Here is a 281506-nt window from a genome sequence, read left to right as displayed (position 1 = left end):
GGTGTATGTTTACTGTTAATCAATAAGCATGTACGAAAAGGCAGCAAACGATTTATGTACGACCACGTACGCGTGTCGTGTGATTTTATAAATGGCAGTTATTTCTTGTGTATTTATTTGTCACAAAGAAACTAAAGTAGACAGTTCAAGTAGCATATTTGTTGATTTTCAAATCTGATTTGATGTCTACACCAACTTGAGTTTTTGTAAGAAGGCTACTTTTAAATGACATTTATAACCCGAAAGACGAGATCGTGTGTCTGTTTGGTTTATTATGTAATAAACCACAATTATGTAACAGGTCAGGAACACTACCCTAAATTATAGGGATTTTCTGGTAACTTAACGGAAAACCCTTGCCGTTTTTGGCACAACCTTTTTGATCTTTTGGTCCTCGATGCTGTTCAACTTTGTACTCGTTTCGGCTTTCAAACTTTTGTATCTGTGCGTCACACATAGGTCTTGTGTGGACAAAATACACTTCTGGCGTATTAAAATTTTGAACTTGTTGCCTTTTGTTGGCTGTTGTTCGTGTGATTCTTTGTCAATTGTGTTCTCCAATTTATTTATATTGTAGTCCTGTGTTGTCATTTTGATGTTATATTTCACATGGCCATAAAAGTGCGAGGTTTGGCATGCCACAAAACCAGGTTCAACCCACCATTTTTTCCTTTAAAAATGCCCTGTACCAAGTCAGGAATATGGTCATTGTTATATTATAGTTCGTTTCTGTGTGTATTACATTATAACGTTGTGTCGTTTGTTTTCTCTTATTTTTGAGTGTAAATTCACATTGCGATAAGACGTGTCACGGTACTTGTCTATCCCAAATTCATGTATTTGGTTTTGATGTTATATATATATGTTATATTTGTTATTCTCGTGGGATTTTGTCTATATGTGTTACATTTTAGTGTTATGTCGTTGTTCTCCTCTTATATTTAATGCGTTTCCCTCGGTTTTAGTTTGTTATCCCGATTTTGTTTTTTGTCCATGGATTTATGAGTTTTGAACAGCGGTATACTACTGTTGCCTTTATTTATATGGATAGGCATAAATTAGCATACTGATGACCTCGCACAAATAATTGTTTATTTACGTGTGACGCAATTTATTTTTACCTGGGCTTTTGACCAATCCACTAAATGAGTTACAATGCGTGATGGGCTACTACGTGTTTACAATCAACCGATAACATGTGCTATTTACTGAAATACAACACATTTTTTCGTGCATTGCGGGATAAACAATTTCGCTTAGTTTTTCATTTTTTGTATCTATATTTATAGTTCGTGATATAAAGTATTCGTTCCATGCTCAGATTAACGAAGAGTTGTTTTAATGCGAAGAAACAAGTGTTTGAATTACCGCATCTATAGCTATTACTATGGTTGATCATGACAGGGAGATTTCAGGTATTCGCGTCCACCGGACAGCACTGAAACAACAGTGAAAACACAATTACCCATACGACAAACTTACTAGTGTAAATCTAGCTGTAGATAAAAACCGTTGGTAATATTCATTAGGGCAGCAAATTTCGCATAGATAGAATAAGAAATGTGGGATTGGTTGGGTCACAAAATTGATTTTATGATATTGTACCTTCTTTTATGATCAAAAAGTAATTTAAATCGAGGAAAATAATATATTTATTCATTTGTCTTTATGAAACAACAACGTATAATCACCAATCAAATTGAAGGCATTGCGGTTGCCTGTCATCACTAACATTCACTTCATTTGAGTGAACTTAAGTGGATAGTTGTCTCATTGGCAACCATACCCATCTCCTTATTTCTGTATACAAACATCTTTCAGAAAGTTCGGGTTTCCATTATCAAACATTTACTGATGTTTGTAGAATACTAAGTAATATTTTCATTTTGAGAATTTGACAGGTATACAGACTGAGGGTACAGAACATGCACAAAGCCTATACCATCCGTCATATTTCATCAAAAATGCACAAGACCTTTTTAAATTCTAGCTTGTCTGACAGTGTTGACAAAATCTATAAGTATTGATTTTTGACATATTTCAGTATTTGGGATTTTCAAACTGTGCCCTTTGTTCTGAAGGTAATAAAGCAAGCAACTGTAGTTTCATTTTGTTTTTGTCTTTGCAAGGTTCGTTTTTGTTTTAAAGGAGATATTTGGGTTTTTTTTATAATTCTAACGGAATCGGTCATTTGCCAACCTTTATAAAACCAGTAATGATGTTATCCATGTTTATGGGCGACAAGGACGTGAACTTTGATATGTTTTGTGAAAAGTGCACTGTTAAGTCTAAACCAATTATATTTCTTTTATTCATTGGATAATTTTTCTTCTTCTTTTGTTTATATATAAGGCCGTTGTGTTTTTTTCTAATTCTTTTACACTAGTATTTTTGGTCCGTTTATAGGTTACTTTTAAGGATTGAACCTAGGATTGCTTACTTTACTAAATTGTGTCTGGGATTGAAATTAGGATGTCCCATTAGCCACTCATACCTCAACTTCTTATTTCTATATATACAAAGCACGTTTTAGAAAACCTTTATAGGTAATATGACACCAACTGTAATCCAGATCGCTAGAGGATTTAAATATTTGGAGTAATTGCACATACGTCAATAGGACAGCAGCCAAACGATAAAAATACCTCTGTTGCAGACCGATGGATGAAACTATACAAAATATGTTAAGTTATTTACAGTCCCCGCTTTTATAACACTTATTCCTAACATACTGAATATTATGATATTCTTAAATACAGATAGAAGTGTTTCAGTTCCAGTTCTTCGTGTTTTCGAGGAAGAAATGTTTTAAAATGACGGTATACAAGTTTAAAAGAGCTCAACAAATTTTCATACTGGATAGTGGTCACTTTATCTGAAAGTTCCCTGCTTCACACCGTGAAAATATTGCACAGGTACAATGCATAACAATGAAAACAAGTTGCTTTCTTTTAAAAAAGAAAAAGAAAAGCAATACATGAACCTAAGACCGCTGAATGCCGGTCACCAAAAGATTGTTGCTGAATTTGTGTTTGCTTTTGAATTGAAATAATTGACTGTGAATAGAAGAAGCCAGTTGAAAGTATATATTTATAGCTTCTATTTGAATAGTTATTTTAAAACTTGACTATTTTATTTATTACTTGGGAATGTACATAATTTTTCCGATTATAGCCCTTTGGCAAATCCTATGTTCTACTAACTGGATGACTTATGCAAATTGCACAAACCTATCGCAATATTAATTTATGCACTCAGTTTGCTTTATAATCTGGAATTATGGATGCATTTATTTTATCTATCATATCTTTATAGTTTGTTTCCTACATGAATGCCTTTATATTCTTAGCTCGTATTTGAAGCTGTCTTGGCATGCAATTGATTGTGACCTCTTATGAAGAGACTTATTTTGGATTCATAAAAAATCTCAAATTTTAAGGATTTCCTGATTTTACTTAAATCAATTCAAACATTCTACAGGGAAACTTAGTTTTGCCGAATAATTTCTTAACTCAGAAGTTTATGAATACCTGTACACACTTTCAAAAAAAAACAATGTATATGAAAAGGTATGTAGATATAAAAAAAAAACGCCAGACACGAGTTAAGTCTACAAAAATAAACATCAGTGACGCTCGAATGAAAAAAGTTAAAAGGCCAAATACATTCCAAAGTTAAGAAATCTATTCCTTGGGTAGACAATCCTTAGCTTTTCGAAAGGTCAAAGTTTATAATAGGACAGTGACTCAAAAAAGAAACAAAAGAGAAACACTCAAAGTCAGAATACCGTTAGTAATGATGACCGTGCTTGAAAGTCACATGACGTAAAGTTCTTTCTGTCGTGTCCTGAATTTAGATAACAAAAACGAAAATAAGCTTTCACGAGTGAATTTAATAGTATTACATGCAAGTAGTATTTTAGCGAAATAGTAAATAGAAAGCATCTCACTGATACTCAGGAAAAGAATACGCATTTGCGTCATCACATATCTTAGTCTAATATTGAATTCGAATGTCAAACGGCCTACATTAAATTATTTGATTCAGGATTCATTGACATTTTATTCGGAATTTTTGAGAACGCAAACCGATAGTGTGCTTTTGAAATGTGATATATAATGTGAATGAATCAAGACGTGTAGGATAGTTGGACACACAATGAATACAATTTTCAAAACCGTACCATGATAGTACAAATATGTAGATGCTATAAGGTTAAACTATTAAAACAAACAAACAAAAATTGAATTAAAATTTTATAATAAATTAACGTTCCTGTTAGTATTTTTTTTCAAATTCTTTTGAATATTATATATAATATCAATAAACACGAACGTCAAGTATTTACGGATGGACATTTTATTTATCGAATGAATCTATTTTTAAATTCTAACATTCCACTATGTGAATATATTACTATAAAAATATAAGCAAAGACTTCGAAATCCATACTAACAGTATAAAATAATCAACATTATGGTTGAAATTAAATTTAGTTGTGATTATTGTAAATTATTTTAACGGTTGTTGTGAGCTGCAAGGATTTAAAATCATGCTTTATGAATTCAAAACACACAAGTATTTTTATTCACGACCGTTTAAAATCTAAATATTTAATAAATTGATCTTACTTTGCGTTTTATGGATATATTACAATACACAAAAATAAATAATAATTACTCATAAAACTTAAATACCAAAATGGTATTAAATATTTAACGTAGAAGTATAATGATTATTGTTTGTACACATTTTTTTTGTAGGATGCAAGAATTTATTTAGATTTAATTTTTATGTTTCCTTTACAAATGAATATTTAAAAATACCAAAGCAGAGTATCTTGTCATATAAAATACTTATTTCTTAATTGCAGATCTGAAAATATTCTGATTTCAATCATTAATTTTATTAGTTTCTTCAGAAACATAAATACAGTATATATTTTGTATATACTTCTTTGATTCCGATTGTATTAAACACTTTTGATAAGAATATTATCTTTCTGTTTTCCGATCTAAATATTAATATTTTAACCAGAATGTTCTCTCCCGTAAGTCTATGATGAAATACACAGTAATTCCGTGGTTAAATCTTCAAACATAATTAGTTTACATGTTATCGAGACAACAGACAATACCACGTTATAATTGACCCAGATACACACAGTGTACAGTTGTCGTTTTAAAACAAATATAATTGCATCGTCAAGAGCCATCAATTAAGGGACCATATCAAAGACGAAGATAACAACCTGTTAAGACCTGTATAAATGACCGAAAACTTTAGAGACGTTCCGAGATTTTTGACTTCCGGCCGAGAGATATCGAGTGGCCCATAGACACATCCAAAACTCGCCAACATTTAAGCATGAACCCCTCAGGGGGTTCATGCAAAAAAAACTGTTCAACTACTTTAACAAGGCGAAAAAGAAAGTCGATTCGTGAAGCCAATAAACAATACTTTTTTAATCTGAGCATGCAAATTGAAGATTATGTTATACATTTTACAATAAACATATTCATAGAGCAAAAATATTTATTATGAGAGACCCAGACACTATATTAGTTGACAGATTTCCCACTAATTTCACGTGTTTTTAAGTGATAGTAAACTCGTAGTAGCCCACAATGCATTATAGTTCATTGAGTCGATTGGTCATTTTTTTTCAAGGCCATATTGGCCTTGTGTTTGGGAAATTACTATGCAAATATATTCTGACGTCAGGAAATCTAGAGTTCTCGACCTGTGTAATAAACCACAGGTACTCTGGTGGCAGTTGATATAATTATTTTTATCTTTCTTGTTCATTCGTAAAATAAAAGATATCACTGGAATCGATATTTTATTCATTTTGAGAAGAAGAAAAAATGCAATTAACTATGACCCCCTTTATAACTATTCATGCCCGTAGATTGAAAAGTCCTCAATACGGACATGGATATTAAATTGCTGATATCTTGAAAACAAATAATTATTGATACAGAAGTTAATATTTTAATACAAATGTACAGGCATTCCACAAAAAACAAATACCATTTTCGTGTTCTCACTTAACCCCATTCAAAAGAGGATCAACTTGATAAAAATAAGTGGTTTAATTTGGTAATAAAACGGGGAAATTTCAATTTTTACATTTTCTAAGGGAGGTTTAAAAATAGGATTTTTTTCCTAAAAGGTCTATTGCCCTTTTTATATAAATGTTAAAAAAACTTTTAAAATTTTAAATCAGTAATATGACATTTAAAATTTATTTATTAGTGAACATATTTGAAGTTCGTTAAATGTCTCCTGTCAGATGATACATTTTCCGGTACCCTAAAAATCACGCTGACAATAAATTATCACACAATTATGTCATTTAATTTTATTGTTTCTATAAAAAACAAATATTTTTTCTCAAAATTAAATCATTTCGAAAATGCCGAAGTTTAAACTAACACATCATGACAATATGAAAATTTATACTCTGTACCAACAAGGATGGCCCGTGCATGACATATTACGAAAGGTGTCCGCTGATGGTATAGATATTTCTTGGGGAGCTGTTAAAATGTGATTATTAAGTACCAAAATGGTCGTGCTGGATATGAACATTGGTCAAGAAAGAAAATTCCGACATTCAAAAGTATTACAGATGCAGATATTGATTTTGTTAAATCTACACTTGATGAAAATCCAACTCAAATATGCAGTGACATTATGCGTCGTTTATCAGACAAGGGCACAGTTACAAGTAAATCTACCCATACTACCGTTCGAAAAATGATAGATTCAGCCGGATACACTGCATCAACACCTCGTTATGGACAGGTGATTCGTGAAGCAAATAAATTAAAGAGAGTTGAGTTTTGTAAGCAGCTCTTCAACAATTTTCGGTACTTATACATCTTCGGATTTCAAATGTTTGGCTTTGAGCGTTCCTGATGAAGGTGTATCCAGAAAAGCGCTTCGGACGCAATAAATTATAAAACGTGTTGTTTTCCATTTTTTATTATAGCAGTCAATGAACAATTTGACGATATCATATTCACAGATGAGACAACCGTTCAACTTCACGATAATTTAGTTGTTATATTCAGAAGAAAGGATTGCGTTGCTCCTGTACTGCCGAAGTCAAAGCATCCACTTAAAGTCCACGTTTGGGGAGGCATTAGCCGACGTGGTACCACTCAAATTTTGATCTTTGAAGGTATTCTAAAATCTGATTTCTTTGTGAATACTATACTACGACTTGGACTTTTGCCATTTATTAGACAAACTTATCCAGATCAGCACAGATTTCAACAAGACAATGACCCAAAACATCGTTGTAATCTTAGTAAGAGGTTTATGCAGGAAAACCAAATTAACTGGTGGGATATTTGGCCTCTGAAAGCCCAGACTTTAATCCAATTGAAATGGTTTGGAGTATGATGAAGCAGCGGTGTAATAAGAAAAAAACTTTCAACTAAGAATGATCTAAACAGTGGAATTCAGGATTCTTGGAAGAATGACTGAACTGTTGAACGATGCAACACTTTTATTGACCACAATTTCAAGTTGTTACCAGTGGCCGTGTTTATTGGTGGACGTGCAACAGGGTATTTACCAAAAAAAGATTTTCCCAGAGAGATCAAGGTCGAGGTTATTAAGTTATTTTAATGACCAGTTTGATTTAGAAGAGGTGAAAGAGAGACTTGCAGCAGTGAAATACTGATTTAACAGAAAACCAGAGGACTACCAAATTATTCAAAAAGAGTCTAAAATGTTGTAGTTTGTATGATGAGTGTCTTCAGATACATATTACTGTAATTAATTCTTGAAGTCATTCTTTTCTATTCCATAACTTTAATTTATTTGTCATTTCTTTATATTTGAACACCTCAAAATATTTTTTTGGCTCATGTTTCAATATTCCTAATTTCCCAATCTAAACTTATATTTTAGTTAACCAATATGCTCTATTCTTTTTTGTTTTGTTTGCTAGAACGATTTTCTCTATACTTTATTTTGTTTGCCTATTCATGCTATTATTCTACATTCTAAATATGAAATAATTAAATGTAGCACCCTTCCTCTGTTAAACAATATTAGGCAAAAAACAAATAAACAAAATAGAAATAAAAAGAAATAAAATTAATAAAATTAAACTAAAAAAGCATATATCATGTTAAAAAGGTCAGTTTCTTTATTGAAATAATTGAAACATTTATTTTCTTCTTCCCCTTAGGATAATATTATTTAGTACCTGTAAAAGAAGCAAAAAAAAGGTAAATACAATACAACATAGTTTTGAAATCATTGATTTTTTTCTTTATTTTAAGATTTCTGCAGCAAAAAGTTAAATGAAAATAACACTTTAATAAAAAAAAAAAAATCATAATGCTTGATATTTTAAGGTACTTTTCATGAATTTCAAAACAAATAACAGGTTTGTCTTCCTAACTGTGCATAAATAATTCTATTTTACAGTATCATTTGAATTAACAATATATCAGATAAGCTATTCTAACAATTTTAACTAGTTAGAAGGAAAATCTGATCATTTGTGAAAACAATATAAAGTTAATGATTTCATTTGTGTTTTGCTTTTAGGTAAAGGAAAATGTAGTATGAGTGCCAATGAGACAACTCTCCATCCAAATAACAATTATAAAAGTAAACTATTATTGGTCAAGGTACGGCCTTCAACACGGAGCCTTGGCTCAAACCGTACAACAAGCTATAAAGGGCCCCAAAATTACAAGTGTAAAACCATTCAAACGGGAATTGTTTTTTTTTTTTTTTTTTTTTTTTTTTTGGAGGCGAAGCGCATTTAATTGATAGACAACAATCTGACTTCCCATATGAAGTTAAGCGATTACAGTCTCTCTGCCAGGATCATTGTATTAACCCGAAGGAGATATAAGACATACAGCATGTTAAACCTGGTATCAATAATGAGTTTATCTATATCATATATGTCTAATGAGTTTCAACAAAGTCTAACCTAAATCTTTCCATTGTATATTCTGAACTAAATCTACCACATTTCACTTTAAAGACTTTGTTTCATGTTTTGAGCGTATTTTATGAAGGTTATTCGGAAATTAGTGCGCACAAACATTATATCATATATTATCTTATACTTTAGGTGAACTAATTTAAATCCCTTGCAGAATGAAAATATTGAAGATTCTGTGTGCGATATTCATAATGCTAATGGCAGTTTTAACAGGAACAGTCAGTGGACGGCCGTCATTTCAAGGGCTTGAACTTAACAGACTACGGCTGTCAATTTAAGGGCTTGAATTTAACAGAGTTAAAAGAGATGCTAAAGGCCATTATTTGAATAGAACCGTAGAATTACTGGTAATGACAAATTTAAAGAATTTATTATTCATCACATAAATTTTAATAATAATAATAATAATAATAAAAATAATAAAACATGTTTTGATAATTTATTTCTAACATACGTTTGCAAAGTTTCCGTAAACTTTGACAAACTATGCACTCTCTTGAAATGCGCCTACAGTTTGTAGTTCATCGTTTGTTAGTAAAAACGCTACATTTGTTTCTAACTTCAACCTGAATAAACGATGTATTTGTTTTTACGTTTTGATAATAATTATGTTTTTGTCCCAGGCGGATAACCCTGGCCTCAAAACTTTTTGGAACTTTTGATCCTCGGCGATCTTCAACTTTGTAGTTGTTATGGCTTTCAAACTTTTAACATCTGAGCATAGTTAAGTGTGGACGTAGCGCGCGTCTGGCGTATAATTTAGTTTTTTAACCTGTTACCTTTTGATGGCTATTATTCGTTTGTTTCTCAGTCCTATATTTTTCTCTCCCATTTATCTGTTTATTTATCATAACCCTTCGTGTAATGTTGTCATTTTAATGTTATAATTAACACTGCCATTAAAGCGGGATGTTTGGCATGCCACAAAACCAGGTTTTACCCACCATTTTTTCATAAAATGCCCTGTACCAAGTCAGGAAAATGGCCATTGTTACATTATAGTTCGTTTCCACGTGTGTTACATTTTAATGCTATGTCTCTGCTGTGTCGTAGTTGTCTTATAATTGATACGTTTCCCTCAGTTTTAGATTGTAACCCGGAATTGTTTTTTTTCTATCGATTTATGAATTTTGAACAGCGGTATACTATTGTTGACTTTATTTGTAAAACAAGTCTGTTTACCAACAACATGTGCATGCATTATTGAAAGTTCAAACAGGGTCAGTAAACACTGATTAAACGATGTACACATGATGTATTTGTTTCTACTATTTTAGCGTTTAGAAAACAACAACAAACGCGACACAACGTTTACAAAATTTTGGTTAGAAAGAAATGCACTCATAATCAGTTATAAAAGACCCAGACTTTGAAATTGTGACACAATTAAATTTAAACAAGAAAACTAAGTGGCTTAATTATAATAGACTTAAAACAATTAACGAAAAAAAATATGACAGACATGCACAACCACTTGGAACAGTCGCGTAAAGAGTGTGGCCCGTGTTTAAGCTCTGAATATCCCCTGACCCGGGTCAGTGGCATATTAGCACAACATGGGAACGACTATAAAAATAATTTTATAGGCGTAAATCCATAGATGTTACAAAGCACAAAAAAACAAAGAATCCACAAAAAAAATACTTGGGATTCATTTATTTACGTGGGTACCGATTTTCCTGAATTGAGATGAACTTGCATTTTCGTTGATTTCGTTGTTTTACCAATGTCGGCATACAAACTTATAGAAAATGTGTTTTCCGTGGAAAATTTGAATGAAGCTACGAAATCGACGAAAATTGGCACCCTACGAATAATAATGAATCTACAGTAAACACAAAGCACCGATATAAATATATACTCGCTTGTTAAAAAATAATTACAACTAATAAATAAAGTCATGTTCTTCCAGGCACAATTCAAGCAGTGCACATCCATCGGATGTTTTGTAAAATCAAGAATCCATAAACAATATGAGAAAAGCATGCCCTTGTATATATAATATGAATATTTATTAAGAAATTACCCCTCTACAACGGAGGCACTTGCAGGCAGGGTACCTACAAATGCATCTAAAACATAATGTTCAATGAAATAAAATACATAAATGTATAAGATAAAAATTGATACCCTTTAAAACAAGTAACCTTTCATGAAAGACATAACAGCATTATATATTAAGATAAAATCTCAACATTTAGAGATCACATTAATCACATTGTACAAGCAAATCAAAGAAAGCTTAAGAAGTGCCAGTTTTGATTTGGATAAATAAACTCAACATAGATACCAGGATAAAATTTTGTACTTACACCAGACGTACGTTTTGTCTACTAAAAGACACATCAGTGACGCTCGAATCCAAAAAAAAAGGTATATGAAGTACAAAGAGCATTGAGAACCAACATTCCTAAAAGTTTTGCAAAATACAGCTAAGGTAATCTATTCCTGAGGTATATAGCGGATAGTTTTCCGTTTTCTGCTTAATGTCGAGGAGAACCGAGGTCACGAGAGAGACAATAATTTCCAGAAAGGCAGGACTGCTGGGCAACAAAACCCACCCACGTTCCATGTGGAGGACAGTATCAGGACCAGTTCGGTTTGCTACCGTAGAAAATCCAAAAAAGAGGCTATCTCCCTGGTAGACAAGAGAGGTGTCATAATTAAAACTCCATCCCTTGCATCTTTTTTTTATTATATTTTATGTTTTATGTGTCAAAACGTTGTTACTTATTTACTAATCATTGGAATATTATCTCTTTTATAACTGATGTTCATCATTAACAAATCTATTAAACGATACAATCCCTTCTTTTCTAAAAAAAAAAAAACAAAAAAAAAACACAAAACAATGCATAACGCAAAAGTCCAAAAAATGTTCTCCATTAACAATACGAAACAAAACAAGCTTTTTCTTTCAGAGGTCGGCATACAATGTTTATGGGTTGAAAGCCTTTTCGAGTACACAGTTTACAACAATTTCCTCACTTGGGGTTCGTGTGGATAGTAAAAAAGGTTTTATAATCGACTATTAATGGATTGTTGAGACTTGTAGAAAATTATTAATATTAAAAGAATAAGATTTTTTTTTTATTATAGTGTGTTTTTTTATTACAGTCGGGTCCAAAAAAAGGGGGGTTCATGTCCCAAATTCGTGTGTAGAAAATCTGAGAATCCTTTTTAAGTGGACATAAGTCTGAGATAGAGTGGTTTCGAGCTGCATATAAAAAAAAAAAGATGTGATATGATTGCTAATGAGTCAACTCTTCATAAAAGACCAAATGACACATTAATTAACAACTATAGGTCACCGTACCAATATATATGCCCATCTTGCAGAGTTTATCGTTTTCATATTCCAATGGTCAACATTCATTTGGTGTGATTGTCTCTTTTTGAAATATTAGTAGTAGGTAAACCATATTTGGTGAATAGAATACAACTTTTTGTAATTGAAAAGTGCACCTGAATGTCTGGTAAGCTCATCTGACACTGACCTCATTTTCATGGATCATTGGTCAACTTTAAGGTATTTTCTGGATACATCTGTTTCTCATGCTACGTACATGCTGACTATGCAGTATCGGCTTTGCTCATTGTTGAAAGCTGTACAGTGATTTATATTTGTTTTGATGAAGTAAATAGAAATTGTGGTGGATATTTTTTTCCATAAGATTTCATTAATTAAAATGATTTTCTTTTCAAATGTTTTTTTTTTGGGGGGGGGGGGGGAGGGGATGAAATTATCCGGGGGAGGATTTTATTTTTTTGTGGTGCCTGGGGTTACAACAGAATTGTGTATTGCTCAAAAACAACAAAAAAGGGTGTACTAACTTTTTTAGGGGGGATAAAGAGTCATTTAACAACAACATTGTGTGTTGCACAAAAGCACACAACAAAAAAAGAGTGTCCACATTTTTGTAAGGGGGGGGGGGGGGGGGTAGAGAGTCAATTTGCAACAGCTTAGTGTATTGCACAAAAGCAAAAAATTGAATATAAATTCAAATCATATAACCAATTCTAAGTTCTTTGTCTACAGTTATTTGTGTCCATTATTTAATACTATCCAAATTCAGACCTTATCAAGTGCGAATATTGTGTCAGTTTTTGCCTCAACTGTTCATGGTTGCACCTCTGTGGTCGTATCTAGCTGCGGACTCAGACTAGCAGGTCACTTTATGCAAACTATACATCTCTGACCTATCAAATCACAAAGATAGCAATACTTTTTGTCACTGTATGTTCTACAACCACAAGAAAACTAAAACCGCATAAGAAGTCATATGAGATCTCGAAATCTATTCAGTTGGTATAAAGCTTTGATATCTCTCCTGCAGATAATGAAATTGAGAAATTCTGGTATCTAATATTATCATATATTGAGATGTGTTGTGATTGACAATGTGACAACTATTCTAAAGATGTCTATGATTACAGATCACCATGCGGTCTTCAACAGTGAACAGAACCCACTCCGTACAGCAAGTTAAAATCAGGAACCGGTGTGACACTATATGATGAAACAATTCAAAAGAAGAAACGTCTTATGTATGCTTAAACATAAGCATATACTAAATAAGGCAATCAACAACATACTGGATAATAGGTCGAAAGCTTAGGTCAGGCACATAAATAAACTCATTATAGATACTAGAATCGAAATTTTGTATTTGCGACAGAGGTGCGTTTCGTCTTTAAAAAAGACGTTGGAATCGAAGACAGAATGTTCATGATCGCTCAACCTTTCACTTAAACTGACAAAAATCTCTCTACCGAATAGGAATGATCAAAATCCACATAATCAGTTTTATGAACTTCACCTTTTTAAATTTAACTTGAAGCGCGATATTTTTGTTACATTTTTTAACGATCATATGTCCAGTAAAAAGTAAGGACAAAAAGGTATCATTTGAAGATAAAATCAAAACTAATACAGAGTTCAACTTTAATTCAAAACATATATAGTTCAGCTTCAACGTCCAGTGTGTGGTGTCACGAATCCACTAATCTCTTCCCACCTGAAAAATTACAATTTACATTATTGTTTTATTATTATTATCATTACTTTTATTTTTCATATTTTTTTCTATTATTTTTATTATCATCGCTATTTTGTGCATTTTCCCTTTTATCTTGTTTTGTAATAATTTTTCATATTATGCTACTCGCTTGAGATGGAAAATTATCGCTAGAAACTAAGGAGGCACGTGGATTTGCTAATGAAATTGACGTGAAATAGACAACGTCGACATATGTAGAACAGCGGTAAAATGATTATCATTGGTAATCTCAACCGTCCCGGCTCAAGCGAGAAAATCAATCTCGTTGAGATGATCAAAGATAATCTATAATAATAATAAAATTATTATTATTATTATCATTATTGTTGTTGTTGTTTTTGTTGTTGTTGTTGTTGTTGTTGTTGTAATTTAAAAACTCAATAAAATAATCTTTTTGATTGTTATTACCAGTTATCTCACCTTTCTATTCAAAGTGTTGTCAATGGCATCTCTTTTTACTCTGTTAAATTCAAATCTTCCGCGTGGAGGAACTCCACTAGCTGTTACTGCTAAAACTGATATTAGCATCATGCATATCGCACACAGAATCTTGATAATTTTCATATTGCAGAGGTTGACCTAAATGATAAATAATAATTCTTCTTATTATTATTATAATTGTTGTTGTTGTTATTGTTTTTATTATTATTATTATTATTATTATTATTATTATTATTATTATTATTATTATTATTATTATTATTATTATTATTATTATTATTATTATTATTATTATTATTATTATTATTATTATTATTATTATTATTATTATTATTATTATTATAAAACTCGATATGTATTATCAATTCTTTTGTTTTGTCATTACCAGTTATCCTACGGCAATTTAAAAAGTGTTGTCATTAGCATATTTTTTTATCCTGTTTTTTTTCATACCGTCCCCAAAGTGGTAATCCACTTGCTATTTCTACTAAAATTGCCATTAGCATCACCAATATGGCGCACAGTATCTTGAATATTAAAAAAAAGTCCAATGTTGACTTCATTCTGATAGGGATTTATATGTTCACTTTAAGTATATGACAATATATGATAAAATTGTTGTGTGCGCGATTTTCCGAATAATCTTCATCATATACGGTCAAATAATGAAATAAACGATTGGAAAGCAAAATGTGCAGTGTTGAAAATAACATTTCAACATATTTAATCCCCTCTTATAACTCCCTTTTATCAAAAGCTATCGTTCTTTCTATCACATTTTGCTAGTATAGCTTACATGTTGTATAGTTATTTCAAATGTTACTGTAAAATATGATAATTAATGCACAATATTAAACGTAAAGATTGTTAGTTATTGTGAAAATCCTGAAAAGTACATATCAATGTATTATATTTACCTTATTTTTTGGTGTTTAATCGAACAGGGAACGACGGGTGTTTGGGACATATGGCGTTCAGTTGTTTATATATCATTGACACATCTATTCAAAACCGGTTGTCCAGACTACACAAAATAAAACATCAGACACAAAAACTATTGTGTTGTTTGCTGACTAGGAAAATTTTAGTATTCTTTTACGTTTTTTCTGTTGAATTTGTGTCAAATGCACACCAGACTAGTTTAAAAGTTCATGGGCAATATTATAAAGAGTAATTGAGCCGTGCACTTAATTTTAACGTGAATAGACTCTAATTGTGACCTAATAAAGTTTTAGTGCTGTTTTGTGCACAAAGAATTAATAACCGACTGGTTTTTGTGAAAGAAAAAATACCTTATATCTCGTTTTGTCTTTTGAAAAGTTGTTAGTAGATCCACATTCATATTATTAATTACTAAATTTAGAAACAACTTTTTGAAATACAAATAAAATGCATTTGTAATGTTTTCCCCCTTCTTTCGAGTAATGTCCTTATTGTGATATAGCAATGGATTCCGTACATATAATGCTTTGATATCAGTCTCTTTTTTAGTTTAAACAATATTTATTCAGATAATTCATCATAATACGATATTATACAAAGGAAAAAAATATTCAGGATTCAGAAACAAGCAATTTGCTTTTACAAATCTGTCTCCTTTACAAAAATAATACACTTATTGAACAATACATAAATATAAATACTGGCATGCTCTGTAATAAATATATGAATATGAAAAAGGTGAAAGAAGAAAAAAAAGAAGAAAAAATTTAATGAAAAAAAAAAAATAAATAAAAAAAATAAATAAATAAACATGAATTATTGTAATGTATACAGTGTGAAATGCTTTGGTTCCTATTGAGTGATGAAGCATTAACATCAAGGGTTAAAACGTTTACTTTTAATAATATATTTCTGCACCAAACTAAATAAAAGACTATTTTGCTCATCTGAGAGTACCGTTGATCCAAAAAGCAAAATTTTTGTGTTAACTTGGACAGGAAGAACTGAAACAGAATCTAATAGTTCTTGTCTTAAATTAGTATATATAGGACAAGATAACAGGAAGTGAGAATTTGTTTCTACATCACCACAACGACAATTTGGAGAGTCTACTAAGTTACGAAGGAAAAGGTGAGAATTCAATGAGCTTGAATCCATTCTTAAGCGAGCATGAAGAATTTGACCAAAACGATGTCCTATATAATAAAACGCTGGGGTCTTACTATTTTGGATACTAATTTGTTTTTTGAATAATGATAGAGATTCACATTTTCTTATGTTTAAGTTAAGAGTGTTCCATAGTTTTGTTGTAGGGATGAAATATTCAGAATATAAACGGGTCCGTGTGTTGACTTGTGAAATATTATTTCTCTGTCTTGTATTATGATCATGCCTACTGCCTACTGAATCAGGCAGTAAGTCTCTTAAATACTCTGGAGTTTTATTATTCAAAATTTTGTGATAATGAGTTAGTCTTTCAGATAATTTTTCCCATCGAGTTTCAACATGATATAAATTGTTTATACCGGTAAGTTTAGTACCCCCCGTGACGATACGCGCTGCGTCAAGCTGAATAATTTCAAGTTTAGCAATCAAATTCTGATTTTGAGAGTCCCAAACGACATCGGCATATTCAAGAATTGGGCGAACAAATGATATGTAAATTTTTTCAAGTGAAAATCTATCAAGAACATTTTTTCTCATTATATTTATTATTTTGTAAGATTTAGAAACTATATATTCAATATGGTCGTTCCAGGATCCGTTGTTAGAAAAAAAAACACCTAGATGTTTGTGTTTACTTACTGTTTGTAACTCTTGGGTGTTCATATTTAATGCAGGATGAAAGGGTCGATTTATTTTTTTTGAAATTATCATACTTTCAGTTTTTTGGGCATTAAAATTCACAAGCCATTTTTTTTACCAATTATAAATCTTATCTAGATCGTCATTTAAAATTTTAGCTGTTTCTGTTGGATTGTCAACCATAATATATAACGAAGTGTCATCTGCGAATAGCTTAATTTGAGCTTGAATGTCTTCTACAATATCGTTTATAAATATCAAAAAAAGGAGAGTCTCTTTTTTCTTCTACAGTAAATGTAATTGTTCTACTTTATACCCCTCCCTGTGGGTGTGTTAATATTTTCTTATGTCTTCCAGTTGTAAATGCTCTTCAACTTTGTACTTGTTTGGCTTCCTATTTTCTCTATTTTGATCTGAGCGTCACTAATGAGTCTTCTGTAGGTGAAACGCGCGTCTAGCGTTTTAAATTATAATCCTGGTACCTTTGATAACTATTGATATCCATCTCTAAATTATTAAAAAAGGAAATTTTGATTAAAAACATTGCTTTGAAAGATGATAAAAATGTTATCTAAATGTGGAATGTATAGATATTGAAAAATATCAGCCCACTCGACAGAATATGAAGCTAAATGGCTCGTTCGCTACGCTCACTCGACATTTAACTTCATATTCTGGCTCGTGGGCTGATATTTTTCTATATCTATATATCCACATCCAGATAACATGTACTTATCTGTGGTATGTTCAAAATTTTACTGTACCTAGAATTATATTTTGAGTCATTTAGATTGATCCAGTCATTCAAACACACTGACGCTCTCCCGTTATAAGAAGTTTGTAAATCTCAAGGATCGTTATTCATGTTAATCTGGTTCTTTTCACATGTAGAGATATTTGCCATATCTAGAAGTGTTTCTTATGATTAAGCATATACAAAACAGAGCGTACTTTTCCAACATCTTAGAGTTGGTGTCCGTGTAGAGGACAAAAAGGTACTTCAAATAAAAGTATTGAATACTTTCAGTTTATTTAGTTTGGTTAACATATAACCATATATCGTTATAATACAACGTGAAAAATAAGATTCAATAGAATTCGGTCGCATATTGACTCTATGTGCACAAAAGTGCACACAGATTAAATTCTGTTAAAATTAGAATCTAAAAACAATAAAGTTAAGTGCATATAGGTAAGCTCAATTACTATTTGTTTAGTCTGTTGATCATAACCTTTAAACTCTTTAAAAACATACTTAAAGAATTAGAAGATTTGCCTTGTCAATAAACAACACAATTGTGTGTGATATTGATGTTTTATCTTGTGTAGACATACTGTTATTTCCCTGTTCGGTTAAGCACCAAAAAGAGCAAGGTAAATACAATACAATAAAAGTTTTGAAATAACTGATTTTTTTCTACGTTTTTAGACTTCTGTGACAAAGAGTTCAAATGAAAAAAACACTTAATAATTTTTTAGGTGCTTTTCAGTAATTTCAAATCAACAACTTTTTTTCCTTAATAATTCTGCATAAATATTCATATTTTACAGTAACATTTGAAATAATCATATTTTACAGTAACATTTGAAATAATCCTATTTTACAGTATTATTTGAAATAATCCTATTTTACAGTAATATTTGAAATAATCCTATTTTACAGTAACATTTGAAATAATCATATTTTACAGTAACATTTGAAAGAATCATATTTTACAGTAACATTTGAAATAATCATATTTTACAGTAACATTTGAAATAATCATATTTTACAGTAACATTTGAAATATTTGAAATAATCATATTTTACAGTAACATTTGAAATATTTGAAATAATCATATTTTACAGCAACATTTGAAATACTTGAAATAAACATATTTTACAGTAACATTTGAAATAATCATATTTTACAGTAGTATTTGAAGTAATTGAAATAATCATATTTTACAGTAACATTTGAAATAATCATATTCTACAGTAACATCTGAAATATTTGAAATAATCATATTTTACAGTAACATTTGAAATATTTGAAATAATCATATTTTACAGTAACATTTGAAATATTTGAAAATCATATTTTACAGTAACATTTGAAATAATCATATTTTACAGTAACATTTGAAATAATCATATTTTACAGTAACATTTGAAATATTTGAAATAATCATATTTTACAGTAACATTTGAAATATTTGAAATAATCATATTTTACAGTAACATTTGAAATATTTGAAATAATCATATTTTACAGTAACATTTGAAATAATCATATTTTACAGTAACATTTGAAGTATTTGAAATAATCATATTTTACAGTAACATTTGAAATATTTGAAATAATCATAATTTACAGTTACATTTGAAATAACCATATAAAAGATAAGCTGTTCTATCAAAGACAATAACAATCAAAACAAAGTAGTTAAAACAAGAATGTGTCCTCAGTACACGAATGCCCCACTCGCACTATCATTTTCCATGTTCAGTGGACCGTGAAATTGGGGTAAAAACTCTAATTTGGCATTAAAATTAGAAAGATCATATCATAGGGGACATGTGTACTAAGTTTAGAGTCGATTGGACTTAAACTTCATCAAAAACTACCTTGACCAAAAACTTTAACCTGAAGCGGGACAGACGGACGGACGAACGAACGGACAGACGGACGAACGAACGGACAGACGGACGGACGCACAGACCAGAAAACATAATGCCCCTCTACTATCGTAGGTGGGGCATAAAAAATAATTAATAAAAGTAAAATCTGATCATTTGTGTGAGGTTTTTTGATTGTTTTTGTTTGATGTGTTTTATTTTTGTCGGGGATGGGAGGGGGATAAACTGATTAAATTAATAGACATCACTATGACTTCCTTTATAAAGTTAAACTATTGCAGTCTCACTGGCGGGATAATTTAATTAAACCGAGGGAGATATAAGATATACAACATGTTTATCTTGGTATCAATAATGAGTTTATCTATATCATGTATGTCTAATGAGTTCAGCAATATCAAAGCTAAATTTTCCATTGTATATTTTAAACTTAATCTACCACATTTTACTTTGAAAACTTTGTTTCATGTTTTGAGCGTATATGATGAAGTTTTTCCGGAATTAGTGCGCACAAACATTATGTTATATATTATCTTATACTTTAGGTGAACAAATAATTTTAGTCCCATGCAGAATGAAAATAGTGAAGATTCTGTGTGCGATATTCATGATGCTAATGGCAGTTTTAACAGGAACAGTCATTGGACAGCCACGACTTACAGATTACTGCCACCACTTGGAGGGCTTGAATTCAACAGAGTTAAAAGAGATGACAATGGCCATTATTTGGATAGAACCGTCGAATTATTGGTAATTACAAATTTAAAGAATTTATTATTTATTTAACATAAATTTTGTAATAATAATAATGACTAGATTTGCCATTACGTCTCTTTCCCTGTTAATATTATTATTATTTCATCTTTTGTCTTAAGCATTCCTGTAAAACTGAAAGACAAATATTAACCTTCCCCCATTGCCACTAAGTGTCAGCCATTTTGAAAAAAAATTATAAGTGAATGGTAGTTCGTCTATCTGTAAATTTTCAGAACATTTGAAGATTTTTGAAATTTTACACAATTTTGCTGTCTCCATGGCTATTTTTTAATTAAGAATTTCTAAAATGACCACCATTGCGGGTAGTCGTATTCAAATAATTTAACAATTCTTCAGTTCCCAATGGTAACGGCAGCCATTACATTAAGTGCCATAGAAGGATTGCAAATCTACATATGGTGATTGCCATGATTGTGCTTACGTTTGGTTAATATTTGTCTTTCAGTTTTACAGGAATGCTTTAGACAAAAGATGAAATAATAATAATATTAATAGGGAAAGAGACGATAGAAAAATAATATGTTACCCGGCATTGCTCATCGGGTGACATATATAGTGATTAATAGTGAAATAATATTTAAAAACCGTTTTTTCAGAGAACAAGGTCTTTTTCGTCAATTTTATAATCACTGGGTAGATACCTCTGCTGGTGGATTATCAGTCCCCGATGGTATCATCAGCTCAGTAGTCAGTGCTTCGGTACTAACACGATAAAACAAACTTTACTAAAATTGTCCGTTGAAAAATTTTGATATTATTATGAAACTCAGGTTTTAACTCCCTCAGGCAAAGTTGACTTTAGATGTATTTGGCTATATATTATAGGTAATTTTGACATATAGCTCTTCAACAGTTTCGGTACTTATCCATCTTCGGATTTCAAATGTTTGGATTTGAGCGTTCCTGATGAAGGTCAATCCAGAAAAGCGCTTCGGACGCAAGAAATTATTAAACGTGTTGTTTTCATTTTTTTTATAATATGAGTATTGATAAGAAGCTCTTTTCGGTTAACTCAAAGCTACTTTTGGCATCCAAGCATAGGTTTCTTCATACTGATTCAATAAATAAATGTTTCTATATATTTTTGCCTGAAATAAGGGAGATAATTGTAAACTTCAGGTTTAAATAAATGTCACTTCCGGTCCCACATTATAGCTTTCTTTACACTGATTCCAAAAAAAAATGGTTTCTTAATACTTTTACCAGTAATATGGGAGATATTAGGTACTTCTTGTTTTCCGAAATGCACTTCCGGTCTCAAATGATAGGTTTATGTGTATATTTACATAAAAATATCTAGTTTGTACGTACTTGAAGTTTTCATTGAAATAAGTACAAAAATAGCTGTTTCCGGTTTACTCTATGTCACTTCCGGTTGGTATTTTTCAAGGTCACATGTCAACAAACAGTTTGTAAGAGACCCTATGGTTTTATCATGTACTATCAACATGGAGTAATAATTAATTAACCTTAAATTGAATCATTTCAGATCCATTAACTCTTACAAGATGTCATTGGATTGTTTCAGACCAAATGTATCATATTTTATTCACAAATAGGAAAACATTTTGCACTTGTTATTTTATATATATCTTTAAAAGTGACAGATGAGATCAATAAACAAGGAAAAGTCAAAATTTTAATTCTGACCTTGATCATTGACCTTGACCTGGTTTTCTATTCTTTGGACCAAGGACCTGAAATCAACAGACCCAAGGTCTCTGTTACTTATGGTTTACCAGTTACAAATGTATATCACTTATATCAAATGCATTAGGGGGAATAACTTTCATATGGAGTCTACGTATCGCTTCCGTCAAAATTGGACAAAAATCCATGGGATATAGCGAACAATTTGGTAAGGTTCACTTATGGCACAAAATGGCCTAAAATATAAACTTTATAAAAAAACACCAAAAAGGTCACAATGGTCTATTTCAAAAGCCTTAATGCTATATAAATCAGTTCTTTGCATTAAAATACATAATATTCGCCTAAGTCAGCCTATTTTGAACATTTTGTCAAAATAAGATGATTTTGTGCAATTTTCAGACCTAAAAGCTTCAAGAACACTTCGGCCACCACCTACTATGAAAATGTTTTGTAACTAAAAGATTCCAATTTTGATATAGATTTCATCGCTATAAAAACTTTTTGGATCGTGAATGGCGGCCAAGGTTAATTATACCAAAAACAATCAAATGGAAATTATTTACCAAAATCTACCTTAGAATACAAATAATGTTTATTTAAGGGGTCATAGCTTCATATATTTTTACGGAAGATACCAACAAAATATATGATTTGTCTTAATAATATTATCACAAATATTTCTATGTGAAATTTGTAATATTTTGGCCCGATTTTTAAAAAAAAATCAAAACTTTCGGGCCAATTTTAACCCTTCGTGAACCTTCTCCTTTGTCGCTTTCTTTCATGTTACGGAGGAGATCTCACCACAAAGTGTTTGGGGAGATAACTTTAACAATTAAAAGTCTTCGACTAAACAGGGCCAGTCTCAAAAGCGAATAGACAGAATAGTGGAAAGACTTATAATAAGTAATAAATTCTAATGTAGAAATAAAGATTTTTTTTATATTTCCAGGTGAAAAGACATTAGATGGTCTGCGACCCCACAAATTTGATATTTCATCCTCGGAGCTGAACTAAATATGTTTTGATTTATAGTTGTTCTCTGTATTAGTGTTTATTTCATCTTTAAATGTCTTAAATTATACCATTTTTGTCTTTACATATACTAATGATGAAGACATAATCTTTCAGTCAGTTAAATTGAGGTCTTGAGCTGGCATGTCAGTTACTGCTAGTAGTCCTTTGTTAATTTATGTATCATTGTCATTTTGTTTAGTTTCTTTTGTTATCTATTCTGACACCGGATTCGGACTTCTTTATGAACTGAATTTTACTGTGCATATTGTTGTGTGTTTGTTTTTTCTACATTGGCTAGAGGTGAGATCTAAAAACAACATGTTCAACCCGCCGCATTTTTGCGCCTGTCCCAAGTCAGGAGCCTCTTGCATTTGTTAGTCTTGTTTGATTTTCAATTTTAGTTTCTTGTGTATATTTCGGAGTTTAGTAAGACGTCCATTATCACTGACCTAGTATACATTTTTGTTTAGAGGCCAGCTGAAGCACGCCTCCGGGTGTTGGAGTTTCTCATTGCATTGAAGACCCATTGGTGGCCTTCGGCTGCTGTCTGCTCTTTGGTCGGGTTGTTGTCTTTTTGACACATTCCCCATTTCCATTCTCAATTTTATTCATAATCTACTGGCCATATTATCCTTGAAAAATATGATTGTAATAAAATTGAGAAGGAAAATGGTGAAAGTGAATCAGAGACAACAATCCAACCTAAGAGAAGAAAACAGCACAAGGTCATCAATGGTACTTCAACATAGCGAGAGAATCCCGAACGCGGAGGCTGGCTTCGGTTTGCCCCTAAACAAATATATGTGTACTAGTTCCGTGAAAAATATACGTTACCCTAAACTCTGAAACATATAAATGAACTAAAATTAAAAAAAACAAAAAACATACAAGACTTAAGAAGGGTCAAATGTTCCTGACTTGACCCCCACTCTCTTTTCCCCCTGACTTGGTACAGGCGAAACAATGCGACGTGGTTAAACTTTTTTTAAGAGAGTCGTGGTGTAGTAGTAAGTGCATCGGACTTCTAACACAAAGGTTCATGGTTCGATCCTCATTCCAATATTTCAGGCTCCCTTGACAACATTTGCGAATATGGTCTTGAGAAACGATGATAGTCCGTCTGAAGGGACGATAAATGGCTGTTAGGCCGTTTGTTTTCTCGTTTGAATGGAATGACATTTGTCATTTTGGGACCTTTTATATCTGACTATGCGGTATGGGCTTTGCTCATTGTTTACTGCCGTACGGTGACCTATAGTTGTTTATTTCTGTGTCAGTTTGGCCTCTTGTAAAGAGTTGTCTCAATAGCAATCATACCAAATCTTTTTTTTTTTTTATATTTGTGAGATCTCAACCCTTTACCTCTAGTCAATGTAGAATAAGCAAAAACATGACAATACGTTAATCTATTTGGAAACCCGGGACAGTTGCTTAACAGCACAAAAGGGGAACAACTGTAACAATAGTTTTCATTAGCTTAACTCCATAGATGGTACGAAAACATAAAAAAAAAACAAAAAAAAACATAATAACAAAAACTGGTGATTCATTTATTTTCGTGGCTACCAATTTTCGTGGATTGATTAAAAAAATGCTTTTTTGTTGATAGTTGATTTCGTTGTTTTACCAATGCCTGCATACAACATAATAGAAAATGTGTAATTTGTTAAACATTTGAATAAATGGTTTATCTGTTCCCACGAAATCAACGAAAATTGGCACCCTACGAATAATATGGGGTTATTGCATGAATATTGAGGAATATTGTCCAGAGTCATAAACGACACCTGATTTTACGTATGGACAGTGATCAGTTCTTATCAGTTATTTTACCTGTAGATGTATCTCGATAAGATATTTATAGAAATGTATTCATGGTGTATATTTGATTTGTATTAATTTATTTTCAGGTTGAATGACAGATTTTACAATCCCTTTTTTTTTTTTTTTTTTTTTTTTGATTACTTTTTAAATTTCGTCATTAATTATGAAAAGCCTTCGATTACGCTATTCAAAGACGAATTACTCTCTTGTAAAACAACGTGTCGTGTGATTTAATGGGAATATTTAAGTAAATATTTCTTTTTCGATTTTAAACTTTTCCCGATTAACTTTTTTTTCTTTTGAATGAAGATTACGATGTTCTAAATTATAGCTGTCTGACCGATTTTTTTCATTGGTATTTGTTGTTTTGTTTATCAATTATTATAGAGCGATGTTTGGTGTATGTTTACTGTTAATCAATAAGCATGTACGAAAAGGCAGCAAACGATTTATGTACGACCACGTACGCGTGTCGTGTGATTTTATAATGGGAAGTTATTTCTTGTGTATTTATTTGTCACAAAGAAACTAAAGTAGACAGTTCAAGTAGCATATTTGTTGATTTTCAAATCTGATTTTATGTCTACACCAAGTTTTTGTAAGAAGGCTACTTTTAAATGACATTTATAACCCGAAAGACGAGATCGTGTGTCTGTTTGGTTTATTATGTAATAGACCACAATTATGTAATAAACCACAGGTACTCTGGTGGCAGTTGATATAATTATTTTTATCTTTCTTGTTCATTCGTAAAATAAACGGTATCACTGGAATCGATATTTTATTCATTTTTAGAAGAAGAAAAAATGCAATTAACTATGACCCCCTTTATAACTATTCATGCCCGTAGATTGAAAAGTCCTCAATACGGACATGGATATTAAATTGCTGATATCTTGAAAACAGATAATTATTGATACAGAAGTTAATATTTTAATACAAATGTACAGGCATTCCACAAAAAACAAATACCATTTTCGTGTTTTCACTTAACCCCATTCAAAAGAGGATCAACTTGATAAAAATAAGTGGTTTAATTTGGTAATAAAACGGGGAAATTTCAATTTTTACATTTTCTCAGGGAGGTTTAAAAATAGGATTTTTTTTCCTGAAAAGTCTATTGCACTTTTTATATAAATGTTAAAAAAAACTTTTAAAATTTTAAATCAGTAATATGACATTTAAAATTTATTTATTAGTGAACATATTTGAATTTCGTTAAATGTCTCCTGTCAGATGATACATTTCCGGTACCCTAAAAATCACGCTGACAATAAATTATCACACAATTATGTCATTCAATTTTATTGTTTCTATAAAAAACAAATATTTTTTCTCAAAATTAAATCATTTCGAAAATGCCGAAGTTTAAACTAACACATCATGACAATATGAAAATTTATACTCTGTACCAACAAGGATGTCCCGTGCATGCCATACTACGAAAGTTGTCCGCTGATGGTATATATATTTCTTGGGGAGCTGTTAAAATGTGATTATTAAGTACCAAAATGGTCGTGCTGGATATGAACATTTGTCAAGAAAGAAAATTCCGACATTCAAAAGTATTACAGATGCAGATTTTGATTTTGTTAAATCTACACTTGATGAAAATCCAACTCAAATATGCAGTGACATTATGCGTCGTTTATCAGACAAGGGCACAATTACAAGTAAATATACCCATGCTGCCGTTCGAAAAATGATAGATTCAGCCGGATACACTGCATCAGCACCTCGTTATGGACAGGTGATTCGTGAAGCAAATAAATTAAAGAGAGTTGAGTTTTGTAAGCAGCTCTTCAACAATTTTCGGTACTTATACATCTTCGGATTTCAAATGTTTGGCTTTGAGCGTTCCTGATGAAGGTATATCCAGAAAAGCGCTTCGGACGCAATAAATTATAAAACGTGTTGTTTTCCATTTTTTATTATAGCAGTCAATGAACAATTTGACGATATCATATTCACAGATGAGACAACCGTTCAACTTCACGATAATTTAGTTGTTATATTCAGAAGAAAGGATTGCGTTGCTCCTGTACTGCCGAAGTCAAAGCATCCACTTAAAGTCCACGTTTGGGGAGGCATTAGCCGACGTGGTACCACTCAAATTTTGATCTTTGAAGGTATTCTAAAATCTGATTTCTTTGTGAATACTATACTACGACTTGGACTTTTGCCATTTATTAGACAAACTTATCCAGATCAGCACAGATTTCAACAAGACAATGACCCAAAACATCGTTGTTATCTTAGTAAGAGGTTTATGCAGGAAAACCAAATTAACTGGTGGGATATTTGGCCTCTGAAAGCCCAGACTTTAATCCAATTGAAATGGTTTGGAGTATGATGAAGCAGCGGTGTAATAAGAAAAAAAACTTTCAACTAAGAATGATCTAAACAGTGGAATTCAGGATTCTTGGAAGAATGACTGAACTGTTGAACGATGCAACACTTTTATTGACCACAATTTCAAGTTGTTACCAGTGGCCGTGTTTATTGGTGGACGTGCAACAGGGTATTTACCAAAAAAAGATTTTCCCAGAGAGATCAAGGTCGAGGTTATTAAGTTATTTTAATGATCAGTTTGATTTAGAAGAGGTGAAAGAGAGACTTGCAGCAGTGAAATACTGATTTAACAGAAAACCAGAGGACTACCAAATTATTCAAAAAGAGTCTAAAATGTTGTAGTTTGTATGATGAGTGTCTTCAGATACATATTACTGTAATTAATTCTTGAAGTCATTCTTTTCTATTCCATAACTTTAATTTATTTGTCATTTCTTTATATTTGAACACCTCAAAATATTTTTTTGGCTCATGTTTCAATATTCCTAATTTCCCAATCTAAACTTATATTTTAGTTCACCAATATGCTCTATTCTTTTTTTTTTTTTTTGCTAGAACGATTTTCTCTATACTTTATTTTGTTTGCCTATTCATGCTATTATTCTACATTCTAAATATGAAATAATTAAATGTAGCACCCTTCCTCTTTTAAACAATATTAGGCAAAAAACAAATAAACAAAATAGAAATAAAAAGAAATAAAATTAATAAAATTAAACTAAAAAAGCATATATCATGTTAAAAAGGTCAGTTTCTTTATTGAAATAATTGAAACATTTATTTTCTTCTTCCCCTTAGGATAATATTATTTAGTACCTGTAAAAGAAGCAAAAAAAAGGTAAATACAATACAACATAGTTTTGAAATCATTGATTTTTTTCTTTATTTTAAGATTTCTGCAGCAAAAAGTTAAATGAAAATAACACTTTAATAAAAAAAAATCATAATGCTTGATATTTTAAGGTACTTTTCATGAATTTCAAAACAAATAACAGTTTTGTCTTCCTAATTGTGCATAAATAATTATATTTTACAGTATCATTTGAATTAACAATATATCAGATAAGCTATTCTAACAATTTTAACTAGTTAGAAGGAAAATCTGATCATTTGTGAAAACAATATAAAGTTAATGATTTCATTTGTGTTTTGCTTTTAGGTAAAGGAAAATGTAGTATGAGTGCCAATGAGACAACTCTCCATCCAAATAACAATTATAAAAGTAAACTATTATTGGTCAAGGTACGGCCTTCAACACGGAGCCTTGGCTCAAACCGTACAACAAGCTATAAAGGGCCCCACAATTACAAGTGTAAAACCATTCAAACGGGAATTGGTTTTTTTTTTTTGGAGGCGAAGCGCATTTAATTGATAGACAACAATTTGACTTCCCATATGAATGATAATGAATCTACAGTAAACACAAAGCACCGATATAAATATATACTCGCTTGGCCTCACAACTTTTTGGAACTTTTGGTCCTCGGCTATCTTCATCTTTGTAGTTGTTATGGCTTTCAAACTTTTTATATCTGACCATAGTTTTGTGTGGACGTAGCACGCGTCTGGCGTATAATTTTGTTTTGTAACCTGTTACCTTTTGATGGCTATTATTCGTTTGTTTCTCAGTCCTATATTTTTCTCTCCTATTTATCTGTTTATTTATCATAACCCTTCGTGTAATGTTGTCATTTTAATGTTATAATTAACACTGCCATTAAAACGGGAGGTTTGACATGCCACAAAACCAGGTTCAACCCACCATTTTTCATAAAATGCCCTGTACCAAGTCAGGAAAATGGCCATTGTTATATTAAAGTTCGTTTCTGCGTGTGTTACATTTTAATGCTATGTCTCTGCTGTGTCGTAGTTCTCTTATATTTGATACGTTTCCCTCAGTTTTAGTTTGTAACCCGGAATTGTTTTTTTCTCTATCGATTGATGAATTTTGAACAGCGGTATACTACTGTTGCCTTTATTTGTAAAACAAGTCTGTTTACCAACAACATGTGCATGCATTATTGAAAGTTCAAACAGGGTCAGTAAACACTGATTGAACGATGTACACATGATGTATTTGTTACACTATTTTAGCTTTTAGAAGAAAAGAAAAAAACGCGACACAACGTTTACAAAATTTTGGTTAGAAAGAAATGCACTCATAATCAGTTATAAAAGACCCAGACTTTGAAATTGTGACACAATTAAATTTAAACAAGAAAACTAAGTGGCTTAATTATAATAGACTTAAAACAATTAACGAAAACAAATATAACAGACATGCACAACCACTTGGAACAGTCGCGTGAAGAATGTGGCCCGTGTTTAAGAACTGAATATCCCCTGACCCGAGTCAGTGGCATATTAGCACAACATGGGAACGACTGTAAAAATAATTTTATAGGCGCAAATCCATGGATGGTACAAAGCACGAAAAACCAAAGAATCCACAAAAACAATACTTGGGATTCATTTATTTACGTGGGTACCGATTTTCCTGGATTGAGATGAACTTGCATTTTCGTTGATTTCGTTGTTTTACCAATGTCGGCATACAAACTTATAGAAAATGTGTTATCCGTGGAAAATTTGAATTAGTTGTTTATCTTAAGCTACGAAATCGACGAAAATTGGCACCCTACGAATGATAATGAATCTACAGTAAACACAAAGCACCGATATAAATATATACTCGCTTGTTCAAAAATAATTACAACTAATAAATAAAGTCATGTTCTTCCAGGCACAATTCAAGCAATGCACATCCATCGGATATTTTGTAAAATCAAGAATCCATAAACAATATGAGAAAATCATGCCCTTGTATATATAATATGAATATTTATTAAGAAATTATCCCTCTACAACGGAGGCACTTGCAGGCAAGGTACCTACAAATGCATCTAAAACATAATGTTCAATGAAATAAAATACATAAATGTATAAGATAAAAATTGATTCCCTTTAAAACAAGTAACCTTTCATGACAGACATAACAGTATCTATACTATTAAACGAGAAGACCTCATTTTGTGTGTCGCTTTTCTTCCTTCCACAATAGATTAATCATCATGCCTCTGTGTTCTTTAGGTAACATGCATAGTCGCATTTGTCATCCATTCTTATGATTATTTAGGTTGAGTTATTTTGGGAGAAAAACGACAAAATAGGTGTCCGGATATTGTTTCCGTTATCAGACTGACTTTTAGTCATATACAAGACTTCCGGTTTTAAACATGCACAAGAACCAATCGTATGATAGATTACAAAAATGAAAAATAAATAAGCCAATCAGAGCGTTCTCCATATCATGGTTTTTAGATCGCAAGAACCGTAACTATAATACCTCCTTAGAAACAATTATCCACCTTCAAACTTCGATTAAACTACTATAATATACCGAGACTCTCGGTATTCTTTCTACTTTTTTCTGAAATATTTACTATCTAAGGGGTCATACCAGTTGCAGATTTTATTGAAATAAGTTAAACATGTGGAAACAAGAATGTGTCCATAGTAGAGGGTTTGGATGGGGTTAAATTATTAAAGAATAATGCCCTTAAAAAATGAAGACAAGAGAATAACGGGCAAAAAAAATGAAGATTAGAGAATAACGGGCCAAAAAAATGAAGATTAGAGAAAAAAGGGTTAATTTTTTGAAGATTAGAGAAAAAAAGGGGTTAATTTTTTAAAGATTAGAGAAAAAAAGTGTGAAAATTAAATGTTTACAGAATAATATACCGGGATTTCGGGATTAGGGCCCCTCAGACCACCCCTCAAATGAGCCTTACTCATTTATACGAGATTCAAATCCTACCATTGGCATGTTAATAGGCTCTCAATAGGAAAAGCACTGATGGATTGTCCTAGAAGCACATTTTATTAGAATAATAATGGTGTATAAGCAGTTTCATTTATTTAATGTTTGAAGCGGTGCAAATTTTTAATTTAATTTGACTTAACCAAAAAATGCATTGTAGCAGTGGGGAAGAAATATTGTGGTAGAAGGCCAGAAACACGAAAAATAGTTGAATTTAACAGAAAGGAAACACACAACGGACTTTGGAAAAAATGGAGAGGGCTTTTGATATCTTATATGAAATTCTCCATAATATCTTTTAGAAAAATTCATCCTACAACAGTTTACAACCTAAATATGCCCGCGATTTCGCGGGTGTGTTCTAGTTATAGTGTTCTAGTTATATATTAAGATACAATCTCAACATTTAGAGTTCACATCAATTACATTGCACAAGCAAATCAAAGAAAGCTTAAGAAGTGCCAGTTTTGATTTGGATAAATAAACTCATCATAGATACCAGAATTAAATTTTGTACATACACCAGACGTACGTTTCGTCTGCTAAAAGACACATCAGTGACGCTCGAATCCAAAAAAAAGGTCAAATGAAGTACAAAGTTGAAGAGCATTGAGAACCAACATTCCTAAAAGTTTTGCAAAATACAGCTAATTAATCTATTCCTGAGGTATATAGCGGATGGTTTTTCGTTTTCTGCTTAATGTCGAGGAGAACCGAGGTCACGAGAGAGACAATAATTTCCAGAAAGACAGGACTGCTCGGCAACAAGACCCACCCACGTTCCATGTGGAGGACAGAATCAGGACCAGTTCGGTTTGCTACCGTAGAAAATCCAAAAAAGAGGCTATCTCCCTGGTAGACAAGAGAGGTGTCATAATTAAAACTCCATCCCTTGCATCTTTTTTTATTATATTTTATGTTTTATGTGTCAAAACGTTGTTACTTATTTACTAATCATTGGAACATTATCTCTTTTATAACTGATCTTCATCATTAACAAATCTATTAAACGATACAATCCCTTCTTTTCTAAATAAAAAAAACCAAAACACAAAACAATGCATAACGCAAAAGTCAAAAAAATGTTCTCCATTAACAACACGAAATAAACAAGCTTTTTCTTATAGAGGTCGACATACAATGTTTATGGGTTGAAAACCTTTTCGAGTACACAGTTTACAACAATTTCCTCACTTGGGGTTCGTTTTGATAGTAAAAAAGGTTTTATAATCGACTAGTAATGGTTTGTTGCGACTTGTAGAAAATTATTAATATTAAAAGAATAAGACTTTTCTTTTTATTATAGTGTGTTTTTTTTTAATACAGTCGGGTCCAAAAAAGGGGGGTTCATGTCCCAAATGCCTGTGTATAAAATCTGAGAATCCTTTTTGAGTAGACATAAGTCTCAGACAGAGTGGTTGTGAGCTGCATATGAAAAAAAAAGATGTGATATGATTACTATTGAGTCAACTCTTCACAAAAGACCAAATGACACAGAAATTAACAACTATAGGTCACCGTACCAATATATATGCCCATCTTGCAGAGTTTATCGTTTTCATATTTCAATGGTCAACATTCATTTGGTGTGATTGTCTCTTTCTGAAATATTTGTAGTAGGTAAACCATATTTGGTGAATAGAATTCAACATTTTGTAATTGAATAGTGCACCTGAATGTCTGGTAAGCTCATCTGACATTGATCTCATTTTCATGAATCATTGGTCAACTTTAAGGTATTTTCTGAATACATCTGTTTCTCATACTACGTACATGCTGACTATGCAGTATCGGCTTTGCTCATTGTTGAAAGCTGTACTGTGATTTATATTTGTTTTGAAGAAGAAATTTGAAAAAAAGTCAGAACAAGAGTTTTGCATTAAAAAATTGGTACGATGAGCAACTCGGTAAAATAAAATAGAAATTGTGGTGGACATTTTATTTTCAAGGTTTCATTAATTAAAACGATTTTTTTTTTCAAATGTTATTTTTTGGGGGGGAGGGGGAAAGGGGAGAAAATATCCAGGAGAGGATTTTATTTGTTTGTGGTGCCGGGGTTACAACAGAATTGTGTATTGCTCAAAAGCAACAAAAAAGGGTGTACTAACTTTTTTTAGGGGGGGGGGCTAAAGAGTCATATAGCAACAGCATTGTATGTTGCACAAAAGCACACAACAACAAAAAGAGTGTCCACATTTTTTTAAGGAGGGGAGGGGGGGTTAGAGAGTCAATTTGCAACAGCTTAGTGTATTGCACAAAAGCAAAAATTGAATATAAATTCAAATCATATAACCAATTCTAAGTTCTTTGTCTACAGTTATTTGTGTCTATTATTTAATACTATCCAAATTCAGACCTTATCAAGCGCGAATATTGTGTCAGTTTTTGCCTCAACTGTTCATGGTTGCACCTCTGTGGTCGTATCTAGCTGCGGACTCAGACCAGCAGGTCACTTTATGCAAACTATACATCTCTGACCTATCAAATCACAAAGATAGCAATAACTTTTTGTCACTGTGTGTTCTACAACCACAAGAAAAACCAAAAACGCATAAGAAGTCATATGAGATCTCGAAATCTATTCAGTTGGTATAAAGCTTTGATATCTCTCCTGCAGATAATGAAATTGAGAAGTTCTGGTATCTAATATTATCATATATTGAGATGTGTTATGATTGACAATTTGACAACTAATCTAAAGATGTCTATGATTACAGATCACCATGCGGTCTTCAACAGTGTACAGAACCCACTCCGTACAGCAAGTTAAAATAAGGAACCGGTGTGACACTATATGATGAAACAATTCAAAAGAAGAAATGTCTTATGTATGCTTAAACATAAGCATATACTAAATAAGGCAAAGAGCAATCAACAACATACTGGATAATAGGTTGATAGCTTAGGTCAGGCACATAAATAAACTCATTATAGATACTAGGATCGAAATTTTGTACTTGCGACAGACGTGCGTTTCGTCTTTAAAAACAGAATGTTCATGATATCTCAACCTTTCACTTAAACTGACAAAAATCTCCCTACCGAATGGGAATGATCAAAATCCACATAATTAGTTTTATCACCTTTTTAAATTTACCTTGAAGCGCGATATTTTTGTAACATTTTTTAACGATCCAGTAAAAAGTAAGGACAAAAAGGTATCATTTGAAGATAAAATCAAAACTAATACAGAGTTCAACTTTAATTCAAAACATATTTAGTTCAGCTTCAATGATGAAAGATCCAGTGTGTGGTGTCATGAATCCACTAATCTCTTCCCACCTGAAAAATTACAATTATATTTATTTTTACATTATTTTTTTATTGTTATTATCATAACTTTTATTTTCATTATTTTTTTTTATTATTATTATTATTATCGCTATTTTGTGCATTTTTCCTTTGATCTTGTTTTGTAATAATTTTTCATATTATGATACTCGGTTGAGATGGAAAATTATCGCTAGAAACTAAGGCGGCACGTGGAGTTGCTAATGAAATTGACGTGAAATAGACAACGTCGACATATGTAAAAATGATTATCATTGGTCATCTCAACCGTCCCGGATCAAGCGAGAAAATCAATCTCGTTGAGATGATCAAAGATAATCTATAATAATAATAAAATTATTATTATTATTATCATTATTATTGTTGTTGTTGTTTATGTTGTTGTTGTAATTTAAAAACTCAATAAAATAATCTTTTTGATTGTTAATACCAGTTAACTCACCATTCTATCCAAAGTGTTGTCAATGGCATCTCTTTTTACTCTGTTATTATTATTATTATTATTATTAAACTTTATGTTCTGAATAAGCAATTCTTAAGATTTGTAATTACCAGTAATCCCAAGGTTCTATCCAAATGGTGGCCATTAGTATCTCTTTCAACTCTGTTAAAACGAAGCCCTCCGTTTGGTGGTCTTATTCTGTCAAATTCAAGTCTTCCGCGTGGAGGCATTCCACTAACTGTTACTGCTAAAACTGATATTAGCATCATGCATATCGCACACAGAATCTTGAATATTTTCATATTGCAGAGGTTTACCTAAATGATAAATAATAATTATTCTTCTTATTATTATAATTGTTGTTGTTGTTATTGTTTTTATTATTATTATTATTATTATTATTATTATTATTATTATTATTATTATTATTATTATTATTATTATTATTATTATTATTATTATTATTATTATTATTATTATTATTATTATTATTATTATTATTATTATTATTATTATTATAGCATCACCAATATGGCGCACAGTATCTTGAATATTTTCATTCTGATAGGGATTTATATGTTCACTTTAAGTATATGACAATATATGATAAAATTGTTGTGTGCGCGATTTTCCGAATAATCTTCATCATATACGGTCAAATAATGAAATAAACGATTGGAAAGCAAAATGTGCAGTGTTGAGAATAACATTTTAATATATTTAATCCCCTCTTATAACTCCCTTTTATCAAAAGCTATCGTTCTTTCTATTAAATTTTGCTAGTATAGCTTACATGTTGTATAGTTATTTCAAATGTTACTGTAAATATGATAATTAATGCACAATATTAAACGTAAAGATTGTTAGTTATTGTGAAAATCCTGAAAAGTACATAACAATGTAACGCATAAAATGTCGTATTGTATTATATTTACCTTATTTTTAGGTGTTTAATCGAACAGGGAATGACGGGTGTTTGGGACATATGGCGTTCAGTTGTTTATATATCATTGACACATCTATTCAAAACCGGTTGTCCAGACTACGCAAAATAAAACATCAGACACAAAAACTATTGTGTTGTTTGCTGACTAGGAAAATTTTAGTATTCTTTTACGTTTTTTCTGTTGAATTTGTGTCAAATGCACACCAGACTAGTTTAAAAGTTCATGAGCAATATTATAAAGAGTAATTGAGCCGTGCACTTAATTTTTAACGTGAATAGACTCTAATTGTGACCGAATAAAGTTTTAGTGCTGTTTTGTGCACAAAGAATTAATAACCGACTGATTTTTGTGAAAGAAAAAATACCTTATATCTCGTTTTGTCTTTTGAAAAGTTGTTATTAGATCCACATTCATATTATTAATTACTAAATTTAGAAACAACTTTTGGAAATACAAATATAATTCATTTGTAATGTTTTCCCCCTTCCTTCGAGTAATATCCTTATTGTGATATAGCAATGGATTCCGTACATATAATGCTTTGATATCAGTCTCTTTTTTCTTCTACAGTAAATGTAATTGTTCTACTTTATACCCCTCCCTGTGGGTGTGTTAATATTTTCTTATGTCTTCCAGTTGTAAATGCTCTTCAGAATCAACTTTGTACTTGTTTGGCTTCCTATTTTCTCTATTTTGATCTGAGCGTCACTAATGAGTCTTATGTAGGTGCAACGCGCGTCTAGCGTTTTAAATTATAATCCTGGTACCTTTGATAACTATTGATATCCATCTCTACGTTGATGTATTAATATTCTCTTTCCTCTTTCGTAGATTTTATGCTTTGGTATCCATCTCTTACTACGTGGATGTATTAATATTCTCTTTCCTCTTTCGTAGATTTTATGCTATGGTATCCATCTCTCTCTACGTGGATGTATTAATATTCTCTTTCCTCTTTCGTAGATTTTATGCTATGGTATCCATCTCTCTCTCTACGTTGATGTATTAATATTCTCTTTCCTCTTCCGTAGATTTTATGCTATGGTATCCATCTCTCTCTACGTGGATGTATTAATATTCTCTTTCCTCTTTCGTAGATTTTATGCTATGGTATCCATCTCTCTCTCTACGTTGGTGTATTAATATTCTCTTTCCTCTTTCGTAGATTTTATGCTTTGGTATCCATCTCCCACTACGTGCATGTATTAATATTCTCTTTCCTCTTCCGTAGATTTTATGCTATGGTATCCATCTCTTACTACGTGCATGTATTAATATTCTCTTTCCTCTTCCGTAGATTTTATGCTATGGTATCCATCTCTCTCTACGTGGATGTATTAATATTCTCTTTTCTTTTCCGTATATGTAATGCTTTTATATTAGGAATGGCAACGAGTACTCGAGTACTCGGGTACTCGCTCGGAAGGCCAAGTACTCGAGTACAGTTTTAGTACTAGGATACTCGTTTGCGTGTTATACATCTTGAGATATTTCTCTTCAAATTTCCACTCACTTTAGTTCCGTTGAAATATCCCCCTCGTAATACTAAACGGTGAATCCTACATAACTGATTAGAGCCATTTGTAACGGTGTTTGTACTCGGATCAACACTTTCATGGATTAATTATTAACTCATCACAAGCCGTAAAAACTTACCTTTGTTTGTTAATCAAGACTTCTATGTAAACGTGATTGGTATGAGATGTACATAAATTAATTTGAATACTCTGTAAATGAAACTTTAATCTATAATTGTTTAATTTACAATTTAAAGAAAGGCGAAAGTACGAGAGCGACATTCAAACCCAAAGGTCGAAAAATAAAACTGTAAACGTCTTGGCAAAAAAACAGAAATTCAGACAAACGACAAAAAAACACAGAAAAAGTAAGACTGAGCATTACGAAAAGGCACAAGTTATTTGAAGTCCAATATTGCTGGTGACAAATTAATGAACAAGTCGTATTATAAAAAGTATCAACTCCTCAGGAACAGATGATACATAAATTGTCTACTTTGTCGGAATTCATATGCAAAAAAGTGTTTTTCTTTTATTGGAATTTGGTTCATGAAGACGTACACAAACAATAATTGCTATTATGATAGGTTATTTGTAGAAATGGCGGTCGGTAATTCATTGTTTAATTGACACAAAACAAAACAAAAAATAGAGGACCATGCTGTGTTTGTAGTACGTTTGCCTTTCGTTAATATGTTTATGAAAGTTAGTTACAAAAACACGCATCCCACCTAAAACTTAATCTTTTCAATAGACGTTTTAGATTCATCCGAGTATTAAATTTTAGATCTTTTGACATCCCTATTTTATATCCATCTCTCTATACGTGGATTTATTAATATTCTCTTTTCTTCTCCGTATATGTAATGCTTTGATATCCATCTCTCTCCATGAATGTATTAATATTTTTTTACTCGATCCGTAGATGCAATGCTATAATATCAAAAACCAAAGCACGAGCTTTTCCTGCAGCAGGGAAACAAATTATATACATTACTACGAGGCAAGACAACACGTTTAGTGAGCTGAACAAAGATTCAAGCGGGGACCAACACGCCACTTTGGGTCTCCGCTAGAATAACTATGCGCAAAGAAACCAGACTGGACAGTGTGAGCAGGAAGCAAACAAACGCAAATTTTAACTATCAGCAGACTTATCAACGGCAGTTCGAACAATTCGTGGACTGAAGCCATCTCTTAAAAAGAGAAAAACTGTTTTCTTTCCGGTAGTTGCTGCTATGTATTTGAATGATCTGTTATCGTACGTAGTAGTTCTTTTCATCCTTCTCTACCGCTATATCAGCTTCCTCAACATATCCGTAAAACTCGTATCCAGTTAGCACGTGCAAGTGAGGAGACATTATCAAGTGAACAGGACTTATCAACAAATTCTCCCAACATATTGCCTTGTATTGTAATGGTGACAAGTCACCAAATATATTCTTTTAATAAAACAAATTACACTTGCAGTACTTATTTTACAATAGACCATTTCTTTTTTCCTAAAATTACTTTACATTCTGAAACGATATGTTGATAAAACGGTGTCGACGGCAGTCTTGATAAGTTCTGGCGGGACTGAAGTATTTGACCTGATTTGAACTATTGATCTGACCTGTATTGAGATCAATCTATCGATACAAATGTCAACAATGCGGGGGTGGCAGTTTAGATTATCAAAAAAACGTATAGTGAATATCAAATTCACAGTAAAATTAATAATGAAAATTGATTAATTAAATGCACATGTTATATACACTCTAGATTGAACGTTTCATTTTAAATTAAAAAAATGGCCAAAAAAAATCTACAGCAATACAACAACCCCTTTCTGACAAGTCTAAGGTCTTATTTTCGTCTGTTAAAACAAAACAAAACAAACATACAAAATGGCTACTAACAAAAATGATGCTTTTGAAGACCAATCAAACAGACATTTTTTACATCAATTCGGGGGAAATTCAGCACATGAAAGTCAAAGTCAAACTGATGATGATGCAATATGGGAATCAGAAGAAGACAGAAATGAACGCTTAAGTGAAATGAATAGCCCATGTTGTAATTATTGGGACTTTTCAAAACCTAGATCAATTGAGCGGTATAAAAATCTCCCAGTAAACATCCAATCCAATCAAATTACACAAAAACAACAAGATGACAATGTACACTCAGAAAAAGAAATTGAAGATATCGCAGCAAAAAATGTAAACAAAAAACAAGCAACCACTACATCAACGTTAACTGACCATCAAAGATTCAGAGATGTAACAGACGCTGAATAAGAATCATTCATAAAAGAACAAGAAAGCAAAAATACCTGCAGAAAAACCAAATCTGATCTCAACATCTTTCAATCATATTTGAAAACTAAACATAATGATACCAGAAAAATTGATGAAATCCCTCCACATGAATAGGACCGCTTTTTAGGTTTCTTTTTTATCAGTGCCACAAAAGAAAGACAAACCAATGGCACTATGGAGTACGAACCAACACCGTTGAAATCCATCCAACAAAGTATCAGTCGGTATCTAAAAGACAGCAACTACCAATGCAACATCATGACGGATGATGAATTTTATAAAAGCAGACAAACATTCAGTGCAAAATTTAAAAATTTGAAGTCTCTTAGATTGGGAAATAAACCAAATGCTGCTGACCCTATAACAGACGATGACATTAATAAGTTCTACTCTAAAAATGTAATGGGTGCAACAAGTCCGCGCTCTCTAATAAATACAATACATATAAATAACAACTACCAATTTGGTCTACGGGGAGTTACAGAACATTACAATTTATGTTGGGGGGATATAACATTAAAGGTGGACACAAATGGAGATGAATATCTCCAGTATTGTCGCGAACGAAAAACAAAAACAAGGCAGGTTGACAATCTTTCCAATTTACGGAAGACAGGACCCATTGCAACGGAGAATAAAAATGATCACTCTAGATGTCCAGTATTCGCATACAAACTTTATCGACAGAAAAGACCAGAAACAATGAAAAAAGATGATTCCCCATTTTATATACAAGCCACAACATTCCTAGACGATACTTATGGCTCAAAATTACTTTGGTACAAAGCTCAAAGGTTCGGTACAAAATCAATTTAAAAAATAATAAAAAGTATGGCAACTGAAGCACTGCCTAATAATGACAAGAGGCTCACAGGTCACAGTGCAAGGAAAGGGTCTATACAAAAACAAAAAGATGTAGGAGTTCAGGACACTGAAATTGTTCAAAGGACAGGACATAAAAATGTGAACAGTCTCTTACCTTATCTTATCTCATACAAATGCAACCTTTCATGGTGGAAATTTTAACTTTACTTTTAACAATGGAACATCATCCGATCAACAACCCTCTAATAAGAACAACTTGAACAAAGTGAACAAACGAAAACGTACTTTTATTATTGACAGTGATAGTGATAGTGATAACTAAAACCGAAATCATTCATGAACAATTTGGATTTTATTATATTCTATATTTTATTTATGCATCAGTATAAAAACTGATAATTTAAAATACTTTGTTCAAATCTGAAATTAAAGTGATATCAATACATTAATTCAATGTTCACCTTACTTGGTTTTCTATGATTATCAATTAGCATGTATAAGTTGTCCGGTTTTCTATTGATACATGTATAAAATATCAGTTCAAGTTACAATGTGAAAACTGGTGTATTAAATCATATTTATATTGGCTATATATGTACATTGATCATTCACATGAGATAGACTCAAGTAGGCAAAATATTAATTGATGAATACATGTATAGATTCTATTTATAGTATTTAACTGCTTCAGTGTAACTAAGTTAGGATTTGAACCTAAGACCTTCTCATAGAGATGCTCTGAGCCCTGAGCTACCTAGTTGAATACACTGAAAGCATATATACATATTTCAAGAATCATAAACATGATATATCTTATCAATTATTCTCCAAGTTACCAAAAGAATGATACAAAAAAAAAGTCATGACATGTATATTAATGTACATGGACCAACAGTATGCAGCGAAGCAATATTGAAAAAAACATTCCATAATTTCAGGTGATCTGGTTGTTTTTGTTCCTCAGTGAAGAAAATACCCCCGGAAAATATGTTTTTATCAATGATGACATTAGGCAAAGCACGTATAGGAAATAGTACTACTCAATAACTTGAACCTAATACCGTCCCACTGCAATTTGGTGGGGAAGTCGGTATAAAAATAACACCTACCTTCCATGTCTTCTCGCGTACAAATGGCGGGTACAAGGTGCGAGATGTCGAGGTATTACATACAAAAAGGTCAATTTACCAATATCCGTCTTTCTCAAATTAACTTCTCCTTAGCGAATTACGACTACTAAATATTTAAGTACGTGTACTCTCAGACTTAATACAAACAACATTTTGATGCGATATTTCTGGATTTCTTTTGTGAAGCGCATGCTTAAAAGTTGTTCGGCAGTCCGCGAGTAAATATTTTCTTCTTCTGGTGATATGAAATACTTTTGTTTTCAATCTTTCATTTAGCCTTGTTTCTTTTCTTTTTTGTATCATCTTCAAATATTATACACCCATATATGAATTATCATGTACAAAAAACATTTTTCTTCATGTAGTTAATTGGAATATTTTACCCTGCTTATTTTGGCCGCAAGATGTTCCGCGGTTTAATATTCGATGACGTATGTTGCCTAGTAACAACAGAGACACTCCGGTAATAACAATTCCCGCAAAATTATTAAAAAAGGAAATTTTGATTAAAAACATTGCTTTGAAAGATGATAAAAATGTTATCTAAATGTGGAATGTATAGATATTGAAAAATATCAGCCCACTCGACAGAATATGAAGCTAAATGGCTCGTTCGCTACGCTCACTCGACATTTAGCTTCATATTCTGGCTCGTGGGCTGATATTTTTCTATATCTATATATCCACATCCAGATAACATGTACTTATCTGTGGTATGTTCAAAATTTTACTGTACCTAGAATTATATTTTGATTCATTTAGATTGATCCAGTCATTCAAACACACTGACGCTCTCCCGTTATAAGAAGTTTGTAAATCTCAAGGGTCGTTATTCATGTTAATCTGGTTCTTTTCACATGTAGAGATATTTGCCATATCTAGAAGTGTTTCTTATGATTAAGCATATACAAAACAGAGCGTACTTTTCCAACATCTTAGAGTTGGTGTCCGTGTAGAGGACAAAAGGGTACTTCAAATAAAAGTATTGAATACTTTCAGTTTATTTAGTTTGGTTAACATATAACCATATATCGTTATAATACAACGTGAAAAATAAGATTCAATAGAATTCGGTCGCATATTGACTCTATGTGCACAAAAGTGCACACAGATTAAATTCTGTTAAAATTAGAATCTAAAAACAATAAAGTTAAGTGCATATAGGTAAGCTCAATTACTATTTGTTTAGTCTGTTGATCATAACCTTTAAACTCTTTAAAAACATACTTAAAGAATTAGAAGATTTGCCTTGTCAATAAACAACACAATTGTGTGTGATATTGATGTTTTATCTTGTGTAGACATACTGTTATTTCCCTGTTCGGTTAAGCACCAAAAAGAGCAAGGTAAATACAATACAATAAAAGTTTTGAAATAACTGATTTTTTTCTACGTTTTTAGACTTCTGTGACAAAGAGTTCAAATGAAAAAAACACTTAATAATTTTTTAGGTGCTTTTCAGTAATTTCAAATCAACAACATTTTTTCCTTAATAATTCTGCATAAATATTCATATTTTACAGTAACATTTGAAATAATCATATTTTACAGTAACATTTGAAATAATCCTATTTTACAGTATTATTTGAAATAATCCTATTTTACAGTAATATTTGAAATAATCATATTTTACAGTAACATTTGAAATAATCATATTTACAGTAACATTTGAAAGAATCATATTTTACAGTAACATTTGAAATAATCATATTTTACAGTAACATTTGAAATATTTGAAATAATCATATTTTACAGTAACATTTGAAATATTTGAAATAATCATATTTTACAGCAACATTTGAAATACTTGAAATAAACATATTTTACAGTAACATTTGAAATAATCATATTTTACAGTAGTATTTGAAGTAATTGAAATAATCATATTTTACAGTAACATTTAAAATAATCATATTTTACAGTAACATCTGAAATATTTGAAATAATCATATTTTACAGTAACATTTGAAATATTTGAAATAATCATATTTTACAGTAACATTTGAAATATTTGAAAATCATATTTTACAGTAACATTTGAAATAATCATATTTTACAGTAACATTTGAAATAATCATATTTTACAGTAACATTTGAAATATTTGAAATAATCATATTTTACAGTAACATTTGAAATATTTGAAATAATCATATTTTACAGTAACATTTGAAATATTTGAAATAATCATATTTTACAGTAACATTTGAAATAATCATATTTTACAGTAACATTTGAAGTATTTGAAATAATCATATTTTACAGTAACATTTGAAATATTTGAAATAATCATAATTTACAGTTACATTTGAAATAACCATATAAAAGATAAGCTGTTCTATCAAAGACAATAACAATCAAAACAGAGTAGTTAAAAAAAATAATTAATAAAAGTAAAATCTGATCATTTGTGTGAGGTTTTTTGATTGTTTTTGTTTGATGTGTTTTATTTTTGTCGGGGATGGGAGGGGGATAAACTGATTAAATTAATAGACATCACTATGACTTCCTTTATAAAGTTAAACTATTGCAGTCTCACTGGCGGGATAATTTAATTAAACCGAGGGAGATATAAGATATACAACATGTTTATCCTGGTATCAATAATGAGTTTATCTATATCATGTATGTCTAATGAGTTCAGCAATATCAAAGCTAAATTTTCCATTGTATATTTTAAACTTAATCTACCACATTTTACTTTGAAAACTTTGTTTCATGTTTTCAGCGTATATGATGAAGTTTTTCCGGAATTAGTGCGCACAAACATTATGTTATATATTATCTTATACTTTAGGTGAACAAATAATTTTAGTCCCATGCAGAATGAAAATATTGAAGATTCTGTGTGCGATATTCATGATGCTAATGGCAGTTTTAACAGGAACAGTCATTGGACAGCCACGACTTACAGATTACTGCCACCACTTGGAGGGCTTGAATTCAACAGAGTTAAAAGAGATGACAATGGCCATTATTTGGATAGAACCGTCGAATTATTGGTAATTACAAATTTAAAGAATTTATTATTTATTTAACATAAATTTTGTAATAATAATAATGACTAGATTTGCCATTACGTCTCTTTCCCTGTTAATATTATTATTATTTCATCTTTTGTCTTAAGCATTCCTGTAAAACTGAAAGACAAATATTAACCTTCCCCCATTGCCACTAAGTGTCAGCCATTTGAAAAAAAATTATAAGTGAATGGTAGTTCGTCTATCTGTAAATTTTCAGAACATTTGAAGATTTTTGAAATTTTACACAATTTTGCTGTCTCCATGGCTATTTTTTAATTAAGAATTTCTAAAATGACCACCATTGCGGGTAGTCGTATTCAAATAATTTAACAATTCTTCAGTTCCCAATGGTAACGGCAGCCATTACATTAAGTGCCATAGAAGGATTGCAAATCTACATATGGTGATTGCCATGATTGTGCTTACGTTTGGTTAATATTTGTCTTTCAGTTTTACAGGAATGCTTTAGACAAAAGATGAAATAATAATAATATAAATAGGGAAAGAGACGATAGAAAAATAATATGTTACCCGGCATTGCTCATCGGGTGACATATATAGTGATTAATAGTGAAATAATATTTAAAAACCGTTTTTTCAGAGAACAAGGTCTTTTTCGTCAATTTTATAATCACTGGGTAGATACCTCTGCTGGTGGATTATCAGTCCCCGATGGTATCATCAGCTCAGTAGTCAGTGCTTCGGTACTAACACGATTAAACAAACTTTACTAAAATTTTCCGTATATAAATTTTGAAATTATTATGAAACTCAGGTTTTAACTCCCTCAGGTAAAGTTAGCCTTAGATGTATTTGGCTATATATTTTAGGTAATTTTGTCATATAGCTCTTCAACGGTTTCGGTACTTATCCATCTTTGGATTTCAAATGTTTGGCTTTGAGCGTTCCTGATGAACGTAAATCCAGAATAGCGCTTCGGACAAAAGAAATTACTAAACGTGTTGTTTTCAATTATTTACATCACTGGGTAGATATCTCTGATGGTGGACTATCAGTCCCCGAGGGTATCATCAGCTTAGTAGTCAGTGCTTTGGTGGTAACATAATTAAACAAACTTTACTAAAATTGTCCGTTGAAAAATTTTGATATTATTAAGAAACTAAGGTCTCAACTCCTTCAGGCAAAGTTGACTTTAGATGTATTTGGCTATATATTATAGGTAATTTTGACATATAGCTCTTCAACAGTTTCGGTACTTATCCATCTTCGGATTTCTAATGTTTGGATTTGAGCGTTCCTGATGAAGGTCAATCCAGAAAAGCGCTTCGGACGCAAGAAATTATTAAACGTGTTGTTTTCATTTTTTTTATAATATGCGTATTGATGAGAAGCTCTTTTCGGTTAACTCAAAGCTACTTTTGGCATCCAAGCATAGGTTTCTTCATACTGATACAATAAATAAATGTTTCTATATATTTTTGCCTGAAATAAGGGAGATAATTGTAAACTTCAGGTTTAAATAAATGTCACTTCCGGTCCCACATTATAGCTTTCTTTACACTGATTCCAAAAAAAAATGGTTTCTTAATACTTTTACCAGTAATATGGGAGATATTAGGTACTTTTTGTTTTCCGAAATGCACATCCGGTCTCAAATGATAGGTTTATGTGTATATTTACATAAAAATATCTAGTTTCTACGTACTTGAAGTTTTCATTGAAATAAGTACAAAAATAGCTGTTTCCGGTTTACTCTATGTCACTTCCGGTTGGTATTTTTCAAGGTCACATGTCAACAAACAGTTTGAAAGAGACCCTATGGTTTTATCATGTACTATCAACATGGAGTAATAACTAATTAACCTTAAATTGAATCATTTCAGATCCATTAACTCTTACAAGATGTCATTGGATTGTTTCAGACCAAATGTATCATATTTTATTCACAAATAGGAAAACATTTTGCACTTGTTATTTTATATATATCTTTAAAAGTGACAGATGAGATCAATAAACAAGGAAAAGTCAAAATTTTAATTCTGACCTTGATCATTGACCTTGACCTGGTTTTCTATTCTTTGGACCAAGGACCTGAAATCAACAGACCCAAGGTCTCTGTTACTTATGGTTTACCAGTTACAAATGTATATCACTTATATCAAATGCATTAGGGGGAATAACTTTCATATGGAGTCTACGTATCGCTTCCGTCAAAATTGGACAAAAATCCATGGGATATAGCGAACAATTTGGTAAGGTTCACTTATGGCACAAAATGGCCTAAAATATAAACTTTATAAAAAAACACCAAAAAGGTCACAATGGTCTATTTCAAAAGCCTTAATGCTATATAAATCAGTTCTTTGCATTAAAATACATAATATTCACTTAAGTCAGCCTATTTTGAACATTTTGTCAAAATAAGATGATTTTGTGCAATTTTCAGACCTAAAAGCTTCAAGAACACTTCGGCCACCACCTACTATGAAAATGTTTTGTAACTAAAAGATTCCAATTTTGATATAGATTTCATCGCTATAAAAACTTTTTGGATCGTGGATGGCGGCCAAGGTTAATTATACCAAAAACAATCAAATGGAAATTATTTACCAAAATCTACCTTAGAATACAAATAATGTTTATTTAAGGGGTCATAGCTTCATATATTTTTACGGAAGATACCAACAAAATATATGTTTTGTCTTAATAATATTATCACAAATATTTCTATGTGAAATTTGTAATATTTTGGCCCGATTTTAAAAAAAACTTCAAAACTTTCGGGCCAATTTTAACCCTTCGTGAACCTTCTCCTTTGTCGCTTTCTTTCATGTTACGGAGGAGATCTCACCACAAAGTGTTTGGGGAGATAGCTTTAACAATTAAAAGTCTTCGACTAAACAGGGTCAGTCTCAAAAGCGAATAGACAGAATAGTGGAAAGACTAATAATAAGTAATAAATTCTAATGTAGAAATAAAGATTTTTTTTATATTTCCAGGTGAAAAGACATTAGATGGTCTGCGACCCCACAAATTGGATATTTCATCATCGGAGCTGAACTAAATATGTTTTGATTTATAGTTGTTCTCTGTATTAGTGTTTATTTCATCTTTAAATGTCTTAAATTATACCATTTTTGTCTTTACATATACTAATGATGAAGACATAATCTTTCAGTCAGTTAAATTGAGGTCTTGAGCTGGCATGTCAGTAACTGCTAGTAGTCCTTTGTTAATTTATGTATCATTGTCATTTTGTTTAGTTTCTTTTGTTATCTATTCTGACACCGGATTCGGACTTCTTTATGAACTGAATTTTACTGTGCATATTGTTGTGTGTTTGTTTTTTCTACATTGGCTAGAGGTGAGATCTAAAAACAACATGTTCAACCCCGCCGCATTTTTGCGCCTGTCCCAAGTCAGGAGCCTCTTGCATTTGTTAGTCTTGTTTGATTTTCAATTTTAGTTTCTTGTGTATATTTCGGAGTTTAGTAAGACGTCCATTATCACTGACCTAGTATACATTTTTGTTTAGGGGCCAGCTGAAGCACGCCTCCGGGTGTTGGAGTTTCTCATTGCATTGAAGACCCATTGGTGGCCTTCGGCTGCTGTCTGCTCTTTGGTCGGGTTGTTGTCTTTTTGACACATTCCCCATTTCCATTCTCAATTTTATTCATAATCTACTGGCCATATTATCCTTGAAAAATATGATTGTAATAAAATTGAGAAGGAAAATGGTGAAAGTGAATCAGAGACAACAATCCAACCTAAGAGAAGAAAACAGCACAAGGTCATCAATGGTACTTCAACATAGCGAGACAATCCCGAACGCGGAGGCTGGCTTCGGTTTGCCCCTAAACAAATATATGTGTACTAGTTCCGTGAAAAATATACGTTACCCTAAACTCTGAAACATATAAATGAACTAAAATTAAAAAAAAACAAAAAACATACAAGACTTAAGAAGGGTCAAATGTTCCTGACTTGACCCCCACTCTCTTTTCCCCCTAACTTGGTACAGGCGAAACAATGCGACGTGGTTAAACTTTTTTTAAGAGAGTCGTGGTGTAGTAGTAAGTGCATCGGACTTCTAACACAAAGGTTCATGGTTCGATCCTCATTCCAATATTTCAGGCTCCCTTGACAACATTTGCGAATATGGTCTTGAGAAACGATGATAGTCCGTCCGAAGGGACGATAAATGGCTGTAAAGCTGTTAGTTTTCTCGATTGAATGGTATAACATTTGTCATTTCGGGGCCTTTTATATCTGACTATGCGGTATGGGCTTTGCTCATTGATTACTGCCGTACGGGGGACCTATAGTTGTTTATTTCTGTGTCGTTTTGGCCTCTTGTAAAGAGTTGTCTCATTGGCAATCACACCAAATCTTTTCTTTTTTTTATATTTGTGAGATCTCAACCCTTTACCTCTAGTCAATGTAGAATAAGCAAAAACATGACAATACGTTAATCTATTTGGAAACCCGGGACAGTTGCTTAACAGCACAAAAGGGGAACAACTGTAACAATAGTTTTCATTAGCTTAACTCCATAGATGGTACGAAAACATAAAAAAAAACAAAAAAAAAACAACATAATAACGAAAACTGGTGATTCATTTATTTTCGTGGCTACTGTTGTGCCGGCCAGAAATTGGTTCCTTATTATGTCCTTTTTATGATCCATAAATAAGTTAAAATGGTCTCAAATGTTATATTGTTATTATTTATTGTTGTTAAGATATTTCGTTATTCACACCCCTGTTAAATCCCATCTGGTTTCATTGTAAGTATCCGTTTGTTTACATCTGGTGTTAAGTACATTTCTGGAATGTCACCGGAAATTGATTGTTTACATGTCGTTTATGCATGTTGAAGGGACTCCAAAATTAGTAGTTTACGCTTGTAATATTATGACTTGATGTTGTAGAAATCATAGAATTGTGTACTTCTATATTGTTTAATTACTTATTCATGTGAATATTTACTCTCATATTGTAGTTTTTAGTCTACTTTCACTTTTAACTTGCGGTTCAGAATGTCCATTTTTGTCGGGACACGAACCACTTCCATTGGGAATTTCACTTACTTTATATTATGTCACGACTTTTATCCTGCATTACTAACTTTGTAATACATTTATTTATCCATCTAGTTAGGTGTGAATCCTTTGTGAAGTCTGAATTATCTGTAATATTGTGCATAAGTGCCCGGAGGATACTTGGAACCACCATCTTTGCGCAAATGAGCACGTTTGCCCGGAGATCGCAAACCGAATTATTTGATTGGTTAATATTATTCTATATATAAAGCGACGTCAGCGTACTCGTGACGTCATTCTTCTCAGTTCACTTTCTTGAGACACGTTCATTTTAGTCGCTTAAAGTTTAACTTTTAAAGTATTTCTTATAATGTCGCAGCAGAATATTTCTTCAGATGTAGCGATGGTACGTTTGCGTAATAGTTTAATATAATTATGCCTTTTTAGGTATCTTTATTTGAGTGTTTCTATTAAAAGAAACCATTCTTTTACTTTGTTGGCACCGGGAGTCAAACTGTAAATTGCACCGGGTGCATTAGTATTTATTTAATAGTTCCGTTTATTGGTCCGTTAGAGAAAAGTTATGAATATAAATTACATTTTATATTTAGATGATTTTACCAATCAACTGATTCGTTTACTGCATTTAAACCGTTTATAGCGGTACCCAAATTTAGCGGTGCTTCCAAGTTTGGATTTGGCGCACCACATCTATTTTCGGTGTCTCTGCACCGTATACGGCAAAAATTATATACATTGCTAAGGCAATGCACCTGGATAAGAGATGACCCTTTATTACTAAATTGTAAACCTTGGTGCAACAGCACCTCGTTTTTATACTGTCACTTGAACCTCGGTGCACAGGAACTTTGGGTGTAACTGAACCTTGGTGCAACCGCACCGCATTTATATACCTTAATAAATTGAACCTTGGTGCAACCGCACCTCATTTATATACTGTAACCTAAACCTTAGGTGCAATTGAACCTCAGGTGTTTATGCACCTCACCGGAAATACCGCAAGTTAACTATGAGATTGATAAATCTCATACCTTTTTAAGTTTTATGTATCCTCTTGGGACTTCTTCTGTTTATATAATGTCATACTATTTTATAGTATAAATATTTATTATTATTAACCTGCATAAATTCATGTTGTGCCTTACTACCAGAATAAACAGGGTGTGAACTTTTATCAGTTTTATGTCTCTGTAAAGCCTTAACAGTTAGAGTTATAACAACAGATCGAACCCCTTTTAGAAGTATATATTTATATATATACACCTTGATATGTCGTCGTCCTATAAGTGGTCAATGCGCTGACGGGAGATACACGCCTGTGGTGGCGACGCAACATATTTGGCATCCTCGGTGGGATTTATAACTAACTGAGTTATCTCCCATTTAATGTATTTAAATTTTTAACCCACTGTTTTGATTGTGGTGATTAAATTTTTACCAACTGGTTACTATTGAAATTGATAGATTTTTGTGAATTATATTTACAATGGATGATTCAGAAATTATTTTTAATAACAGAATCTCAGACTCTTTGATTGAATTTGATCAAGATATGAGCTGTCCATCTAATTTAATGGACATGCATGTTGTTGAAGAAGTTACTTGCACTCCTTCTGCAAGTGCTTCTACACCAAACTATAGTAATGTAGAGAGACTAATGCAAAACAAATTTGATGACTTTCTTCATCAAATAGACCAAATGTTTAAGAATACCAAAGAAGAAATGCAGCATATGACCAACAAGGCTATGGATAAAGTTGACCGAGATATTGCAGCTTTACGTGCTCAGGTCACCCCGCCTCATGTTCCCAGTTTGGGGTCAGGTGATCAAACTCATGTTACCAGGAATTCGTTGGTTGATTTTGACCAACGAATAACTAAGTTAGTGACACATCTCCATTAATCCTGATAGGGAGTGTACACGGATTCCACTGTACCCTCGCAGCAATCGAGGGGTGCTCCGTTCACGGAGGGATCTTCGTACATACATACATACATACAATGGCAGTACATTTAACCCACACATGCAAGGTGAAGGTACATCTCAATATTTAGAGCAGGCAACTAGCTCTAACAATATGTTTTCCACCCAAAATGTTTTATTTAAGAAATAATTGATGCCAGCTATACTTTATTGTAGTTTTAACATGGGTAGGCATTATATTCGTGATTATTTTTGCCAGAGCGATAGCGAGGGCTAAAATAACACGAATATAATGCCTACCCATGTTAAAACTAAAATAAAGTATAGCTGGCATCAATTATTTCGATTCTGATTAGGACAATTACGGTAATTATGTTCGCTGTGTATAAGTGTACGATCTTCGTGTAGGCTCTTCCATCAACCTCGCTGTCGATTTTTATCCAACTAGTTCAAACCAGTTTAATTTCGCAAAGTTGTAGGTTTCTAAAATTCAAAATTGAAACAGAAATTAACAAATTAATTTATCAGCCTAACTAAAACAATATTTGAGTCACAACATAACAGAAAATTTATATTACAACAGTCTTTTCCTTTGAGGTCAATTTCTGACACGCACATTTTCAAGTCAGTTGTCAATGGCGGTGGACGCACAAGGAGAATCGGGTAGGTCTTTATTTTACTAAATTAATCGTAAATATTTCGCCGGTTAATAGTGTAGCATTGGTAAATATGTTTATATTTGATAGAGGATTCCTTGATAAAGTTGTGCTGACATTTGAGACTTGGAAGGAGGGGTCCTTTGACAGAGATCCATTTATACTTGCGGTGGCTACACCTTGTAAAGTTGATCAAAGGGCACGCCTTTGTGCATCTGACGATTTCAAATGCTGTATTACATGGTGATTAAAATTAATACTGGGTGACAATCTTGTTGCATTTGTAAAATGGATTGGAAACCTTGGTGGTATATTGGTAATTACGCCTATTTTTTTTATAGGAGAAATGGGGTTCGATTCCCTGCTAGGGTCAATCCGTTTTATCAGAAATATATGAAACAATTTTGTCATTTCGGTACAACAGTAATAATAACCTATACTTGATTTTATATTTTATCATCGGAACATATGTTTCAATGAAATTATTCTATACAATGACATGCCTTTTTAAAAGGAGAGATGAAACGTGTTTTTCAGAGGGAGGGGTTTTGAAGTTAGAACAGCCAACATGAACGATGCGGTATCTAGGTCAAATATGTCAATTACGAATCGTAACACATTGTTGTCATTGTAAAAGTATAAGTAACAAAATGTGTATCATTTTAGTGTTTGAAAGTGGTTTAATTTAAGGAAATACATTAAATGCATATCAATTTGACGAAATTCATTTTTCTGCCGTAGTCAATATACGCATGTGCAAACTAATTTTATTGGATAATAAAGTATGGTTTCTTTACAAAGCTTAAGAAGCACGTCATATTAGAATTAACAATAATAACAATGACAATTTAGCAACTGCTAACAGATGGTCTGGTCCATCCATACTGGCTCCTGGAGTATCTAGTTTGGCAGCTGGTAGATCAAATTCCGGGGTACGTACTCCACATCAGAACCAAACGTCCAAATCAAATATCAATGGGTCCATTAAAATGAAACCGCAATATTATGACGGTACGGAAGATCTGGACGATTATCTGTCTCAATTTGAGATATTAACAGAGTTGAACGCATGGAATTATGTCACTAAATCCCTGTATTTAGCTGGTAGCCTCAAAGGTGATGCCAGAACCTTGTTGTCTGAACTTTCCCCAATGGAAAGGAAAGATTATCAAAGCTTGGTTCAGATCCTCAATTTAAGGTTTGGATCAATGAACCGAGCTGAGATTTTCAAAGCCAATTTACAGACACGTGTCAAACGTAAGGAAGAGTCTATATCTGAACTGGCGCAATCCATTAAAAAGCTCACTCGTCAAGCATATCCAAATGCGCCACCAGCGCTTATCTTTACTTTGGCAAAGGATCACTTTATAGATGCTTTGCCGGAGTCAGATATGAGGCTCAGAATAAGAGAGGCTCAGAGCAAAGACATTGCTGAAGCTGAAATTTTGGCACTACAGCTTGAGGCCTATAGAGTTGCAGATAAACAGAAGACCAATCGGTATCGTAGTCACCCAATAAATGCAGTAGCTACAAATGAGTCAGCTTGTCTTAATGATCCTGAGTCCTTTACAAAGACTTTCATGGATGGTTTCCGCCAGGAAATGAAGTCTTTGACTAATGACATCAAACAAGTTGTCAAATCAGCTCAGAGTTCTCAACCTGGAAAAACAAATGACAATTACGGTATAGCAATAATAAACAATGGTCAAATAATTACCAAAATAAGGGTAATTATCAGAATAGGAATAATAATAATGGCTCTGGAAATAATAATAGGAACAATAGTTATAATGGTCAAAATAATAACAATGGCAGGAACCAACATGGTCGCAATGACCAAAATGGCAATACAGCTCATAATTATGGGCAGGGATACTCGGGAAACCGGGACTTGTCGAACACGGGGGCCGGTGTGAGACAAATGAGTCAGGGCCCAGGATAGTTGCACTTAATGTGTCTAAGTTCGGAGATGAGGGTTTATTTGTTTCAACAAAAATACAGGACTTTCCTGTAAATATGTTGGTTGACACCGGTGCAAGTGTCACAGTAATTAATAGAAAGATTTTTGAGAAGCTCCCCCTCTCATCTCAGAACTTAGTTACTCCAGTTACTTTAAATTTAGTTACTGCTACTGGAGAAACTTCCGCATTTATTGGAAAATTTAATGTGGAAATAAAAATTGGTAGCCATATCATAAATCATGAAGTTTTGATTGCTGATATACATAATGATGGAATTTTAGGGGTAGATTTTCTTACCCCTAATAACTGTGATGTCTTGTTAAATGAAAGTTGTTTGTCTATAAATGGTGACCGGATACCGTGTTACCAATTTACTGAAGATATGCAACCTACTATATGTAGGATTGCTGTAGCTCATAATGTTGTTGTACCTCCTGAAGCTGAAGTTATTGTCCCTATTCAAGATTGTTGATTCTCTTGTGAATATTGAAACTGGCATGGTTAGTGCAGTTTCAAAAATTTGTTAACAAGACAGGTCTCTTAGTCTACCTGGAAATGGAGTTAATTCCCTTAGACCAATCCAAAATTAGTTCAGTATGATAAATAAAAGATGTATCCTAGCAGCAATGCCCCAACATGGTTTAAAATTAATGCTCAAAGAATAAAACTAAAGTAGAAATACAAGATTTCTTTTTAATGAAAGAAATAATGATTGTGGAAGCCTCTAATGTAGAGAATGCTCTCTTAGACGGTACAATCATATTTGTTCTGGCATATGATTTTTTATGTTTCATGTATGATGCATTGCTGCACAACATTAAATTTTGGCAACTTATAATCAGCTTGTTATAGTAGCTTTGGAGTTCACGATTTTGGATCATTCAACATACGAAATATCCGGATAAAGTAAAGATGTACAATGGCAGCAATGCCCCAACATGGCTTAAAATTAATGCTCAAAGAACTAAACTAAAGTAGAAATACAATATTTCTTTTTAACTAAAGAAATAATGATTGTGGAAACCTCTAATGTAGAGAATGCTCTCTTAGACGGTACAATCATGGTTGTTCTAGCATTTGATGATTTTATGTTCTATGTATGATGCATTGTTGCACAGGATTAAATTCTGGCAACTATATATCAAGTTTATTATATTAACTTTGGTTTTAACATAATTTTGAATGTAGATCATTCAACATATGATTGCTATAAACATAGAAACCAATGATTGGTAATTGCTTGTTATTACTGACAGCAATTTGAGTTTATAGAAGCATCCACTGTAGAGAATGTGCTCGTGGAATGCATAAACTTAAAACTATTCATATATTGGTCTACATGTAGGCAACTTATGTATGTTATTTAACGAAACCATAAGTTCAATATTAATGTATTCACTTATTTTTCATTCTTCATGAGTGACCACATCAATTTCATCAGGATTATGTACAACAGGTGTACATGGCTTATAATTTCAAATTGCGGTACAAGAGAGTACCACTCTATGTGATCAACTTGTGATCTCACTAAAACCCTACTGGCTTAGACTAAGAAGACCCGGAATGAGAAGACAAGAGAAGACTTGGAAGAAAGGAACTTTATGGACTGATAATGTGTTGTTGTTTTTCTATTCATGTATAAAAGTTAACTATAATTAGGAAATATTGTAAACATTTAATATATTACAATGTGTTTTTTTAATATAATTAAATGGTAATGTTGTTAATAGAGTAAAATGGTATATTTTTTTCAATTTTTATTGTATATAGTGGTCAGAGGACCATTAATAATGTATATTTTTCATGTATAATTTACTACGCAGTCCTGTGGCATCCTTGGCCCTCTACTGTAAATCCTGAAGTTAAAGGTTAGGAAGTTAAAAGTTAGTTAATGGTACTTGTATGTATATATTGTAAATAATAATTATTGCACATGAGGATGGACTATGTGTGTGCGACTGAGCATACAGCATGAACGGTTACATTTTTCATTTTTGTGTATAAGTGAATACCTTTCTCAGGTGTTCAAGTTTGAGAAAGCATTATAAATGGATATAGGCAAATGTATATATGTATAAAATAGAATTTAATATATATATTCTACTTGTTAGTCATAACAAGTACGTACAGAGATCTGATAATTTGTGATTGTAGCTATTCTTTAACTTATTGTATGGTTGAAAAATAATGTACATATTTATAAATTAATAGTAAGCGCTGAGGCTTGATATAGATGTCAATATAGTTTTATCTTACCTTACCATCTAATTGGAGACCAATCCATACTAAGGAGGGGGCAGTGTTGTGCCGGCCAGAAATTGGTTCCTTATTATGTCCTTTTTATGATCCATAAATAAGTTAAAATGGTCTCAAATGTTATATTGTTATTATTTATTGTTGTTAAGATATTTCGTTATTCACACCCCTGTTAAATCCCATCTGGTTTCATTGTAAGTATCCGTTTGTTTACATCTGGTGTTAAGTACATTTCTGGAATGTCACCGGAAATTGATTGTTTACATGTCGTTTATGCATGTTGAAGGGACTCCAAAATTAGTAGTTTACGCTTGTAATATTATGACTTGATGTTGTAGAAATCATAGAATTGTGTACTTCTATATTGTTTAATTACTTATTCATGTGAATATTTACTCTCATATTGTAGTTTTTAGTCTACTTTCACTTTTAACTTGCGGTTCAGAATGTCCATTTTTGTCGGGACACGAACCACTTCCATTGGGAATTTCACTTACTTTATATTATGTCACGACTTTTATCCTGCATTACTAACTTTGTAATACATTTATTTATCCATCTAGTTAGGTGTGAATCCTTTGTGAAGTCTGAATTATCTGTAATATTGTGCATAAGTGCCCGGAGGATACTTGGAACCACCATCTTTGCGCAAATGAGCACGTTTGCCCGGAGATCGCAAACCGAATTATTTGATTGGTTAATATTATTCTATATATAAAGCGACGTCAGCGTACTCGTGACGTCATTCTTCTCAGTTCACTTTCTTGAGACACGTTCATTTTAGTCGCTTAAAGTTTAACTTTTAAAGTATTTCTTATAATGTCGCAGCAGAATATTTCTTCAGATGTAGCGATGGTACGTTTGCGTAATAGTTTAATATAATTATGCCTTTTTAGGTATCTTTATTTGAGTGTTTCTATTAAAAGAAACCATTCTTTTACTTTGTTGGCACCGGGAGTCAAACTGTAAATTGCACCGGGTGCATTAGTATTTATTTAATAGTTCCGTTTATTGGTCCGTTAGAGAAAAGTTATGAATATAAATTACATTTTATATTTAGATGATTTTACCAATCAACTGATTCGTTTACTGCATTTAAACCGTTTATAGCGGTACCCAAATTTAGCGGTGCTTCCAAGTTTGGATTTGGCGCACCACATCTATTTTCGGTGTCTCTGCACCGTATACGGCAAAAATTATATACATTGCTAAGGCAATGCACCTGGATAAGAGATGACCCTTTATTACTAAATTGTAAACCTTGGTGCAACAGCACCTCGTTTTTATACTGTCACTTGAACCTCGGGTGCACAGGAACTTTGGGTGTAACTGAACCTTGGTGCAACCGCACCGCATTTATATACCTTAATAAATTGAACCTTGGTGCAACCGCACCTCATTTATATACTGTAACCTAAACCTTAGGTGCAATTGAACCTCAGGTGTTTATGCACCTCACCGGAAATACCGCAAGTTAACTATGAGATTGATAAATCTCATACCTTTTTAAGTTTTATGTATCCTCTTGGGACTTCTTCTGTTTATATAATGTCATACTATTTTATAGTATAAATATTTATTATTATTAACCTGCATAAATTCATGTTGTGCCTTACTACCAGAATAAACAGGGTGTGAACTTTTATCAGTTTTATGTCTCTGTAAAGCCTTAACAGTTAGAGTTATAACAACAGATCGAACCCCTTTTAGAAGTATATATTTATATATATACACCTTGATATGTCGTCGTCCTATAAGTGGTCAATGCGCTGACGGGAGATACACGCCTGTGGTGGCGACGCAACACTACCAATTTTCGTGGATTGATTAAAAAAATGCTTTTTTGTTGATAGTTGATTTCGTTGTTTTACCAATGCCTGCATACAACATAATAGAAAATGTGTAATTTGTTAAACATTTGAATAAATGGTTTATCTGTTCCCACGAAATCAACGAAAATTGGCACCCTACGAATAATATGGGGTTATTGCATGAATATTGAGGAATATTGTCCAGAGTAGAATTTTATATTGCACGAGCTTGCGAGTGCAATATATGTTCTACGAGGGACAATATTCTACAATATTCATGCAATAACCCTTTTATTGTATAGCAAAATAATATTTGAAAGTAAAAATTGGTTTAAACTAAGATTTTGTCGTTGATGACGTCAGGAATTTTGAAGAGTTATTGCACTAGTGCAATATTAAAATTTATTGCACGCTAACTTTTGGTTACTTTCTGTGTGAAATATTATATTGCTATACAATAATAACGAATCTACAGTAATCATAAATCGCCGATATTTGAGAATACTCGCTTGTTCAAAGCCAATACCAACTAATAAATAAAGCAATACTCTCCCAGGCTAAAATATCAAGCAGTTCAAATCCACCGGATTTATTGTGATTAAAAGACTCCATAAGCAATCTGAGAAAAGTATGACCTTGTATATATAATACAAATATTTATAAAGAGATTATCTTTCTACAACGGTGACCCTTGCAAATAGGGTACTACACATGCGTCCAAGAACATTTACATTGAATACTGTACAATGAGATAAAGTACATAGATGACAATATCATAGTTAAAAATGTATACCCTTTAAAACAATTCACTTTTCAAAAAAGACATAACAGCATTATGTATTAAGATAAAATCTCAACACTTAAGAGATCACATCAATTTAATTGCACACGCAATTCCCAGTAAGTTGAATTAAGAAGTGCAAGTTTTGCTTTGGATCAAATATAGTGAATCAATGATTATTCTGTTTTCTGCTTAACGTCCAGTGGCAAATATTTCATGCATATATTAAAGCCATTGTGTCAGAAAATCTAAGTGTAAACATATATCCCACGTGAATAAATTGGGACAGGCGCAAAATGGCGGAGGGATTAACCATGTTTTGGAGATCTCAACCCTCCCCCTATATCTCTTAGCCAATGTAGAAAAAGAAACAAACAACAATACGCATAGTAAAACTAAGTTTTAGAGAAATCCGAGTCCGTTGTCAGAATAGGTAACAAAAGAAAATAAACAAAATGACAATAATAAATAACAAAAGACTGACATGCCAGCTCCAAACCTCAATTAAATTGATTGAAAGATTAGGTCTTCGTCATATGAATATCAAGCACTATCCCTCCCGTTAGGGGGGTTAGTATTATACCATCATAACAAATATATGAGAAGAACATAACCAGTGGCATGCCAACAACTGGTTTTAGAATACTAGTAATGTGTTTAATTCCGAGGCAAAGACCCTATAATATTAAAGCCAAAATATGCAATCTTTAATGACCTGACAACAGTATAGTAACTATATCCCTTTTTTATAAGTCTGTTTAAAGTTTTGTAATGCTTATAGAGAGTATTTATGTTATATCAAAGTAGTGAACGATTATGGTTCCTTAAACTTTCTAGGTTTGCTTGTTTTCTTCTTTATTATTTTGAGGGTATATAAATGCGTTTGAGTAAGTGCATTATGTTCACTTTAAAATCTTACCATTTCCAGAATAATTTTATTCATGCAAATAAATGAAGACATTTAATGTTATAGGGTTATTGCATGAAAATTAGGGAATATTGTCTCGAGTGCAATATATGTTCTACGAGGGACAATATGTCCCAATATTCATACAATACCCTTTTATTGTATCATGTGTATAGCAATATAACATTTGGAAGTTAAAACCGAATTAAACTAATATAAGATTTTGTCGTTGATCACGTCATAAATTTTGAAGATTTATTGCACTAGTACAATATTAGAATTTATCGGTCGTCCAACTGTCTATATCAATCGGCTCAGCTCTTAATAAAACTCCATATCACGGCTTTGTGACGTCAAATACGTTGACCTGGCCTTAATAACTTTGACCTGGACATATCAGCGACGTCATAATGTTTGAACCGACGTTGATAAGTTTGACCCGAACTTATCAAGTCAACTTCCGGTTGCTGGTGAAACTAAGACAATACTTCCAAAAGACACAAATACAGCCCGATAAATCGATTATCAGGTTATCGGCATATTAATATTGTAAAATATCAGCTGCTCGACATAATATGAAGGCTTTTTGATCTCGTTCGCTGCGCTTACTCGACAAAAAGCTTCATATTATGTCTCGCAGCTGATATTTTACGATATCAAAATGCAGACAACCTGATAATCGGTACTTATTGCACGCTAACTTTTGGTTACTTTGTGTGGGAAATGTTATATATTGCAATACAATGTCTTGACGCAGCTCTAATTCAAAACCAATTAAATAACATATGGTGTGTCTGAAGAAAAAATCCATTGTAAATTGAAAATTGTACTACGGGATGAAAAGCGTAAAAGAAATGAAGCATTTTTAATTGAAAGTTTTGGCAAAGTTTTCTCGGTTAATTAAAAAGTCGTCCCTGACATAGATTAATACCTTTGATAAGTAAATAACAATCTTAAAATATCATTTTGTTGCGAGTCAAATTATTTCTAGATCATTCAAGGCGAAGAAGAAATATTGCGCAGTACAACTATTGAACTGTTGATTTTTTTAAAATTTGTTTGTTTGCAAGAATGTTTATTATCAAAGTTTTTATATTCTCTCTTGTTGTTCATGGGACATTTATGAAATCTATTCAAAATGTTACATCAGAGGAAGTCAAATTGGAGATTTTAGAGCAAACTGTTGAGGCACTACAAGTTCAGATGAGGAATCTGACACGTTCTATTCAGGATATTTCAAAAGGTATTATATTTATCATATTTATTTATTTCAGTTTTAGGTTGTTGCTTTTATTGTAGAATCAGATACACGAGTTTAACATGTCTAAAGCTGGAAATCTCCATTCTCGATTTATTAAAAATACGTTATTCGAAGAAAACCAGACAATTGAAAGAGTTCACAAAAATATAAGTAGTTAAAACGACAAAAAGGATATAATAATATTGTACATGGTCATGTTTTTCTATGACTGTTTATGATGTTTTTACACTAAATCCATTGGATGTTGGTTGAGGTTTGGTTGATATTTTAGTCTTGGTTACTAGTACATGATCTCATCATAAGTTATTATTGGCTTTCAAACATAGCTTTCAGTAAGTCACGCATTCATATTCATTTGTGAAATTAAAAAAAGAAATGTTCAATTTATGGTTCTATGTAGTTTGTTTGACTATAAATGTTTACCTATTCATTTTTATCTCTTTTTTTTTATTTATACGACTGCATTTTTCTTCGTAGATTCAAAATCTTTTAATTCCAAAAGTATTGTTCAACTATAATGTTTTCAATTGTTCTCTTGTCTTTTGTAGATCAGATAAAAATTAAGGATTACCACGTTGTGTTTTATGCCAGGCTGTCAGAAACAATTACCCTAAACAAATACTCAATTGTAAAATTCAACGATGTTGTTATCAACGTAGGAAATCACTACAACTCAGGGGATGGAATATTTGTAGCACCAGTCGCCGGAGTTTATCAGTTCTCATGGATGACACTGACAAACAGTGGACATTATGTGTATTCTGAACTTAGAGTAGACAATGTCGTTATTGATACACTTACTATTGATCTTGGGTCAGCTGGTACGATTCCAGCAACTCGAGAGACGGTCTGTAAAGTAGATAAGGGAAACCATGTTTGGATACAAACAACAAGGGATGGTGGTAGTAATTACTTCGTGAAGAGCAGTGCCGCACATAGCTCCTTTATGGGGCTATTGTTGTTCGAAACATAAGTTTACAAACAGAGAAACAACCAATTCTTCCATTCTCAAATGTTTCTGCCAATCTTAAACTTAAATTGACAAAAGCTTAGATGTTGGAATGATTAAATTGCTTAACGTTGTTTATGTACATACTAGAACTGAAAATTGCATTATTGCTATAACAATACAGATAAAGATACTAAACCCCTAACGGGAGGGATTGTACCTGATATTCATATGATGAAGACATAATCTTTCAATCAGTTTAATTGAGGTCTGGAGCTGGCATGTCAGTTAACTGCTAGTAGTCTGTTGTTATTTATGTATTATTGTCATTTTATTTATTTTCTTTTGTTACATCTTTTGACATCAGACTCGGACTTCTCTTGAACTGAATTTTAATGTGCGTATTGTTATTGTTTTACTTTTCTACATTGGCTAGAGGTATAGGGGGAGGGTTGAGATCTCATAAACATGTTTAACCCCGCCGCAATTTTGCGCCTGTCCCAAGTCAGGAGCCTCTGGCCTTTGTTAGTCTTGTATGATTTTAAATTTTAGTTTCTTGTGTATAATTCGGAGTTTAGTATGACGTCCATTATCACTGTACTATTATGCATATTTTAGGGGCCAGCTGAAGGACACCTACGGGTGCGGGAATTCTCGCTACATTGAAGACCCATTGGTTGCCTTCGGCTGTTGTTTGCTCTATGGTCGGGTGGTTGTCGCTTTGACATATTCACCATTTCCTTTCTCAATTTTAACTTCAGTTTATGTATAATTTATTCAATATTATGAATACTTACTTGGAATGTATGTTTTCTGAATCCGTTTTAGTGAAATGGTAAACCTCTTTCATATAGTTTATTAAGAAATAAACATATGAGATAAGATTTCCAATAACGCAACACACCATCACAAACTAAAGGATATATAGAATGTGACGTGTTTGTGAACAATTACCTCCCTCCACCCAACAAACGACAAACAAACTTTTAAAGAAAACTTCTCAAATAAATAACATTCAATTTCCCCCGTTTGTCTACTTTTTATTGGCTTCGATAATAGAATGTTACGGCGTTTTCAGTTTTATATATGCATGTTTATTTTTTGTAATTATAGAATACAAATGTTTTGTATAAACAAGAGTGCACACGCTGAAATGTCTCGCCTTCTTTACCAATCATTGATATTATGTTGATAGTCTTAAATATAAAGCTTTATTACAACTGTCACATAAACTCAACATAAACCAAGAAAACGAAAAATTGATTAATTAACCATGAAAATGAGGTCAAGGTCAGATGAGCCATACCAGGCAGACATGTGCATCTAACAATTCTTCATACAACAAATATAGTTGACCATGTTGACCTATCGCTTATAAATTAAGAAAAATAGACCAAAACACAAACACATATCACTTAGCAATGAACCGTGATTATAAGGTCAAGGTCAAATAAAACCTGCGCGACTGACATATAGATCATAAATTTTTCCATACACCAAATATAGTTGACCTAATGCATATAGTATTAGAAAAATAGACCAAAACTCAAAACCTTAACTTTGACCACTGAACCATCAAAATGAGGTCAAGGTCAGATGACACCTGTCCGCTAGACATGTAAACCTTACAACCAATCCATACACCAAATATAGCAGACTTGTTGCATATAGTATTAGAAAAATAGACCAAAACTCAAAAACTTAACTTTGACCACTGAACCATGAAAATGAGGTCAAGGTCAAATGACACCTGTCATCTAGACATGTACACCTTACAATCATTCCATACACCAAATATAGTAGACCTATTGCATATAGTATAAGAAAAACAGACAAAAACACAAAAACTTAACTATAACCACTGCACCATGAAAATGCAGTCAAGGTCAGATGACACCTGCCAGTTGGACATGTACACCTTACAGTCCTCCCATACACCGAATATACTAGACCTATTGCTTATAGTATCTGAGATATGGACTTGACCACTAAAACTTAATATTGTTCACTGATCCATGAAATGTGGTCGAGGTCAAGTGAAAACTGTCTGACGGGCATGAGGACTTGCAAAGGTATGCACATACCAAATATAGTTATCATATTACTAATAATAAGAGAGAATTTAACATTACAAAAAATCTTAACTTTTTTCAAGTAGTTACTGAACAATGAAAATGAGGTCAAGGAAATTGGACATGTGACTGACGGAAAGTTTGTAACATGAGGCATCTTTATACAAAGTATGAAGCATCCAGGTCTTCTACCTTCTAAAATATAAAGCCGCCGCCGGTTCACCATCCCTTTGTCGAGCTTTCTGCAACAAAAGTTGCAGCTCTACAAAAATCCTTAGTTTTTCGAAAAATTCACAGTTTTGTAAACAGGAAATTTATAAATATGACCACATTATTGATATTCATGTCAACACCTAAACGAGGGACGAAAAATACCAAAGGGGCAGTCACACTCATAAATCGAAAATAAACTGACAACGCCATGGCTGAAATTGAAAAAGACAAACAGACAAACAAAAGCACACATGGCACAACATAGAAAACTAAAGAATAAACAACACGAACCCCACCAAAAACTAGGGGTGATCTCAGGTTTTCCGGAAGTGTAAGCAGCATCCTGCTCCACATGTGGCACCCGTTGTGTTTCTTGTCTGATAAAAAATCCGGTAAATAGTTTAATTTGGTAGGTCACATTCATGAAAGGGAAGGGGATTGCAGTTATGACATAAGGAACATATCCCATATCATTTGTGAAACGGTTATTTCATAACGGTCAACCAACTCGTAATGGCGTCCGTAAAACTTACGAAGGAATGCTTTCAACTTCATCATTTGGAACTCTTGGTTTAATAGCTTCCTTGTGAGCAGCAATCCTCTTTCAAGAAAATCATGATAGGAAATGCAAGCACGGGAATATCGTATCAATTGGGAGATGTATACCCCGTATGCAAGTGCTGCTGGAATGTTGCTACTTAGAAATGAAAAGTTTACAATTGGAAAGCTTAAATCATCTCTTTTGTCGTACAGTTTTGTTTTCAACCGACCCTCATTGTCAATTTCTAGATGTAGGTCAAGATATGAGGCCGCCTTAACTGTATCTGTAGTATCCTTTATCTCTAGTTCGATGGGATAGATGTGTTCCACATAGTCACCAAATTGATTTATTTAGTGAAAGAACATCATCTATATAGCGGAAAGTAGAGTTAAAGGATATCGCTAACTTCTTATCTTTCTTCCTAAGAAGTTCCTGCATGAAGTCAGCCTCATAAAGAAACAAGTCGGCAAGTAGAGGGGCACAATGTGTTCCCATTGGAATGCAGACAGTCCTAAGTGTTGCCTACTGGGCTGGTGATATCCTAGGGTAAAAAAACGTCCACCAGCAGTGTTATCGACCCAGTGGTGTAAATAGTTATCAAAAGTATCAGGATTATAATTTAGTACACAAGACGCACGCTGCGTCTACATAAGACTCATGAGTGATGCTCATATCAAAATATTTATAAAGCCAAACAAAGTTGAAGAGCATTGAGAATCAAAATTCCAAAGAGCTGTGACAATACGGCTAAGGTAATCTACGCCTGGGATAAGAAAATCCTTAGTTTTTCGAAAAATTCATAGTTCAACACCTAAGTGTTGACTACTGGGCTGGTAATACCCTCGGGGGAAAAACGTCCACCAGCAGTGGCATCGACCTAGTGATGTAAATAGTTATAAAAGGTACCAGGATTATAATTTAGTATAATAGTATAATTTCGTCTACATAAGACTCATCAGTGACGCTCATATCAAAATATTTATAAAGCCAAACAAGTACAAAGTTGAAGATCATTGAGGATCCAAAATTCCAAAATGTTACCTATTCCTTGGAACAGTATATCTAATATATATATGTTCCTGCCTATTCTAACATCGGACTTCTTTTGAACAATCTATTCTAACATCGGACTCAGGACTACTTTTGAACAGAGTTGTGTATTGATGCAGGGTTGTTTATTCCATATTGGCTAAAGGTATAGAGAAGGGTTGATATCTCAAAATATGTTTAACCCCACCACATTCTGTATGTATATGCCTGTCACAAGTCAGCATCCTGTAATTCAGTGATTGACGTTTGTTGCTATTGATGAATTCGCATGAACAGTGAAAGTGTATGCCAAAGAAATTTAAATTCCATTGTGTGTTGTGTACAAGTTTCTTTGGATGATGGGTCATGATACAAAATAGAGTGTTAGAGTACAGAATGGGCAAATGCAGGAACCTTTCAATTCATAAAGGGAAATTGTTTGCAAAAAGTAAAATCACAAAAATACTGAACTCAGAGGAAAATTAAATCAGAAAGTCTCTTATCACATGGCAAAATCAATTGAAAAAAAAAACACATCAAAAACGAATGGACAATAACTGTCATATTCCTGACTTGGTACAGGCATTTTCAAATGTAGGTGAAAGTTGAAAGAGGTGAAAATTTCACCACCTAAACTTGAACTTGTTCCATATATAAGTATCATTACATTTGGTTGGGGCAAAATAAAGTCAAGGAATTGAAACAAATGTCTAGACGTTAGTACGGAAAGACAAGGGTTAATATTGATGCCTGCAAAACAGGGTTATTACAATCATTGCAAGGGATACAGATTATTACATGACAACTTAACTGAACATGCTCACATGGCTTTGCCCTTAATAAATTTGTATTTACATTGTCATAGATTAAATTTACTTGCTCAGTGTATGTTCACTGTTTTTTTAAATATGTCTTTTGATTGAGTTCAGCCATTTCAATTGATATTTTATAGTGTGTCTTTCTATGAGCACTAGTGTATCCCACTATTGCTTCAGATAAGGGTAAAGGTTGGTACCTATTTAAACGTTAAAATCTGCTGCATTTGTTTGCAACTGTCCTAAGTCTGGATACTGTTGTTCAGTGGTTGTAAAATGTTTTTGTGATTCATAAGAATTTCTCCTCCTTTTTTATTTAGTTAGAATCTAACAGACCTTTAGTTTTTCTGTTTGGATTTCATTTTTGTGTTCAGTGTGATCCAAGGCTCCAGTTTACATTTTACTAATTGTGACTTAAATGGAGAGTTGTTTCATGAGCCCCGTCTTTATATATCTAATAAATATATACTCTTGATGCCTGCACCACTCGACAGTGGCATTTTAATACACGTATATAAATAAAGAGGAGACTTAATAAATAAAAAAATTCAAAAATAGTTTTATTTTGTCTTTTTTAAAATCATCATATGAATATTTAAATGCTTTTTATTAGTTTCTTTGAAAGTTCATGAAGTATTGTGCAAATACTTAGTCTAAACTGATTTAATGGCTTGGGTTTGCTTGCAAGTTAAACTTGTTCACTATTTCTAGTTACTCTGCAAAGTGTTTTTGTACATAAGAATATAAGAGATTAAGATCATTTTTAGTATAACTGAACGCTGTTTCACTAAAGCTTCTTTTGTATTCCCTGGAGTGTTGTTCAAATGTACTTTCACCAAGAGTAACCTTATGGCCTTGTATTACTAAGCCAAAAAGTGTTTTCTGTCCATCTAAACTTAGCAGCATATTCCGTTGAAGTTGCTGCATTTTTCTCTGTCCACTGTCATTTATGCTTGTTACTATGGCAACCAGCACTAATTTATTACCTCTCCATACAAAAATATCAGACTCTGCTTTAAGTGAAGTTGCTTCCAAATTAAACTCAACACTCTCTTGTTTTTTTAACACTGTCAAATATTGGTCTTTTGAATTCATCCCTGCATGTGAAAGCACTTGATTACAAATACCATCACTACACCCTGGTGATCGTTTTGATGGTCCTTTCTTCACATACCCCCACCTATCTAGATGAGTATCAAGTCCAGCTGCTGAGTAAGAAAAAGTCACATGGTCTACTCCCATGAACAATAATCTAACAAACGCTTCACCAAAAAGCTTCCCTCTCAAATTATGAAATCCCTGTGCTCTAGCTTCCCAATAAAGGTAAACAATCGGAGAGGGACTGACTGGTGAATCTTCTTGTCTGTTTGCTGTCTGTAAAAAGTCAAATCACAAAAAATACTGAACTCCAAGGAAAATTCAAAATGGAAAGTCCCTTATCAAATGCCAAAATCATACAGGTTCAATGTTTAACAATTTGTCTGCTTGCTTCATATAAAATCTAACAGTACATGTTCAATGTTTAATAATGACCGTTTTTGGTGATTAAAAACGTACTGTCATTTTTGCATCTTTTTAGGGGAAAGAAATGTATTTTAAAACTTTTCCTCAGAAACACAATTTATGCAATTACTCTTAAATTGAAGACCTTCGAGTAAATTTTTAGATGTACAAAAATGTACGTTGGTGATTCGAACAGACTAATCTTAGTAAGTTAATTAATTGGTAAATCAAATCATAAGGATACGGTTGGGATTCAAATCTTTCAAATTTTCATCAACTTGAATGAAAGTATCAATATGGATAAATAGATTGCTCTGTACCAAACTTCAGTAGAAGCTTGTTTATGGTTAAAAGTACATGAAGCATTTAGAAGGAAATTTTGTAACATTTTATTTCTGTTGTGACATCACAAAATTTTACTTGTAATATGCTGAGTAACATTATGTGTTGAGTTAACTGTCCTTTGAGAAAATCCCAATTACAGCCTCAGATTTTGGTAGGTTAAGTAACACTAAAACTTGTTTTCTGGGACAGGATAACGTCTTGCTGTTTAAGGTGGTACCTAACACTACAGAGAGATAACTCTGTACAGTCAGCTTAACGTTTTAATTACGTTGTGTTGTAAAATGCAAATTAAGCTTTTCAATGATCAAAATTAATGTTGTCAAATTGCTATATATCCAGTGTAATATTTCTGACAAAACGGTTCGTTTAATTTTTTTTGAATTTTTATATTTTTGTTAAAATGTCAAAGTAAATACTTTGACAAAATTTTATGAAAATGAGACGAGCCAAATTAATTTTAGAGAAAGTGTTGGGTACCACCTTAATATGTGTTTTTTTTTCTTTATTTCACTAAGGTGTTGTTTGTCTCTTATTTTTTATTTCTTCTGCTTGTTCCTCTTTTCCCCCATTGTTTAGTGGGGTGGGTTGGTGGTTTTGAGACCACTCCTTGTAATATATTTTTTTCATGTGATGTAGTCTTGTGAGACTATATGTACTTGTTTTTTAAATTGTGAGACTTTGACTTGAAATGGCTATCACATAAACAAACTTACAGATAGAAGATCTGGTGACGAAGTTCCTGGACAACCCTCTAGGTCTGCTGCCTTAACAGCCATTGACAAATGATGAATTTCTGACTGAACCTGTTCATCCTTAATCAAATCCAAGTCACAATTCTGAAAGAAGATATTAATACACATGCATTGAACTGCTAATTTCAAACTGGAGACACATATTTGATTTAGTACTAAATTTTTTTTATTTTTCTCTTCATATGTACAAAAATGCCCTTAAAAATTTGGTGAAGGTCACACTGAAGAGAAATACAAGGGAAGCAACTCAATAAATGAGGAATCTGTATACTGTAATCTTAATATATAAAATAAGGAGATATAGTAGGGTGCCCAGTATTGAAAAAGACGTCTAGTTAATGAGTTTAAGTTAACGGATAACACACAGCTATACTTGTATGCAAACTATTGGAAAATCATTATATTTTGCAATCATGAATGTCGTCGTAAGCTACCGTGGTCACGTTTTTCAAAATTTTGTGTTTTCTTAGGGTACCCAAAGATACCTCATTATACAGGCCATCTTCAACACGATAAATAAAATTATTGCTTTCTGTGTTATTTGTTCAATTGATACTAATCATTTAGCTTATAAATTAAATTTATCGTACAACGAAAGCTGAAAAGATTAATATAATTAAAATATAAGCTTTTCATGATTTCAGTCGGACTATTTATTTAGCTGAATTTTACCACATTTTGAACAAAATAAAATTTATTGTGTGTTACTTTCACAGGATTTATACTCTGATTACATCAACAAGACATGGTTCATATGTGTGCCAAATATACAACAAATAAGTAGTAGGTAATACTTGCTTCGACCATAGTTTTCTATTTGCATTTGTTCTTTTTTTCATGTTTTTGCTATGGTGTTGTCAGCTTGTCTTCATTTTATAAGTTTTTAATGTATCTTTGGTTTCTCACGCCTTTTTTGTTTTTATTGTTTGCATCGGTGCTGTACATAAGCGTCTCCCTTATTTTATTTTTTAAATACATGTAAACATTATAGCCAATTGTTGCTCATTTAGTCATCTGTATATGTAGCCATGATGGGGTGTTTTACATGTTTCTAATAGAGGTTTGTTTTCATAACTTTAACCCCCCCCCCTTTTCTCTGTTTGCAGTAATTTTTACTTCTGTAAAGCAAAGCTATACACAGAGCTATATAGTCAACCAAGTTCGACGTTAATGTTGTACAAATTTCGAAAGAAATCATTTATATATACTCTTTCGCACCCAAAAACAGAAATTTGATATTTACCTAGAAATTGATGTACACCTGACTATCAAAAGACGTGAAAAACACATTTTAATTTTCGACAAATTATTGAAGTTAAGATCTAAAAAACATCTTTAGAACTTACTTGTAATGAATTGAATACAATCAAAGTGATGGAAATCACTCATGGAAAGAATAGAAGAGTAGTTTGAATTATTTCATATTTAGGTATTGTGGGGGGAAATGAACATTTATAAAGCACTATTGCTGAAAATTGCATTTACAGCAGGTCTTTAGAAGGAAACTTGTTTTTCCTTGATGAAGATAAAATGAGCTCAAATTAAATAATATGGGTCTCTTAATTTGCACAATTTTATTTAAACTGCAGTTTATATCTTATCGAAATTATGTTGTCGGTTCTGAGCATGTTTCAAAAAAACAAAAAAATGCAAAAATTCTTCTAGTAAATGTTACCAACTATCCTTGTAAGACATAAATCTGGACCAACAGCTTAAAACTTTTTAAAAAGTGTCAACAAACAAAATTGAAAAATGTTGTTATGGGGCATTTTGTAAGTTGAAACAGAGGTTATAGGGCATTGAAGATTAAAAGTTTTAGAGTGCCTTTTGATCAATTTTTAAAGTATTTTTCAACACAGGGCATTGAAAATGTGCTTTTTCAATGTAACCAATTAAAAAACTTATCTTATGAAATGTGGATTCTTTCTTGATTGCAAACATATGTATTCACTTCTAATAAAAATTCAAATGACTAAAATAGACATAATGATTGATGGGAAATAAACTAATAAACAATGGTTTGTTATAATTAAAAAAGTTTAAAAAATTTTAAACTGTTTCAAGCCAATTCCTGATAAAAAAAAAAGTGTACTAATTTAATTGTTGATTAATTACAGATGATTATTGGAAATTTATCAAGTAAATTATAGGCCTTACTTGAATACCTTTTATTTATTCATATTTATATTCATATTTCATTTTTTTAAGATCTTGTTAATCCATTAATCATTTATCTTTCAGATATAATTTACAGAATCACTTTATGTAATGTAGATCAAAAGTAATTGGCAATAAATAAATCTATCATCCTTATACATATCAAACATCTAATATACAAATTTGTGTATTCAATTATGAGGTCAGATACTTGTGTATTAAGAATTATATCGAGTGGTCTGTATAATTATGTAAGACTGAGGTTGATAGGTAATGTGGTCAATTTGATTGGCAGTTTAGGAGGTGGGGCATTGTAATTAAAGGTTCACCTTGTCTCTGATTGTTTAGTGATAATGACAGTTGTCAATCATACTAGTTGAATCAATACCCAGTTACCTAATCAAAATGTTTTTTAAAAGCCTGCACATCAACACACCTTAATGACATACATTCTTGAATGAACTGCTCCAATAATATACCCAGTTTTTTCAGTTTATAGGTGTATTATGTGCACATATATCAGAACCATAGGGAACTATATTTCAATGTGAATACATTTAGTAACAGTAGCTAACCTGTCCTGTTGTTAGGGAGGCTGGTGCCTAAGTAAAGATTTAGAACAAGTTCTAATCTTTCCAAAAATTTCAAATTAAGAAATTAAATTAGGTCAAGGTCATTGTTATTTAACAGCTGTCTGAAAATTTCAAATTTGCACCCTATATGCAAAAAAGTCAATGTAAAGTCATTTTTGGCAATAAGAATATAAAATAAGTTCTAATGGAAGACAGAAAAGATGTTTTTCTATAAATTAGTTGTTTTTTATTTTGCTCCAAACGCATATATATATGTAGGAGAAACAAGCTATCTAAATGTGAATGTGCATTTTTCTGGAATTTTTGCTTTTACCTATGACGGCGATTTAAAAAAACGTGACCACGGCAGACAACGACGACAACGGTATTTCAATAAGGCTTGTTCTCCTCTTTTCAATGATATAAATAATAGCCGTATGTTATTCCGTTAAGGCAAATCAATAAAATTTGTTGATTGGGCACCTTACTAATGTGGTTTGATTGCCAATGAGTAAATCATCCACCAGAGCTCAAATGATGCAGATATAAGCAAGTAAATTTTAGGTTCCCTTTGAAAAGTCAATATTATACAGTAATGGACTCACCAAGTTGTGTCTGTATCTGTCGGGCGCCCTGCTCGAACTCCATGTGCAATAAGAATAACTATTCCCGCCACTTGCGGGTCTGACTAAAAACCAAAGTTCGGAACTTCCTAATAAACGGAACTTAACAAACTCCCCTTCTTTCTTTTGAAGGAACTAACTGTTCAATAATGTTGTCAACAAAAAGTAGATGTTCAATTCCTTTGAACTCATTAATATAATCCACATGGTCTATGTACACTATTTACAAATCTGGCTTTAGAAAGTTACTCATCCAAACACCTGTTCCCTAAGACACCATCTTGAAGTGCCCTGAGCAGGTTATGGCATGAAGCTCCTTTTTTAGTCAAGCAATCAGCCAGTTGATGTTTTGTTTCAATCCATTTGACCGATACTATTTGGTGCATTTGAATTAATTCTCGAATGCTGCTAATTTCAAGTCTAAGCCTTTTTTCGGATACTTGTTTTGTGGATTTTATGGCATCCCACAATGAATGACAGTCCGTTAGGCAAGTTATTGGCAATTGAGTTGGATCAGCTTTACCATACATAAGCTCTGTATACAGTGAAGCTATAAAAATACCACTGTCAATAGCATCAGCCATAGCCAGGGTTTCTGCTGCTAGAGTGCTTCTTGCCACTCTTCTTATTCTTTTTGATTGCCAAGTTATAGGCGAGAAAATTCCATTTTCACCAACAAGCACAATGAAATGTCCTCCTTGTGTGCCTCCATCAGATAAATTACCAAGGGAAGAATCACTAAATACTACAAGTCTAATTGCATTATCATTTCCAAGTTTTCTGAATTTCAAAGTGACAGTTTCAGATTTAAGGTTCTTGATTATTTTGTTTGCTTCATTTAACGTTTGTACGTTTGCCTTTTTAAGAGATGAAGCAAGGTTTGATGCATCAAATATCACATCTGGTCGACTTTGTCTTGCAATCCAAAGTATTTGTCCAATTTTAGATTGTAAAAGTTCTCTTTCTTCTTTGGTAAGAAGTTCTTCTTTGACTCCCATACGACTTTTTTCAATAGGAATAAACTTGAGACTATTTTGATAAGTGTTTTGTCTTAAATGCAAGTCATTTTCATGTTTTGATAGTTCTATTCCAACATATGGGAATGACCCATTTTCCTCTAATTCTTCTTTTCCAACACAAAATGTTGATCTTATGCTATTTATAACTTTCTCTTCAAATTCTTTTGATCCTCCCCATAAAAAGTCATCAACATGACAAGTAAGTACACCTTCTACGCTGCCTTTATTGTTTTTCCAGAAAAATACAGCTGGGTCAACCTTGGATACACTGACTTTACATTGTTCAAGAACTTCTTTTACTCTATTATACCAACTAAGAGAGGCATCTGACAGACCATAGACACATTTGCGAAGTTTCCAGATAATATCTTTGCACTGAGCTTCCATTGGTGGTTTGACATAAATCTTTCTTTCTATTTCAGCTCCTTGTAAAAAAGCAGTTTTAATATCCATTGTTCGTGTTTTCCAACTTCTTTGTGCTAGAATAGCTAGAACTAATCTTAGGGAATCTGTTCCACAAGTGGGTGAATCTTTTGGTATATCATCTCTGTTAAATTCTTCAAATCCTCTCGCAACTAATCTTGCCTTATGTATTGTACCTTCTGAGGTGTCCTTCAAACTACATATCCATCTCGTAGAAATACACTTTTGACCGGTATCTGTGCATTCTTCATAAACACTGTTGTTTTTCCATGAATTTAGTTCTTTTAGTTTAGCTTCCCTGAATGATACATCTTCAAAAATCATAACACTATCGTCATCAGAACTAGGAAGTTCTACTTCTGTAGCAACATTTTCTAATTCCTTTAACTTACTCATGTCAACTGAAATTTCTGCTCCTTTAAGTGTAATAGGTTCCAAGTATTGCAGGTTAAACCAGTTTTTATTACTTCCTGTTGCCTTTCCAGCGCGTCCAGTAACCTTTGCAACACACTGTTCACCACTTTCAGCATTTTTATATTTCACTGTTTGTCCTGTTTTCATATCTGCAAGTTTGGGTCGTTCTGTTCCTGCTATTGCATGTTCTACTTGTTCTTCGTTATTTACATTTTCGTCTTGTCCTTCGTTATTTACATTTTCGTCTTGTCCTTCGTTATTTACATTTTCATCTTGTCCTTCATTATTACCATTTTCAATCGCTTCAACATTACTATCACTATCATTTTCATTATCAGTGTCACTGTCACAATAATTTACAAATTTGTTTTCATGAACTGGCATTGACTTAGATATAATCCTCTTAGCTTCTTTTTCTTGTTCAAAATTACTAGTATTTTTGTTTTCTTCTGTTTCAGGTATTGTTGATACCTTCGTTAATCTGCACTGATGCACTCTTACAAGCATACCACCATGTCTTACAAAAACAACAGCTCCATCCTGTCCAATCACAACGCCAGGCCCTTTCCACTCTTTGTTATCTGGTCTTTTATAGTAAACTTTATCACCTGTCTGGTAAGAAATACCACTTGGACGAGTTTGTTTTCTCAATGCTCTGCGAATTCTTTCAGAACATTCACTTCTGGTGAAAGCTGTTCTAGCTGAGTGCAAGGTCTCAATATGTTTTCCAACCACTTCACTCATAGTGGTACCCTCTAGGGCAGGCAGCTTATCTGTTAAAACACTAGGTAGGTTTGGATTGCGTCCATAAACTAACTGGTATGGACTATACCCATGTTCATTATCTAAAGCATTCTTTGCCATGAGAGCCCAACTTAAAGCAATGTCCCAATCACAATTATTATCTGCTTTCAATCTTAGTAATGTGTCCGTAAGAGTTTGATTATGCCTTTCTAGAAGCCCATTACTCCAAGGACTATAAGCTGCAGTAGTTTTCACTTCAATGTTAAAGTTCTCTGCCATATCTCGTACTTCGTCATTATTGAATTCACCGCCATTATCACTGTAAAGACGCATTGGTGAACCATGTATTGAAATCCAAGATTCCAAAAATTTCTTTACAAATTCTGATCCTTTTTTTGTTTTCATAATACACCCTGCACTAAAGCGTGTGAATTCGTCAATTATATGAAGATACCATACACTGTGTTCTAGTTCATGCAGATCAACTGCTACTGTTTCGTTAAACTCTGTTGCCAATGGCAGTCCAACCACCGGTTTAGAACTTGGTCTTTTGTTGGTCATACAAATGTCACAATTTTCACAAACTGATCGCAAAAGCTCTAAAGTATCAGCATTATTCATTCCAGCCTTATTTATAAGTTTAGATAAACGGTTAAATGTTGCATGTCCAAATTGTTTGTGTATTTTAACCAATGTCTTACGTTTCTCCGCTGTACTCATGTCATCTGTGATATTAAGTACGTTCTCCTCTACGTTAACAGGTGAATTTTGTATTTCAGGTTTTGTTTTCACAATATTTACACAATAATGTCCACTAGATGTGAACTCCAATTCCACTGGTTTGTTAAACATGATTGCCCTATCATTCTTTAAGTCCAGTACAGTACCAGCCTTCTTCAATGATGCCTTACTGAGTAACAAAGGGATATCAGCTTTTACAATTTCAGTTTCAATTTTGCAATTGGTACTTCCTATCTGAGCAGGTATAGTGGCACGCATAAAAGAGTTGACTACTTTTCCATCACCAAACTTAAATGCTCTACTACTTGTCACTGTAGTAATGTCCCCAGTTCTCTCTAAAAGCTGTTTAAACCAATTTTCCCCACACACAGTACGAGTACATGCAGTGTCTATGATTGCTGAACATGCTGATTCAAGTACAAATATTTCACTGACGGGTGGCTGCTCTTTTGTGAAAAGCGTTATGTTACAATTCTCTACAATTTCACTTTCAGACTCGACAAAATTAACAGAATTTACTTTGTCAGGACAGTCCTTAGCCCAATGAAAAACACTCTGGCAGATAGCACATTTTGTTCTTTTTCCAAACCTGTTTAAAGGATTAGTGCCCTTTTCTTTTGATTTACTCCCTTTATTTTGTTGTGTATAATATACTGGTTCTTGTTTAATTGTTATACTTGGAACAATACCAGTATTTTCTGAAGGTCCAGACATTCGTTCACCAAATATACGTTGCAATGCTGACTTCATAGAGGTATATTTTACATCACTAGATGCTGTTAAGGCTAGTTGTTTGTCTCTGGAAGACAGGCCAGCATTATCTAATAGTTTGAAAGCAAGGACAGCTTCTGGGAGTGTCATGTCATATTTTTTAGATTTGCTATATCTTTTGTCGAATTCTATAATGTAGTCTGACATTGACAAATTTTCATTTTTTACAAACGTATCAAAATTTTTGTAAGCTTCGTATGCTTTGTCCTTATCATCTCGTAAGAACGCCTTGTCCAATTGTGTTATCAGTTTGGCCATGCCGTCTTCCTTAGCCAGATCGGCAGCCGGGACATCCATAGCCACTTCCCGTGCATTTCCCGTAAGTGTAAGTGAAACAGCAAGTGCTTGTTTGTCAACTTTCAAATCAGTAACTAATTGCCAGACGGAAATTTCATTCTTCCATGTTTCGTAAGTCATTGACCTCGGGTCAAACGTAGGTGGATTCTTAAAACTTGTTGCCATTATGATCGCTATGCTCTGCTACCATGAAAAGTCAATATTATACAGTAATGGACTCACCAAGTTGTGTCTGTATCTGTCGGGCGCCCTGCTCGAACTCCATGTGCAATAAGAATAACTATTCCCGCCACTTGCGGGTCTGACTAAAAACCAAAGTTCGGAACTTCCTAATAAACGGAACTTAACACCCTTCTCACCCAAAATCTTAAGTGTAAAATTCATCTTACGATAAAAATATTTAGTTGAATTGTTAAGGAATATTAAAGCATTACGATAAATTTTACACTTGAAGATTTTTTATAAAAAGGGCTACAGACATGACAGATATACATGTATTATGAGCTATAGCATTTTATCCTCTGGCCTTTGTTAGTCTTGTATTATTTTAACTTTTAGTTTCTTGTGTACAATTTGGAGTTTAGTTTGGTGTTCATTATCACTGAACCAGTATATATTTGTTTAGGGGCCAGCTGAAGGACGCCTCCGGGTGCGAGAATTTCTCGTTGCATTGAAGACCTGTTGGTGACCTTCTGCTGTTGTCTGCTCTATGGTTGGGTTGTTGTCTCTTTGGCACATTCCCCATTTCCATTCTCAATTTTATCCAGTCTCCTTCAAACAATCAATGTTAGAATTATAAATACCTGTTCATACCATTCTCTACCTTTCAAATCCATTGGACTGAAATATATCCAGTTATCAAACATGTCACCTGAGTAATATAACTTTCCCTGGTCTTGTAATGTTCTAAAAATACATTCTTCTGGTTCCCTTTTCATAAAACCTGAAATCAAAATAAAACATGATAAGATATGTAACTAATTTTTGTGTGAGGGATTCATTTTTTGCAACTTACAGTAGTTGGAAAATTGTGAATATAAATCGTAGCCAATATAAAAAATATGGGTCCTCCATAAAGAAACAAGATGGAGCAGACTAAAAATTAACTGAAATAAATTATGCAAAGTCAATTAGAAAGGGATAAATGCAAAGAGAAAGAAATGTTTTGTCCTTTACAAAGTTATGCACATCATTGGGTCTTTAAAAAAATAAATATTCTTTAGTATTTCTATCTCACAGCAGTTAACCTAATTCTTTATTACCTTAAACTTTCCAGTGTCAATAGAAATTTTTATATTAGTAAACATGGTAAACAAGTAAACAGACAGAGAATGTTTATGTAATATTGTCTCTGATTTTAAATGCAGTAAAAATGTATTTTCCTAAATTGGTTAACTGTTTGATGCTCTTTAAACTTAAAAGTTCAACAAATTTAAACACACTTGGTCTAGACCAGTAATATTTCTTTAATATGAATTTTACTCCAAGTTCCTTATATTTTTGACACACTAATATGAAATGGAAATTGTCTTCAATACATTGATGGCAAATTTAACTCCATATATCCTTTCATTTATATAATGGTATTATTGTCTTCTGAAACATGTGAAACAGATATGCAAAAATTCCTCAAAATAAAATTGACAAGATAAAAACATAAGTCTGGCTAACTTGTCATAATACATGTATATGTCGAAGACAAATCTGTCCTTTCTAATATATAATGTGTTCCTCTAATTAACTTTTACCTTCTATATAAACTTGCCAGTAAATCAAAAATATAATTGTGCAATATACAAACTTAGCATGCAAGCTAACCAATGCAGTAGTAAATTAGCTGTAACTTTTACCTTCTGTATAATCTTGCCAGTAAATCAACAATATAATTATTGTACAATATACAAACTTAGCATGCAAGCTAACCAAAGTCTTGCTCTACATGCAGTAGTAAATTAGCTGTAACATTTACCTTCTGTATAATCTTGCCAGTAAATCAACAATATAATTATTGTACAATATACAAACTTAGCATGCAAGCTAACCAAAGTCTTGCTCTCCATGCAGTAGTAAATTAGCTGTAACTTTTACCTTCTGTATAATCTTGCCAGTAAATCAACAATATAATTGTACAATATACAAACTTAGCATGCAAGCTAACCAAAGTCTTGCTCTACATGCAGTAGTAAATTAGCTGTAACTTTTACCTTCTGTATAATCTTGCCAGTAAATCAACAATATAATTGTACAATATACAAACTTAGCATGCAAGCTAATCAAAGTCTTGCTCTACATGCAGTAGTAAATTAGCTGTAACTTTTACCTTCTGTATAATCTTGCCAGTAAATCAACAATATAATTGTACAATATACAAACTTAGCATGCAAGCTAACCAAAGTCTTGCTCTACATGCAGTAGTAAATTAGCTGTAACTTTTACCTTCTGTATAATCTTGCCAGTAAATCAACAATATAATTGTACAATATACAAACTTAGCATGCAAGCTAACCAAAGTCTTGCTCTACATGCAGTAGTAAATTAGCTGTAACTTTTACCTTCTGTATAATCTTGCCAGTAAATCAACATGGTTCTTTTTGTTGGGAGATTTAATATTCTACAGCTGTTAAAACTTCTGTAAGCTTTCTCCCATCCTGTGATCTGAAAACAAAAGAAACAAGAGGCTCTCAAGAGCCTGAATCGCTCACCTTAATTCTTTTGGTTAAATCTCTCATCAATGATTATTTTGGCTCTTCAATTTATTTAAATGTTTTTTGGATCGTTCTATTTTCTTCAAAAGCCAAAAAAAATAATCATTTTCTCCTATGTTCTATTTTAGCCATAGGAGCTATGTTTCTTGACATACAAGGAAATAAAATATAAAATTTTTACTAGATACTCTGAAACTCATTTAGCCTAAGTTTGGCTGAAATTGATACAGCAGTTTCAAAGGAGAAGATTTTTTAAAGTAAGTCAACATGATGAACAAATTGTGAAAAAAGTCTTTAAAGGGCAATAACTCCTTAAGTGGTCAATTGACAATTTTGGTCAATTTGACTTAATTGAAGATCTTTCTTTGCTGAACATTATAGACATTAATACGTCAGATTTGCTCTAAATGCTTTGGTTTTTGAGTTATAAGCCAAAAACTGCATTTGACCCCTATGTTCTATTTTTAGCAATGGCGACCATGTTTGTTGATAGATCACAACTTCGGATACAATTTACAAACTAGATACCCTAAGGAACATTCAGTTAAAGTTTGGAAGTATTTGGCCCAGTAGTTTCAGAGGAGAAGATTTTTCTAAAAGATTACTAAGATTTACGAAAAATGGTTAAAAATTGACTATAAAGGGCAATAACTCCTAAAGGGATCAACTGACCATTTCTGTCATGTTTGACTTATTTGTAAATCTTACTTTGCTGAACATTATTGCTGTTTACAGTTTATCTCTATCTATAATAATATTCAAGATAATAACCAAAAACAGCAAAATTTCTTTAAAATTACCAATTCAGGGGCAGTAACCCAACAACAGGTTGTCTGATTCATCTGAAAATTTCAGGGCAGATAGATCTTGACCTGATAAACAATATTACCCAACGTCAGATTTGCTCTAAATGCTTTGGTTTTTGAGTTATAAGCCAAAAACTGCATTTGACCCCTATGTTCTATTTTTAGCAATGGCGACCATGTTTGTTGATAGATCAAAACTTCGGATACAATTTATAAATTAGATACCCTAAGGAACATTCAGTTAAAGTTTGAAAGTATTTGGCCCAGTAGTTTCAGAGGAGAAGATTCTTGAAATAGTTTACGAAGACAGACGACGACAGACGACAGACGACGGACGACGACGGACGCCAAGTGATGGCATAAGCTCACTTGTCCCTTCGGGACAGGTGAGCTAAAAAGGTTTGTTACATAATGGTCATTTAAGATGCTTTACAAAACTGAATTATTGTACTTCATTGCATTTTCCTCAAATCAGATATCAATTTCGACTTTATTCTAGTTAATAATCATGGTAACATTTAAAAGATAAAGATATGTAGTTTTGCTCATTGTTGATGACATTACAGCCACCTATATATAGTTGCTTCTATTTTCAGTGAATGACCCCTTGTCAACAGAGGGCCGGGCAGCATTCATATATATCCAGCTATGTTGATAAGTCGTTCACCTAAGACTATTTTTTTCTCATTTTTTTCTGTAGACTTAGCTTTGATTTTTTATTACAGTGATTACCATGTACATGTATCCAATTGTCAAGCTTGGTTACTCATCATTGTTTCTCGGTCACTCAATGTACGATGCTGTCCCATACTGAACTTGCTGAACTTGTTTGTTTACATTCAAATTCCAATGGCATCAAAATCATGTGATGTATTAAATCGTTTTACCCAATCAAATTGCTCTATTGTCAATTAGGTGGTTTTTCAGTCTTAGGCAATTATATTAAAATTGAGAATGGAAATGGGGAATGTGCCAAAGAGACAACAACCCTACCATTGAAAAAAACAACAGCAGAAGGTCACCAACAGGTCTTCAATGTAGCGAGAAATTCCCGCACCCGGAGGCGTCCTTCAGCTGGCCCCTAAACAAATACATGTATATACTAGTTCAGTGATAATATTATCTGTTTGTGGGATAATGCTTTAAAATCATGAAAATTGTTTGCAATAATTTGAGGTTTTATTCAACAGGAAACCTATTTTTTTGTAATCCCTTTTGACAACAATGGAATTTTGTATGAATATTTACCTACAGTATTGTACAGTCATGATGTTCAGAATATTGATTTTTTTTAAGGCCAAATAAAAAAGTATGTGTGGTTCCAGTTACATCTGAAAAAAAAGTTAGGGTAGGTAGGTAGGGATATTTTTTTATTTTATGTTTTTTTTTTACATTGAGTCTATGGGAGCAACATTCTGACTTTAACAGTGCTTAGTGAAAAATGACAATAAAATCTTTAGGGTAGGCTATTTGTAAGCCAAAAAAGTAGGGCAGAGTTCGCGAAAAGTGTCAGTCCTCAGGATTTTACCACCAAAATTTTGCATAGGACTGACACAATTTTAGGATTTTTCAATAGAATTTATAGTAAGGACCAGTAGATTTTCCTCAAGGACCACCAGGGAAAATAAGATTTTGTGAACTCTGGTAGGGACGGTAGGGTTACTGGAACCACACATATATTTTTATTTGGCCTAATGAATCAATATTTTTTTCTAAGAAAAATAAATGTAAATTGTTTTTTATTAATCTACTCTACATTCCTGCAAAAAATTAGATTTGTATGGCATGGACATTGTTTTTTCATATAGTTTTCCTTTCATTTTGGATGGGCTTTTTTCGCAGGATAATCATGAAAGACATAAGGAGCTTGTCATTTTAAAATTCATAAAAATACGATTTGCTTGACCTGTATTGCCTGCCACAAGAATTGATGATGCTGAATGGAATGTACAAAATGTACACAAAGTTAAATGGAGGCCGGAAGTGGGATTTTATGAAGTTATAGAATGTTTTTAGACATTCAGAAGTCGGGATTGAAATGGCTATTATATATAGAAAATTGGCATGTTTGAGCAATACTTGAGAATAACAATACACCTTATCACTAATCCCGGCTGAACTTTTGACACATACAACAATCACTTTTCCATTGTGGCATCAGATATTTTGTTTTATGACGTCAAAATTTTACAGGAACCTGTGTGATATCCAGTAATGGCGGACAAATAGCGATAAGGTGTATGAAAACTTAATACCTTTAGACATGTTTTTTTTATTCAAAAGAGTAGAAAAAACTTATTCTGTACTAATTTTCCACGCTGAAAGTAGCGTAGTGATGTCAATACATACATTTTTTTAGTTTCCCTGTGTGTTAAGTTCAAACACAAATACTGAATGAACTAACAAGATGACCAATTTTAGACTACGGTAGGATATTCACAGAAATTATCGAAATTGTAAATTCAATATAAAGTAAGTAAGTAAAACTTTATTTTGATTGGACAGATTGATAAACATAATACAACATAACTTGCCATAAGCATAAACATTCACAGAATAAAAGTGTACAAAATTCTGGTGATTTGTGAAAAACCAAGACTATAGTATTATTAACTGGCTGTTTCTGTATTGGCTCTGGTATAGAGTCAAGGTTTGCTGTATTGGCCTTGAGACCCGTAGGACTAGAACAGATCGAAAATCTGATAACAGGTCCAACACAGAAACAGCCGGTTCATAACACTTTTATGTGTTTATAAGAAAATTAAAAACCGTAATCAATACAGGGCCAATACGGCTTTTTTCACACTTTTTCCTGTATTGGCACAGTTTTTTCCGTATTGGCACTATTCGAAGAGAAATATTCAATCTTGTTATTGACAGTAATCATGCTGATTTATCCGTATAATTTGGGCCTTATTTGCTCGTATCATTTAATAAAGGAAGATTTTAAATGCTATTCAGAATCAAATGCATATATTGCTTACTGTCTCCGGTGATTGAAATTCTTCATCTGAATCTGTATTCATATATTTTCTTTTTTTCATGGAGCCTGACATTTTTATTATTTACTTATGAGGGATGAAACTGGAAGGGGAGGGCAACGTTCTGAACTCTTTCCTGTTTCTCATTATACAATCCTCCATTATATTGGGAGCACCTTCGTGACCACATAGCATCCTCATCCAATCTTTAAAATACATAGATTAATTGACCGAGCATGTGAGGCAGGCTGCCAGGCTACATGATCACAGTTCAATAATCGTTAGACGTACAACTACATATAGTCCTATAAGTGGTCATAATTAAGTCTGGTTCATTTATATTAGAAGGGTGATTGTAATACCACAAAAAATGATAGAGAAAATACAGGACTGCATTTGCCCTAAGATTTGTATATGAAGACTAGTACTTATCATGCTTATGAACAACTGTTAATTAAATCAAAAGTACTTAGTTTAAAAATCAGAAGAATTAGAATGATAGCAATATAGAGGTGTATAAAATTATTAATAAACATGTCTGTTATATCTACATGAACTTATTGAAATTAAACAAGAATGTGTAAAAAGTACACGGATGCCCCATTCGCACTATCCTTTTCCATGTTCAGTGGACCGTGAAATGGGGTCAACATTCTAATTTGGTATTTAAATTAGAAAGATCATATCATAGGGAACATGTGTACTTAGTTTCAAGTTGATTGGACTTCAACTTCATCAAAAACTACCGGCTTGACCAAAAACTTTAACCCGAACTTCGCACTATCGTTTTCTATGTTCAGTGGACCGTGAAATTGGGATCAAAACTTTAATTTGGCATTAAAATTAGAAAGATCATATCATGGAGAACATGTGTACTAAGTTTAAAGTTGATTGGACTTCAACTTTATTGAAAACTACCTTGACCAAAATGTGACTTTAACCTGAATCCTGGCGAACGGACGCACAGACGGACGGACAGACAGACGAACGACCGTACAGACAAGAAAACATAATGCCCCTCAACTATCGTAGGTGGGGCATAAAAATGTAATTACTCTTTTAGAAATAACAACATAACAGATGTTCCCAGGGTAAGGACAACTAACCGGCATGGGCTACACTCATTCAGATATGCAGGAGCCAAACTCTAGAACGAACTACCGAACAATTATAATATGGCATTATTGTACAGTACAAAAATCATGGTAATGTTAAAAGTACATAGATTTGTAGTTATGCTTAGAGTTATAATGATCAAACGTCATAAAACGAATGATGACGTTGCAAGATTGTTGTTGCTTAGGCTATATAGATAGTCTGCAAACATTTGTTGTACGACGGTGTTCATTTTGCAGCAGTCATGAGTTTTCAAATCGCATATTGTGGAAGCGAATGTTTCGAAATCGATGAGCAGAAAGAACACGGTGAAAATAAGGACAACAATATTCAGACTAGATTACAAAGCAATACAGAGGACGCAAAAAATAGTGAAGGCGCAAGCTTTGCAACTGAGGTAACATCAAAATGGCTAAGCTTTTCATTCAAGCTTCATGATTTCGTGAATACTAACTACAATCGTTATATTGAAGATTTTACCGATGATGAAGTTGAGAACAAAATTAAGCGTAGAAGAAATGGCGGTTTTGTTGTAAAACAAGTTACAAATGAACATAAATCTTTCATATCATCGATCGATTTTGGTAACACACAAACGGACTCAAAGCAGACGGACACGGACACTGTCGCCTTGAATGAAGGACTAGCAGAAATCAAGGATGCATTTGTCAAACCTCCTGTGAAAATGTCTGGATTCCTGTCGTCTGTAGGGCAGCCGTGGACAGCAGACGACAATATTGCCAATGACGAAAATGTCACCACAGTGGAGCAGGTTCAACCAGAAGGGTGCTTTTGTTGGCCACTTGTTCATCTGGTAAGTATGTATGAAAAATTGCATCACAATCCATTTTATTTTTACTGTTAATGATATTTTAACAAGGTAAAACAGAAACATATTGACTATTGTGAACAGTTTCAAAGGAAATAGTTTGAAATATATAACAGAGGAAAAAACGGATAACAAAAAATAAATTATTAATAACAGATACAGAAGATTCCACTTTTTAAGCCTCTTACTTGTTTGTGATAATGACTATTTAGCTATTATGTCAGCTTTCCGTATATATATATTGTTGTGAATGGTCATATTATAAGAAATCTTGCTGGTAAATATAATTACTATTACCGCAACACATACCTGTATGAGGACTTCGGATTCTGCTATCGTCCACTCAAACGTTGAAGCAAAATTTACTTATAGTATTTAAAAACCCTTTTTCATTGCTCAGTTTTTCTTTCCTCGCTAAATGAATATTGTAAATATCATAAAATTGCAGAATTGTGTTTGTTTGAGAGCAAACCATATAGATATCGGAAGATGGGGTATGAGTGCCAATGAGACAACTCTCCATCAAAATAATAATTTATAAAAGTAAACCATAATAGGCCAACGGGTACGGCTTTCAACACGGAGCTGTTAAGTTTACATCTCTCAAAAACGCCTCATATTTGCAAAGCTGACTTTTTATTGAAGTCTTGTTGTATTATAGATTTACAGAATACGATACCGATTGTTTGACAAGAAAAAGGACAAAGAACTTAAAAAAAGACAAAAATCCAAGGATTAGTAATATAGACAAATATAACGGTATGTTTTCCAAAAATAAATTATGTATACTACTTGCCACTGGATATTTACCATACAGAATAAGCCAATAAACCAATTAATTTTATTTTTATTTATATTTGCCACTGGACATTTACCATACAGAATGAGCCAATAAACAAATTAATTTTATTTTTATTTATATTTAAACCAGTGGCGGATCCAGAACAAAAATTGGGGGTGGTCCCAAATAAATATTGAATGGTATGATTATTTTTGACATTATGGAAGATCATGAATTTGGACAACACCATGCAATGCACATATTCCTAGGTAAAGGAATTTAAAGACATGTAAAACTGATTTTTATTTAAGACGCTTATATATATAGACAATATATTGCAATTTAAAATAGCAAAACATACATGTACATGCAACTGTCATCTGAATGAGGCAAGCTGTAAAAAAAGTTTAGCTAAAATGTTCCGAATCGGTAAAAATAGTTCTACGTAAAATTGTTCAAAATTTACTAATTTAACAAAGAGTCGTTTATCAGGTCATTCAACATCATGCGTCGCGGGTGTTTCCTTGCAAAGTTATCTATAATTTGTTTTATGTTTAGTTCCAAACTGTAGTGCACATGCATCAACGCAAGTCCGTTTAAACGCGATTGTCCCATAATTGTTCTCATGTAGGTTTTTAAAAGTGATAACTCACTGTTGGATCGCTCACATTCGCAACTCGTCACCCCCATGGTAGCTATGATTTTTAAGATAACAGAAATATTTGGAAAGTCTGTTTTGTAACATACTTTCAGAGCACCGGATACAGTTTCTGGTTTTGAAAGCATTGACTCGCAAGTCTTTTGCCACAAACGCAGTTCGGACGGCATTGCAGATGGACTCGGCAAATCAGTATGGTAAAAGTCTACAAAATGTTTAATTTCATCAAATGTTGCGCTTTGTACAAATGCCGGTACCAACTTCAGTGCTTGAATTGCTGTTGATTTTGGGGGAAAGGGGTGGGGCTCACAGAGATAGATAAATAAATTTAATTCATTCATAATGGTTGTTTTTTTCAAAATGTACATAAATGAAATTTAAAACCGAGACTCCGTTAGTTGGACAATGCTATTATATATGGAAATTTCACTTAAAAATACAAAAATAATTTGTATTTACCTTTCAAAATAAGAAGTCAACTTCTTCATATTGACGAGCTGTTTTGACAATTTAATTAGATGTATACAGGTGAAACGCATTGATCCGTATATATTCTATCATTGTGACACCTCTAGGTATCCAGGTAATCCATAACCAATTAGTGCGATGAAAGGATTAATCTTAAGTATTAATTTGCTAATTAGCTAGTTATTGAAAAAATAGACACTTAAAAATTTTGAGGTTCGTCATGGGGGTGGTCCGGTGCGCCGTGGGACCACCCCCTGGATCCGCCACTGTAAACCAAATACATTTTTATACCTCTACTTGGCAAAAAAAATAAATTATACTGGTAATATGTAATGGTAGTAGAATAAACGATACTTCTTCAGAGATACTTCTTAGTATAATTATTTTGAAAATATTAGCCTTTTTAATTCATTGCAATTATTTCTTTTTTTTCAGATATTAAAAGAAGAAGACAGAAGAATCGACTTGCCTGAAATTTTTATGAATAAACGAGATAAAAAAAAGTTCACCTTAATTAAAAATCATGGCTCCAGACGTGCACGACATGGACTATTTGACATAAACGCTGTTTCGGTGTAATTCAGTTTGTCTAACAAGCATCCGTTAAATTATCCTTGCTTTTTCCAAATGATTTTTTAATAGGTTGTACCACTGTCTCAGATAAGGGGAAGGTTGGGATCCCGCTAACACGTTTAACCCAGCCACATTCTGTATGTATGTGTCTATCCCAAGTCAGGAAGCTGTAATAATTCAGTGGTTGTCGTTTGTTGATGTGCTACATATTTGTTTTTTCGTTCAATTTTTGTACATAAATGAGGCCGTTACTTTTCTCCTTTGAATTGTTTTACATTTTTTTTTTATTTCGGAGCCTTTTATAGCTGACTATGCGGTATGGGCTTTGTTCATTGTTGAAGGCAGTACAGTAACCTATAGTTTTTAGATAATGTAAATTCTGTAAATCTTCATTCAGTTTTTACAGAATAAAAAATGTGTTATCTCCCATTGTATGTAAACCAACTTTTATAGAATACGGATTACAGAAATCATTGAGGAACAGATATACTAGTATTGACGGTACTAGATATACTGTTTTAGGTATAAACTTGTGGTACTTACATATTTTTTCTTCAAATTATTTATACAATTTATATCAAACGCCATTTATATATATGTAAGACAATGATATTATGATAACAACGAGGTCAAAATAAAGTTTGTTCGACATTGTTTAGGTTGAAACAACCGAATTCTGACGGAGTCATGTGTCACGAAATATGAATCAAATATATCGGAAATAGGAGAAGAATTGAGTATACAATTTGTACCATGCATGTCTGTCATATTTGTAATTCGTAAATTGTGTTGTTTTTCATTTACACTGAGAACCAGGAACTGTGGAATATGTCAACGAAACAACCCCGACTACAGAGCAGACAACAGCCGAAGGCCACCAATGGGTCTTTAACGCAGCCAGAAAACCCCGCACCTGGAGGCAGGCCCCAGCTGACCCTTAAATACAATTTATACCGTTTGTTTTCTCGTTCCCATTGTTACACATTTTTCTGCTTGTCCTCTTATGATTGCTGATTATACGTGATGGGTTTTCCTCTCTGATAAAGGCCGTACAGTGTCCTTTAATTGCTTACTTTCATTAAATCTAAACTCTGGTGGATAGTTTTCTCATTTGCAATCATGTACCACAACTCTTTATTTACATATACATATACTGGCCTCCGATCGTGTCCATCCTTAGTTCTAAGTGTGTTTGTTTCTCTTGGCCACAATTCCATCTGTTCTTGTCCATAGCTGCCTCCGTACGTACCTTCTTACTTTATAAGTATTTATTTAATATCTATGAATTCTCGTTTCTTTTACGAGATTTGGCATTTAAGACATGTCTGAAAAGTGACTGCTAGCTTGAGCTTGATTTATAAGAGCTATACATCAACATATTGAAGTTTATTAAACTATTATATTGTAATAACAACTATTTACTTTAAAAGGGTAATTTGTTACTTCATTTTGTGACTTTATTTTGCATAAAATTAGGTTGAACGCTAACCAATAACCGATATAGAAAATAATGCAACCATCTCTTTTACCTTCTGAAATATCATTGACTGGTTATTCTCTCTTGTACCTGAGAATTACATATTTGTGAGCTTGTAAAATCATGCGAAAAACATTATTGAAATTGTTTTGAAATCATTTTCAGTCAGATCTTTGGCCAATGTTATAACTTTGCCGTTTTGGGGTTTTTGCCCCAAATAGACTCAATTTGAGTGTTGTATAAATATGTGCACTTTAAACGAGAACAGAAAATAGCCAATTAAACATGTAAAAACTAATCTTGGTGTTCTTATAAACCATCTTTGAAGGCTAAATAAGTACTCAGCTGTCTGAAAATGAATTTTATTACACAATAACTTTCATATTTGAAAAATGCACAGTGGCCAAAATGCGAAACTAAACTCCGAACTGTGTATTGCTACCTTAGAGTTATAATGACCAAACGTCATAAAACGAATGATGACGTTGCAAGATTGTTGTTGCTTAGGTTATATAAATAGTCTGCAAACATTTGTTGTACGACGGTGTTCATTTTGCAGCAGTCATGAGTTTTCAAATCGCATATTGCGTAAGTGAATGTTTCGAAATCGATGAGCAGAAAGAACACGGTGAAAATAATGACAGCAGTATCCAGACTAGATTACAAAACAATACAGAGGACGCCAAAAATGGTGAAGGCGCCAAAAGCTTTGTAACTGAGGTACCATCAAAATGGCTAAGCTTTTCATTCAAGCTTCATGATTTCGTGAATACTAACTACAATCGTTATATAGAAGATTTTACGAATGATGAAGTTGAGAACAAAAATAAGCGTAGAAGAAATGGCGGTTTTGTTATAAAACAAGTTCCAAATGAACATAAATCTTTCATATCACCGATCGATTTTGGTAACACACAAACGGACTCAAAGCAGACGGACACGGACACTGTCGCCTTGAATGAAGGACTAGCAGAAACAAAGGATGCATTTGTCAAACCTCCTGTGAAAATGTCTGGATTCCTGTCGTCTGTAGGGAAGCCGTGGACAGCAGACGACAATATTGCCAATGACGAAAATGTTACCACAGTGGAGCAGGTTCAACCAGAAGGGTGCTTTTGTTGGCCTCTTGTTCATCTGGTAAGTATGTAGGAAAATGGCTTCACAATCCAATTTTTTTTTACTGTTAATGTTATTTTAACAAAGTAAAACAGAAACATATTGACTGTTGTGAACAGTTTCAAAGGAAATAGTTTCAAATATATAACAGAGGAAAAACAGATTACAAAAAATTAATCATTAATAACAGATACAGAAGATTCCACTTTTTAAGCCTGTTATTTTTTTGTGATTATGACTATTTAGCTATTATGTCAGCTTTCCGTATATTTTGTTGTAAATGGTCATATAAGAAATCTTGCCTGTAAATATATAATTACTATTACCGCAACACATACCTGTATGAGGACTTCGGATTCTGGTATCGTCCATTCAAACGCTGAAGCAAGTTTTACTTATAGTATCTTAAAACCCCTTTTTCATTGCTCAATTTTTCTTTCCTCGCCAAATGAATATTGTAAATATCATTAAATTGAAGAACTGTTTTTGTTTGAGAGCAAACCATATAGATATCGGAAGATGGGGTATGAGTGCCAATGAGACAACTCTCTATCCAAATAATAATTTATATAAGTAAACCACTATAGGCCAAGGTACGGCCTTCAACACGGACCTGTTATCTTGAAGTTTACATCTCTCAAAAACCCCTCATATTTGCAAAGCTGATATAAATCTTTTTTTTTTGCGACTTTAAATTGAAGTATTGTGGTATTGTAGATTTACAGAATACGATACCGATTGTTTGACAAGAAAAAGGACAAGGAACTTAAAAAAAAGACAAAAATCTAAGGATTAGGAATATAGAAAAATACTAAGGTATGTTTCCCAAAATTAATTATGTATAATACTTGCCACTGGACATTTACCATACAAAATCATCAAATAAACCTATTGATTTTATTTTTAATTATATACTTTAACCAAATACATTTATAGACCTCTTAACAAGTTGTTGGCCAAAAAAAATTATATGTGTAATATGTAATTGTAGATTAAACGATACTTCTTAAGTATAATTATTTTGAAAATAATAGCCTTTTTAATTCATTGCAATTATTTCTTTTTTTTCAGATATTAAAGGAATAAGACAGAAGAATCGAGTTGCCTGAAATTTTTATTAATAAAAGAGACCGAAAAAAAAATCGAAGTTCACCTTATTTAGAAATCATGGCTTCAGACGTGCACGACATGAAATATTTGACATAAGCGCTGTTTTTGGTGAAATTCAGTTTGTCTACCAAGCATCCTTTTTATCCTTGCTTTTTCCAAATGATTTTCTAAAAGGTGGTGTGTATGGGATGGTTGGGATCCCGCTAACACGTTTAACCAGCCACATTCTGTATGTATGTGCCTGTCCCAAGTCAGGAGGTTGTCGTTTGTTGATGTGTTACATATTTGTTTTTCGTTCATTTTTTGTACAATAACAAAGCCGTTATGCCGGCCTTTTGAATTGTTTTACATTTTTTTCGGGGCCTTTTATAGCTGATTATGCGGTATGGGCCTTGCTTATTGTTGAAGGCCTTACGGCGACTTATAGTTTTTAAATGTAAATAAAAAATCTTCATTCAGTATTTACAGAAAAAAAATTAGTTATCTCCCATTGTATGTGAACCAATTTTATGTATGTTAGAGTACTTGTTCTTAAATAAAAAGGTGAAATTCAATAAATCCTTGCACGAGACAGGGTCTTGACGGGGTTCAGTTTACATAACAAAGAATAGTAACTTTTATCAGCGCAAATTATACCCACGAGAGACACAAAGGCATATCAAATGCATTAACAATATACAATTAATGACTAGAGAAATTGAGAGAAAAAAAGGATAAATATGAATATAAAAGACTTGTGATCTAAAATACCACGGCCGACGCTCGGCTAACCGAGAGATTGGTCGGTTAATCTATATTGAGTATGCGGCTATATCGGCGGTTGGTCTGTTAATCGGGTTGGCTAAAGTCTGTTAATCAGGTGTTATCGAGAAAATCATTGAAAATTCAGCATGTTTCAATGTATAACTTTGTAAATATACTTTCATCATAAAAAGTATTCATGTATAACAAAACAATTCAATGTACTGAATTTAGTGGTGTAATTATTATTTTTCTAGCTTCGATGTACGATCTATAAAATGAAAAGGCGGGTTACTCATCATTAAATTTATACACATTTTCTGACACACTTAAAATGTACACAAAATGACACATTGGTTAAATTTACTTGCATTCAATATTTTTAACATCGAAAAAAGAAAAGCATTATGTTTGTTAACCATATTGATATCATTGTGTGAAAAATCTACACGAAAATCTGTATTTTGGTGACATAAATCAATCTTTATTTAAAACCTGGTCTGTTAATGGGTCGGATGTATAAAACCCGGTCTGCTAATTGGTCTGTTAAGAGTTATGAATGGCAATAAAAGTATAATGTTATTGCTATATGGGGTGTTATCTGATCAAATGAGTAGGCTCAAGACGAGCGGCTAAAATATTCGAAAACAACACATGAGCAATGAAACATAACATATACGGAAACAACACATGAAATTGAAAATTGATAAAAATGGTTTCAAAAAAGTGTAATATTAAAGTAATATTAATTTCATCCAAGAATGATCGCATATATCATGTTGATTCTGTTTAATTGTCATGAATGACACAAATTTGTCATCTACATTGGTAACCAGTATATAAATCAGAGATAGTAACTAAACACCAGTAAGTAAAATATATTGGGATGACAAAATATGAAAAATAAAGAAAGAATAATGAGTAAGATAAATAAGATGTAGAAAAAAATGACATAACAATTTAAAGAATACAGAAATAAACAATACCTCCCAATCCGGACCCTCATGGTATACACAAGAATCTGGATGGAAACGCGGAATAAAGAATAATATATAAGGACAGAAAAGAGTGATACATTGCTAAAACCGAGAGAAAAATAATACTTGTTTAAGAATACAAACATGATTGAAAAACCGATGGCTGTTGAAACAGTAACGGATTGCGATGTACTTATATTGGTGACACATTCTAGAAGTTTACATGCGGACAACTATGGTGGCAGGTTAATGCCATTTTGCGTTTTAGCGATTTTGCGTTTTCGCCTTACATATTCTATATAACGAAAACGCGAAAACGCGAAACCGATTTCTCGTTTTCGACTTCGCGTTTTCGCCCTATAGAATATGAAAGGGGAAATCGCGAAAACGCGTAATGGACTTCACCGGCCAACATAGACAACTGTATTTCTCCTCTGCACTTATGTAGAAAGGAACTAAACCGAATAAAATGAATTGAAACTTAAAATAACCAAATGTAGCTGCATTAGCTCCTTTCCGTTTACTTCTTTAGACTGATTTGTAAACAACATATGATTAAGTAATAGAAGAAAAGAACCAATGAGATGATGCTGACGAATTAGGGTTTAACGTCCAGTGACAAATATCATGCTCATATGTGAACGAGAACACGTTATATGTACCCTGTGTTGTATTAGAAAGACACTTTCAGTCGGAATTGAGAACGTGCTACTTCGAACAGACACAAAAATTAAGGTTAATTGAAAACGTCAATAAAAAATTCATGCATATTCCAGAGGCCAATCCATATCACGCTATATTGAAGTGACACACTCTTAAATAAAATGCAAAGAAAGTCAAAATAAAAATGCTCTTTCTAGGATACTGGGCACCGTATTGTCATTTTTGTTTACTCAGGAACATCTCATTCTTAAATTTTTCAAGGGGAAAATATAAAGTAGCAAAATTATTGTCGTGGCTAAATAACTCTTAACTGACACAATTTCAATTGCTATGCGTATAAGCATAAATACTACATACTTGCGCGACGCATTTTAGTTTTACTGAAAACTGCGCAGACTAAGAAATGTTTTTACAAGTGCAAAATGTTCTATAATCATGATAATAGATACACTTTTCTTTTTTTGATTTGGTTCTTATAACATGCCTAAAATCTGTATATTTAATAGAGTTTGACATTAGATTAAGCGTTTTACTCTTAACAGACGTATAACCAACCCGATTAACAGACCAATCGCCCATATAGCCGCATACTCAATATAGATTAACCGACCAATCTCTCGGTTAGCCGAGTGTCGGCCGTGAATACAGATTACAGAAATCACTGAGGAATATACATATATATACTATTATTGACGTTGCTAGATACACGGTTACAGGAAGAAATGAACCATGAACGAAATCATGAAATAACAAATAACTTGATCAAATTCTTTTTATGGAAATTTTACAAAATGATTAAATCCAATTTTACTTTCAGTCCCTTTATGCCTAGCTCCACCACTGTATTACAGAGTTACCCACGTCTTCTATATCTATATACATATGCCCCATGTGCCCGTGAGCCTATAACAGCGAAAACTTCAATGGACATTTTTGTTAGAGAAATAATGGAAACTGGCTTGATTTCGAGTTGTACTGTCTAGTCAACAATAAATAACTTAATCATACTTACCTACATAATTTTTTTTCATAATCAATACAATTTGTGTCAAACGCCATTTATATATAAGACAATGACATGATGATAACGAGGTCAAAATGAAGGTTGCTCGGCATTGTTTTAGGTTGAAACAACCGAATTCTGAAGGAATCATGTGCCACGAAATATATCGAAAATAGGAGAAGAATTGAGGATATATATACAATTTGTTCCTTGCATGTCTGACAATTTGTTTTTCGTAAATTGTTTTGCTTTGCATTTTTAACAACTGAGAATAGAACTGGGGAATATGTCGAGAGACAACATCCCGACTAAAGAGCAGACAACAGCCGTAAGCCATCAATGGGTTTTCATCGCAGCCAGAAAATCCCGCACCCGGAGGCAGGCCTCAGCTGACCCTAAATAAGAGTGTAGATCGTTAGTTTTCTCGTTTCATGCATTGTTATAAACTTCTGGTCTTTTGTATACATGTAGCTGATTATACGGTAGGGGGTTTCCTCTTTGTCTTAGGCCGTAAGGTGTCCTTTAATTGCTTACTTTCGATAAATCTAAACTGTGGTGGATAGTTGTCTCATTTGAAATCATATACCACAACTCCTTATTTACATATACATATCCTGATGATGGGGGCCATTAACATGTTAACAACACCTCAATTTTGGCAAAAACAGTTAACAAAAATGCAAAAATGCTGATAACAGTACACAAAGTGGGTTGAAAACAGTTAACATATTTAATTGATCTCAGATAACAACACCTTGAAAAGGGCCAAAACATGTTAACACAAAAAGGTATTGCCCCCCTCCCCCCCTTATCCTGTATTCCAATCGTGTCAATCCTTAGTTTTATGTATTTTGGTTTCTTTTGGCCAAAGTGCCATCTGTTTTTCTTCGTGGTCTATGGTTTATGGGTGCCTCCCTTCGTACCTAATCTAATTTTAATACCTCAGCACTACATACATTGTATTGATAAATTCGTTTCTCTTACGATATTTGACATTTAAGAATGTCTGAAAAGTGGTTGCTAGCTTGAGCATGATGTATAAGAGCTATACATAGACATATTCGGCTCATATTATAAAACCTTTCTGAAACGAAGAACTGTGTCACTTAATAGGAACTAGATAAACTAAGGTTATCTTTGTCTTATAATAAATACACTTGTCATAATGATACGGAAAAAGAAACACGGTTTGTATAGATATTATCAATTGATGTAGTATCTTATCGTAGGCCAGCGGAAAGTTGAAAAACAATGACATACTATAAGGCTTGAAACTAGGCAATAGTTACAATCACAAGTTCAATAGATTTGAAATAAGTTATCATTTGTAGTAAATTCATTTTTTTGCGCATTTTTGTAATAACAAATACAAATGCCATATATCCAATAAAATTATGCCAGTAATTATTTGGTTCAAACTTGCGTGTTTAGAACTTTCCGTTTTTGCGGCATGAAGTGGTTGTTCGGGCTGCACATGGCGATCCCTTAAAACTTTATTTCGTCGATGGCATATACTTAGATACGATTGCATTATATATCACAATATATAGTATTCACCAAAAAGATTATCAATTTCACTGGCACCGGAGTACGTTAGATCATTGAATATTGTTTTATTTCAGTTGTTTTAATAGCAAGTAAACTCATTATAGATACCAGGATTAAAATTGTATACGCCCCGATGCACGTTTTGTCTACAAAGACTCGTTAGTAACGTCAGAAGGCCAAATGAAGTTCGAAGTTGAAGAGCATTGAGGACCTAAAACAGTTGTTATGTATACAGTGATGGAAACCTATGGCACTTCATATTATTAATGTGTACTTATATTTTGGCAGTGCACAAGGTCATACTTTTCTCAGACTGCTAATGACGTCTTTTGAATGTGTACTAATATTGATACATTTGTCTGGAATAATGATTTATTTATCAGTTGTACTTAACTTTGAACTAGCTTTCAGCCTAGCTTTTCTTAAATTGGTTCTTTGCGTCTGATGTCTTTATGTTTTGTTTTTGTGTTTCGTGCTACTCTGAGGCGTCAAAAGCTTATCAACTGATATTTACAGTATTCTTTTTATATATTTTGCAGTTACACCAATGTCCACGGTTAGGGAAAGGTCGAGCTCTCAAAAACATGTTTAATCCCGTTACATTCTTTATGCTCATGTTTAAACTGTTAGCAGCCGGCAATTAAGTGGTTGCTGATACAACTTTTCGTTTTTTGCTTTGTAACCAATCTTTTAAAGCAGACTATATTGTATGGCTTTTGTTCATTGTTGGAGGCTGTATATGTTTGACGACATTAAAAGAGGGACGAAAGATACCAAAGGGACAGTCAAACTCATAAATCTAAAACAAACTGACAACGCCATGGCTAAAAATGAAAAAGACAAACAGAAAAACAATAGTACACATGACACAACATAGAAAACTCAAGAATAAACAACACGAACCCCACCAAAAACTAGGGGTGATCTCAGGTGCTCAGCGAGGGTAAGCAGATCCTGCTCCACATGTGGCACCCGTCGTGTTGCTTATGTGATTACAAATCCGGTAAATAGTCTAATTTGGTAGGTCACATTCATCAAAGGGAAGGGGCTTGTAGTTACGACGTAAGGAACATATCCGATATCATTTGTGAAACGGTTATTCCATAACGGTCAACCAACTCGTGATGGCGTCAGTAAAATTTACGAAGGGATGATTTCAACTTCACCATTTGGAACTCTTGGTTTAATAGCTTCCTTGTGAGCAGTAACCCTCTATCAAGAAAATCATGATAGGAAAAGCAAGCACGGGAATATCGTATCAATTGGGAGATATATACCCCGTATGCAGGTGCTGCTGGAATGTTGCTACTTAGAAATGGAAAGTTCACAATTGGAAAGCTGAAACCATCTCTTTTGTCGTAAAGTTTTGTTTTCAACCGACCCTCATTGTCAATTAAGATGCTTACATCCAAGTCTCGTTGATAGCTTTCTCATTGGCATTCATATGACACCATATTAATGCTATATGAATTATTTTGCTGTAAAAATTTTGTTACATGTTCAGTATGTGGTAAAAGGTGTGATGACGAATACGATGATTTCAACATTCCGCATCGTTATGATAAAAATCAAATAACTGAAATACTGAACATCGGATGACCGCAAGTTCTTGTGGATGGTCAAGAACACATATGTCACAGAAAAAGATCACATCTCTATACCTGAAACTGAGGTTAATGTACAGAGATATATTTTTTCTGAGACAAGTTCGTGTATGGATGATGAATAATGACAGGAAATTCAACCGTCCCGTAATAACTATTATCGCTATTTTGTGCATTTTTTCTTTGATCTTTTTTGTGATAATTTTCATATCATGCTTCTCGCTTGAGATGGAAAAATTATCGCTAGAAACTAAGGAGACCACGTGGCGTTGCTAACGAAATTGACATTGAAATTGACAACGTCGTCATAGGTAAAATAGCGATAAACAGATTATCATTGGTCATCTCAACTCGATTGCTTTTCTCACTTTCGCTGTTCCAGCTCAAGCGAGAAAATCAATCTCGTTGAGATGATCAACGATAATCTATAATTATATTGTAGTGATACTAATCAGCATACCTGGGACTATTATACTAATATAATAAAAGTCAGACGGACGAATGAATGGACGCACAGACCAGAAAACATAATGCCCTTCTACTATCGTAGGTCAGGCATAAAAACGTACACATGGCGATATTTAACAGGGTTCTTCTAGTTTCTCCCAATTTGTCAATTACTTGCCTCTTGACGTATTTTAAGTTTGTTATGTAAGTGGGTTGCATTATACATTTTTATAAAGAATATCTGGAACTGATAGCAGGGGGCTCTTGGTTACATTGTTTTACTTGAGTGATGTTATTTTATGTTTTGTTGATGATGCGGTTTGTTTTATTGTACGTATTTTCAAATATTTGTCACTGCACAAACACATCAGAACACGCGTACACAACACTTTGAAATTCTAACACTAAAACTTTTAATATGAAAATAAAATTTCATTAATTTACAATTGAGATCAATTAAGTAATAGATAAAACAACACATATCATGTACACACATATATATGTATAACAATAAATATAATTACTGTGTAGTGTTATATATTTAGATATATATTATATGTATATGTGTAATTCAGTTTATATGTTTTACGGAACTGTACAAGTGATGTCCGGAAACGCCTTTTTTGTTTTACTCTCTCTTATTTAAAATGTCGTTAACGTAAGATGTGTTTTTGTTCATGAGCTAGTCGCAACCCCAACACTAATATTAATAAGACGAGGCGATATCGTTACATGGTGGAGTGACCCTAAAAAGATTATTAGGAGACTTTTAACAATTTTATGAGAATATTTGCTGTTTTTAAAAGACATTTTAATTATTTTTGAAAATGTGACTCCCGTTGATAATACATGTAGACCCCATACACAAGGACGATACACGTGGTTTGTTCGGCAATGTGATCAGGCAAGTAAAATTGAAAGATTCCTAGCCAGCACTGAATATTATCAATGGAAATATATCTAATATTACTAATATAGCTGGTGAACAAGCCCAATTCGATATGTGGCTTCATGAAAATCAGTTTGGACCCAAGGCAAAGACTAAATTGAATTCTCGACCTCCGCTGCAAAGTTAGACATTGAATTTTCTTTTTTCATTGGATTTTTTTTATGATTTGGCAAAATATTATCTTCATTTAATAATACTAGCATTAACGATTTACACTCGTAAGATTTATCTCATGAGTACGTGTGCCTGACAGCTGAAACGACCTGCAATTTCTTTAAAATATTTTATGGAACCTGTTCAAACGAAACTCGACGACATTGAATTGCAAGACCATATATCTATGGATGAGGATTATCCCGATAGTATACCTGTTAGAACTAACCCAAACAGCATTTATGACAATTTATTGGATGATATTTCCGTCTCCGAAAAGACGAGCAACTCGGACAATATTTTATTTGTTCAAAATAACAAAGCTCTGTCTCGCCAGAAGTGCACCAATAAATTTAATACCGGCCAGGTCAAAATATCAAAAATTTATTAACTTTTGTGAAGTAAAGAGAACCAAAGTAAATTGTCGACCTCCGCGACATATTTAAACATTTTCTTTTCTTTATTCAGTGGATTGTATTTATTTCCGCATTTAATCAGGAGAATATTGTAAAAACAACATAACCTTCATTTATTTGGCTTCTACGATGTGTATCAACTCGTTAGATTTATCTCATGAGTGCGTGCGCATACAACTTTATCAGCTGTTAATATACATATATTCACAAGTAGACTATTTGTCTGTGAGAGTTTTCTCATGACTACATGCGCAATATAACTGTATATATTCACAAGTTACTATTTGTCTGTGAGATTTATCTCATGACAATTTAATAAAGTAGCTATGTACAACGTAACATTTATCGAAATTTGGAACATCGACTCATGATATTCATAATTCGTCAAGGATCTGTGTGATATTTTTAGTGCCGTCTGTATTTTATTCTACCGCAAACTTACTTGTGAGATTTATCTCATAGTAAGATATCCGTTTACTGGATATCCGTAAATGAAGACCAAGAGGCAAAAGAGAAAGATTAATATGAACATTTATTGCATGTTCCCTATTATATTTTGTATTATTATGCATTGATGTGTTTATTATATATGATTCCGGCATCACTTACATTTTTGCTACTTAAAATATGATTATTGAAATATCGTATTTTGTATTGATTATTGATAACATGAATAATATTGTTTGATTGATTAACATGTTTTTGTTTTATATCGAAGCTTTTATTAGACTTTAAGGGCAGTTAGCCTGAATTACTTTTGAAAGGCAAATTCATTGACTTTAGAACATGTAGTTAAAAGAAGGGTTTTTTGTGTGTTTTTTTTTTTTCATTTCGAATATAGGATTTTGCGTATCGTATAAAACTTTTGTTTGTAATTTCGAAAGTTGCAAGGATTAGTTGAAGACTTAATCGTATTGTCAAAACTTTATAAAGAAAACTACACTTTATTTTAAGAAATGAACATTGTTTTTCTGTAGTGCAGATTGTTAGTGAAATAAGTTTAATACCCCCAAAACATGGAAATTGGAATAGTAAGGCATAGATAACCAAATGAGATTGTATGAATACCTGTCAGTGACTTTTATATGTTAATCACGAATAACCTGAGTAGTATTGCTGTGAATAGTATGGTTCACGAGAAATTCAGAGTGCATGAGAGTAGTATGAGCTGGTCTTATATTGTATTTTTGTGTGAGACTCTTTGAAAGTGTGCATATTTTATCACGTTTAGCATTTATCTACAAAATAAGAGTAAGGTCTCTGGTGATTTCATAGTAATTTATATCATATGATATTAACTGTCACGTTTATGACGAACAAGATATTTTCTATACATGTAGTACTCTGCAATTTGTTACAAGATGCTTATTCCACAAAGTTATCCATACCAGTTACTTGTTTGTTTTTATATATTGAAAGTTTGAATATTATGGAAGTTAGAAAGCTATATTGGTATTATTGATCATGTATTTTATTTGATTATGGTATGAATTCCACATATGCAAAAAATTCATTGGGAATTTTCTTTCTGCCGGGGGATGTTATATATTTAGATATATATTATATGTATATGTGTAATTCAGTTTATATGTTTTACGGAACTGTACAAGTGATGTCCGGAAACGCCTTTTTTGTTTTACTCTCTCTTATTTAAAATGTCGTTAACGTAAGATGTGTTTTTGTTCATGAGCTAGTCGCAACCCCAACACTAATATTAATAAGACGAGGCGATATCGTTACAGTAGATTACTTCCTCCACGTGATAAACATTATTGATTCTAATCGGTGGAGAATAAAATAAATCTATCATCTCAATATCTTGTCACGTGATAAACGTTACTTCAATATCTTGTCACGTGATAGACGTTATTGATTTAATCTCTGGATAATAAATTGATTGATTGTTGGTTGCTTAACGTCCAGTGGCTCTAGATAATAAAATAAATCTATCATCTCAATATCTTGTCACGTGATAAACGTTATTGATTTTATTCTGTGGAGACTAAATTAAATATATCATCTCAATATCTTGTCAGGTGATAAACGTTATTGATTTTAATCTGTGGAGAATAAATTTAATCTATCATCTCAATATCTTGTCACGTGATAAACGTTATTGGTTTTAATCTGTGGAGAATAAATTAAATCTATCATCTCAATATCTTGTCACGTGATAAACGTTATTGGTTTTAATCTGTGGAGAATAAATTAAATCTATCATCTCAATATCTTGTCACGTGATAAACGTTATTGATTTTAATCTGTGGAGAATAAATTAAATCTATCATCTCAATATCTTGTCACGTGATAAACGTTATTGATTTTAATCTGTGGAGAATAAATTAAATCTATCATCTCAATATCTTGTCACGTGATAAACGTTATTGATTTCAGTAATCTGTGGAGAATAAATTATATCTATCATCTCAATATCTTGTCACGTGATAAACGTTATTGATTTTAATCTGTGGAGAATAAAATAAATCTATCATGTCAATATCTTGTCAAAAGTTTCAAATTGGCAGGTATTTTGTAATTCATAATAAACTCTATTGTTGTTAAATTGTTTAGATCATCGAGTCATTGTGAAGTTTATTGGCAAGTTCATCAGATCATCTTTAGACTATTGTCTATGTCTTGTAAACAGTCATGTCGTAGTGACTGTACGATCATTATCGCAAGGTTGATGGCGTCTCAGGTTCCCAATTCGCCGTACACTGAAGGTGTATTATCTACCACGCATGAGTGGGATGTCAATAATACATGCAATTCATGGTACTCTGTAGACAGTCTTTTTATTTCATCTCGTAATTCGTGATTAAGCACTTCTAATTCTGTTGTCGCCTAAAATAAACAACAAAGAAAAAGGGTTTAAAAAAATGGTCGCCTTAAACCAAACTACAACAAGATAATAACTGAAAATACACTTTGGATAATTCGTGCATCCGATTCGCTTTTCTATATTTACCTACACAAATTTGAAAGCGAAAAATGTATGAATACTTTCATACTTGAAAATACTAGTGGTGGCGGATCAGAAGAAAGGGACGAGGCCGTCACGGTGACGATTGTGCGTAGCCCACAACATTCAATACCGTCTAAAGACTGGATGATAACATCAAATGCCCTGTGTAACTCAAAATGGAGACAACACTTGAAATTGTTGGTGCGTTCCGTTCGCATTAAACCAGATTATAAAGTGAAATTTTTTATACATAAAAAAAACTTCACTTGTATCTAATCATAGAAACATGTAATTAAATCTATAAACGGATAGATTTAACTTTCGGTAATTTAATATAATTTCTTCAAAATTTACGACTTGTGCTAAAACGGTTGTGTCTAGAAGAAGGAATAAAGAGCTTTTAAATAATAATGTTTTCAATTGAGTTCAAAGTTCCAGAACTGTATTGTAATAACTATAATTGTATACAAATATAACATAAAACGAGACACAAAACTCCCTTTTCATTTATGATTAAATTCGAACTATATATCTAATTGATATTTAAATTCAGATGTAATGCGATTACCTAATGAATAAACTAATGACCGTTTTATACCAGTCAGCAACCAGGGTCTTGACATGTCTCAAGTACCAACGACCGTTGTATATAAGCCGCAGCTAGGGCGCGAAACTTGTATTTATGTTAATGGGCAAAATCTTATTAGCAGTTGTAATTGTCTATTTACTTTCATTGACCTCTGAGTCGGTAATAAAACAGAAAGTGATTTTAGTGGAAAAAGAACTGAAGTACTTTTATCAGCGGTACATGCATGCTCAGTGGCGGATCCTGTTTTTATTACCCCATAATGGTAAAACTACAATAGACAAAAAAATTGTTGTGAACTTTCAAGTCTGTCCAATTAGACATTTTATGTTGTCATTTTAATGTTATATTTAACATTGCCATAAAACGTGATGTTTAGCTAGCTACAAAACCAGGTTCTGCCCACCATTTGTTTCTTAAAATGTCCTGTACCAAGTCAGGAAAATTACCATTGTTATATTATAGTTCGTTTCTGTGTGTGTTACATTTAAGTGTTGTGTTTCTGTTGTGTCGTAGATCTCCTCTTGTAATTGATGTGTTTCCCTCAGTTTTAGTTTATAACCCGGATTTGGTTATTTTCTGAATCGATTTATGAATTTCGGACAGCGGTATACTACTGTTGCCTGTTTATCTAGAGAATAAAATTGGGTGTGAAATTACCTGTTCAAGTCTGTCAGTATCACTTCGTTTTCTTTCCCGGAACTTTTTCGCAGCTCTTCTGTTTTGTTCTCTCCGTTTTTCTAATTTCTTTTCTTCGTCTGGTTGAAGCTGAAAAAGAAATTAGGAACTTGGTTACAAGTCTGAAATAATTTTACACGACATTAAGATGTTAATAGAACGTGTGCTAAAAATAATATAGCAGCCAATCTGCTCACTTAGAAAAGGGGTACACAGTATTAACACAAATAACTTGTTAGTTTAAATGTTATACTAATTATTTATTGTCAAATTAGTAAAATGATACTTGTAATATTAAATGTAACATTAAACGTTCCAGTCAAATTTTATTCTATTTACAAGCCAAATGTACACAGTATTTACAAAAAATAATTTATTGAATCTTACAAAGTATTGCAACCCATCTAATTTGTAATATCTATGTTAACAGTAAAAATCATATTATAGTTCTATATCAAAGCCATGCATACATATATATATATATATAGTGGACCCTTTTGTTTTAAAAACTGCAATTCCGATAAAGTACAAAAGTCTGATAAACGAAAGCTTTTAAAAATAGTTGATTGATTGATTGATGGCGACTTAAATGTTCTACATATGTAAAGTAAATCAAAATGTTAGCTTCTATCAAGCAAATTAAATACTGTATGATATATGGAAAAAATATGAGACCAAAAAATGAAAATTTCTTTCAAAAGTTTCGATAGTACTTTAGAGGGATAGCAAATAAATCGAACATGAAAATTATAACTAAGAAGTAAATATAATTTAAAAACATCTGTTAAATATATACTATAGTAATAGTTCAGATGCAATCACTTTTGATAAATTTTGAAATATACAAACTTTTCCGGGAACGAAAAATGTATATAGTATATACTCAAGCCAGATAATTTCCTTTGCTCAGTTTTATGAAGTTTTGAGATATATTTGTGGGTATATGAATTATCAGTTTAATATGTGAAAATTTTAATATAACAAAATTTAATGCTTTTTTAATGCAAGACTTTATAAGCTTCCTAAAACGGTTGAAAACTCCCCCCCCCCCCCCCCCTAGCTTAATGTGTAAACGAAGTCATCTCAAAGACAACTCTTACTGTCCTGTCAGATATGCACTCAGTGAAATCTCTCTTTGTTTTTATTTTTAGCCTTCAAAGATCGATAATGACTCATGTGTTTGTAAATCAAAATATATAATTTAAATACATAATTTAAAATCAAGTTACTTTATAACAATGCATGTCTACTTCGGTTCAAAGTTTTTGACAGTTAATCGGGTCACACAAAGGTACGAAAATAATTATTTTTATTGATCATTGTCCAATGGGTTTACTACTAGTTATTTACTATATTTATCACGCGATTTTTCAGATAGATTACTAATTGTTCAGATAGGAAATAAAAGATTTGTAAGAGTTGTAAACCAACGTAGAGATAATAATTATTTAAACTTCAAATTTTGAAACATGATAACAATACAACACTCTGGCTGTCATCCGTGTAAAATCTATTAATACAAGCTCCACCTCCATTCAATTCAACCATAAATGTAAATATTATCTTTGCACTTTTTTACAATCTGTAGGGTTGTTGGCACCCAAGTGGTCTGATTTTGGCGCAGTAAACGATAAGATCTAGACACCTAGCTGTATATATATATAGCTTACATGAAATAGAACTAGTACCTATAGATAAATAATTTCTAAAAGTTCTTAACGACAAAGGTAAACTCTGACGATAGTCTTTTTTAAAATATGCAAATAAAACCAAATGATATTTTATAAATATTTACTGCGCATCTTGTGCATCAGATTTATTTATACATGAATTAATTGCTAACAAAGGAATTGATATTGAGGACATTTCCTCTCCTAATCGTTCCCAATGAAGGTAAACCAGAAAAGCACTTTGAACGCACCAAATTTATAAACTTTTATTTAGATATTCTTTTAATTTCAATATCAATTAAATAGAACCAGAAATGCTTTGGTCACTAGCCTAAAGAATGACCATTCATGTTCTTCATTAATAAAATAGAATCAAATCAAGAAATATATATTCTAACATTCTTAACTAAAATTAACACACAATTTCTTACCACAAGTTTGTTTTTCATGCAAAATACAGTATTGTTCTTAAAAACGAATCCAACTAAACATCTATTAAAACTATATCTATTGGTAATAACTATTTTCTATTAAATATAAATTAATTAATATTGATTTTGATTGTCCTGGATGTTATCAGTCATTGGTGATTGGCCTAGATTAAAGACAGGATCAGGACATTAAGCTTCAGAAGTAACCCCCCCCCCCCCCCCATTTCGCTTTGAAATAAATCAAACGTCTATAAAGCACCTTGATCACAATCCACAGGAATGCAGACATTTTGCACAGGATCCAAGCTTTGAATATTCATCGTTATATATATATAAAGTCGTATGCCAATAACTTTTTTGCCAGACATTCGTGAGGTTTCGTTAACATCTTTTATACATGTAACTATCTTAGTTTCCTTTTAGTGAACTGATTTCAAGATTGTTATAAATATATTTTGTAAGAAGAATGGCCAATTTCTCTCGCTTTTGTTTCACTCGGAGGATCGAAATAAATCGAAAAAAATGAAAATTAGTTGCATTCGAGCTTTTGATTTATACGAGATATACAACGTATATATTTTTACATTTTATATTCTATATATACATGGCTGTTATAGACTGCTATGATAAACAATCATACAAGTTTTTGTCAAATTTTGTATTGACAATGAATCAGTTTGTATACGAAAAGTAATATTACTTCTGTTAAAATGTTGGTGTTGGTTGAAATGGTCTCATTAGCCATTCTGTGAGGGGCATTAAAGCAATTTCCAAATCTACCAAACTCACAGTTTTCGACACCCCATTTATACAATTTGGAGAAATGCTGTTTTAAGGACGGTGAAAATCTGACTTGAAAAAAACCCCCAGATTTACGAAATCCGAGATCTATATTTTAATTAGATTGATGAATTTCAAAAAGACTTTAAATGAACTTGGTGTGATAGAAATTAAAAGATCAACATATATGAATACATTACTGTCACTGGCATTGGTTTAAATTTCGTCAAAGATATGCGGACGTTACTTTTATATCTATAATTTGGACTTAATAAAATTGAGAATGGAAATGGGAAATGTGTAAAAGAGACAACAACCTGACAATGAAGCAGAAAACACTTATATTTTTTATATCGCAAGGAGTAAATTGTATGATTTTAACCCATCAGCTGTCGGCATGACACAACATACGGCGAATACCTTAATTTTTTTTAAAACTTTTTGATACTATTTTCTCTATTCTTTACTATTTTGACTATTAATCTCCATGCTTTATATTTTTAGCTCTATATTATTCTCTATTCTTTATTTGTTTGCCTATTTGTCTTTCTCTCCATTCTTTTATGTCCATTATTCTCTATTTTGTAAACCCGACCGAGACCCTTGTACCGTAGGACACATTTATTCATTTTTTTTTATACATACACGACTTTTAATTTATTACGGGAAATAATGTCTATATATTCTTTCCCTGTTATGGCTAGATCGAAACGACCTCACAATGTTTTTTCCTGAAATATCTTCCTTCTTCTCACGACAAGGAATTTAGAAATTCGGGAACCACCCGAATAGAAGAGATCTTTCTACTAATGCCTTTGATATAGAGCTGTACACATGCTAAGTGGAAGTCAGTATTCTGTAATGGCCATTGTAAAATTGACCAACTGACATTGACATAAAAGACAAAATGTGACTGAACTAAAGCAGAGCTACGCTTAATTTGTGTGTTCGTGTATCCGGGATCTGTTTTGAAATTGACTGACAATGATGTGATCAAGATGATGCCTGTAATGCGAAGAGAGTTCAATATTTGCTAATTTGACATTTGTTATGTGATATTATAACGAGTCGCCAGGAAAGTACAGCAGTGGTTGATCGTTGATAAATTGGTTAAATATTCACAAACCTCTTATGTGATAAATACGTATTGGAAGCTAAACGCGGAAATACGGACTAATAATACATGATGGAATAATTTTACTCTTGTGTTAATGGAAGTAAGTATACATTTATATACTAAATAAATAGACCTTTAGCTAACCAGGTTTGGATCCATGATTTTGAAAAAGGGGTCCCAAAGTTAGCCAACGTCAGGACTAATGCTTGTAAAGAGTATACGCATTTTATCATATGTGTAGCTCCGTAAGGGACCCCTACCCCCTAAAGTCACATCTGCTTTCTGTTTTTTTTTCTGTATTAGCTTTGATTCGATTGCAAATGTCCTGAATTTAACGATATTCGAATTTTACACATCAAAGCTGTTCAATAGGGAATATATAGACATTAATATTTCATACGATAATAGGATGTTATGAAGCGGATAGCAAAATAATAATTGGGTATAAGTTTCCCATCAAAACGTATAAAATTTGTTTAATATTCATAATAATCAGACACGTGTCACTAGAAAAAAGTCAGAGAAAAGTGAATTTTGATAGGATTGTTCACAGAGCAAAAAATGTATAATTTATCTCATTTAGTTTTTGCCACAAATATTCAAAGATCCGATGATAATTATAAAATTTAAGGTACGCTATTAGGATAACTATGGAATTTATATGCTTGACATGCATGAATATATAAAGAATTAGAAAAAAAAATATGTGTGTTTGTTTAATTATGAGTCTTTAAATAATGATACCACATCGGGCAATTTCGTAAATATATATTGCAGTTAATTTATTAATTCCAACTATTGAATCTATATCGGTTATTTTTAAAATGGTAGTTTGTCGTGCACTTCTTAAATACTCAAAATACAACAGCTTTTTTCGTCGTCATTAAAAGTAAATTCTTTTCTACATAACTCGACAGTGAGTTGCTCTCCAAGAACCGCGTGTCGAGCAACATCTGGGACGAGAATGACGTGTTCAAATATTTCTACATTAATTACATGCATTTAGTTAAATTTGACCAAATAGTCCCATTTTTCCGGGCATGCATCGTCGTACCAAATTATGATAGAAAATGCATTTATGGTACATTCGATTTCCGTACTAAGTGCAAACTAATTCGATTCACGGTTATGATAGCGGACAGAATTAGAAAATTGAAATAAACAAAATAAATTGTCATAAGGTACATGCATCGGATTTTTAAAAATTTCGAATAAAAAATTAAAACTCCAACTTTTTGGAAAACAAATTAATTTGAAAATTATACATTGTCTGAGGGAAGACAACTAGAACGTCTACACGAGTTTACCACAATTCATAGTTAAAACTAAACGTATAATATTAAAATATGTAATTTAACATAATTAATGGTTCTGCTGCATGGGGACTGTGTCAAAATAGACGGGATAAATATTTTATTTTAAATATTATATTCTGTAATATAACGTAATTGCTAATAAATTCAACTTCAAATTTCCGTCCCTCATTTTTTTCTCTCGAAGTGTGTAATTTTAACAAAATAGAAACAAATTATTTATATTATCAAATCAATGAGATAAAATAACATAATATCGATTATATATCGAAAATCCCCGCAAATCTTTATACTTACTGACTTATTATTATTTCAAATATTTTATCTAATTTGTATACTTCCGTTTAGATAAAATTCTAGTGCATTTGCAGCTCACAAATGCACTAAAATTTTATTAAAACGGAAGTTCAAAACGAAAAAAATATATATATTTCAAGAAATTACGAAATATTCACATGGTCGAATTAGTTATCAAATTAAAAAAAAAACACTGTAAGGAAGGACACAATAATAATATGTGAATTAAAACAGAATTTGACTGAAAATAGTGAGAAAAAAGTTAAGGACAATGCATTTTTTTTTAATCTGTCCAAAAATTAATTTGACAAGTTGGCTACAATCCAATTCTTTTTTTCATAACAAAATATATATTCGGTGCAATGAATGTTGGTACATGTATAAGTTGGAACTAATAATCGATTTTAGGAATTTGTATTACAAAATTTTAAATTCGTATTTTAGCCTATTTTTTTATACGTTCTAATCATTTTGGTATTGGCAGAGTTTAAAACTTCCAGATTACACCACTAGTGTTTGTACATGTAATGATAAAAATACTCATGATGAAACGTCGCATATATATATATAAATATATGTATATAATATATAACGACATTTCGTCATATTAATATAGTTATTAATAGATTTAACTTAACACAACATATAAACTTAAGATTTATTGCAATATTTAAAAAAAAATCCTGTATAATTTTTTTGGGAAAAATATCAAAATTTACCTTTTTCTTTGGAGCTGCTACCCTTTGTTCCGCTTTAATATTTAGCTGTTTCCCCTCTTCGTGACATTTGGCCAGGATTTTACATTTAAGTTCTTCTTTCAACAATGGCAAAAAAGTTCCAGTTTTCATGCATTCTTCTGTAGCTAATGCTAGCATGGAATCCTCTTCGTTAAATTTAAAACTTCCATTTGTGTTATTATTATTATCATCAAAATTTAATTTGGGAGAATTCGTAAATACGTCGTCTTCGTTTTCGAACATCATGAAGCTTTGTTTGTATTCAGTTACTTTTTCTCATCTGATCAGCTGATCGTAGTATACAACTGCCAATTCCCGCGAAATCTCGAATGATGACGCAAAGAACAAATCAGACAGCAAATATCGTCTCGGATACAAAGTGTTATGCTTCTAAAAATATTTATATGTGTCATAATATTAATAATACGTCATTTTGAATCTTAACATGAAAACAATACTATATATATATGAGGAAGTTTACATAATAGTTGACACCTAATTTTGGCGAACTTCATATTGACTTTTCTTTGTTTCAATGACTGAATGGCGCATCATTTTAATAACGACGAATAAATTATGCACATGTGAATGTTTTCCCGGAGTAGTTAATTTTAGATATTAAGTGAACACGTTTCTAATCGTATACCTGTATATCTACTTGTTAAAAGCCAATACACATCGACGAGCACGTGGTTTCAATGTTTATCAACAAACCGACTTGTCAAATCATGTCAGGCTAGCTAAGAGACATAACTCAAAATAGTCAACTAAATTTAAATATGAAAACAAAATGTATTTGCATAAAAAGATTAATAAGTTTAATTTGATTACAACTGATATTATATATGTATTTAAATGTACTTGTCAGCGCCATCAAAAAAGTAATTATGTCATGTTTGACAAAGAGAAGTTTTTTGAGATAACATTGATAAATTAATTGTTACAAAAATATCATTACGAAATCGCTACCACAAGACAAAGGCAACACAGAGACGTGCGTAGTATATATATATATATATATGTTCCTTGTAGATGCAAGGACTTTGATAATAGTAAATCTGCGAGTTTGAATAAACTGAGGCAAATCTTAAAGCATAAACTGTGCCATTTTTTTTCGTGTGACTTTAACAATGTTTAAATTAACCACGAATAAATTAAAGTCGTAACGTCCCCCCTTTTTATGATAAACTGTGTATTCTCACACCAACAAATTTCCACCCTCTTCCGCCGAAGGTGGCACCAAAACACACACAGAACTTAATGATTCAGTTAACTTTACTACATACAAATTATTGTATATGTTACATATCGACCCAGCAATATTGATCGGATAAATGAGTAACACGTCATAGAACATCTGTGCGAGAGACTGGTCATTCTAAGGGGCGTTGGCTGTGGTTTTTAGATGCGTCAAATCTTGGTGACAAATCTCAGAAATCCCCATGACTGATGGAAGGTAGCTGAACTACCTTTAATTGTCTCTAGCTGTCACACCCAATTCGTTGACTAGTTAATATACAGGTTAAATCTATATATGAATAAGAATTAACAATTATTTGAATATTAGATTAGTTAGTAATATTTTCAAGAATTAGTATGATTAAAATTTGCATCGATGTTTTATATTTTATTATAGATGATTTTTTTATTAATATATTTGAAATGAGAGATGCTGTACATTTTCGAATTAAATTTGATATTTTATCCTAAATTTGATATTAATACATATAGGTATAATATCAACATCACCTTTAATTTTAAAGAATTAATTTTTAAAACTATTAAAATCAAGTGAAAAAAAAGATTTACGGATTGAGTCACAATAAAGGCGGAAAGCCGGGGATGAGATTAAAATAAAATCCTATTCAAAAGAACTGACTATAAAACTACTGAATAAAGGAAATGTGGTGTAGCAAATATAATTGTTCACTAAACCGAATAATTGAAATATAGCATGACTTAAATACATAGAGAAGGATATTTGACTGCCCCTACGAAGACAACCAAGTCTTGTATTTAAGATCTGTTTAAAAAAAAAAATTAAAAAAAAAAGCTTAAACAAGTTTCTCAATTGCAGCCATTTTCTAGTTCGAAATATGACCCTTTCGTTTGGATTTTTCGCAAAAAGGGAATCATTACAAATAAATTAAACAAAAGCGCGTTAATGTTATAGCTATCGCATTCCTAAAGGCAACTCGAATATAAAATAGAGTACCAATTGTAGGTCCATGAATTACGGTAAATTATTGTATCAGGTCAAGCACATTCACTAACATATTTAACCCGCCACTCTATCGCACAGGCACTTGTCTCAGACAAAAACAATCCTATATACCTAAGGTTTATAGGATAACAAAGGACAAGGTATGATAAGCCCCCGTTTTGCCCCCCCCTATTTTCCCAATTCTCAATTTTTTTTATTTTGGAAAGCTACTTATCATGTTAAAATATTCCCTAATGTTTGAAGTTTGTTAAGACGAACTTCAAAACCACTAATTTCACCATCTGGATGAGGCGATGAGGTCGTTGCTTTCTAAATCGCCCTGATTTTGTCCGGGTCACGCTATTAAATTTTAAGAAACACAGGACAAAAATCGTAATTTTTTGATGCCCTTTAATCCCCCTCACCTCACCTAGCTTTCAAAAAAATTAAATAGAAAATGAAAAAATAGAGGACCAAAACGGGGGCTTATCGTACCTTGTCCTTTCTAATTTCTGAGACAAATGCATGTGACCGCTCTCTATATATATGTCTGTCCCAAGATAGGAGCGGGATTTGCACTTTGTGAAGAAAGATAGCACAGTGTTTTACAAGTTTAGGATCGTCGTTAATTTCTTTATTTCCCATTACCGTAAATTTTGAGAACAGTTTCTAATGAAACACAACAGTGCTGTTCACACACAATTCATTGCATTGATTAAAAATGTTGGTATAATTTTGAAACTTGTGGATAGATCAATTAATAAAACAAATATTGACATATTTTGTAATGGATGGACATATTCTGATCAAAGACAAACATGCACTTATCATTAATTAAAATTTGACACTATTACTAAATTTGACTACATATTTCTACTAGTGAAATCGCAAAACTATGGAAGTATTTAGTCGAAAAATAAACAATTGTGCGGCTTTTAATAAAAAAAATAGGGAAACGAGCCCGGTCCATTACAGAAAAGGTAAACGTATTTACATATTTTAACGATTTACCATTTTGGTATACTAAATAATTATAATATGTGTGACATTTTTATGACTAACTTGTATCCGTCATAAGTTCAGTGGCAGATCCAGAAATTTTCATAAGTGGGGGCCCATTGACTGCCTAAGAGGGGGCTCGCTCTGGCCATGCTTCAATGATTCCCTATATAATCTATAATCAACCAAATTTCCCCAGAAAAGGGAGGGGTTCCTTCCCACATAAATCCGCCTCTGAAGTTCCAAGTGGACCTAACCTTTTCCAGGTCAGTAGTCTATAATTCAGTGTTTGTCGCCCGTTATATATTTTGTTCGTTTACTATTTAGTCGCAAATCACATTTATAGGTTTTTGTGTGTGCATCGTGACGGTCAGATGAGATAAGTTTTCAACTAAATGTTTACGTTTGTCCTTATATTGTTTTGTTACACCATTGTCCCAGGTTCCCAATTGATGATCAGTGATGACTCTATACTTTAGTGGTTGTCGTCCGATACATATATATTATTGTTCATTTAAATCTTCAAAAAAAACACCCATCCATACATGTAGCAACAGAGGAAAATAAATCATCAATCTGTGGAAAAACCTCCTGTATCCAACAAAGACCAAATGACATGGATTGATTCAATAATATAGCTCACTATACGGCCTTTAACAAAGAACCAATATGAAAAAACGCAGTTAGAGGACCCGGAATGACAGAATGTTATTTACTAACATTAGATTGTTAAAAGATGTTGATAAAACAAGTAGGCAGTTGCTATTTGTCCGGCTAGCCGGACGAATAGTACCAGGACTATTTGTCCGGCCAATACAATGCGCATGTCACTATAATATTTGTGTGTGCGTGTAATATTATCTTTAGCATCACCAGGGGGTAGCACATGTTTGAAATCTTTAGTGTTAGGGCCTAATCTTGTTACTGGTAATTGAAATTGTTTTCTTCATACTAGTATATAGTCCAATGTGGATAACGAATAATTAGAATAAAATCATATATATCCCATATTTTTTTATATAAGAAGAGAGAAGAATTTACTTGTAAAACAAACTCGGGTAGTGTTTGACTCGTGCGTTTTAAGTTAACGTAAAGGATTTTGTCTAGCTGAAAAGGGTACAAAATTAGTATGTCTGTAGCTGTCAAAGAGAATTATAGACCCCTTGACATAAAGTTATCCATATTTTGAGTGAGGGGATCGGGTGTCACAGTGTACTCCTTTTCTTTTCTTGTCTTGCAAGACTAATTTTTGGATTATAACTAAGCTAAATTTCATTCAGTTAGACCTGCAATTGTAAAGGCCTTTTTCAACTACACTTGCTTTGAGCATCTTTTCCACCTATACACAGCTGTAGCGAATCAAATAATTTTGTAAAACTAATTCTCCGATCAATTATATATAATTATCTTTTATTTCCCATTTTCCTTGTGATTTCAATTTTTTAGAGTCCCTTTCATAAGATTATATCATTCTTGGAAGCTCATAATATCGTGTTCCATTGTCAAATTCCGAAAACTGCAAAATTTATCACAAATATTTCAGCCATGATCTTAAAATTGAAAATCAGTGATCAGATTACACGCGCCCCCTTGGTGCTATTGAAGATAATGTTACACGCACTTCCGAACGCACATTATATGACATGCGCATTACAATGGCCGGACAAATAGCCCTGGCACTATTCGTCCGGCTAGCCGGACAAATAGTCACTCCGAAACAAGTAATATGGCCAAATGAAAAACAAGAACTATCTTTAAAAAAGATATCCGACGTATTTAAATTTGAGTATATGTTTAAAACTATCATTTCGATAACCTTCAGAAGCACAAAGATACCATTTAAATAACGTTTTCTCTGTTTGTGTTCAGTATTCTCGGTTCTCGTATCTTTCTGTTTACATTCACCAAAACCCCGCGGAAATCTTACATGTGTAGGTGCGTTCGAAAAGTCATGTACGTTCGTACGACAAAGTTTACATTAAAAATTATATAATTGTCCCGAATAAACAGCTGTCATGGATGCAAAGAGCTATTGGAGAAACAATTATTTTAATAAAAATATAAATCTTTGTAAGATCTAGTTCAAATATTTATAGTTTTTCACTTGCTTTCCATCACGATATCATTAACGAGACGTTTTTTTAAACACAACTTAATCGACCACCATGACAGCATTTTGTCCAATCACAGAAAGGATTTTCGAGCATGCGTATTCTGTTACCATAGTTAAGCGTCCTTAAGTTCAAAGGGCACAAACCGAAACTATACCGACTACGTCGGAAAAAAATAAGTCCAAATTCATGTTATAAAAATAACAGAATTCATTAATTTTGACGTGCCATAACTCAATAAACTGTATCGATTTTCAATTATCTCAAATATTGAAAGCAAAATCGACTATTAGGATAGGCCATCTTTCAGATATATAATTAAGCATATAAACAATACTGTAACTAATTATATATTGATTTATTATTCCCTGATATTCATTTCCCGTTATGATAAATATTTTCAATTAATTTTGGCATTGACAAATTTTTAAAAACATTATTTCTGAAACAATTAACCTCAATTACTTAGTGTCAATCTTTGTACAATATAATCCTTCATTTATACAACAAAGAAGTTGCATGTCGTCATACAACTCTTTATTTATATAAAAGAAATCTTAAACTAACACATAACCATCCATTCAACACCGGAGAAGTCTTACGTCATCATATACTAGTAGTCCTTAGAAGTTCTATGTAGTTTGCAACCGTGTATTCACTTTAAAAAAAAATAATTTCGGATCAGTCTTATGCCAACATACAACCCTTCATTTATACACTGGAGATGTTTTAAGTCATCGCATAACCCTCAACTTAACACAAGAGAAGTTCTACGTCACCTCTTCGTGAAATACCAGAGAAGTACCAAGTCATCATATCCTTTATTTATACACTAGAGAAGATCGAAGACTTCATATATATCAATTCACATATACGTCAGAGACCTTCTATGTGTTCTGCAACCCTATATTTATACAACAGAAAAGTCTTATGCCATCATATGACATTCATTTATACACCATAGAAGTCTGAAAGTCATATAACACTTCATTTATACAAATAAACTCATTATAGATACCAGGATTGAAGGATTGAAATATTATATTTGCGCAAGACGCGCGTTTCGTCTACAAAAGACTCGCAAGTGACGCTCGAATAAAAAAGTGTAAAAATACAAATAAAGTACGAAGTCGAAGAGCATTGACGACCAACAATTCCTGAAAGTTTTGCCAAATACATCTATGGTAATCTATTCCTGAGGTAAAAAAGCCTTAGTATTATTTCAAAATTTCAAAATTTTGTAAACAGTTAATTTATAATTATGAACATATCAATGAGAATTAAAGTCAACACAAAAGTGCTGACGGACTACTGGGCTGGTGATACACTCGCAGAGGCGGATTTAGGGGGGGGGCCTTTTGGGGGAAAAATTTGGTTGCTTATATAGGGAATCATTGAAGCGTGACTGGAGCGGGCCCCTCTTAGGTCAGTCAGTGGGCCCCCACTTATGTAAATTTCTGGACCCGCCACTGCCTCGGGAATTAAAACTCCACAGCAGTGGCATGAACCATGGGGTTGTAAATAAACTCATCACAGATACCAGGATTGAAAGCCAAATAAAGTACGAAGTCAAATATAAAATTTCATTCTTTCAAACCTTGCACTTCTGTGTTGACTTGAGTTATCATTGATATGTTCATAATTATAAATTTGAGTACATATATCAAATATAAATCTGTATGGTCTGCAAGCCTGTATTCATACACAAGAGAAGTCATAAGCCAACACATGTACAAGCCTTCATTTTAAACCAGAGAAGACCTAAACCATTATTTACACAAACCTTCATGTATACCCAAGAGAAATTCTATTTTGTCTGTAATCCTGTATTCATAACACTTTATTTATACACAAGAGAAGTCTTAACTTAAGTCATCATATAACTTTTCATTTATACACCAAAAGAGACGTATGCCATCATATAACCTTTCATTTATACACCAAAAGAGTCGTATGCCATCATATAACCCTTTCATTCATACACCAAAAGAGTCGTCTGCCATCATATAACCTTTCATTTATACACCAAAAGAGTCGTATGCCATCATATAACCTTTCATTCATACACCAAAAGAGTCGTATGCCATCATATAACCTTTCATTTATACACCAAAAGAGTCGTCTGCCATCATATAACCTTTCATTTATACACCAAAAGAGTCGTATGCCATCATATAACATTTCATTTATAAATACACCAAAATAGTCGTCTGCCATCATATAACCTTTCATTTATACACCAAAAGAGTCGTCTGCCATCATATAACTTTTCATTTATACACCAAAAGAGTCGTCTGCCATCATATAACTTTTCATTTATACACGTAAAGAGTCGTCTGCCATCATATAACCTTTCATTTATACACCAAAATAGTTGTCTGCTATCATATAACCTTTCATTTATACACCAAAAGAGTCGTACGCCATCCTATAACCTTTCATTTTACTAGTATACACCAGAAAAATGTTACTAGTATAAACTTTCATTCATACCCCAAAAAAGGTCGCATGCCATCATATAACCTTTCATTCAAACCTCCAGAAAGGTCGAATGCCATCATATATAACCTTTCATGCAAACCTTAGAAAGGTCGTATGTCATCCTATAAACTTTCATTTCAAAAACACTGATGTCGAACGCTATCATTATTCTTTTCATTTATACAACCGAGAAGTCTTTTGTGTTCAGCAAACTTCTATTCATACAGCAGACGAAAAGGTCTATAGCGTGATACAACAATTCATTTATACCACAGAGTGGTCTAATATAATTAAATAACTATTCATTTATACACAAGAGAAGTACTACGACATCTTATAGTCCGTCATTTATGCACCAGAGAAATTCTTATTAATTTAATCTTTAATTTATACATCACTGTAGTCTTATGCCATCATATAACCTTTCATTTATACACCAGTGAAATCGTATGCCATCACAAAAGAAATGTTTTATATATGACAGTTGTTATCCATTCGTTTGATGTGTTTGAGCTTTTGATTTTCCTACTTAGGGAATTTCCATTTTGAATTTTCCTTGTTGTTTAGTATTTTTTTGTGATTTTACTTTTTTTGTCATCATATACCACTTTAATAAATTATATACCAGAGAAGTTCTGTGTCATCATATCACACTTCGTTCATACAGCAGTGTTCTAAGTTATCACATAACACTTCATTCATACAGCAGTGTTCTAAGTTATCATATAACACTTCATTCAAACAGCAGTGTTTTAGTTACCATAATATCACGAACACTTTCTTTTATACATCAGTGTTCTTAGTTATCATATAACCTTTCATTAATACACTAGAGCAGTTCTTAATCATCATACTAGTATAAGATTCCATTTATACACAAGTCGTATGCCTTCATATAACCTTTCATTTATACACTAGAGCAGTTCTTAGTCATCATATAACCTTCCATTTATACACCATAAGACATATTCCTTCATATTACATGGAATATAAGTGAATCAAATGGAACCCATGTTTCCAAGGAATATACATGAATCCGATGGATTCCATGTTTCCTAGGAATATAAGTGAATCCGATGGAACCTATGTTTCCCAGGCATATAAGTGAATCCAATGGAACCCATGTATCCCAGGAAAATAAGTGAATCCAATGGAACCCATTTATCCCAGGAAAAGAAGTGAATCCAATGGAACCCCTGTTTCTTAGGAAAAGAAGTGAATCCAATGGAACTCATGTTTCCCAGGAATATAGGTGAATCCAATAGAACCCATGTTTCCCAGGAATATACGTGAATCCAATGGAACCCATGTTTCCCAGGAATATACGTGAATCCAATGGAACCCATGTATCCCAGGAATATAAGTGAATCCAATGGAACCCATGTATCCCAGGAAAATAAGTGAATCCAATGGAACACATGTTTCCCAGGAATAGAAGTGAATCCAATGGACCCAATGTTTCCCAGGAATAGAAGTGAACCCAATAGACCTTATGTTTCTCAGGAATATAAGTGAATCCAATGGAACCCATGTATCCCAGGAATATACGTGAATCCAATGGAACCCATATTTCCCAGGAATATACGTGAATCCAAAGGAACCCATGTTTCCCAGGAATAGAAGTGAATCCAATGGAACCCATGTTTCCCAGGAATATACGTGAATCCAATGGAACCCATGTATCCCAGGAATATACGTGAATCCAAAGGAACCCATTTATCCCAGGAATAGAAGTGAATCCAAAGGAACCCATGTTTCCCAGGAATAGAAGTGAATCGAATGGAACCCATGTTTATAAGTGAATCCAAAGAAACCAATTTTTCTCAGGAATGTAAGTGAATCTACAGTAGAAGTCATTCTATTAACCTTAAATTAACTATAAATCAGAAAATAAAACTATTTATTAGTATAACAAAAACAATAAACGTAACAGATTAATATCACATACTGATAAACATATCTTTAAAAACAAAACAGGTTAATATCACATGAATAAACATATCACAGTATGAAAATACAACTCTTTACCATTCTAATAAAGTTTTTACTGTTTGACCATCTTAAAAATACACACAATCTCCTGTTACTGGTACTTACTAATTGGTTGGAAATTTGAGTTCATAAAATGGGGATTTGAACTATTTTAAAGTTGGTAGACATTTTGAGATGAGCCAAATCAATTTTTAGAATGAAGAATGTGTCAAATAATGTATTTAAAGCAAGGTTAGATTTTTCAAGAATTAATTGAGGTATTGAAAATGTTTTAAACTATGTCTTTACAGATCAAAGGAAGTAAGTTTTATTCAGACTTGTTGATATTAACTTGGTTTGATCAAGCACTTGCACATTTTGGGGAAAAAAGAAAAAAATATCTCCAAGATGTCTATTTATTTTGCACTATTATAAAATAACAAGGCTCAGTTTGATTTTAATTTACAACTATGTAATTTTTTTTTAAAACGTAACAAGTCAGAAAAGTAGTTTTAAAATGTTTTGAGGTGTGTATTTGTTTTAAGAAGGCGGGGGGCTAATCAACGATTTGTCAAAATTTTGCTACAGCATATTTGCAGTTATAAGACATGAAATATAAAACAAACTACGTTAACAGAAACAAATATTCAAAGTTCATTAAAACCCATAAAAGCTTTACAAAAAATAAATATAAGCAGAACAAAATTATTAAAAAGTTAAAATGTAAAATAACCATAAAAGTTTTCAAAAAATAAATAAATATGAAAAAAAGTTACTCAAAATCTGAAAATGCAAAAAGTCAATTCAACAAAAACTCAAATAACAAACAAACAAAAAATCAGAAATGTAAGAAAAGTTTACAACATAGGTGCATGAGAATCTGGGTAGTTACTGTAGCTCCCTTTATATTTGTTTTCATCAGGCTTAGCTTCACGAATACGATATCTGGACTTTGGTCTTTCAGATCTAGTTTCTAGATCAAACCCGAATTCATCGTCATCTGTACTATCTTCCTGAGCCTGTTTCGAAGCCTGAGATTTATGTGTGACAGCAGAGGGCGCCCATCTTGCCACGTTTCTAGACATTGGTCGAGGAGGAATCTTGTCGAAATGCTCCCCAGATGAACTTGGCATGGCATCTGAGTCTTCATGGCCACCACTGGATGATGATAGTCCAGAAGTACTTGGTCTGTCTTCATGAACCTCGGTCTGCGCCCTCCATGTCATATGGATAGGAGTTGGCTCCGGTAACTTTAGTATTTTGGGTAGATTAAATCTAGGTCCATCTGTTTGAGGTAAGACTTCCACAATAGTTTCTGGTGCAGGGGCAATCTTTACTGTAGGTACAACAACATCACCGTTCTGTAATGGAGATTTATCATTCTTCATGAGTGACATTTGTGTAGGCGGAGTTGTTCTACCCTCTGCAATGTCCTCAATACTTTTAGCCATCAATGCATTGAATGAGGATTTCTTATGTCGCTCAAGCAAAACATATTCTCCTCCTTCCTTCTGAGGAATTGATTCTTCATCAGGTACTGGGGTAGGTGTTGTAAATTTAGAATTTTCTGTATGTGTGGTGATCAGTGGGTTAAAGTCGGATCTTTGATGGCGCTGGTAAGTTACCCATTCTGACTTGGGTGGGAAGCACTGAAATAAAAAAAAACGACAATATTAATATATTGATGCAATAATTGCATGTTCCTTATTGTTTGAAGCAGAAATTATTCATTTGAGTACAACACTAATTTGATTCTCTTCCAATAAGTTTAATTTTCAAATTATTCTAAAATATTTTTTAAATTGTAGAAAAGTCATTTTTGATAGTATGATAATAACTATGATTGATTAACATTATCAAAAATTATTATTTATAATATTGATTGATAAATTGGTGGATAAATGATGTTGCATGCAACATTTAAACAAGAGGCTCTCAAGAGCCTGAATTGCTCACCTGTATTTCAGAGAAGATTTTCAAATGTAAGCCAACTTGATGAACAAATTGTGTAAAACTGTTTTAAAGGGCAATAACTCCTGAAGGAGTCAATTGACAATTTTGGTCATATTAACTTTATTGTAGATCTTACTTTGCTGAACATCATTGCTGCTTACAGTTTATATCTATCTATAACTAGAGGCTCTAAAGAGCCTGTGTCGCTCACCTTGGTCTATGTGCATATTAAACAAAGGACACAAATGGATTCATGACAAAATTGTATTTTGGTGATGGTGATGTGTTTGAAGTTCTTACTTTACTGAACGATTTTGCTTCTTACAATTATATCTATCATGAACTTTGCCCATTAGTAACAGAGAACTATATTTGGTAAAAATTTACATAAATTTACCAAATTAATGAAAATTGTTAAAAATTGACTATAAAGGGCAATAACTCCTTAAGGGGTCAATTGACCATTTAGGTCATGTTGACTTATTTGTAGATCTTACTTTGCTGAACATTATTGCTGTTTACAGTTTATCTCTAACTATAATAATATTCAAGATAATAACCAAAAACAGCAAAATTTCTTCAAAATTACCAATTCAGGGGCAGCAACCCAACAACCGATTGACCGATTCATCTGAAAATTTCAGGGCAGATAGTTCTTGACCTGATAAACATTTTTATCCCCTGTCAGATTTCCTCAAAATGCTTTGGTTTTTGAGTTATAAGCCAAAAACTGCATTTTACCCCTATGTTCTATTTTTAGCGGTGGCGGCCATCTTGGTTGGTTGACCAGGTCACGACACACATTTTTTAAACTAGATACCCCAAAGATGATTGTGGCCAAGTTTGGATTAATTTGGCCAAGTAGTTTCAGAGGAGAAGATTTTTGTAAAAGATTACTTTAATTTACGAAAAATGGTTAAAAATTGACTATAAAGGGCAATAACTCCTAAACGGGTCAACTGACCATTTTGGTCATGTTGACTTATTTGTAGATCTTACTTTGCTGAACATTATTGCTGTTTACAGTTTATCTCTATCTATAATAATATTCAAGATAATAACCAAAAACAGCAAAATTTCCTCAAAATTACCAATTCAGGGGCAGCAACCCAACAACCGATTGACCGATTCATCTGAAAATTTTAGGGCAGATAGATCTTGACCTGATAAACATTTTTATCCCATGTCAGATTTCCTCAAAATGCTTTGGTTTTTGAGTTATAAGCCAAAAACTGCATTTTACCCCTTTGTTCTATTTTTAGCCGTGGCGGCCATCTTGGTTGGTTGACCAGGTCACGCCACACATTTTTTAAACTAGATACCCCAAAGATGATTGTGGCCAAGTTTGGATTAATTTGGCCAAGTAGTTTCAGAGGAGAAGATTTTTGTAAAAGATTACTTTAATTAACGAAAAATGGTTAAAAATTGACTATAAAGGGCAATAACTCCTAAACGGGTCAACTGACCATTTTGGTCATGTTGACTTATTTGTAGATCTTACTTTGCTGAACATTATTGCTGTTTACAGTTTATCTCTAACTATAATAATATTCAAGATAATAACCAAAAACAGCAAAATTTCTTCAAAATTAACAATTCAGGGGCAGCAACCCAACAACCGATTGACCGATTCATCTGAAAATTTCAGGGCAGATAGATCTTGACCTGATAAACATTTTTACCATGTCAGATTTGCTCTAAATGCTTTGGTTTTTGAGTTATAAGCCAAAAACTGCATTTTACCCCTATGTTCTATTTTTAGCCGTGGCGGCCATCTTGGTTGGTTGACTGGGTCACGCCACACATTTTTTAAACTAGATACCCCAATGATGATTGTGGCCAAGTTTGGTTTGATTTGGCCCAGTAGTTTCAGAGGAGAAGATTTTTGTAAAAGTTAACGATGACGGACGACGACGGACGCCAAGTGATGAGAAAAGCTCACTTGGCCCTTCGGGCCAGGTGAGCTAATAATAACAAAAAAATGCAAAATGTTGTTCGAACTACCAATTCAGTGGCAGCAACCCAACAATGGGCTGTTAGATTCGTCTTATAATTTCAGGGCTGATAGATCTTGACCAATTGAACCATCTTACCCCAAGTCAGATTTGCACTAAAAGCTACAGTTTTTAAGATATATGCCAAAAACTGCATTTGAGCCTTATGTTCTATTTTTAGCCATGGCTGCCATGTTTGTCTATGGATCAAAACTTCAGATACAATTTATAAACTAGATACCCTAAGGAACATTAATATAAGTAGTTTCAGAGGAGAAGATTTTTAAAATAGTTTACGACCACAGACAATGTTGAAAGACGATGGATGATGATGGATGCCAAGTGATGGCATAAGCTCACATGGGGCCCTTTGTGCCCCAGTGAGATAATAAAAAGGATATATCATAGTGACTTCTAAATGACATGTTGTTAAACTTAATTCAAGGATAAGTTACAACATGGCTCTTCCAACATACAAGTATCTGATAAAAGAACTGGATAGAAGAGTTGTCTCATTGGAACTCATACCACATCTTCTTATTCACATTGAATAAAATCTAATGAGGGTCTGGATGGGGGATCTGTTATTCTGTAAACGTTTAATTTTCACCCCTTTTTTCTCTAATCTTCAAAAAATTAACCCCTTTTTTCTCTAATCTTCATTTTATTTGCCCGTTATTTTCTAATCTTCATTTTTTAAGGGCATTATTCTTTAATCATTTAACCCCATCCAAACCCTCTCTAATGCATGTAAATGAAACATGAAATTTTGGTGAAAGTGACCTACATTTTGTTGGAGCCTTTCTTTAACTAAAGTTTATCCTGATGTTCAGTACTTGTTGTTTGTTAATGTGGTTCATAAGTGTTTCTCGTTTATTATACTGTGGATGCATTATTATTCGTTAGATACCAATTTTCGTGGATTTCATTGGAGCAGATGAACCACGAAATTAAATGTTCAACAAATACCCAATTTTCCTCAGGCTTGTATGCAGATTTCGCCAAAGCCACGAAATTAAATATCCAAGAACATGCAAGTTTTCCTCAATCCACGAAAATAAATGAATCCACAGTATAGATTAGAGTGTTTTGAATGGTTCCCTACATGTAATTTTTGGGGCCCTTTATAGCTTGATGTTGATGGTGAGCCAAGGAGCCGTGTTGAAGACCATTAATGGTTTACTTTTACAAATTGTAACTTGGATGAGAGAGTTGTCTCATTGGCACTCATCCAACATCCTATATCTATTGTATATCACAAACTGAGACAAAAATACTCTAAAATGTGAGTCAGGTTACTATTCTACTCATAATCCACTAAAAAACTACATAAATGTCAAGTGACATGATATTCGTGTGTAATAAACGCTTTTTCAACGGTTTACACGCGAGGATTTTGTCACATGGCGTGTACACGCTTTTCATCACTTTACACGCAAAACTACCAATTGTACAATATATGTGTTTCTGGAATAACAAATTACGCCAAATTTTGATTCCATTATTACCTGTTCCCATTCCATTCTGTTAGAAAATGGATCTGTGTCAAGCTCTACTCTTATATCCTGAAAAGTAGAGTGAAGTGATAACTACTCAACAATGAGAAATGTAAACAAATATACTACACAGCTACTATTGCATAGGTACTATTTCTGTACTAAAAATATTTACTTTTAATATTCAGTACTCTTTTGTTACCTTAAAATTATTGTAATATATAGGTACCTGTTTTTTACAGTACTTAATTTGTACTTGAAATTTAGGTACTACAGATTTTTGGTTACTACCGTTACATTTTCAGCATTTTGAAAGTTTTTCTATTTCAAATCTCTTAAAATTATGATTTTCAAACATGGAATATTGTATTATTTCTGTACCAAAATATTTAGTACAAATCAAGTACTGTAAAATAAAAGTACCTATATATTACAATAATTTTAAAGTAAAGAAATGGTACTAAATATTAAAAGTAAATTTCCAGTACTACATATTTTTAGTACAGAAATAGTACCTATGCAAAAGTAGCTGTGTAGTAAAATAACCATTTATAGAACTGAAATTTTATAAGTGTTGTTAGCTTTAGTGGCAACATATTTAATAAAATAGATAACTAGCTTGAATAGCAAAAGGTGTCATTACCATATAATACAATATTTCAGAAATTTTCCCACCTGCTTATGTATATGACTAGCTCAAGAAAAGGAAGAGTTTAATTTAAACATTTTTTATTTGTATGACTTACCATATGAAGAACTTTTCAAATATAGAGAGAGTTGATATCATATTTTCAATTAGTAAACAATGTTTATAGCTTGCCTTTCTGTGTGAACCAAGGCTTCATGTTGAAGACCATAGTTTGATCTATAATTGTCAACTTCTTACACATTGTGACTTGGATGGAAAGTTGTCTCATTGACCCTCATACCACTTCTTCTTATTAATAACTTACACTATAACTCATTTTTTACCTTGACAAAGTTCATCCTTTCCATGTCATTCATTGGTCTGTATGGAGGAGGTGGTGAAAACATTCCCTCAAAATCCTGTAAAAAATAGTGAATTTAACATCAAATCAGAAAATTTCGGTAGATATAATACTGTTAAATATGATAAAACAATATTATCAATTTGACACAGTTTTCAGTGGCGGATCCAGAAATTTTCATAAGTGGGGGCCCACTGACTGACCTAAGAGGGGGCCCGCTCCAGTCACGTTTCAGTGATTCCCTATATAAGCAACCAATTTTTTTCCCAAAAAGGGGGGGGGGGCCCGGGCTCCCTGCCCCCCCCCCCCTAAATCCGCCTATGGTTTTTTTTGTGTTTGATAAACATCAATGATGCAGGAACCTTGCATCTCATTTTATATACAACTTTTAGTTTATAGTCAAAGATCCATCTTTTTTAATACTCGTATAATTTGTTTTGGTTGCTGTCTAACCAACGGTCCACAAATCAACAAAGAAGCCTTATTGGCTTCAGAATTTATCTGTACCTTATATTGACTACTGTTTTAGTCAAGATTTTAAAAAGAAAACCTTTAACTTCAGCAGACGATAGGTTCATATCTCCAAATTGAAAAAAAATCTCACCCAGACACAATATCTTATCTATAGAACCATTTAGCTGGGCATGTTAAAAATTGACATCCATAACAAAATTATTTTCAAGAAATGTAGATTTTTGTCACTCACTAAGACTAACCAACTCACCCTTTCACTATCTTCATAATCAGATAAATTTTGATCTGCAATTGTAAAAAATATATGTCATATGAAAAATACCATTAAAAAGCAGTGCAGGCAAAAAAATCCTGTTCAGTTGTAATAATACAAAGTATAACAATAAAGTGTTGTTTCATGATCCTGTGAAGCTGAAATTTGGATCACAACATAACACCTATTCAACTTTCAAAACATGTGAGGCGAAAAGCGTTGTTCCTTTATTGTATGTCAGTCCAATAAACAAATGGGCGTTGTTCCTTTCATTGTATGTCAGTCCAATGAACAAATGGGTGTTTTTCCTTTCATTGTATGTCAGTCCAATAAACAAATGAGCGTTGTTCCTTTCATTGTATGTCAGTCCAATAAACAAATGAGTGTTGTTCCTTTCATTGTATGTCAGTCCAATAAACAAATGAGTGTTGTTCCTTTCATTGTTTGTCAGTCCAATAAACAAATGAGTGTTGTTCCTTTCATTGTATGTCAGTCCAATAAACAAATGAGTGTTGTTCCTTTCATTGTTTGTCAGTCCAATAAACAAATGAGCATTGTTCCTTTCATTGTATGTCAGTCCAATGAACAAATGAGTGTTGTTCCTTTCATTGTATGTCAGTCCAATGAACAAATGAGGGTTGTTCCTTTCATTGTATGTCAGTCCAATAAACAAATGAGTGTTGTTCCTTTCATTGTATGTCAGTCAGTCAAATAAACAAATGAGTGTTGTTCCTTTCATTGTATGTCAGTCCAATGAACAAACGAGTGTTGTTCCTTTCATTGTATGTCAGTCCAATAAACAAATGAGTGTTGTTCCTTTCATTGTATGTCAGTCCAATAAACAAATGAGTGTTGTTCCTTTCATTGTATGTCAGTCCAATAAACAAATGAGTGTTGTTCCTTTCATTGTATGTCAGTCCAATAAACAAATGAGCGTTGTTCCTTTCATTGTATGTCAGTCCAATGAACAAATGAGTGTTGTTCCTTTCATTGTATGTCAGTCCAATGAACAAATGAGCGTTGTTCCTTTCATTGTATGTCAGTCCAATGAACAAATGAGTGTTGTTCCTTTCATTGTATGTCAGTCCAATAAACAAATGAGTGTTGTTCCTTTCATTGTATGTCAGTCCAATGAACAAATGAGCGTTGTTCCTTTCATTGTATGTCAGTCCAATAAACAAATGAGCGTTGTTCCTTTCATTGTATGTCAGTCCAATGAACAAATGAGCGTTGTTCCTTTCATTGTATGTCAGTCCAATAAACAAATGAGTGTTGTTCCTTTCATTGTATGTCAGTCCAATGAACAAATGAGTGTTGTTCCTTTCATTGTATGTCAGTCCAATAAACAAATGAGTGTTGTTCCTTTCATTGTATGTCAGTCCAATGAACAAATGAGCGTTGTTCCTTTCATTGTATGTCAGTCCAATAAACAAATGAGCGTTGTTCCTTTCATTGTATGTCAGTCCAATAAACAAATGAGCGTTGTTCCTTTCTTGTATGTCAGTCCAATAAACAAATGAGTGTTGTTCCTTTCATTGTTTGTCAGTCCAATAAACAAACGAGTGTTGTTCCTTTCATTGTATGTCAGTCCAATAAACAAACGAGTGTTGTTCCTTTCATTGTATGTCAGTCCAATAAACAAATGAGTGTTGTTCCTTTCATTGTTTGTCAGTCCAATAAACAAATGAGTGTTGTTCCTTTCATTGTTTGTCAGTCCAATAAACAAACGAGTGTTGTTCCTTTCATTGTATGTCAGTCCAATAAACAAACGAGTGTTGTTCCTTTCATTGTTTGTCAGTCCAATAAACAAACGAGTGTTGTTCCTTTCATTGTATGTCAGTCCAATAAACAAATGAGTGTTGTTCCTTTCATTGTTTGTCAGTCCAATAAACAAATGAGTGTTGTTCCTTTCATTGTATGTCAGTCCAATGAACAAATGAGTGTTGTTCCTTTCATTGTATGTCAGTCCAATAAACAAATGGGTGTTGTTCCTTTCATTGTATGTCAGTCCAATGAACAAATGAGTGTTGTTCCTTTCATTGTATGTCAGTCCAATAAACAAACGAGTGTTGTTCCTTTCATTGTATGTCAGTCCAATAAACAAATGAGTGTTGTTCCTTTCATTGTATGTCAGTCCAATAAACAAATGAGTGTTGTTCCTTTATTGTATGTCAGTCCAATAAACAAACGAGTGTTGTTCCTTTCATTGTATGTCAGTCCAATAAACAAACGAGTGTTGTTCCTTTCATTGTATGTCAGTCCAATAAACAAATGAGTGTTGTTCCTTTCATTGTATGTCAGTCCAATGAACAAATGAGTGTTGTTCCTTTCATTGTATGTCAGTCCAATAAACAAATGAGTGTTGTTCCTTTATTGTATGTCAGTCCAATAAACAAACGAGTGTTGTTCCTTTCATTGTATGTCAGTCCAATAAACAAACGAGTGTTGTTCCTTTCATTGTATGTCAGTCCAATAAACAAATGAGTGTTGTTCCTTTCATTGTATGTCAGTCCAATAAACAAATGAGTGTTGTTCCTTTCATTGTTTTTGCCATCAGTTGTGTAATAACAACTTTTCCTTTATGTTATCCTTCAATATGTTTTGGTTTTTAGACTTGTTAAGAAATAATTTAAGGGCTAAAAAGACAACTGTAAGACTCATAAAACAAACCTGAATTAATATAAAACTAGAGTTAAATCACTGATTGAGGCTATTAAACTCCCAGGATATAGTTCTGAAACATTAAAGGATTTAGTGTTAAGTTACTTCATATTTACAATTTAAAAACTCCTGACCTATAATGAGATAATACAAAGAACTAGAAGTATATTTGATATTGAAAAACTCCTGATACATACTGAGGTACCAAGAAGAAGTTTCTGGAACATATGTAAGGTATAAGAAATTAATCTTACCATATTTGAGGTTAATAAACTCCTGGGACATGATGGAAGTAACAGTAGAAATAGACCTGGTATCATCTTCCGCTTTATAATCATATTTTTGTGGCTCCTCGTGGCAAAGGATGTACTTCAATACCCACTTGAAATGGCCACTGTAAATAGAAAATGTTCCTGAATAGGTAATCATTAAAAATAAATAAAAAATGGTCTAAATGTCCCAAGATGTAAAACAAATAGGTCTCCACAACATTATTTCAACAATTACTTTTTAAAGAAAACCATTCTTACAATATAAACAAAAGAAACATTATTTCAAAACTAACTTAAAGAAAATCATTCTTTCTATGAAAAGTAGAGGCTTGGTGATAACTTAAGTATGCAGATTTTCATTTATAGAATTAATTTTTGAAGGTTTTTTTAAATGAATTGTAACAGAAGTAAACAATATATCTTTGAATGAAATAATGAATCTTTTATGCAAAAGCATAGACATGCCATTTTAAAATTAACAGCCATTATTATATAATATAAAACATAAATATACAGCAGAAAACAACAGTATAATACAATAATATATAAAGTTATGTGACTTTTTTAGATTGAATATTCCATGCAGCTTTTAAAGTTACACAAAAAGAAGCCAAGCGATAACTTATCAAGTGTGCTTATTTTCATTCACAGAATTAATTTTCAAAGGCATTTTTAAATGGATTGTAAAAGAAGTAAACATTTAATCTTTGACAATGTTTTTGTCAAGTCCTACCTTTTCTTGACTTTCCATCTGTACAACAAGCCAAGAATAATGAGGATTAAGATTAGTGCCCCAATAGCTATCAGGGCAAAGACCCATGGGGGCAGGGCGTCACAATCTGGGTCGCTGACATGGCATGCACAGGTGTAAGAATTGATTCCATCGGTACAGACGTATGGACTGTCACACGGATTGGTGGCACACTCGTCAATATTGATCTCACAGAACTCTCCTTCCCAACCTGGCTCACACAGGCAGTAATAGTACTGGGTGAAATTAGTGGCTCTTTGGACATCTTGGCAGGGATAAGGACTGCCTGTCTTGGCTGAAATGAAAATGATACATAGTATCATGTATTAAAAAGAACAAAGTATCAATATCCCTGGCGTTGCACTTATTTATTTGCCCAAATCTGTCCCTCTTGTATCTTTCAACCCTCTTTTATAATGAAAAATATTTTTTTTCCCAGCTTATAAAAAATATCTTTCAAGAAATGTCATTTTTAGATCCCTTAAAAACCTTATTTTCAATATATTTCTATTTCCAAGAGAAATAACTCCTGTAAATAAAGTTTGTTTGCACTCTTCCAATACCTTCTTGAAAGCAGTCTAATGCTTGATATAAACTTCATAAGAACTTATGTGTTAGGTTTTTTTTAGGGTAAATGTTCAATGAAATACTCATTCCTATAAGGTTGTATGCAGATATTGGCAAAACCATGAAATCAAATATCTAAGAAAATGTAAGTTTTTCTCAATTCACGAACTTTGGTATCCATGAAAATAAATGAATCCAAGGTATTATTTTTTTTAGTGACAAAACTTACGTTGACAATCTCCATGACTGTAACAAGGTGACATGAGTATAACAAACTGTACGGTGATTACATCTGATGTCATGTTATTCTCATCCTGTATGTAAATCTTTATTTCATCTATACCAGATTCATTGTAAAACTGGTTATAGAAAAGCTCCATATATAACCATGCTGCTTTTTCTGGTTCCTTGTTTAGACCTAAATTGCCACATGGAAATATTGTTTGCTGAAAATTTAAGTATAAAGAATTAATAATTAAAAAAATTAACGTAATTTTCATTAAAATGTATGTGGGACTGGTAAGATGGGAATTTAAGTTATTGAATGTAATTATGGTTCTTTTTTCAGTATGCGTTTAGGGAGCTACCATTTGATTTTTATGGGGGGGCTAGGATGAAAAATTTTGTCCTGCATTTTTTTTTAGCTGTAATCTCTGTCCTGCCTTTTTATTTTTCACTCTGTTTGGTCCTGCTTTTTTTTTTTTTTAGTTTATCCAGACTTTTTTTTACCTAAATTGTCGTCCTGACTTTTTGTTTTGGCAATTGTCTCATCCTGCCTTCTTTTTTTACTCAAAACTCCTGTCCTGCCTATTTTTTTCAAATTTCATTCTAGCCCCCCCCCCCATAAAAATCAAATGGTAGCTCCCTTATTGCAATCATGCAAAATTATCTAAAAAATGGTTCTTGGTTGTAGGGATATTTTGAAAATCCCTTCCTATCCTTCCATATACATTTTAATGGAATATCATTTATATGGTTATTATTTTCATTGCTTGTGAAATAAAATTGAGAATGGAAATGGGGAATGTGTCAAAGAGACAACAACCCAACCATAGAACAGACAACAGCAGACGGTCACCAATAGGTCTTCAATGCAGCGAGAAATTCTCGCACCCGGAGGCATCCTTCAGCTAGCCCCTAAACAAATATCTATACTAGTTCAGTGATAATGGACATCATACTAAACTCTGAATTATACACAAGAAACTAAAAAACATAGTTTATTCAAGCAGACTGAAATTCACAGTCTTAAGGTGGTACCTAACACTTCAGGGAGATAACTCTGTGAAGTCAGCTAAACGTTTTCATTACGTTGTGTTGTAAAAGGAATATTAAGCTTCTCATTGATCAAAATTGGTGTTTGTCAAACTGCTATATAACCAGTGTAATTTTTCTGATAAAATGGTTGGTTCAAATTTTTTGGAATTTTTTATATTTTTGTTAATGGGTCAAAGTAAATACTTTGTCAAAATTTTATGAAAATTAAACGAGTCAAATTAATTTTAGTGAAAGTGTTGGGTACCACCTTAAACTAAATTGAAAACATGTATTTCTTGCTTAGAAGTAATGCTAATTATAATACAACAAACTATTCACAGTTTCACAGTAACTGAGCTTATACCTCTCTGTCTCCTATTGGAGGACAAGTTGTTATATTTGGTGCAGTATTTGATTCCTCTGTCATATTCAAAATACCAAATGATGAATTCTGGGTAATAAGTATAAGATTGTCCTCAATCTCCACATCATAGGCTCCTAGAACAGCTATCCAAACAGGGGACCAGTTATCTTCATTTACTTCTGTCTTTTCTTCCAAGTATACCTGTATAAGAAAGAGGTTGATTGACATCTGACTGTTCACAAGATTTAAAATATCATTTCATTTTCCTCCAAAAAAATTGTTTCATAGATTTATACAGAAACTTTCATTGATCCAGAAAAACATCAAGGAAGGGAGATCATTGTGATTTTGCCAAGTATGATACATGTATAACATATTGATAGGATTTTTGTGTATACAACATATGATCTTTGACTAAATTTCAGCAGGGTTGAGACGAAAAGTTTTAAACAACAAAACAATTTAAATATTTGTATGTTTTTTCGAATTTCAAGTTTGCATATCCATGTGGTATCTTTTGCCTCTCTTTGACAGGAAAACACAGAAAATTTAAAATCAAGGAAACAGCTTTCTACTGTCTACATCAGAAACTCACATCCAAATGTGCAGTGCTGTGTACTACATATATTTGGATTCATTCATTTTAGTTGGTACCCATTTTCAAGGAATAAGGAGAAATACCATTTTTTTTTGCTTTTATTGTTTAATTTGTCTGATTTGAAGACTTAACCCTTTCACCGATTGCTGCCCAGACAGAAGCTACTCTGAGACGATGGCTTCCCTGGCTACTATTACTCAAGTGGGAGATCTTCATAATAAATGTCAATAAAAACTTGTTTGTAGTTATTTGTGTATTTATTTCATTCACTAACACCATGTTCACAGTTTTATTCATGTTTTAATAATTTTTTCTTCTTAAAATATTCAAATTTTCAAATTTTCGGCATTTTCTAGGTGAAATTCTCAAAATTCTGCTCTTTGACCCCAAATCGTAATTTTTTAACCCAAAACGGCAAAATTTTGAAAATTTTTATGAGGCTGTACAAATTCCTCACACTGAACGATGTCCATTGCAAGTGTTTTGTACTTAAAACCACATTTTATGTCAAAAAAGTATACTAGTTTGGCTTCAATTCTTCCATATTCTTTCAAAAAAAATGTTCCCTCATTTCAAATTCTCGTAAATTCCGTAAATTTCCTCTGATTTTGACACGGTTTTCAACAAACGGAAGCGCAATGTTTACACTTTCATCCGGGTATCCATCAAAGAAAGATAACTCATGTTTGCACTGTTTTAAGCGGGAAACATAAAAGAGGTATTCCGATCCCGGTAAAACGGGACTCATCGTCAGGGGAAAATTGTAAATGGTTTAACATTTAAATTTGTGGTGTTCCAGCTACTATGAAAATTAGTATCCAACAAAAATAATGAATCTGCATAATACAAAAAAAACCAACTTACAATAATGGGTTCTGTTGGATCAGCTCCTAACAAAGTTTCTCCGTACTGAGTGAGGAATATCACTGGTGGATCAAACAGATCAGTGACATTGATCCACAGATACACAGTAGTACTGAGTGGTGAAATATCTGTCCCTGTCTGATTCTCTAGTAAAATGACAGGAATAATCTCTAACCCTGTACAATCTTCACATGGTGTGTACAGCAACCTGAAAAAAAAACAATAGAGAAAGATGTGACAAAAATATTCATGGGACAAATGGACAGACTGACTGAAGAACAGACAGAGGTAAAATAGTATATCCCCCAAAAAAACATTAGCAACATGTCCGATATAATAATAAAACAGAAGGATATTGTAATAAAAATGTCTGAAATTGACATTTTGGAAATATTTCTTATCTATAAAATTGAGACTGGAAATTGGTAATGTATCAAAGAGACAACAACCCTGTTCAAAGAGCAGACAACATACATTGTGACTAGGGGCCCATGTGGAATAAAATACAAATCATTTGTGAAATGCATAATCTTATTCCATCTTACTTTGCAGACAATCATAACTTACAATCCTTCCACTGTTAAAGTTGGAGTACCCATATCATAGGTTTCTGATGAATTCAAATAAAACAGAACTTGGTCACCTTCCTGGTCTATGGCCTTCAGAGGATACTGTAAGGTACCTGTGTAAATATAATATCATGTCCTTACTTGTATGAAATAAAGTACACTACTAAAGAATACAGTAGATATTATCATATTTGATAACATAGACAAGTGCAAGATACACAAAAACACAAATAAATGTCATATTTGGGTGCAGTCATTTTGTTCCAACTGCTTGTTGTAAGATGTATAATTTGCCTCAAGCATTAGTTTTTACAGGTACCTATATAAAGTCCTTCCTATATCCGTCCTTATTATATTATGGTTAGTATTGCAGGTTGTTAATTGGAGATGCAAGAGCTTGATATCGTTCGAGTAGACAGGAACAGGTTTTTATCATCTTAAGGTGAAACAGTATTTTTTTTAAAAGTAAAACTTTGTGAAATTCCTGGTTTTTAAACAAAAATTTACTAGCCCCATCAGACTACCATGATGAAAACTTAACTTGCCCTCCCTAATTTTTACTAGCTTCAGCCTAGTTGGCTAGCATCAATTCCTGCAAATAGGGAAAAGTAATGCACAAAGGTAGCATTGGCGCAAAAAAGACAAGATATCTGCCCTATATTTGTAAATCAAACTCTTACCTTCATCTTCAGAAAATGTAATATTTGTTGGTCCCTCAAGTTCTGGTGGTGTATTGACCAAGTCAATTAAAACCAAGGTCTTGGAGAATAGTGTCTCATACACAAAGAAATCACTGATCTGTCCATCTGATGAAGACCAAGTGTTACACACCTAAAATAGCAACAAATACAAAGTAAGTAGTTATTAAGATTTAGTGTTTAAAGACTTCAAAATAATTTTTGCATTCTATATAATATTGAAAGTAAAATGAATGGCGGAATTTGTTGTCTGGCTGAGGAGAAAAACTGTTTTTACAATCATTAAATACCATATCCTTGTACTATGGGTTTTTCATGCTATTTAGAATGCATTGTGACAACATTTTTTTCTTGAAAAACAAGCATCGTACAAATTCATATGACATACAATAAATTGCTTCGCCGAGTGCAACTGGATACGACCGCAGAGGTCCAACCCTGAACAGTTTGGACAAAAATGGACACAATATTCACGCTTGATACAGGTCTGAATTTAGATTGAAATTAAAATTTGACACATAATAGGTTTCTATCACAGAATAACTGTAGTCAAAGAACTTAGAATTGGTTTTATGATTTGAATTTATATTCAACTTTTTGCTTTAGTGTAATTCACTATGTTGTTGCCCCAACTTTTTTAAAGAAATTTTATTTTTAATTTCTGAAATCTGAAAATGTTGATTTTTACCTTCCTTTCTTACAGATTTATCGAAAATTTCTTTAAAAGAAGACACAAAATGTATGAAGAGGATATAATAGGTAAAAAAAAGTGGTTGTATAAAAACATACGAACTGACGATATATACACGGTGTGTTGACAGCAGTTCATTTTGATAACTTTTTTTTATCGGACTGAAACCTCAACATTTATACTTTTTCTTTATATTTACACTGTTTATAATGATACCTTAATTTTAATTGAATGATGGTCTGCATGAGTGCCATTTACTTCTAGATCTGTTACACCATCTACTCCCAAACAGGATCTGCTAGTTATCTCCCATTGTTGATTTCCTGTTTAAAATAAATTCAAATTTTACTAAGTTTATTGCAGGACTCATACCACACTTATTTTTACCATTATTCACAGTACTTTTCAATGTAAAATTTAAATCGATGCAAAAAAATTGCACCAGTTTAAAACTGAAGTAACTTCACCTTCTTATAATAACCATTATCATTATATTAAAATGAGTCCTAGCATATTTATCTTTATTATAAAATGTTAACAGTTTGTGATGACTCATTACTTTTTCTATAGATAGACTCGTTAAGGTGGCTCGGGTGTCTTCCTCCATCTTGGATTTTGAAGAAGCAGATAACTTTATGGAATAACCGTTTCATAAATGATATTGGATATGTTCCTTATGTCGTAACTACAATCCCCTTCCCTTTCATGAATGTGACCTACCGAATAAGACTATTTACCGGATTTGTAATCACATAAGCAACACGACAGGTGCCACATGTGGAGCAGGATCTGCTTACCCTTCCGGAGCACCTGAGATCACCCCTAGTTTTTGGTGGGGTTCGTGTTGTTTATTCTTTAGTTTTCTATGTTGTGTCATGTGTACTATTGTTTTTCTGTTTGTCTTTTTCATTTTTAGCCATGGCGTTGTCAGTTTGTTTTGGATTTATGAGTTTGACTGTCCCTTTGGTATCTTTCCTCCCTCTTTGAGAGTTGTATGTAATTTATGTTAGACTTTTGATATAAAATTAATATAGAAAATTGTGTGTTTTATCATAATTACAGCTGTAATTTCTCAAAAACACCTTGTTTGTGTTAGATCAATTTTTTTTTCAACTTTGCCAAATAAGGGGAGATAACTCAGATAAAGAAATTTTTATAATAGAAAGTGTTATGAATTTACCTATTTTGATATGTAGCAAGAAAACAAGTTTAGTGACCCCATTTTTTCTTTTTCTTATCTGTAAGCATGTTATCAGAGCAATCTTCTCACATTTTATCTTAAAGTTCTAATAGTACGTTTTCGTTTAATGACATAAAATTTGATTTTCCATGCATAATCTATACAAAATCTGACAATTTTGCACAACCTGTAGCGTGAAAAAAAGTGTGGTGACCCATACTTTTTAAAATACTTTTGAAAAAAGCATGATAAAAACTTCATTTTGAGAAGTTATCAAAAAATTCTATCAATTTTATTTATGACACCCTAGCCACCTTAAGTATTGTATATTTTGAAATTTTGCATGCTCATATCAATATTGTATTATAATTTATCATTATTGGGAGCTGACATCATAAGTGTGGTTTACTTGTGTCCAATCCATTTTACTTTGTGTAAATAAAATATGTTTTAACTAAATCAGTTTTTCTTAGTGCAAAAACGTACTTGGATTCCAATGTGTGATGATTATTTTCATTCCGTTGTCTTTATCATGTTCTGTGTTGTCATACTCCAGAGTAATGGGTCCTGGGTAGGGAACATGTCCAATGGAGGCCAGACCAAAGAGGAATTGACTTTGTACCCATCTGTGCAAAAAAAAAAGAATGCAATTAATTAACTTGATAAAAAGATGGAAATACTATGCCATTGTTTTATGATATGTAACATTGCCATTAAAGTGCGAGGTTTTACTAGATTCAAAATCAGGTTCAACCCACCATTTTTTCTTTAAATGTCCTGTACCAAGTCAGGAAAATGGCAATTGTTATCTAATAGTTCGTTTCTGTGTGTGTTTCATTGTCGTTTTGTTGTTTTGTTGCCCTTCAGTGTTTCTGAGGTTTCATTATTTTCCTCTTATACTGTGGATTCATTTATTTTCGTGGTTACCAATTTTCATGGATAAAGGAAAACTTTTATGTTTGTGAATATTTAATTTCATGGTTTTGCAGAAGTCTGCATACAAGCCTATAGAAAATTTGTCATTTGTTGAAGGTTTTATTTCGTGGTTCAACTGTACCCATGAAATCCAAGAAAATTGGTATCCATCCAATAATAGTGAATCCACAGTAGTTGATGTGTTGACCTCAGTTTTAGTTTGTAACCCAGACTTGTTTTCTCCCCAATTGATTTATGACTTTCGGTCTATGCAAGCGGTATAATACTGTTGCCTTTATTAACCAACTATTTAATTATGCTGAATGCTTTAGTTTCTGAAAAGGAGAGTTGAATCAAAGGAGAAGGTCCGGTAAGACCCCTTTTTGGCCCCAAAATATAACAGTTTTACAAAATTGTTAAAATGTAAACTTTTAGTTATTTATTGGACAGTTAAATGCTTCTGCTACATAAATATGGGCTGTTTTTGACCATACAATGCACATATATCGGGTTGTAGCACCATTAAGTCATGCTAAATTACTGAAATCTTCAAAATTCTAGCATTTTAGGTAAATTTTATATGGTTTCCGTGTAAAACGAAAGTGGCCGCATTCGTGTTCATCCTTAATATTGAAATGTAAGTTGTATTTTATGATAATGCATAACATATATAAAGGTTGTGGATGAACACGGATGCGGCCACTTTCATTTTCGACAAAAACCATCTGTAAAGTGACATTTTTCAGCATATTTGGTAGATTTTTCATATTTGAGCTTGAATCGGATCGTTTTTAATGACTAAATCAGTTAAAATCTTTCACATTAACTAATTGAATCAAGTGAAATAGACACTTAAGTGTTTAAAAAGTGGTCAAAATCTTTCGTCAGATGAAACTGAAATTTGAGGCCAAAATGAGTCCTTACCGGACATAAAAAAAAAAGACATCAATATAATACAATCATAGTATCATACTCCTTTCTTATGAATATATGTATATACTGACCTTCCATGTAGTAGTCTTTCCAGTTTATCTGTTGTGTTGTATGGGTTGACGATGTATGGTAGGAAACTGTCTGAGGCAGACGACAAATAGTTTTCTGTCAATGTTGCATTGTCCATTGGTTGTAATAACAAACTCTGTCCAATAAAAATTACTGCAAAAAAAAAGACATCAATATAATACAATCATAGTATCAACTGAAATCAAAAGTCAACAATTGTTTTATTATATAACATTTTTATCCTTAACCAGTTTTCTGGTATTTGCTCAGATACTCATTACATTTGAAATGTCTCACCTTCTTTACTAATCATTGATATTATGTTGATAGTCCTAAATATAAAGCTTTATTACAACTGTCACATAAACTTAATTAACCAATAAAACTAAACATTGACCAATGAATCATGAAAATGAGGTCAAGGTCAGAAGAACCATGCCAGGCAGGCATGTACAGCTAACAATTCTTCCATACAACAAATATAGTTGACCTATTACTTATAGTTTAAGAAAAACAGACCAAAACACAAAAACTAAACACTGAGCAATGAACCGTGAAAATGAGGTCAAGATCAAATAAAACCTGTGCGACTGACAAATAGATCATAAAATATTTCCATACACCAAATATAGTTGACCTATTGCAATTGGTATTAGAAAAACAGACCAAAACACAAAAACTTAACTTTAACCACTGAACCATGAAAATGAGGTTAAGGTCAGATGACACCTGCCAGTTAGACATGTACACCTTACAGTCCTTCCATACACCGAATATACTAGACCTATTGCTTAAAGTATCTGAGATATGGACTTGACCACCAAAACTTAACCTTGTTCAGTGATCCATGAAATGAGGTTGAGGTCAAGTGAAAACTGTCTGACAGGCATGAGGACCTTACAAGGTATGCACATACCAAATATAGTTATCCTATTACTTAAATAAGAGAGAATTTAAAATTGCAAAAAATCTTAATTTTTTTTTTCAAGTAGTCACTGAACCATGAAAATGATGTCAAGGACATTGGACACACATGTGACTGACGGAAACTTCGTAACATGAGGCATCCATATACATAAGTATGAAGCATCCAGGTCTTTCACCTTCTTAAATATAAAGCTTTTAAGAAGTTAGCTAACACCTCCACCGCCGCCGGATCACTATCCCTATGTCGAGCTTTCTGCAACAAAAGTTGCAGGCTCGACAAAAAATGGGAATTTACATGACTTAAAATACCAATAATTGATGTTGCTATGGAACATCTATATTTAGGTACAAGGACGTTGTTCCAAATCTTATATTAACCTCTCATGGTTTAAGCCGCTGTGAATATAATGATTTATCAAAGAGGATTTCTTATGCTATCAGCCAATGAGAACACAGAAAATTTATAGTCATATAATAAACATTAATAATACCTATTAATTAAGGCCTAGAAATTATCAAAAAGATGAGTAATAGCAATACATGTGATTTTCATTTTATTCTTGTAAAATATTTGCTGATTTTAAAAATGAAAAGATCAGAAACAGCTATTTTTCATATCCTCCTTTAGGACAAATTCTGTTCAGCTAATTGTTGGTACCTTGGTTGATAGTTGTCTCACTGGCAATCATACCATATCTCCTCATTTTTATATTAATAAATCACAAGTTCTCCTCATTTTTTTTTATCATTAAATACTTAGCTGACTATGTGGTATAGGCTTTGCTCATTGTTGAAGGCTGTACAGTGACCTATAGTTGTTCATTTCTGTGTCAATAAGTCTCTTGTGGAGAGTTGTCTCATTGTCAATCATATATTTATATTAACTTACAATCAGGAGTTTCAACTTTTATTTCACCGTTGTCTAGATGTCTCTTTTTTCTTCTACTATGGATAGCAGGATCAATATCTATTTGAATATCATGCCCATCTGAGTCACATGGAGAAGATGTAGAAGAAGGATGGCAAACAACTGATTTGTCATTAATTACAAGGACTGATGCTATCTGCAATGGTGTACATAACACTGCCTCATTACACACTTGTAGCATCATAAAGATTGTTCTTCCTGGCTCCATCTTAAAAACATTGTTATCATCACTAAGTCTTTCTGTTTCTGACAGAGAACTATCTTGTGCAGGATTTAACTCTGACAGTCTTCTGACGTCTGCTGTATTTATTGTCAGCCAGCCATTTTGTATTTTGATAGTTCCAGATGCATTATGGCCAATCCATGTGCATGGGAAAATATCATCTCTGAGTTCATCTGAACCCAAACACCAGTCTATGTAATGATAGAAAAACAAATTGTTCAACAATCATGACAGAAATTTTTATCTCACTTTTTTTGTCATGCATTTTATTCATTAAATTTTTCTAGCTATAGATGGCCTATAGATAGAGTAGCAAATGAACATTGTGAGAACTGATGATTATAGATAATTAAGCTTTTTATTATTAATTTCTTTTCAAGTTTGAGTAAATAAAGAACTTCATTAATGAAATATTTCCATTTAATTTCTATTGATTCGGAAACTGAAGGTTTGATGAACATAGAAAAAAATCACCTGGAAACCCCTCCCCGGTTCTTTGAAAACTACTTAAAATAAGATCAGGTTCTACCAAGAATAATTAAATTAAATTCAAAGTATTTGAAACAAGAATGGGTCCATAGTACACGGATACCCCACTTGCACTATCATTTTCTATGTTCAGGAGACCCTGAAATTGGGGTAAAAACTCTTATTTGGCATTGAAATTAGAAAGTTCATATCATACTAAAACATGTGTACTATGTCTCAAAATGATTGGACTTCAACTTCATCAAAAACTACCTTGACTGAAAAAAACTTTACCATGAAGTGGAACAGACAGACAAACAAACGAATGAACTAATGAACCCACAGACCAGAAAACATTATGCCCCTTTACTATTATAAGTGGGGCATAAAAAAAAAAAATCAGCTCAGAATAAAATAAAGATGGCCAACCTATTTTAAGCATACTAAGTCCTGTACTGAAACTTACCATATCTATAAATAGATTGATCTGTTCCCACTGTGAAGGTCATTCCCATTGAAGAATCAAAAAGTGTCGTCCTTGAACCATTTGGATAAATGTCAATACCATCAAAATCAGAAGAATCTGGAATAGTTACAATTACTCCATTCGCTGATGGTGGTTCTAGTAAAACTCTCACTCCTGTAAGAAACATATATCATAAAACACAACATCTAAAATCTTACTTAAACAAAAATAATTAAGTTTCATGCATTTTTTTGTTGTACCTTTTATAACTTTTTAAAGTTGGATAGCAAACCAAACTTTTTGTATTTAATTATAAAATACTGTAAACCAACTATATTTGGCTAATACTTTATTTTGCGTTTAGCACTTTCTAGTCCATTTCACGGCGATTCAAATTCAGTTTTCTTATTTACTTGATGAAGTTACATAAGGAATATAAATAATGTACAAAAATAAGTTGATTTACAGTTTAATGACAACCTCCCCCCATAAGGTTTTCAAAAATGTTATCATGCTATGACTTCCTCCTTCAAGAGTAAACTATTACCTGTCACATCAGTATGTGTAGCTTCAAGTCCTGCACCATTCTTACACCGTACTGACACATAATAGGTCTTATTGTTCTGTAGAACTCCTCCAAAGCTGTTGTTACTGGCTATCTGATCCTCCCCCACTGATGTCCAGGGCTGTAGATCCTCACTACCAACTGATGTACCTATAGACCACCAATTTTCCTGTAAGGTATCCAATAAAAATATTCAAATGTAGCTATCTTGACCTGTAGAATCTTCCAGCAATATACAGAATAGCACAAATAGAATTGTTTCATTACAATATGGCATATTTCACAGCATTTTTTAAAAACTGTTTTGTACTTTTCTCACAACTTTTTATTTCATTCCAAACAATTGATTGATTGCTTAATTGTGTATTCTTTTCAAAAATTGTGTTCAAATTGCAGCTCATGTGTCCTAATTCTGATTTAACTTAGAACCTACAGGCAGGTTTTGCTGATTTTTAGGAAAAATAATCCACACAATTTTAGGTAAACTTGAGAGTGGAAATGGGGAATACGGCAAAGAGACAACAACTCAACCAATGAGCGAAAAACAGCCTATGGACTCTAATTAGTCTTCAATGCCGTGAGAAAATCTGGCAACCGAAAGGTTGGCCATAGGTGGCACCTAAATCAAAATATATATGGTGTAGTGCTAAACAAAGAGTCACCTAATCATAAAACTTGACACAAATGATAAATATGGAAAATCTTTGTTAGAGCCCCTAAATGACAAAACAAAAATTGCACTCACCACAATCTGACTTTCTTCATCAATACATCTCCAAAATGCTTTGATTGTACTGTTTGATGACTGGAAGCTGACAGGAGTTAGTTCCCCTTGTTTAATGTCAATATACATTGGGGTCATCTGATCAAGGTCAAACCATGGTAATGTGTCATCAATATAAAACACAGATGATGATGCTTCAGCAGATTTTCCTGAACTTAAGACGGCTTTTACTAGAAACACAAGATATTAAATATGAAATTGTGCCATCTCCCATAGCAGTGCATTCTTTCAATTGTGTACGAATGGAGATATTGAAATGAATGTGACAAATAGTTATCTTCTGGAAATACTAAAGCATTATATTGTGAGATCATCAAATCATGTATTTTAAATGCATGCAAATCTTCAAATACAACACTTATATCTTCTTATTATAACAAATTTCATTCTCATTCCTGTCTGATCACTTCATTTTTGCTGTTTATAACCCATAGCAAGAGGATAGTGTATATATACTCTCAAAACAAAAATGCTCTGTTTTCCTGTTACAGATTAAAGTTATCTAGTACCTTCAGATGAAAAGAAGAGAAAATTGAAAATGTGTTTTACTGAAATTAAACCCTGCATAGTCTAAGTTATTCATAATTTGATATATAAATGTCTCATTGCCAATCATATCTCCTTATTTTTCAGTTTTGGTATGTGATACAATGTCTAGATATATAAATACATGTACCTGTTAAAAAGTAAGAAATAGACGTGTTGACCAACTGTCCTGTTGTATTCTCCTCTCTTTTAGCAGGCAGGCTGAGACCTGTTAAGGTAAAGTTTAACAGTTTTTGTTCTGTTGGGTTGCATGTGGTTTGACAAGTGTATGGAGCACAGGGACTATAACATGGTATACAGGGATCCAGTACTTCCTGATAAGATACCACATCTGTCATTAACTGGTCAGTTCTGAAATAAAATTACTGGTTAGTTTTTCTCATTTGCATTGATTACATTTGTCATTTCAGGGCTTTTTAAAGCTGAGTATGCATTAAGGGCTTTGCTCATTGTTGAAGGCTGTTCGGTGACCTATAGTTGTTAATGTCTGCGTCATTTGGAGTTGTCTCATTGACAATCTTACCACATCTTCTAAGACACAATAAGACTAGACAATTTTGAGCTTGATTAAATGTGCATGTGCACCTTTGCCTTTTTTAAAGTAAATTTGTTGATTTCTTGATAAATTTGGTGTGTTGTTAAGTTGCTGTCATATTAACATTCATCAGAGGCATTAATACTTAACAGATAAACTCACCCAATACCAGCTTCATATCTGTCAATGGGTATAACTCCCCCATAAAATGGTCCGCCATATCTACACATAGCATCAGAAGATGGAGGCATTATCACATTCCTGAAGCTGGCTCTAGTTGAGAACACGTCAAACAAATCTGTGACTGGTGGCACATAATTGTTCTTATTGAAGACATGCAGTAATAGTTTGGTGTCACTACTGAATTCTGGGATACCACATATCTTACTGAACATAGACCCATCTACATACACCTTCAAACACCAAGTATTCTGAAAGAACAAAAAAAGAAGGTACATTTCTTTAAATTCCTATGTTTTATATATAACGGTCTTTCTATATCTAGAAACAAGATAGAGTATACCCATTGAATTCCTTTCTGCTGGGACGATTACGGCAACCAGTATATACGGAAGATTTAAGGTGTGTTTGACCAATGCAAAGCTGGTTACAAGATAGACAAGGTTGGTTTGGTATACTATTCCCCATCCTCCCACCCAATTTACCCATATTATATGTAACTTATTGTTTCTTATCAACTTGTGTATAGTAAAAAAAATTATTCATTTATATAAAATTGTTCACATGTTGACGAACAACGTATTTTGTTTGTTTCAACCGCTTTTTGAGGTTATTCAAAGAAATAATTCTGTGTTTGAAGGATGATCTCTCATTTATTATGATACTACAACGAAGTTCCATAAGTTTTATAAATTTTGATAAAGCAAAAGTCAGAGTGCAGAAAGGGAAAAAAATGTGATTTTCAAAATTGTAAAGGGACATAACTCTAGAACGGTAAATGATAAACTGCCTAAATTTAACTCTGTCTGCAAGTATTGATTCTTCCTCTTTGCTTAATAGTTGAGTTAAAAAAAATTGGATAAAGAAAACTTAAGTTAGAGTATGAAAACAAAAATGGGATTGAGGGAACAACAAGGGTAATACTTAGGGGCACTTCCTACAGTTGGGGCTTCAAATGGTCTTACCTCAATCTGGTCATATTTCTCATAATCGACTACCATCTTATAGTCATGGAAACCAGCTGATGGGTCAAAATCTAGGTCATCATCAGTGTACAGTGGAGTCAAAGAATCATTATACAATCTACACCAGGATACTAAATATGGACTTGTACCTGAAACAAATATAGTTATAGCAAAAACATAAATTTAACTAAAAATAAGGATCACTTCAATATAGAGGTAATATTACTGTAATAGTGAGGACAATCATAGTATTTATGTTGGTTATATAATTAATCATTTACCTTGAACTTGTTTGTCATCAGCAATCAATAACAATAATATTATGCTCACTCATGCAGTCTGTCAGACTTTTCAGGCCTACCAGCAGGGATTTAAATAGAACAACAGAGTAAATTCCATGCATGTGTATGACAAGAAAAAAAGACTGTTAAAAAATTCAACATTTGAATCAACAAACAAGGTTTAGTCCTCTGCTAGTTATTGGTATTTTTTGATTCATGCGTTTAGAACCTTTTGTGACCCCACAGTTTAAATGCCTATAACAAGTATGATGTGATAATTCAGCGTTACAAAGGAAAGTTCACCAAATCTGCCCGAGTCAATTGATAACCTGAGTGTCAACAAATGGTCTTGTTCACAATTCTATTCTATGTTGTGTTTTAAAAATTATGTAGACTTCCTTATAAATTTTTCTGAATTTATCATCCAATTTCTCTAGACAATGTAACAGAATAAGTTGGTACTGACCTGCAACAATCTGTATACCACATGATGGACGAGCAGGTGATGTACTGGTATCTACTGGTTCCTGTTCAGTAACAGTTGTGTTGACAGTGTTTGTGATATTGTATACCACATCTTCTTCGTCAGTTTTTACAGTCTGAACTATTTCATATGGTTGTGTTGTTGTCATCACCATGGTAGTGGTAGACATTGTAGGTGGCGCTGTCACATTCTCATTACCAAACTTATCAGATAAATATTTGGTACAATTACATGCAGTGCAGTTCTACAACAAAAAAGAGAACCATGTAATTTTAATTAGTTGTATGCACAAATTTGATTACTGCATTTATTAACTGACAATATAAAAAAGAAGATGTGGTATGATTGCCAATGAGACAACTATCCACAAAAGACCAAAATGACACAGACATTAACAACTATAGGTCACCGTACCGCCTTCAACAATGAGCAAAACCCATACCGCATAGTCAGCTATAATAGGCCCGATAAGACAATGTAAAACAATTCAAAAGAGAAAACTAAAGGCCTTATTTATGTAAAAAAATTAATGAAAAACAAATATGCAAAGCCATTTGCATTTAAAACTTTCTCAGTCATCTAATTCGGTTTTCTTATATACATTATGCCGTCTGTTGTTCTGTCTTTTTAGTCGGTTTTCTTATATACATTATGCCGTCTGTTTGTTGTTCTGTCTTTTTAGTCGGTTTTCTTATATACATTATGCCGTCTGTTTGTTGTTCTGTCTTTTTAGTCGGTTTTCTTATATACATTATGCCGTCTGTTTGTTGTTCTGTCTTTTTAGTCGGTTTTCTTATATACATTATGCCATCTGTTGTTCTGTCTTTTTAGTCGGTTATATACATTATGCCGTCTGTTGTTCTGTCTTTTTAGTCGGTTTTCTTATATACATTATGCCGTCTGTTTGTTGTTCTGTCTTTTTAGTCGGTTTTCTTATATACATTATGCCGTCTGTTTGTTGTTCTGTCTTTTTAGTCGGTTTTCTTATATACATTATGCCATCTGTTTGTTGTTCTGTCTTTATTTTAGTTTTTTATGTTGTGTTTTGTGTGCTGATGTTAATCCTTTTCTATTTTAGCCATGGAGTTGTCAGTTTATATTCAACTTATGAGTTTAAATGTCCCTTTTGGTATTTTTTACCTCTCTTTTGTATCTTATTATCCCCTTCCCTTTCATGAATGTGACCTACCAATCAGACTATTTATCGGATTTGTTATCACATAGCAACACGACGAGTGCCACATGTGGAGCAGGATCTGCTTACCCTTCCGGAGCACCTGAGATCATCCTAGTTTTTGAAGGGGTCCCTGTTATTTATTCTTTAGTTTTCTATGTTGTGTCATGTGTCCTATTGTTTGTCTGTTTGTCTTTTTCATTTTTAGCCATGGCGTTGTCAGTTTGTTTTAGATTTATGAGTTTGACTGTCCCTTTGATATCTTTCGTCCATCTTTTATTACATCATTTTACCACTCAAGAGTCTAAGAAAAACTTTAATTAGAAACAAAACAATGTTTAAATCTTATTTTCTTGTCTTGATTTATCACTTATCCAGTGCTAAAGGAGGGGGCTCTGTGGCCGAGTGGTCTAAGTAGTTACTTCTGTAATCGCTAGCCAGTCAACACTGAGGTTGTGAGTTCAAACTTCGCTTTTGCAGGTGCACTTGACTCCAATCTTAATTGACTAGGAATGTCATTTTTTCAATCTAAGATTGGTGGTATTCTCTGAGAATAAAAATAAAACTTGCAGCCATGAAATTGCCCAAAAGTAAAGCTTTAGGTGGTACCCAACACTTTAACTAAAATTAATTTGGCTCGTTAATTTTATTAAAATTTTGACAAAGTATTTACTTTAACCCTTTGACAAAATATAAATATTTCAAAAAATTTGAACCAACCGTTTTATCAGAAAAATTACACTGGTTATATAGCAGTTTGACAAACACTTATTTTGATCATTGAGAAGCTTAATATTCCCTTAACAACACAACGTAATCAAAACATTTAGCTGATTTTACAGAGTTATCTCCCTGTAGTGTTAGGTACCACCTTAAAAGTGTTGTTAAAGCCCAGAAAATCGAATCAAATCCAATGCTAACTGTAAAATACAGTTGTAAGACATTCTGTCCTACCTCTGGTATAGGAGTGATGAAACAACAGCTGCAGACTTCCTGTGTCCAGTCTGATTCCCTGTAATGATTGTAGGTAGCTATACCATCTACTGGTCCCTCCCATAACATAACCTCTGTGACAGCATAACCTTCACCACTGGCTGCTTGGATGGATATCTAAAAAATATAAGGAAACGTTCCCATTACATATTAAAGTGAAAATAAATTTTGGCACTGCCAAAAAAAAAAAAAAGCATGTGTAACAACAGATGAAAATTAATGATTAATCTGCAAAAAATTCTCCAGCCCGAAGAATACCAAAAAGTACAATATGGAATAATTCATTAGATTTCAAATTCTTTATAACCTTTGTCCAATTTTTTATTTTGATAAAAACAGTAATGTGACATAAGCTAAAAAATTTCACAGAGATGAAGTTTCGTTGAACTACCACATCTTTTTCTGCTGTTTGCAAAATGAAATTAACAACAAATAGCCATCACAGAAATAAGTAAGCCTAATATATAGTAAACAATTTCTATAAAATAATCCTACCAGATATTTGCTACCTCTATTGTAATCAGCAGGCTTATAATAAAATTCAGTAAACAATTTCTATAATATGGGGACTGTCCCCAATAACAGTAGAAAATAAAAAAAAAAAAAAAAATCGGGAAAATTTTCACAATATTTTCATTGTACTAATGAACTAAAAATCGTTCAATTTTTTTTTGTCACGTTTTTGAATTTCCGGATCTGCGCAGAAATCTACTACCTTTTCCGGTCTTGTTTGTATGAGACTTTTAATAAAATGTATATTTATCAGTCTAAGAAAGGAACTCAATACTAACTCATTTTTAAAAATTGTTTGTTATAAAAAAAAAAAAAAGTTACCTGATGACAGCGATTCTTTGTTTACAGTGAATATGATGTCATAACTTAAATAACGTCACAACTAACAACAGAACCAAAATCGGAAACGTTACGTTCTTTGTTTACATTGAATTTGACGTCATAACGTCACAACTAAATCCCTAACAACAGAACCAAAATCGGAAACATTACAGTACCCGGTATTTCCGTTTCTCTTTTTAACATGTTTGATTTATAAAAAAAAAATCATACAGACTTCGTCCCCATTCACAGGTTATGCCTGCCTCATATTATCCTCCAGTTATAAAACCTATCCTACCTGATATTCCCCACCTCCATTGAAATCAGCTGGTCTATAATACCCTCCTGTAAATAACTGCTCCTTTTTGACATCTCTAGCCAGTTTTATCCAAATCTCATCCTCTGTTATATGATTTCCAACATTTTGATCTCTGTATTCCAAGTTCCACTTTTCCCCACTAGGATCCTCCATGCCCGTCTGCACTACTGTCTTCCAGTTTGTACCACTGACCAATGAGACTGGATTACTAGGACATGTGACAACTGTTGGAGAGGCCATGTGCAGAAAAATACCTAAAAAATAAAGACTATCAATATCACTGAAAACTTCTTGTATAATACCATGTTATATCAATATGGGTCTTAGATGTAACTGTAAATTCTCTAAAAAAAAATTGTTTGCTCTAAATGTAAAAAAAAATATCTTATTAAAAGTGAGGTAATTGCAATCTACTATTCAAATCAAACTACAAGTTATTAAATCAAGGTTTTTCTTGGAAACCATTTTCTGTATTATCTAACTATGTTATTTTTTCTGAAACAATGCATCATGTTTTTTGTCCCCTTTTTCCTTTCATTGCTTTTCTATAATTTACATTCTATTCATGCAATTTAATTTCGTATAAGAAATCCAAGTCTTCATTTCTTGTTTCTTGCTAGAAAATTTAACAGTTGATAAGTCAAAAACAAACTTTAGCACCCATCTCTATTACCGGTATTCCTAAATTCTAATTACTGAACCTTACAAAAAGACTTACCAGACACATGCAATGATGAGCTGAACCAGACTTGATCATTTCTATAATCCAGTCCAGTTACAACTCTGCCAGCGGTTGGTTGACTACCATCATAAAAGACAGAGTTAGACTGGTCCTGAATGAAATGTCCTGCTTTGTTTGTTACTCGAAGCTTGACTTTGTATGGCATGTCGTTCTAAAGGAGAAAGATATCAAATACGAGCTTTCAATTATTTTTTCTGAATAACATAAGAGTCGTATCAGATAAAAATCAACAATTTATTTTTCTATATATGTCTTCAATTAATTCACATTTTCTTTTAATTCAGTGTTTAAAATATGCTCAATCAAAGTACAGTTGGACACACAAAAGGTAAAAAGATACAAAAGTTTGAGGTTCAACATTTTCAGTGTGCATTGTGACTATAAATGCAACTAGACCTTTTTTGTTACAAAATTTCTTTTTAAACATCTCAAAGACTTCCATTTTCTAAAAATTAAAGAAATTCTACTGGGTATATACCCTGTTTAAATTTGTTTCCCCTGAAAAATTTCCAAATTTACAGAATCTTATTTCTTTTACATAAAGTATATTGTCAAACAACTGACCTATCCTTATTTTTAATAAATTATTGTTCAATTGATCTCTTAAGGTAGTACCTAACACTACAGGGAGATAACTCTGTAAAATCAGCTTAACGTTTTAATTACGTTGTGTTGTTAAGGGAATATTAAGCTTCTCAATGATCAAAATAAGTGTTTGTCAAACTGCTAAATAACCAGTGTAATTTTTCTGATAAAACGGTTGGTTCAAAATTTTTGAAATTTTTATATTTTTGAAAGAGGGTCAAAGTAAATACTTTGTCAAAATTTTAAGAAAATTAAACGAGCCAAATTAATTTTAGTTAAAGTGTTGGGTACCACCTTAAATAGAAATTAATAAAAGTGATCCGTTTCTTTTGTTGTACAGTATTTATTTACCTGTAAATCCAGATCAACAAATGTATAGTCTGTAAAGTTACTGTCTAAACTGATCCAATCCACTTCCACATTTTGTGTGGATCCAACATTACAGGAACTATTCCTCCACAATGACACCTGGTAGGATTTTATGTCAGACTCTGGGTCTGTGTAATTCTCCCAGTATATATATAATGAGGAACTGTCAGAGGTGTAACTTATAGGCTGCAAAACAACGTTAATTAGTCTTGTATTATTTTAACTTTTAGTTTCTTGTGTACAATTTGGAGTTTAGTATGGTGTTCATTATCACTGAACCAGTATATATTTGTTTAGGGGCCAGCTGCCGGGTGCGAGAATTTCTCGTTAATTGAAGACCTGTTGGTGACCTTCTGCTGTTGTCTGCTCTATGGTCGGGCTGTTGTCTCTTTGGCACATTCCCCATTTCCATTCTTAATTTGATTAATTGTATAACTACTTGATAGCTTTCAGTTACGATTTACATTTTTAAAACATTGTGATTATTGGTCAAATACAATCTTAACAAATTTAAAATGGATCTTAAAGCCTCTTTTATATATTGTGCCTGTCCCAAGTCAGAAGCCAGTAGTTCAATAATTATTATTGATTCATTTCTGTAATACAAGTTTTTTACGGATATTGTTTCGCTATATTAGACCGTTAGTTTTCTCAATTGACTTGTTTCATATTTTTCAATGTTGGAGCCCTTCTCTCACTGGCAATCATACCTTATCTCCTTATAACAAAAGACTTTCAAATTTTGGAGATGAAACATGCAATTTCGATGTCATTAGGTCTCTTCTGGAGAGTTGTCTCATTGGCAGTCATACCACGTCTTCTTCTTTATATATATATAATATCAAATATATGAAACAGTCTACTGAACCAGATTTCATGATATTTTTCCTGTCATTTTGCTGCTGTCATTGAAGTATACCTCACCTCTTCTTTTTCTATTTATAAACAAGTAACAGGTAAATACTAACCATATCAAAGTAAGGCCCAGTCTTCATTCTGCCAACCAATGGTGGACTGTTATCTATTGTGAACTCATGGTAGGTCATGTTACATTCTCCAGACCGGTCTACACCTGTTAATGTAAGAACAAAAATAAATATTCTGTGCTGGATGTTTTTTTCCCTAGTTTTTAACTAATTTTTTTGCCATAATATATAAACAAAATATAATACAGGAAATAGTTTTAGTGTTACCCATCTTCAACCTCACAAATAAAGGAAGAGTGAAAACTTAGATTTGATAAAATCTGCTCTTATTTCATAGATAAAATAATATGCTACTTTATTAGTTTTTCAGCTTCATACTCAATGAAAATACTTCTGTAGACTTACCCATAACAAAGACATAATATTTCTGTCCTGCAGTAAGATTTAAGTTTTCCATTTTAATGTAGGTGTCAGTTTTGATGTTGGTCAGGTTATATTCTGTAAACATCTTCATCTTCTCTTCATTAGTTGTATCTCCTCCATCAACCTGAAGAAAAACAGGAATAAAAAATACACTGAAACTTTATTATTATTTGTTGGTTATTAATTTTCAGGGATTTTGTGGGTAGTGGTACAGGTGAACAACCTAATAAAATGTTCAATGAATGACAAATTTCTTTAATCTTGAAAGCAGACTTCGGCAAAACCAAGAAATTAATAATTATCCATGAAAAGTAAGTTTTTTTAAAAATCTGCATAGATTGGTAACCACTGAAATAAATATGAAACAATGAAACATGGCTAAATAATTTTTGAATACTTAAATTATTTTTTAATAAAATTACAGTTTAATCTTAAAAGAAAAATAACAATGTGTTATTTTTTAATGCTTTCTCTTCTCAATGTGAATATTTAGTATTTTTTGTTGAACAAATGAACACTTAGTTGATATGGCATCTGTAGGTCAAGCCATGGACGTAGAAAGATATAGTTTGACTTACATAATGAGTACAGCTAGTTCCCATGGCATCTGTATTATTCGACATAGCCACATAATACATCAAAATTTCTATCTTTGATTCAAATCCACTGAATTGTACATCTACATAAGTCCCAACACTCAGGATTGACTCCATGTTAATTGTACCAGCTAATAAAAAGAAAAAAAAGACAGATTAAAGACTTGATTATTTTAAGACAAAACAGATTTATCTGATGACATAACAGTATTCAAACTATTTGTGTAAAACTCAATACATTTAAGAAATGATTTTGTGATAGTGTGTTAACCTCGAGTACAGAAGGTTGTGGGTTCAGAATCCTGGCCAGGTCAAATCATTTATGATTGTGAATTATTTGTAGGACATTTGCCTATACTAGATTTCATGCATAGTTGATATTTCAATGTGTAGGCTGAAAAAGTTGCATCAAAGTAGAACATTGTTACACCTCCATCAAATCCCACATAGAATCCATTTGAGGACACTTCTACCATTGAGTAGGAGGAACTGTAAGCTCTCACGGAAAAATAATATCTTCCCGCTCCAGGGGTCAAATGTAGGTCAAAGAATATAATACTTTTCTATGTGATCTTTTCGAATTTCACACAGGCAAATTAGACCTATGTTTTTACTGGTAAATAGATTTCTATAGTAATAGATCGACTACAATGTTCTACTTTGATTGCCTCTCCTGGTTTAAAACATATCTTTTGTATTGATCAGAACATTATATAGATTTATGATATTATGACTTTCCCTTTTGTGTATAAAATGAAATCTGACATAGAAAACCAAAATGTGTGTCATAATGAAAGCTTCAAATGCAACGATTTAATCAAAATGAATTTTAGTATTGAAAAACTTGTTAGAATTTGTTTTCTGAATCATAGGTGGATCCAGGGGGTGGGGGTGTTAAGTCAGCAGGTCCCCTTATGAAAAGTTCTGAATCCACCACTGTGAATTGACAAAAGACTGAACTTATAACAGTAGAGTTTAAGTACCTGTTACACCTCCATCAAATCCCACATAGAATCCATTTGAGGACACTTCTACCATTGAGTAGGAGGAACTGTAAGCTCTCACGGAAAAATAATATCTTCCCGCTCCAGGGGTCAAATGTAGGTCAAAGAATATAACAGACTTGTTGAGTCCTACATCAGTAAATGGTACTGTATCATCTCTTGTCTTGGCAAACCTTCTATCTGTTCCCAAGGCAACCTCATATTTCACAATTTTCTGGTCTAATGGTTGTGCTTCAAGATCTGCTTGGTCTATCTGAATGCCTGCCTTTCCTGCAAATGATGCAAATAAGAATATTCTAAAAAAATATGGTTAATGATATATAAAATTTCACTTTCATGTCCAAATTTTCTCTATAAATAAAGAAATTCATTTGTTCCTTGTTTCCCCATTCAAAAAAACTCCATATAAACTATGAAAAATAAATTAATATTTTTAAAAAGACATGATATTCATTATTTAATTTGAATAAAAATTAAACTTTTTTTTTAATGACTTGTAAAAATTACCAGTTAGAATGTCCACTTGAGCAATAGTGTTGCTAGGTAAACCAAACCCGTCCCAGTTGGCAAACACAATAGACTGGGAGGACAGGACGTTCAAATCATATCCTGTCATATCTCCGTCAAACACTCGACCAGGAAGTAAGGCATTCTGTTGTATGGTCACTCCGTCTGACCGCAGGAAGTAAGAGTATCCAATAGCTGTGGTCACCTTGACCAGTGAGTAGTACAACTCTCCATTGAGTAAGGATAGGCCATCTACCATTCCTTCTGTTAATACTGAAAATTAATTTAAAACATTTCCATAAATCTGTACTGATGTAAGCAAACTGTAAGTATGGGATATGAGTAGATATAGGAGGTACGTAGATTACAAACTACTTTGAAAGTCAAACAACTTTATTTTTATCCTCATAGTTATTGCAAAATATTGAACAATTCCCAATACAAAGTCCTTTTAAGGGGGCCAGCTGAAGCACACCTTTTTTCTCCAGGACTTTCTTGCTGTGTTGAAGACCCATTGGTGGCCTTTCAGCTGTTTTTTACTCTTTTGTCAGGTTGTTGTCTTTTGGACACTTTTCCCATTTCCATTCTCAATTTCCTCTTGGTTATGTAAATATGTTAATTTCTCCAAATATTAATAAGCTGTCAGTATAAAGGAGCACTGTCTGTTTAAAACACATTTCTGAATCTTATCAACACTTTGTAACCAATAAGGCCTATCATCATCATGTTCTTGATGAGAGTAATACAGTGTAACCTATGTTTTTGGACACACTAGGGGACCAGAAAGAAATGTCGAATTCAGCAGGGTGTCGGAATAGTCAGGTTTTTTCTGCAAGGATAGCATATTTTGTGATCATGAAAATGTGTGGGTTAAAGCAGGATGTTGGAATACTCAGGTGTCGATTAGGCATGTTGCATTAACATATCTAATAATCAATTGTAAATAAGTTTTAAAAGGCCTTTATATTTAAATGAAAGGGAAATACATTGATGTGACAACAAACTAAATAAAACTGGAGGCTCTAAAGAGCCTGTGTCGCTCACCTTGGTCTATGTGAATATTAAACAAAGGACATAGGTGGATTCATGACAAAATTGTGTTTTGGTGATGGTGATGTGTTTGTACATCTTACTTTACTGAACATTCTTGCTGCTAACAATTTCTATCTATATTGAACTCAATGGCCCAGTAGTTTCAGTGGAAAATGTTAGTAAAAATTTACAAATTTTATGAAAATTGTTAAAAATTGATTATAAAGGGCAATAACTCCTAAAGGGGTCAACTGACCATTTTGGTCATGTTGACTTATTTGTAAATTTTACTATGCTGAACATTATTGCAGTTTACAGTTTATCTCTATCTATAATAATATTCAAGGTAATAACCAAAAACAGCAAAATTTCCTTAAAATTACCAATTTAGGGGCAGCAACCCAACAACTGGTTGTCAGATCCATCTGAAAATTTCAGGGAAGATAGATCTTGACATGATAAACAATTTCAATTTGTCAGATTTGCTCTAAATGCTTTGGTTTTTGAGTTATAAGCCAAAAACTGCATTTTACTCCTATGTTCTATTTTTAGCCATGGCGGCCATCTTGGTTGGTTTGCCGAGTCAAGCCACATATTTTTTAAACAAGATACCCCAAAGATGACTGTGGCCAAGTTTGGATTAATTTGGCCCAGTAGTTTCAGAGGAGAAGATTTTTGTAAAAGATTACTAAGATTTACGAAAAATGGTTAAAAATTGACTATAAAGGGCAATAACTCCTAAAGGGGTCATCTTACCATTTCGGTCATGGTGACTTATTTGTAAATCTTACTTTGCTGAACATTATTGCAGTTTACAGTTTATCTCTATCTTTAATAATATTCAAGATAATAACCAAAAACAGCAAAATTTCCTTAAACTTACCAATTCAGGGGCAGCAACCTAACAACGGGTTGTCCGATTCATCTGAAAATTTCAGGGCAGATAGATCTTGACCTGATCAACAATTTTACCCATGTCAGATTTGCTCTAAATGCTTTGGTTTTTGAGTTATAAGCAAAAAACTGCATTTTACCCCTATGTTCTATTTTTAGCCATGGCGGCCATCTTGGTGGGTTGGCCGGGTCACCGGACACATTTTTTAAACTAGATACCCCAATGATTATTGTGGCCAAGTTTGGTTTAATTTGGCCCAGTAGTTTCAGAGGAGAAGATTTTTGTAAAAGTTAACGACGACTGACGACGACGGACGCCGGATGCAAAGTGATGGGAAAAGCTCACTTGGCCCTTCGGGACAGGTGAGCTAAAAATAACCAAAAACACATCAATCAGGTTAAATAAGTATCCAACACAGTTACCAGCTAGGTGTCTTTACAATATGCCAAGCACTAAATCATCCAGATTCATTAAAGTTTTGAAAAGAATGTGTCCATAGTACACAGATGGCTCACTCACACTATCTTTTGCTATGTTTTGTAAAACGTGAAATTGTGGTCAAAACTGTAATTGGCAGCAAAATTAGAGAGATCATGCCATAGGGAACATACATACTAAGGTTCAAGTTGATTGCACTTCAACTTCATGGAAAACTACTTGACCAAAAACTTTAACCTGAAGCGAACAGAGGTATGAACGAACGGATGAAGAATGGACAAACAGATCATAGTTCAGTCATTCACACCATATTTTATAAACAACATACAATCCATATCTTTCCAATCAGCTACTACCAAGCCATCCAATCGCTGAACTTTCCACTTATAATTGACAGCTGGGCAAGGATCTCCTGACACGTCCCACCTGGCTCTGTAGGTGTTTGTACTGTCTTGTAGTTGACTGCAAAAACAAAGTGTAATTGGATATAAAAACAACATTGTATTTTTATAATTTCATATCAACATTTCACAAATATAAAAGTTTTCTCAATTATCTGTTTAAATGTGAAATAATTATAGGATGTCCATATTCATTAGACATGTTAGAAATTCGTTAGTTGATTTTGTAGTAAGAAAACTAGAAACTTTTATACAGTTTTTAAATGGTATATGTTGATGTAGTATTTTTTTTTTCACCTACAACTCCCTTCAAAACATGTGTATACCAGTACACAAAATAAATTTGGTAACTTTGATTTATGTGCTTTTATTTGCAGGTGACTTTACATAGATTTATTTTAAGAGTTCCATTTGCTGAATTTTAGTTTCAAACAAATATTCATTTTAAAAACAGCTGTTTATTAATTTAAAACAGATCTGACAAATTGCAAGAAAATGAATAACACAAAAATAAATTTGCATACTTTATAAATGATTCAAAGAATTTTGGCGAAATGATGAAACCATGATTATAGAAAATTTATACTATATTGAAATCTATCCAAACGACTTAACCAAGTGTCAGGTGATATATTAGATTAAAACATTTTAACTTACACATCAACTGCTGACCCTTCCTCAAGTGTATCCATGACACCAATAGATTCCAGGGGAGATAATCCTTGGCTGACATATGACATGTAAACACCATCGGAGGAGGTAATACTGGACAGTCCAGCTCCATTGATACCTTTTATGGAAACATAGATCTGAAATAAAACGGAAAAGTGTAAAAATAGATTGATGGGGAGATAATCCTTGACTGACATATGACAAGTACCGGGGTAAACACCATCGGAGGAGGTAATACTGGACAGTCCAGCTCCATTGCGGAGGAGACTATACTGGACAGTCCAGCTCAATTGATACCTTTTATGGAAACAGATCTGAAATAAAAGGGAAAAGTGTAAAAATAGATTCCAGGGCAAATAATCCTTGGCTGACATATGACATGTAAACACCATCGGAGGAGGTAATACTGGACAGTCCAGCTCCATTGATACCTTTTATGGAAACATAGATCTGAAATAAAACGGAAAAGTGTAAAAATAGATTGATGGGGAGATAATCCTTGACTGACATATGACAAGTACCGGGGTAAACACCATCGGAGGAGGTAATACTGGACAGTCCAGCTCCATTGCGGAGGAGACTATACTGGACAGTCCAGCTCAATTGATACCTTTTATGGAAACAGATCTGAAATAAAAGGGAAAAGTGTAAAAATAGATTCCAGGGCAAATAATCCTTGGCTGACATATGACAAGTAAACACCATCGGAGGAGGTTATACTGGACAGACCAGCTCCATTGATACCTTTTATGGAAACATAGATCTGAAATAAATCAGAAAAACTTATAGTATTAGAATAATAGTATATAATTCTTTATCTATACCCCCCCCCAGTAACTTGTAAATCTGGTGCAAACAAAGCAGTGCAGATACAAGGTGGGGATTCTGAACTCCACCTTTTATTTTGACGATCAATGCATTTGAATGCACCCTGGGAATCTATAGTTACAACCCCCCTCTTTAAAAATGGCTGGATTGGCCCCTTCAAATGACAGCAAATGAAATAAGGAATTATAAACTACCCAGTGTCTTAGCACTCTCTTTGTCTTTTGATGGGTATTGTCTTTGTAAATAATATATTGTTGAATCTCAATGAATCCCGGAAGGGAGTGTACAAAGATTTCCTTATACTTTTGCAGCTCCCAAGGGTTGTTACAATTAAACAAAGGAATTTACCATACAAAATAATTAGAGAATGTAATGAGTTAGTTTTCACAAAAGGCAATAATAATAACTTACAATTGTGTTACCAGACATACTAAGTCCACCAATGGTATAATACAAAGCTCCGGCTGGTACTGCAGTAAAAGCTTGTATCTGGGCGCCACCTGGTGTTATTCCTACAGCCATCTCATACCTTTAAATACAGTGGATACATGGTCATGATCAGAAACATTGGAAATGTAGAAAGGAGTAGGTCCGGTAAGGCCCCTTTTTGGCCCAAAAATATAACAGTTTTACAAAATTGTTAAAATGTAAACTTTTAGTTATTTATTGGACAGATGAATGCTTCTGCTACATAAATATGGGCTGTTTTTGACAATACAATGCACTTATATGGGGTTGTAGCACCATCAAGTCATGCTAAATTACTAAAATCTTCAAAATTCTATCATTTTAGTTAAATTTTAGACGGTTTCCGTGTAAAACGAAAGTGGCCGCATTCGTGTTCATCCTTAATATTGCAACGTAAGTTGTATTTTATGATAATACATAACATATATAAAGGTTGTGGATGAACACGGATGCGGCCACTTTCATTTTTGACAAAAACAATCTGAAAAGTGACGTTTTTTGGCATATTTGAGAGATTTTTCATATTTGAGCTTCAATCGGATCGTTTTTAATGACTTAATCAGTTAAAATCTTTCACATAAACTAATCGAATCAAGTGAAATAGACACTTAAGTGTTTAAAAAGTGGTCAAAATCTTTCGTCAGATGAAACTGAAATTTGAGGCCAAAATGAGTCCTTACCGGACCTACTCCTTTACCATACTTTATGAACAATTCAAATAAAAAGATTAGTTGTTGACTATAAACTAAATTTAGAGTTGTTTTTGAATAATCCATTTCTAAAATATTTACCAGAAAATCTCATTCTTCAAGATTTTATTAAAGTTTAAAGACTTCAAGATAAAAAAAACTCTGATTTGCTTTTTCTGAGAAAATTAATAGGACAAACAGACAGATGTACATGTACATGTTGACAGAAAGTCAGTATGCTCCATCCCATATAACATACCCAGCTATGCCCGACTCCTGGTCTGTAAATGGCTGCCATGTGACAGATACTGTAGAAAATGTCTCTGTACATATAGCATCTAATGCATCACAGTCTACAACATAAAAATACTCAAAAAATTAAGTTCATTGAACATAAAAAACAATAACTTGGACAACAAAATTAACAAAAAGTAAAAATGAAGCCAAAGACAACTAAATGACTTACAATCAGAATCAGAACTCTGTCTGCCTGATTTGGTTCTTAGCTTTGTGTATGAGTTTCATAAAATTTTGATGAGCAAGACTTAAGTATTAAAGTAAGGGTGCAGAAACAAAAATTGGAAGGAGGGAAAATTGGATGGTAAAGGATAACACTTACAGCCCTTGTTGCTTAAATCAGAGGCATAAATATCGATTGTCATGATCTTCTTACGTATATTAAGTTTTTCTTCATTGATCAAAGAAGGTCTTACCATTATCAGAGTTACATATTTTGGTATTCATCTGTACTGTCTTTGTGGCATTTGCTGCATCCACTCTGTAGGTAGTGTAAAGGTCAATGACCTTGCCATAAGATGGGGGTGTGGTGTCTATTCTGATTGGATCAGAGAAACTGTAGGTTTCCATAGCAACATAATTGACAGCTGTCACTGTTACATAGTATGGTTGATCTTGAACCATAAACTGACTGACATCTGAAACGATACGGGAAATTTATAATGATTAATAGCAAGTCATTTACATTTTGAATCCATATCCAGCTGCCTAAATCCCAAAATGTATGTGCAAATACATGCTTTTAGCATACTTTTATTATAATGAACGCTGTCTTCTCTTCCGTAGTTTCATAAATCCAACTTTAAATAACACAATCATATTTTTAAATTGAACATAACAAGTGAAACTGCGAGCTACTGCTCACTGATGATACCCCCGCCGCAAGTGGATAATATTAATAGTGTAAAAATATGCAAGTGTTCGGTAAACAGGAAGTTGTCAAGTGATGAATCTGAAAACGCATCACACGGTATAGCTGACTTATAAAAATCCTGAAACCAAATTTCAGAAATCCTTGTATTGTAGTTCCTGAGAAAAATGTGACGAAAATTTTTAACTTGGTTATCATGTGTAAAATCATACAAGTGTTCGGTAAACAGGAAGTTGTCGAGTGATGAATCTGAAAACGCATCACACGGTATAGCTGACTTATATAAATCCTGAAACCAAATTTCAGAAATCCTTGTATTGTAGTTCCTGAGAAAAATGTGACGAAAATTTTCAACTTGGTTATCATGTGTAAAATCATACAAGTGTTCGGTAAACAGGAAGTTGTCGAGTGATGAATCTGAAAACGCATCACACGGTATAACTGACTTATATAAATCCTGAAACCAAATTTCAGAAATGCTTGTATTGTAGTTCCTGAGAAAAATGTGACGAAAATTTTCAACTTGGCTATCATGTGTAAAATCAGACAAGTGTTTGGTAAACAGGAAGTTGTCAAGTGATGAATCTGAAAACGCATCACACGGTATGGCTGACATATATAAATGTTGATACCAAATTACAGAAAGGGTGGATGTGTAGTTCCTGAGAAAAATGTGACAAAAGTTTCATGGGACGGACTGACTGATGGACGGACAGAAAGAGGTAAAACAGTATACCCCCCCTTTTTTAAAGCGGGGGTATAATTAAATGTGTATGCTTCAAAGCTAATACATATCTTAATTTGTATAAATAGTTAAATAAAAGATTTTGAACATCTTGTTTATAAGCAATATGCAAACATTTTATCATATCACTCATGTTAAATTATACTCCTGATAGATAAGAACTCTGTTCAAGTTAAAGCAAAGCACTTTGAACATGTCTAAAGAGGAAATAAACATAAGAAATGATCTACACAATAATTCAAGATTGAAAATAAAATTCAAATAATTTAAAACCAACATATTTTCTCCAATAAAATCAGGTTGGACAAATCCTTGTTTAAACTTCTACAACTTTACAATAATTATCAAAAGTGGATTTTTCTCCATTCCATTTTACATACTGTTGAAGTTGAAGGTGTTGGTGACTCCATCTACTTCCTGTCCGTTGAACATGTCATGTGATCCTTCTGATGATCCCATGGTTACGACATACTTAACAATTCCACTCTGTTTATCCACAAAACCTGTCCAAGTACACTTTACTTGACCATAAGCCTACAAAGTACAAAAAAAATGTCCCAAGCAAACAATGTATAAGTATGATATAAGAGAAGAAAACTTGAGACTTTTCATAATTTATATATCATACCATATATATGCATCAGAACTAATTTAAATTTTTGATAATTCATTTGAAAAACAAATCTTTTGGCTGTTTGTGTTAAATTTTAATGTTGTGTCGTTGGTCTCCTCTTATATTTAATGCGTTTCCCTCAGTTTTAGTTTGTTACCCCGATTTTGTTTTTTGTCCATAGATTTATGAGTTTTGAACAGCGGTATACTACTGTTGCCTTTATTTGGCACCACTTTGTTTAACTTATACTATATTTGCATATGTTTTAATACCTTTTTGCATGATGTACTTGATTTTAACCATAATATCAAATCATAAAAGCTTTTTTTAAATGTGACCTATATATATGTGAATATAAATCTACTGAAAAAGTAAACAACAGCTAAGTTAGCAAATGATAATGGTGGAAATTAAGTAATGCCTCGTTCACACTTACATTTGATTAGAATTGAATTCTAGTCAAACGGGAATCAAATTCGCTAATCGCGTTCACACACTCTTCATTTTTTAATTCAAATTGATTCTAATTTGCTAATTCAAATTATTCGATTCGCATTAGAAATACGCTTTTGTTAATATGAATTAAAAGTTAACATCGTTTTGGACAGTTAAGCGAATTTGATGGGCATTGCAATTCGAATTAGAATTGACGTTAGGATGTAAAATGTTTCGAATACGAATTAAACTAATTCGAATTAGTTAAAGCGAATTGAATTCGATTTACGTGTGAACTCAGCATTAGATAAGTGTATCAGGTATTTAAGTCTTACATTTACTGCTTTTTTTAACTGATAACTCTGATGATGATGCTTTCTTTACTTACAGAAACAAAAGTTGGACAAGTGACAATTCCTATATCTGGTGGTGTGGTATCTATGACAACAGCAGCAGACGACGCAGTAGACATTAGTCCAACTGAATTTTGTACCCATAAGTTCAGGATATTTGGCTTTCCTACATAAATGAATAAATAATTATATGTAACGTCTGCAAAGCAAGATAAACTATGATCTATTTATTGCTTATTAGAACAGATGAAAGTGAGGATGTCAAGATCTGGAAATAATTAACTCAATATTGTATAAAACAAATTTTTAAAACCAGAAATTTGACAAATTCCTGAAAACTTTTAGGCATGTACATTATGTATTAATTATACCCCTTGCATACATAACTAAAGTATGACTAGTATTTCTTGAGAAAAAAAAGTGATAAAAATTAGTTTTTGTGTATGGCATTCTAAAGACATGTATGGCAAGGATACGGAAGAAAAAGTATGAATTTACCAGATGAAGCTTGGTGCAATATATAAAGAGGCTATGAGTTGAAAGTTCCTGAGAAATATGTGTGATCTATTCATCAACAGCCTCCAATCTCTTTCCTTTTAATCTTTAGACCAATTAACAATAAAATAAGACTTATTTTCTGTTACTAAAAAATGTTATGAATAAAAACATTAACCATAAGGAAACAAAACAGATCTTCTCTTATACATATACCTTTTTCATTTCAATTTTGAAAGCTTTCATAGTGTTGAAAAAAATATTGTTTTAAAATTTGTACATTATTTTTGAATAATAATTGGATAACTCACCACTGGTTTGAGGTGTAATTGCACCCAGGGGCAGATTACCCTCACCAAGGGCTGATACATTGACCTCTGACCTTGGACTGATGTCATCTGCTCCAGGGTAGGTACTAACAGATAGCCATGCTCTTTCTATGGCAGTTTCTGTGTCATTAAAGGACCATTGCCCATATATGGTTGATGTCGTCTGGTATTGTGTACCTCCTTCTGTAATATTTTTATCTGAAGCAGCATGTCCGCTCAAACTGTTTAAAAGTTAAACTTTACAATTCATTTTTTTATATATATAAAATTCACAATATACATTATTATATATTATAAGGAGAAAGGGGTTAAAGGAGAGTATATCAAATGATATAATTAGACACTTAACTTGTTATTTTGTACAACACCAACACAAGTGAATAAACTAGGATCCTTTATAAAAAAGTCAATGGAACTGAGGACAGGGGACCCTTTAATATTTACCTGAATTTGTGTATATATATTGAGTTACTTAGTTATTGTCTTTATTTGTTTTTGTTGTTGTTATATGTCACAAACTGTAGAGTTTATATGGCAATAAAACTTTGAATTGTTGAATTGAATTGAATTGTTATTTTGTACATGTTCCTGTTTATTTTAGAATAAATATAACAACTGAATTATATCGTACTTGATAGCTTTCAAATGAGATGGTAGCTGCAGAACTATAACTCGAATGGTCCTATATTATATGGTCTGCAAATTGTCAAATAACAAGAATGTGTCCAAAGTACACGGATGCCCCACTCACACTATCCTTTTCCATGTTCCATGGACCGTGAAATTGGGTAATTATCTAAATTGGCATTAAAATTAGAAAGATCATATCATAAGCAACAAGTGTACTAAGTTTCAAGTTGATTGGACTTCTGCTTCATCAAAAACTACCTTGACCAAAAACTTTAACCTGAAACTCCCACTTTCATTTTCTATATTCAGTGGACTGTGAAATTGGGGCCAATTATCTAATTTGGCTTTAAAATTAGGAAGATCATCTCATAAGCAACAAGTGTACTAATTATATAAGTTTCAAGTTGATTGGACTTCAGCTTCATCAAAAACTACCTTGACCAAAAACTTTTACCTGGACGGACGGACGGAAGAACGGAGCCACAGACCAGAAAACATAATGCTCCTCTACTATCATAGGTGGGGCATAAAAATCAATGAGATGGAAGATGGCATACATGCATCAAACCTCTATCAGACTCTGCCTTGGGATACTGCTATCATTATTTCACAAAAAAAGCTTAGGACTAAGATTGGTCATAAGTATACTGAATTGTTCACGACTAAAATTCAATCTTAGTCCTAAGTTTTTTCATGGAACTGACTCCTAGTTCTTACCTGTCAAATGAGATGGTTGGTGGTGTTCTATCTACCAAAACCCCATCAGACTCTGCCTGGATGACACTTCCATCATTAGTAATAGCTCTCACGGTAGTGTAGTAAGTCATTCCAGGTTCTAAGGACAAAATATTCTGAGCAGTTCCTGAACCTCCAATACCTAGAAAATTAAAGATCATATAAAAGATGGAAAGGTGTAAATGAGAAATAAATTGATCTAGCTATAAAGTATAATTTAAGGCAACACATGCTGGTTCAGTTTATCTCTGATATTCATCTTATTTTGTTGATTATGAGTAAAACATAATCTGTTTTCTTATATATATTCTTTAAAGAATAAACAAATAATGGTAAAAAATCATTAAAAAAAGATTCTAGGCTTTTAATTTGGCATAAAATATTTTCAGACAAATCATAAAACCCCTTCCATATATATTCTAAATGTAAAAGACTTGTTGAGTTGATGTAGTTTATAAAAGAAGAAAGATTCCTGTGTCTGCCTTTGTAAACTTAAAGATCTGATTAATATCTAGACACTGTAATTTCAATGTAGAAAACATTTCTTATAAATTTGTAAACGACGAAAAACTGTCCTCTTAATGGTGGTCATGGATGAAACAAGATTATGTCCCCAGTACATGGATGCCCGATCTGCACTATCACTTTCTATGATTTATGTACCATGAAATTGGGGTCAAAATGTAATTTGACATTAAAATTAAAAAGATCATCTCATAGGGAAACTGTGTACTAAGTTTCAAGTTGATTGGACATCAACTTCATCAAAATCTACCCTGACCTAAAACTTTAACCTGAAGCAGGACAGATGGACCGAAAATTTGAATTGACGCACAGACAGAAAAACATAAAGCCCATAAATGGGACATAAAAAGTTACCATTTCCAACAATAGATGTTTCCTCTTTCATTACAATTCCTTGTTTTGTAAAGCCCTGTAATTCTTCTCCTCCTTGAGATGTTCCCACAGCCCACTCATATCCCATAATGCCTTGGTCATCACTAGTAAATCCATCAAACTGTATTGTAACCGTGGTAACATCCAAGGTGACATCAATGTCATTGCCCATGATTCCATTCTCAGTGCCGTCTGCTCCATCAATAATCACACCTATGTCAAAGGAAATATTTGTTATTCGTGTGATAATCAAAATTTACAGTATAAACTCACTATTTAAATAATTTTTTTTATATAGCTTTTGTTGTTTGTTGATGTGGCCATATTTCTCCATATTTATGCTCCAATGTACCTTGACACTGATATTCCCCTGGTATAAACCACTTATCAATGTAAAGATAAAACCAATATTTGTACCAAATATCCAAATTAAACCAATAATTGTACAAAATATCCAAGTATAACCAGTACTTGTACCAAATATCGAAGTATATATAAACACTCTGAATATCATCATAAAAGGCTATAATAAATACCAAAGACTTTGTTAAGTGGATAGTTGACAACAACGTTGATGCTGAATATTTTTATAACAAAGTTCCATATGACAGAATTGGTTGGGATGATTTAAATACCTTTTTTACTTCCTCCAATAATTTGGACTGGTGTAGATGTGACCACATTACTCCACATTTCTGCTCCATTCTGAACCTTGACACTCACATAATAAACAGAGGTCAAGGCCAAGGTCAAACCATCTATGTATGCTCCAGTGTTCATACCATAATCTGTCCATATCAGTGTCTCTGTGCCACCTATTTTAAAGAAAAAGAAAGGAAAATGAGATATAGAACTGCATGGATCTTGAAATGAAAAAAAAACAAAACATTATCCACAACATTTCATCTTTTGTCACTTTAGTCCTCCCTGGACTTCAAATATATGTCATTGATAAATTGCCTTGTGACTGGGATACCCTTTCACTCTCCCTAACTTTTGATTGTCTGTATCAACTTTATTCACATTTAATTTTCAGGCAATTTTGATGTTAGACATATTGTTGATTCTATTACTAAGTTTTATAGATATATCTGATATTATTTTGTTTTTGTTATACCCAAGATCTGCAAGTCTGCATACTGTTACTGTTACTGGTAATTTCCTCCTCTCTCAGGAGCACTTCCATAGGAATACATACATTTCAATATATACACTTTTATGTGGTTCATATTAAAGTGTTTCTTATTTGTATATAGATAAGACTGTTGGTTTTCCCATTTGAATGGTTTTACACTAGTAATTTTTGGAGCCCTTTATAGCTTGCTGTTTAGTGTGAGCCCAGGCTACATGTTGAAGGCTGTACCCTGACCTATAATGATTTACTTTGATAAATTGTTACTTGGATGGAGAGTTGTCTCATTGGCACTCATCCCACATCTTCCTATAAACACTTACCTGAAGTTGTTCCCACTGCTACCTGGTACCCTGAGATACCAGACTGAGAATCCACTCCACTCCATGCTGCCTGGATACCCTGTGTGTCTGCCTGTTTAACAAATCCACTCATAACAACCTCATATCCACCAGTTAATGGACCAACCTTTAATGACTGGATCTAAAAACAATCAAACCTTACATGTACATATTTGAGAAAATCTTAAAACAAAATTAAATGGGTTTATGTTCCTATCTTTAGTTTTCTATGTTGAGTTTTGTGTACTATCATTCGTCTTTTTATTCTTTTTCTTTTTTAGTCATGGTGTGGTCAGTTTATTTTCCAATTATGAGTTTGAATGTCCCTCTAATAACTTTAGCCTATCTTTGAGTCAAAAATGGAAAACAGACAAATATTGGGGTCAAATTCTTAAATTGGAAATTTAGGCTTAGCATTACGTTCTAAACTTAAACCCAGGTTTTTTTTTTATTTGTAAGCAACATAATTTCTAAGTGATTTCATATGCAGTATATCTTCCTAGATTTACAGATGATTTTGTTTTAATAAAATCCCTTACTGTGGATTCATTTATTTTCATGGGTAACAATTTTTACGGATTGCAGAAAACTTGCCTTTTTCATTAATACTAGAACACACCCGTGATATCACGGGTCCGTAACTGAATTAAAGTATATAACTATGTGCAAGCCTTATTTTAGTATTAGTATTGTCATCTGATAAAGTCATGCCGATTATAAGATACACAGTTTTTCTCTGCTTTCAAGTCTTTCTGTTTGAACCCGTCGAACTGAAACAATAATATTAATTATTTGGAAAACAAAAGGTCCTGGAATGAAGTATTTTTTAATCAACAGCATTGTCCTATATAAGTTATAAATAAAGTTGAATTCTTTGCTTCGTTGTTTTACGTCATGCCCACTAACAAATTGAAAACTGTACCTATACGCCTTATTTTTAGTCCAGATTTTTAGCATTCGTATTGTTATCTTAGAAAGTCTTACTGATTAAAATACTACAATAGGTAACAATTTGACAATTTAGTAGTGTCAACCCTGTGGTTATGACCTGTGTATATAGCATATTAATCCTGAATACAACGTTTGGTGGTGCGCCTGTCAGATGTGGAACGTACAGATAAGGTAATAGGTAACAGGTGAATATACTATTGGTATCGGTGGTGGACTCGACCCGGAACTTCTTAATTATTGGCAATATTAATTACGTGGAAAACAAAAGGGCCTGGAGTGGTGTAATTTTTAATCTACACCTTTGTACTATATTAGTTATATATAAAGTTGAATTCTGTGATTCGTCGTTTTTACGTGATGACAGCTGACAAATTGGACCTCGTAATTTTAGTATTATAGATGTGATTTTATGGTTTTGAAAAGTCTGAATACAACCCGATAGAAAATTTGTCATTTGTTGAAAATTTAAATCATGGTTTACCTTATCCCACAATAATTAGTATCCAAGGAATAATGATAAATCCACAGTAACTAGACTGTTAAGAAAAAAATATTGAGAGTCATAAATATTCAATCAAATGAAATGTGAACTTACTGTAGGTGCTGAATTATCAATAATAACACCATCTGTTTCAAACGCAGTTATTGCCCCTGCTTTGTTCACGGCTCCAATCTTCATGCTGTACCTCCCTCCAGGGTTAAGGGTCAAAGCAGTATGAGTGTAGTCAATTTTTGAGTTGTCCATAATATTATGCCATTCCCCAACAGTTACTGCAAATAAAATATTTTTATGAATCATATAGTCAAATAAGAATTTGACAGTTTCTTGATGATGATTTAAAAAAAAAAGAAAAAATATTGACTTATTGATGATCCGAATTAGATAGGTTTTGTCTCTATAAAAATAAGAAGTGATATGATCGCCAATGAGACAACTATCACAAGAAATAAGTTTCATGTTTACCTGTTTTAATGAAAAACAACTGGATTAAAAGAAATTTAAACCATATTCAGTTTTGGGACATTTTATGTTTGCCCTGGTTTAAGAAGACTGATTTAGTTTTTGAGTGTACCAAATCATTTAAATTTTCAAATTGCACATTTCAGAGTAATTAATAAAAGTTTAAAGAGGTTCTTTTCCTCATTTTTGTTTATTGGTAAAGTTTGGTCCACTCCTGTCAAGCTAGATGGGCTATTGATAGGTTTTGACTTTTAAAACTTTTTAGGGATGACAACATATCAGATAATGACAAACCTGGGAAGATCTGTCTCCTTGTTCTCTGATATTTCTCATAGATTTGTATCTGGAAACGATCAAGTTCCGATTCTGGGTCAGAAAACTTAAAATTAGCTGACACTTCTGTTGTACTTCCCTGAAAAAATACAAAACAGAAATATATTGATTGATTGGGAAATGGTTCCTCAACATCCAGTTGCAAATATTACATGAATGTTCAGGAGGACAACAAATAAATAGTTAATACAATAGGCAGGTCTTGCATGAAGGTTGGGGAAATTTAGACTAGTATAGGAAAATCAGGGAATATTGGAATTTTAAAATTTCAATAGACCACCACAAATAGTTTCTTGTAAGGATTTTTAATGTGCAAAGAGTGTGAGGCTTTCTTTACATATGGCATCAAACTTGATCTGTCTGAACAGGCAAACTGAAGCCCCACTTTGGAACAACTTTTTGGAATTTTGGGTCTTCAATGCTCTTCGAACAAAAGGCACATCTGGCGTATTAAATTATAAACCTGGTACCTTTGATAACTATTACAGCTGATCAAAAAGATCCAATGGAGTGTTTTTCTAATGCCCAGTCACACTTTGTGCAACAGAAATAGTGAATAAATAAACCTCTCCTGTTGTAGAAAATAGATTTCTTATGAAGCCCCTTAATAATTAAAGTACCTGATATTTGACATCTTCCTGGGCTACAGTTCCATCTCCAATGTACATAAGTTCTGGAGGAGTAAGATCTACCACAAACCCATCACTCTCTGCTGTAACAGTATTCTGGGCTCCATTGGTTGCCTTGACATTGACCTTGACTCTATCCTTGTGTTCAAGGTCAAGGTTAAGCCATGACACACTTGCAGTATCACTAGGGTACTGGACCCAGTCTTTAATGACTTCATAGTCATGCGAAAGATCCCTGAAAATAAATTGCTATCTTTCTAATGTGAGGCCACATTTCATTATACTAAATCAACAAGTGATTTCATATAAATTTGAATAGACAAAGAGACCTAGGTAGGAATATATAATTATTAACCTATAAAGGCTTATAACACCGGGTTTTTCAAAAGCTCCATGAAAAATAAAAAAAATCAAACATATAGTTTATCTGAAATCATAATAGTGCTTTAGAGTAACAGTCTGTTCTCTATGGGAGGTGTGAATCTATTTGGATAATATAAATTCCAAGATCTGTTTATAGGTCTAGTAAAACATTTTTTCTAACATGAAGTTGGCTTAATATGATTTTTATATTGGTAATATTTCTTATTGAACTTTAAATAAAGAATACCTAAGATAGTTAGGTTTGCTTTTTATACGAACTTTCATCAAGAAATTTTTAAACAGCTAATGATGGTTAGATACTAAACTTTATAATAATAACCAAAAAAAATCCCATTTGAACCTTCCTTTTTAAACATTCTAGAAGCAAACACAAGCGTAAGAAAAATTAGATGAACAAAATGTGAGAATGACAGTTGGCACTCAAAACTTGCACAGAATATTGTGGATTTGACAAACCAAGACTTGACTTGTACAATATAACTTGTTTAAAATTTTGACTTACCCTGCACCTAAAACTTGTACAGCATACTGTGTTATATCAGATTCTGGGTCAGAGAAGGCTCTCCACTGTCCCTCCACTCTTGCTGAGCTAGAGGAGTATTCCAGATCCACAAATCCACTCTGTGTACCATCTATTACATCCCCTGCCAAAGGTTGGGTTTCATCATACAAAACTGAAAAATATGAATCATTCACAGTTACATAAAAGTTCAAATGGATGGTTAAGGAGGTAGACCTAGGTCATACCTGTCAACTCACCCGTTTTTTGCGGGTGACACCCGTTATTTTCACCTCTCACCCGGGAGTTTTTCTTTACCCGGCGGGTCCCGGGAATTTCTAACATTACCCGTTTCACCCGGATTTCTGACCGGAATTGTTTCCGGTATTTAGAAGTAATACGACCTTCGGTTTTATCGGTCTTTTTCAATGTAACCAAAAGTCAAAATGTAGGACTGTTTACCTGAGCTACGTACCGTGTAAATTAATGTTCTCTGACAGTGAAATAGCTTCAGGTTATTCCTGTGGAAAAACTAAAACCACCCAAATAGTAAAGAGGGCCCCTTTTCAGTTGAAAATAACAAAGTGGTAGTTGAAAACAAGCCAAGATTTTTTGTTTTGTCAAAACTTGCTAAAACATTACTGGTTTTGCCAAACAGCAATGCAGACAGTGAGAGGGCATTTTCTTTAGTAAAGAAAATAGCTACAGAGTTTAGGGCTGATCTTAATAAGGATACACTGTGTGCTCTTCTTTCTTGTAAAATGAATACACATTTGCATTGCTATGAACTGAAACCAAGTGCAGTTCTTTTAAAGAATGCCAAGTCTGCTACTATGGAATATAACAATAGTCTGAAATAAACTTGTATACATGTTCTAACTGTTTCATATACATATTGACTATATAAATTATATATAAACATATTTTTGTTCTTCAATTGAGCCCGCAAAATGTCGTACGCGTTATGACCTGAGATTTTTTTTCTCAATGCAGGTCATGACCTGACTTTTCATTTTCAGAGGTTGACAGGTATGCCTAGGTTAAGGGAAATAACTCTTAAAATCATCAGTACGTTTGTGTCAACCATTTTTAAAAATATATTCTAAGCTTCTAGGTTACATAGATTATTTTCAATCTGTTTCAGGTAAATGCTTAAAATACATTGATGAACCTGACTTTTACAAACGTACTGATGATTTAAAGAGTTATCTCCCTGAACCAAGGTCTACCCCCTTAAATGACTTGAAAAACTGTCTCTGATGGTCCCTTATATATGTATTGTATTGTATTGTATTGTGTAATTCCCTTTATACAATGTCAACTCACCTTGCCTTGCTTCATCCATGGAATTATCACTTGTTTTGTTTGTTACCGTGATTTGTTTCTTTCTTGAAGATTTTTACAAGATATGAACATGGGTAAACTACTGATGCCATGATTAATATTATATACTCAAAAGATGATTTAGGGGATGCACCTCATTCATGTGATTCTTCGGCCTGAGTCAAAATCTTCCACTTTTCAGACCCTCTTCCGTCCCTCCTGTTAAAATTTGAAATCTTCCGCCCTATGAAAATGTCAACCTCGTAAAATTTTCAGTACAGCATTTTTGTTTACAAAATTGATAGGGACAGAGAAAAAGTCAGAGAAACTCGAAATTGATATGGGAAAAGTCTGAGAAAACGGAAGTTTCCTGTTGTGTCAAAAGTTTGTAAAAATTATAGGTAAAATCAGGCTGAGGTGTTTAGGATTAAACTGTATACACAACAATAAATTAAAGATAATAGGCAATTACCTGGTGATCAACTAGCTAGTTTAAGACACAAGCCTGGTTGATTAAAAGTGGAATACTGACAAAGGATTAAATTGACTAATTGTACAAGTTGTATAAACAAGGATTTGTATAGTACTATACAAATCCTTGGTATAAACAACGATTTATTTGAAGCTGTTGAAAACATGGAACATTTACTGAACAACAAAGACAAATGAAATCAACTCAAATATGATATTTATGGCTTGTTTTATATCCAAGCCAATGGAATACCTATATAAGTATAGTTGTCTTGGACTATTCTAAAATTTTAAAATTTGACAAAATGCAACCCGTATTTAATCACCAAATACCCAAAAAAAGACCAAGCATCTAGCCAAATTCAACTCTGCCTGGAGATCTGCTTTCATGTGCAGATCCAGTACTAAGGGTCAACACCATGCTTACCACACTTCATGCAAAGCTGACTATGGTGGCCCTAATGACTTGACAAAACTTATGGAGATAGCTACCAATCAGCAAGCCTACAACTCGATCAATTTAACACCTTCTGTTACAAGCACGTTTAGTAATCGTACCAAAGTTGACAATGTAGCTTAATCAGAGATACTTTTTGCCAACTATGTATGATGGCTGATCACTTTATCTTGAATTATACATAATGAATAAATGAGGTGTTTAAAGGTATGGAATTATTGTTCTTTTAACCAAAAAAAAAGGAAGATATGCAGTTTAAACACACAAAAAAAACATTGCATAAGTCAATAAAAAGGTCGATAAAAAATCTCCAGTTATGAGATCCAAACTCCAGCTGAAATTTTCTAAATCTCCAGTTGTGGCTTGACAACTCTGTCACATGTCTGGCACCTTAACCCTAAGAGAGCAACAATATTACTAATCCAGGCTTTTTATCGGTGCCATTCTAAACTTAGATTATTTTGAAGATGGCAACCTTTTTTTAAAAAGAAAACCCTGGATCTGCTTCTGATACTTACTGCCATTTGATGTCTTTGATACATTTTGTTGCTTGCTGGCACTGTTTAATGCCCAGACTGTAGAATAGTATGTCTGATCATGCTGTAGGTAGGAGTCTGGTTCCAAGTCAATGCAGGCTTGGGTAACAGTAGATTCATATCGTGTCAGATTAACAACATCAGTGATGGACTTATCTAGCTCTGTACCAACACTAATCATGTAATGACTTATACTAGATTCTAAGTCAACAAAGTTCTTCCAGTTTAGACAGATCTAAAAAATCAAATAAATGTTTGGTAAAATGTATTGATTAAACAGCAATGTAGAGTACTTTACTTCAAACCAATAACAGTATTCTATAAATTAAATGGTCATGAATATACAGGAAATAGACAGGGGATTCCCAAATTCTCAAAAACTCCCAGATGACAATCTCTGAAAAATTATCTAGAATATCCCTATCTTAAATCACCATCTATCATACACACCTGTTTTGTGAGAATATTTAAGTTTTTGGTAAACATTAAGTTGATCAGCAATGAAGCACATAGGCCACATAGTTAAGCATGTTCACATGAATCTTGATAACCAAGCATGCATTGACTGTATTTGGCGCAACTTTTTGGAATTTTGGGTCCTCAATGCTCTTCCACTTTGTACTTGTTTTGCCTTATGACTATTTTGATCTGACCTTCACGGATGAGTCTTATGTAGATGAAATGCGCGTCTGGCAATTACAATTCTGGTCCCTTTGCTAACTATTGATACCCAATTTCAGGTAGCTGTCCTTTGTAGTTCATGAGAAAATAGCAACAGAAATTCATATGCACAGTCAGACAGACAGGGGTAAAACACTTACTTTATCATTTACATTAGTAAAACTTTGGTCTACAGTTAGAACTGATCCATCATAAACTTGTCCAGCAACTGGAGCTGTTCTGTCCACTATGATGTAGTCATCAGCGCTCTTAATTGCTCTCAGGTCAACTGACGAAATTGAAAAAAAATCAAATTTAGTATAATTAAAACTGAATACTATTTTTGTAAATTATTTAGAAATTATTTCACAAAATCAAATTTAAAATGACTTTAATAGCTCTTGTTATTCAAAATTGAAGTGAGTGTTTAAAATGAATAAGGGTAAAAGATTCTGTAGAGTCAGTATAAACTAGAGGCACCCAGATATCTGCATCAGACCATGTATATTGTTTAATAAAATGACACACAAAAATTTACAAGGGAGGTAATGTTACACCTTTCATACTGTTGTAATAAATCTTGCTCAGAAACCATCAATCCTGCCTGTGAATCATTATACTTAATAATTTTATATACAGAAAAACAGAGAATGCAATTTATAATTCTAATGATCCTGACGACCCTGATGACCAATTAATAATTGTAACATAATTTCTGGAAAAAATTAACAAGATGCTTCAAAATTTGTCAATTTTTATATTGTTAAAATGAAAGTGTACATGTTATCGTCATGCATGTATATTTTTTTTACATGGGAAAATTTATTTCCAATTTTGTACACATCTGTTTCCTGAATTCTGTGATGCAGAAATTATAACTTTTCATCCTATCCTGTGCAAAATTGTTTATATTCAGTTCTCACATGGTTAAAAAAAATTTCTTCAAAATCCTCCCACTAGATTAATTATGATTGTTCTTTCCTAATATAATACACAGATAACTTCTACTTCATATGTGTGAATATGTGAAACAATGATTGATGGTTGGTTTATGTCCAGTGGCAAATATTTCATGCATTTTCAGGATGAATCATGTTAAGTACGTTACTCACCTGTGCTAACGACTTTGATTTTGACATATATAGGAATACCATCAGATATTTGTATGGTGTGGTTTATTTTTGTACTGTAGCCAAATCTAACCCAGTCCATTTCTAAACAATCCTGTTTACTTCTACCAAGACATAGTTCTACATAGGCAAGTCCTGACTGGGGATCACTGCAACGAAACAATTATTGAACTGCACATTGTTTTCTTGAATATATATTAATATGCTGCAAGACTTCTTTTAAATGGATAATTTTGTTTTGCTTTTGACTTTATTGTTATCTATCAAGATTTAAGTGCTTCTTCAGTACTTTTATTGCATATTACCGTTTATTTTGTTTTGTTATATCTATCCAGATAGATGTTTTAACTTTTTTGGTATTTAGTCTTTACTTTATTTTAATTCCTATCATATAATAAATTTGTCATGATTAAATACATACCTTGAAATATGCTCCAGTGAAATAGTATAGTTTTCTTCGTCATACTGAATGTTGAAGATTTCGTGAATAATTGGTGGTGAATTGTCAATGGTGTAAGGGGTGCTGTGACAAACACTTGTTGCTAAAGGTCCTCCATATGTCACATTATTTAAAGCTCTAACTGTTATGTAATAGTTGTTATCTGAAATAAAAAACATAAATAGTTATTGAAAATAATCAGTTAACAGTAATTGTTATTAATTTGTCACATTGGTTAGTCAAAGGTGCTGTCTTGAATTTAAATATTAAATCAACATTTATGATTCATAATAGTAGTTGCAAAGTCATTTGGTTCCAATTACTAAAGGTCAATAAGCAGTCTTCAACAATGGACATATTTTCTCAAAATATTTTGCATCTTGCATTTCTTTACATCAATTTCAAAACTTCTTTCTTTAGATGTTCTAGAACATATTTTTTTCTCGCATATCATTTTGTACAATAATCAGGCTTTAAGTTTTCTTATTAAAATTGTATCAGATTTGTTTTTTGTGTACCTTCTCAGCTTGCTTCGTGTTATAGGTTTTGCTCATTGTTGAAGGTTGTATGGTGGCCTTCATAGCTTACTTCAACATTATTTTATCTCTGGTCAAGACAATTACACCACATCTTATTTTTAAATTGTTATCAACCTTATTTATAAAGCTTAAAACACATGGATTATTTTTAATTGTTAATATTAAATTTCTGTTTGATTGCCACCCTTGTTCTGCACTGGAGCTAATTCTTAAAATTTTCCCAACAAGGGAGATAACTCTTTTCTATTTAAATTTAAATTGTAGATTCTGGCTTCCTTATTTAATAATGAGGCAACAATTTTTGTGAATAACAGTATTGTTATGAATATGGGATAACACCAGTTTACTCGGAACTACACAGACTTGGGTTAACTATTACCAATGTCCATTCGGAAGACGACTACGTCATATCAAGGAATTCCGGGGTTTCCCATAGTATATTTGGCAGTCATTACCCAAGTTGTTATCCAGATCGGACGTCCCCAGTTGACGAGCGGCCTAAAAGATAGCTAATGACTCAAGCCTAGGATTGTGATATTATAGGTAATATATTGCATACACTATGCCTATACAATCATTACAGTGGTGTCAGATGTGGGATATTTTGCATTTACGTTTTAAGAGACATGCATCCTGTATTCTTTGGATAGTTCTACTTCCAAATATATGTTGTCTTCTGAATAGACAAACTTGTTCGGCAATCACAAGATGCTGTGATGAAAATTAAGCTGTGTGATCCATATATAAATTGTATAAGACGTTTTAAAATAGGCATTGGCAATACATTATATCTCAGAATCTTCATAACCAATTTTGTATATAGAGATTCTTTTGTATATTCGTGTACAGATGGAGAAGATTATCTGCGTTGCATAAATTAAATGATTATACATAGCCTTATAATGCATGATATTGGAGACTATATATCTACATGTATCAACTACAACTCTTCTGACTAAAGTGAATTTCAATTAAAGGATGTACTTATTAACACTTAAACTTCAAACAGTTCATACAAATTAGTGCTGAAATATAAAAAGTGCCAAGACTTTATTCTACAGAACGGGTTCATTTCTATGAAAGAGGGAGGAATGTTATGAATATGGGATAACACCAGTTTACTCGGAACTACACAGACTTGGGTTAACTATTACCAATGTCCATTCGGAAGACGACTACGTCATATCAAGGAATTCCGGGGTTTCCCATAGTATATTTGGCAGTCATTACCCAAGTTGTTATCCAGATCGGACGTCCCCAGTTGACGAGCGGCCTAAATTGAACTAATTTTGTCTTACCACTTAATAGTACTGGACTGATCAGGGCACTATTTATCCATTGTGATGCATCAAATAAATGGCTCTGTGGGTCATGATGTCCATAAATATCATCTTGGCAGACGGCAGTTCCCACGGCAACAGTATATCCCAAAATTCCACTCTCCTTGTCAGAAAATCCAACCCAATTCACTGAAATGATTGTTTTTGTACATTACAAGAATATTGATAACAATTATTATCACTATTTTGTGTGCATTTTTCCTTTGATCTTTTTTTGTGATTATTTCTCATATCATGATACTCGCTTGAGATGGAAATTGATCGCCTGAAACTCAGAAGGCATGTGACGTTGCTAATGAAATTGACAAAAAACTGTATCGGCCAAAGCGAGAAAATCAATCTGGTTGAGGTGATCAACGATAATCTATAATTACTAGGTAGATTATTCAGGAACTATAACATTTGCAACCTTAGTTTAAGTATAATCTAATAAAATAATAACTGAAAATTAACATTCAGATATCATCACTTTATTCATGTCATTACTGAAATATTGACTACTAGTTGGGCTTTTATTGATGGGTTGGTTCATGGCACCAATTGCATGTTTTACAGTTCTCGCTTCAAATTCAACAATTAAATAGTATGTATATACAGAGTAGAGGCAACACAATTTACATACCTGCTATATACTGATTAGCCCTTGTGTAGGTCAAATCATTCATAAAAACCAAACCATTAAATACAGTCAAAGATCCTGGTCCATCAACCACAATTCTACAAATAAAATAAACATATATTAAGACACACACTCACACACTGAAATGTCTCGCCTTCTATACTAATCATTGATATTATGTTGATAGTCCCAAGTATAATGCTTTATTACAACTGTCACATAAACTTAACATTAACCAAGATAACTAAACAAAGACCAATGAACCTTGAAAATGAGGTCAAGATCAGATGAACCATGCTAGGCAGACATGTACAGCTAACAATGCTTCTATACAACATATATAGTTGACCTATTACTTATAGTTTAAGAAAAAAAGACCAAAACACAAAAACTTAACACTGTGCAATGAACTGTGAAAATGAGGTCAGGGTCAAATAAAACATGCGCGACTGGCATAAAGATCATAAAATATTTCCATACACCAAATATAGTAGACCTATTGCATATAGTATTAGATAAAAAGACCAAAAAGTTAACTTTGACCACTGAACCTAAAAATGAGGTCAAGGTCACAAGACATCTGCCCAAGTACACCTTTCAATCATTCCATACAACAAATACAGTAGACCTATTGCATATAGTACGAGAAAAACAGACCAAAACACAAAAACTTAACTATAACCACTGAACCATGAAAATGAGGTCAAAGTCAAATGACACCTGCCAGTTGGACATGTACACCTTACAGTCCTTCCATACACCGAATATACTAGCCCTATTGCTTATAGTATCTGAGATATGGACTTGACCACCAAAACTTAACCTTGTTCACTGAACCATGAAAATGAGGTCCAGGACATTGGACATGTGACTGACGGAAACTTCGTACCATGAAGCATCTATATACAAAGTATGAAGCATCCAGGTCTTCCACCTTCTTAAATATAAAGCTTTTAAGAAGTTAGCTAATGCTGCTGCCGCCTGATCACTATCCCTAAGTCGATCTTTCTGCAACAAAAGTTGCATGCTCGACAATAAAATGGTTGCATGAAATTCAATTATTTCGCAATTCAATAAAAATTGTCTCTGAAAACCCTGCCTTTTTTTTTGTAAATTACTTGCATCATACTATTAAAATTATAGACAGCTACCAACTCCTTTAAAGCTTGAAAGAGCCATATTTAAAAAAAATTATTACTCATCGATTCTGAACCCTCTGTTGACTTCAGTGATTGAGAAGAGAGCCATACAATTCTAACCAGGTGCATTAAGGAAATGAATACTGAGACTTTTATGTTTTGATTACTGCTTTTTTTTTGATATTATAAATCAAGCCATTGATCTTCTCTTTTGAAATGTTTCCCATTTTGTGATTCTGGGGCCTTTTATACAGCTTATGGTATATATTTTGTAAATTTTTAAGGCTTTTAAGGTGAACTGTATTTGTTCAAATATTTGTCCTCTAGTCTTCTTGAATAGTTGTCTAATTTTGCATTGTACCACATTTACTAATTCTATGTTGGTATTACATCTTTGATACAATTGTTTGTTTACCTGTGATTTTTGACAGCACTGTTAACACCTAGACACCAAACTTTCCAATCAGGTCTGTCACTTGGTATCAAATCCAAACAAGGAACTGTTTCTGTACTATCACTGCTGACGTTGTAAACTTCTCCTTAAATGACAGATTACAATTTATTAACAAATAATAAACATTCACAGTTTATATACGTGCATTCTCTGAATTTGTTTTTATTTGCATTTCACAACTTGTAGAAAATCTGCAATAAACAGGCTATTATTTGAACTTGGAATTATTTTTAATTATGGAATTTGCATAATTTCGTGTGTTTAAAATTTTTGATAAATTCCATGTAATATTTGGTATTATGATCTTTTGAGCGGTTAATAACACTTTCCATACAATGTATTTTGGTTAGATAGTGTTGTGTGCGGCACAGTACATTCTATTGAAAAATACTATTTTCTTTGTAATAGAAAGTGTTGTGCACAGCACAGAACATTTCAGTACAGAATAAACGTGGAATTTATTGAAAATTTCAATAACAAGAAATCAAGCATATTCCATAATTAAAAATAATTCCAAGTTTAAATAATAGCCTGTTAATATTAACTTTTTAATTTCTGTACTTATCATTATTAAACCTGAGATCAAAGCTGAACTATTTTAGATACCTACATCAAATGAGCTAAAAGCATCAACTAAACAACTCAGTTGAAGTTACAAGTAACCATAAGCCTGCACTAAACTTTGACCGTACCTGGTTCAGGTGATGTTAAATCAACCATGACAGCTTCAGATGAAATATAGCTCTCATATCCCAAACTGTTCACCATGTGGAAGTTAAAATAATATAACACATTGTCCTGCAAGTTCAAATCTGTGTAGACAAAGTTTGCTATATTACCAACACCCAGACGTTGGTAGTGTCTATACAAAGACGACGCTGCAAGGAAATATTGCCCTCCTTCCACACTGGTCAGTAACTCACAGTTACCTAGCAGGAGGTCATAGTTGAAGCTTGGACATTCTGAGGAGTGCATGTCTGCACAAGCTCTGGCACAATCTCCTGCAGTAGGTTTATATATTCCAGGTTGTAACATTGGGGCAACAAGTCTGCCTATCCTTGGTCCAGTGAATATATCAAGGACTTTTATATTATCTGGGTCATCAGCTGAAAAAAATAAAGTAGTGTCAATTCAATGATTTTCTTATGATCTATTATGGAGTTTAAGATATTAAGCAGTTACTGGCATATTACTATTTGTGTTTTATTTGGTCTCATGGTGTGGGGAATAAAATTAACGGTACCAATTTTCTTGCACCAGAGGCGCATTTCGACAATACATGTCTCTTCAGTGATGCTCGTGGCCAAAATATTTGAAATCCAAAGCTTATATAAGAGATGAAGAGCTATAATCCAAAAGGTCCAAAAAGTAAAGTAGGAAGTTTGGCATATGGGCTGATGATCTGCAAAATTTTTAACCCTCCCACATAGTTTGTGTGTGCCAGTCCCAAGTTAGGAAGAAATTCAGTAAATTGATTTTTTTGTCTTCATTTATTGTTTTGTTTATAAATCAACTAGTTAGTTTTCTCATTTGAATGGTTTAACACTTTGCTATTTATTTAAGGCTGTACAATGGCCTATAGTTGCATCAATCTATTGTCTTTTGGTTTTTAATTGACATTTGTATAATTGACAATCAAACCACATCTCCTAATTCTATAAGGACCCCATATAAAGTATCATACCACATCCCCTAATTCTATAAGGATCCCATATAAAGTCAGTGATATTGTTTGCCTCAAATTACAGCCGAAATTCGGCCTTTTCCCCTAGAGAAAATTCCCAATTACTAAAAAAAATGGCTTAAAATTCCTCCTAAAAAGTTTTACATTTTCCCAAAACAGTGATGGCATTGGTAGTAATGTTTGTAATTACCGTATTCATGTTATTATTTTGATATTAGAAAGCACTTATGAGATCAAGTTTTCTGATCAGAATCATCATAGTGTTTGTAACACATGTGGTTTTCAATGCATTAAGTTCCATCATTGTTTTGGTTTCTTTCCCTTCTCCAAAAAGTACCTTCCTTCAGGTTGAAAATGTCTGACAACCAAAATATACATGAAAAAATAGTGCAAAAAAGACAGTAAAGGTCAGCAAAAAATCGGAGATGTGTTTAGAATAAAAAATACAAATTTCCCAATTTCAATAAAAAATATGCATTTTTCCCAATAAAAAACGGTAGAGGTAGTTTTGAAAAAAGACAACAATATCACTGAAAGTAAGTACCTTAAATAATCTTATAAAGATTACCTGGAGATACAGAAAGCTCTGCAGTTTCCACTGTTACATCAGTCCATGGCACAGTTTGGTCACCATAGAGACCTTTTCCATAACCTACACCAATCTGGGTCAAGGTCAAAGCAGAATCTTCTGTGATGACAACAAATGCTCTCAGTACAGCAGGATTACTTGTTGTTATAAAGTCAGCTGTTAGTCTGCCTGTAGGTTCTGATATATCATAGGTTAGTAGAGAGCATGTGACCTTTGACTTTTGACCTGAGCTATTCTCCGCCCACACAGTGAAGTAAAGAGGTACACCTGTTACGGTCAGTGGCTGAAAAAAGAAGAGTGATTTTTTTTCATTAAGAGTGAATATTTTTAAATTCTTTAACCAGAATTGTGATTTACCTGCAATGTTCATTTGTATTGATAAGTGTTGACAACCTTGTGATACAGTAGTGCCACTACTTAGATCACTCAGCCACCAAATTCCCAAGACATTTTATCCACTACTAGGCTATAGGCAATATGGATTCTTGCCAATTACTGTTAACCAACTTATTTTTGCAGATACTTTATTTCGCTTTTGACCTTTTCTAGTCAACTTCACTGCTATTTAATTCCATGATTTTCTAATTTATTTGGTGAAGTTAGTTCAGGAAATGTTCAAGTTTTACATATTTGTGAAGATTTATTTTCGCATCATTATTGTTCTCGCCAAAGACTGAAAATAAATAACTAGCCAAAATAAGTTGGTTTACAGTAGTGGTCTCACTTAACTACTGTTAATTTGGATCTCTTGATTTTATTATAATGTATCCATTTGATTGCTCCTTATTGGGAACATATGTTTTTAAGCATTATTTTTCGTTGTAATTAATATAAAATACTTTACCTTATTCAGTATGGTACTTGGTCCTCCAAGTTTGAATGCTGACACACTTTATCTTATTCAGTATGGAACTTGGTGCTCCTAGTTTGAATGCTGACAGACTTTACCTTATTCAGTATGATACTTGGTCCTCCTAGTTTGAATGCTGACAGACTTTACCTTATTCAGTATGGTACTTGGTCCTCCTAGTTTGAATGCTGACAGACTTTACCTTATTCAGTATGGTACTTGGTCCTCCTAGTTTGAATGCTGACAGACTTTACCTTATTCAGTATGGTACTTGGTCCTCCTAGTTTGAATGCTGACAGACTTTACCTTATTCAGTATGGTACTTGGTCCTCCTAGTTTGAATGCTGACAGACTTTACCTTATTCAGTATGGTACTTGGTCCTCCTAGTTTGAATGCTGACAGACTTTACCTTATTCAGTATGGTACTTGGTCCTCCTAGTTTGAATGCTGACAGACATTACCTTATTCAGAATGGTACTTGGTCCTCCTAGTTTGAATGCTGACAGACTTTACCTTATTCAGTATGGTACTTGGTCCTCCTAGTTTGAATGCTGACAGACTTTACCTTATTCAGTATGGTACTTGATCCTCCTAGTTTGAATGCTGACAGACATTACCTTATTCAGAATGGTACTTGGTCCTCCTAGTTTGAATGCTGACAGACTTTACCTTATTCAGTATGATACTTGGTCCTCCTAGTTTGAATGCTGAGACTTTACCTTATTCAGAATGGTACTTGGTCCTCCTAGTTTGAATGCTGAGACTTTACCTGATTCAGAATGGTACTTGGTCCTCCTAGTTTGAATGCTGAGACTTTACCTGATTCAGTATGGTACTTGGTCCTCCTAGTTTGAATGCTGAGACTTTACCTTATTCAGTATGGTACTTGGTCCTCCTAGTTTGAATGCTGACAGACTTTACCTTATTCAGTATGGTACTTGGTCCTCCTAGTTTGAATGCTGAGACTTTACCTTATTCAGAATGGTACTTGGTCCTCCTAGTTTGAATAATGACAGACTTTACCTTATTCAGTATGATACTTGGTCCTCCTAGTTTGAATGCTGACAGACTTTAACTTATTCAGAATGGTACTTGGTCCTCCTAGTTTGAATGCTGACAGACTTTACCTTATTCAGTATGATACTTGGTCCTCCTAGTTTGAATGCTGACAGACTTTACCTTATTCAGTATGGTACTTGGTCCTCCTAGTTTGAATGCTGACAGACTTTACCTGATTCAGTATGGTACTTGGTCCTCCTAGTTTGAATGCTGACAGACTTTACCTTATTCAGTATGGTACTTGGTCCTCCTAGTTTGAATGCTGACAGACTTTACCTTATTCAGTATGGTACTTGGTCCTCCTAGTTTGAATGCTGACAGACATTACCTTATTCAGTATGGTACTTGATCCTCCTAGTTTGAATGCTGACAGACTTTACCTTATTGAGTATGGTACTTGGTCCTCATAGTTTGAATGCTGACAGACTTTACCTTATTCAGTATGGTACTTGGTCCTCCTAGTTTGAATGCTGACAGACTTTACCTTATTCAGTATGGTACTTGGTCCTCATAGTTTGAATGCTGACAGACATTACCTGATTCAGTATGGTACTTGGTCCTCCTAGTTTGAATGCTGACAGACTTTACCTTATTCAGTATGGTACTTGGTCCTCCTAGTTTGAATGCTGACAGACTTTACCTTATTCAGTATGGTACTTGGTCCTCCTAGTTTGAATGCTGACAGACTTTACCTTATTCAGTATGGTACTTGGTCCTCCTAGTTTGAATGCTGACAGACTTTACCTTATTCAGTATGGTACTTGGTCCTCCTAGTTTGAATGCTGACAGACTTTACCTTATTCAGTATGGTACTTGGTCCTCCTAGTTTGAATGCTGACAGACTTTACCTTATTCAGTATGGTACTTGGTCCTCCTAGTTTGAATGCTGACAGACATTACCTTATTCAGAATGGTACTTGGTCCTCCTAGTTTGAATGCCGACAGACTTTACCTTATTCAGTATGGTACTTGGTCCTCCTAGTTTGAATGCTGACAGACTTTACCTTATTCAGTATGGTACTTGGTCCTCCTAGTTTGAATGCTGACAGACTTTACCTTATTCAGTATGGTACTTGATCCTCCTAGTTTGAATGCTGACAGACTTTACCTTTTTCAGAATGGTACTTGGTCCTCCTAGTTTGAATGCTGACAGACTTTACCTTATTCAGGATGGTACTTGGTCCTCCTAGTTTGAATGCTGACAGACTTTACCTTATTTAGTTTGAATGCTCACAGACTTTACCTTATTGAGTATGGTACTTGGTCCTCCTAGTTTGAATGCTGACAGACTTTACCTTATTCAGTATGGTACTTGGTCCTCCTAGTTTGAATGCTGACAGACTTTACCTTATTCAGTATGGTACTTGGTCCTCCTAGTTTGAATGCTGACAGACATTACCTTATTCAGAATGGTACTTGGTCCTCCTAGTTTGAATGCTGACAGACTTTACCTTATTCAGTATGGTACTTGGTCCTCCTAGTTTGAATGCTGACAGACTTTACCTTATTCAGTATGGTACTTGGTCCTCCTAGTTTGAATGCTGACAGACTTTACCTTATTCAGTATGGTACTTGGTCCTCCTAGTTTGAATGCTGACAGACTTTACCTTATTCAGTACGGTACTTGGTCCTCCTAGTTTGAATGCTGACAGACTTTACCTTATTCAGTAGGATACTTGGTCCTCCTAGTTTGAATGCTGACAGACTTTACCTTATTCAGAATGGTGCTTGGTCCTCCTATCCTAGTTTGAATGCTGACAGACTTTACCTTATTCAGAATGGTACTTGGTCCTTCTAGTTTGAATGCTGACAGACTTTACCTTATTCAGTATGGTACTTGGTCCTCCTAGTTTGAATGCTGACAGACTTTACCTTATTCAGTATGGTACTTGGTCCTCCTAGTTTGAATGCTGACAGACTTTACCTTATTCAGTATGGTACTTGATCCTCCTAGTTTGAATGCTGACAGACTTTACCTTATTCAGAATGGTACTTGGTCCTCCTAGTTTGAATGCTGACAGACTTTACCTTATTCAGTATGGTACTTGGTCCTCCTAGTTTGAATGCTGACAGACTTTACCTTATTCAGAATGGTACTTGGTCCTCCTAGTTTGAATGCTAACAGACTTTACCTTATTCAGAATGGTACTTGGTCCTCCTAGTTTGAATGCTAACAGAACATCATCCCCACCTGGTGCAGTACCGACATCTAATGTTAACTGTACCAAACTTTTGTCATCCTCAGCATGCACAGATATCTCAAAAAGAGGCTGGGTGTAGTCTCTGTTGGCTATTTGTCTGACATAACATTGAATTGTTGTCTGAAAAGTGATATTAATTGAAAGATTTATATCTACCTAAAAAAGACTTTCAGAGACTATCATTAAAAAAGCTATGCAAAAGCTTCAGGATTAAAGACTTTTAATTCGTTTTGAGAATTTAATGTTTCAGAGATTTACCACATACAAATATTTCTTAACTTTTGAATTAACAAATGTTTGACATCTGACCACTGGTTATTTTTTAAAACTGTGTTTCCTCTTAAAATTATTGCATTTTCATATTTGAGTAGGAATTAGTACAATTTCTTCAAGTAAAACTTTATCCTGTAAGAACAGAAAAATTATTAGACAAATGCACATAATTCTGACTACTGATGTAGGAGTGGAATAAAATTGTAAAATTTAACCCTTCTTATTTATTGATTCACAAAATTTTTCTACTTCTAAAAACACTTTTCTCTGTGAACCCAAATATAAAATATTGAAAACATGATTTTACACCTTCATTTTGATTTAAAGACAGAAACTGGGTTAAATATTCACAGTAACAGAATAAGAGCAGCATTTGCAGTCAAGTTAAAGTAAAGTAAATGTTCTAAGGGAATTAAACAAATATTTACCATTTGACCAATATATGATGAGATGACAGGAGGGGTATTATCTGGTTCTCTTCTCCTTTCATTTACAACTTTCTTCTCTATGGTAGGAGTAGAGTAATACCACAACTGGTTCCTGTATAACTCCTTATTAAAGCTCTCTACTAACAGGTTAACATTCAGGGTAACAGCACCATTGAGACTCAGTCTTGTAGGGGTCAGCTTCAAAGTCATTTCGACTCTGAAATTTTACCAAAAATATGACATAAAAATATAATGACTTTTTTTTATTAAGCATCATGTTTTCTTTATTTGATCCAGTGTGTGCAAGTATTACTATTTTGTTTAAGCTTTCTTCCTGTTGATAAATATTTTAATATTTTTTTTAAATTTCTAATGTAATATTTGACTTTTAGATGTTACATAATACCAAAGAACATGCCTTTCGGTATCATAAATCAAATATTCTGAATGTTTAAAAAGAAGAATAACAAAACTTTCTGAATTCCAAGGCAAATTCAAAACAGAACGCTCTTTATCAAATATCAAATGGGAAAATAAACTTAATAATTTAGTTAAAGTGTATAATATTTACCCAACATCCAATGGAAACTTATTATAAGTTATTTCTGCAACAGTTGGAAATTTCAGTTCCAGGATCTGTCCTTCTAGTTTCAGGACGGCAGACATAGCATAGCCTACTTGTAGTTCCCCAGACACCACAGCACCACCAAATGGCTGTATACCAGAAGTGACCGTCATTCCTGACAGTGAGGCATCTACAGAAAACTTCATACCATAGTATCCTCCAACGCTAAAATCTGAAAAATACAGTAAACTTCATACCATAATACCCTCCAATGTTAATATCTGAAAAATATATAATAAGTGATTAATTTCTGTGTTGTTAGGTGCCTTGTGAAGAGTTGTCTCGTTGGCAATCTTTTTACATTTTCTTTTTTATATTTATACGCTCCAAACCAGATGAAGTGATTTGATATTGTCATTCTATGTATGAACAGGAGTGAAAGATACCAGAGGAACATCCAAACTCATAGACCAACAAGAATGTGTTCCCAGTACATGGATGACCCACTCGCACTATCATTTTCTATGTTTGGTGGACAGTGATTTTGGGGTAAAAACTCTAATTTGACATTAAAATTAGAAAGATCATATCATAAGGAACATCTGTACTAAGTTTCAAGTTGATTGGACTTCAACTTCATCAAAAACTACCTTGACCAAAAAAAACAAACATAATGCCCCTCTATTATTGTAGGTGGGGCATAAAAACAAACTGACAATGCCATGGCTACAAAAGAAAATAACAAAAGCACAAACAATAGTACACAAAACACAAAATTGAAGAATAAAGACTCAACAACACGCCCACCAAAACCTAGGATTTCGATTCAGGTGTCTCAGTATGGTAAGCAGATCCTGCTTCACATGTGGCACCCGTCATGTTGCTCATGCTATTACAAACCTGGTAAATAGTCTAATTCTTATAATGTAGGTGAATGTCAACCTTAGGAATGTGTCACTTACCAAACTTCATGGGAACCAGTCCTCCAAGCAGGAAGTCTTTGGTATACTCCATGGCCTGTACATCTTGTCTTGGGAAGTCCAAGGTACCAGTCAATGTCAGATCTAAGGAGGTGAATATATTATCTCCTTCACTGGAGAGTTCATCATAGAAATCAAAATACTGAAACAGAAAGATGAAATGTTGAGTTACATCACAGAGCGAGGTAACTTTTGGATATCTGACCCATGCTCATACATATACCTATAAGCATAATCTAGAACAAACAATTATTACTCATAAGTTTGCATAGGATTAAGATTTCCTAAAATCTTGGTTATATTGATATATGTATATCATAAAACAAACAATTACCAAGACTTTTACAAGTACAAAAATAATATTGAATTGTCAGGAATATATCAAATTCGATCACTGCACAAATACCCCAAAAATAATAGAAAATATAAAAAATATTAATATGTCACTACCATTTCAATTTAACAGCACAAATGTGACAAAAATACCTGTGAAAATATTTTGTTTTTGGTTTACTATATATTCTTCACAATCTTAGGGTTAAGGTGGTACCCAACACTTTCACTAAAATTAATTTGGCTCGTTTAATTCTAATTAAATTTTGACAAAGTATTTACTTTGACCCTTTAACAAAAATATAAAAATTTCAAAAATTTTGAACCAACCGTTTTGTCAGAAAAAATACACTGGTTATATAGCAGTTTGACAAACACCAATTTTGATCATTAAGAAGCATAATATTCCCTATACAACACAACGTAGTTAAAAAGTTTAGCCGACTTTACAGAGTTATCTCCCTGTAGTGTTAGGTACCACCTTAACAGGCTAGTGAGATACTGTAGATAAACATGTTAGACCACATGACCTAGGCTTCTTTTATTATATATGAAATCTTCTCTAGTGTCAATACATACCAGTGATTTAGTCAGATCTCTGATGTCGGTTAGTAGTTCTTTCACTGACATCAGTTCTAAGCGTCTCATGTCCATGATGTTTCTGAGGTCTGTGATTGTCAGGTTAGCCAACTTGACAGCTAGGAGCTTAGTACCATTCACTGATAAACCTTGACCAATCACATAAGATTGTTGATTCTCTGGTAATCCACTGCTATTGATCATCAGAAATATGGCTTCATCTAGTGATAAATTTATTGAGAAAGAATCATTAAATGATATACAGTGAAAAAATAATAGGGAAAGATAATTTTACAATAGAACCTCATCATTCTTAAACATTTTGACCATTGGTAAAAGTGTTTTTTTTATATATAATTTAATTTTGGATGTAACGTGTCTTCTGATTGGCTGACGTTATTTTGTTATCATCCCATAGACATAATTTAGTCATGTGATTGTGACATCATCAATGTTTTCCCATGGTTTTCTACGGTTTAAAATGGAATTTAGAATTAAATTATAAGAAATGACTGTAATATTTTTTCTGTCTAAATAAAAAAAAAACATTTCCCCCTAGCTTCTTTCGCTTTATATGAAATAAAACATCAGTTCCAATGTCCCCCATGTTGCACATCTTTTAACGATAATTTTTAATTTCGAAGGGTAATAACCAAATATATATATATCAATGCAATTTCTTATATGATTAATATATGTCTCAGATAACATTTCCAATTGGAGATTACTCACATAACAATCTATGTATATTTGTGCTCCATTTTGTAGATATTTTTTTGGGGCAGGTACTCAATTATTGCCTAGCAAAAACAGCCAGTACTAACTTTTTAATTCTTCCTAGAGTTGACATTCCCATAAAACATAAACACTTTTAAAAATATATTCAATTAGATAAATGCACTTACCCCCTGGAGTATTAAACATTCCATCAAAAGTCTCTCTACTAGTATACAGAGAGAACGGATTGCTTGACCCTAAAGCTTTAAGAGCTGCCCTTTGACCTGTAGTTCTGTCGCCATCTCCAAGGTCAACTGACTGTAAATTATTCAGTCTCTTTTGAAGCTGTAAAGAAATAACAATAAATTCAACTTTGAACAAATGACAGAAGAAGAGAGAGTGATTCCTTTACAAAGTAAACTGTGGACAAAGAGATGTGTCTTGCCTGAGTAAAAAGTTAACTATGCAAAAGTTTTAAAGTCAATGGACCATGACTTTGATGCAAAGCCAGACTTTTCTACAAAAATGAGATATGCCAATGGTAAAACAGTTGCCTACCAATTATGTTAGACTTGTTGTAAGTGGTTCCCCTTAAACTGACCTAATCTCAAATTATCTATATCTTAAACTGACCTAATCTCAAATTATCTATATCTTCATAATTCTTAACCCTTTCGCTGATGAGTCCCGGTTTACCAGGATTCACACTTCAGACAGCTGACGAGGAGTCCCGTTTTACCGGGATCGGAATACCTCTTTTACATTTCCCACTCAAAACAGTGCAAACACAAGTTATCTTTCTTTGTTTGAATACCCTGATGAAAGTGTAAACATGGCGCTTCCGTTTGTTGAAAACCGTGTCAAAATCAGAGGAAATTTACGAGAATTTAAAATAAGAGAATATTTTTTTTTTTAAAGAATATGGAAGAACTGAAGCCAAACTAGTATACTTTTTTTTACATAAAATATTGTTTTATGTACAAAACACTTGGAATGGCCATCGTTCAAAGTAAGGAATTTGTACAGCCTCCTTAAATTGTTCAAAATTTTGACTTTTTGGGTTTAAAAATTACGATTTAGGGTCAAAGAGCAGAATTTGGAGAATTTAACCTAGATAATGCCAAAAATTTGAAAATTTGAATATGTTATGAAGAAAAAATTATCAAAACATGATCAAAACTGTGAACATGGTGTCAGTGAATGAAAAGACGCAAATAACTACAAACAAGTTTTTATTGACATTTATTATGAAGATCTCCCACGTCTCAGAGAAGCTTCTGTCTGGGGAGCTATCGGTGAAAGGGTTAATACACTGACTGAAATAGACAACATTACCTCATAATTCCTGACTTGGGTAACATATGTAACTATTTCTTCATTGGTAGCATTTCTGTCCAATAGTATTTTGATGCCTTCTTTAAAATTGGTTACATCAGGTCTGAAAGTGAAACACTTGTATAAGGAAATGACAACAAAAAGATTAATATACGTGTCCAAAATACATGGATGCCCCATCTATCATTTTCTATGTTCAGTGGACCGTGAAAATGGGAAAAAATCTCTAACTTGGCATTAAAATTAGAAAGATCATATCATAGGGAACATGTGTTTTAAGTTTCAACTTGATTGGACTTCAACTTCATCAAAAACTACCTGGACCAAAAACTTTTACCTGAAGCTGGACAGAAGAACGGACAGACGAACAGACACACAGACAAGAAAACATAATGCCCATAAATGGGACATATTAAATGGGGCATAAAATATATTTTGTTTTTTGAATTTTCAGGGATGCTGACTCATTTGTTCAGACCCAAAGTCTTCGTTGACTCATGCCAGTGTTCTGATTAGTTAACAATGCCATTAACCAAGTAGGTTCTCAAGTGACATTATTTATTATCTGGTTTAAAAAAATAATTAATGATTATGTGATTATATTGGCAAACAATTTTCAAGTATGTAATTACTTGGAACCTCCATTCGGGGGGAGGGGGGTGCTCAGTAATTTGTATAATAATAAATAATACTCACTCTGTTGTGGATCTTTTTGCTATTCTGATCTGTCTTCTTACAACCTCTTCAAATATTAACTTTTCTATAGTGCCATCTTTATCTATATCACTTTCATCAAAAGACATCAGATTCCTACTTCTAAATGATACGTCTTTCGTATCTCTCTTCCTTCTTCTAGCAGAGAAATGTAATCCATGACAATTTTTAGCAATCCCTGATGATTGAAGGACCTGGAATGTTTGACAGACCCCTGGGAATGGAGATACTTCACACGCTCTCAGAGCTACAGAGACGAAGAACCATTTGGAATGTTCATCATCAAAGGTCACATTTAACTGGAAGGCAGAGGATATATCTATCTGTTTTGTAGATCCTAAAATAGACAATACAGGTGTACAATGAGGCATAAATATCAGATAAAACTAGCTAATGAGCATCAGTTAATAATCTTGTCTGCATTGATTCAACTTAAAACTATTGTCCGATCGGTTGTCAGGTGGAATTTTCGAAAATTTATAAACATTTAAAAAAATTCTAAAAAATACAAGTGAAACTGCGAGCTACTGCTCATGATCACTGATGATACCCCCGCCGCAAGTGGATAATATTAATAGTGTAAAAATATGCAAGTGTTCGGTAAACAGGAAGTTGTCGAGTGATGAATCTGAAAACGCATCACACGGTATAGCTGACTTATAAAAATCCTGAAACCAAATTTCAGAAATCCTTGTATTGTAGTTCCTGAGAAAAATGTGACGAAAATTTTTAACTTGGTTATCATGTGTAGAATCATACAAGTGTTCGGTAAACAGGAAGTAGTCGAGTGATGAATCTGAAAACGCATCACACGGTATAGCTGACTTATATAAATCCTGAAACCAAATTTCAGAAATCCTTGTATTGTAGTTCCTGAGAAAAATGTGACGAAAATTTTCAACTTGGCTATCATGTGTAAAATCATACAAGTGTTCGGTAAACAGGAAGTTGTCGAGTGATGAATCTGAAAACGCATCACACGGTATAGCTGACTTATATAAATCCTGAAACCAAATTTCAGAAATCCTTGTATTGTAGTTCCTGAGAAAAATGTGACGAAAATTTTCAACTTGGCTATCATGTGTAAAATCAGACAAGTGTTCAGTAAACAGGAAGTTGTCAAGTGATGAATCTGAAAACGCATCACACGGTGTGGCTGACATATATAAATGTTGATACCAAATTACAGAAAGGGTGGATGTGTAGTTCCTGAGAAAAATGTGACGAAAGTTTCATGGGACGGACTGACTGACGGACTGACTGACAGACTGACTGACGGACGGACGGACTGACAGACAGAGGTAAAACAGTATACCCCCCCTTTTTTAAAGCGGGGGTATAATTATGTTTAAAAGAACTGTTGTGATATTACCTAATATGGGATAAAAATATTTCTAACAAAACTTTTGTGATGTTAACATTCACTTGAGGTATCAATGGCTCACAGGTACTTGATGTGTTTTATCCAGTTTTTAATAATATAAGTTTTATAATTTCTAATCAGATGGATGTGTACAGTGTAAAAATACATTCTCTCTCCTTTTACAATTTTACCTTTGTTTTATTTAATAAACATTTATAACTATATTAACAAGGTAATTTAATTTATTTTAAAAGTAAACACATGTGATGAAGTTTTTATAATGTGGCAACCAAAAAGGATGGATATCCAATTGAAGAAGTATCAAATATACAGACGTAAGATGATGTATGTTAACTTGTGTGGTTAGGTTAGTTTAAACATATTTTATTGTTCCAAAAAGAGACAAATGGATTAGACATAAGTTTTTCAACTTAGTAACGTCTTCTCTTGAGCCTGAAAATACCTCCCTTCCTTATTCTTTTCCCATATGTTCTACAGGTAAAATTATATTTTCAATACAAATAATACCCCAAAACAAGTCTGATTAAGTAAAAATATGGATGTGCATAACTACACACGGTTATAAGAAATCTGTCACATTCTTTTAATTCTTAAATTGATTGATGAAAATTTAGCATTTTGCAATAGACGGACAGAAAAATTTGACAAGCTGAGGTCAAAAACAATATGTCATCCATATATTTATGTGTGTGTTACAGGGGGAATAACTCTCATGATTAAGTTGAGCCTGTTGTTACCTATAGCAAGGCCATTAAACGTTTCTGTTCCAGTTTTGCGTTCCACAGTCCATGTCATTTCTACAGTGTCATTAACACCACATGTATCAATTTCCAATCGGATTTCTGTGTTTCTAACTCCAGGAAGATAGTCTATAGCTAAACAACACGCTACACCTGTACAGTCATATTTCATCTCACAGCTCTCCTCACCAAGGTCAGTAAAGTTTAGTTTAATACAATCTAAAAGGAAGGGAAATAATTTATATCTAAACATCAAGCTAGACCGTTACAGTTGTATTTCAATTTGAATGGCAAATGCATGACAGAAATCGTTATTTTTATGTCTAATGTTAACTTGTGCAGTTGGGTTGCTGTCTGATTGAGACATCGAATATACAGTCATAAGATGTCTTATGTTAATGAAGGTGGTAATGTTTTTTTTTTGTGCCACATGTTTTGCTATTTTTATTTCATGTGCAGCTGTGATAAAGGTTCGTTATTCACTGTGTTTCGTGAAATCTGTAAAAATATCAACGTGCAAGAAATTTTGAATTGTTCGTTCATCGTAAAATGGCAATTTTATTTTTCCTTCTTCTGTGCAGATACCCCTTAACACCCCTCGTTTACTTTTGTGGTTATATTGCTGTCTGATTGAGGTATCAAATGTCTTATGTTAACTTGGTTATGTTGTTCCTTGCAGTGTCTAATTATTTTTTGTCAGATGTTAGTGTTTGATGTTGTCTCATGTAATGTCAAGTATGGTTGATGTTGTCTCGTGTAATGTCAAGTATGTTTGATGTTGTCTCGTGTAATGTCAAGTATGTTTGATGCTGTCTCGTGTAATGTCAAGTATGTTTGATGTTGTCTCGTGTAATGTCAAGTATGTTTGATGTTGTCTCGTGTAATGTCAAGTATGTTTGATGTTGTCTCATGTAATGTCAAGTATGTTTGATGTTGTCTCGTGCAATGTCAAGTATGTTTGATGTTGTCTCGTGTAATGTCAAGTATGTTTGATGTTGTCTCGTGTAATGTCAAGTATGTTTGATGATGTCTCGTGTAATGTCAAGTATGTTTGATGTTGTCTCGTGCAATGTCAAGTATATTTGATGATGTCTCGTGTAATGTCAAGTATGTTTGATGATGTCTCGTGTAATGTCAAGTATGTTTGATGTTGTCTCGTGTAATGTCAAGTATGTTTGATGTTGTCTCGTGCAATGTCAAGTATATTTGATGATGTCTCGTGTAATGTCAAGTATGTTTGATGATGTCTTGTGTAATGTCAAGTATATTTGATGATGTCTCGTGTAATGTCAAGTATGTTTGATGTTGTCTCGTGTAATGTCAAGTATGTTTGATGATGTCTCGTGTAATGTCAGGTATATTTGATGATGTCTCGTGTAATGTCAAGTATGTTTGATGTTGTCTCGTGTAATGTCAAGTATATTTGATGAGGTCTCGTGTAATGTCAAGTATGTTTGATGTTGTCTCGTGTGATGTCAAGTATGTTTGATGATGTCTCATGTAATGTCAAGTATATTTGATGATGTCTCGTGTAATGTCAAGTATGTTTGATGTTGTCTCGTGTAATGTCAAGTATGTTTGATGTTGTCTCGTGTAATGTCAAGTATATTTGATGATGTCTCGTGTAATGTCAAGTTTGTTTGATGTTGTCTCGTGTAATGTCAAGTATGTTTGAGGATGTCTCGTGTAATGTCAAGTATATTTGATGATGTCTCGTGTAATGTCAAGTATGTTTGATGTTGTCTTGTGTAATGTCAAGTATATTTGATGATGTCTCGTGTAATGTCAAGTATGTTTGATGTTGTCTCGTGTAATGTCAAGTATGTTTGAGGATGTCTCGTGTAATGTCAAGTATATCTGATGATGTCTCGTGTAATGTCAAGTATGTTTGATGTTGTCTCGTGTAATGTCAAGTATGTTTGATTATCAGTTTTTTATTTATTATTCAACAGATTCTTTGACTGAAGGAAAAAACATAATATCTCGTCTTACTACCAAAAAATAATATTCTATTCAATTTTAAAATTTGTGATAAAAGTTTTACTTGTCTAAACTCACAATCAAAAGTCTCTGTTGTTGTTAGTATGGTTGTCGTTGCTTCTGTTGTTGTTATAACAGTTGTCTCCTCCACGGTTGTTGTTTCAATAGCCTCTGTCTTGTATGTAATATTTGCATCAGTAAAATCGGTCATATTTCCTTCTGTAACATCGGTCCCATCAATTATTGTCGTAGCAACAGTTGTTATGGTTGTTGTTGTAATTATGGGTGTAGTTGTTATCTCTGGTGTGGTTGTCTGGGCTGTTGTTGTCATTTCTTCTGTTGTAAAGATGTCTACTGTGGTTGCTATGGGAACAGAAATAGTAAATATGTAAAATTACTATTTAGAAATCAATTATTAACAGAAACTATCAAATAATTATAGAAATATTTCCTCTTTTACTGTAGATTCAGTTTTATTTGTAAGGACAAGTAAACCACTAATCTAAATGTTGAGCAATTAACAAAATTTAGGTGCGCCTATGATACTTTTATCATAAACTATAAGTGAAATTTTCAGATTGTGCAAAAAAAAAATCCCAACAATTGTCAACCTCATGGGATCCATATTTGAACCAATCTGAATCGTGTATAATATATAGCTTACAGGTACTTTCTATGATTATTTGAAGCAATCAGAAACATTCCTTATTTGTTTAATAAGTATAATAATAGAAAATAGGATTGTGTATAATTTATAGCTTACTTTCTATGTAGAATATTCTTGGTAAAACAGTTCCATTGAAGAAATAACAAACTTCAGGTTCCCAAAAGTCCAGACTAAGACCTGAAAAATGTCATAAAAAGTTATTATATTTTATTAAATATATTGCATTAACAATTACAAAACATTTTTAAATGTAAAAGTCTAATATGTCATAATAAAAAGAAAAGCACCTGTAACTGTACCTGTTGTTTTTTTGTCCTGATATTGTGTACGATAATTTTCTCATCTGGCAAAACAAGACAAAAATTGTAGGAAGACCATATGCTATTCTTTTGCAATTAATTGATTATTCCCAAATTTATGACGACAAGACAAATGTGGTCACTAAATAATAAATATCAGCCATTATCATTTTTAAGTTGGTGGTTTAAAATATCAAACCATACCAAAAAGTACCATGTGTCAGGGTTACATAATAAAATTGAGAATCTATATTTCAACACATGATAGTTCACTAAGCAATGTTTACAGTTTTTAAAATATAAAATTGCTTTTTGTTACTTCTTTAAAGGACAGAATTTCCTTCACCAACTTTCAGGAAATTATGGGATCTTTGCTCTATAATTCTAAACTTTGAACTTTGCAATAATTGCCATTTTTTCATGCTAGAAATTACAAGGGGATCACTTTGTTTACATTTCTCTTAGTTTCGAAATTTAATTGTTGTTTTTTCTCAGTATCATATTGATAATTTAACAAATTTATTAACCATCAAAGGGAAGCGATTCCAATCCACTGGTACTACAATTTGGATACTGTATTCTGGTATCTTCTAGTACTGTTATCTCTTGGTAGCATGAGCTACCAGACCCAGCTTCAAAACAAACTTTGATGTTTACATCCACTACATAAACTCTCTCAGTGGCTACATGGTTGATCATAAACCTAATAAAAAGACAATATAGAACAGGTGATACACATCAGAAGGACTACTGTATACTAAGAGACGACATCAAAAGTTCAATGTAGGATAAAAAACTTAATTCACATAGTTTTTTTCACTGACCCCCCCCCCCCCCCACTCCTCTTAACTAAATTTGGGAAAAATTGATTTTCCTATATGGATATATGTAAAATCGATTTTGGATTAACAAAACTTGCAGCCATGTTGACCCCCACCCTCAAACTATTTGATTTAAGTTTTTTATCCTACATCGATCTTTTGATGTCGTCCCTAACATGAACAATAAAACCGGTGCCACATGTGGAGCAGGATCTGCTTACCCTTCCAGAGCACCTGAGACAATTCCCCTAGTTTTTGGTGGGGTTTGTGTTGCACAGTCTATAGTTTTCATTTTTCTGTTTTGTCAACTACTGGTCTTTTTCTTTTTTGGTCATGGTCAGTCTATTTCTGACTTATGAGAATGAATTTCCCTCTGGTATCCTTCGCCTTTCTTTTATAGCTTGTCCATTTTTCATAAACCAGACAATTTGGTGTTTCAGTCCAAACAATATCTCTTTGTATTCCCTGATGCAGCATAAAGATCAAATATCAAAATAACACATAATTATAGAATAACTCATCGAAGAATTCAAATAGAGAAAAATATTCAACGCATGACCGAAGAACACATTAATTCACGAATGCGCGTAGCGCATGAGTTAATTATCAGTGTTCTTCGGTCACGAGTTGAATATTTTTCGATATTTGAATTCTTTAATTAGTTATTCTTTTTATTACATTGGCAAATAGCTTTTTTGTAAGAAGTTAACGTATAACATGTAAGGAACTATATCTTTTTTCTACCCATTCACAATTTGTTTTGATCCGCCGTTATCGACGTCTTGACAACGCCTATTGTTGTATGACGTCAGAGAGTTTATTTCACATGTGAAATTATCGGTTTTTATCTAACTGGGAAATCAATGTAATTCATTACAACCAATGTAATAATTCAATTTATTCATTTCTTAAATGAAAGCAGAAACTATCATTGCCTAATCTGTAACTAAGGGAAACCACCATTTTGTATTCCAAAAAAACGATTTGTTTGCAATTTTCAAATTTTTTCAATGATCAAGAAAATTAAATCACATTCTTTCATCTGAAATATGTTCTTATAATTGATTCCTAGCAAAGTGAGTCATTGCTTGACCAATTGAGCTAGAGGAATTAAAATAGACAATTGAGAGAGGTTATAATATCTACTGGGTAAGGGGGAGCAAAACTAGTTTTAATTAACCAGGTACTTACTCTAATCTAAAGACACCATACAAGAAGTATTGTTTCCTTTCTCCTGGAAAAATAAAAAAAAATGTTTTGAATACACTTCATTAGTGCAATGAATAGATTTCCTATTTTTCAAACTATCTAAGTCAAAAACCTAAATATAAAATTTTTTTTTTGGCAAAAATCAATAGAATTTATATAATAGAATTCATAATTAAAAGTTGTAAAATTACTACAAAATTGTGAGAACATTTTTTTTTTTTGAATCCACTCAGATAAATTCTGAGGGTCAGTCTGACATCCATTACTTACCCCAAGTATATGTAAAGAGGTCCACATCAATGGTCAGCTGTTCTAGTTGCACTTGTAGGTTATATCTACAGGGATTAAGATACACTGCTGCAAACAATGACCTCTTTAGAATGCCCACCTCAATACAGCAGGAAAATCTGTTACAATCAGAATTGGCGTGACAAGCTGCTGGGTGGGAGATACTTGAAAGAACAATCCCTGGCGTGGTGCATTCTATTAAAAAATGACAAAAAAAACGTATAACTTATTTCTTCAAATATTATATTTATTTCTTTGATGCAAGTGATGGTATCCAAACAATTTACATAACTCTTTTCCTGATGCATGTAAATATTATTATTTCAATGAGATTTAAGATGTTTTAAAAGGTATATTCTATTTTGCAAAAAAATATCAGTTCAGTGTAATGTTTGACCAAAGTGACATTGCTGACATTCTTTTTAAACATTGTGACGTTGCTGATATTGTCTACTCATGTCTCAAAGCTGTAATACAAGAATTATGGAGCAACTGAGCAGGGTGATATAGGCAAACAGTAAAACAATAAAGTCTTTTATCAGAGTGATACTGTGTTTTCATTAATTTTTGTGGGTATCAAAATTGGTATTCTATGAGTAATAATGAGTCTACAGTAATCATTTTTATACGATATGACAACATTAGAACATACCATTATTCCATCCATTTGTCAGAGTATTAAAAGGTGAAATTCCATGGTCACATAAACTGGTACTGCCCATGAAATCTGTCAGGCCCAAATCTTGTAACAGTTCATCTGCATTTATGTCATTAAGGTCAGAGGTCATGGTTAAATTTCTATCAGACAACCACAAACTCATGGAAAAATCTGAAATTGATAAAATGTTTGAATCTTATAAAGGAATACAAAATAAAGTTTTAGAAAAATTACAAAAAAAACCAATTGAGCACGTAACAGAAAATACACCTGAGGATTGTATCGTCTAATAAGATCCGCTACCTCCCGCCCCCCCCCCCCCCAATTTTTTTTTTTTTTTTTAAATAAAATGTTTGTACCACTCGAGTCATTTTCTGTCCATATCTTTTCACAATTGCAACCTAATAATAACAGTACATTAGAAATACTATTGAACTTAGACGTGTATTAACTGGTGGTAACTGTTACATATGGAGACATTTTGTAAGAACTGTCAGGGGATAAACCGTTTACTAATCATATACCTCATATATACATTGAAAGAGCAGATAAAACTGTAAATCTTTCATATCTGCTAACATTATGTCTTAAAAAGATCATTGCCTTTCTAATAGTTGGTTATTTTATTGGTTCATGCAGTCTAACAAAAATCCTTAAAGAGTTATTAAAAGGTAAAAATAATCAAAATTGTTCCTACCAGGAGTTTTGAATTCTGATGTCCAGTTACAGACTTCCTTTATAAGTATTGTGTTGATGAATACAGGATGTTCTATCTCACAAGTCGTAGAATCAAAACACACAGTCAAGGTCATATTCACCTCATACTGATCCTCAAAATCTACTTCTCTTATAGTATATCTGGAATGAATAAAAATACTTCATTAAAAATTAACTATGTTGACTTGCTGAACAAACCTGCAAACTTTGCTTTGGGTGGATACCTCTGCTGGTGGACTATCAGTATCTAAGGGTATCATCAGCTCAGTAGTAAGTATTTCCAATATATTGAAATGATTCAAAACAAACTTTTCTCAAATTGTCTGTTAAGATTTTTTTTGTCATATAGCTCTTGAACTGTTTACGTCATCATTCATTTATAATTGGCCTCCAAATAATTCAGCTTTAAGCTTTCCTGATGAAGTTTAACCTAGAAAAGCACTTCATAGTCATGAAATTTATTTAAGGAATGACTGTAATATTTTTTCTGTCTATGAAGAAATAACATAAAAAATTTGGTGCACACTGAATAACTCGTGTAGCGCGTTATTTAACAGTGTGCACCACATTTTTTATGTTATCTCGAATAGACAGAAAAAATATTAGTCATTTCTTATAATTTAATTCTAAATTCCATTTTAAACTGTAGAAAACCATGAAAAAACGTTGATGACATCACGGTCACATGACTAACTTATGTCTATGGGCTCATAACAAAATAATGTCAGACAATCAGAAGACGCGTTACATCCAAAATTAAATTATAATGTGTTATTTTCCTATTTTACTAATTTTAATTGGTAGATTCTAATAATGATGTAACTAACTTCTAGGATATTTAAATTTTATTTACTTTACTACCAAATACATAAAAACGTGTACGTTACCGTATTTAATCTAAAACTTACTCAATATTGATGATGCCATACAGAGAGAATTTATAATGCACACCTGAAAATAAATATTAGAAATGTTATTACAATGCATAGTAACAGTTCATTCATGAGTGAGTGATGATGATAAATCAAACTAGTATTAAGGTGGTACCTAACACTACAGGGAGATAACTCTGTAAAGTCAGCTAAATGTTTTAATTACGTTGTGTTGTAAACGGAATATTAAGCTTCTCAATGATCAAAATAAGTGTTTGTCAAACTGCTATATAACCAGTGTAATTTTTCTGATAAAATGGTTGGTTCAAAATTTTTGAAATTTTTATATTTTTGTTAAAGGGTCAAAGTAAATACTTTGTCAAAATTTATCAAAATTAAACGAGCCAAATTAATTTTAGTGAAGGTGTTGGGTACCACCTTAAAAGGGAATGTGAAATAATTTCCACTAATATATAATATACTTTTCACAACCTAGTTTAACACAATGAGGTTCCCATTTACCTAATTTTCATAAAAATTAAACAAGTAATGTGGAAGTGAGATCACTTTCAGTGCAATTTGTCATCAAAAGTAAATTTCAAATCAAGGCCGTAACTACCCTTGAGGCAAGTGAGGCAATTGCCTCACTAAAATTTCGACACTGATTTTTTTTTTATACATATATATAAATATAATAGTCATTCGTTGTTCTGTCTCAACCTTGATTTCTATAACTTGTCATCATTCCTTTTAAACTATTCTTCCTGGATATAACTCAGCATCTCAACGGGTGATGTTTCTCGATTACATTAACCTAGTAACGATAATCATAATGGATCTCTAGTTAAAAACAGGCTCTTGCAGAAAAAGGAAAAGCGACACTGAAGGTAAATAAGGAATAATTCCAGTAAACTAGTTTTTTTTGTGAACAGAGTCTGAGTGTTGCATATTACTTCATTAGTACAATCCAGAAACGATAAGTAGACTGACAAATGAAGTACTGGTTTTCGAAAGGGGGCAGTCCTGTCTGCGTATTCATTTCACAAACTTTAATCTTTCTCCTTACAGATAAATAAAATATAAACTTTAATATGAAACATCCATGGATTAGTTTTTATCCATGTTTCTTTAACCTTAAAAATTGAAAGAATATCCCATATTCCAATTTGATATTATTGAGGATCGAATGGTAGAACCTTTAACACAGGATTTTGTCTTTACTTATTCGGGACTATGGAATTTCATTTCTTTATATTCGGGGTTTCGGAATCAGACACCCCCAACCCCTCACCCCTAAATTTATAGATTCTGGAACTAAAATACCACTAACTATTTCCAGAAATAATTGGAAATTACGGACCTACATGTAAACGTCAAAAACTCCAGTCCAATTTCCCCTGTACCCATACCAGATATACTTACTCTATAAATAGAATCATATACCTGTATCTTATCTCATTCTATCCCGAGTTTGTCTACTCTTTGTCAGCATAAAAGCGAGTTTAATATTTTGAAACTGCGACTGTATGATGGTGCTTACAGGAAAGCTAAATTCCCTTTTGCAAACAAAACTGTTACTACCGATGCTGCTACCGAATTGCTGATGGAGAATGAATTGGAAGAAGACATTGATCATTGTGTTGATGATAATGTGCTACCTTTAGAAACACAGACTGATCTGAAACAACTGAAAACTTGGAAAAGAGCATGCATGAGTGGCGAGAGATTATACATTGCCATGCTCCATGTTCATCGCGATAAGGATATCAGCAGACCAAATTATGATTCTGAAACGATTTGACTGAACCGGCAATAGAAAAATTTGGCAAACTCTACTGAATCGGTGTTTGTTCTATGTACTGGCAGCAGACTCAAATCAGTGATATTTGGATTATTATCTTACTTATAAATTTAAATAAAGTTGTTCAAAATTTGGTATTAGTAAAAGTCTTAAAATATGAAAAATATATAAAAAAAAGTGTCCAAATTCAAAACATTATCAAACTCTCTAAAAATGCCTAGAATGCAGGATTTTGTACCATTCATTTCATACCCTGCAAAAAAAAAAAAATTTTGCCTCGCTTCGCTCGGCTCACTTATTTTGCCTCACTAAAATAAGATGCCTAGTTACGGCCTTGCAAATGAGCATAATTCGTGAATAAAACTGGCCAGAGACATTGTTGCAATGAACCATAAAAATCAAGACAAAAATATAGCCATGATTCCCAAACAAGATTGGACTGAAAATGCAGAGATGCTCAGAATTCAATTGTCCCCCACTCTGTATTGTGGTGGGGAATCATTCTTCATTAAATATGCCATTACCAAATGTGACATCAGAAAGCAGAAGATCATTCTCCATTTTGTCTATCTTCAGCAACAATTTGTTGGTGCATGGTTCTATCAGCATTGACACCTCCAATGATCTGTTTAATCTAGGTATATCCATACAACAGGTGGCACCATTACATCCTACTGGTATACTACACACAAGTCGGGAGGTACCAGAATCAAAGACATGGGTGTTGGTAACATTGACACAATCTGAAACAAATGAAAAATATTTACCTATAAAGTCTAAAACTAAATTTACAGAGATCTTCTAAAATAAAAGTGTTTTTATATTATTATGATCAAACATCAGTGAAACAAGAATAAAAGAAGTGGACTTATTTTTTACACAACGTGGATTCATTATTATTGGTTAGATACCAATTTTTGTGGTTTTGGTGGGTACAGGCCAGGTGAACCACAAATGTAAACGTTTAACAGATTACAAATTTTCTGTCAGATTCTATACAGACTTTGACATAACCACAAAATCAAATATATGAAAGGAAAATAAATGAATAGTATCAAAGTTCTTCTGTAGAATAAAAAAATTGTCATTCTTATTACCATGTATTACACTCACATAGCATAGGTACCAGAAAATAATTTGTGATAAGAATTACGTAATTTTCAAATACTCAAACATAAATTTTTCTTACCGTTTTTCCATCCATTTTCTGCATCGGCTTCAATAAATGGAGATTTCAGATCGTAGCACTCTGTAGTGGAGACATACTTGGCCACACCCAGTTCCTCTACAAGCTGAGTGGCTGCCCATTCTGGCAGAGGGATGGTTGTGCTCGATAAATCTTTAGATGCCAGCCATGTATCAAAGTCAACTGAAAAATATTTCTATATCAATATCAAATCACCAATTAAAATCCATAGATTGCTTAAAATTGAACAGATATTGATAAAATAAATTGCAAGAACACTGGCTGACATATGAACTTCCTTTTTTTGGGGTGAAAAATAAGAGGATTCTTTTTTAATTTGCATAGTTAAAAAAAATAGAAATAATTGCAAATCTACTCTGAAAAAAAAAAATTCATTCCCAAGTGTTTCACTGTTTCACTGTACTTTTGCATTATAAACTAACATGCTGTATCTAGTCTTGTTGTCCCAGATGTACAGATCTCCTTTGGTAGTTTGAATCCATTAAAGATGGTTGTTGTAAACATACAGGTTCCACTGTATTCAAAACAGGTGCTCAAGGTCATGTAAATCAGATAGTTGTGTTCTGACTCAAGGTCGTAGATTGTATAACTAAAAAAAAAACATATGTAATATCATTTTATATTTCTCTTTGATCCCTCAATGTATGATTATTCAATGTATTATTTGATGTACATGGTATATGACATTGTTATACATTAACTAATAATCAAAGTGCTTGTAATATAAAAAAGAAGATGTGGTATGATTGCCAATGAGACAACTATCCACAAAAGACCAAAATGACACAGACATTAACAACTATAGGTCACCGTACGGCCTTCAACAATGAGCAAAGCCCATACCGCATAGTCAGCTATAACAGGCCCCGATAAGACAATGTAAAACAATTCAAACGAGAAAACTAACGGCCTTATTTATGTAAAAAAAAAAAATGAAAGCATTTAAGTGTACAGATTGCTTTAATCATTAGTGGAAGTAAAATTATGTATTGCATTGGTTGTGGTTGAGTCAACTACAATTCTGGACAAAGGAAGATTACTCTAATTTTTAAAGATGACTTTAACAATGACCCCATTGACATTTTAAGAACAGATATTAGATTCATACACCTGGCAAAAGTAATTTTCTTGTATAGCATCATATAACATCATTTTGGTACTTGAATATATGAGCATATGTTTCATTGATAAATTTCTGGAAATGTTCATGGATAGTATGTATAGAACTTTATAATTGATGAAATATATTTTGTGCATCTCAAAAGTAGGGATAAACGGTGTCTTCCTCCTATTCCCACTTTTTAAAAATACTATTCCTTCTATTCCCACTTGCAAATAACAGTAGATGTTTTGATAAATAATTTGTTTTTATAACAATCAGGGTTAATTAGAATTCCACTTAAAGGGAAATTCCGCGATTTTTTACTTATCATCTAATTATGTTCATCTTAACATAAAAAACACATTTGCAAAGTTTTAAATTTATATTCCTTCTAATAACGGAGAAAATCAAGTATTTGTAACTTTTTTGGTTGAATTCTCGAGTGGGTCGTGACGTATTAGCCCGATTTATTGAATTCTGGGAAAAAATAAAATCTGTTTAACTCTTATAGCTTATCGACAATATACGTAATTAAAAGCGCACAGCTGACGAATGGTCGTAGTTATTAACCACAATATAAGAATGAACGAAAATGAATATGCATTTACCGTTTTGTATTGATTGAATTAAACTCCTATAAAATTATCTCTAGTAAATGTTTTTGAATAAATTTAATTAATTATTGTTGAGATTTTATTCATAAAATATTTATTGAACATTTTTACTGATATTGAACTGAAAATATTTCAGTTCTATTTACCGTTATTGTTTTGATAATCATTTCAATGCAACTAATGTGTGAGCAGAGTGTGTATATTATTTTGTAAAGGTCACTGTATATTTCTCGGCTTGAGGTCAATTCGTTTACCTTGTAGCTATTTAGCCGCAGGTGTGAGTTCAAGCGTACACAGGTATAAATGTTGTTATTTGGAAAGGATAAACAGAAAGGATTAGAAAGATTATGATGTCACGATGTTAATACACTAAGATTTAATACACGATGAGAATAAAGATTCAATAAAAAATTGTGTAAATTAATTGAAAATAAAATTCAGATTCGTAATTCCGAAAATGTATAAAAATAAAAGGAAACAATTTTTGATTACTTTCTTATCGGCAATTGGCGTAAAGATTCAAATATTAAGTAAAAAATAGTAGTTTTAATCTTTAATAAAAACTAAATGCAATATTACCCAATTTGATATACCATTGTACATCTGTTTGATATCATTGACTTTACCGGAATTTCTTAACTTGTATTCAAATCTGGCTGTGTTTAAATGCTAATAAAACTATTGCAATTTTAAAGTTTTTAATTGACAAAAAAATACAACATACAAGATTTTTTTTTAGTTTCTTTTTAACATTTTATTCTTACATAATTAAATAATTTGACAATCATTTACACAAACTTTTTGTGAAAAAATACCAATTATCTAAGGTAAGGCATTATTTTTTTAAGGATTTTTGAGGATTTTTTTTTTTATTCTATGATAATATTTGTGCAATGTTGAACATGATAGCCGTCATTAATCCAAATAAGTAATACAGTAGTTGTAATAAAAGTTATATTTTAGTCCTGCATAACTGATATTGACGAATTTAGAAGAGTTCGTCCATACATCGTTGTTCTTGAAACAATCATTATTAGTATACATGTAAGTTTCCTGACGTATAAGAGCCATTGAGGATGAGCTCCAGAGAAAGCAGACTAGTAGCGCTTCGTTCGTTTGTTTGTTGGGAAAGGAGAGGAAATGCAACCGCTTGTACAGATAAACGACAGAATTACCATACAAGCATTTATAGTCAACACAATCAGAAACAGTTCCCATTGTTAGACGGGATATATGAAGGCTTTCAAGAATGAACAAGTGACATGTCTAACTCGAACAGTTAGAAAACGGACTATCGACATCGACCGCTTGTTCTTGATATTTGAAATTGTATGCATATATACGTATACGTTTATGATAGTGATGAGTTCTTGTGTCTGACAAAAACTAAATTCCTTCATGGTTATATCTTGCCATACGTTTATATTGGTTTGTAAGGTGTACTCAAAATCGTTATTTGAAAATCCTGTTTGTGAGATGTATATTCATTTCAATACAGAAATTTCGTCTATATATTTCACAAGTGGATAACACGGAGAAGCTCTGAATGTCCATTACTCCCATTTTGTTTGGGTGTGAACCATCGATGTTGACAGCAATATCAAAGAATAAGATGATGATGAACAGCTTCCAGTTGCTTTTGAGCATTTCCATATGCTCAAGTCAATGGGTGTTTCGGATAAGAAAATAATTCTGATATAAGAACTTTGATAGGTCACCTTTTTATTTATAAAAAAAAGAACATGAATTCTCGAATACTCACTATTAAGCTAAGGAATATAAGATCGGCAATGTACACATCAACAAAAAACTAATGTTATCCGAATTCGGATAAAATAGAAAAAAACACATTACCAAGGATAAATAACTGCTCTTATCCGAATTCGGATAAGCAGTATAGATTGCCTACCTCAGAAAATTAAGTATGCAATGAGTATCCTTATCCAAATTGGGAAAAGTATATCTAAATTTAATATTAATTTGTCTTGGTTGTTATCCGAATTCGGATAAGAAAATAAAATGAATTATACATATGAGTACCAATCAAGATTTTTTTCCCGAGTTCAGATAAAGGTGATAAAGTTACATGTCAATTAGCCTTGTGACTAATTTTCTGAGCTACGGATTGCTTGATTGTTTCTTGTTTAACGTTCAGTGGCAAATATTTCATGTACATGCACATGAAAAAGCAAAAGTTAATGAAGGGAGGGCAAAAGTGCGTTCTACAAACTGCTTCTCCTTTCGTTTGTCATTGGTAAATGCAAGCATGATAGAAAAAAGAGAAAAAGAAACTCGTCCGACCATATATATAATAGCTCTTACATCTATATGGTCCGACATACCATCAAAAGGAACAATCATCGGTAGACCTCGCCACAACGGTCGAGTATCATTAATCTTTCATGTCAGACCGTGTACATTGAAATAAAACACAATTTGACGACAGATAATTCAGATATATTAAATGAAAATATACTAGTAAATCGACTTATTTATTGTTTGTTATAAGTCCATTTCAGGCGAATATTTATATAAGATACAGTTTACACAAGAGTGCACACACTGAAATGTCTCGCCTTTTTTACTAATCATTGATATTATGTTCATAGGCCTAAATATAAAGCTTTATTACAACTGTCACATAAACTCAACATTAACCAAGAAAACGAAACATTGATCAATGAACCATGAAAATGAGGTCAAGGTCAGATGAACCATGCCAAGCAGACATGAACAGCTAACAATTCTTCAATACAACAAATATAGTTGACTTATTGCTTATAAATTAAGAAAAACAGACCAAAACACAAACACTTAACACTTAGCAATGGACCGTGAAAATGCGGCCAAGGTCAAATAAAACCTTCGTAACAGACATATAGATCATAAAATATTTTCATACACCACATATAGTTGACCTAATGCATAAAGTATTAGAAAAATATACCAATACTCAAAACCTTAAATTTGACCACTGAACCATGAAAATAAGTTCAAGGTCAGATAACACCAGTCAGCTAGACATGTACACCATACAATCAGTCCATACACCAAATATAGTAGAACTATTGCATATAGTATAAGAAAAACAGACCAAAACACAAAAACTTAACTATAATAACCACAGAACCATGAAAATGAGGTCAAGGTCAGATGACACCTGCCAGTTGGACATGTACACCGTACAGTCCTTCCATACACCGAATATACTAGACCTATTGCTTATAGTATCTGAGATATGGACTTGACCATCAAAACTTTACCTTGTTCACTGATCTATAAAATGAGGTCGAGGGCAAGTGAAAACTGTCTGACGGGCATGAGGACCTTGCAAAGAACGCACATACCAAATATAGTTATCCAATTACTTATAATAAGAGAGAATTTACCATTACAAAAAATCTTAGCTTTTTTTCAAGTAGTCACTGAACCATGAGAATGAGGCAAATGACATTGAACATGTACCTGACGGGAAGTTCGTAACATGAGGCATCTTTATACAAATCATATGAAGCACCCAGGTCTTCCACCTTCTAAAATATAAAGCTTTTCAAAAGTTAGGTAACGCCGCCGCCGCCGTTGCCGCCGCCGCCAGATCACTATCCCTATGTCCAATACGGTGTACACGAATTATTAAAACTCGCATAGTGCTCAATACTATGCAGAAAGAAAAAAAAACACGCAACATTGCCATTACTGTGCGGACAAAAAACACAAGATTAAATACACATGAATAATAATGTAGAACAACTATAGTCCTCCCAATATCTGCCAAAATCTGAATAGACAAACATAATCCTTTCGAACGTTTCATATTGTATTTAATATTCCTTCTCGCCTTCAATTCATTCATCTCTAAAACAGAGTCCTTGTATAAATATTTGTCACCAAGAATGCACCAACTATGCACCAATAATTTGATCCAACAAATTCTACTTGTTTACCTGACCTATATTGCCAACAAAATATGCACCAAAAATCCACCAACCTATTAATATATAATACAGTTTACACGTGTTAAAAGGCTGTGACCTCTATGAAATCGGATACATTACACACTACTGAGAACTACGATACAAAAATAAATTGTAAAAAGAATGAAATAAATGATTTTAACAGATAAGAGTTATACTAGCGCTGTCTCATATACAGGCTATCAAAGGATGTTGTGGGTGTTCTTTTACACGTGGACAGTGCTTCACCTTCACTATATACAAGGCATAAGATTTAATCGTTACACTAAACCGATGTGATAGTTAGGATATGAAAACAGTGAAGGAATGTTATTTTTTTCTATAAAACAGTCAACACGTACGTTTGATTGGTACAATTGAAAATGTGATTGTTAATAACCTCATCCCAGAATACATGATTAAAATTTAGTAATTGCGCCAAACGCGCGTTTCGGCTACAAAAGACTCACCAGTAACGCTGGTATAGAGAAAAAAGTTGAAAATGCCAAATAGGCTAACGGTCGAGAATGGTTGACTAATATCATTTGCATAACAAATATCATGTTAATTCCTTCCATTCAGCTCAGACATCACTAGGTTAATATAATTCCTTCTATTCAACGCAGACATCACTAGGTTAATATTATTGCGAAAAAAGTAATGTCAGTTTAGTCTGATCTGCGGTCAGTTTCACAAAGCTGGCTTAGGACTTATTATATATATTTCTTACTAGAATGGTCTTAAGACATATCTAAGTCACAAAGTGGTCCTCAATTAGGACATCTCTTAAAGTTGGTCATACAGTTAGGACTGCACAAGAGGTGTCTTGTGATGGTCTTAGGATAGTCATAAGTTTATTTGTATAAATAACACTCATTTCGTATATCAATTTTGCAAGTTATCCAATTATTTGGCTAATTTTCTACTCTCCTTTTCCTGCTCATAACTAAATCTTTATAGGTTGACGAATAATTCAATGTATCAATATTAAGAACGCACGATTTTTTTTCTTATACTTTATTATATCCGATACAGTGACAAATAAAATTTGGCATATATAAAACCTTAACCGTATGTGGCACATCTTTTTGGAACTTTAGTGTCCTCAATGCTCTTCAACTCTGTTCTGGCCAGACCTTGACCCGACTAAAATAGGCAATTATACCACTTTTTTTTTATTTAAAAAAATCATGCAGAAAAGCTATCCGGCAACGAATTAATTGTATTGTATCTAATAATTATCTGTGTATTATTTATATCTTGTGTTTAAACTAGTATATAGTAATGATGTCCCCGTATATTGATTTCTGATAACAAACGTCTCTTCGAAAACCTTATCATGTATAATTTCTTTATAATTATTTCTTATGGAACAGATATTTCATAATAATTATTCCGTGAAGAATAAGAATAGTATATCGCTTAAAGTTCTTCTTCGTTACATTTTGGAACACTGACATGAAGCGAGGGTTTAGCAGAAAGGATAGAAGAAAGGCCGTGAAAAAAGGAGTAATGAGAAAGAAAAACTAACAGTCGCCAACCCTTAGGAATTAAAGTCACTTGATATGTATCTTTTTTTCGAACTCAAAAGTGACGGACATTTAATTAAAGGTGTGTTTATCCGTGATCCAAAATTTTGGACGGGTTGTACTTAATGCAGAACCGACTCTTAATCATATTCCTGCAAAATGTCAAAACATTTCGCATTGTAATTTCTGATGACTGTAATTGTCTAACCCGTTTGATCTGCCTTTCAAACATTTCAAACAATACTCGCTATCATACACACTCTGATGCATGCCTTTTCTTTGTTTACTTATTTAAGCCTAACCAAGTCTTAACAAAAACAAAACAAACTAAGACTGAACTTTAATTGTAAATTCTCTTGCAAGGATTCTTAGTAAATGCGAACTTGATATTTACCGGTTGCGCATTTTCAACAACTACGTGAAAGGGTGGCATAAAATACCCGAAACGTACACGGTATTTGACAGCAATGTTCGTGTCGTTTTCACGCAAGACAAAGAGCCTCGGGCATAATTTTTCTCAAGAGTTGTGGACAATACGTATTATATAAGGTCAACACTATAACTATAGGATGATGCTCTACAGGTTACTAAACTGCCTTTAGTTGGCCAAACATGACATTCCAGATCCTCGCGATTTGGTCATTGTATGTAAAATAGAAATACCGCTAGTGTTCTCCGTTCGTTTCTTCTATTGACGCAATAAACTGAGAGCTACATGTAGAACAAGCTTAAGAGCAGAGAGAATTTAATGTAAAAATAAACTTGCAATTACCGTTCGGGTATCATACATGTATACATGTAGGTGGAACATGCTATATAGTGCTTAACACTTTCAAAGTCAATGGGAACCTTTGGAGACATCCGTAAAACAAGAATGTGTCCATATACATGCCCCATGCACACTATCATTTTCTATGTTCAGTGGACCGAGAAATATTAGTCAAAACTATAATCTGGCATTCAAATTAGAAAAATCATATCATAGGGAACATGCGAACTTAGTTTTAAGTTGATTGGACTTCAATAAAATTGAGAAAGTAAATAGGGAATGTGTCAAAGCCAGAGACCACCAATGGGTCTTCAGTGTAACGAGAAACTCCCGCACCCGTAGTTGTCTTTCAGCTGGTCCCTTCAAAACATATGTATACTAGTACAGTGATAATGGACGTCAAACTAAACTTCACCAAAACTACCTTGACCAAAATTTTAACCTGAATCAGGACACACAGACGCATAGACGGACAGAAGAACGGACACACAGATCGATGACCATAATTACCATCTGCTATCGTTAAAACAACTCGACTGTAGAGCTTTGTACGGGTTTTCCAGAGATTGGTTGAATGTTGTTTGTTTTTCGTCCAGTGAAAAATAGTTCATACATTTTCAGGACGGTCCACAAGTAGTTTGACAGTATGATATCGTAATTAATTTCAGTAAAAAATCAAACTGGCTTATTATTTGATTTTGTTCAAATCTAGGTGTGCATACTAGAAAAATCGTCCCTTTTCCCGGCAAATACGTATATATTTCCCATCCTTTAAATATAAGCAATGATATCTATTCAGAAAATAATTATTCTAAAAGAAATTGTATCATCTTCTATGAACCAATAATTGTGTAGGATAACTGGGGCGTGTTTTATTGGTCTCGTCTGCACATCTCTAGAATGTCTTCTAGTGAAGAGTTAAAAGAAGTATATTTACACCTCTTCTGGAAAAATCTACGGAAGATCAATAAAACAAAATTCAATTTGCCGTCGAATATAAGCAAATTTTTGTTATTTTGAATGTCATTAATGAAGTTTACGGTGATTTTTTTTTAGGAAAGGAAGATACATCCATTAGAAATGACTGTAAAAAGTTTTCGTAACATTTTTCTTTGTGAATTCCTGTAACTCAATTTTGCTAAACCAATCAGGTTACCCCTCCCTCCCCCCCCCCAAAAAAAAAAGATTTTTAAGAATAATAAACTGCATACGATTTCGTCAATGTTTATCTGGAATATGATAAATAAGGACGTCGTGTCTATCCAAATTTGTTTTTAAGCAACCAAACTGGATTACTTTGAAATAAAGTAAAGTTATCGGAAAGTTATCAGAATCATTTTCTCTTGCGGTCCTCGAAAAAAAATCTCCTGGTCCAAAATATTATAACTATTGCAAAATTTCGATGGTCGAAACCTTTGAATCAACCTCATTTCAAAAACTTTTATTGTATGTGGAACTATGTGCAAGTATACAATTGTATACGAGACGTTTGTCAGACTATGTTATTTTGTGTGTGTCACGTATCGATCTTTTGAGTTAATCTAATTGCAAATGATTTTTGAAGATTGTTGTTGAATTGTACTGTTATACCAATGTCGTAGCTTCGGGGAGGGCTGAGTGTACTGTTACATAACTGTCCCATTTTAGGGGTGGGTTGGGATCCCGCTAACATGTTTAAACCTCCACATTCTGTATGTATTTGCCTGTCCCAAGTCAGGATTGTCGTGGTTGTCGTTTGTTCCTATGTACATGTACGTATCACATTTGTTTTTCATTTTTTTTGTACATTAAAACTAGATTGGTTTACAATTGCAATTTCGGAGCCTTTTACAGCTGACTATGCGGTTTGGACTGTGTTAATCGTTGAAGGTCATCCAATGGTTATAGCTGTTAATTTCTGTGTAACTTGGTCTCCTGCATAGAGATGCCACTTTTCCGTTTTTATTTTAACCCTGTCCTATTGATTTATGTGATTGTCCCAAGTCTAGAGCCTTTAGTTAAGTGTTTGTCGTTGGTTCATGTCTCGACTCGTATTTGATATTTTGTAAATTGTTTTGTTATGTATAATTAGAGCGTTAGTTTTTTTCGTTTGAATTGCTTCAAACTTTTAATGTCGAGCATTTTATAGAGGATGTTATATCATCTTGTTTCGTCATTTGTGTTGAAGGCCTTACAGTTGCCTAAATTGCTTACATCTTCTTCATATTTGAATTCCGGTGGATAATTGACTCATTGGCAATCATATCACATCTCTTAGTTACATACATGTACCTGACTTTAAACTCGTGTTTTATAAAAATGAATGAAATATTTGTCACCGGGCGTAACAAATTATCAGCAAACGATCAATCAATTTAAATATGATTGTGTTAAATTGAAAACGTTTTGATATTTATTCAGTTTTTTGGGAGTGAGGATAGGAGGATTTTATATATGAATATTGTTGTCTGGTAAGATCTCAAAAAGGCAAGATTAGATTAGATTAAAATGAATAATAATGCCCTTTTCCTTTCCCAATCCTCCATCTATATATTTGAAGTGACCACCACAGAATAGCCCAATAGTGTTGAAACTAGCGTTGAACACCAATCAATCTAAATCCCTCTCCTAAAATATCAAATAGCCATCCTTTAACTGTCATTTAGACTAAACGACGCCATTTTGCCTACACAGTTGCAGCACTGGGTCAGCACCTCATAAAGAACATTCATGTCATGTTTTATATTATTCCATATAGTAGTTCTCTAAAAAAGTACGACGTGTATTTCCCATAGGGTCTCATATTAAACTATATGTCTTTCTCTTGTTGCCATCATGCATTGATCGGCTTCAAAATAACAACTTCAGTGGTTTTCTAAAAGAAGACATGTGTATGTATTTTCAAATTGTCCTATGTTAAACGATGTCCTCGCTGGCGGCTATTTCAGATGATGGATCGGCTACAAAGTAACAACATTCAGTCAACACCTCATAAGGAATATTCATGTAATGTCTGGTTTCATTCCATTCATTGTTTCTCAATACAAAAAGACATTTGTATGTATTATCAGTAGGGTCCTATGTTAAACTACGTCCCCCGCTGGCGGCAATTTTGGATAACGGATCGGCTACAAAGTAACAAGATTCAGTCAACACCTCATAAGGAACATTCATGTTATGTCTGGTTTCATTCCATTCATTGGTTCTAAAAAAAAAAAAGACATTTGTATGTATTATTTGTAGGGTCCTATTTTAAACTATGTTCGCCGCTGGCGGCCATTTTGGATAAGGCATCGGCTATAAAGTAACTACAATTAGTCAGCACCTCATAAGGAACATTCCTGCCATGTTTGGTTTCATTCCATTCAGTGGCTCTCTAGAAGAAATTCAAAATGAAAAAAATAACGACCACGACGGACTACGACGGACGATGGACCACGGACGCTAAGTGATGAGAAACCCTTCGGGTCAAGTTAGCTAAAAAAGGGGGTACGTATTTTTGTTTAATATTTTAAAAATATTTAACACTATAAGGAATAAAGTAAATCTGGATTCAATATATATATTTTTGGTCATCTGTTTGGCCTGATTAGTTTTTTCCCCAGCATATTAGGGATAAAAAATATTTTTCTAGAAAAAAAACATGAAGTCCCCTTCGACTTCGTCGGTAGGGGGTCTATAACCCCTCCCCCTTTTTTTGAAGTTCAGTGGTTGTTCCCTTACAAATTAAAATAATAATTGAAAATAAATGCCAAACCTTTACTACAAATCAAATACTGATAAATATAGCTTGTATATATCGCAAAATCAATAGTTTCCTTATATTCTTTTTTTATTATAATTTGCATAACTCATATCTGCTCAAATCAAAATGAAAAAAAACAAGTGTATGTCAAAATGATGTAATTGGTTTTAACCTCATAAACCTGTTAACCACTGCCTAAGTATTTATTTGAAAAAATGTCTTGAAAATCAACAAAATTCATAGGTTTGTATTAAGTTTGTTCCTCAACAAACGTAAGAATCATATTTCATGAGATAATCATGTGAACTGGCTTATCTAACCTCATTAACATGTCACTTTGATAGCTAAAGAGAAAAGTTTCGTAAATGACCTCAATTTTCTACTCTCACATATGTATTAGAAAACTTGCAACATGTCTCTTCTTCTTATCATCTTTTTTTTTCAATTTTGCCCCTATATCAATGTTAGGCTATAACTAAGAATGAAGTAAAAGAAAGGGAATTGTAGCAATACTACAAAGATGAAAGAAGAATAGATTGGTAAATTGTTTGTTTTTCAAGGGAAGTTAGTTTGACAAATTATTTTCAAAGAAACTAAAACAACATAACATTATAGTTTATATATAAGTATATAGACAAACACATATTCTACGTTAATAAATAATTCTAAATTGTATAATATAATACATAATTAATATACCATGATCATTTGCATGCATTTTTTTTTTAATCCATTTAAATTTACTTAATTGTAAAATTGATATAATCAATCAACCAGTGATGGAGAAATTACAAGGTCGATGTCTCAAGAAATGTATAATTTATGAGATCAGAACATTCTGACAACCACCTATGATACAGAAAGTAATTCGGTTTATTCTCATTGCAGATGGATAACCTTTAAACTTCCTAAATTCTAAAATGTGTAATAAATCACAGATTAAGGGTCAAAGCACTAGAAATGAAGGCGCGAAGTTTCTCTCACGTATTTTAACACAGTAATTACAAATAGGACCAACACGTCAACTGAAAATGGCTTTTTCGAGAATGGTTACTTTCCTTAGAGAATGAATGAAAAGGGGGGGGGGGGGGGGGGGGGGGGTTATGTTTTCTTCCCATACTTTTTCGAGAATGTTACTTTACTTAGGGAATGAATGAAAAAAGGGGGGGTATATTTTCTTCTCATACTTTTTCGAGAATGTTACTTTATTTAGGGAATGAATGAAAAGGGATGGGTGTATGTTTTCTTCCCATATGTTTTCGAGAATGATACTTTACTTGGGGAATGAATGAAAAAAGGGGGAGGGAGTATGTTTTCTTCCCATACTTTTTCGAGAATGTTACTTTACTTAGGGAATGAATGAAAAGAGGGGTATGCTTTCTTCCCATACTTTTTCGAGAATGTTACTTCACTTAGGGAATGAATGAAAAGGGGGGTATGTTTTATTCCCATACTTTTTCGAGAATGTTACTTTACTAAGGGAATGAATGAAAAGGGGGGTAGGTGTTGTTTCATTCTTTTTCGAGAATGTTACTTTACTTAGGGAATGAATGAAAAGGGGGTGTATGTTTTTATGTTTTCTTCCCATACTTTTTCGAGAATGTTACTTTACTTAGGAAATGAATGAAAGGGGGGATGTTTTTTTCCCATAAAAAATATTTTGATTCCAAAGCTGATGAAAAAAAAGCTTTCAGAGAAAAAAAATATATTTTGAATTCTGATTTCCTCCATACCTTGAAAAAGAAAAATTGATTGATAGCGTTATAGAAATGAATTTAGTTAAAATGCCTTTGCTGGTGGACTGATAGTCCCTGAGGGTATCACTATTCTAGTAGCCAATACTTCGGTACTGGCATGAAATATGGATTTTTCGTTTTTATTTGAAATTTGCTGTTACAAAATTTTTGAAATAATTTAAAATTAAGGAATATACGTATCTCCCTCCTGCAAAGCTTTGATTCCTTGCCCGACTACGACTTTGGCTCTCTTTTTGTCCTTTTTGTTTATAGCTTTTTTAATAAGCTTTTGATTTTCAATTATTTTGGCCTCGAGCATCACTGAAGAGACATTGATTGTCGAAATGCGCATCTGGTGCAGACAAATTTGTACCATTTACGTCTTGTAATGTTGTCAATTTAATGTTAAAATTAACACTGCCATTAAAGAGGGAGGTTTGGCATGCCACAAAACCAGGTTCAACCCCCCCCTTTTTTTCATAAAATGCCCTGTACAAAGTCAGGAAATTGGCCATTGTTACATTATAGTTCGTTTCTGTGTGTGTTACATTTTGGTGCTGTGTCTCTGTTGTGTCGTAGTTCTCTTATATTTGAACCCAAAGAAGCAGGTGGGTAAAGTTACGGAACTTTTTTTTGTGAGGTCCAAAGCTGGGGTCGGGTGACCCTACCATCCCCCTTATTTAATTCATAGCAAAGTCCCTACGGCAAAGCTTTTGTCTACACTAGGTACACTCGATAGGCAATTGCCTAAGCTTGCCTGGACCCAAAGATCCAGGTGGGTAAAGTTACCGAACTTTTTATATTGAGGTCCAATGTTGTAGTCGGCAGACCCTACCATCCCCCTTAAATAGTTCAGAGCAAAGTCCCTACGGCAAATCTTTTGTCCACACTAGGTAAACTCGATAGGCAATTGCCTAAGCTTGTATGGACCCAAAGATCCAGGTGGGTAAAATTAAGGACTTTTGTTTTAGGTCCAAAGTTGGGGTCGGGTGACCCTTCCAAACCCCTGATTTAATTCATAGCAAAGTCCCTAAGGCAAAGCTTTTTTCCACACTAGGTACATTCGATAGGCAATTGCCGAAGCTTGTCTGGACCCAAAGTTTTAGGTGGGCAAAGTTACTGAACTTTTTTTTAGGTTCAAAGTTGGGTTCGGGTGACCCTACCATCTCCCTTATTTAATTCATAGCAAAGCCCCTACGGCAAAGCTTTTGTCCACACTAGGTACACTCGATAGGCAATTGCCTAAGCTTGCATGGACCCAAAGATTCAGGTGGGTAAAGTTAAGGACTTTTGTTTAAGGTCCAAAGTTGGAGTGGGGTGACCCTTCCATCCCCCTGATTTATTTCATAGCAAAGTTTCTAAGGCAAAGCTTTTGTCCACACTTGGTACACTCGATAGGCAATTGCTGAAGCTTGCCTGGACCCAAAGATTTAGGTGGGCAAAGTTACTGAACTTTTTTTTAGGTCCAAAGTTGTGGTCGGCAGCCCCTGCCATCTCCCTTAAATAGTTCAGAGCAAAGTCCCTACGACAAAGCTTTTGTCCACACTAGGTACACTCGATAGGCAATTGTCTTAGATTGCCTGGACCGAAAGACACAGGTGGGCAAAGTTACGGAACTTTTTATTATGAGGTCCAAAGTTCGGGTCGGGTAACCCTACCAAACCCCTTATTTAATTCATAGCAAAGTCCCTACGGCAAAGCTTTTGTCCCCACTAGGTACACTCGAGAGGTAATTTCCTAAGCTTGCCTGACCCCAAAGACGCAGTTGGGTAAAGTTACGGAACGTTTTGTTTTGAGGTTCAAAGTTGAGCTGGGGTGACCCTACCATCCCTCTTATTTAATTCATAGCAAAGTCCCTACAGCAAAGCTTATCTTGACACTAGGTGCACTCGATAGTCAATAGCATAAGCTTGCCCGGACCCAAAGATCCAGGTGGGTAAAGTTAAGGACTTTTGTTTTAGGTCCAAAGTTGGGGTCGGATGACCCTACCATCCCCCTTATTTAATTCATAGCAAAGTCCCTACGGCAAAGCTTTTGTCCATACTAGGTACACTCGATATTCAATAGTCTAAGCTTGCCTGGACCCAAAGATCCAGGTGGGTAAAGTAACGGAACTTTTTATATTGAGGTCCAATGTTGTGGTCGGCAGACCCTACCATCCCCCTTAAATAGTTCAGAGCAAAGTCCCTACGTCAAAGCTTTTGTCCACACTAGGTACACTCGAGAGGTAATTTCCTAAGCTTGTCTGACCCCAAAGACGCAGTTGGGTAAAGTTAGGGAACTTTTTGTTTTGAGGTTCAAAGTTGAGCTCGGGTGACCCTACCATCCCCCTTATTTAATTCATAGCAAAGTCCCTACGGCAAAGCTTATCTCGACACTAGGTGCACTCGATAGTCAATAGCCTAAGCTTGCCCGGACCCAAAGCTCCAGGTGAGTAAAGTTAAGGACTTTTGTTTTAGGTCCAAAGTTGAGGTCAGGTGACCCTTCCACCCCCCTGATTTAATTCATAGCAAAGTCCCTAAGGCAAAGCTTTTGTCAACACTAGGTACACTCGATAGGCAATTGTCCTAGCTTGCCTGGACCGAAAGACCCAGACGGGCAAAGTTACGGAACTTTTTATTATGAAGTCCAAAGTTCGGTTCGGGTAACCCTACCATCCCCCTTATTTCGATCATAGCAAAGTCCCTACGTCAAAGCTTTTGTCCACACTAGGTACACTCGATAGGTGATTTTCTAAGCTTGCCTGACCCCAAAGACGCAGTTGGGTTAAGTTACGGAACATTTTGTTATGAGGTTCAAAGTTGAGCTCGGGTGAGCCTACCATCCCCCTTATTTAATTCATAGCAAAGTCCCTACGGCAAAGCTTTTCTCCACATTAGGTGCACTCGATAGTCAATTGCCTAAGCTTGCCCGGACTCAAAGATCCAGGTGAGTAAAGTTACGGAACTTTTTATTATGAGGTCCAAAGTTGGGGTCGGGTGACCCTACCATCCCCCTTATTTAATTCATAGCAAAGTCCCTAAGGCAAAGCTTTTGTCCACACTAGGTACACTCGATAGGCAATTCCCTAAGCTTGCCTGACCCCAAAGACGCAGGTGGGTAAAGTTACGGAACTTTTTATTTTGAGGTTCAAAGTTGAGCTCGGGTGACCCTACCACCCCCCTTATTTAATTCATAGCAAAGTCCCTACCCCGAAGTTCCGTAACTTTACCCACCTGGGTATTTAAGCCCAGGCAACCTCAAGCAAGTGTCTATCCTTTGTACCTAGTTGGCAAAAAAGCTTTGCTGTAGGGAAAATTTTATGAACGAAAAAAGGGGGATGGTAGGGTCACCCTACCCCAAATTTGGACCTAAAAAAAAAGTTCCGTAACTTTACCCACCTGGGCATTTGGGCCTAGGCAACCTTAGGCAAGTGTCTATCCTTTGTACCTAGTGGTTAAAAAAGGTTTGCCGTAGGGAAAATTTGATGAACGAAAGAAGGGGAATGGTAGGATCGCCCTACCCCTACTTTGGACCTTAAAAAACAGTTCCGTAACTTTACCCGCCTGGATATTTAAGCCCTGGCAACCTTAGGCAAGTGTCTATCCTTTGTACCTTGTGGGCAAAAAAAGCTTTGCCGAAGGGAAAATTTTATGAACGAAAGGGGGATGGTAGGGTCACCCTACCCCAACTTTGGACCTAAAAAAAAGTTCCGTAACTTTACCAAACTGGGTATTTGGGCCCAGGCATCCTTAGGCAAGTGTCTATCATTTGTACCTAGTGGGCATAAAAGCTTTGTCGTAGGGAAAATTTTCTTTCGAAAGAAGGGGGATGGTAGGGTCACCTTTCCCCAACTTTGGACCTAAAAAAAGTTCCGTAATTTTACCAACCTGGGTATTTTGGCCCAGGCATCTTTAGGCAAAAAGTGTCTATCATTTGTACCCAGTGGGCATAAAAGCTTTGCCGTAGGGTAATTTTATATTCGAAAGAAGGGGGATGGTAGGGTCACCCTTTCCCTAACTTTGGACCTTAAAAAAAAGTTCCGTAACTTTACCCACCTGGATATTTTGGCCAAGGCAACCCTAGGCAAGTATTTATCATTTGTACCTAGTAGGCAAAACAGCTTTGCCGTAGGGAAAATTTGATGAACGAAAGAAGGGGGATGGTAGGGTCACCCTACCCCAACTTTGGACCTAAAAAAAAAAGTTCCGTAACTTTACCCACCTGGGCATTTGGGCCTAGGCAACCTTAGGCAAGTGTCTATCCTTTGTACCTAGTGGTTAAAAAAGGTTTGCCGTAGGGAAAATTTTATGAACGAAAGAAGGGGGATGGTAGGGTCGCCCTACCCCAACTTTGGACCTTAAAAAACAGTTCCGTAACTTTACCCGCCTGGATATTTAAGCCCTGGCAACCTTAGGCAAGTGTCTATCCTTTGTACCTTGTGGGCAAAAAAAGCTTTGCCGTAGGGAAAATTTTATGAACGAAAGGGGGATGGTAGGGTCACCCTACCCCAACTTTGGACCTAAAAAAAGTTCCGTAACTATACCAACCTGGGTATTTGGGCCCAGGCATCCTTAGGCAAGTGTCTATCATTTGTACCTAGTGGGCATAAAAGCTTTGCCGTAGGGAAAATTTTATATTCGAAAGAAGGGGGATGGTAGGGTCACCCTACCCCAACTTTGGACCTAAAAAAAGTTCCGTAACTTTACCAACCTGGGTATTTGGGCCCAGGCATCCTTAGGCAAGTGTCTATCATTTGTACCTAGTGGGCATAAAAGCTTTGCCGTAGGGAAAATTTTATATTCGAAAGAAGGGGGATGGTAGGGTCACCCTATCCCAACTTTGGACCTAAAAAAAAAAGTTCCGTAACTTTACCCACCTGGATATTTTGGCCCAGGCAACCTAGGCAAGTGTTTATCATTTGTACCTAGTAGGCAAAACAGCTTTGCCGTAGGGAAAATCTTATAAACGAAAGATGGGGGATGGTAGGGTCACCCTACCCCAACTTTGGACCTAAAAAAAGTTCCGAAACTTTACACACCTGGGTATTTGGGCCCAGGCAACCTTAGGCAAGTGTCTATCATTTGTACCTAGTGGGCATAAAAGCGTATATGTACGTACAAACGGAAAAAGATGAAACTTTTATACCTCTTCGCCACGGAAATAGTCAGATTTATTTTGTTGAAATCTTTTTTAAAAATAATTTTCGATTTTTGTTCTAATACTAAATCAAATTAACGGATTTGTCCATATGCATTATTTTAGGTATACCCTTTCCCGCTTTTCACTCTAGGTGCAGCGTAATCGAGAGCGTAATGATTGGCATTAACACTAAACAGATGAGGCTGTTACGATAACAAAAATTCGTTCAACCTTAGGTCACCGAAATACAAGGGAAGCTACGTCAGAGTACTTTATCTGTACATGCGTATACGAATCAGGAAAAAGTTTGTGACCGAGTCTTGTTCTTGTCCAACTTGGAAATTAATTAAATATATATTTTTTTTCGTTTCAAAAGGTAAAGAATTTGTTTATATATATATAAAACATGTATAATTTTTATATTCAAGTAAAGAGTAAATAATATATATGTAAACAAGATTTAATTAGCAACATACAACGACATATATAGTAATCAGATGCTAAAATTATATAACAACGAGCTGTATCAATTATTTGACGATACTATTTATCATATTAAAGCTTAAACAGTCAGGTTACAGAATTATCTATTATAAACTATTATTTTCCGGTTTTGATTTGGTCTTGAAAATATTTTCATTTTTTCACAAGTTTGACATTTTTTATATATAATCATAGAAATAAAGTGTGTACTGATTATCTTAAGGTTACAAGAGCGCAATTATTCGTAATGCATTTTCCAAAGGGTACCACTAGTGTTCCGTATTTTTTTTCCTCGAAGACTACACAAACTAGGGAAAAACGGGTGGCAGTTCCTGTTACTAGAAATGCCAGTGTTGCATTACAACCAAAAAAAATTATAGGGTCATGCGGCTCAAATTGACTTAAAATGCAGTTGAAAAAGATCTTCTCCTTTTTACGCCGAATGAAAAAGGCATACTTTTAATAGCATAGACGTGCAGAAATTGAACATATTTTCTATACTTCGTAACATATGACAATGATTTTCGGCAATTTTTAAACCTAATTGGATAAGCTTTCGATTAAATGTAATTCAAATCCTGTGTCAAATCAGAAGCCGTATAGCATAGACTATTCTGAGTACCATCTTAAGGTAAAAAAACTTGCCGGTAAAATGTAAACAAATAATTGCGCTTTTGTAACCTTAACTAAAATACTAGATTCGGTCGAATCGTCATGTTTGAAAACACGCAGAAAGACAAGCAAATTCAAAACTCAATTTAAAAAATGTGCTCATATATACTTAAAAAACTTTTCTTAACTCCGAGGCGGATTTAAGGGAGGGGAGCATCACCTCCACCTTCTTGAGATGCTTCGTATACTGTTGCATCATCCACACTTTTTACCTATTCAACTCCAAACATATTCTAGGTAGGTGAAACGCCTCCCTCCCCTCCCCTTTTCAAATCTCTTATTATACGGCTTTAATTATCTATTTCTTAACATATTAAAACTTTCAAAAATATATAATGTGTTTACTGGCAAACCACTAACAGCCAAATGATGCATAGTCATGGTTAAAGGGTACTCCAAATGATTAAATGAATGGAGACAAACAATCGTATTGAAATATTCAAGATACTATAAAAAAGAAGATGTAATATGATTGCCAATGAGACAACTACCCACAAAAAGACCAAAATGACACAAACATTAACAACTATAGGTCACCGTACGGCCTTCAACAATGAGCAAAACCCATACCGCATAGTCAGCTATAAAAGGCCCCGATAAGACAATGTAAAACAATTCAAACGAGAAAACAAACGGCCTTATTTATGTAAAAATATGAACGAAAAACAAATATGTAACACAGTAACAAACGACAACCACTGAATTACAGGCTCCGGACTTGGGACAGGAACATACATAAATAATGTGGCGGGGTTACACATGTTAGCGGCATCCCAACCCTCCCCCTAACCTGGGACAGTGGTATGACAGTACAACATAAGAACGAACTATAAAAATCAGTTGAAAAAGGATTAACTCATCAGATCGACAAAAAATACAAGTGGACGTGGCATTCATCCAACTGATTACTTTGAATCAGTAACTACAACAAAGACCTGCAAATTGATACATTATTTCTTATTGTGTGAAAATGCAGTATTTCGGAACATAATTTTTGTTTCTCTTTTTGTTATATTTTTCTATGAATTAAGAGCATTACATACGATGACACGTCAAACCTTGAAAAAATAGAACGACAAACAATCTTTGAGAGAAAAATAAACATTCCTTCATTTCTTTCATTCGACGTGGATAACGATATACAAACTAGTCGCATCGATATGGTGTAACGAAAATTTGTGTAATATAATGAGAATATAGCCCTGCCAAAACTTAAAAAAAAACAACCGCAACAATCAGTGTAGCTCTAGGTCCTCATTGCCTTTTAATGGCATGTTGGAGGTATTTTTTCTACTGCAGTGTAACAAACTCGCCTTTACCAACGACAAATAAAATACTTGTAGAACCCAATGATTGATTGATTGATTTTTTTTCAATCAATCAATCAATCGATAAAAAAAAATCTCCTATGTACAATTTGTTTTTCTTCTTATCCGAATTCGGATAACGACCAAGACGACTTTATTTTGAAATTAAATATACTAGTACTTATCCGAATTTGGATAAGGATCTCCACACTGCATACGTAACTCTGTGCGTCATGTACTCTTCGTATCCGAATTCGGATAAAAACAGTTATTATTCCTTGATTATGTGTGTTATGTATTCTATCCAAATTAGGATAACATAAGTTTCTCTCCTTATGTCTAAACGATGACAAATCAATTATTTAATATTATTGTCCAAACTACGATAATAAAATAACTACTGCTATTTTAACAGTTAAATAATGTTTTATTTAAAAAAAAGAATTAGAGCTGAATACAGTTTTGTATTTAGTTCATCTTAAAAAAAGTGTTGCCTTCAAACATTCTTATTTCAGAAATCTCTCTTATCCGAAACACCCATTGACTTGAGCATATGGAAATGCTCAAAAGCAATTGGAAGCTGTTGATGGTAGAAAGAACTATGGGCGTCATGTGACAAATATTACATGCATATCGGACAATGAGTTGTCAATCTGTATGAAAAGATTTCCAATACAACCATATTATTGAGAAGGAATGTTTACATGCTATACTCTTGTACTAGTATTACAGGGTTCTAGTGGCGTTCACCTTAGACACACATCTTTTTAACGATGTTTAAAAAAAAGACAGAACCAATTTAATGTCATATTTTCCTATTTTTTAAATATAACTAAAAGTCTTTCATCTGACAAGAATATCCCTATTTAGCGGACAAGTAATTTATTCTTTTTTCTGTTACTGAATACCAAGAAAGAAAAAAAAATCCCGAAATTAATTTGAAACTTTGATACTCAAAAGTTTCCCAGCAAAATATTCACATCCCTTCGGGATAATTAGTGTTCGTCCAGTGGCATATATAACAATTGTGATGACGAATTCCTTCCTTTGTTCCAGAACAATCTTATTGAAATATAAATCTGTGATTTTACTATGTCCACAACTTCAATGAACCAAAGCAAAAGTTATACATCGACCTGTTATTAGATCAAATTGGTTTTCTTCTTCTTGTTGTATACAATAGTCTATCGACATTCGATGATTACATACTGTTGGCATACATGAACTAGTCTATTTACAACACTTTTACCCCTATTTATTCAAAATATATGTTTTTTTTCTTATGTTCAATGTATACATGTATATATTTTAAATTGCGCTATAGTTCCGTAACTTTCTATCCAGTCGTATAAACGAATCGTCGGCAAGTGCGTACATTTTTTTAAATCAATATTTCTGGTATGTTCCAATCTGTCCTTTACTTTTGACAATGAGTATATATTACATTTTCCCAAATTCACCCGTGGAAAAGATATTTAAATAGATTTTAATTTCATCAAATCTTATTTTTTGGGTATTATTTCTATTTTTATGAATAATATTCTTTACACCAGAAATGTTATTTATAAACAAGCGTATGAGTTTGGTAATGACAAGTAAGACAGAGTTGTATATTATACATCTGATGGTTCAAAATGGAAAGTTAAAAGTTATCAGCCGTGTACACTGATCAATACCTGCAGAAGTGAAACGATGCGTGAACTTGCAAGCCCGACAGGAAATCGCTTGAATACCTGGACGTGTCACCTCACACCCCTCACAATACCTTTGGAAGTAATACCTTTAGCCCTGCTGGTGATCAGAAGAGGGAAGATCAAAATATATTTGAAAACAGTTTATTACTTTAAAGAATTATGAACAAATTAGATTTTCGAAAACAATTTTCACGGAACACTTATTTATGATTTCAACTTTGACTTTTCACCTAATTCCAATATCAAGTTTAAAATCAACAGACCATGGTAATTTAAAGAATATTTTCCGTATCAAGTTAGTTAGTCGGATAAAACAACTGTACGTACGATTGACAAGATATCGACACGCAATTACGACTACATCGGTTACTGTAGTTTTGTTTCTTTGTGGTTTATAGACATATCTTTTCATTAATCGGGAAAGAAGACAAAATGGCGGATAGCAGAGAATTGATACTCTAAATTTAAAATCGATGGTGATCACTTATCTAGCGGAATAAAACTTTAATATCTATGAATTTGAGCATTTTTATACAGAATGAACATAATATCAATTTTTGATTTTTTTGCGAAGTTTCCCTTTAAGATTTACCTGTATTTTTTTTTAAAGCATAACATATTTGGTACACTGTTTAGGTATAATACCTTGTTTATTTGTAATATGTTTCATCAAATAAATACTTAAAAATAGAGAAAAATTATGATAAATAGATTGGAGTTAGATTTGTTTTTAAACTTTTGAATTTGTACTTAAAAATAAAGAAAAATTATGATAAATAGACTGGAGTCAGATTTATTTTTAAATTTTTGAATTTGTAACTTTAAAAAATTGTCTGCTTTACTAATAAATCATGATATATATAATATTATAACCAAGTATAATCTTATATATATATATATCTTTATTCTCACAAACCAAATTACAGAAAGGTATAGAGATAATTATACACATTTCAATACAATTACATAAATAAATAATGTACGAAAGTAGATAGAGGCATTCACAATTGTTCACCCAGAAAAGTTCAATTTGTTATTGATCTCCTTAATAAGTTTACAAAGTTAGTTCAGTTCTGTACATTTTGGGGAATTCGCTAAGTCATAAAACTTCAATGTGTTTGTTCTATTTCTATTGTAATATGCAATACATTGTTTTCTACAATTATCGAAAGCTGAACAATTAAAAATGTAATGGTATTCATCACCAATGGCATCTGAATTACACAATACACATTTTCTGTTTTCTCATCTTCCAGTTTCTATTGGAGATTTCATGTTCAAAGTTCCAAATTTAAGAAATAAGGATATCTGCCGGTCATCCAAAATAAATATTTCTCAAACTCCAAAGTAACTTTAAATAAACGATAATTTAATGCTTTTGGTGATTCCTGTTGGCTTAAGATGTGGAATAAAAGTATACTTTAAAATATAATTACTTGGACCAATAATCAAAGATATAAAATAATGGGTGAAAACTGTTAACTTTACTTCATTATTTATTTTGTTTAAAAAAAAAAAAAAATCAAACTGATGCAAAAATAACTTATTACCTGTTCTAATAAAAAAAAACACTGGTCAATTAACAGTTGATTAAAAAATGTTTGTACAGTAAAATCCTTTGTTTGCACAAGTTTTCCTTCTATTCCCACATGAAATTTTACCTTTTCTTACCAGATTTATAAAAAGTGGGAATAGAGGGAATGAACCGGATAAACCTTCCAAAAATTTAATATCAAGTCAGCCCCATAGGGTTTGATTGCATTTCATGCAATCTTTACCCAAAACATTGTTCAAATGAATAACATTATACTTACTCTATCCTAAAGACACCAAATAAGGAAAATCTGGCTGCTGAACCTTAAAGAGAAAAGAAAAGAAGGTTGAGAGCTTACAAATATATTTAACCTGTACACATTCTATGTGCCTGTCCCAAGTTAGGAGCCTGTAATTCAGTGTTTGTCATTGGTTCATGTCTGTCATTATTCTTTTTCATAAATTGTATTGTATAAACTAGGCCATTATTCTTATCTAGGTTAAGAATAGTTTCATATTCTTCATGTCAGGGCCTTTTATAGATGACAATACAGTGTTTTTTGCCTCATTGACGAAGGCCTTATCATGACCTATAATTGCTTTTATCATTTAAACTCTGGTGGATAGTTATCTCATTGACGATCATACCACATCTCTTTCTTTTCATACAATTGTATTACAGGTTATACTAAATTTTAACACAAGAGAGCACACACTGAAATGTCTTGACTGCTTTACTGGTCATAGATTTTACGTTGATATTCCTAAATATAAAGCTACAAAAACAAACTCAACTATAAATGTGAAAATGTCTCAGCTTCGAAATAATCCTTCATAAATATCCAAGTTTATGATATGGTTATAGAAATGAAGAAATTGCTATGAAATGTCCATATTGACCCATTTGTCTTCTGAATACAAGCAGTCATTTTAAGAATATCTAAGCATCTTGACTCAAACAGTGACCTTAAGAAGCTATGAGCATCTTGAAACTAACAGCGGTCATCTTAGGAAGATCTGAGCATCTGGACACAATCAGTCGCCTTAAGAAGCTAGGACACAAAACACTATCATCTAGTAGTGGGTCAACACAATATTTTAATGAACTTACCAAAGTTGTAATCTTGCAATGATACTGTCTGTGTTATTCTCTCTATGGTTAGTCTCATCTCTGATTTACAAGTGTTTATTGTTACACTGGACATGATGCTACGACCAATACCATCCACCTCATAACAACAGGTTGAAGTGTAACAGTTAAATACACAAGTCACATGGTCGTCTTCAGCTATAGGTGTCAAGGTCACATTCAGATCATCATGGCAAACTGAAAATGCATGACAAAGGATTGTATCAGTCTCTACATTTACAATTTTATGCAGATGTTAAAGAAAATAAATGGTGAATGTGTCCATGGGACACAGATGATGCTCCTGCTTGTATATCATATAAAGTTATAAATGGACAAAACTGAAGATGATTAATCAAAGTGCTTATAAGAACCTAAGTGTAAAGATTGTTAACATTTTTTTCAGGGAACATTGCATTGGTATTATGAACTAAGGAAGATAACTCCAATTTTATAAAATACTTTTTACAACTACATCATTGATATTTTTATAACAGATATTAGATTCCTATTTTTCCATTTGTAAAGGGGCAAATCTTTAGAACGTTTTTTAAGCGACACCATCAAACTTGATCTGTATTTTGTGGTAATAAGCATTATATATAAAAAAGAAGATGTGGTATGATTGCCAATGAGACAACTATCCACAAAAGACCAAAATGACAGACATTAACAACTATAGGTCACCGTACGGCCTTCAACAATGAGCAAAGCCCATACCGCATAGTCAGTTGTAATAGGCCCGATGTTTAAGTTTAAGTTTAATAAAATTTGGGTGAGGCAAACTAAAGTAAAGGAACGTAAACAAAAATTCTGCATTTTTTTAATTGTAAAGGGTAATAACTCTAGAAAGGTAAAGGTGACACCACCATAACTAAAACTTCATCTGTGTTTTGTTGTAATAAGCATTTTGTATTAGTTTCAAACATTTGGTTGAAGCAATTTAAAGTTAGAGAACGGAAACCAACTTTAGGATGTACGTACAGACAAGGGTAAAAATTATTGCCCACTCCACTACGGTGGGAGCATAAAAAAGTACTAAAAATGCACTTTAATAAAGCCACACGTTTCAAAATTTAAGTATACATGATCCCAAAAATCTTCATGCTGGGTTTCAAGATAATACCTAAATTTCTTCCCCTGTTAATACCAAAATCACTCTATATATCAAAATTAATAGGGACTTACCATTTCTCCATCCGTCTGTAACTTCTTTATTATAAGGACTTCTCCCTCTGTCACAGGAACTTGATAAAAGACAGGGTGACACTGCAAGATCATCCAGCAATATGGCTATAGCAAAGCCTGGTAACGGTGCTGTCACACCATTCTTTATCATCCAGTTAGTTAGAGAAAATGCTAAAAATATAACACTTGAAAGTTCAATATCAAATTTTTGAGTTATCATTCCAAAACCTTTTCTTTGACACAAAAGACAAACAGACAGACAAAGCGATCATAAAACAGAATAACACAATATGAGAACAGTATATATTAATCAATACTGTGAATTCACTATTATTCGTTGGATACCAATTTTCGTGGATTTCGTGGGTACAGATAAACCACGAAATTAAATGTTCAACAAATAACAATTTTTTTATAGGCTTTTATGCAGACTTCAGCAAAACCACGAAATTAGATATTAACGAACATGTAAGTTCTCCTTAATCCACGAAAATTGGTATCCACGAAAATTAATGAATCCACAGTACCAATAATTAATCATATCATCAATTTGAAAATAATGGATCAATTTTGTATAAATCAATATGGATCTTATTTACCTGAGCTTTTTACTGAAATTTGAACTTTTGATTTAATATACAAGACTTACATTCTGTTTTAAAGCTCAGGTAATAAAAAATTTAAAACTGCTATTTTCTTACCCATTAACGCCAATGAATACAGTTGTGATGTCATAGGAAAGACCTTTCATGAAAAATACTAGATTAACCCTTTCCTCCATGGATTTTTTTTTTTACATACTAGATTCGCATAGGATTTTTTCAATAAAAAAAAATCATCAGGTTTAAAGTATTGATGCATTGTGAAAACAAATATTTCATCAATGAAATTCAAATCAGATATTCTCATGGATATCCTTCTCATATTGGATACATTTTTTTCTAATTCTGATCCAGACATTTCGTAGTCAGAGCATTTCAACTGAGGTACTACACAGGCGTCAAAAGGCGTCATTATGGAGTAAAGGGGGTGGCGTCAAAAGACGTCAATATGGAGGAAAGGGTTAAGGGTAATATTCAGTTAGTTTTTGGACCCACAAATATAGAGCACATGCAAAAACCAAATAAACAATTTACCCCGATGTTTGTCATATGTCACATCTTTAGCCTTAATCACATCTCCCACATTCACATAAAAAAAGGAAATGGAAGTAAATTTTTTTTTAAATTTCAAATTGTTTCTTATGTATTTATCTGATATTTTTTTCTCCACTTTACAATATTTTGTTCAAAAGAGTATTTCTATGTTATAAGGTAAACATACTTGGATTCACAAAAGTGGCATTCCATGTACACTGTCTTTTTGGTAATAGGACATTATCCAGCACAATGAACGTCTGCTCACAAGGTGCCATACTTTCTGTACAGATTGTAATGTTCATTGACATCAGATAGTAGTTAGATGCTGCTAAATCATACACCGAAAACCTGAAATAATTAGTAATATAACAAATATGTCAAATATAAATTGATAAAAACATTTTTGTTTTATAAGCCATTCTGTAAGTTTCTGTTATCTTTTGTTTTGTAACTTCGGTTTTTGTTTTTCGGAATTTAGCAAATAAATAAATTTTCAGTCCTACTGAATGTAGATCTGTACATTGACAAATTACTTTATCAACAGACCTAAAATAAATATTGTCTGATGATTTAAACATTAGAAAAGACACAAATTTCTAGATTTTTTTAAAGTATCAATAATTTATAAAAGAATACTTACACAATGTTAACAACACCTCCTAAAGAAAACTGCTGTTGTTCACCTTTAAAATAAATTCAGCCATTATTATACATATTTCATCATGATCTTTCAAATATAATCATTCATAATTTAATTTTGGATGTAACACGTCTTCTGATTGGCTGACGTTATTTGTTTTATCAGCCCATAGACATAATTTAGTCATGTGACCGTGACGTCATCAACGTTTTTTCATTGTTTTCTCCGGTTTAAAATGGAATTTAGAATTAAATTATAAGAAATGACTGTAATATTTTGTCAGTCTATTCGAAATATCATAAACAAGAATGTGTCCCCAGTACACGAATGCCCCACTCGCACTATCATTTTTTATGTTTAGTGGACTGTGACATTGGGGTAAACCCTCTAATTTGGCATTAAAATTAAATATCATAGGGAACCTGTATACTAAGTTTGAAGTCGATTGGACTTCAACTTCATCAAAAACTACCTTGACCAAAAACTTTAACCTGAAGCGGGACAGACGGACGGACGCACAGACCAGAAAACATAATGCCCCTCTACTATCGTAGGTGGGGCATAAAAATGTGGTGCACACTGTTAAATAACCCGCTACGCTTGTTATTCAGTGTGCACCAAATTTTTTATGTTATTTCTTCATAGACAGAAAAAATATTAGTCATTCCTTAAATAAAGTATACATTTCCCTTGATATACCAACAATGTAATTTGATAAAAGGGCAATAAAATTTGACAAGAGATATTTATTCTTCATCTTTACTTATCTAAACTTTGGCTGTTAAAAAGATATCTACCAAAACCAAGAAGGTTCAAAATACAGGAATCAGGAATAAGATTTGGAGTCTCTAGTTAAGTTGTTGTCATTTGTTGCTGATTGCCATATCTGTGTTTTCACTTTCTATTTTGTACCTATATCAGGCCATTAATTAGATTCTTGTTTGAATTGTTTTACATTTGCACTCAACATCTGTACACAAACAGGCATATAAATTTTATGCTGTATTTGTTTTGCTCATGGTTAAAGGACTTTACCGTTTATAGCTGACTGCAGTATGGGCTTTGCTCATTGTTGAAGGCCGTACAGTGACCTATAGTTGTTTATGTCTGTGTCATTTTGGTCTTTTGTGGATAGTTGTCTCATTGGCAATCATACCACATCTTCTTTTTTATATTTAGGTGCTTTAATCCACTTTTTTTAGTTTCTGATGGAAAGTTGTCTCATTAGTAATAATCCTTCCACATCTTCATATTTTTCATATTGTCATTATTTCAATATTTCACATAAATAAAATAAAGCCCCTGTGTCCCTTCTGTTCCCTTTTATAAGTACATTTTATACCTACCCATTCTAAACTCTTCCAGTGATAAACTGTACACAAAATCATCAATACCAATAGTCAGGATGTAGTCACAAGGGGCCAGTTCAACCTTGACATTGAATGACCTATCTAAAACTGTAGAGGTCACACAGCAGTCGACACCTGTACACATATCGGTCACATGACATGCAATACCAGTGTAGCTGGGATCTAGATCTGGGATGTTGGTGCTCAGTGGACAAGCTGAAGAAAACATATAATGTCTGCCATTAAAATTTGATTTGGCAATAAAACTTCAAAGTTTGCCATTAGGGTGATATGACAATTTATGCATACCAATGTAAATTCTGCCTTAAATGAAGGTAGATTCGAAGCATATTTTTTTGCTATCTCCAAGTTACTAAAATAAAAAAGATATCATATACAAGACAATCTAACATTTGAAAAGAACAACATTGCTAATTACTTAGCTTTTTCTAGCAGAGGGCAGTTTTTACAAAACTATTCGTCAGCTTTCATTTTCCCCCTTGTTATGTGTTTTTAGACTTTGCCTACAATTTCTTATGACAACTGAAATTCTACAATTTTGCTAAATTTTGGTGCATATTTGCAAGATACTATACCATTTAGCCATTCTCCAGGTGGTATAGCCATGTATAAAGCTGTTTCACTACACTGTGTAGAAGGACGATACTGTGATATTCCTAGTTGTTCAAAAAGGAGTTCAACAGCATATTCTGGTAATGGATGTCCAACTGTGGGGAAATTATCTGTCGACCAGGTGTTCAGTGAAAAGCCTACAAAACAAACATTTAAAAACATTTTATTTGGTGGGTCTCATTGGGGTCTAAGCGTGACGCGGGATTGCTGATTTTTTGTAAGTGTGACACGTGAAAGTCAAATTATTGTGCTGTGAAAATGGGAAATGAGGTCTAGCGGGACACTGGAAATTTAAAACTAGAGGCTCTAAAGAGCCTGTGTCGCTCACCTTGGTCTATGTGAATATTATACAATGGACACAGATGGCTTCATGACAAAATTGTGTTTTGGTGATGGTGATGTTGTTGTAGATCTTACTTTACTAAACATTCTTGCTGCTTACAATTATCTCTATCTATAACAGTACTTTCTGTGGAAAATGTTATTGAAAATTTTAAGAAAATTGTTAAAAATTGACTATGAAGGGCAATACCTCCTTAGGGGGTCAATTGACTATTTTGGTCATACTGACTTATTTTTAGTTCTTACTTTGCTGTACATTATTGCTGTTTACAGTTTATCTCTATCTATAATAATATTCAAGATAATAACCAAAAACAGCAAAATTTCCTTAAAATTACCATTTCAGGGGCAGCAACCCAACAACGGAATGTCCGATTCATCTGAAAATTTCAGGGCAGATAGATCTTGACCTGCTTTTAATGCTTTGGTTTTTGAGTTATAAGCCAAAAACTGCATTTTACCCCTATGTTCTATTTTTAGCCATGGCGGCCATCTTGGTTGGTTGGGCAGGTCACCAGACACATTTTTTAAACTAGATACCCCAATGATGATTATGGCCAAGTTTGGTTAAATTTGGCCTAGTAGTTTCAGAGGAGAAGATTTTTCTAAAAGATTACTAAGATTTACGAACTAGAGGCTCTAAAGAGCCTGTGTCGCTCACCTTGGTCTATGTGCATATTAAACAAAGGACACAAATGGATTCATGACAAAACTGTATTTTGGTGATGGTGATGTGTTTGAAGTTCTTACTTTACTGAACGATTTTGCTTCTTACAATTATATCTATCATGAACTTTGCCCATTAGTAACAGAGAACTATATTTGGTAAAAATTTACATAAATTTACCAAATTAATGAAAATTGTTAAAAATTGACTATAAAGGGCAATAACTCCTTAAGGGGTCAATTGACCATTTAGGTCATGTTGACTTATTTGTAGATCTTACTTTGCTGAACATTATTGCTGTTTACAGTTTATCTCTAACTATAATAATATTCAAGATAACCAAAAACAGCAAAATTTCTTCAAAATTACCAATTCAGGGGCAGCAACCCAACAACCGATTGACCGATTCATCTGAAAATTTCAGGGCAGATAGTTCTTGACCTGATAAACATTTTTATCCCCTGTCAGATTTCCTCAAAATGCTTTGGTTTTTGAGTTATAAGCCAAAAACTGGCCATCTTGGTTGGTTGACCAGGTCACGCCACACATTTTTTAAACTAGATACCCCAAAGATGATTGTGGCCAAGTTTGGATTAATTTGGACAAGTAGTTTCAGAGGAGAAGATTTTTGTAAAAGATTACTTTAATTTATGAAAAATGGTTAAAAATTGACTATAAAGGGCAATAACTCCTAAATGGGTCAACTGACCATTTTGGTCATGTTGACTTATTTGTAGATCTTACTTTGCTGAACATTATTGCTGTTTACAGTTTATCTCTATCTATAATAATATTCAAGATAATAACCAAAAACAGCAAAATTTCCTCAAAATTACCAATTCAGGGGCAGCAACCCAACAACCGATTGACCGATTCATCTGAAAATTTCAGGGCAGATAGTTCTTGACCTGATAAACATTTTTATCCCCTGTCAGATTTCCTCAAAATGCTTTGGTTTTTGAGTTATAAGCCAAAAACTGCATTTTACCCCTATGTTCTATTTTTAGCGGTGGCGGCCATCTTGGTTGGTTGACCAGGTCACGCCACACATTTTTTAAACTAGATACCCCAAAGATGATTGTGGCCAAGTTTGGATTAATTTGGACAAGTAGTTTCAGAGGAGAAGATTTTTGTAAAAGATTACTTTAATTTATGAAAAATGGTTAAAAATTGACTATAAAGGGCAATAACTCCTAAACGGGTCAACTGACCATTTTGGTCATGTTGACTTATTTGTAGATCTTACTTTGCTGAACATTATTGCTGTTTACAGTTTATCTCTATCTATAATAATATTCAAGATAATAACCAAAAACAGCAAAATTTCCTCAAAATTACCAATTCAGGGGCAGCAACCCAACAACCGATTGACCGATTCATCTGAAAATTTTAGGGCAGATAGATCTTGACCTGATAAACATTTTTATTGCTGTCAGATTTCCTCAAAATGCTTTGGTTTTTGAGTTATAAGCCAAAAACTGCATTTTACCCCTTTGTTCTATTTTTAGCCGTGGTGGCCATCTTGGTTGGTTGACCAGGTCACGCCACACATTTTTTAAACTAGATACCCCAAAGATGATTGTGGCCAAGTTTGGATTAATTTGGCCAAGTAGTTTCAGAGGAGAAGATTTTTGTAAAAGATTACTTTAATTAACGAAAAATGGTTAAAAATTGACTATAAAGGGCAATAACTCCTAAACGGGTCAATTGACCATTTTGGTCATGTTGACTTATTTGTAGATCTTACTTTGCTGAACATTATTGCTGTTTACAGTTTATCTCTAACTATAATAATATTCAAGATAATAACCAAAAACAGCAAAATTTCTTCAAAATTACCAATTCAGGGGCAGCAACCCAACAACCGATTGACCGATTCATCTGAAAATTTCAGGGCAGATAGATCTTGACCTGATAAACATTTTTACCCCATGTCAGATTTGCTCTAAATGCTTTGGTTTTTGAGTTATAAGCCAAAAACTGCATTTTACCCCTATGTTCTATTTTTAGCCGTGGCGGCCATCTTGGTTGGTTGACCGGGTCACGCCACACATTTTTTAAACTAGATACCCCAATGATGATTGTGGCCAAGTTTGGTTTGATTTGGCCCAGTAGTTTCAGAGGAGAAGATTTTTGTAAAAGTTAACGACGACGGACGACGGACGCCAAGTGATGAGAAAAGCTCACTTGGCCCTTCGGGCCAGGTGAGCTAAAAATGGTTAAAAATTGACTATAAAGGGTAATAACTCCTAAAGTGGTCAACTGACCATTTTGGTCATGTTGACTTATTTGTAGATCTTACTTTGCTTAACATTATTGCTGTTTACAGTTTATCTCCATCTATAATAATATTCAAGATAATAACCAAGAACAGCAAAATTTCCTTAAAATTACCATTTATGGGGCAGCAACCCAACAAGGGAATGTCCGATTCATCTGAAAATTTCAGGGCAGATAGAACTTCACCTGATGAACAATTTAATTCATGTCAGATTTGCTCTAAATGCTTTGGTTTTTGAGTTATAAGCCAAAAACTGCATTTTACCCCTATGTTCTATTTTTAGCCATGGCGGCCATCATGGTTGGTTGGGCGGGGCATCGGACACATTTTTTTAACTAGATACCCCAATGATGATTATGGCCAAGTTTGGTTAAATTTGGCTCAGTAGTTTCAGAGGAGAAGATTTTTGTAAAAGATTACTAAGATTTACGAAAAATGGTTAAAAATTGACTATAAAGGGCAATAACTCCTAAAGTGGTCAACTGACCATTTTGGTCATGTTGACTTATTTGTAGATCTTACTTTGCTGAACATTATTGCTGTTTACAGTTTATCTCTATCTATAATAATATTCAAGATAATAACCAAAAACAGCAAAATTTCCTTAAAATTACCATTTCAGGGGCAGCAACCCAACAACGAAATGTCTAATTCATCTGAAAATTTCAGGGCAGATAGATCTTGACCTGATGAACAATATTACCCCCATGTTATATTTGCTCTAAATGCTTTGGTTTATGAGTTATAAGCCAAAAACTGCATTTTACCCCTATGTTCTATTTTTAGCCATGGCCGCCATCTTGTTTGGTTGGCCGGGTCACTGGACACATTTTTTAAACTAGATAACCCAATGATGATTGTGGCCAAGTTTGGTTAAATTTGGCCCAGCAGTTTCAGAGGAGAAGATTTTTGTAAAAGTTAAAGCAGGACGACGACGACGACGGATGATGACGGACGCCGGACGCCAAGTGATGAGAAAAGCTCACTTGGCCTTTCGGCCAGGTGAGCTAAAAAATGAGAATTGCTTACGTACATATTGTAAGCAGGATGCGGGAATCTGACAAAACAGTAAGCAGGATCCGGGATCAGAACTCCCCAATGAGACCCCCTATTTGCATATTTATGTTTAACACTTCAATATTTAAAAAAAAAAAATATCATCATACACTATACAACATAAACAAGCATATTTATACATGAAATTGAACAACTCAAAATATTGTACATGAAAAAGTCATTTATCCAATAATTGGGCATAAACAATATATTTGTTTGAGAATTTGAGATCCTTGACCCCGTGAATCAGTGACACTTGAACTATGATGTCATATAACAATTACTTTTCGTTTGTGACCTCAGAGATTTTCCATTGTGATGTAAAATTATACGGGAATCTTTGCGATGTCCAGCAACGGCAGACAAATAGTGATAAGGTGTATTGATGCATAGAATGAGGTAATCTTACCAGGAATGAGGTAGTCAGTGTTCCATGCACACAAATCTCTTGGCAACAGTGTGTTCTCCAATACTGAGGCTATAATGTTACAAGGCTGTCCATCATTGTAACAGAAACTTATGTTCAAGCTTACTAAGTATGTCAGGGAACCAGCTAGCTCCTCTATAAAGTAACTGAATAAATAATGATATTAAGCTACTGAAGCACATAACAAAATCAAAAATACAGATAATTTTTGGAGGTCAGGAAGCCTTCATTCACTGCTACTGTTTTGACTTGGTATTGTTTTTGTTGTAAGAGAATTTTATCTGGTAATTGTAATCACATTTATTCTTAAAAGCACAAAAAAAGTATTGGGTGATTTTCTGCTGATTGTTGTCATAACCTCATATACATTTTTTCAATCTTTGTTTTAAAAAAAGGATATATGGGTAGTAATATTGAATTACAAAAATGACAGTGATTAAAATATGGTAGATGCATCAGATCATATAAAAATTGTTTTTGTTTGAATGAATAGATGCAAATTCAAACAAATCTCTCTAGACATTTTTAAAGTATAGCAATCTATTACTATAAATTCAAATTTTTACTTACTCCATAACTATGAACCCATTCAATTTAAACTGTGCCATAGTTCCTAGAAGTAAACAAATATAGAAAATAATATTTTCCAATTTTTAATGTAGTAGTCTTACCAATCCACAATACAAAATAAATGCTAAAATACAAGAACAAGAATTAATCACCACTAGTGCAACATCATACTGTATTTGTATTAAAGCTTTTTCCTTAACAGTAAACACCGTGATAAAAGAACTTCTAACCTAAGAACAGTTCATTAAATATCAAAGCAAAAATCGATGCGGTTTGAACTTTAAAAGTTATCAAAATTATAATATCTCTACTCATATAAGACCCAGTACATGCTCCTCATCAAGCATGTTTTCAGCATGTTCCATAAAAACATACAATGGACCCAGTTTTTGTACAGGGGAAATGAACAGTGAAATTTGAATTCGCCTCTATAGGTGGTTATTCCATTAAGCTCTAGGTACCATGCATGTTTTGATGTAACAGCTCTAGTGGGCTTGTTGTAGACTTACCCCATTTGTAAGTAGACAAGGATATATTCCTCATGTATTTCTCTATCCCTACAACTAGTTCCTGTCTACAAGGGTCTATATGTAGGTAAGTTTTGAAGGACTTTGGTATGAAGTCTACGTCTGTACAACAGTCCACTGCAGTACAGGAAGTTCTCATTAGACATCTGGTACGGTCTGTTGTCGTGGTGATACTTGGTAGGTTCACACTCTTTATGCATTCTAAAATAAATAAAAGTTCTAATGGTTTTTGTTTTCTTGTAAATTATGTTCTTGCAATGTCTGTTAAATGAGCAGAGTCTTGAGTTCATGTTCGTAGTTTAGAATATACTTATTTATGAACAATAAGTGTAGAACATTAAATAGTCGACCAATAAGTGTAAAATTGTGTGCATAGTTGTAAAACAAGTCAAAATGAGTTTTGCAGTACATAGGTTTTGAAAATTAATGCAGACTTTTTAAAAGTTGCTAGAATAGCACGAGATAGAAAACTTTTTTAATTTTTAATGAAATTTTACAGAAATACAGTTACTGCAAAGAAATGATTTAACAAGAGGGAATCATAAAGATCCTACAAAGTTAGACTAATAAAGATATTTTTCACAGAAAAATATCACTATGTGCTTCTTAAAAATTTACAGCGATCTGTGCATAAAAATGTGATTTTATTATATTTATCCTGTTGAACTTACTTTAAATAAAGCTAATACTAACAATGACCACTGCTCTTTTCTCGATCTTGATATCTATATCACTAATGGAAAGCTGAATACTAAAATTTATGATAAAAGGGATGATTTTTCATTTCCTATCGTTAATTATCCGTTTTTAGATGGTGACGTTCCCTTGTCACCATCTTACGGTGTTTATATATCTCAACTTGTACGATTCGCTCGTGTATGTAATAATGTTTTAGATTTTAATGAGAGAAATTTATGTATTACTGAAAAATTATTACACCAGGGTTTTCGATATCACAAACTAGTCAAAACATTTACTAAATTTTATCATCGGTATAAAGACATCATTCGTAAATATAGCTCAACATGCAGACTTCTAATACGTTCAGGTATTTCACATCCAATTTTTTATGGAAATATTCTTTATAAAGCACAAAGGTGTCAGTATTCACCTCAGAAACTTACAAAACCTTTGAATAGACTTATTAAGAAGGGATATAATTACGATACTGTTGTCAAGTCATTAAAGATTGCATATTTTGGCGTTAATATTGAGTCACTGATAAGGTCTTTGCATCGGAACTAAACACATTTATTCTAAAAACAGTTGTTGGCATGACACTGGTTATGTTCTTCTCATATATGTTATGATGGTATGATACTAAATCCCTAACGGGAAGGATTGTGTCTGATGTTCATATGATGAAATCATAATCTTTTAGTCAGTTTAATTGAAGTCTGGAGCTGGCATGTCAGTTAACTGCTAGTAGTCTGTTGTTATTTATGTATTATTGTCATTTTGTTTATTTTCTTTGGTTACATCTTCTGACATCAGACTCGGACTTCTCTTGAACTGAATTTTAATGTGCGTATTGTTATGCATTTACTTTTCTACATTGGTTAGAGGTATAGGGAGAGGGTTGAGATCTCACAAACATGTTTAACCCTGCCGCATTTTTGCGCCTGTCCCAAGTCAGGAGCCTCTGGCCTTTGTTAGTCTTGTATCATTTTAATTTTAGTTTCTTGTGTACAATTTGGAAATTAGTATGGCGTTCATTATCACTGGACTAGTATATATTTGTTTAGGGGCCAGCTGAAGGACGCCTCCGGGTGCGGGAATTTCTCGCTACATTGAAGACCTGTTGGTGACCCTCTGCTGTTGTTTTTTATTTGGTCGGGTTGTTGTCTCTTTGACACATTCCCCATTTCCATTCTCAATTTTATTTTATTATATACCATTTGTCCAACTGTCATTGTTAACATAAACAAAACTAGGATCAACATTGCAGGCTGAAGTATCTAAGAAGGGAGATAACCCAAGGTCATCCAGAAATACTGATATGGCCCAGTCATCTAACTTGTCCCCTGTTGTTTGGTCATGCTCTGTATACCAGTTTGACAATGAAAACCCTGAAAAAAAAACAAAAAAGAGCATATATACCAAAAATACTATAAATTCAGAAATGTGTGAATCTATTTACCTGAATGCTTGATAATTACACCTAATTAAATTTCTTGATATTCATAAACAATGTGAATCTTTACATTTTTTGACACTCACTCTCAGTCAAAGTTAAAACTAAATATTGGATGTTTGGCAATTCTTTTGTTGTCCCTAGATTCACCAACATAGAGCTAGTGTTACATGTAATCTAGAAGTTCTGAATGTTATATTAATCATGCAGCTTATCCACGCCATTAGTATGTCTATAGTGTTACGTGTAATCTAGAAGTTCTGAATGTTATATTAATAATGCAGCTTATTCACGCCATTAGTATGTTTATCAGATTCATCTAATGTGTATTCATTATTTTAGTTAGTATCAATTTTCGTGGATTGCTAAAACTTGCAAAAGCATGGATATTTGATATTGTGTTTTTTTCAATCTCTGTATACAAAGCCTTTTAAATATATGTTATTCGTTGAATATTTGAATTAATGGTTCACCTGTAACCATAGAAACCATGAAATTGTTATTCAACAAATAACGAAAAATCCACAGTATACTGTTCCATGTCAATCTGGATGTGTTTAGAAGGTATATAGTCGCTGGGCTTCTAAAATGTTGTATATGACTTTTTTGGCTAAAAATGCTTTTTGACACCAATGGTTTGGGCGGGAGGAAATCTTTGGTATTACAAAATAGCATACAGTTAGACCAATCAAAATGTGTGAAATAAGACATATTACAAAATTGCCAATGTCTGTTGTTTGTAAAGTTTGCTTCCAAAATGTTGTATTAAAATTAAAATTAACTCCACATAAATATTTAACTGTTTATTTTTAAGATTGATAGTAGGCCATGAATTACAATTATGAACAGTGTATAGATTTTATTGCTCAATATAAGACCAAACACATATCGTCGCTGGGCTTCTTAAATGTTGTAAATTACATATTTTTCAAGAAAATTTTTTGGCAAAATGCATGCTTCCAAAATGTTGTATTTGAACTTGAACATTTTTGTAAATAGCAGTGAAATAAAAACTTTGACATTTCTGGATTATCCAAGAACTTAAATTATTTTCACAGAAATAAAGAAATGTACAATTATTTTTTTCCCAAACACATTCTACAACGATTAGTAAGTTTTCATACAACATTTTCATAATTGTAAATTCATGGCCTACTATCAATCTTAAAAATAAACAGTTAAATATTTATGTGGAGTTAATTTTAATTGAAATGTCTACCACAAATTATCCAACAAGAGTGCACACACTGAAATGTCTCGCCTTCTATACTAATCATTGATATTATGCTGATAGTCCTAAGTATAAAGCTAAGCTTTATTACAACTGTCACATAAACTTAACATTAACCAAGATAACTAAACAAAGACCATGCAATGAACCTTGAAAATGAGGTCAAGGTCAGATGAACCAAGCCAGGTAGACATGTACAGCTAACAATGCTTCTATACAACATATATAGTTGACCCATTACTTATAGTTTAAGAAAAATAGACCAAAACACAAAAACTTAACACTGTGCAATGAACCGTGAAAATGAGGTCACAGTCAAATAAAACCTGCGCAACTGACATAAAGATCATAAAATATTTCCATACACCAAATGTAGTTGACCTATGGCATACAGTATTAGATAAAAAGACCAAAACTCAAAAACTTAACTTTGACCACTGAACCATGAAAATGAGGTCAAGGTCACATGACATCTGCCCGCTAGACATGTACACCTTACAATCATTCCATACAACAAATATAGTAGACCTATTGCATATAGTATGAGAAAAATAGACCAAAACACAAAAATTTAACTATAACCACTGAACCATGAAAATGAGGTCAAGGTCAGATGACACCTGCCAGTTGGACATCTACACCTTACAGTCTTTCCATACACCGAATATACTAGCCCTATTGCTTATAGTATCTGAGATATGGACTTGACCACCAAAACTTAACCTTGTTCACTGATCCATGAAATGAGGTCGAGGTCAAGTGAAAACTGTCTGACAGACATGAGGACCTTGCAAGGTACGCACATATTAAATATAATTATCCTATTACTTATAATAAGTGAGAATTCAACATTACAAAAAATTTGAACTTTTTTTTCAAGTGGTCACTGAACCATGAAAATGAGGTCAAGGACATTGGACATGTGACTGACGGAAACTTCGTAACATGAAGCATCTATATACAAAGTATGAAGCATCCAGGTCTTCCACCTTCTAAAATATAAAGCTTTTAAGAAGTGAGCTAACACCGCCGCCGCCGGATCACTATCCCTATGTAGAGCTTTCTGCAACAAAAGTTGCAGGCTCGACAAAAATTAGGTACATATTAAAATTATTCTAATCTACTTACCAGACTGAAGAAATCCATCATTCCAGCTACAAGTGACTTTTGGTAGCATGGTATTGTTCAGTACAGTATAGGCAACACTACAAGCCTGGGAGGCTTCATAACAGAACAGGACTCTGGCATTTACCAAGAAAAATCTCTCAGAATACAAGTCATCTATGTTGTATCTGAAAATAAAGTTAGACAAGGTTTACATACTGTAAACTCGGAAATTAATGCGATGTTTTTATTATTGCAAAAAATGTGACAGGGTTATAATCACAATAATTTAAACTAGCATTTTGAAAATTTTTATATGAATCTGATTTTTCTCAATATCGCAAAAATTAAAATCACATTTGAGTCTAAAATGATAAATTCGCAATAATAAATGCATGCATTAATTTCTGAATTTACAGTACTGTCTACAACATTCAAATTATTGTTATTTTGTTTTTAAATTTATCTTATTTTCTTATTCTGTCCCATTGTTATTTATACAAAAAGAACAATGGAAATAAGTGTAATGGCAAATATCAATCTTAAAAATTCCAGGTATCATTCTAGGCTAAACCAGAAAATATTTACTCATAAAAGAGGGACGAAAGATACCAAAGGGACAGTCAAACTCATAAATCTAAAATAAACTGACAACGCCATGGCTAAAAGAGGAACGAAAGATACCAAAGGGACAGTCAAACTCAGAAATCAAAAACAAACTGACAACGCCATGGCTAAAAGAGGAACGAAAGATACCAAAGGGACAGTCAAACTCAGAAATCAAAAACAAACTGACAACGCCATGGCTAAAAATGAAAAAAGACAAACAAACAACGGTACACATGACACAACATAGAAAACTACAGAATAAACAACACGAACCCCACCAAAAACTAGGGGTGATCTCAGGAGCTCCGGAAGGGTATAAATGACTTGATTGCAGTATGAATAGAGATCATTTCCGATGCATTGATACATAATAAAGAAAGGAACATTTGTCTTGATCTTAATCAAACTTTCTTGTGAATTCTTTGTCTGTGATAGAATACTTACTCAATCCGTATCAATCCTTGTAAATTAAAATACTGGTTTACACCTACAAAAGAACAGCGATTACAAAATTAATTGTACTTTTTCAATTTTAGTTCATTAATATATGTTTTGAAGTTTTAGTGTGATGTCCATTTCACTGCAGGAGGTCTCATTTGGGGGTTCTGATCCCAGATCCCGCTTACCGTTTTGTCAGATTCCTGTATCCCTCTTACACTATTTACGTAAGTTATTCTCATTTTTGGAATTTACTGTATCCCTCTAGACTTCATTTCCCGTTTTCAAAGCACAATAATTAGACTTTCAAGTGTCACGCTTACAAAAAATCAGCAATCCTGTGTCACGCTTAGACCCCAATAAGACCCACACAGAACAAGTACACATTTTCTACCCTTCGGTCGGGTTGTTGTCTCTTTGACTCATTCCACATTTCCATTTTCAATTTTATTGTTCAAATATAAATATAAACAAATGGCTCCATATTGCTGACAAACATCCCAAATCTGTTTAAAATGCATATTCTATTAAGATTACAACAAAAATTAAAGTTGATTTTTATTAAAAATAAAAAATAAATATCTAGGAAAGACATTTTAAAGATAAAAGTGTCTACATAAGAGAAGTTGAACTTTAAAGGAAATTGATTTAAATGCTGAACTTTGACAGTCATGTAAAATACTACATAGGAACTATTGTCTATTATGTGATTACCCCAATTAATATTACTGAATGTTGTGTTGTAACGTGTCTGTTCTATACTGATACTGAGTCTCTTTTCACACGGATCCAGTAGAATACTGAAATCTAGTGTTCTGTTCAGCAGCTCATTATCTACACAGCACTGTATCCCGGTACACAGACTGGTCACATGACAACTGACATCAGATGACAATGGTGGAAGGGTCATATTCATGGCACAATCTACAAAATATCAGGTTTTGTTGTTAACTATCATTTATTAGCAGTAAATAAAACAAGAATGTGTCCATAGTACACGGATGCCCCACTCGCACTATAATTTTCTATGTCCAGTGGACCGTGAAATTGGGGTAAAAACTTTAATTTGGAATTAAAATTAGAAAGATCATATCATAGGGAACATGTGTACTAAGTTTCAAGTTGATGTAACTTTAACTTTATCAAAAACTACCTTGACCAAAAATTTTAACCTGAAGTGGGACGAACAGATGCACAGACAGAAGCACAGACCAGAAAACATAATGCCCCTCTACTATCGTAGGTGGGGCATAAAAACAAACTTCCTGTCAAAACATTTGAAGCACACATAGTGTACAGTTAACAAATAGAGATTTTGGATAATTACCAGAATTTTACAGAATTATTTAACCTTACTTTAATCTTATACTGACGATTCATTATTACTTTTTACTTTCATGTCAAACCTATAATTGTGAGGTATCGTCTTGTTTACCATTTGAACCTTATTTTAAGTACCGTGTCAGGAACTTCAGCATTTGTCTCTTATTAATGAATTTTCATGAAGATACCACCACATGTAGACCAGAATAGAGCTTTCCTTTGCAGTAATACAGGATGTTGTTGTCTTTTAATAGTGTCATTACTCTAAGGTTTTAAGACAACCACAGCCTACTTCCTTATCCATCCTGATTACTCTGTCAGTCTGTACCATTAGAAGGTGTTGGTTTACTCAAGTATAGTTTTAATAACAATTTGTTAGTAGTCAGACCAGGGCTTCCAAAAAACATTTGAGCCAGCCGGACATTTTATATCTGATCCCGATTTTAATCCCTTAAGACTAAGTCACAAAAGGCAATAATGGTAATCAGATGGCCATTCCAATGATAATGACATTAGATTAAAAAACGATTTTAAACTTTACTCTGTTTTGGATGATTGGATGTAAACAGTTAAATTGGCAGTGTATCATTCAAAGTGTGCACATTAGCGTGCTCATATCTGCCATAGACTCTTTATTTGTGCAAAAGGACATGTCAAATACTTCATTTTCGTTTTTAAAATCACATTTTCTAAAACCGGATGTTGACGTGACAATGGTAAAACATGGACTATAAACGGATACCTAAAATCTGTGTATGTTTGCAAAGCATGACTGAGTGAAGAAGCTCTTTCCACGTTATTTCTTCAACAAAATGCTTGAAATGAACATTTAGATACCATGTATCAATGATAATTTTAGCATTTTGAAGAAATAAAGGATGCATAATTAAATTTCCCACCTTTGCACATGCGCAAACGTGTTCTAGTTCATTCGACGTAGTTCTGACTATTTTTCATTTTAACCTTTTGAAATTTTTTATCAAATCATGTAGATAAACTAATTTCTTATAATTTTAATCTTTTGGACTAAATCAATGAGCTACAAACCGCTGAAATGTAAGAAAATAATTGTTAATAGACCGATCAATTTATACGATGTCCGGCACTGAACATAGTTTACCTGTCACCTGAACAGGTAAATATCATCTGTCCAATGACTAATTAGCCTTGATTAAAATTAGAAAGTATTGAAGTAGGGGTTGTTTTGATAGTAATTAATCATCATGTCACTTTTATGAACGGAAATGTGTAGATGTTAAAGGCAAAAGGTTGGGTCAAAAAGATCGTGAATTATGTTAAAATGACCGAAAAAGCCTTGAGAACTAAAATGTATATGACCGTTTCATGCTTTACCCAGCCGGACTTTTACCAGACATTAATCAAATGTCCGGAATATATGACCGTTTTGGAAGCCCTGAGTCAGACATTGTATATTAGTATGATCCAAAATGTTTGGAATTTCTGTCTGAATACATAAAATTAGATAAAAAATACAACTTTGCATTAATCTGACCTTTAGTCCAGTTAGTAGACAATTCACACTGTGGTTCCTTGAGATATCCTTGTAAATTTGTCTCCTCTAATAACTTAGCCAGAAGGTCTGATGGTAGAGACTCGTCTGGATTATGTCCCCTGTCTGTGGCCCACTTATTGTAGGAGAAATCTGAAAATAAATATAGAATTTTTTTTATGTATTTAACAGAAATTGTTCATGAATAGAAAATGGTTGAATTGTTTTACATTTCAGGGCCTTTTATAGATGACTATGCAGTATGGGCTTTGCTCATTATGGCCATAGAATGAACTATAGTTTTTTATTTCTGTGTCATTTGGTCTAGGGTGGAGAGTTGTCTCATTGGCAATCGTACCACATCTTCTTTTTATGAGACCATTATTTGTTTTCTATTTCACTTTTTTATTGATTGAAGATGTGCATTTGTTATCCTTACTCCATGGAAATTATTTTTTAACATACTTGATTTGCATAGGATTTTTTCAATTAAAAAAAATCATCAGGTTTAAAGTATTAAAATGCATTGTTAAAACGAATATTTCATCAATGAAATTCCAGTCACATATTCTCATGAATAACCTGTTTATATTAGATACAACTTTATTAAGGCTGATTCTCATTTGTCTTAGGCAAGACGTTTTAACTGAGGCACTACACAGGCGTCAAAAGGTGTCATTATGGAGTAAAGGGGGTGGGGTCAAAAAGCGTCATTATGGAGGAAAGAGTTAAAGTGGATTGAGAAACAAGTTATTACAACTTATATTAATCCCTTTCCATTTGGCTAGTGCGAGTGCTGCTTTATAGCGGCATTAGCCAGCTGTTTGGGTGTCTTTATAATAAGCAAGAGATATTGCTCTTTCTTAACACAGGTCAGCCATTACTGTCCCTTTCCAACAGACTATCATCATTTGTCAAGACCATACTAGCAAATGGTGTCTCGACAGGAATAGAACCAGGAACATTTGTGTTTGTCATCCCATGCCCTAACCACTACACCACGACTCTCCTTAGATTATTACTTACTTGATATATGGAAGTCTGAGCTCCAATCACAGCTCTGTTTTGGGAACAATGTATTTTTGAAGATCACATGATGTGAAGTCTCAGGTCCACCTGCTTCAAAGGTCAAGGTCAAGTTAACATTCACAAGATATTTTCTATCTTCGTATAGATTGTCAATGTTAAATCTAAAAATAGAAAAACAAATTATATGGGGTATCCATCCATGACACGAAATCAGATCAATGACGCCAGCAAAAAAGACATACATCTAAAAAGCATATATATATTCAGTATTTCTTCATTATCATAAAGATTATGAACTTATGATTTTTACAGGGTTTTCTTAAGTAGCGTTGTGTCAATGCACAACTTTTCTAGGCTAGGCGAGAGCACTCACACACTTGTTAATCTTGCCTTGATGACAGATTTTTGCAAAATAAGAACAATCATACATATTACTGGTTCATTTATAATTCTAAGTGGTTTTTTTTTTTCAGTTTGAGGGAGCTGTCTATTCTAAGTGTGTTTTTTTCAGTTTAGGATTTGTTCAATGTCATCTATATTTTTCTGTTAGGTTAATTGAAAGCACAAAACACAAAGAGTATACTTACGACACCAACAGTACTCCGTACAGGTCAAAATACTGGTTTACTCCTACAAAAAAAGGCAAATATAAAAAAATGCATGATTATTTTTATGTGTGTAATTGGAGAAGTTAGTTTTCATAACTAATAGACAATACAGTTGATTGTCATTATTATGTTCTAGATTGTGTCAAAAACAGAGAGAAATAAAGGTATTCTGTCAGTCCCTGTAAAACTCCTGTTCCTTATGACTATCATTCAAATTTTAAACTTCATTTCTTATTTATGGTCAAAAATAGTTCTAGTTCAATCACAATAATATATTCAAGGAGTATTGGCTACCAGAACTAAAAGCTAAAGACTTGCTAGAGTTTACGCTATTTGGATAGAATTGCAGGGATCTTGGTGACTTAATCTACTGTAAATTCATTTATTTTCGTGGGTATCAATTTTCGTGGATTGCTAAAAACTTGCATATTCGTGGGTATTTGATTTCGTGGTTTTGACAATCTCTGTATACAAGGTCTATTAAAAATATGATATTCGTTGAACATTTTAATTTGTGGTTCACCAGTACCAACGAAACCCACGAAAATTGGTATCCTACGAAAAATAATGAATCTACAGTATTAACTGGGTCTTGCTTGCCTCAGATTGTATGCATTTACAACTTACCCCAGGCAAAATCAAAGAATGTCATATCAAAAGTCAACTTCTCAATTCTAATCCTCAGCAGAAAATTACATGGATCAAGTTCAATTGAGGTTTCGAATGTAGAACTGATAACCTCTATGTCCTGACAACATTTGAAGGAGGTACAAGATTCTGGTATATAACAATGGGTATTGGTAGGTAGGACTGGTTTGTTCACAACTTTTCCACATCCTGTAAGTAATATTCAAATTAATCTTCAATAAATTTTGTTTTGTTTTCATTAAAAAAAAACAATTTCGCCAGTTTGTTTTTTGTTTTGTGTTCAACTTTTTTCTCCTCATGTGTTTTTGTTTTGTGTTTATCTGTTCCTCTTCATGTGTTTTTGTTTTTTGTTTCTCTTCTTCCTCGTGCGTTTTTTTTATGTTCATTTTGTTCCCACTTATGTGTTTCTAATTATTAAGTTATGCATTTGAGAATTACTTAGGCAGCAACCATTTGATTTTCTGGGGGGGGCTATGGTTTTTTTTGGAAAAAAAAAGTTTGTTTCCAGTTTTTGGAGAAAAAAATAATTTGTTTTTGATTCTGAGAAAAAAAAATTGTTTGTTTCACCCTCAGCTGCCACTATATGTAATGCTAAAATTGAAATAAATAAATTGTTTTCGACTTGTCGCGAAAAAAATAGATTGTTTTTCGCCGCAGGCGAAAAAAAAAATTTGTCCAGAAAAAAAAACCATAGCCCCCCCCAGAAAATCAAATGGTTGCTGCCTTAACCCCTTGTCTATCATTACAATTGTAATATACATAATGTGTAACCGTTTTAAACATTTCATAAGTGGCATGGCTTAGAAAAGAAAGAAAGTTAAATAATTGGACAAAAGCTACATGACTCAAAGCTAACATAAATTAATAAACTTATCAATCCTACTTCAACCAATAAATTATTAGTTTGAAAATTTGTCATATATTTCAGTTTTATGTCTTAATATAAAGATCTTGTAAAAACTTGCTATCATTCCATCTACTAGAGTGTGGTACATATGACCCATTGAGTCTAGAACAAGGTGAGTCCATGAGGTAGTCTCCTAGTCCTAGCTCTTTGATTAGTCTGGCGATATCTACAGGGTACAGTAAAGCTGTTGGTCCTATATCATTCTCTATTCTCCATGCAGCCAAAGAAAAGTCTGAAAGGTAAAATTAAATGATTTGATGTGTTAATCCTGGACGGTCATGTAGAAATGTTCTAAATTCTCTTAAAATTCATTATACATATCTATGTAGTTTTTTAATTAGAAATGTCTAAGAATACCTTATATTGTGGCTGGCAGTAGCATAGATGTTCGTACACTTCTCATTTTGCTCATATTGTTAACTGCTTCCACATGGAAAATGCTTGTAAAGTTTTGACTGCTGTTGAATATTAAGGTAAACATTGACATTGAATTTTTCAAGTTGACTTAATAGAATATCTTACCACGCTCTAAGTGACAACATTAAATGATTGATGTCGCATTAATTTTATTCAAGCTTTTAACAAGAATGTGTCAATAGTACACGGATGCCCCACTCGCACCATCATTTTCTATGTTCAGTGGACCGTGAAATTGGGGTCAAAACTTTAATTTGGAATTAAAATTAAAAAGATCACATCATAGGGAACATGTGTACTAAGTTTTAAGTTGATGTAACTTTAACTTCATCAAAAACTACCTTGACCAAAAACTTTAACCTGAACTTCGCACTATCATATTCTATGTTCAGTGAACCATGAAATTGGGGTCAAAACTATAATTTGGCATTAAAATTAGAAAGATCATATCATGGGGAACATGTGTACTAAGTTTCAAGTTGATTGGACTTCAACTTCATCAATAAAGGGCTGCGCTTTAGCGCATGATACGCCCGTTGCTCTTTTAACTTGTCTTTTATGCTTTAAATGAATTTATATGATCAACTAGAAATATATATACAAATCAAAAGGGATGTTACATTAATATATTCACCAAAGTTTCATAAAATCCCCCTTTTTTAAGTATAAAAATTCATTACTTAAGAAAACGTAAAATCTAAAATTTATAAAAATGGAAAGGGAGCTTATGTCAATAGATATAAACAATTTATTAAAGTTGCATAAAATTTTGTGAAAGTGTTAGTTATTGTCCCAAAATTGGAAAATCCCCCCTTTTTTAAGCATAAAAATTCATAACACAGAAATGTAAAATCTGAAATTTATAAAAATTGAAAGGGAGCTTACATCAATAGATATAAACAATTCACCAAAGTTTCATGGACATTGGTGAAAGCCTTTTTGAGTTATTGTCCGAAGTGTTGAAAATCCCCCTTTTTTTATGAATAAAGCCCTATAAATCCAAAACTTAAAATCTGAAATTTGTAAAAATTGAAAGGGAGCTAACATCAATAGATATAAACAATTCACCAAAGTTTCATGGACATTGGTGAAAGCCTTTTTGAGTTATTGTCCGAAGTGTTGAAAATCCCCCTTTTTTATGAATAAAGCCCCATAAATCCAAAACTTAAAATCTGAAATTTATAAAAATTGAAAGGGAGCTTACATCAATAGATATAAACAATTCACCAAAGTTTCATAGACATTGGTGAAAGCCTTTTTGAGTTATTGTCCGAAGTGTTGAAAATCCCCCCTTTTTATGAATAAAGCCCAATAAATCCAAAACTTAAAATCTGAAATTAAAAAAAAACGAAAGGGAGCTTACGTCAATAGATATAAACCATTCACTTAAGTTTCATGGAAATTGGTGAAAGCGTTTTTGAGTTATTGTCCGAAGTGTGGACGACGGACGGACGGACAGACGGACGGACAACGGTATACCATAATACGTCCCGTCTAAAAGACGACGGGTGTATAAAAACTACCTTGACCAAAAACTTTAACCTGAAGCGAACGGACACACGGATGAACGGTATGACAGACGAATGGACGCACGAGAGGAGGCACAGACCAGAAAACATAATGCCCCTCTACTATCGTAGGTGGGGCATAAAAATAAGCTTGGATTCCAGATGAGAAGATTGTGATGACATTTTCATAAATGTTCATTATGTGCACAAATTACTATTCAAGATTACTACAATATTATCTACATTATTTTCATACCTGTTTGAATAAAGCCCGTCTGCCATTGACAAGGCATCTTGGGAAGGAAAGTTTTATGAAACATAGTACTGGTCAGTTCACAGGGTCCTGCAAACTCAAAACAGACACTAACATTCATGTCAACAAGATATTGGTGGTCACTTTCTAGGTCATACACCACATACCTAAAAAGTAAAACTTTTTTTATATACAAGTTGTATAGCAAGGTGCGTTTTACTCAAAACAGAAACTGACATAAGTTCTAGGTCATATTCCCACATAACCTATTATAAAAAAGAAGATGTGGTATGATTGCCAATGAGACAGCTATCCACAAAAGACCAAAATGAAACAGAAATTAACAACTATAGGTCACCGTACGGCCTTCAACAATGAGCAAAACCCATACCGCATAGTCAGCTATAAAAGGCCCCGATAAGATTAGCCAAGTGAATTTTGTATAACAATATGATTCATTTGCACAAATGCATAACCAAGTCTCTCATGGAAGTTGGGTCATGCTAACATTACAAGACAACATATATATAAAGGTGACAAGAAAATGAAATTTACCTATGCTATGCAAGGAAGAAGCAAATATTAATTTTATATTTTCACTTCAAAGAGGACATACAGTGGAAGGTATTCTAAATAATTATCCATAATTGTTATATTTAGCTATATTCTAAAAATAACTTACTCTACTCTCAAAATGTTCTCCAAATAAAACTTCTGTAAAATACCTGAAAGAAGGAATGAAAAAATATGTAAACATTGAAAAACAAATAAGAAACAGATTTTTTTTTATATTTATGCTTTATATATAGTCACCATGGAAAATTATAAAACCAACAAAAAGCTTAAATTGTAGTAAGTACTTGACGTTGATTTATCAGTTAAAACATTTTTGGTTAAAGATGCATAAAAATATTCTGATTCATTTAAAAGACCATTCACTTTCTTTCCAAATATATATAGTACAGGGGTAAACATAATGTGTTCCTTACCAAATCCAAAACCATACAAACTGGTGTTGTGGACATAGTTTTCAATCCTGATAGACATTGACTGGTCACAGGGATCAAGTTCAAGGTCAATACTAACAGTTCTGTTTATAGTTCCTACAGTTAGACAACAGGTGGCGCTGGTACACTGAGACAGCAGATGACAGCTTGTATTGGAATCCAGAACTGGTATGTTTGAAGTTGTCAGGGTACAATCTAAATATATAAATTGAAACTTTCATTTCTCTGGATGAGAATTTTTCAAATCAGTGTTTTATTCAAAACATAAAAAATCAAGATTCCTCTTTTGTTCCAACACTTGTTTCATAATGTTTTACTGATTTTAAATATTGTCGATTCATTAGCAGTTCTGCCAAATTTTCATGAAGCAAATGCGTGAGATCTGGCCAACATTAAAAAGATCAAAGAGAAAAAACAAAAGATAAAAGGAAAATGCCGCCAAAAAAAGGATGAATATTACAAGTCTTGCACTAAATGTGTGAGATTTTGCAGTCCTGCATTATTATTGGTGAGATACCATTTTCTTAGGGTTTCGTGGGTACAGGCGAATTCTGATTTCAAGTCTTCAACAAATAACATATTTTCATTATGCTTTGTAAACAGAGATTGACGAAACCAAAATATCCATGATTATATGAGAGTTTTCAGCAATCCACAAAAATTGATACCCACAAAAATCAATAGTTTAAACATATTTTATTGTTCAAAATAACAAAAGGATCAGACACAAGTTTTACAACTGATGCTGAGTTCACACATAATTTGAATTCGATTCCCATTAACTAATTTGAATTAGTTTTGTTATAAAGTTCACCTCACTTTATTACCGTATCATCTGTTACAGTAATTATAATTGACAGATCAGCAACTCTCACATGTCTGCACATTCTTAAATAAACATGTAATTAAATAGATCAATTGAAGTTCTTATACACATGTTGTGATTCTGTAGTCTGACCATCAAACGATGTTCTTGTTAATAAATTAGTTATAGAAACTGGATTGTATTATTACATAGCAAATATATTACAAGTTTAATTAGCATTCGAAACGTTTTACGTCCCAACGTCAATTCTAATTTGAATTACAATGCGCGTCAAATTCGTTTTACTGTCCAAACGACGTTAACTTTTAATTCTTATTAAAAAAAGCATATTTCTAATTCAAATTAAAAAGGAAGAGTGTGTGAACGCAGTTAGCAAATTCGATTCGCATTCGATATCCAATTCAATTCGAATTAAATGTCCGTGTGAACAAGGCATTAGTAACGTCAACGAATCCACAGTATTTAGTTTTAGATTATAATATAAAAAAGAAGATGTGGTATGATTGCCAATGCGACAACTATCCACAAAAGACCAAAATGACACAGACATTAACAACTATAGGTCACCGTAGAAAAAACACACCACAGGACTTGTATTTGGTTTGCAATTTGAAGCTAGTTTGTTTCTTTTTTAAATGTTTTGTTTGATGGTTAGTTTAAACATATTTCTTTACAGTGGAATGGGAAACAAGTTCTTTCAACTTCAATTAATCCCTATCCACCTTGCGGGTGCAAATGTTGTCTTGTAGCAACATTCCTAAAAAATTTACTGTTTATTAAGTAACTCACCATTAATCCACCCATCAGTACTTGTAAATCCTGACCTATCACACTGCACATCTTTCATGTAAGTAGCCATATTGGTCTCCTTTAATAATTGTACTATACCATAGTTAGGTAACGGCAATGGAAGTTCATTCTCTGATGCCCAATCTATCAATGAAAAGTCTGCAAGAGAGAAACAAAATTTTTAGTAAAGCTTTCAGTAGTTCCTAGCCCATGCTTCTCACACTGTTTGGTACTGGCTAGATTTACTGACACATTTTGTCTGTAAATTTCCAGTTTGTTCTACGATAACTAAGCTTGAAACTCCTTAAATATTTGCTATGCTTAAACAAATTCTTCATTGTATAGAAAGCAGACTAGAAGATAAAACTTGCCTAGAATATAATAATCCTTGGTTAGATCACATACACCTTTAGGGAACATTGTAAAACTTACCTGGAATATAATAATCCTTGGTTAGATCACATACACCTTTAGGGAACATTGTAAAACTTACCTGGAATATAATAATCCTTGGTTAGATCACATACACCTTTAGGGAACAGTGTAAAACTTACCTGGAATATAATAATCCTTGGTTAGATCACATACACCTTTAGGGAACAGTGTAAAACTTACCTGGAATATAATAATCCTTGGTTAGATCACATACACCTTTAGGGAACATTGTAAAACTTACCTGGAATATAATAATCCTTGGTTAGATCACATACACCTTTCGGGAACATTGTAAAACTTACCTGGAATATAATAATCCTTGGTTAGATCACATACACCTTTAGGGAACATTGTAAAACTTACCTGGAATATAATAATCCTTGGTTAGATCAAATACACCTTAAGGGAACATTGTAAAACTTACCTGGAATATAATAATCCTTGGTTAGATCACATACACCTTTAGGGAACATTGTAAAAATTACCTGGAATATAATAATCCTTGGTTAGATCAAATACACCTTTAGGGAACATTGTAAAACTTACCTGATTAGGTCACATACACCTTTAGGAAACAGTGTAAAACTTACCTGGAATATAATAATCCTTGGTTAGATCACATACACCTTTAGGGAACAGTGTAAAACTTACCTGGAATATAATAATCCTTGGTTAGATCACATACACCTTTAGGGAACATTGTAAAACTTACCTGGAATATAATAATCCTTGGTTAGATCACATACACCTTTAGGGAACATTGTAAAACTTACCTGGAATATAATAATCCTTGGTTAGGTCACACATACACCTTTAGGGAACATTGTAAAACTTACCTGGAATATAATAATCCTTGGTTAGATCACATACACCTTTAGGGAACAGTGTAAAACTTACCTGATTAGGTCACATACACCTTTAGGAAACAGTGTAAAACTTACCTGGAATATAATAATCCTTGGTTAGATGACATACACCTTTAGGGAACATTGTAAAACTTACCTGGAATATAATAATCCTTGGTTAGATCACATACATCTTTAGGGAACAGTGTAAAACTTACCTGGAATATAATAATCCTTGGTTAGATCACATACACCTTTAGGGAACATTGTAAAACTTACCTGGAATATAATAATCCTTGGTTAGATCACATACACCTTTAGGGAACAGTGTAAAACTTACCTGGAATATAATAATCCTTGGTTAGGTCACACACACCTTTAGGGAACATTGTAAAACTTACCTGGAATATAATAATCCTTGGTTAGATCACATACACCTTTAGGGAACATTGTAAAACTTACCTGGAATATAATAATCCTTGGTTAGATCACATACACCTTTAGGGAACATTGTAAAACTTACCTGGAATATAATAATCCTTGGTTAGATCACATACACCTTTAGGGAACATTGTAAAACTTACCTGGTTAGGTCACATACACTTTTAGGGAACAGTGTAAAACTTACTTGGAATATAATAATCCTTGGTTAGGTCACATACACCTTTAGGGAACATTGTGCCGTCTGCAACTGTCCTCTCAACAATACAACTGGTCGTTTCAAAACACAGACTCAGATTTGCAGTTATTGCATACATGTCTTTACTGGACAAATCTTCAATGATGTAACTGTAAAACACAATTAATTAGAAAACAATATAAAAACAAGAATGTGTCCATTGTACACAGATGCCCCAATCTCACTATCATTTGTTATGTTGAGTGACCTTGACATTAGGGTCATAACTCCAATTTGGCATTAAAATTAGAAAGATTATATCATAGAGAATATGTGTACTAAGTTCAAGTTATTTTGACTTCAACTTCATCAAAAACAACCTACATGTAACTATAACCTGAAGCAGGACAGACGAACAGACGCACAGACCAGAAAACATAATGCCCATAAATGAGGCATAATAAGATGTGGTATGATAGCCAATGAGACAAATATCCATCAAAGTTCAAATATAGTTTATATAATGGCTACATTTAAAGATAAATGTATTGATTTATAAACTTTAAACCAAATAATGTAAACAAAAGTCTTCATTATTTTATATTTTCAAACAAAGCAAGCATGTGAATTTAGAATTCAAAATGGTGGCTTATCCTTAGTAACAGACTGGTAGAACATGAAATCTAACCCTTCAAAATTAATGTCAAGGTCCAATGAAAATTTCTGTCACAAACAAATTGCTTTAGAATTTAACTTTAATTTATAGTTTCTAAAAAAACTTTCTATTTAGAAACATGTTAGTCAAACCTTCTAAAGCACATTTCAAAATAAAGAAAACCTATATACAGCATACTTACTCAATTCTAAAAGCTCCATTCAAGTAGAACTGGTTCAGGGTTCCTGTGAATAAAAATAACTCACATTCAACATATTCAGTGATTGATTGTTTATAGCTTCTTTACTAATTTCCCATTGGCTAAAATTTTATATAGCAAGAATAAAGTTCAAATGCTAATACAATGTTTAAATCAAAGAGTAGATTGCTCTGAGGGATACGATTGCCATTGTTTTCGTTGATACATGTATTTATTATTTTCAAAAATAATTCAACTGCACGTGTAAAATGCTCGTAAAATATAATTTACGTAATCTGAATAGTTATTCAACTTTAAAGATAGCCAATCCTTGATTCAAGTGTATGAACAATGTACTTATTGTGTTTTATTTTTTGTACTATCAATTCCCGCAGTCACTGAGAGTGAGAGAAAGTATTTCACTTCGCACCTTATCACCTATTTTCCTACGTGAATTCTAGGTGGAACCCCATTCCTAACTCTTTAAATATTTAATTTCCTTTGGGTCAGTGGGCATGACTCCTTTCCGTACACATTCCTCTGTTTAAATTGCGATCGGTTTTATTATAATACGATTTTATCGACAGAACGAGTAATTTTTTCTCGACGTATCATCGTTTGACGAAAGTTACTTTCCGAAGGGAGACAACTCGAAGCAATATTATTGAAGACCCCATTTTGGCTGAAGGGGTGTTCTAGTTACACCTTTCCATTGTGGACTACATTTATTTTAATTTCAATGATGCATATGATTTAAAATTATGCAACAACAATAACCCTCAATAGCAGACAAACATAGACAGGATCTCGTGAGTTTTAAATTAATCAATGGAGATGGGATTCTAGAGCAACCATTCAATCTGATACCCCTTCAAGTCAAGAAAACTATACGCATGCGCATAATTACCTAAACAAACCCTAGACTTGTGATTTGTAGCAAGAACGTATATTAAATGTCAATTAAACGACCTCCATTTCTTTATGGAAACCCCCCATTGTTTTGATGATCAATGCATTTGAATTGGGACATATAGTTGGAACCCCCTCCCCCTCCCCCTTATCCTGGGTTGGGAACCCTCTTTCAAAAATGGCTCGATCCACCCCTGTATATGGTATTATAATATTTCAACTTATATATATATATTATGTTGTACATTTACTGTGCCATGCCTTGTAAAATTTTTGTTAACTGGACATTTATGCAGAAACTAGTCAACCAAATAAAAGTTCTACTTTGAGTTCTATTAAGTGTGGTTATTTAGTTTGAAATTTCTCAAACAAATTAAGGATTAAATGTATTCATTCTATTTATACATTAAATCAATCTACTTACCAAAACTCAAATCTGCCAGATATATTACATACTCCAGTTCTTCAATCACCAAGGTCAAGGTGAAATTACAGGCATCAATGTATATACCAAATACAAACGACCTTGTTAGACGTGTGTCCTCAACACAACATCTAAACCCTGTACAGTCACTTATAGAAATACAGTTGGTCTCAGTTGTCGAAGAGGTCACTGTTTCTGTGATATTACAAATGGTACCATTGCAATTTCCTTCTCTAAGTAGGTCAATTGAACCAGTATCATAAAGATTATAGTAATTTTCTACTGCAGCACATTCTAAAATAACAAACATCAATTTTTAGAGTTAAAACTACTTTTATAAAAATTTATGATTCTATGATCAAATGCAAAAGATGAAAGCTGATACGAAAAAAATATGCTTTACATCAATATGTTGAATAATAGTGTAAACTATTTCTCCTGTGTCTTATACATGATTCCATGCATTATTGTTTTTGATGCCACGAACAATGAAATAAAACTGTATACACAGATGCCATTATTTTGTCTACTTTAGCAATTTTCTATTAGCACTAGTCTCATTAGAAATCATACCACATATCCTGCTTTTAAATCAACAGATATTGTGAAAATGGAATATTTTTTTTTCATCTCAGGAAATGACATAAAGTAAGGGACAAATTGATTGACTATTAGATGAAATTGAAATATGTAATCATTATCTATTTATATGACACTATTTCCTACGTAAGAGTCATATTCCTATTAAGAATCATACCTCTTTTCCAACCATCATGTCCTGGTGGAGTCCATGGTGACGCATCCCGCTCACATGACAACTCACTCATAAACGGTGAAACCATCAGAGTGTCAAGGACTTGAGCCACAAAATAATCAGGGTATGGTGAAACATGGGTTAATCCTTTATCATCAGCAAACGTCGATATACTGAAATCTGAAATGGACACAAGGTATGTGAAACATAAACTAATCCTTGTTATTGGAAAATATGGACATGCTGAAATCTGAAATAAATACAGGGAATGTGAAACATATGAGTTAACCCTTGTTGATAAGATTGACATGCTGAAAACTTTGATTTTAATATTAGCACAGTCAACACTGATATGAAATATCAAGAAAGGACAGAAAATTATAAGAACATAGAGAAACAGTATTAACAATGACATCTACAGATAGTTTAAGATCTTATTTTTTTTTTAATTTTCTGGTTAACATTTACTGCTGTGGTTGGGTTTACAGTATGAAGGTCTCTCTTGGGTAAGTTAACTTGTGTATACACTTTTAATTAATCTGTACTATATTTCTATATTTTTATAACAAAAAGATTTCTATTGCAATCTTTATACATATAAAACAACTTCCAAATATTAATATTTACCTTTTACAGGAAACTGTGTATTGAAGTCACATTGTCCTTTGTTCAGTAGTGAGTTTTCAAGGACAGGAATGTTTTCAAGGTCACAAGGACCTCCATCTTCAAAGCATATACTAACATTCATGTTGACCAAGAACTGTCTCTCGTTGTACACATCATATACATTCAAACTGTAAATAATACAAGAAAATGGGAAATTATTTTATTGAGAATAGATTGCTTTTGTAGGACTTATGCTATTGATTCTTTAAATTAAATCTTTTCAATTGGTAAATCTGTCAAGAGGTTTAATGTTTTTTTTGCAACAATTGTCATATGCCTCAAATGACTGGTTTAATGATAAATTAGGGTGATAATTATGTTTTTTTGATTTTTGGTGTTTTAACGCCACTTTCAAGCACCGCATTTAGGTAATTTGGTGGCGGCCAGTTTTTATTGATGGAGGAAGCCAGGGTTATAATTTAAGACCATATGCTGGGAATTGATTATTGATGATATTTGTATGGCTTCTTTCCAATAAAAAAATATCCAAATTTGATTATCAAACTTGTATACAGAAACAAACATTTCTAAGGAACCATTTTTAAACTTTTGATTTTGCCATTTGATTGGGGACTTTCCTTTTTGAATTTTCCTTGGAGTTCAGTGTTTTTGTGATTTTACTTTTTAGTGCACACTTACTCCAGTCTTACAACTCCATTGAGCCATACATTCCAGATAGTTTCTGAAAAATAAATACAAATAATCAGTTTTATATATCAATGAAAATTAATCCAGTATGATTGTATAAGTAACAAGACTTCCCTAAATTTAAATACTGATTGGTAGCTGCCTAATGTCAGGGGCAAACATTCAGAACAATCATATGTTTAAGAAAAAGAATATAGGTTCTTGATCAACAAGCCGAGTTGGATTTTTCACATGTCTGCTAAAAAATTAACAGTCTTCAAGTAGTAAAGAGACCTCATCAAGGCAATTCATTGTGATTCTGAACAAAGCAATCTTTAATCTTGTTAAAGAAGAGATAAATTGATATTCTTTAATTCCTAAAAAAATAAATGACTTTCCCCACATTAAATTTGCTTACCACATTGTAGAAAAGATGTTTTTTTTTTTCAACAGCCATAACATTTTGTTTCTGTTTAATATGAAAAGAGCAGGGTCAGAGAGAAATCAACTTTTGCAAGTGAAGGTATACATATACACATGTATGACTTTGATTGATTTTGAAACATTCAAATTCAATACTAAAGGCTTGTAATTTTGGTCTCTTTTGTAGGGTTCTTAAAACCACTATTTACATAGTTATACACTTTGCAAAGAGATTTTTTCAACCCAAAATAGGTTAACAGATGTATTGATATGTATTTGCATAGGGTCGATTCCTATCTGGCACAGCTAAAATTATTAAGCTGATGAGGTAAGGCGACACATGTTACAAATTCCATAATAAAGAAGAAATGTTTACCCCAAGGTTTGTCCTGAATGTTGACATTGAACGTGTATCTGTCTATTCCGACAGTCATGTTATAGTGGCAGGGGTCAATGGTCAATATAGTGTGGAAATATCTCTGCAGACGGACAGATTCCACACAGCATTCCACAGCAGTGCACCCTTCTGTTATTGTGCAATTGACTGAATTTGGAAGAACAGGTAAATTTTCAGCAGATTCAGGACAGGCTGAAATAAAAGAAAAGATAAAAGTCATTAAAATAGCAAGCAAGACAAACTGAGTCAAGACAGGACAAAAACAGTTGATAATGCAAATTTTAAAGACAGACAGGACATGATACATTAATAAAGAAAATCAGTCTGAATTTAATTATCATAGCGCCTGCAGTATGTGAAATAAGAGACACACAGACAGAAAGACAAGCAGTGTATACTAACAACATTCACATGCTTCTGGAAATTATCATATAACATGGTGATGATACAAAAAAAAATATAGTAACTTTTATCTCCTTATTCAAGACATGCTATTTTATATAGATTAGACCGTTGGTTTTCCCAATTGAATGGTTTTACATTAGTAACATTTGGGGCCCTTTTTAGCTTGCTGTTTGGTGTGAGCCAAGGCTCTGTATTGAAGGCCATACTTTGACCTTTAATGGTTTACTTTTATAAATTGTGATTTGGACGGAGAGTTGTCTCATTTGCACTCATACCACATCTTCTTATATCTATTTAAAAATTTTGATGTAATAAATTAGATACAACCATCAAAGACACTTGTTTCTTCAATTGTTGAAAGGATTTTAGATTGATGTTGCTTTTCACTGACAATGATTTATTATAGTCAGAAAAAACAAGAGGCTCTCAAGAGCCTGAATCGCTCACCTTAATTCTTTTGGTTAAATCTCTCATCAATGATTATTTTGGCTTTTCAATTTCTTTAAATGTTTTTTGGATCGTCCTATTTTCTTCAAAAGCCAAAAAAAATAATCATTTTCTCCTATGTTCTATTTTAGCCATAGGAGCTATGTTTCTTGACATACAAGGAAATAAAATATAAAATTTATACTAGATACTCTGAAACTCATTTAGCCTAAGTTTGGCTGAAATTGATACAGCAGTTTCAAAGGAGAAGATTTTTTAAAGTAAGTCAACATGATGAACAAATTGTGAAAAAAGTCTTTAAAGGGCAATAACTCCTTAAGGGGTCAATTGACAATTTTGGTCAAATTGACTTACTTGAAGATCTTACTTTGCTGAACATTATTGCTGTTTACAGTTTATTTCTATCTATAATTGTATTCAAGATAATAAACAAAAACAGCAAAATTTCCTTAAAATTATCAATTCAGGGGCAGCAACCCAATAACAGGTTGTCTGATTCATCTGAAAATTTCAGGGCAGATAGATCTTGACCTGATAAACAATAATACCTATGTCAGATTTGCTCTAAATGCTTTGGTTTTTGAGTTATAAGCCAAAAACTGCATTTGACCCCTATGTTCTATTTTTAGCAATGGCGACCATGTTTGTTGATAGATCATAACTTCGGATACAATTTACAAACTAGATACCCTAAGGAACATTCAGTTAAAGTTTGGAAGTATTTGGCCCAGTAGTTTCAGAGGAGAAGATTTTTGTAAAAGATTACTAAGATTTACGAAAAATGGTTAAAAATTGACTATAAAGGGCAATAACTCCTAAAGGGGTCAACTGACCATTTCTGTCATGTTGACTTATTTGTAAATCTTACTTTGCTGAACATTATTGCTGTTTACAGTTTATCTCTATCTATAATAATATTCAAGATAATAACCAAAAACAGCAAAGTTTCTTTAAAATTACCAATTCAGGGGCAGTAACCCAACAACAGGTTGTCTGATTCATCTGAAAATTTCAGGGCAGATAGATCTTGACCTGATAAACAATATTATCCCATGTCAGATTTGCTCTAAATGCTTTGGTTTTTGAGTTATAAGCCAAAAACTGCATTTGACCCCTATGTTCTATTTTTAGCAATGGCGACCATGTTTGTTGATAGATCACAACTTCGGATACAATTTACAAACTAGATACCCTAAGGAACATTCAGTTAAAGTTTGGAAGTATTTGGCCCAGTAGTTTCAGAGGAGAAGATTTTTGTAAAAGATTACTAAGATTTACGAAAAATGGTTAAAAATTGACTATAAAGGGCAATAACTCCTAAAGGGGTCAACTGACCATTTCTGTCATGATGACTTATTTGTAAATCTTACTTTGCTGAACATTATTGCTGTTTACAGTTTATCTCTATCTATAATAATATTCAAGATAATAACCAAAAACAGCAAAATTTCCTTAAAATTACCAATTCAGGGGCAGCAACCCAACAACAGGTTGTCTGATTCATCTGAAAATTTCAGGGCAGATAGATCTTGACCTGATAAACAATATAACCCATGTCAGATTTGCTCTAAATGCTTTGGTTTTTGAGTTATAAGCCAAAAACTGCATTTGACCCCTATGTTCTATTTTTAGCAATGGCGACCATGTTTGTTGATAGATCATAACTTCAGATACAATTTACAAACAAGATACCCTAAGGAACATTCAATTAAAGTTTGGAAGTATTTGGCCCAGTAGTTTCAGAGGAGAAGATTTTTGTAAAAGATTACTAAGATTTACGAAAAATGGTTAAAAATTGACTATAAAGGGCAATAACTCCTAAAGGGGTCAACTGACCATTTCCGTCATGTTGACTTATTTGTAAATCTTACTTTGCTGAACATTATTGCTGTTTACAGTTTATCTCTATCTATAATAATATTCAAGATAATAACCAAAAACAGCAAAATTTCCTTAAAATTACCAATTCAGGGGCAGCAACCCAACAACGGGTTGTCTGATTCATCTGAAAATTTCAGGGCAGATAGATCTTGACCTGATAAACAATATTACCCCATGTCAGATTTGCTCTAAATGCTTTGGTTTTTGAGTTATAAGCCAAAAACTGCATTTGACCCCTATGTTCTATTTTTAGCAATGGCGACCATGTTTGTTGATAGATCAAAACTTCGGATACAATTTATAAATTAGATACCCTAAGGAACATTCAGTTAAAGTTTGAAAGTATTTGGCCCAGTAGTTTCAGAGGAGAAGATTCTTGAAATAGTTTACGACGACAGACGACGACAGACGACGGACGACGACGGACGCCAAGTGATGGCATAAGCTCACTTGTCCCTTCGGGACAGTTGAGCTAAAAAGCTGTGTGATTTTTATAAGCCATAGCAACATGGAGCAAGTTCTGGTTCTTATATGGAGATTTCTGCTTATCCATGTATTGGTTAGAGGTATAGGGGGAGGGTTGAGATCTCGCAAACATGTTTAACCCCGCCGCATTTTTGCGCCTGTCCCAAGTCAGGAGCCTCTGGCCTTTGTTAGTCTTGTATTATTTTAATTTTAGTTTCTTGTGTACAATTTGGAAATTAGTATGGCGTTCATTATCACTGGACTAGTATATATTTGTTTAGGGGCCAGCTGAAGGACGCCTCCGGGTGGAGGAATTTCTCGCTACATTGAAGACCTGTTGGTGACCCTCTGCTGTTGTTTTTTATTTGGGCGGGTTGTTGTCTCTTTGACACATTCCCCATTTCCATTCTCAATTTTATTAATCATGTAATTCATGATATTTTCACACAGGGATACAGATCAAAGGTAACCAGTCTACTTACTATCATTCCATCCACCAGACATCTGACATTGGTAAGGAGAGTTCAGGAAATTAAATATGTCTAATGTTTCCATTAAGTCCTGTTGAGCATCTCCAGACAGGGATACAGATGGAGGGTAACCAGTGTCTGTAAACCAGTTGGCCAGGGAAAAGTCTGTAACAAACAGTTTTATAATATAAAACATAAAACATATAAACATTCTATTTCATCTAATTGAAAATCAAAATTAATTATATAATAGAATGATTGATTAAAATAGAAAGATTGTTGCCTTTAAGTACTTTTTTAAAAAGAATTTGATGTGGGGATTTGATTCAGTCAAAACTTTGCAGACTTTTGACAATTAAGATTGATTTTTCATGCTGAACACCTCTTTCAGAACCATGCAGTCTTTTTCATAATGGCTAGTTTGTATTAATGGTATAAATTATGTGTACAGTAAAAACATACCATCTACAGCAAAATATGTGGTGAGATTACAAGGCTGTTTATACAAGATGACATTCTTTAACACTGTGACTTCTAAGTTACAAGGATTGGTGATGTCCCAACAGATATGGACTTCCATGTTCACAACATAACTCTCTTCATACACCAAATCCTCTACATTAAACCTGTAATAAATAACATTACACAAGGATTAGTGATGTCCCAACAGATATGGACTTCCATGTTCACAACATAACTCTCTTCATACACCAAATCCTCTACATTAAACCTGTAATAAATAACATTACACAAGGATTAGTGATGTCCCAACAGATATGGACTTCCATGTTCACAACATAACTCTCTTCATACACCAAATCCTCTACATTAAACCTGTAATAAATAACATTACACAAGGATTAGTGATGTCCCAACAGATATGGACTTCCATGTTCACAACATAACTCTCTTCATACACCAAATCCTCTACATTAAACCTGTAATAAATAACATTACACAAGGATTAGTGATGTCCCAACAGATATGGACTTCCATGTTCACAACATAACTCTCTTCATACACCAAATCCTCTACATTAAACCTGTAATAAATAACATTACACAAGGATTAGTGATGTCCCAACAGATATGGACTTCCATGTTCACAACATAACTCTCTTCATACACCAAATCTTCTACATTAAACCTGTAACAAAATGTATCATTCTATTTAAGTGACATCATTTCATGTTTATATGGAAATATGTATTATCAAAATGTTTTATAGTTGCAATGTTGTATGGTTTTTTTTTTAGCATTTCATTGGTGAGCTTAACAGGTACTCATAATATATTGGTCTAGACTGTCAGACTGGTGGCATTTTGAATAAAACTTTCAGAAATATTATATTTGACATGAAAACATTACAATATTTTGATCTGTTAGCTAAAATCACTCATTCCAAGAATTAATTTCCTACATTGTGTTTAAAAAAAAAGTCAGTTACAAAGATTCATAAAATAGATATAAAGAGAAGTGGTATGAGTGCCAATGAGACAACTCTCCATCCAAGTCACAATTTGTAAAAGTAAACCATTATAGGTCATAGTATGAATCAATTTTCTAGTTTTTTTTTATTGGTCACCAACAACTGACCATTGTTCAGTTCTACAGCATCAGGTTCAAGATCATTTTTTGAGATCAGCTGCTGTTATTTTATGAATTAAATAACGCATATTACTATAATACTTACAGAATTCTGAATATACCCGAAAGGTCAACTTCATAACTCTTCTCTGAAACAAAATAATATTCAACTGAATACTCTTACTTTCAAATCAAATGACAAAATAAATGTGTAAACCAACAATTTTATTCAATATGTCAAAACTTTTGGAAGCATGAAAACTGAATAGTTTTTCTAAAGTATAACAAAATTATTTTGATACAATCACATACTTATTCTTGTTCTCTTCATTTTCAAACGAAAAGTTATTTTTATCAACTAATTTTAAAGATGGGGCACAGGACAAAATTATGTCTATGAGCTGATAGACAAAATACTGTCAGCCAATCAGAAGACACGTTACGTCCAAAATTAAATTATTAAGCAAATGTTAACGTCTATTTTATTTTATTTATGATCAATAAAATGATAATCTAATATTGTTTTAATCTTACCAAAATCAAAGTCCAGCAGAGACACATCAAAACTGTAGAGTTCCACCCCAATCTGTAGTCGATGGTTACAGGGGTCAAGATGTAGGAACAAATTATAATGTCTGAATGTTTCTGTGTCATACAAACAGCAGTCAATATCTGTACATCTGTCACTGACATGACAGATTAGCTGAGGGCTCTGTATAGGCAATGTCCTAACACCAAGGCTACATTCTGTAATGCAAAAAAGATATTCTGTGTTAATATGTTCAGTGCAAGGCTCCGTGTTGAAGGTCATACTTTGACCTTTAATTATTTTTACACATTGTGACTTAAATTGAGAGTTGTCTCATTGGCACTCACACCACATCTTCTTACTTCTATACACTATGTGCTGATTTCATTTTGTAAACAAAATATGAGTGCAAATAAGATATACAGATTTTTTATTTGTACAAAAAGTTTAGATGTTGCCTTAAGCTTGTAGGGTTGGGTAGGTAAGTAGGGATATTTTTTATTTTTTTTTTAGTATATGTCTTAGACAAGTATGCACTTTAAAAGCGAACAAAACTTTAAAAAAACTAATTTTTGAAACAATATTTGATCTATTTTTTTTTTATTTATTTTTTTTTTTTGGGGGGGGGGGGGGGGTGCCTTTTGTTAATAGGAAGGTAACATCATTTAAATTTCAATTTTGTCCTAAGTCAAAATGATGTTTCTCACCTACTTGGCTGAGAACACAGTTATGAGAGAAATGGATTTGGAAGAGGTATGACAAAAAATGCAAATAATACACTGTCCAGAGTAGGGACTATCTTTGTAGACAAAGACAATTTAAGGATCATAACTGTGTTCCTGGCCTACCTTTTTACAATATGCAAAACATAAAATTTATTATCCTGCAGTATAAATACTTATCCTGCAGTATAAATACTTACCATTAACCCATCCATCTGTCGCTCCACTAAACATCCCTGTTGTCAAACTACACTGGTCTGAGACAACATATTCTGTTATCCTATTCTCCTGCATCAGACTTGAGATCTGCCATTGATTGAGAACAGCATTGTCTGCCAGCCCATGACCAGTTTTCCACGACTTCAGGAAAAATCCTAAAACATGAAAACAAGGCATTGAATAAATAGTGCTTTATCAGCATACAAACTAAACCCTGTTTCCTTAGTTTTTTATATGAATATAAATTTCAATAAATTTTGTTCAGGTGACATAATGCTTATAAACCTATCTATATAATTACTTTACAATTGAACATAAATATTAGCTCCACAAGAAATTTTTCACTAATTTTGTTTTGGGCTTGCAAATTTGTTATAAAATTCAAAATAACCTTTGACCTTACCTGAGCTGCAGTCTACAGAAGAATTAACCAGTGCTGCTATCGTTGGTCCTAGATCATTGTATACTGTCTTCACATAGTAACTTGGATCAAAATAAGAAATGGCTTTTAATAATGCATCGTTTGCAGCATCCCCTATTGGTACCCCAATTATCCTTATTCCTGCTGTACTACAGAGGTCAGCTTGAATCTTTATATCCTCATGATTTGCTGATCGTCCATCAGAAAGCACAACCAGGTAATTTTGAATATCAGTTCGTCCACCTGCACTTTCTGTGAATTTATTATCACAAATATATTTTAGAACACTAACTGTGTTTGCGATTCCTGGGTCATGTTTTGTGTCCAAGATGCCATTCAAGATGGCTGCCTTGTCATAATTCATGTCAAAAATAGTTCTATTGGTTGTTTGGTTTCCACCAAACACCACAAATCCAACTCTTGTCAAATTAGCTCCAATGGCCAGGTTGTTGACTGCTGAAGCTATGGCCTCTAGGGACTTGTTAAAATGGGATGCACCAACACTGATAGATTCATCAAGCAAGAAAACTAGGTCACCTAGTACATACAGTGGACAGTCTATAAAAAAAGAACAGAAATGTAGGTCAATGTGATCTGAAATGTGATGTTTTACAAATGTGGGTCAATGTGATCTAAAATGTGATGGTTTCAAATTAAATCCGAATAAATAATTGAAATTAAATGTTGCAAGTCTAAACATTCATGATACATATATATTGTGGACTCATTTTTTTCTTATCTAACAATTTTTTTAAATTGAGAAAGACTTAAATTTTCAGACTTTTAAATTTATGGTTTTGGCTTTAAAGGATGTGTACATCTTCAAACATTTACATTCAGTGTACTTCTTCTTTAAAATGTTTAATTTCTTGGTGTATCTATACCTACAAAGAGGATAATAGTAAGGAGACCATAGTTATATAATTGTATCCATTGATTTGTACTGCAAATAATATTCTCATTCTTTCACAAACTGTGAGGATAATAGTAAGGAGACCATAGTTATATAATTGTATCCATTGATTTGTACTGCAAATTATATTCTCATTCTTTCACAAACTGTGTGGCAACAAGCATCTAATTTCTCAACAACAGAAAATTAACAATGAATTCAGTTTAAACATATTTATTTATAGTGTATTGGAAAACAAGTTATTGCAACTTATATTAGTCCCTTTCCACTTTGCCAGTGGGAGTGCTGCCTTGTAGTGCCTTTTTTTACAAAATCAACAAAGGTGTCTTTTACATGCAAAGATATGGCTCTCTCTTAACATGGGTCAGCCATTTATTGTCTCCTTCCGACAGACTATCATTGTTTCTCAAGCCCATAATGGCAAAGAGTGTCAAGGGACAATGAACTTTTCAATAACTTTCAGTAAAATATACCTGAAATTCTATATCCTGTACTCCATGTACATTCCTGTTTGGGAAGTTCTATACTGTTCATAACATCTACTGTTTGTGTACAGGGTTGTCCTGCGTCAAAACAGGCTTCAAATGATATATACAGTCGGAATAAAGCCTGATCATTTAAGTCAATGACTCGGAATCTATAAAAGATATAATATAAAATTCAAGAATTCTAGCTAGCTAGCTAACAACAGTTCATGAATATAAAGCACAGTAAAATAAAATGTTGACACAAAGATATGTCATGTCTGTCAGCAGAAAATTAAGAAAATGACAATCTGATGGACAGCAACTTTTCTAATCAATTCAAAGTTGCTGGACCATGACATAGAGGCAAGCACATCAAAAAGATTACAATACTGTAAACCAACTTATTTTCGCGGATACTTTATTTCGCGTTTTACTCTTTCTAGACCACTTCGCGGGTATTTAATTTCGCGATTTTCTGATGTACTTGATGAAGTTTAAAGTCATAAGAAACGAGTGACCGGTGAAAAGTAATGTTCTTCCAATTCTTAAACCAATGCATACAAACATCATAAACTTAGTCTTCTGTGCTCGAATTTATCTTTTATTTCGTGTAAATTTCGTATAATCGTCAATTTTTTTTTTCCATCGGTCAGTGTTGTTGTGAAAATATGGCAGGTAATTAAAGTTCGTGTTTTGAAGCCGAAGTTTAACGATTGTCACCTGTTTGTCAACAATTGACGAAAAATAAACAAAAAAGCATGGAATTTGAGCACGTGTTTAACATGTGAATTCAGATAATAGTTTATTTTAAGGACATCCATGCGTATTGTGGTCACCGGATTTTTACGAGATGGGTCACACTGAGGTCACCTTGCATACGGAAAATATATCGTGGGAATTGCTTGCTGGAAGGAAGCAATTCAAATAAAGTAAACTTCTTCTAAATATGAATAAATTAAAGAATTTTCTTCAGAAAAAAGTATATGTACATAGGTTTTACAATGAAAACTATCCATTGAGTTATAAAAAACATGCATTATTTTTTTTTTGATTTGAGGTTTCTTATGACTTTAATAAGGAATATTGGAAATTTTACATATTGGCGACGATTTAAATTCGCTTTTATTTTTCTACTCGCAAAAGTCGCGAAAATAAATCGCTCGCGAAAAATAAGTTGGTTTACAATATATCATTGGCTGTCACATCAAACTCTCTTAGACAGATAACTTAACATTGAACATTAAGTAAGGAGTTTTAAAATTGTAAGTTACTGGCCATGGACCTCAGAAACAGTTGTGAAAATGATAGTAATGTAACATATAGAGAATATTATTGATCTACCACATGCAGTTCCAATCAAATCAAATTAAGCAGAAAACTTAACAATTTTTAACAGTGTGCAGACAAGACAGCTGTCAGAATAGCTCCACCAATGTCTTGCTTCTACAAAAACAAAACAAAATTCTTTGCGTATTTCAAGCCCGCTTTACAGTTTATAGTTTAAACTTATACTCTTTGAAGGTGTAAACATCTTAAAATTCAAATTTCCTCTTCATTAATACTTACTTAATCCTGTATATACCTCTAACCCAGAAGTACTCTTCTGTTCCCCAGGTATAATTATGGAGCATTTGAGAATGAGTCCATTTCTCTATGGTAACAGTCAGTGTTTTCTGACAGTCATCCAGAGAAACAGTGAAATCAACGGTAAAATTGTTCAGCGTTGGAATCTCCACACAGCATCTCACATCGGTACAGGAAGTGGAGATGTGACAGGAAGTTGTTGAGGGGAGATCATTCAGGTCTGTTATGATACCCGGACATGCTACAAGGGTAAATTAAATTAATTAATTCAATAGATAAGTATGCAATAACATCTTCCAACATAGCACGTGCACACAGCAGTGAACAATTCCAGGATGTTTTTTTTTTTTTTTTAAATTCTGATCAATTCATGTACTACATGAGAATTGGTATAACTATAATGTGTGGAAATTTTTGTAGTGGTCAATTGGGATTTATCATTTGAAAATATTGGCTTGGCTATTTGAACTCTGCTGGTCGGCTGGATAGTTGTCTCATTGGCAATCATACCACATACATTTGTATAATAAATGCCACTACCAGTAACTTCGCATCAGCTTTGTACTACTATACTTAATACTTACTATTATTCCAGCCGTTAGTAGAAGGACCAAATGGTGAGTCCCCACGGTCACATGACGGGAACTGTAAGAACCATCCAATATCTGCTGTGTCATAAAACTTGTGCACATCAAGATCTATCATGTTGCTTACATCTACTCCATTATCTGCTGCCCAATCAGTCAACGAAAAATCTGTGACAAAAATATAGTCAGTCATTAGTAAGTAGGACATAAAGAACAACCCTGTTGGTTAAAAATAATCTGATTGTTAAATATAGAGGAATGGCATCTTAAAGAATATAAAACAGGGATAAATTTCAGTGAGAGGTTTAGCTAGCTTTAAAATCAGGATTAATCCACCATCTTCTACACAAGAATATGCCTGTAGTGCCCTGTACTAAGTCAGGAATATGACAATTGTTGTCCATTTGTTTGATGTGTTTGAGCTTTTGATTTTGTCATTTGCTTAGGGACATATTTAGAATTTTTGTCAGAGTTTGTTTTTTTCGTTATTTTACTTTTCACATATTCTAGGTGATAAATATCAAAAGTGTACACCCAAACATTGGGATTGGTTTAAAACATCCTACACTATGCATATGATTATACAGGGAATGGCCTAGCATTTTTAGTTTTGTTGAATCAAAGATAAAATTACCCACAATTCAATACAAAAAACAAACCTGGAGTAACATAGTCCATTCTCTGACTACATGGCTTCTTTGGTATCCTGGTATTTTCAAACAGGGTAGCAGTCCAGTCACATGGTAAGTATGTTTCCCAGCAGACAGCAATTTTTAAGGTTATCAAATATTCATCCTCACTCTTTAAATCATAAATGTTGTACCTATAATATAAATCAGGACGTGTCATAATAAAAATATTATAAATAATTTAGATTGATACTTTTGTAACAGAGATGCTGTGGAATAATCTCCCTTTGCTAAAGACAGGATGACGCAAAATGAACTATTTCACTGTCAGATAAATTATATGGTAATGGTTTGGTAGATTTTTCATCTAACTGGATATTTAAGAGAAGATTTTGCCATTCTCATGGAGGAATTATACCTTCTTAAATGGACCTGTGAAAATTATAGACTTATTAAAGAAATATTTTGTACTGGGTCTCATATAGACCACCTGGATTTATCATTAATCCGCCCTCTATTCATCACTACATGGGTTTATCATTAATCCGACCAAATGAATTTTAATTTACTTAACCAAATTATGTTTTGGTTTCACTGTTCTCATGCAAATTTATGTGGAATATTTAAATAAAGTATCTGAACATCTGTATTGGGTTTCATTTGACAGAGCTCAGTTGAATCGGAACGAACCATTAATCGACAAGAGGGAACGATGACGCATAGCCACCCGACCTTCCTGTTACACTTTATTAGAATCTTGGAACACATGCCATACACCTACATTTTTCTGAAAATCAGTTCTTAATATGTTATCTTGATAAAAGAAGTACTTTTCAAAATATTATAATTTACTTATTTGACACAAGAAAAGGTCATTCAGGCGAATGTCATTTTCCCATGCCAGGTCTGTTTGGCCCTTCATCTGATTTACAGACTGCTGTTACAAAATCACGTCAACTTACAAGATTCTAATAGTTTTCTTTAAGCTAAATTCTTGGTCCTTATCTGAAAATATAAAGAACAATCAAAAAAAAAAAAAAAAACTTAAATCAAAATATTGTTGTATGATTTACTTGAAAATACTTTCTGTATTAAAGAATCTGCATGAAAACATAAATATAAAGATTTCAGAGATTTTCCTATTAACAATACCAATGCATAAAAAGAGGGTCTCATTGGGGGGGGGTTCTGATCCCGGATCTCACTTACTGTTTTGTCAGATTCCTGTATCCTGCTTACACTATATTTGTAAGCAATTCTCATTTTTTTGTAATTTCCTGTGTCCCGCTAGACTTCATTTCCGGTTTTCACGGCACAATAATTTGACTTTCACGTGTCACGCTTACAAAAAAATTGACAATCCCGCATCATGCTTAGACCCCAATGAGACCCACTAAAAATATCTTATTACTTCATTCAAGATGTCTTATTTTGTTAATGTTACTGTCTCATTGCGGTATAAACATAGAAAGCACCACAATTACTTGCGTTTTGCAGTAGAGAATAACATCTCTGAGAGATACAGTAAGAACAAATCTATTATAAATTGAAGCCTTTATAAAGGTGGATGCTTGCAGTGGACTAGAACACTAGGTTATAAACAGTTTGTAGTGTTTAAAGAGACCTGATGAGGGTTGTTTAGAGGCATACTTTGAGAAGCCATCAATTTAACTAGCTTTATTTAAACTCACAATATTCTTGCACTATTTCTATTGTTTCCTGCATAATAGTATGCTACAAGTAATTTACAATTGATTTAATGTATCATCATAACTGTGAAATACAAACCAAAGACAAAATCCAGCTGGGATACAGTAAACTGTAACTTCTCTATCCCTATGTGGAGCTTCTGCTCACATGGGTCCAGTTCAAGGTTTGTATAAAATGATCTGTTGATGAACATCGAATCGATACAACATGACACACCAGAGCATTCATTGTTGAAGGAACAGGTCAAAGGGTTCGGTGGAGAGTCAGACCATAGTGAAGGTAATGTGATATTATCTGCACAATCTGAAATAAAAAATTCAAAGATCACACAAATAAGATAGATAAGTGCATGCCTTTTTATTGTGCCTGTCACTGTAAATAACTGATTTTCTAACAATAATAAGAGGCTGTCACAACGACAGCAAACCGGATTTATTAACATTTATTTGTGTCCTGGCAATATCACAAGAACCATTACTGATGAACGGTGAAAGTGAAAATCGTCAATATCAAATTTGACCTCCATTTTGTCATCAGTATCGACATATTAAAATTTGAAAAGCTTAGATGAATGGTTCATGAGTAAATGCAATAAAGTGAATGGAAACGCCATTTTACGATCTTTCAAGAACCATAACTCCTGAACGGTAAAAGTCAAAATCGTATTGAACTTGACCTCTATTTTGTCATCAGTAACAACATATAAAAATTTCAAAAGCTTTGGTTGAATGGTTCATGAGAAAATGCACGGACACGACTGGAAACACCATTTTTCAATCTTTTAAGAACCATAACTCCTGAACGGTAAAAGTCAAAATCGTCATTATTGAACTTGACCTCCATTTTAAAATTTTAAAAGCTTTGGTTGAATGGTTCATGAGTTAATGCACGGACAACATTTGATTGCCGCCCGCCCGCCGTACATCCCCAAATCAATAACCGACATTTTTGTCACAAAAATCCGGTTAAAAATAAAATATGGTATGATTTCCAACTTCCATCAGAGACTTAAAGTAAATGGTAAATGGATAACAAATTATTATCCAGAAAACCCTTTTTAGTAATATTTATCTAAAACAAAAGAGCTATTGCTTTGCTATTGAACATTTATTAAATCATTCAAATAAAACATAAGGCACATAAAACTCAAAATATTTCACTGAATCCAAGTCACCAACAAAATAGGATTTAAATAATCTGGATTATCTGGCAAACCAGCAACCAGACAGAATTATATTTGAGAATATTTAATATTTACCACTATGCCATCCATTTGTAGCATTAACATATGGTACATTGTCCCTGCTGCATGGTGTGTCTTGTAGGTAACTAGTGAGATCCAGCTGTTGTAGAAACTCTGCTATGTAATATGCTGGTAGCATGTCGTCTGTTGACTCAGATCTTACTCGTAACCATTGGTTCAGTGCAAAATCTGGAGAAAAAGAAAACATTTACCAATACTGTAAATTCAGAAATTATTGCGAGGTTTTCATTATTGTGCAAAATGCGAGAGTTGTAAGCGCAATAATTTAAACTCACATTCTTAAATATTTCATACAATATAAACAGGATTTCCCCCAAAATCATAAAAATTAAAATCACATTTAAGTCTGAAATGACAAAATCGCAATAATAAATTCACGCAATCATTTTTTGAATTTACTGTACAACTATTTCAAAATAAAAGCAATGGATGTCAATGACACAGAGAGCCAGGA

The 281506-nt window shown here is 33.1% G+C and overlaps 5 protein-coding genes and 4 long non-coding RNA genes across 12 annotated transcripts; 1 reads left to right on the top strand and 8 right to left on the bottom strand.

Annotated features, from left to right (window-relative positions):
- Positions 1-13916: 13916 nt before the first annotated feature.
- LOC143057021 (uncharacterized) lies at positions 13917-36117 on the bottom strand. Its single transcript, XR_012972602.1, has 3 exons — positions 35964-36117; positions 35139-35345; positions 13917-14001 (listed from the first exon to the last, which is right to left on the bottom strand). It is a non-coding gene; the product is annotated as an uncharacterized LOC143057021 (long non-coding RNA).
- LOC143057024 (uncharacterized) lies at positions 34485-35076 on the bottom strand. The gene is made up of 2 exons (XR_012972603.1): positions 35029-35076; positions 34485-34577 (listed from the first exon to the last, which is right to left on the bottom strand). It is a non-coding gene; the product is annotated as an uncharacterized LOC143057024 (long non-coding RNA).
- A 31397-nt stretch (positions 36118-67514) lies between the features above and the next one.
- LOC143057616 (uncharacterized) lies at positions 67515-84037 on the bottom strand. 3 transcript variants are annotated; one of them, XM_076230948.1, is made up of 5 exons: positions 83827-84037; positions 79884-79986; positions 78135-78274; positions 69532-69654; positions 67515-68344 (listed from the first exon to the last, which is right to left on the bottom strand). In XM_076230948.1, exons 1-5 carry the CDS (start codon positions 83896-83898, stop codon positions 67682-67684), a joined length of 1101 nt encoding a protein of 366 aa, XP_076087063.1. In that variant the 5' UTR covers positions 83899-84037; the 3' UTR covers positions 67515-67681. The 3 variants fall into 3 exon arrangements, with proteins under 3 accessions (XP_076087063.1, XP_076087065.1, XP_076087066.1); XM_076230950.1 differs by lacking the exon at positions 83827-84037 and adding an exon at positions 83612-83684; XM_076230951.1 differs by lacking the exons at positions 79884-79986; positions 83827-84037 and adding an exon at positions 79182-79311.
- Positions 84038-84222: 185 nt separating this feature from the next.
- Positions 84223-88178, top strand: LOC143057617 (uncharacterized). Its single transcript, XR_012972756.1, has 3 exons — positions 84223-85753; positions 86430-86527; positions 88111-88178. It is a non-coding gene; the product is annotated as an uncharacterized LOC143057617 (long non-coding RNA).
- Positions 88179-102193: 14015 nt separating this feature from the next.
- Positions 102194-111500, bottom strand: LOC143056294 (uncharacterized). Of its 2 annotated transcripts, XR_012972287.1 has the most exons (4): positions 111009-111500; positions 104664-104771; positions 102293-103296; positions 102194-102262 (listed from the first exon to the last, which is right to left on the bottom strand). XR_012972287.1 is itself a non-coding variant. In XM_076229383.1 (3 exons), the coding sequence occupies exons 1-3, from the start codon at positions 111270-111272 to the stop codon at positions 103147-103149; spliced, it is 522 nt and encodes a 173-aa protein (XP_076085498.1). In that variant the 5' UTR covers positions 111273-111500; the 3' UTR covers positions 102200-103146. The 2 variants fall into 2 exon arrangements, 1 of the variants encoding a protein (XP_076085498.1); XM_076229383.1 differs by having other exon boundaries at positions 102200-103296.
- A 9206-nt stretch (positions 111501-120706) lies between these two features.
- LOC143056293 (uncharacterized) lies at positions 120707-159732 on the bottom strand. The gene is made up of 33 exons (XM_076229382.1): positions 159587-159732; positions 158857-158990; positions 156164-156436; positions 155636-155926; positions 154635-154783; positions 154039-154180; positions 153676-153779; positions 152690-152893; positions 151730-151904; positions 150991-151265; positions 149820-149975; positions 147674-147935; positions 146927-147075; positions 145944-146212; positions 145377-145597; positions 144662-144870; positions 143899-144085; positions 143352-143525; positions 142156-142608; positions 140342-140492; positions 138909-139048; positions 137459-137565; positions 136534-136684; positions 135852-135966; positions 135285-135492; positions 133823-134023; positions 132431-132647; positions 131617-131929; positions 130866-131005; positions 127948-127982; positions 127207-127281; positions 126247-126303; positions 120707-122440 (listed from the first exon to the last, which is right to left on the bottom strand). Exons 1-33 carry the CDS (start codon positions 159667-159669, stop codon positions 121649-121651), a joined length of 6612 nt encoding a protein of 2203 aa, XP_076085497.1. The 5' UTR covers positions 159670-159732; the 3' UTR covers positions 120707-121648.
- A 482-nt stretch (positions 159733-160214) lies between these two features.
- LOC143057371 (uncharacterized) lies at positions 160215-254276 on the bottom strand. Its single transcript, XM_076230676.1, has 63 exons — positions 254073-254276; positions 253425-253467; positions 252835-252998; positions 251812-251961; positions 249690-249899; positions 248982-249024; positions 247953-248116; positions 245355-245528; positions 243442-243660; positions 242933-242975; positions 242345-242508; positions 237553-237726; positions 236954-237172; positions 235608-235650; positions 235152-235315; positions 233829-233999; positions 232623-232838; positions 231793-231835; positions 207697-207863; positions 207257-207436; positions 206592-206810; positions 204303-204345; positions 203375-203535; positions 202672-202848; positions 202002-202214; positions 201714-201756; positions 200229-200404; positions 199499-199579; positions 198814-199098; positions 196753-196974; positions 194614-194968; positions 193918-194020; positions 192771-192927; positions 191866-192086; positions 190936-191095; positions 189980-190205; positions 189409-189625; positions 189089-189112; positions 188639-188827; positions 184576-184879; positions 183016-183429; positions 182285-182408; positions 180734-180828; positions 180070-180240; positions 178215-178395; positions 177776-177942; positions 176825-176952; positions 175986-176238; positions 173220-173391; positions 172325-172568; positions 171666-171783; positions 171006-171181; positions 169442-169601; positions 168622-168801; positions 167969-168199; positions 167072-167231; positions 165707-165945; positions 164936-165066; positions 163880-164033; positions 162300-162521; positions 161846-161939; positions 160841-160958; positions 160215-160364 (listed from the first exon to the last, which is right to left on the bottom strand). Exons 1-63 carry the CDS (start codon positions 254095-254097, stop codon positions 160215-160217), a joined length of 10434 nt encoding a protein of 3477 aa, XP_076086791.1. The 5' UTR covers positions 254098-254276.
- A 547-nt stretch (positions 254277-254823) lies between these two features.
- Positions 254824-266939, bottom strand: LOC143056292 (uncharacterized). Its single transcript, XM_076229380.1, has 12 exons — positions 266733-266939; positions 265946-265988; positions 265268-265434; positions 264644-264820; positions 263887-264180; positions 262557-262599; positions 261709-261869; positions 259801-259959; positions 258168-258380; positions 257861-257903; positions 257182-257345; positions 254824-255232 (listed from the first exon to the last, which is right to left on the bottom strand). The coding sequence occupies exons 1-12, from the start codon at positions 266788-266790 to the stop codon at positions 255024-255026; spliced, it is 1731 nt and encodes a 576-aa protein (XP_076085495.1). The 5' UTR covers positions 266791-266939; the 3' UTR covers positions 254824-255023.
- A 4543-nt stretch (positions 266940-271482) lies between these two features.
- LOC143056291 (uncharacterized) lies at positions 271483-272689 on the bottom strand. Its single transcript, XR_012972286.1, has 3 exons — positions 272542-272689; positions 272114-272156; positions 271483-271567 (listed from the first exon to the last, which is right to left on the bottom strand). It is a non-coding gene; the product is annotated as an uncharacterized LOC143056291 (long non-coding RNA).
- Between the last annotated feature and the right edge of the window lie 8817 nt (positions 272690-281506).

This window comes from Mytilus galloprovincialis, chromosome 13, assembly GCF_965363235.1.
Source record: "Mytilus galloprovincialis chromosome 13, xbMytGall1.hap1.1, whole genome shotgun sequence".
Classification (NCBI taxonomy): Eukaryota; Metazoa; Mollusca; class Bivalvia; order Mytilida; family Mytilidae; genus Mytilus; species Mytilus galloprovincialis.
The sequence above is the reverse complement of the archived record's forward strand: the minus strand, read 5'-3'. Positions and strand labels throughout refer to the sequence as shown.

What these genes read in the sequence shown, in the direction of transcription:
- LOC143057616 (XM_076230948.1), bottom strand. Translation starts at nt 83,898, where the DNA reads ATGTCAGGCTCCATGAAAAAAAGAAAATATATGAATACAGATTCAGAT. An exon ending in GTAGAGAATGGTATGAACAG is followed by an intron (nt 69,655 to 78,134) that starts GTATTTATAATT and finishes ATCTTCTTTCAG; the next exon opens with AATTGTGACTTGGATTTGAT. An exon ending in CGTCACCAGATCTTCTATCT is followed by an intron (nt 68,345 to 69,531) that starts GTAAGTTTGTTT and finishes GACTTTTTACAG; the next exon opens with ACAGCAAACAGACAAGAAGA.
- LOC143056294 (XM_076229383.1), bottom strand. Translation starts at nt 111,272, where the DNA reads ATGATGTTCGAAAACGAAGACGACGTATTTACGAATTCTCCCAAATTA. An exon ending in TAGCAGCTCCAAAGAAAAAG is followed by an intron (nt 104,772 to 111,008) that starts GTAAATTTTGAT and finishes TTTCTTTTTCAG; the next exon opens with CTTCAACCAGACGAAGAAAA. An exon ending in ATACTGACAGACTTGAACAG is followed by an intron (nt 103,297 to 104,663) that starts GTAATTTCACAC and finishes TGTTTATTTTAG; the next exon opens with GCGACAACAGAATTAGAAGT.
- LOC143056293 (XM_076229382.1), bottom strand. Translation starts at nt 159,669, where the DNA reads ATGTCATATGTCAGCCAAGGATTATCTCCCCTGGAATCTATTGGTGTC. An exon ending in GAACTAGCTGTACTCATTAT is followed by an intron (nt 154,181 to 154,634) that starts GTAAGTCAAACT and finishes GTTTTTCTTCAG; the next exon opens with GTTGATGGAGGAGATACAAC. An exon ending in TTGTTGATCTGGATTTACAG is followed by an intron (nt 151,905 to 152,689) that starts GTAAATAAATAC and finishes TTTCTCCTTTAG; the next exon opens with AACGACATGCCATACAAAGT.
- LOC143057371 (XM_076230676.1), bottom strand. Translation starts at nt 254,097, where the DNA reads ATGACATTCTTTGATTTTGCCTGGG. An exon ending in TTTAACATCACCTGAACCAG is followed by an intron (nt 182,409 to 183,015) that starts GTACGGTCAAAG and finishes CTGTCATTTAAG; the next exon opens with GAGAAGTTTACAACGTCAGC. An exon ending in AATATGTAACTCTGATAATG is followed by an intron (nt 161,940 to 162,299) that starts GTAAGACCTTCT and finishes TTTATGTTGTAG; the next exon opens with ACTGTGATGCATTAGATGCT.
- LOC143056292 (XM_076229380.1), bottom strand. Translation starts at nt 266,790, where the DNA reads ATGACTGTCGGAATAGACAGATACACGTTCAATGTCAACATTCAGGAC. An exon ending in TCTGGCAGATTTGAGTTTTG is followed by an intron (nt 262,600 to 263,886) that starts GTAAGTAGATTG and finishes TTTTATTCACAG; the next exon opens with GAACCCTGAACCAGTTCTAC. An exon ending in CAAGGATTATTATATTCCAA is followed by an intron (nt 259,960 to 261,708) that starts GTAAGTTTTACA and finishes TCTCTCTTGCAG; the next exon opens with ACTTTTCATTGATAGATTGG.